Below are 288,358 nucleotides of genomic sequence, written 5' to 3'. Positions count from 1 at the left end.
CTCCACAGCACAATGCATATTGAAACACTGGATGCCCTTGACTGAAATGGCCGGATGCATTGTCTATTGCATTATTGAATATGCGTACTATGCCTAAGCGTACACATGGTTTATCTCCTTTCGAAATTGTTATGGGGCGCCCACCAAGTATTGGGACCCCCATATCACCTAAGAGATTGTCTGAGCAAGCATGGCCTGCATTACAACAGTACTGTATTGGGTTAACTAATAGACTGATTTCTATTAATGCACAGGTGAACGCAGTAGCTCCATCTCCTCTGATAGGAGAAGGTCACGACGTGCAGCCCGGTGACTGGGTTGTTATAAAAGCCTTCGATCGCACCAGCGGACTGCAACCCAGATGGAGGGGCCCGTTTCAGGTTCTCCTCGCAACACAAACTGCGGTAAAAGTTGATGGCAAATCGCACTGGTACCACGTGGATCCAGAAAAGGGAACCAACCAACCCCAGGTTGCAACAGTACTGCCAGATGCCACTAGTAGGTGTGCCCATCGCCTCCGATCCCGTGACGTGTATGTGCCAAGCAACGTGTAAGGACACTGTTTTGAACTTTGATCATTAGGGAGATGAACATTTGGACTCTCTTGTTGGTTTTAGCAGAATTGTGCCTTACTGAAGACGACGGGCTTGTAGCCTGAAGGGCCTTCGGCGTTCCCCTCCTGGGACAGGCACTACGAGACGTGGGACAGATCGGATGAAGGTTTTCAGTGAGACCTACCACTATTAGAGTAATAAGGACACTGGTGCTTTAAATAGGGGATATTGCTATATCGCTAGGTTGCAACTGATATACGCTGTATACTGAGCCATATACTGAACTATGTCTACACCCGTGTATGCTGGTTTAGTCCCTGAACGGATAAGTGTATGCTCCTCAAACACAGAAGGTAAGAGGAAAATACCAGTTTGTACCACAAGAGGCAAAATTTTGTTTTCTGTATGCACGATAGTAGTACTAATAGCATTTGCCATAATATTCTGGTATCTGGAACATCCATCTAGATATGAATTAAAGAACCTGTTGCCCGAGTCAAATGAAACAGGGAGAACAGATTGGGTCAAGAGCAGGAATCGAGATGCCTATGACCAACACGACCCGGAAGACTATGCTAAAAATGAATACGTGAAGATAATAAACACAACATATGGGGTAGTGAATAAAACTGATTGCTGGATCTGCACCCACATGCCCCGACATAGCAGTGAAGGCATCCCAGTGTACGCATCGCCAGTTACTGAGGATGCCGGGTGTACATTAATTTACATGAGAATAGTGTCAGCACAGCAATACATGATACCGAATACCGCTTGTTATGTTAGAGGAGAGAACAAAACCCTTCTAAAGGAAAAGATACGCTATAAAATCAAAACTGAGGGAATCGGGCTTGCACCTGCTATGGTACAGATAGTAAGAGAACCTCCTCCCCCTATCACCATCACACAAGAGTTTAGGCCAAAGAATATATGTTTTAAGAGGAGCGCAAGAGGTAATCAAAGAATGATCTCGGGGTGCAGTCAAATGGTGAATCTAAATAACTACACAAAGGGATTGTTACAGATTGAAGGACATGCCTACGTCTGTAACAAGAGGGCTTATTTGTGGTTAGCCAAAGATTTTGTTGGGGTATGTTACATAGCCAGAATAATGCCGGCTGTGATGGTATATGCCCCGTCTACTCTGCATAAAGAAATACACAGCAGAAATAAACGAGCAGTAAACCCAAAAATTCCTACGTATCAACCTACAGGATGGGAAACGTTTATAGATCTGATGGGGGTCCTGGTTCCTCCAGCGGGCATCTTTATGAACAGTCAAGAAATCCAAAAGCTAAACAGGGCCCTTGAGTTCGTAATCGAAGAATCTGCAGACCTAATGGAAAACATCACTTATGAAATGAAAGCAATTCGGCTAGTGGCTCTCCAAAATAGGTATGTCTTAGACATACTCACTGCAGAAAGGGGCGGAGTCTGTTTTTTGGTGGGATCCCAATGCTGTGTTTACATACCAGAAGGGAGTACAGGAATCCTGGATGGAGTAAACAAACTGCATAAAGTGGCGGATAGCATCCACCAGGAGGAAGGGTCAGGAGATAGCTGGTGGATGAAGCTCCTGAAAGAAATTGGATGGCAACTTCTTACGCCTATACTGGTTCTAGCGGCAATAGTTGTAGGTATTTGTCTCTGCATCCAATGTTTCCCGGTATGTGTGTCGTGCTGTGTTTCCATGTGTTCTTCCAGCATAACGCGCCTAAATCCAATGGATAAAAGCCATGTACAACAGGAATTTTTTGACATGGGAGGCCTGGAGAAGATTATGGTACATACAGTATGTGATGATGTTGCTTTCCTGCCATCTGCTTATGCTAGGACTGTTTAGATTGATGCTCAAGTGTGAGCAAAGGGTGGATTGAAGGTACGCATACATATGTAATGTTGTGCTCACACTTGGAGTTTGTACTAATCACCATATGTGTTAAAAGAATGTACCCTTTGTTAAAAGAAGAGGCCTTCTCTTTATACAGCGACATTTAAGACCTGCTGACCTGGCAAGAACTTGTTTTAACAGAAGAATTGTGTTTGGTCACTGTATGTCGAAGCATGTTGAGCCTGCTAAAACTATCTGCAGATTACGGGTGGGGAAGGAATGAGTAAGCACAGCCTCGTGCACAGAGATACACAGAGGGGCACGAGAGAGAGCGAATAACAGATAACAGGAAACCACAATAGCAGATGTTGAACTGTTGACCGTTGATGCAAAGTCATGACTGGGAGGAACCGCCTTGTGGTGGACATAATCTATGTGCAGCAATGTATGACAATGTAAAACAGATGGGTATAAAAGGACCACGATGTGCAGGGCAAAGCGCGGCACTTTGACGACTTGCTTTGCGAGACGTTTGAACTTGCTGCCCATTCGCGAATGCTTGTGCATTAATAAAGTAATGTTAACTTGGCTCTTTTCTGTCTGAGTTATTGCAGGGTCCCTCTTGTACTGGTTATGGACGGCGAGAAATCGCACCCACAACCATTAGAATTCTTTCCCATAGGTCCTGTGGATGTTCCTCTAACCTGTATCTGAAGGCCAAATCCTGCTGGTGAGATTATATACCCCAAGAGAAGCAACCCTTTGCAAGGGTTGATTATGCTATGGCTGGAGACATAGGAAGTCACTCTCACACCAGTGGTGTATTTATCTCAACCCCCGCCCCACGGTGATTCAAGGATTCATTTTGGCACTGGCCTCCTCCTGTCATCCACTGAGCTGCAGGAGGAGACCGGTGCCTCACTCCTGAGGTTAGGTTGTGGGATAAGTGTGAATCATCACACAGGGGCTGAGGAGGGAGGTCTGGGCGTTGAAAGGGCCTCAACTCAACAGGAGCAGCAGGTTAGGGGTGTCCAAGAGTGGAGGACCGTAATGGAGGCTTTCTGAGAAACCTCGGATACCTCACTGACCCTCCTCATTATTCCTGTTGTGATCCAGAACCTAACCATGGCCCAGGTGAGGGTATGTCCTGGTGGACAACCCACGTATGCATGGATTGACCTTCTAAAGTTGGGGGTGCCTACATTGCCGAATCTGCTGTCCTGTACATATTGCAGAGACAACGTGCTGCGAGCCTCGAAAGCCCGCCAATGGCAGGCAGTGGGCTTGCAGCAAAGCTTGTAATAAGCAAAAGAGAAGTGTCTGAGAGACGTGAGCTCGGACATGTCTGAGGATTGACATTGGAGAACAATTTATGCATTGAATTATGGTGGCCATAATTGGTGATCCGTAGTCTTCTTGGAAGTGGGGGTTGGTCCTGCCACACAATTGGTAAGAGGCTGGGCATGAGCTGCAATGCTAATTGACCTGTGAATGATCGCCAGCTTTTGCAGGTGTGAATAGATTCACTCTGTGACCAATAAAATTGTTTTCGAACAGATTAGAAGACCGAATAATCTGTAACTGCGATGAAAGGAGGCCATTGTTTGATGCTCAGGTTTCTGCAATGTGTCATCTGTAGATAGCAGGCTGCGCATTATGTTTGGGGAGTGAAGACTGCCAAATATTTAGATCATACTTGGAAATTCCATTGGGTACAGTTGACTAGCGCAAGATTGGACACTTGCACGGGACTACCATTTTGTCCGCGTCAGGAGCATTCAATAGTCCAGATGGTCTGCTACCCTGCACTGTGGTTTCAACAAACCAGGAATCCGCAGGATGCTCCTTCCATCACTTATCCTCGTCTTGATGAAGGCCCATACGAAAGCAGCTAAAATCCAGCTCTTGGAGGCCGAAACACAGTTGCGTTGGCTATTTGACTGAGTTTCAGTGTTCACCTTTCACTTTGTTTTATGATTGTGCATCGTAGCACCCTGTACTGTTCGTCTATGATATGTTAGCCATGTGATCCTTTTAGGTTGACAGGATATGTACTTGTTCTTGATTAAGAATCCAAGCTATTAATTCTGGATAAAAACGAATTGTATCATTTGTTGAGTTTATTTTTATAAATATTGAGCTTCCTGTGCCACTTTATAATGTATAGTAAAATTGTTGAATAATCAGCAACTACTGTTGAGTGTGTGAAATCCGCCATTGGGGTGGTTGTTTTTGGGTTCTGTGACCCTGTTCATTTGTTTTTTACTTAACCAAACTGAAGCTGCAAACAGCACACCACAGATCTCTTGCTCTTTTTTCTCTCTCAGTCCTATTAACTTACCCACCTTCCTCCTTGCCTAACAGATCCGCCAGAGCACAAAGAAACCATGCAGGTAGCAACAGTGTGCGGTGTACAAACCTTTAGCATAACCCTCTGGCATTCATATCAACAGTGCAAATCTGATGTCTATCCCCCAGTAGATGTAACAAATGGACACAAAAAATTGACCTTAAGTGGAAAAATGGGTAACATACTTGGGGATATTGGTTTAAAGATATGTAGAGGCCACTGTTTGAAAAACTTTGGGATATCCGTGCAGAAGCTGGGATAACAGATTGACCAGTGGGATAAACTCCCACTGCCTATTATTAGAAGAATATAAAATTTAAATCTAATGGTGGCATTGGCCATGTTGCTAGAGCTCTTCCTTAATAGGTCTCTAAACGGACCAAAGGCGTTCATTTCCCCACAATTATGAAGCTTGTCTAGGCAAACACGTGCATGAAACCCAGTTTGATTTAAATGGAACACAATGCTGAAATCCTACCCTTGTGGTTGTCCGAGGACACTCTTGGGGTAGTCGGGAAAAGTCCCAACGATGGAGGGTTTCATGTTCCACGCGCAACATTTATGACTGCGGTGCAGCGAACTGGGCACGATATTGCAATTTCATATGTATGCAGTGTAGTTAAATGGGAATGGAACATGCTACTTAATGTTACTTTTTGGTTAAATTGATACATATTAGCTTTGAACTCGCATAGAAAGACAAATGCCAAAACCACCAAATGAAATATAAAACACGATCAACAAAGTGTTTTCATAATGTGCATGCAAGGAAGAGGACTGGTCATAGAGAACCCACTGTGAAGTAAACATGACAGTTTAACATGCATGCACACTGAGGAACGTATATAAAGGGAGTTTATAAATCTGCATGTAGTGGGCTTTTATGAATGCATTTCGACTTTGCAGCCATCAGTTTGTGCAGTGAATTTCAGGTGGCTGGGAAAATCTAGTTCTGCAGGATTGAGAGCTGCGAGGGGAATAATGATTAACCATGCAGAAGGGCAGCAGTCGAACAGGACACAGTGTTTATGGCTTGGTAGTTCCGCAGGAAACTGATGTAAACTATGCAAGTGCTTTGAAGTTTGCAGAGGGAACCAGCCATTTGATTTTCACCAGCAATAAATATGGGGTAATTAGCGCCCGAAGCTAAAGTAATTGAGACAGGAGTTTCAATTGTATTCTCAGATATGACGTGCATGTCGAAATGGTAGTTATTTAAATTAGAATGTTTCAATAGATCCAGTAAGCCGGGGCGGATGAGATGGATATCGTCAGTTCAAAGAGAACCTGTTTACTCAGCCGCCTTCATATCACTGGAAGTATCTATGCAAACCATGTGCAATTAGGTTAAAGGGCTCAGGTCAATTGTTACTAGTAACAAATGTTTATACACAAATGTTTAAACTGTTTGATGAAGTCACAAACTACTATTGACAAATCCCAAGAAGGGGTGTGCTATGAATATGATCTGGAGATGGTATTTAAGATAACAAGCCGCCAATGAGAATGGAAGATTTGGAGAAAGATGGGATTTCTTTGTAGATGTTTTGTCCAATCATATGTGGAGGGTATATTGTAATAAAATATATGGGAGTGTTTTAACTGTTGCAAAAATGTATATAATGTGTCAACTTATGTAGTTTGATGAAACTGGGGTTAGTTTGACTCTACTGCATCATCTAGCTCGTCCCTGGACGATTGTACAATAAACTTGGTTTACGTACAAACATGCACTCATTCCTAAAGTGGGGGGCCTGCTTTGCATTAAGGTAATTAGGGTCCGGCCTCTATAAATTTGGTGACCTTCTAGGGACACCAGGCTTTCCGAGATGTTTGGGGTCTCCTGTTCACACAACTCGGCTGCGACACCTCTCTGCGGGGACAGTCTTCCGTGCATGGTGAAAAACAGAGGTTGGCGGGCACCATATTGGTTAAAGGCACGTCTGTTCCCTGGAGAAACGGTACCGTGGTCTATTTGTATGGGACAACTTGACAGAACACAACAAGAGAGCGCTTGAGGGGTAAAGCAAGAAGGGAAATGGGGTAAAAGAGGTATTTTTTATTTAGGGGGTTGGTAAGGGTAGACTTGGAGTATGTGCGTGAAGTTAATCCAGGTTACTGGGATTGAACGGGTGAGTGCTTTCAGGGAGTGCGTGAACTCTTTTACGTTGCAAGTCCCTTGTATATATTTTTACCTAGCTTGTTATTTTAGAGGTGTGAGGTGGTATCCCACATCGCACAGCAATTGTGAGGGTTGTCCTGATACCCTTCAGTTTGCTTGTCCGGTTGATGGGACTGTTAGGGAGAATTCTCTGGTAACGCTAATTTCCCAAACCTATTGAGTCCCCCAGCAGCTTTGCTGGATTTTTGGGGTTTGTTTTTTTCTCCTGCTAAGAGTGAGACTCTTTTTCTCCCACTCTTAGGCATGATTTGAGAGTGTCCTTTGACTGTGAATGTGTTTTATGGGCTATGGGGTCTTTTACTCCATAGGCCTCATGTGTTTTTGGTATGTGTGTTACACAGCACCCTCAGTGCAGTAACAGGGGTGTCATAGTGACCCCCAAACATAGACTCCATACCCTGGGACTGACTACTGTCTCCCAGGGCATGTAAAGTCACCATTAGCTTTACTAGTCTTAAATTATGAACAGAACCAATACAAACCATCATATTGTGGAAGTACTGGTAGGGGTAATTCGATTGCCCCTGGGTCTGTTTTTCAAGGGGGCACTGTCCAGTCCCCCCTTGTCAAGTTTCTGGCTGGTTGCAGTGGATACCACGCAAAATATTCCACCGGAATATTTCCTATGGGATTTTCCCATTGATTTTAAACGCACCACTTTTTGGTGCAATGTTAAAGATACCGCCGGGTAATTTATTTAATATTAATTCCCCGGTTAGGTCTTTTCGCCAGGACTCGGTTTTAAAATGGCGTTTGTGTTCGCCTCTGAAACTCTAACCCATGTTGAGCCCTTTGTTCCACTTTTTGGCGGGCTTCTGCACAGAAGCCTCCAAAAGTGGTGCCACTCTGTCTGGGAGGGGGAATAGGCACCCTGGACTGTGTTGCCTCAGCAACTCAAGTCACACTCTTGTGTTATTGGCCCAGTGGTGAGCCGCCCGGCTCACCACTTAGCATGTTTGAGTGACAGCTAGGCTGGTGAATGGGGGTTTTTCTGCATTAAAGCAGGGCTTTGGGGACTGGAACTTAAGAAGTCGCCACAGGACCTAAAGAATCCGAAGAGGGGAGAAGCTGAGCCATCTACAACGATGACACCACTGGTGGAGCCCTGCTGTACGACCTCACCACTTCCCTGACGACAGAGGAGATCTTTTTCAGGAGAGTCTTCTTACCTTCGAACTGGTGGGACCAACCAGTTCACCTTTTTTCGCCTTCCTGGACGACTCGTGGTCGAATCGCCCGTGCCAAGCATCCCGGCGGCCGGATAGCCACGCTTCACCACTACCGCGAATAAAAGGGTTGCACCTTTTAATCGGGAACTCCATGGCTGGTTTCATCCCTGGCAGTGCAACGACCTCCAGCTTTCTTCCTCGTCGAGATCATCTCTTCCTCTGGTCGAAGCCATGACTTGCACCTGCTGCTAGGAACAACTGCCCCCGCTGGAACATTCTCTCCATTTAAGGTTCTGTGTCCTGCCTGGCCTCCCTTTCAAATGACTGTTCAAGGTGTCCCGTAAATCCTTGCCTTTCCAACTGGGTTGACCCTCGACTTGCTAAATTGTAGCTTTCTGACCTGATCCAACCTCTTAACATTTTTCCTGCAAAGACTTTGAGTGCATTTTGACTGTGTGACCTTGGGCACATTCCGCCTTGCTCTCTCCAAGAGGGGGCCTGGCCTATGAACTTTTGGCCCTATAGTAGACCCTGCCTTTCTTGACTTGCTGTGGTTTCTTAAAAGTGTTGGTACTGCGTTATTTCCCTAATCTGCCTTTCTCTCCCTTTTTACACAAATTATTGGAGTGCCATCTACGGTTACGCGCTCACCTCTGTTTTGCTAAAAAGTGGTGTCTTAACCTAGACTTGTCAAATAATTAACTAGGGAGGTGTATAACTTCTTGATATATTAGTGCCAGTGTATTTTTATAAGTGTGTTTTTAAATAAATAATTATATACTTTTATACCAAAGCTCTGGTCAGTATTTGCTTGTGCTACTGTATTTCTGGCCCTATTGTGTATACTCTATATACTGTCTAACTGTTCTTGAGAGAAGTCTGACTGCTCAGCCACAGCTACCAGGTAAATCTGGGTGGTGCAGACTGCTACCAATTGGGTTTACTGCTTACTCCTGTAGTCTTAAACTTTTTGCAGTGTTCCCTAAGGGAACTGCACAGGTTTCTGCCTAACCCTGGTGTACAGCGGTGGGATTTGTATTGAGTATACATTTTAATGTGCTTTTAAGTACCTTAGTGCAACTAACCACAAAGCTTAGCACTAAAAAGTTTATTTTCTAAACCTGTCAACTATGGAAAGTTATAGTCAAGAGTCCCTTGCTACAAAAACTTCTGATTGATTAAGAGTTCTCTGTAAGCATAAGAATCTCCTGACTAAAGGCAAGAAAATTGAGATAATAGAAAGATTGTTAGCAAACCAAAGTCTGGATGGTGGCTCAGAGGAGCCTACCCTTCCAGCAAATGTAGATAACAGTGATGATATTGATATTGATCAAAGTATTGATAACCCTGAGGCACAGTCAGACGAGGAGGGTGAGGCTGTTGTAGTTGTCCCCCCCCCCCTGGGCCTCTGTCTGCTATACCAGCTGTACCTACTGGACCTTTGTCAGGTCCCACATTTAGTCCTCAAAGTATGGAACTAGAGAAAATTAAGCTTGAATTAGAGTTTAAGAGACTTAATGCCCAAACAGAACAAAGGCACCAAGAACTAAGGCTCAGAGAATGGAGCTCAAGCATGAGCTAGAGATGAAGAAATTGTCTTTTGAAAATGCTTCTCTCTCCGGATCCTCTAGGAGTTCCAGTCCCAAAAGACCCCGGATGCCTAAAGAGATTGTGGGTATGTATGAGCCTAAGTTGGATGTGTTAGATTGGTTGGCTATGTTTGAGTATAATCATGGGCTCCAGGACATTTCAGGGAATGAGTTACTTCCTTGGTTGTTCTCTAGGCTCCCCCCCCTGTTGCAACTGATGCAGTAATGGATTTGGGGGAGGTGGATAAGAAGGATTATGAATGTGTGAAGCTAGCTTTAATAGCTAGATTTGGGAAGACCCATTCCCAGTACATTAAGAGGTTTAGGACCCTCAAAAAGCATGATGGTACCCCTTGGGCTACCTGGGTGAGTGGAAGTTTGAAAAACTTAGAGGGATGGATTAAGGGTTACAGGGTGAACACTTATGAGGGAATGAAGAATCTTATGATGTTGGAGTCAATTTATGATGCCTGCTCTCCTGGGCTCAGACAGCTGATTCAAAGGAATTAGATTCTAGGAAGCTAGCTAAGGCTGCTGACCTGTGGGCTGCCAACAGGGCTACTCACAAGGACTCTGGGGAAACTCAGAAAAAGGATGAGGGGAAACAGAGTAGGAAGGACTCCAAAGAGAATTCTAATAATTCCAATCCCAAAAAGAGCCCCAAACAAAACCATAAGGGTAAGCCACAGGGGAAACCAAATCAGAATGGTGTCCCCTCTGGTGCCAAACCAGGAGGAGGTCAGAGCAAGCCACCATTCCAAAAAGCATTTGGTAAATGCTATGTTTGTAGCTCTCCTGACCATGTGAAAGGGGATCCCAGATGTAAAGGTAAACCTTCAGGGGTCCAACTTGTCTCCCTAGCCTTCGCTCCAGAGGAGGAAGTACCAATGACAAGTGCAAACTTTCTACTACTGGCTGATGAACCCACTGGAGTCTCAGCCAGTGTTTCTTTAGTGTCCCTGGGGTTGTGGGAACAACAGAATGTAGATGTCTATAATTCTATCCCAGATAATACTAAAGAGTATTATAAGGACAGTGTCCAGGTGAATGGTCAGGAGACTCCTGTCATTAGGAACACTGGGGCCAGCATAACTGTGGTGGATGAATCTTTTTTCAAGGCAGAGGAGGTTGCTAGGGCACCCAAATGCCTCACCAAGTTAGCTGGAGGGCTTGTGCAGATGTGTCCCCAGTTACCAGTTCTCATCTAGTGCAATGATATGACTGTGAAGATACCTGTCAGTGTACAATGTGAGGTACCAGGAAGGGTTCTGTTGGGAAATGACCTTAAAACTCTTGGAGTTGTGTCACACAGCCCCAGACCTCCTAGTAAAAGGTTACAGGAGCTAACCAGACCTGCAAGAGAGAAAACCTTGAGAGGTTATTCTCAGGAGATGATAGAAGAAATCACTCCTACGCCACTGGAGCTAGTTACTGCAATAGCTGAAAAGTCAGAAGCAAAGGGGCAACCCACGACTTCTAAAAGGAAACCAGCAGCAAGCACTCCAGTGCTTCCAACAAGGACTTCCCCTAGGTTGTCCAAAGTTACACCTGTAACTCCACCTCCAGCTGAGGCTGAGAGGGAGATACAACCCTGTGTGGTTGAACTAGACTCTGAAGAAGAGCTAGTAGGAGGCCAAGAACTTATTGGAGATCTGGATCCTGCTGACCATCCCGAGCTGCAGTCTTTACTGGCAGAAGGTGGACCCAGCAGGGCAGCTTTTCGTAAGGGACAAAGAGAATGTTCAACTCTGGAAGGTCTCCGCCACCAGGCAGCTTCTCAAGCTGATGGGAAAGAGCCTGGGAAGTATAGGTTGCACTGGGAAGATGGCCTGTTATACAGTGAACCAACTGAGTCTACACCTGAAGACTGCAAACGACTTGTAATGCCTCAAGAGAACAGACTCCAGTTCTTGCAACTAGCCCATGAGATTCCTTTGGCTGGTCACTTGAGTTTCAAGAAGACCAAGGAAAGACACTCATTCTACTTTTATTGGCCAAAGATGGGGGCTGAGGTAGATAAGTTTTGCAAGAGCTGCCATACCTGCCAAACCTCTGGTAAGGTTGGTTCCAAGAATGGGGCACCTTTAGTGCCTCTCTGAGTGGTGGGAGTCCCATTTGAGAGGGTAGGGATTGACATTGTTGGTCCCCTTGATCCTCCAACCTCCTCAGGCAACAGGTTTATCCTTGTTGTAGTAGACCATGCTACTAGGTACCCTGAGGCAATTCCTTTGAGGAGTGTTACAGCTCAGGCTGTGGCCAAGGCCCTCCTTGGTATTTTTACCAGGGTTGGGTTTCCTAAGGATGTAATCTCTGACAGGGGGTCACATTTTATGTCCCACTACATGAAGGCCATGTGGAAAAACTGTGGAGTTACTTACAAGTTCTCAACCGCATACCACCCTCACACAAATCGATTGGTAGACAGGTTCAACAGAACCATGAAGAGCATGATAGGTGCTTTAGAAGAACCCCTTAAGAAAAAGTGGGACAGTCTATTTCCATGCTTTTTCTTTGCTTATAGCGACGTCCCTCAGGAGGGAGTAGGCTATTCTCCCTTTGAACTTCTCTATGGCCATCCAGTCAGATGTGCATTGGCCCTGATTAAGGAGGGGTTGGAGAGTGCTCCTACCCCCAAGCCAGTCAGAGTGACCGACTACGTGATAGGTCTCCGGAGGAGAATGTCATACATGATGGCCGAAGCTAGTGATAACCTGAAAGCTGGACAAGCTTTGGTCAAGCATTGGCATGATCAAAAGGCTAACATGGTTGAGTTTATTCGGGACCAGCTAGTTCTCGTTATTATTCCAACAAGGCAGAGGGCCTTGCAAGACAAATGGATGGGACCCTTCAAGGTTGTGGGTAAACTTGGAGAGGTCAACTATCTGGTGGACTTGGGCAATCCCAAGGAGGCTCCCAGAGTCTTCCACACCAACAGACGTAAGGCTTATGTCTCCAGACCTGATGTAGGAGCTTTGCTTCTAACTTCAGCAGAATAGGAGGAAGAGAGTGAACCTCTCCCTGATCTCCTCAGAGGCCTACCTTTGGATGAAAAGATTGAAGGAGTTAATCTTTCTTCAAGTCTGACACCTGAGCAACAAGAAGAGTGCAAATCTATGTTGAATCAGATTGCCTCCCTGTTCTCACTTTCATCAGGCCTGACCCCTTGGGGCCAGCACAATATACTCACTGGTGACTGTCTGCCAGTCAAAAGCAGAGGGCACAGAATGTCAGAACATGTGTGATCCCACATCAAAGGAGAGGTCAGCAAGATGCTGGACCTCGGGGTAATAGAGCCCTCTACTAGTCCATGGTCTAGCCCAGTTGTGTTAGTACCAAAGGCAGGATCCAAGGAATTGAGATTCTGTGTGGATTATAGAGCTCTTAATGCAGTCACCAAGACTGATGCCCATCCTTTGCCAAGGACAGATGAGCTGATGGATAAACTTGGTGCAGCCAAGTTCCTCAGCACATTTGATCTGACTTCAGGCTATTGGCAAATAGCCCCGACACACCATGCCAAGGAGAAAACTGCATTTTCTACCCCAGCTGGCTTATACCAATTTAAGGTTATGCCTTTTGGACTGAAGAATGCACCTGCTACCCTCCAAAGGATTTTAAATCAGGTTCTGACTGCGATGGAGGACTTCTGCATGGCATACTCGGATGACATTGCAGTATTCAGCCACTCCTGGGAAGAGCATGTTGACCACCCAGGACAGGTTTTGCAGGCTCTTGAGAAGGCCAATCTGACCATAAAGGCAAGTAAATGCCAGATTGGGCAGAGTAAAGTGGTCTACCTTGGACATGAGGTAGGAGGTGGTGAAATAATGCCTTTGCCCAGCAAGATTGAAGCTGTGCAAAATTGGACAACACCTACTACTCAGACCGAGGTGAGAGCCTCACTGGGTACTACAGGAATTTCATTGTGAAATATGGGACCATAGCTTCTCCACTGAATGTGATTTCCTCTCCAGAATTCCCTAAGAAGGTCAGAAGGTCAGATGGAATGAGGCGTGCAATGAGGCCTTTGAAAACCTGAAGAAAGCTCTTAGCCAAGCTCCAGTACTGAGAGCTCCTGACTACCACCAACCTTTCATTGTACAGACAGATGCTTCAAATGTAGGTATAGGTGCAGTCCTTAGCCAACTGGATGGGAAAGGTAGGGAACACCCCATTTGCTTCATCAGCAGAAAGCTGAAGGATCCTGAGACAAGGTGGGCAACAATTGAAAGAGTGTTTTGCCAGTGTGTGGGCTCTGAAGAAGTTTAGGCCATACTTGTATGGTTCTACTTTTGTTATTCACACTGACCACCAACCCTTGAGATGGTTGATGCAAGTGAAGGGGGAAAATCCAAAACTATTGAGATGGTCAATCTGCCTTCAAGGGTTTGATTTCACCATTGAGCACAGGTCAGGGTGTCACCACCAAAATGCTGATGGTCTCTCTAGGATGTATGTCATCAACTAGAGGTATGAGATTCATCCAGGAGTGGATTAAATCCTCCTGTCCCTTAGTCTGGGGGTGGGGGGGGCGAGTGTTAGGGAGAATTCACTGGTAAGGCTAATTTCCCAAACCTAGTGAGTCCCCCAGCAGCTTTGCTGGATTTTTGGGGCTTGTTTTTTTTCTCCTGCTAAGAGGGAGACTCTTTTTCTCCCACTCTTAGGCATGATTTGAGAGTGTCCTTTGACTGTGAATGTGTTTTATGGGCTATGGGGTCTTTTACTCCATAGGGCCTCATGTGGGTTTGGTATGTGTGTTACACAGCACCCTCAGTGCAGTAACACAGGGGTGTCATAGTGACCCCCAAACATAGACGCCATACCCTGGGACTGACTACTGTCTCCCAGGGCATGTAAAGTCACCATTGGCTTTACTAGTCTTAAATTGTGAACGGAACCAGTACAAACCATCATAGTGTGGAAGTACTGGTAGGGGTAATTCGATTGCCCCTGGGTCTGTTTCTCAAGGGGGCACTGTCCTGTCCCCCCTTGTCAAGTTTCTGGCTGGTGGCAGTGGATACCACGCAAAATATTCCAATCGGAATATTTCCTATGGGCTTTTCCCATTGATTTTAAACGCACCACTTTTTGGTGCAATGTTAAAGATACCGCCGGGTTATTTATTTAATATTAATTCCCTGGTTAGGTCTTTTCGCCAGGACTCGGTTTTAAAATGACGTTTATGTTCGCCTTTGAAACTCTAACCCAAGTTGAGCCGTTTGTTCCACTTTTTAGCGGGCTTCTGCACAGAAGCCTCCAAATGTGGTGCCACTCTGTCTGGGGTCTACAGGATGTGTGGGAGGGGGAATAGGCACCCTGGACTGAGTTGCCTCGGCAACTCAAGTCGCACTCTTAGCATGTTTGAGTGACAGCTAGGCTGGTGAATGGGGGTTTTTCTGCATAAAAGCAGGGCTTTGGGGACTGGAACTTCAGAAGTCGCCACAGGACCTAAAGAATCCGAAGAGGGGAGAAGCTGAGCCATCTATGACGACACCACCGGTGGAGTCCTGCTGTACGACCTCACCTCTTCCCCGACGACAGAGGATATCTTCTTCCAGGAGAGTCTTCTTCCCTTCGAACTGGTGGGACCAACCAGTTCACCTTTATTCACCTTCCTGGACGTGTTGTGGTCGAATCGCCGGTGCCAAGCACCTCGGCGGCCGGATAGCCACGCTTCAGCACTACTGCGAATAAAAGCGTTGCACCTTTTAATCGGGAACTCCGCGGCTGGTTTCATCCCCGGCAGTGCAATGACCTCCAGCTTTCTTCCTCGTCGAGATCATCTCTTCCTCTAGTCGATGCCACGACTTGCACCCGCTGCCAGGAAAAACTGCCCCCGCTGGAACGTTCTCTCCATTTAAGGTACTGTGTCCTGCCTCGCCTCCCTTTCAACGGACTGTTCAAGGTGTCCCATAAATCCTTTCCTTTCCAACTGGGTTGGCCCTCGACTTGCTAAATTGTACCTTTCTGAACTGATCCAACCTCTTTTGACTTTTTTTCTGCAAAGACTTTGAGTGCATTTCCACTGTGTGACCTTGGGAACATTCCGCCTTGCTCTTTCCAAGAGTGGGCTTGGCCTATGAACTTTTGTCCCTACAGTAGACCCTGCATTTCTTGACTTGCTGTGGTTTCTTAAAAGTGTTGGTACTGTGTTATTTCCCTAATCTGCCTTTCTCTACCTTTTTAAACGAATTATTAGAGTGCCATCTACGGTTACGCGCTCACCTCTGTTTTGCTAAAAAGTGGTGTCTTAACCTAGACTTGTCGAATAATTAACTAGGGAGGTGTATATACTTATAGTGACTGTGTTTGAACTTGCTTGATATATTAGTGCCAGTGTATTTTTATAAGTGTGTTTTTAAATAATTAATTATATACTTTTATACTAAAGCTCTGGTCAGTGTTTGATTGTGCTACTGTATTTTTGGCCCTATTGTGTATACTCTATATAATGTCTAACTCTTCTTGAGAGAGGTCTGACTTCTCAGCCACAGCTACCAGGTAAATCTGGGTAGTGCAGACTGCTAGCAATTCGGCTTACTGCTTACTCCTGTAGTCTTAAACTTTTTGCAGTGTTCCCTAAGGGAACTGCACAGGTTTCTGCCTAACACGGAGCCCTCACCTGAAGGTAAGGTGGCATCGTATGTTAAGTCCACCCAAAGATTTATTCCTGAAGTATACCCTTGGCAACTTTCATACTGCATTGACGGTGCGGGCAGAGCCCTTGCCTCGATTTTTTTCTTGGTCAGTTGAAGTAGTGAAGGGAAACTTCCTATAGTCGGGGAAAGGCAGTTTTGTTGTAGAGACGACCGTACTAGTGATCAAGAGAGTGAGAGCAGCAGTGTTGTAATGAAAAGCATTGCGCTCCTCCTTTCCTCGAGTCAAGGAGATATCTCGGAAATATCGGCCGGCAAGTGTTTTTTGGAAAGATACTATCTTTTGTGTAAGAGTGAGAAGTAGAATTAAAGCAAGTAGATGAGCGAAGTGATTGTGGTGAAAGGGAGTACAGTGAGTGATTGTGGGTAATGGCTGTAGGGAAAGAGGCCCTGAATTTCATCGAAATCTCAGACTAACAGCAAGAGGGGTGAGACTCTGGTTTGAGACTGATGTGAATCTGGTGTGAGTCAGCTCTGTTTACAATGCAAAACTCAAAATGTGAACCTAGCGTTGCATGGTAGCCATACGGTAGCATAGTGCACCACACCATGGCATAGCACAGACTGAGTTGCAATGAAGCATACGATTAACAATTATTAACCCCAACCCCTAACCTACAAATCTCTAATCCCTTGTTAATATTTACAGCTCAATCCATAGCTCATTGGTGCAAAACATGGGTGCAGAGTATGGGTAGAAATTGGCCCATTTCATGAGATCGCAAACATAGGCTGTGCGGTGTTGCTTGAAAAATGCAAGTCGTAAAGCTGTTTCTGTAATGAAGATGTGGAATGTGAAAAGCCACATTGCTCAAAGTAGCCCCATTGTTCATGTTCTGCTGCAGGAAGCCAGAACAGAGAAAGTTAACTTTTGGCATCAGTTTGCTGCCCTGAATCTCTGTATGACTGCAACAGGCAAAGCACATGTTCTCTGGAAGATTCTAGAGGTTTGGTCAGAGGAGCTGGTGTCTGATTGGCATCTGACATCTTAGCCAGAGGCAGGCAATTCTTACACTTTCTGTAGGAAAACATACATCAATGGGCAGATCACAGAGAGAGGCCTTAAAAAGGGAAGGGCAGAGAGAGTCTAGAGATGTCTCCCAGAGGACTTGCTGACTGTGGGGATGGCAAGTGTCTTTCAGGGTTTGTCATGCTGCAGAGGAAGGGAGGTGCGCAGAGGGGGCTGGGGGCAGCCATGCTGAAGCCGAGGGTAAACTGAAACTATTCCTCGCTGAGTCTGTTGGTGTGAATGTTTCAAGCATTCTTTAGGTGAGCATACAGTACAAATGAGGTGTGTGTAGTTTTTTACAATTACAAACGTTGATAGCTATTTTCATTTGTTTTTCTTCACCGTCCAAGAAGCAGATTTCAAACATAACTGAAGGTTTTAAGCTGCCAAGACAAATGCTAAGTTTCAAGGCCAAAGATAGAGTTTGGGCCAACTATCGCAAAAAGGGTGATTAACGTTTATTGTGGGAAAAAACTATCACGGGGGAAGCAGCACTATGAAATGTGCTTGTAGTTATGTTTTAGCCTTAAGAGTAGAATCTGTTATCACTGCAAAAGGGAAAATATGAAATACTGATGTGCTTTCATTTCTGTATTGTAGAAAATGTCATGAGCCCAGTGCATTGCACATGTCATTTTGATTTACTCAAAACCGTATTTGCTTATAAAGTACCTGAAAAGGATTAGATCAGCTTTAGTCTGTTTATTCTGTGTTCTAGTCACTTGTGATGGTGCATGTGAGCCATTTAAATCTTCCAATGAAATCTAGATAAAAACCTTTCCCAGCAATATTAGTTTAAAACAAGTGCATCAACTATGAGGGACAGTAAGAATCAAAGTCAAATGTAATAGAAGTGCGAAGGGAGCCAGGACAGCCAAAGTCAATTCGAGCAAAGTCTATGGATCTACTTCTTAGATAGTAAAACTCTTGCAAAAAGTTAGTTTGTCGAAGAAAAATCACTGTAGGGTTACAAGCTGTTACACTTGTGAAAGTTAGAGCTGATATCAACTCTAGAAAAGCAGCTACTGCAAGTATCAACTGAGAAGAGCAAGCTAAAGACACAGAGGTAAGTACCCCAAGTCCGAACAGGGTCCAGCTGGCTTCTGTCTGGTTGCAGCGATGCTGTTCCTGTAATCCTGGGTGTTAGGCAAGATTGTATGCAGTACCCATTGGGTGCACTACAACAGCCCTGACCTCAGGGCAATAGGAAGCCAACCTATTTTTCACTTTTCTCCTGTCCTCCCGGTGAGTGTTGTGCCTTACTAAGACCCTTTGGTCCTGTTTATTTTCCTGCCTGCAGACCCTTCTGGTGGTGCCCCTAGCCTGTTTTCACCCCATGCAGCCCTCTCTCCCCCCAGACCGTCTCCCTTCCGTGTTTTTCCCTCCTCCCCTCATTGGCCGGATTGCTTCCTGCTTAGCCCTGATTGGTGCTCCCATCAGAGCAGCTGAGCCTACCGGCCCGTGCTGCACTCGGTCTGCTCACTTTTCCCCTGTCCTCCAAGTGAGTGTTGTGCCTTGCTAATACCCTTTGGCCCTGTTTATTTTCCTGCCTGCAGACCCTTCTGGTGGTGCCCCTAGCCCGCTTTCACCCCGTGCAGCCCTCACTCCCCCCAGACTGTCTCCCTTCTGTGTTTTTCCCTCCTCCCTCCACCCCTGTTTGGCCAGATTGCTTCCTGCTTAGCCCCGATTGGTGCTCCCATCAGAGCAGCTGAGCCTACCGGCCCGCACTGCACTCGCTCTGCTCACTTTTCCCCTGTCCTCCAGGTGAGTGTTGTGCCTTGCTAAGACACTTTGGGCCTGTTTATTTTCCTGCCTGCAGACCCTTCTGGTGGTGCCCCTAGCCCGCTTTCACCCCGTGCAGCCCTCACTCCCCCCAGACCATCTCCTTTCCGTGTTTTCCCTCCTCCCGCTCCCTCCATCCCTGATCGTCCGGATTGCCTCCTGATGGCCCTGATTGGTCCTGACGAAAAGCTCCCCCTTTCATTACTGGGCCTCCCAAGGCAGCCCTCTGCCTGGCAGCCCATCGGCTAATGATCTGAGGCAAAGGAAGGCCCCTACAGTGACGGTTCCAGATCGTATCTGCAGGTATCAGCAGGAGAAGCAAGAAGCCGACAATAAGTAAGTGTGGCAAGGGCGGTGACAGAAGCAACTACTTCATGCCTTACTACCCTACCATTCAACCCTAGAAGCTAATCTTCATACTATGGTGGCATTGCATTTAAAAATAATTGTTATGGTACTGTTGCAGTGAGAAAGTGTGCCTAATAGCATATCTATGTTGTAGTTGCACCTAGAAAGGGGGAATCCACCTTTGAACTTGGAAGGCTCCCTAATATCCACTCTAATCAAAATTGGTTTAGAAGTGTGCCTAATACCTTCTTTGCGCAAAGTTGAATCTAGAAGTGTGCCTATTAGCGTGCCCTGGTTCAATTTAGAAGTGTGCCTAATATCCTCTCTGCGCAAAGTTGACTCTAGATGTGTGCCTAATAGCGTGCCCTGGTTGAATCTAGAAGTGTGCCTAATACCTTCTATGTACAAAGTTGAATCTAGAAGTATCCCTAATACCTTCTCTGCGCAAAGTTCAATTTAGATGTATGCCTAATAGGGTGCCCTGGTTGACTTTAGAAGTGTACCTATTAGCGTGGCTTGGTTGAATTGTGAAGTGTGCCTAATATTCTCTCTGTGCAAAGTTGAATGTAGAAGCGTCCCTAATACCTTCTCTGCGCAAAGTTGAATTTAGAAGTGTGCCTGATGGCTTGCCTTGCTTGAATTTAGAAGCGTGCCTAATAGCGTGCCCTGCTATCCTCTCTGTGAAAGTTGAATTTAGAAGTGTGCCTAATAGGGTGCCTTGCTTGAACTTTGAAGTGTGCCTAATATTCTTTCTGTGCAAAATTGAATTTGATTGCCTAATATCCTCTCTGTGCAAAGTTGAATTTAGAAGTGTCCCCAATACCTTCTCTGCGCCAAGTTGAATTTAGAAGTGTACCTAATAGCGTGCCCTGATTGACTTTAGAAGTGTACCTATTAGCGTACCTTGGTTGAATTTAGAAGTGTGCCTAATAACGCGCCCTGGTTGAATTTAGAAGTGTGCCTAGTATCCTCTTTGTGCAAAGTTGAATTTAGAAGTTTGCCTATTATCCTCTCTGTGCAAAGTTGAATTTAGAAGTGTGCTTAATAGGGTGCCTTGCCTGAACTCAGAAGTACGCCTAATATTATCTCTGTGCAAAATTGAATCTGATTGCCTAATATCCTCTCTGTGCAAAGTTGATATAGCTTGCCGTGGTTGACGTTAGAGGTGTACCTATTAGCGTGCCTTGGCTGAAATTAAAAGGGCCTAATATCCTCTCAGTGCAGAGTTGAATTTGGTTTCCTAAATATCCTCTCTGTGCAAAATTGAATTTAGAAGTGTGCCTAATAGGGTGCCTTGCTTGAACTTCGAAGTGTACCTAATATCCCCTCTATGCAACGTTGAATTAGAAGTGTACCTAATATTCGCCTCTGTGCAAAGTTGAATTTAGAAGTGTGCCTAATATTCTCTCCGTCCAAAGTTGAATTTAGAAATATATATAACAACATCACTTTGGCATAGCAGAATTTAGACAGTGTCTCTAATAACGTCACTGTGCCAAAGTCTAGAACGACTGCCCAATTGCTTAGCTGTGTCATAATTGCATTCAGAAAGTCTGCCCTATAGCATATCTGTGGCATAATTGGATTTACAAAGTCTTCCTCCATAGCTTACCTACGTCATAATTGCGACGAAAGTTTACCCTATAGCATATTTGTGTCATAACTGAATTTTGAAAGTCCCCCTAAATTGCACTAAAAGGCCACCTAAAAGCATATCTGTGGCGTTGTTACATTCGAAATTTGCCCTAATAGCATACCTGTATCCGGGCCTGCTAGAAGAAAGTCTACCCAACAGCATAACTGGGCTGTAGTTGCAACTAGCTAGGTCCCCTATTAGCATATTGTAAGGTCTAGCTACACTTCAAAACCGCCTAAAGGCATATATGCAGCCTAGTCTGCAATTAGTACATTAAAACCTAGAATATGTGAATAATATCACCCTGCCTAGTTGAACCCAGAAACCGTGAATAGCTGAACTCAAATTTGCATCTGAAACGGTACTTACCAGCCCGTGGTACTGTTAATCGCAGAAAGAGTGAACAATTAACATCCCATGTTATAGCCAAAGTGGGATAGCGTGAACCGAATCGTCCAACCCATCTATATCAGTTACTTACCATGAGTGCACTCAATCCACAGAGGCCTACCGGGAATGTCCCCAGTACACTGCCCCTGCCTGGCAGCCCTGCCTCCCCCTCCCCAAATCATCCCACTCTCCACCTCATCCCCCATCCATCCCCTTTCCAAACACCAAGCCAGAGGGGCATGATTGCGAGCCAACCACCCTAAGACCAGTGCTCCTCCGAACCCCTCCACCGATCACCCTACTATGATCATACACGATCTCCTCACTAGACTCCCGAGCAAACCCTGCCCAACAATCCTGCCCCCCCGCTTTTCCGATCAACCCCCACCATCATCCCCCCCAACCACACTCCTTCCCCTCCCTAAAAACTCACACCTAGCCCTAGCAAGAACAGAAGCCTCATCCCTTTCCCCCTCGGACCCCCTTACCCTCTCGCACCCACCAATCGCAACAAAGACACCAAAGAGGAAACGTACCTGGTCCCCCTCAATCTCTCAACACTCATCGCCTCCACTGTCTCGACGCACCACCTCAGCCCCCCAATCACCACCCTCCCCTCATGCATCACCCTGCTGAAGCCCCTCTCCCTTGATTTCTCACCGACCACAACTGAAGCTCCCAACCCCCCACACCCCACCTTCGAATCCCCCGTGCCAAACCCAATCATCCCAACACACGCGTCCATCCACTCCCACCCGAAACCCACCAACTTTTCTGCTCACCCACTATTCCCATCGACCATCAACCACCCCACCCCTCTCCAGTTTCCACCCTCTCCCCCCATCCTCCATCTCTGCAGCTCCGACATCAACCTCATCTACCGAAGTGAACTGCATCCTATTTAATGCCCGATCCGTAGCAAAAAACAGACACAGCATCTTTGACCTCCTCGCCTCTGACAAACCAGACCTGGTCTTCATCACCGAAACCTGGTTCTCCGACGACTTCACCCCTATCGCCAATGAAGCCTTCCCCTCCGACTATTCCCTCATCCCACTGAACCGTCCCTCTAGAGGAGGAATAGCATTCGCCCTCAAGTCTCACTTTCAGGCCACAATCATCGACAACCAACCTTCCATTCCTTCCTGCGAATCACTCCTCGTTAAACTATCCCTTTCCCCTTCATTCTCACACAGCTTCCTAATAATCTACAGACCCCCTGGCTACGACAGACAATTCTCAAACAACCTCTGCGACTATATTACCACCCTCCAACTAAACCATCCCAACCTCACCCTTCTAGGAGATTTAAACATATGGCTCGACATTCCACCCAACCTTATGACACTCCCTGGTTGACGGCCTAGATGCGATTAACCTCCAACCCACCATAAACGTCCCAACTCACTATAAAGGACACTCTCGATGCCATCTTCAGCTCCCACAACCGGATACAGCTAAATCCCCCCACCCCTATCATCTGGTCCGATCACTTCATTATTTCTTTCACCATTCGCTCAACTGACCCGCTTCCCGTTCCCGAACTTGAACCTCCAAATCTATGCAAATGCTGGAAGAAACTAATAATCCTTCCTGACCTAGCCGGCGCACTTCTCCAGCCTCCTCCGCCAACCTGCCTACTCAATAATCAACTAACCCCCGACGCCTTTGACTCATGGCTCAACACCTCACTATTGCGGCTCACAACCTCTTGCAAACCATCAGCCCACCGTGGCCTTTTCCCTAGATGGTTGACACCTGAATTGAAGACCAGTAAACAACTATATAAATTCCTAGAACACAAATGACGGAAGGATAAAACTCCCCTGAGCAGATCCACCTTGGCCCGGCACCTACATCAGTACAAGGCCGTAATCCGGAAAGCAAAAAAAGCCCATTACAACTCTCGACCGAACCACCTACTCCCAACTAAATGCCTTTGTCAAAGCCAACAATCTCCTAGACCTGGCGCAATCAGGTTTCAGAGCCCGACACGGAACTGAAACCACCCTAACCTCAATCTGGGATGACCTTAAAAACATGGCAGACTCCGCAGGATGTGCCGCATTAATCCTTCTTGACCTATCCGCCGCCTTCGATACAATCAATCAGTCAATCCTCCTTGACCGCCTCCACTCCCTAGGAATTCGTGGAACCGCTCTCAAATGGATAGCATCCTTCCTCAAAAATAGGAACCAAATGACCCTACTCTCCACCTTTTCCTCCCAAACCCGACCAGTCGACACGGGAGTTCCACAAGGAGCATGCCTATCAGCCCTCCTGTTCAATCTCTACATGGCCATCCTCCCACAAATAATTCGTTCACACAACATCCTGTGTTACAACTACGCTGATGACACTCAACTAATTCTAAAACTCCTAAACTCAAAAGCCAACTGCCGACCTGACCTTGCTTCCTGCCTCCTCGACATAGAGCTCTGGATGACCACAAACCACCTCTTGCTGAACCCCTCCAAAACTGAAATCATGGTATGTGGCAACTCCGAACTTCTTCCACACCCACTACCCTGGCCATCTGCCATGGGCTACTCACTGACTCCCTCTAATTCAGTAAAAAAACCTTGGATGCACCCTAGACTCTGACCTAACACTCTCGCGCCAAGTCAACAACGTCTCAAAGTCCTGCCACTACCACCTTAAAACTCTTAGGCGCATTTTTCCATACCTCTCCTTTCCCAACAGACTCTCCGCGGTCCAATCAATTGTTATATCAAGACTAGACTACACTAACCCTCTCTACCTCGGAGTCCACGCATACCAACTGTCTAAACTACAAAGAGCACAAAACACTGCCGCCAAACTTCTACTAGCGCTCGGCCCGAGAGACCACATCTCCCCAGCCCGCAAAACTCTACACTGGCTTCCGGTTGCCCGAAGGGTGACCTTCAAAACCTTATGCATTTCTCACCGAGCACTGCATAAAACCGGAACTCAATATCTTCAAGACAAACTAAAACCCTATCACCCTCCACGTACTCTAAGATCAAGCTCAGCCGGCCTCCTAGTCGTACCTAAAACAAACTCAGTCAGGTTAGGCGGGTCATCATTCTCAGTCTTGGCCCTCATGCTGTGGAACACACTCCCACCCCACATCCGACTCACTGAAGACCTCATGTCTTTCTGCAAATTACTGAAAACTTGGCTCTTCTCCTAAAACCGACCCCAAACTCAATCTAACTCAAACTGATTAACATCATCTGAATGACTTTACCAAATGCTAGATCATAAAATAGCAATGCAGCATCACGATCCAAGCGTGAAATCGACAACTAATAACCTCTATTGGTTAGCCAAAAAGGACAAACAAAAAAGATTGAGTAAAAGAGATCAAACTTGCGAAGCAGATAAAAAGAATACGTTTGTTCGAGAGCAGTAATGTTGCTGAAATTAAGGAAATGGACAAAATAAAAGTAATGGACAAGACGTGAGGAATAAAATGGATAACAACAATTTAACTAACCCAAACTACTAGACCTTAAATAACAATAAAACAATCAACAATACAACAACAAGATCCAAGCGAGAAATTGACAACTAATAACCTCTAAATGTAAACTAAAAAGACAAACAGAATAGAATGAGTAAAGTTAATCAAAGCAGTGAAGTGGAAAAAAAAATGAAAAAAAAAAAATTGTCCGAAAGCAAGACATGGAATGAAATTAAATGGATGTAATGATTGCAATGGACAAAAGGTACAAAATGGATGAAATTAATAAAGTGAAGAGGATGGAAAGATGAATACAGGAGACGGATGAGTACACAGACAGTTGGCATGGAATGTATGAGTACATGGTATAAACGAAAAGTCCAGAATACACGATTTGAGTACATGAGACGGGTGTAGTGCATGGGACAGATGGAGAGCACGGAACGGATGAGTGCGTAAAACAGGTGCCATGGGCTGAACCAAAGAATGAACGAAGTGAGTGGAGCGGATGAAGTCGGTGGAGAAGATGAAGCGCGTAGAGCGGATGAGTCTGTAGAGCGGATGAGTGCGTAAGAGCGGATGAGTGCGTAAGAGCGGATGAGTGCGTAAGAGCGGATGAGTGCGTAAGAGCGGATGAGTGCACTGAGCGGACGAGGCGTAGAGCGGACGAGTGCGTAAAGCGGATGAGTGCGCAAAATGAATGAGGGCATTGAGCGGATGAGAGCGTGGAACAGATAAGAGCATGGTGCGGATGTAGGTTGTAGTGCGGTTATAGGTTGTGTGAGTGGATAATTGGAGTTGAGCGAATGTAGGGTGTTGAGCAGATTTAGGGTGTTGAACGGAGGTAGGGTGTGATGGTGTTGAGCAGATGTCGGGTGTTAAGCGGATGTAGAGTATGGTGCGGTTGCGGAGTGGGTGTCGAGTGTGGAGCAATCGGGTGATATATGTAGATGAAACGGGTGAGGTGGTTGGAAGGAACGAGTGTAGTAAAGGAAAAACTGGTTAAGTGGGTTGTAGGAACAGAGGATGGATCTGGAAGAACGGGTGATGTATATAGATGAGACGGGTAAAGAATGAGAAAGAACGGGTGAAATAAGTGGACAAAATGGGTCCAATATATTGAATAGAACGATTGGAGTATGTTGATCGAATGGGTGAAGCGGATCGACCAAGTGAAAAATGTGGTTGAAACTGAGATGTATGGCAGAATGGGTGAACAGGGTCGAACGGGTGAAATATGTGGACGGAAAGGGTGAAGTATGTAGATGGAAAACGTGAATTATATGGATGGAACGGGTGAAGTATGTGGATGGAACAGATGAACGAGTGTAGAATGGGGGAAGTGGGCGGAACGGTTGAAATGATAGAACGGATGAAGTAAGTTGATGAACGGGTGATGCTTTTGGAACCGGTAAAGTGGATGGAACCGATGAAGTGGGTAGAACGGGTGAAGTGGATGGAACGTGTGAAATGGGTGGAACCAGTGAAGTGGATCGAACGTGTGAAGATGATGTATGTGGATGGATGAAGCTTGGAGAAAGGATAACATGGGTAGAACGAATGAAAGGAGCATTACATAGAATGGCTTGGAGTGCACAAAATGGATTGGAGTGCATGGAACGGATTGGAGTGCATGGAACGGAGTGGAGTGCATGGAACAGATTGAAGTGGGCCTGATCTCAAGCTCCCACGGTAAACCACCATTTCACATCTCCACGCTTACTCTCTTCCTTACACCAGCACTCAACTAGAACACAGCGATACTATCACACCCTTCGGTGTAGCTGTTCCCATACCATCATCTGCCTCATACTCCCCATCACCCTGTCTAAACACTGCTGGCTACACACCCTCCAGTTTAGGCGTTCTCCTCAGGCCTAATGCAGCCAGAATTGGTCTGGATAAAACCTGCCAGAATTAACACATACTCTTGATCTCTCAACCACCACACCTACCGCTAAGAAGCAGCTATCACACGAATGCCACACCAGCTGCACACATATCCGGTGCTCACACGCACCTTTGACTCTCTCTACTGACCTGAACTTCGGCTTCCCGAGGGCGTTCAACCTACCAGCGTCTTGAGACCATACCAATGGTACATAAGGCGCTATATAAATGCAAAGTAACATAACATAACATATAGGACAGGTGCAAAGCTAAGGAGGGCCGACGGTAAAAAGCATGGTACACCAAAGCACTGTGAACTGGAGCAAGTCAAAGAGCTGATTCCCTATATTACAGTTTCCAGGTTAACTAGTAAATCCATTCTGAGCCCCTACCACCAATAAAATACCACCAATGCAATGCCACTAAGGTCGGGAAATTGTGCCCTAGTGTGCACTAGGTCCAGTTTTTGGCTTGCCACTCACGATCCCAAAATAATAATGACACCAGGTAGTCCTGTGCCTCCGGAGCTCACAAAACACCACACCATGACAAAGAAACTTAGAAGGGGACTAAGGGGGTTCCTTCGGGCAAAGGTCTGTGCTGCAGGTTCAGCTTCATTGTTTTTTGTGAAATTGGTTTGGGTAAATCGGGTTGCAATATGGAGACTCTGCTTAATCATTTGTGCCAAGTACTTCCTGGCTATAAGGCAAACATTCTAAAATATCATCGGGAATGGCTGCGAGAAACTAAGGGGAAAATGCTCAATTCCTTCTGCATCTACCCAAAGGGGTGCTATCCTTTATCACCCGCAGAGGGATACACACCCGCGAGTTCGAACCTCCAGTTTCCCCAGCAGCCACTCCAGTGGTGGCGAAACAGACACAGGTGATGGCTCCATCAGCTGGGGTGCCTATGAAATGGGATAGCAAGGAAAATGGAAGGGTATCTCTTTATGTAGCCTGTGAGAAACCTGAAGGCGTCTCCCTGACTAGTCCCTGTGGATCTGCCATCCAGGTGGCCAGGACACAGCCATCACTATTCAATCCAGTTCCTGGGGCAGACGAGTGAGGGACCTGGGTGAGGGGTCTTCGGGGAGTGGGACACCATATGGGGAGACACGGTATACCCTTCCCTTTAACACCTTTACCCCATCCTACCAGGTAGGATACTTAAGAACTCAGGGAGTGGAAGTGGGACACCGATGGGCGAGACACGGTATCCCCTTTCTTATAACACCTTTTCCCCATCCTAAACCGTAGGATATTCTAACACCCTACCACCCCCCCTTTCCAAAATTAAAACTTTTGCACACCACAAAAGACGACAAACACCAGAGCCGTCTTCCTGACATGTCCCACGACAAGGGTCAGGCAAAATCAGGCAGTTGACCAGAATCACACACACCCAACGGCCCTTCCCCTACACCACAAGGATAAAAGGTGGAGAGCACAATATGAGCAAGGCAGACCGCACAACGAGAGAGCTAACTCAGCACGGCAGTTCAAGAGGAGGAGAAACACGGCACAAACCAAGAGGGTAACAGGGAGAGAAGCAACCTTGGCCTTTTCAAGCCGGGCCCGTGAAACCTCCAGAGAAGGAATTGTAAGAACGCAAACAAAAGCCAGCTTGTGTTGCAGCAGGTGTCAACGGTACACAAGGCCCTCCTCCGCTGACAATCAAGCCGAGCAGATGCATGCCACCATGGTACTGGCCTTGACTCCAGAGACAAGAAAAGCCAAGCGATTTATCACAGGCGGTGAGTCAAGGGGAGAGCCCATAATAAACCGAACTGTGTTGAACGAAAGTAGCAAGTGGCTGATTAAAGAAAGTACAAAACTGTTGATCTGCAAGGGGAAACTATCCATAGAAGAGTCAAGCACCACGTGGGTGCTCGTTCAGGAAACTCTGGGCAATTACCCTGTTAAAACTACTGTTACCAGAAGGCCTTGGGAGGAAGGCGAGAAGGGGGTCAAAATGGTCATAGGGGTCTAGCAAAATCCTCTGTACAGTCGAAAGTCTTTGACCGACAGATGATTGTGAAGCTAAAGAAAATTAATCCTGCATCGCAAAGTTGGCAAGAGTGAACCCAATGTAGGGATGCAGATAAAGAAGGGGCAAGGCCAAAAGACCCGATTAACAGTGTGTTGACAAGAGTGAACCCGGCAGAGGGATGTCCACAGTGAACGGTTTAAAAAGACATTAAGATTCGTGAATGCCGGATGAAATTGTGTTATTCTCCAGCATGGGGTCTGGCATGGATTCACATGTTCATGAATATTCCCCGTCGTCAGGCTGGGAATCCTCGGTAAAGAAAAAATCAGTATCAGTTTCGTTTCTGATCTGTCTTTCTTAGTAGTAACCAATCACTGATCTCTGGGTCATACTGCCCCAGCCAATGACTGCCCTCTCCCTAAGCCCCGCCTCTGGCAGCCATCCTCAGATTTTTACCGCACGCTCAAGTGTTGGGAGTCCTCGTGCTTTAGCTCTCGAGTTTTTTGCTGCGTTTTACACGTTTTTTCAGGAGATTTTCTCATTTTTTCGGTTTAATCGAGCCTCAAGCTCCACCGTTTCTACTTCCAACAACAGGGACCCGTTTCGGAATTCTTCTACACCCCTCAAGGGTGAAGTTTTCGTTGAGTTTACACTTCTTGGAGGATTCCGGAAGATCTGCGGCCTACCTCAACGGACATGGCCCAGGACAAGGGAAGCTCGACGCCCGGATCCAAGCTGTTCAGGTGCTGCCCTGGATGCGGTCTGCAAAACGTTTTCAAGGAGGACGAGCATTCACAATGTCTCTACTGCTTTCATGAGGACAAGACGCACGTGGAGAAGGACTGCGCGTTCTGCAAGAACCTTTCGGAACGGACCAAACAAGATCATCGTTCCCGCCTCGCCGCCTGGCTGGAGAAGGGCACAGCAGGTGAGAAGGCGAAGAAAAAGTCTGAGCGGGCTTCTAAGTCCTGTGGGGGCGCCCTGGCGACGGGGGCCCAACAGAAGGCCAAGCACCGTGAGTCTGCGGGCACCGGGAGCGCCGAAAGGTCGGGCTCTTCGGCTGCCAGGCAGGGCGATACTTCCCCGGCACGTTCGACCACGAGTCAGCGCTCTGGTTCGGGAAAGAGGAAGTCCGAGAACCCGGGTAAGCCGCTGGAGCGGACCCTGTCGATCTCGAAGGGGGAGCGAGGCGCTGACCCTCCCCCCAAGGCGAAGGCCCAGGACGCACCTAGGGTGGTGAGGGCTTTGATCCAGCCGGCAAAGGCCTCTATTGAAGTGGTCGCTGCGACCCTGGCGAAGCCGGCTGAGACTACGCCAGTGGAAAAGGCCTCCAGGCCCAGAGTATCCCTGCCACCGCGAAGGGAATCCTCTTTCCAGCCCATCGTTAACACCCCTGTGAAGTCCCCGGCGGAAAAAGAGGGGGGGGGTGGTGGCCATCACAGACTCGGAGCCAGCCTCTGAGGAGGAGCTGGTGGAAACCGAGAAGGGCCTCAACGAGAGGTTCATAGGCCTCAACGAGAGGTTCGAGAAGGTTCGATCCCAGGGGGCAGTCCCTGCTGACGTGATCGAAGATAGCGACGATGACGACGAAGAGGGCCCAGTGGAGTGGCCATCCCGTCCGTCGCAGCCATTACCCGAGCCCCAGGATAACTCGGCGGCCATTTTGTTGGCAATCCAATCCTTATGTACCGAGATAAGGACGAGATTGCCACGGACCCCGATGGAGGTTCCAGAACCAGGCCCCTCGGGAAGCCCTCCGAACAAGTGGAGGAGAGTCCACCCTGCTCCTCCCTTCGTAACTGCGAGACCTGTGGACCCCGCATCCCCCTCACCGGACCCTAGAGAGGATACGGCGACTGATACAGCAATGGGGACGAACGATGACGGCGGCGATGACACAGCGGACATCCCGTCATCACCCTCCCTCGGGCTTCTCCAGCCGACGAAATTGGCTCTTTCCACGCCATGATAACCAGGGGATCCGGGCTCTTCCAGCTCTGACCTGAAGAACAAAAAAAGGAAGGGTTTCTGTACCATTGACGAGAGGCCAAGAGGAAGACGGTCCTTGCGGTGCCTTTGCTCGACGACATCTGGGACGAGGGGCTTGCTGTCCTCAAGAACCCTTCCACGACACCCGCCAAGAGGGACAAGTACCGAGTCCCCGATGCTGCCCCCTTTTGCCTCAGGGACCAGCCCACGCCGGACTCTGTTGTCTCGGCAGCGGCTAAGAAGAAGGCAGCGGGTGCGGCGGCCTCAACTTCCACTTCCCCGCCGGTCAGCGAGGGCAAGAAGTTGGACTCCATGGGTCGACGAGTCATCTCGTCGGCGGCGGCGACGACGATTAAGGCGGCCAATGCCTTAGCGATCGTGGCCCGCTACGATAGGGAGCTCTGGTTCAAGATAGCTCCCCTGCTAGACTTCCTACCTGACGACAAGAGGGCGGAGGCCCTAGAAATTCTGCATGAAGGCGAGGTGGCGTCGGATCACGCCATAACGGTGGCAACGGACATTGCCGATACCGGATTTCGCCAACTGGGCAACAGAGTTTGCCTCTGATGACGAGGATGGCTCAAGGCGACAGACTTTCGCCAGGACGTCCAGACCAGAGTGTTGGACATGCCATTCGAAGGCAACAACCTTTTTGGTAAGGCGGTGGACGAGTCTCTACAGGCCATCAAGACCGACTCGGAGACGGCCCGGGCCCTAGGGGTGCTTCAACAGCGGCGGCCCTTTCAGAGCTCCGGAGGCAGACAGGGTGCCTCCAAAAGATCCAGCGGTGGCTCCTCCATTTACCGCAAGGCGGCCCGCTCCTCTTCCCAGGAGGCCTACAGAGGCCGCAGCAATCAAGGGGCATCCCTCTGTCGTCGCCAGGGAGGCCAAGGCGGCAAGGCCGCCTCCAAGCAAGACTGATCCGGCCGTGTTGTCGGACCCCCACCGAAGCACCCCGGTGGGAGGCCGGCTGACGAAGTTCATCAGCGTGTGGGAGTCCATCTCCACCGACCGTTGGGTGCTGGACACCCTGGCCAACGGGCACTCGCTGGAATTCCAAAAGAAGTGCCCTCGCATTCCTCCCGTGGCCAGGAAGGAGAATCACATCCCTCAAATGCTGTTGGAGGTAAGGGTGATGCTCAAGAAAGGTGCCATCGAGCTTGTCCCCAGGAGGCTCCGGGGCTCCGGAGTGTACTCAAGGTACTTCCTTGTCAGAAAGAAGACAGGCGGTTGGTGCCCCATCCTGGACCTGCGTCAGTTAAACAAATACATCAAGGCGCAGAAATTCAGGATGGTCACCCTCCAGCACGTGCTGGGACAGCTGGAGGAAGGCGACTTCCTATCGTCGTTGGACCTGGAGGATGCTTACTTCCACATCGCCATTCTAAAATGGCACAGGAAATTCCTCAGGTTCGTGGTTCAGGGACGGCACTACCAATTCAGAGCCCTGCGGTTCAGATTAAAGTAGGCACCCAGGGTTTTGACCAAGTGCCTGGCACCAGTGGTGGCGCGGCTGCGCCTGCAGGGGATCCACATCTACCCCTACCTGGATGACTGGCTAATCCAGGCAAGGACAAGGGAACTCGCCGTCGAACACATGGCGAGGACCGTCCGGTTGCTCACGGAGCTGGGGTTCGCCATCAACTACCCCCAATCCCACCTGGTTCCATCACAAGTAGCACTGTTTCTGGGAGCGAAGCTCGATACACTGGGGCAATTGGCCTCCCCTTCAGAGGAGAGGGCCAAGACCATCCTGGGCAAGGTGTGGCGCCTGCTAGCCACGGACGTGGCCAGGGTGAGGTCCATCAAGTCCCTTCACAGGATGATGTCCTCATGCATCTATCTTGTACCCCTTTGCAGACTTCGGATGCGTCCGCTACAGGAGTTCGACGCCCGCTGGTTTCAGGCGAGGGGCAGCTTCGAGGACAGGATCCCCCTCGACAAGGAGTTCTGTCGGGCGATCCTATGGTGGGGCACCCGTGCTCACCTCACTACAGGCACGGACTTTCAAGCCCCGGCGGTTCAGGAGACGGCGACGACGGACGCCTCTCTGGAGGGTTGGGGGGCCCACACCGGAGATCTCCACGCAAGAGGCCTTTGGCTCCCGGAGGAGAGGTCTCTTCACATCAACATTCTGGAGCTCCGAGCAGTGTTCTGGGCTCTCAAGTCGTTCCTTCCGTCCCTCAAGGACAAGGTGGTGAGGATCTTCACAGACAACACCACCAGGATGTTCTACATACGGAAGCAAGGGGGCACCCGATCCCCAGCCCTATCCAAGGAGGCCCAGGATCTCTGGCACTGGGCCGTCACCCAGGGGATGTTTCTGGTTCCCTTCCACTTGGCAAGAATAAAAAACACCATCGCCGACGCACTCAGCAGGGAGCTGCGCTCGTGCCACGAGTGGGAACTGCGCCAGGATCAAGTGGATCGGCTCTTCCAACGATGGGGCAAACCCCAGATCGACCTGTTCACGACAGTAATGAACTCCAAGTGCCAGAGGTTCGCCAGCAGGTTCCCACGGCCGAGGAGCATGGGCGATGCTTTCTCGTTCCCTTGGGACGGCCTGTTTCTATACGCGTTCCCTCCGTTGCCGTTGCTGCTCCGCCTCATCAACCAGCTCAAGAAGTCCAGGTGCAGGATGATCCTCGTCGCACCGGCGTGGCCGAGGCAGATCTGGTTCCCGGACCTTCTGGACTTTTCAACGTCCCCACCAGTCAAGCTGCCGGCGGACGCGGATTTTCTCTCCAGAGAAGGAGGCGCCATTCTCCATCACGACCCACAGTTGCTGAACTTGCAGGCCTGGCTCCTGCAGCACTAGAGTTTGGAGGGTACGATATATCGGCTGATTGCAGAGAGGTTCTTGCAAAGGCCAGGGCGTCCTCAACTCTCAAGTGTTACGGTCATAAATGGAAGAGGTTCTCCGTCTGGTGCCGTGCACAGAAGATTAACCCTCTGCGGATTACGGCCCCTCAAGTACTGCCGTACCTACTGTCGCTGGCCAAAGCTGGACTGGCTCACGCCTCCATCAAAATACATCTGGCTCTCCGGCTGCATCATGCACTGTCACCGGTTGGCAAACCGACCGCTGCCCGGCCGTCCGAGAGCCCATTCGACCAGAGTGATCGCTGCTACCACGGCGTTCCTGTCTGGTGTGCCCCTGCTGGACATCTACAGGGCTGCAACGTGGAGGTCGACGCACACCTTCACAAGATTCTACTGCGTTGATCGGGACTCCAGGGAGAAGTCCAGGGTCGGCCAAGCAGTACTGCGCAACCTGTTTGCATAAGGTGAGCCTGGTAAGGAGGTAAGAATTGCTTAATGTTGAGTGAGTATGTAATGCTTAATGTTGAGCCTTTGCCACCTCCCGTGGTTGTGCATTTGTATACTGCTATGTATTCTTTTATTCATGAGCATGTGAATCCATGCCAGACCCCATGCTGGAGAAGGAACAAGTTACTTACCTGTAACTGTTGTTCTCCAGCACGGGTCTGGCATGGATTCACATGCGAACCCTCCCACCTACCCCTCTGCGGCTCTTCACTTGGTCATACTGCCACTTGGCGTGCTACCAAATCTGAGGATGGCTGCCAGAGGCAGGGCTTAGGGAGAGGGCAGTCATTGGCTAGGGGCAGTATGACCCAGAGATCAGTGATTGGTTACTACTAAGAAAGACAGATCAGAAACGAAACTGATACTGATACTGATTTTTTCTTTACCGAGGATTCCCAGCCTGACGACGGGGAATATTCATGAGCATGTGAATCCATGCCAGACCCATGCTGGACAACAACAGTTACAGGTAAGTAACTTGTTCCAAATCCGTAGTGAACTCGACGGACGGAAGTGACCATTCGAGTAGGGTCTGAGCCCGAGAGAGTGGGATCCAGGGGTGAAAAGGCTTTGCCTAATGTGCAAACAGAAAATAACTTTTGTTTATTATTTTGTTGAAGACATCAGGTCCTCAGAGGCAAGAGACTTTTTGTAGAAAAGAGACTTACCCACCGAAGACCCTGATAAACTGAGAGCAGAACTGTTAGCTTGTGCTGGGGAAGCTCTAGCGTGTGCTGTGCTCAGGAGTCTCACCTTGTCCCATGCTCAAAACGTAGGGAAGGGAGACCCGACATCCGCTTCCTGACTTATTTGTAAACACTTTCTTTACCTGTGAACCTTATCCCACACTCTGTTTGTATTTAGCGTAAGGATTGGCAATAGGTATTTCTTAGTATAGGCCCTTTTATTTGACAAGACACCACTAAGACTACCTTATTATTATTTGATGGTCGTAGCTTGCTCCCATTTTGGATTTCGGCTTAGATTAGGCATTTTTCCAATCCGCATATACAGATTAATAAACACCCTTGAACTGTGATCACTTGTGTCTGTCTTTACTGTTGGCACCATCGGTTCCTTAGAGGCAAGCCCTAACAATTGAAGGACTGAGAACGGAGGGGAGAAAGGAAATAACTCCCCTGACTGCTAGGGTAGCACATAGATTAAAGGTGTAAGAACAAGAGAGAGAGAGTGAGTCCGGTAGCTAGAAGAGCGGCTGAAGAATTGAGAATAAGGGCGAAGGAGAAGGTTAGGCATTTTCCTGCTAGGATAGAGGATAGGCTGCGAAGGGTGGTACAGACAAAGAGCGGGAAGAGGTGAATAGACAGGCAAAGAAGGTGGAGGCATGGACAAGTCATTGTCAGGTTGGGTCAATCGGTGATCAAGGAGGTCAATGTGGACATGAGGATAGAAATATTGTTATGGGTACAGGATTCGAGCAGGGAGGACGGGAGCTGGAACCCTATGGTAGTTAAGAGTAGGTTTCTGTGCCTGTGGACGTGTCAGGGAAGGAATAACAGGAGTAGGAGATGAAGAAGAATTGGAATCAGATATTGAGCAGGGAGAGCAGGGCGTAGCTGCCCTACCTCCTGCTCCAGTAGCATCGACAGAGAGTACACCATGGTGTCTTAGGATGCGCCAGGGTACTTGCATGGCCGTAGTAAGTCCCAGGTGAGAGATGGGGGAAAACCCCAGAGAAATAAGGTGTAACTCAGTTTCTGTTGCTCCAGAAGGGTCTGGGAAACGTGTATTATGTCCCGTGGTCACACATGAACTGGAATAACTTGATGAAGGCACCCCCTTTGCTCACTGCAGAGCTGGGGAAGTGAATGTATGCATTAGAGAAATACACTGCCAGTGTAATGTTGGCCATAGGGGACATGAAGTGCTTATTCATGGCCCTAATGGGGGAGCAATCAGAAGAGCTTTAGAGGAGATTGGGGTATCTGGGAGTTCAGTTGGATACACATGTCCACGATGGAACATCTTTTAATAATTGCAGTGCGCAGGTAAGGAGGGGCCTTGCAAATAATGTGTCCCGATACGCCCAATATAAATTCAATTCTAGCCAAAACAATGAAATTGGATGATGATCCTGCCACACACATCCAGATAATTCAGGACATGTGGAAGGCAGTGACGGGAGAAGCGTGGCACAAAAATGTGGTGATTTTTTTACCACATGCTAAAGAAGGGACTTCCAAAGGAAGTCCAGCATGATTTAGATAAAGTGATAGGGATGGAGGACAAGAGTTGGTCTGAAGTTCAAGCGCACTGTGTGCATTTTGGTAAAAGGAGGCAAGAAAAAGTAAAGAAGAGTATAGAACAGGAACAGAAAGCAGAGGCCAAGCTCGTGCAGAAAAAAATTGGTGAAGACTTGTTTGGAAGGGCCAGTAATTACTAACTCTATGAATGGACACCAGTGGCAATTGGGACAACAGGCACATGTTGAATCAGGTATGACATGGGTGTGGATGGGCGGATATGCTCCCGGTCTAAAGCAAATGAGAGCATTTCCAAGGGGTAGGAGAGGATTTCCAGAATGAAGTTCGTCATTTGGTGGGTTCGGCAGAATGGGTCCCCAGTTTAATGAGCCAATGAGAAATTATTATGGAGGGTTCTATGGAATTCAGTGTTGGTCATGTGGGAGGTTGGGACACATGTCACGAGATTGTCCAGACAGGTCACAGTATTTTATCATGGAGCTCAGCAGATGCAATCCCTGACCCTTCCATATGCCCCAGGCTCTGTGCAACCGCAGCAAGCATGGGTTGAACAGAACCCAGCGACTGGGACTGCACAGACCTATGGGATCCAACTGACCACGCCAGCACAACATGGGAGCAGGCCTCCAAATAAGGTGCATACCCAGCTTTTTATGCATGAAAATCTTGTAAATACGACAGCTTTATCATTTTCCTGTGTACATTTACACACACGTTTAGAGTAGAGGGCAGTGCAATGGTCAGGTTACTTGACACAAACCAGAACACTTGTTTTGATAATTTTTTTCATGGATGCAAGCCATGGATAAAAGCCTCTGAAACAGAATGTATTTCTCTGAAGCCTTTAAAAAAAGGCTGAGTTCAGTATGTGCACACTGTGATTAAAGGAATGGTTTATTTCCATTCAGCTTCTGCTGTGTTAATGCTCATGAAGCAAACAGAAGCATTGTGCATATTTATTTTCCCAGCATTTTAGGATTGTATAATTAATAAAATGGAAAACTAAGTTGCAATTGAGAATTTTCATTTTGTAACAAATGGTGCTGCTTTTCCAGTGAAAGTAAACCAATATTGCACAATTGTACTTTTCAGAGTTCCTGTGCTGTGTACATAATCATGCAGAGGCAAATAATTTTAGCACTTATAATTTAATTTGCACTCCAATTATAAAAACTGTGGGTAAAATGATGAGTATGCACGGTCTAGTTTACATCCAGTCAAACTTGCAGTCAATTGGCTACATTACTATAAATGGTCAGTGGCAGCAGAGTCTTTGCTCAAGGGTGAATGTCATTACACCAATCACAGGTGTTCTAGCCTCTCAAATCTTCAAGACTACAATTAGAACATCCAAAACCTGACCCTCCGGGAAGCACAAGCGCTGTTCAAAACCAAACAAATGAAAGTTACATTTGTAATTGAAATAGAAACTAAGCAAAACCTGTCCCTGTGATAATCCAGATATGTATTTAACTTTATGTAGCGCTTCATACATGGTTGTTCCAACATCTAGGCACTGTGATTTTTATACCTCAGACGATACTCAGTTGACCGGCCTCTGAAGGATTTTAGCCAATAAGAACTCAGCCGGTTGAGCATTCGCTGCCGCAATCTGTGCGTGATCTTTAGGTTAAAGGTACGAATCCTGACAAGGCCAACTCAGCCTTTCATTCTTTCGAGGTCGATAAAGGAGTACAGATTCCGGTTTGGTGATAATTGTAATAAATATGTTCTATGTACACCACTTTGACAAAAGCGCTATATAAATAACCATTTCACCATGACATTAGATATAGAATTTAGCATGGATTCCTTGCGGCCATGCACTGTTGTATCATAACATTGGCATACCATATGGTAGTAATAGCTCCAGGAAATTAGGACTTTCATTAAACATCAAAAGTCAATTTTGCCATTGAACCTCAAAAAACACAATACAATTCATGTTTGCTTTACTATATAATTGGCTAGATTTTTGTGTGTTCAACCTTTACAAATATACACAAGAGATTAAATGGCCAGACCGTGGAGAAATATTGAAAGGTGTGTTCTGTCACAATGCAGAAAGCTGCCGCACTGTAATGATTTCCATACAGTTTTTGCACATGTCGGCTGATGTCCCTTTCAAAGGAGAAAAGTAATTTTTACTCTCTTAAAATCACATTTACTCTCAAAGTTTAAAGATAGGGAGTAAAATACTCCCACCTCAAAAAACTTATCCGGAGCACTGCATGGTAGAAAAATTATTTACCCCATGGTATAGATACTCATTACACTGGAGCAAGTCCTTTTTCGCTCCCCGGTGCTAATATGTACCAGGAGTAGGACAGGCCACAGGGGTCTATGATGTATCCAGTCATGTCCGTTACTACCGATCCGGAAGAGGAACCACAGATAGAGTGTGCAGGTAGGTGAATGAACTTTTTCATTTATGGTCAACACACAGGCTACATAACCTTGCATTAAGGAAGGGGAGTATCCCTTGTCAGGCAAAAAGACGGACACATGGATTCTCTGGGGCTACCCCATCGGTTCCTTATACTGAAGATCTACATATCCAGGTAGGTACAAAAAATGTATCTGCCCCTTTGCTGTATTTTACAGATACCCCGGCAAATCTTCTGGGTCGAGACCTCTTGAGTAAGTTACAGATGTCAATTGCTTTCATGGAGAAAGGTATAGTATGCTCGACTCGAGGTTTGTATCCAGTAAGAGAAGCAGGGAGTATGTATATGTATTGTAGTGACATAAGGGGGTGCCTGTACATGCAGCCTTGTTTCTTTATGGGGTAATGGTTTTGTTGAGTTGGATTCCTGGGATTAGAAATCAGACATGGCGGGTACCAAATGAGTCCTTGTTTTGGCCTGTTGTGCTGCAGGCGGTAACACCAGACACCATTGTTATGATTCTCTTAGAGGCAGTAGTGATCAAGAAGAACAGGGTGGTTCTCTCAGGCACTAATGCGGAAGGCAGAGAGTAGCACACGGTTCAGTGCATCGATCCAACCTTATTGCTAAGGGACGCGTCCGACAAACACTTGTTCGAAGACACAGGAGAGATGGTCTTTGAGATTGGGATGCCTTGTCAGATAGCGATAGAGCCAAGGGAAGTGCCACAAAACCATGCTCATTGATAAAAGTACATCGCCACATTGGAAGGAGGATTTGGAAAAGGTGCCGGACCATATATGGACCAGCAATCCACATGATGTGGGGATGCTAAGTGTTGGAGCAGTGTGAATAAAATTGAAACCTGCTGCGATATTACCATGGGTTAAGCAGTATCCCATGTCTAGAGAAGCAGACGAGGGGATTTATGAGACCATTATGGCGTTGTTGAAGCAAGGCATAATATTTTTGTGTCCCCATGTAACACAGCCATCTACTGTGAGAAACCTGAGGATATTCCTACTGTTAAACCCTTGGATCCTCTGCGCAGGTGGCCAGAGAAAGGCCATCACTATTGGATTCTGACCCTGGGGCGGAGAAGCGAGGGAGGATCACCTGGGTGGAGGGTCCTTGTGGACTGGGAGTGGGGTGCCCTTGGGTGAGACATGGTTCCCCCTTTCCCTATTGACAACCAACCCAACCCTTCCCCAACTTTCATGGGCTGTTATAAACCAGTTCCCCCGATTCCTCCACAATTGACACTTGACAGTACTGGGACGAAGAAGAGGCAACTAAGAGCAATGAAGACAATGCTATTTTACCACTCTGGTACTGGGACGAGGAAAATGCCTGCTAAGAGCTCTGTGCAACATATTGATTCAAGCAACTCTCTGTTTAGAACTGATGGAAGAGGATACATGCCGCATACCTTCCTTCTTCCAAGATGGCGCCCGTTGTGCCAGGTGCGGGTCTAGTGTCCAAACCCAATTCTTCATGCTTCCTGTTTCCTTTGCGATCCAGTGACAGAACTAGTTATATGCAGCCTCCATGGGAACCCCTGTGCATCACAACTCCTCTCTTCCAACACTCCGTAAGTTGGAAATCTTTGCTCATTGTCCTTTAAATCATTGCTTTCTGATTCTGTCCTTATGCTTACTCGGTTCCTTTCTTTACTTCAGTCAATTCCTGGCGGTGCACGTCGACAGTATCTTCTGCCTCGTACATGGCATCTTCATAGAAGAACCCTTCATTACATCCTTGAAACGCATATGCTATACCTAGAATCTATTTCTTTGCACGCTTCCTTCTCTAATGATCTTCTGTATTGCTCTGTGCCAGCATGGCATTGCCAGACGTTCTGCACCAAAACTCATTCTCTGCTAACAGGTAGGAAGACATCCATAGCTTTCCAGTCATCTTCCTGACCCAGTCAATCAAACAAGGCGAAATAAGTGTCTGCAACACTCCAGTTCTAGGCTCTAGGGTTTTCTTTCCCTAGAGGGTTTACCTAGAGTCCTCTGCCTCACCCTATGTCAATTTGTCCAGGATAGGAGGAGGACAGTGGTCCTGGGGAGACTTATTCTCTGCTGTGCTGCTCCTGATCAAGGTTGGTTACACTTTTGTTTCTCCTGCATGTTTATTAACTGGGTAAAGAGTGTTTCATCTGCACAGTCGTTGACAATTAACACCGAGGGTCAGGCATGTCCCTTTGATTGTGGTCAGGCAGGGCTAATTGGACCTTCACACCTACAGCCTGTCAAGGCACTGTGTATAAAAGGTGAACAGCCCACTGGGGAATAGAGAGACAGGAGAAGCAGCAAGGAGGCTAGTGCAAGCAACAGAGAACCTTATTGGAGCAGGACGCCGAGATCGTGGGTACTATGGAGAGAGGCGTTCCATGGAAGTGTGGAGTGGGAGCTGGGACTCCCTGGAGCAGACAAAACAAGTTGAAGGGAGCCGTATGGGAAGGCTGTCCCTTCCCTCTTGCTCGAAGTGCTCATTCCCCTTTGTTGAAGGATCAACACAGGAGTGTCTATGGGGCAAGAGCTGGAGCCCCGAGACTAAAAGCGGAAGGCCATGTGATCAGTGCTGCAGCAAGAACTATTAAACTGACCAGTGAGTTTCTGATGAATGCGAAACCCGGTGCGCAACTGTGTGAACTTTATTATTCAGGAATACTTTGTATCGAAGTGGTCGCATGCCTCAAATGAGCACGTTTTTCAAAAATGTCTCAGATCTTTTCATTGTTAATTACCAAACTGCTGGGAACACTTTGTATCGGAGTGGTTGCGTGTGTCAAGAAACACATTTTCGAAGGTTTCCGAACACTGGGCAATTCAATTAAAGCAAAAGAAAATGAATATTGAAGACTAGATAAAGCAAAAATGAGCTATATGCAAAACCCATAATTATTGAATACTGAAACTGAACCAAAAGTTTGTTAACAAACAGAATTAAGATATTTGGAATCCAGAAAGGGAACGGGACCTCAAATCCAAGCAAACCATTGTATGTTGAAGAATAACATTAAAAGGATAAGCAAACCACATTATGCTGAGTTCAAAAATGAAGGTGCCTTAAGAATTTGCAAACAAAAGATACTGAAGCTGATGTCAATTTGTGTGAAAGCTACAAACTATAGGAACAGATATTTGCAAACCAAAATAACTGAAATTTGGAAATTATAATTAAGAAGACAACAATACTTTAAAAAAATGATTATTATTTTTTTAACGGTGTTGCTCCACCAAATCTTGGGGAAGGGACCATGTGAGGTTTGAGATATTTGCTGAAGTGAAAACTGAGTTGTTTGAACTCTGTCGCTTAGAACTTGGGGAAGGGAACCCTGAGTCTTGATTAAAACTATTTAATCTTAAATCCAATTAATTCTGAGACTTTTTTGTGGAACTGTTTTACACTTGGGCAAGGGACCTAAAAGGAAGCTGCGAGCTGGAAGCAGCTCAGAACTTTGTTTTACACACCATTTTCTTTTGGTTGCTGACATCCCTACAAATTGTATAGATATAGTTGTGAGGGCAAGTATAGGTTTTGAACACAGACCGATTCTCAAGTTGAACTTTTCTACTCAAGACTTTCCTTAGTTTTATTTAGGTAGGGAAAACCCAGCTTAGTATAGGGCATGTTAGACCTTTTTCCATCCTGACATCTAAGTTAATTAAATATTTGGTTTTGAATTCTGAATCTGGTTTCTGTCTTGCTTCATGATGCCTTCACACTACCTTGTGAAGAAGGCAAAGGGGTGCCGTTGGAGCATGGTCCAGGATTTGCGTCTCTTCAATAACACTGTTGAGATGGAATTTCCAGTGGCATTGAATCCTGCTACCATCCTCTGTAATATCCCTACTGTGTCGACCAACTTCACAGTGATGGGATTTAAACATATGATTTTTCTCTCTCCCCATACACCCAGATGCTCAGTGGTGTTTATGTAGCGTGGTCAGAGATTAGAGCACACAAGTGTGTGCCCCAGGGGTACTGTGAATCTCTGAGTGCCTTTAACAGAGTGGGTTAAATGGATTTGATGAATTTACATGTCTCCAACACGTGGACTATTTGTCAGTCTGTAGTACTTCAGAGGAGCAGTGTCGAAGAGACTCAATGACTGTCCTCACCCTGCTTGCGGAGAAGGGGTACAAAGTGTACAAAGAAAAACTGCAGTGCTGCCAGACAGAGGTAGTATATTTGGGGCAAGTGTTTTTGCCGGCAGGAAGAAAGGTAATGCCAGAGAGAGCCACCGCAGTTCAGAATATGCCTCAGCCAGCCATGGTGATACAGATGCAGCAGTTTTTGGGGCTATGTAACTATTATAGATTATGGATCTTGGACTACTCTAGTTACCTGAAGCCCTTACTGCAGGGACTGAAGGAAGCACAGACGGGGAAGGTCCAATAGAAGAAGGGGCTATGCTCCACTCTTGGCGACCCCGTATTAGAAGAAACCATTTCTCATTTGAAGAGAGGTGATGACAGCAGTCCTGACCCAGCAAACATTGCTAGCCCACAAACCTCTAGCATACTACAGCAGACACCTAGACCCAGCCATTTGGAGACAATTCGCTTGTGAGCAAGCTTTAGCGGCAGCAAATTTTGCAATTCAAAAGTCTTCAACCATTACCATGGGTTGCCCAGTGGCATTGGGGGTCATTACGACCCAGGCGCTAATTGCGCCAACTTTACCACCATGGTGTAAACTACGTTTACACCATGGTGGATGGCGGATTTACCGCCCCATTCCAAGGTGAGTGGGGCGGTAAATCCCCATTTCCCATTTTCCCTTCCCCATTCCCATTTTTGCCCCATAGGGCATAATGGGAGTGGGGAAGGCGCTAATTACACCACCGTAAATTACGGTGGCGTAATTAGCATCATGGCAGGTTAGCACCATGGATTTTAACGGCTGCTAAGAGCAGCCGTTAAAATCAGAATAGGCGTTAAGGGTTAACAACGGCGTTAACCCTTAACGCCTGGGTCGTAATGAGGCCCATTGTATGTGGACCATGCAGTCTTTGCAATCTTGGAAAAGTCCAAATCGACATTGATGACCCAAAGACTTTCAGGGTATGAGGTTATTTTAATCAAACGCATCAATACATCCCGTGCAGTGGCACCTAGTCAATCCTGCAACATTTGTAGTGGAGCCAGTGCAACCTGATGATATAGTTCACGATTGTGCAATTTATGAGGGGGGAGAAGAGAAGACAGGTGTTAAGGAGGATGCCTCTGAGCGGGGTAAGGTACTTTTTGTTGATGGTTCCTCAACAATTGATCAGGACACTGGTGAGAGGCATATGGGTGCAACCGTTCTGGGCCTTGTTGATGGGGAATACCGGGTCAGACTGATGAAACGGTTGGCCTCTCATTACTCCACGCAAAGAGCAAAACTAGTGGCACATAGAAGTGCTAGAAATTAGTAAGGGGAAGGCAGTCACTATTTAGTCTGACTCTGCATATGTCGCCTCCACTGTGCATTCTGGGTTCTCAAGGTGGCAGAGAAGAGGGTTTTTGAGATCTGACAGGACCCTGGGCCACCATGCTGCACTGGTATCCCAACAAATTGAAGCATTAATCTTGTCCACAGAGGTAGTTATAGTTAAATGTGCTGTGCATACTAACCGTACTAATTCAAAAGCCCTCAAGAACGATGCTGTAGACAAGGCAGCAAAAGAAGCAGCGTACTTACCATTTACAGATTCCCCGAAAATTGAAACTGTGACCTAGCAGGTATAGTTGCCAGCCCCCCCATACACTGCAGTCCTGGTGCTTCAAATCGTAGAGATGCAGGGAAAAGTCCCTAGAAAAGAAGAGTAGCTCTGTAAAAAGATGTGTCCTCTCGCACACAGGGTTACTGTGGAGACAGGAGTTGATGAGGAAGATAGTTATGCCCATAGAAATGCTCCTTGTGGCTCTAAATCAACTATATTATTCATCACACACTTCTTAATGACAAATTGCAGCAGGGCTCCAGGAAGAATGGTTCATACCAAATCTCCAGGAACAGGTAAGTAGATTTGTAGGAAACTGTAGTTTGCAAAGAATTCAATCCCGGAAACACCATGAGGTCAGTAAGGGGAGTCTTGCCTAGGCCCTCTGGGCCATTCAGGGTGCTCCACATAGACTTTGTGGACACGATCACAAGATGCAACAATTATTGATTCCTCATTGTGATGGTTTGAGGTTGGTCCCTGCGTACTTCCTGATGCCAAGTCTGCAGCAAATATTCTGCTGAGGGAGGTATTTCCATGGTGGGTAATTTGTGAGGTCTTAAAATCCAACAATGGAACCCACTGTGTAGAAATTACTTCACTTTTGGGAATCAAGCACAGGTTGTGCTCGGTATACCATCCGCAGGCCAACAGATTTATGGAAATATTAAACAGGGTCCTCAAGGTCCGGTTGGCGAAGATATGTGATGATTTTAAAAAGTCATGGTACTATTGTCTGTCCCTAGCTCTGTTTTATTTGAGAATTCATTTAGGAAAAGACCACCACATGAACCCCCATGAGATTGTGACAGGGTGGAGGTTATACACACCTCTCTCACCTGCATCAAATGCAGACAAGACCGCAGAGGTCCTAGGACAGGAGTATAGGGAGGACCTTAGAGCGTTAACCAAAAGTGTCAAGATTATATCGTCAGAGGTTGTGTCTTCTCACCAACAGACTACAGGAGAAAACGGCAAGAAAACCAACCATAAGCGCAAGAACAGTTACTATCGGGAGACCACATTTACGCCCAGGCATTCATAAGCTGTTGGAACAAGCAGCGTTTCCATGGACGGCACTGTGTTTTAACATGACTGACTGCTGTGAAGGTGGAGGACAACAAGAGTTGGATCCACATCAGTGATACCGGCCCTCCTCCACTGGCACAGGAGCAGGCGCAGGCTTAAAGTTAAGTATACCCTAAGGATCTGCTGTTCATTCCAGTGGAAAAGGAGGTTGCAAACGGAAATCTGTGACTTCAAACTCTTTGTTTCGGAAAAGAAGAACATATTCGAAGTCATGATGTATGTTAGACTGAGTGTTTATATTTTCTTTGTGTTTCTTTTATCATCATGTTCGAAGATGACAAGTGTAAATGGAGAAAGTTAAAATGAATCTAGTTTTAAATAAGCGGAGGGTGTACTGTCAAGAATAAGAAGTATTGATGTTGATTTTTTGGATAATGAGGATGATGGAATAGATACCACAACAAATGCACCTGGTTTCAAAATAGATAACGTATGGTACAGCCATTTGAGGAAGATTGGGAGAGAGAGATTAGTACGATATTGCTACATTTGCTCTCTCATCCCCCACGCTTCTGGGGTCTTTAAGGTATTTACCCCAATGAATTAGAGGTAGCAGGCACACTGTGTCTAGTGCACCTGGCATTGTGCAGAGTCTGAGGGAAATTTAAAGGACAATCCGATACAGGATCCGTTTTACCCATCGATGAAGAATGTTCCACTACAGATTGTTAAGAGTAGAAGAATGTTCGATGTATACAAATAATTCACTTGAGTTTAGAAGGAGCTATTTTTTCAAAAATCAATGGTAGCAAAGGGTGAAGAGTTGCAGAGCTGGAGGAATGAGGAGATTCTCAGAAGAAGGGGTGGCACGTATAAACCATGAATGTGGAAATGAATGGCAAGGTAATTTGCAGCATCTGAAGTGGCTCAAGGAGCAAGAAAAACCTTTTAAGATACAGACACTAACCCATTTTTCTCTGTGGTTTAAAGGCGACGACATGGTGCCCATTAGCACAAATGGGAACCACAGATGCACGCTTCGCTGATCTGGCTGGAGGTACAGCTGCCCTTCTGGAAATTTTTTGGACATGTGGATTATATGCCTACAGGCCGGTGAGGCCTGTGCCGTTTCTCTACACTCCATGTGCCAATCGTCATAACCTTGAGGAACACTTGGCCTGGCCCACCCAATGCCCAAAGTCATATCTGTGCCTCCTTTGTCCCCTGTGCCCCTTGCGTCCCCTTCAACATCACATATGGACAAATAAATTACTATTCGATGACGGGAAGCAGGAACTATTGCAACAGACTAAGCACCAACTACTCTGCACCATCATCAAAAGCCTTAATGGACATTCCTGAGCAGTATCGACAGTTTAGTCACACAGACATTCTTCTCCTCTCTCCTGGCACCGGGCGTCCAAACCACGGCAAATGCCAAGTGGCTCAATGTGACCAGATATTAACTTTTACTGCTTATCAAATTCATCGGAGTCTGCGTTCAGTGCCATTAAGGAAGAGCTATGGGCCCTGAGGCTCATAACTTTACAGAATAGGTACATTCTCGACCTCCTGACAGCTATGGAGGTGGTGTAGTGTGCTTCCCAATAACTCAAAGAATGGTTCAGAGTGATCATAGAAAATGAGGCAGGAATTAGAAATGATTTGTGGTTAGATTCACTTTTCTTTTGGGTCCCGTCTTGGATGAGCCTCCCTGTGAAGATTGTTCTATGTATTTGTCTTTTTTCTTATTATCTTTTGTTCCTGCCAAATGCTCTTACGGTGTTGTTCTGGCCAGGTACTGAAAGCAGCTGCTTTAATGACTGTCACCCTGTCCAAAGCTAGAATCACTACCATTTCATCTCAAATGGGCACTCAGACTGAAGTTGTTTCGTGTCCTCCACCAAGTTGTGATGATTGTGTGGAGCAGTGGGTATATTGTGGAAATGGTGTGGGGCGAGTTAGGTTTGTTTATTTTATTTGTTGGTAGCACCCAAACCCGGAGGTATCACGGCGCTAAAGTACATTGTTAGCCCTCAATGGAACACAGTATGGGGAGTACAATAATAGAGAGCTAGTCATACAGAATAAGCTGGTTACATTACATCTTTGGACGTGTGTCATACAGATAAGGTAATAATGTTGCATCATAAGACAGGTTCAGAGTAGATAATGCAGTCAGAAAGTTACAGATATTTGTTAAACATTGAGGTTTTTACTTTTTTACGGAAGAGTGCATAGGTAGGTTCATCTTGAATCTGCTGAAGAATGGCGTTCCATAATGTGGGAGCAATTGTGGTGAAGCCGGCGCCCCCAATATTCAGCAGGGCAGTATGCCCCCATTGGGCCTGGTATGAAAGATGATTGTAGGATTGTTCCCCAAGAACAGGAACATGATTTGTTAGTTAAAGTATTAACTAAAGGGGGGGAAATGTTGGGGTGGTCAGGAAAGGCCCCAACGATAAAGAGAGTTTCATGTTGCGCATGCCATGTTTATGACTGTGGGTGAGGGGAACTAGGAGCGATGTTGCAATTTCATATGTATCCAGTGTAGTTAAATGTGAATGGGATATGTTATTTTTTGGTTAAATTCTTACATATTAGCTTTGCACACGCATATAAAGACAAATGCCAAAACCACCAAATGAAAAAGACACCATCATCAAGGAGTTTTCATAATGCACATGCAAGGAAGAGGACTGGCATAGATAACCCACTGTGAAGACAGTTGAACATGCATGCACACTGAGGAACATACACAGGGAGTTTATAAATCGGCATGTAGTGGGCTTTTATGAATGCATTCAGACTATGCAGCCAGCAGTTCATGCAGTGAATATCAGGTGGCTGGGAATATCTAGTTCTGCAGGATTGAGAGCTGGGAGGGGAATAATGATTAACCAGGCAGAAGGGCAGCCATCAAACAGGACACAATGTTTATGGCTTGGTAGTTCCGCAGGAGACAGAAGTAATCTCCTCCAGTGTTTTCGTGTTTGCAAAGGGACCCACCATTGCTTTTTGACCAGCAATAAATATGGGGTGAAGTAGCGCCTGAGGCCAAATTAATTGATACCCATGAGTTTCAATTGTATTTTCAGATGTGCTGTGCGTGACGAAATCATAGTCATTTAGATTAGAATGTCTCAATGGAGCCAGTAAGCCAGGGCGGATGCGATAGAGATCGTCAGTTCGAGGAGAACCCGTTTACTAATTCCCTTCATATTGCTTGAAGTATCTATGCGAACCATGTGCAATTATGTTTAAGGTTAAATAGCTCAGGCCAGTTGTTACTAGTAATGAATGTTGTGATGAGGTCACGACCTATAATGGACGAATCCCAAGAAGGATGTGTGCTTTTGATATGATCTTGAGATGGTAGCCAAGATAACAAGTGGCCAGTGAGAATGGAAGAATTTGAGAAAGATGGGATTTCTTTGTAGAGGTTTTGTCCAATCATGTGTAGGGGTGGATTGTAATAATATATTGGAGTTTAACTGTTGCAAAAATGTATATAATGTTTCAAGTTATGTGGTTCGATGAGACTTGGGTTAGTTTGACTCTATGGCATCATCTAGCTCCTCGGACGATTGTACAATAAACTTGCTTTACGTACAAATGTGCACCTGCTTCTTAAGTGGGGGGTCCGCTTTGGTTTAAGGTGATTTTGGGCCCGCCCCTACAAATTCCAACTTGAAATTAAATGTTTTTAACTGCAGAAGTTCAGTATGCTGCCAACTGATTGGATCCTAAATTGAAGTGCTCACATTTTAGGATTGAGAGTAGGCTCGCCATGCCATCAGCGCCAGAGACATTGCTTTTGGGCGAGGTCAAGGAATTCTAGGTTTGAAATCAACCTGCTCAATTATCAGTGAAGCTCTGGACAATGCCGTCTCAATCGGTGCATTGGAAAGCCTTTCTCTCCACTATTTGCCAATAGCAGAAATGGCAACCACTACACATTAACACAGGAAGCCTAGTTCATCAGGTTAATGGAGAAGCTTAATGTGCGTTGGTTTGAAGATATATTTGTAGACAGATACGTTGTACTTCTGTCCGAAGAACTCACCTTTTTGCTAATTTCCCAGACCAGCTGCCTTCTTGAGCAGATGATTGAGGCCAAAAGGACAAGTACATTTTCCTCTATCCTTCATGCAGCAATACTTTCCCTTTGGGGTGGGCTGGTTTCAGTTTAGTGAGGCGGAATGGGGGTAACGCATGCCAGTAGAAGAAAGAAGGATCCATGCTTTCTTGATACAGGCTCCTCCAGTTTAAATGTGTTCAAGTATTCACTGCTGTGTCTCTGTACGGTCTTTCGATAGCACTCGGGTAGATGCATGCGATGCAACGATGGGAAGACTCCTTGCATGGTCCTGTCCTCCGGTAAAATAATCTTGGGAAAGGGGGTTTCTGAATGATCAGTCACATTTATGATCCGGTTATAATCCTAGTTTGTGGTCTTGTTTGGCACAAACAACTGCTCCTCGCAAAGAGGCAGGTTGAAATAACTTGGGAACAGGCCCCTCCTCCGATGGCAAACAGCCTTTTACAACGAAACGGAACATACATATTGTCAGATGAAAACCTTTTCAGCCAGGATCAGGGATAAACGCTTCCTTTTGAACCCTTCCTGTGACATTCGGGAAGTAAAGACGTATGGGTTGCTCTAACACTGTACACGAGGACACCAATAATTGGAAATTTTTAATGCTAACTGTACCAGGAAGGAGTCCATTGATGAAGGATTTTCATTAAACAACCACATGGCCTTGGACTATTGCTCTATGTTAATGCCCCCTCATCAGGGCGGTTAACTGCATAGCTAGGTTTGTTCTATGGATAAATCTACAGACCTGTGTTACCCTTGATGCACTGCTATAAGCAACATCCTGGCACTGTGCATTGGCGTATTGAGGAATAAACACTAATTAAATTTTTTTATTTAAGGAAGTGATTTTGGGCAGAGGGCAGAATCACAGGTATGTCAAAACAGTGCCTTTACAGGGAGGAGAGAGTGGGTTAGTCATAACAGGGGTGCAGGTGGGAGTCACAATAGAGAGAACAGGTTATCTTAAGGAAGAGTTAGATGTTACCAGGGCATGCAGCGGTCCTCCTTAGCACACACTCAAGGCCCAAGACCTTACTGTAAACATTCAAAGGACAGACACTTGTCAATGCCCATGTTCCTGCTCCACCCAGAAACCAGCCAAGACTATGTCAAACATCACAAGTCCTTTCACACAGGTTTCAAACTTTTATTAAAACAAATATACAAAAAATATTTAGCTTGAGACTCTGGCAACAAGACTCCACAGGCACCAGTCCTCATGGGGTGCCACTATTCAATGGGCACTCGACCTCAAAAGTGCCAGGTCTTACGCCACCTCAGTGGGCACAAACATCAAATCCCAAGGTAAAGATGCAGGGGAAGGAGGGCCTGCTTGAGTCAGTGCACTACTTCCGATTAAACATAATCACCATTTGGGGCAGTTTCCCCCACCTTTAGGGCTATTCTGCCTAATGCCAGTGCTTTGCTATGGACTGGACTGTCCATGTCCCTTTTGGTCCAGTTTTCTGTGTCCATCCATACCTTTTCAGGAAATAAGACAGTTTTTGTCCTTCTGCAACCGGCTCCTGTGTCGCCCTCTGCCTTCGGCCTTCTCCACTTGAAGTCTAGGCATGCTGCTGCTGGTGCCTGCTTGGGAGCCAGCAATACTGCTGACCCTGAGGTGAGGTGGGAGGGGTATCCGTTCTCCAAGGAAGAAGCCCTCCTCCTCCTCATCAGAAGATGATGAAGAGCAGGTGGAGCACAAGTCACTTTCACCATGGAAACTGTACCGTGCACCCCTCATTTGACTATGGGTTGCTTCCTCCAAGCGGGAAGAGGACTGAGAAACTCTGGAACGACCCCCAGGGGGCACCTCCCATTCCATTCCCTCTGGGTTCCTTTGATGGGTACCACTGGCAAGATGCAGGGCATTGTCCGAATGGGCACGTCTATCTCGGCGGTGGTGAGGCCTTTTGCTCCGGTGTTGATGCCCCAAGAGTTGGGGAGGTTGTAGAGGTACTGACCCTTCTGAACCTGGGCTACCAGAGGTAAGGGGCTCTCGAAAACTGACCCGTGCAGTGCTGCGGCTGAAGCCGACTTTTTGCAAGGAGTCATTACCATTCTGCTCAGGGACTGCCTTCGGCATTGTGCAGAGTCTGCTAGGGGCCGTGCAGTCAATACCCTTTGCATGGCGGCCCAGTTCAGGCATGGAGTGCCGCTGTGGGCGTCCTCTGAGGAAGTGGCTGGGGATGTCCTCATCTGTTGATAAAAAAGGTAAAATGAATGTTAGACTCTCAGCAGAAGCAATCATCTCATCCCAGGTGATGCAAAGCAAACTAGCACTACATGGAAGGGGACTGCAACTGTGTAGAGACATTATTTGTTGATCAACATCAATTCCAACATTATCAAAGTATCGATCCATCCATGCATGTTATCATCCATGTATCCAAGTATTAATCCTTCAAACAACCAATCCACCCAAACAACCATCGAATCAAGGGTACATCAATTAGAGCCTCCATCAGAATACACATTCATCCACCACAGTAACCATCAATCCATTCAAGCAAGCATTCATCCAAATGAGCATTCATCCAAGCACCCATTCATCAACCAAATAACTATTCATCTAACCAAGCAGCCACGCCTGCATGCATCTTTTGCTCCCTAACCATATCATGGACCCACACACTCCATTGAAATGTCTGTGCTGGTCTCGTAAATCACACGATGTGTGTGCACTCACTCCGGGTGCTCAAACCATTTCAGGCAAGGCAGGTTCATCAGTCAGGTGGTGGTAAACTAGGGTTACTGCAGTTGCTCCGTCTCCTGGGCCAATCGGTAGTAATACTACCTGAAGGCTCGAACCATTTGGGGGAGCAGCGCCCACGCCCACGCCTGGCCAGCGTCATCAGCCACTAACCGCCAAGCCACTGCACTACTCGAATAGATTTGGGTTTAAGGGTTTCATGGAAGAAGGTGGAAATGAACTATCAAGTCTGTAGGATTGCCATCTTGCCAATTGGTAGAGAATGCTCGGTATACACTAACTGATGTTAAGATGAAATAAGTGTTCAGGTAAACCCTATACGAGAGGCTGCGTCCGGCTAGATGGTCTTTCATAGGGTTGTTCCCAATGAGGCCTATGGTAGCTCACATTTTGGTGCAGCCTCTTCATTTCATGCGCAAAGGGAATGGGATATGAACCCAAGCGTGCAATTATGAGACCGCACCAACAAATAAGCTTATACAATCATTGTAGGGAAGAATGGACCATTTGGATCTCCTTCGCCAGACATCATTTTCACACAACTATAACGTATTTGACGGGTATAATGGCTGTTTTGATGGACATCATGGAAGAGACCCAATGTGCTAGACACAAGTTTGGGGTTGCTTGTGGTTTGTGATGGAATGGGACCTACAAGTTCAGCGGCACTGCCCTTTTGAGGTGGGACCAAGCCTAGGTTGACTATGGCCTTTCCCCTTTGGTGGGGGAAAAGCAGGCTGAAAAACAAAGGTCTGGAGGGCTGCCCAGAGCAATTTATGATTTTCTATTCATAATTGTGGCTATGCAGAACTAGCTGCCAAAATATATACAAGTCACAGTGCACACATTTTGGGTTTTAAAAATGAAGGGTGGACAGATTTTCACCAAACAAAAAAACTCATGATGGCCCAGGCATCATCTCCTTGCAAATGTTTAGCGCAAATCTGTCCAGCAGTTTTTGCCTCTAGAAAAGAACAAAGATTTCCTATAGTCCATGTCATTCATGGGGCCATTTATTATGTTGTGTGTGATGTAATGCGTCAATATGGCACAGTGCCTGCAGTGGGCATGAGTTATGGTTGTGTAGCTTACCATACATAACTGATGCATTTCTATGTTTTTTAGATTTTTCATTGCAACCATAATGTCCCTTCAATTAAAGTGTTTTTGCTAAATGTATACACACACAGATACACACACACACACACACACACACACGCATGCATCCTGCTATCAGAAACTGAAGAGGGTGCATTTCCCACTGGGTGCAGGTGTTCTCGCTTGTAGGGATGGACCTCCTCAACATCTATGCTCAGACGCTGGCAATTCATTCCACACTCGGAAATCATGCTCTGCACTGACCTGCAGACGAAGGCTCCTGGCAGGTGGAGGTGCCTCGGGAGGTGGTGGGCTTTAGTGGCAGCATCGGCCTGTTGTCCAGCCCGGTCCTCTGCTGCCTCTGAAATCTGGTATGGGGGTGGCGAGGCTCGGTGCTACGGGAGCTGTGGGATCCGGTGTCTGAGAGCTCACTGGAGTCCTCAGAAGGCACCGCTGAACTCCGGCAAGCAGGTTCACCATTCTCAGATTCTGTCCTGAAGGTCAGCATCTTCCCCAGGTCCCTTCCCACCTCCTCCACTTGGTCCTCCGACCCGTCTGGGGTTTCATGCCACGTTCTCAGAACTGGGGTGGTGGCAGTGTTCACAGCACCTGGACCATCAGAGGGCTGTGCGAGAGGGGGATTCGGAACTCTCTGCTGTCGGCTGCTTCTCCGAACGTCTCGTGAGCGGGCACTCTGAAAAGCGGAGTCACAGGAGTCCGAGCCATTGGGGTCTTCACCAAGGCTGCAGGCCCGGGAGCAGAATATCTGACCCTGCTTAGGCAAGAAGGGCTTCCCCAGAAGAGGCTTCCGACAGCGCGAGCAGCTGAAGCAGCGATCAGTGGCATGCCAGTGCTGGCCTTCATAGGTCATCTGCCCATGGTCAATACCTGTGGAAAGAAGGGAGAGATAACTGGAGAGTGAGAGGAAGCAGAAAAGGGAGGAGAGTAAAAGGAGAAATGCAAGGTAAAGAGGTGGGCACAGAGAGGACAGTGAGAAGAGATGGGATGACAAGGTAGAAATAATGACGGGCTGAGAAGAGGGTGAGAACAAGTAGATGAGGGCAGGAGACAAGATGAAATAAGAGGAGGGAGCAAGAGGGAATTTGAAGAAGATGGAAATAGAAGGGACACAAGTAACCAAGTAGAGAGAAAAAGAGAGGGGCATCAGTGGAAATGAGGTGAGAAGGGAGAAAGTGGAGAAGGAAGGTGGGAGAAAGTAAGTGAGGTAAGGAGCTGAAAGAAAAGAAAAAAACAAAATCACAGGAGATATAATGGATGGCAGGAGAAGAAACCAGACAGTGGCAGGAGCAAGGTTAAGGAGTGAGAAGAGAAAGATAGGAGAATAGAGGATGGATGTGATGGGAAGGAAAGATGCAGGAAGTGAAAGAAAAAAGATGCAGGAAGTGGGCGAGAAAGACTGGTTAGAAGAGCAGAGTAAAAAACAAAACAAAAAGGACCAGAGAGGGAAGAGCATGATTAGGTTAGAAGACAAAGGAGAGACATGGGAGAGCTGGAAGAAGATTGTAAAAGAAAGACTAAACAATCGATGAGGAAGCTGGGGAAGGAAAGGAGCAAGAGATGCATGGGAGCAGTTGAGAGAGGAAGAGAGGAGATAGAAGACATGGGAAGGAAACAAAAATACAGATGACAGAGTGTCAACAGACCAGGTTTGGGAAATAGGAGGAGTGAGCCAGGATTTTTTAAAGTGCATTTTTTAGTGGAGTCACTAACAGAGAAATAGTGAGAAACCCCAGTTGCCTCTAGAGTAATAGTGTGAGACCATGGTGTGAGAGCAATGACAGGAAGAGCATGGAGAGGGAAAGGTGTTCAGTTCCATTAGATCCCACTGACACCCATACAGCCCTCACTAACTCCCCACGCCCTCTTCACTACAGCCTTGAATGAGCATGTGTCCCTCTTACCACGACCTTCATTAATCAGGGGCCTTCCCTAACCCTACTGGACAGTGGCTGCTATCCATCAACAATCCCTGCCTGGAAGATCCAAATCCAGAAACCCCAGTTACAACCCTTCAGGAACACCAAATACTTTGATTACATCTTAAGAAACTTGATCAATGGATTGAATGCAGGTCTTCCAGTTGAGCCAATCCAGTGACCAGCCAGGCCTTTGAAAGCCCTGGTCTGCTTCCCTGTATAGCCGTACAGGCTCAAACACCTAAACCCCGCCTTTGCCTCTTTCTGCATTGACGGGAACATCACCCCTGTATCAACCCATGTCAAAAAACTGGGAGTTTATCTTGACTCGGAGCTCAACATACAGAAACATGTCAAGGCGGTCGCCTCGTCTGCGACCTATTCCACCAAATTCATCAACCTCTTTAGGAAATTCAACCGCCAGCAACTGCCTCACCCTAGCCAGAGCCATCATTGGTAGTAGACTTGACTATTGTAATGCCATCCTTGTAGGAACCTCTCAAAAAACATCTACAAACAACTGATCCAAAACACCGCCCATAGGGCACTGCAGGGCCTGAAAAGATCAGACCACAACTCACTAGCGAGATGCAAAGCTCATTGGCTGCCAATTAAGGCGCGTATTGAATTCAAAATCCTGTGTACCACTCATCGATGCTTCGACAACTCCGTCCCACCGTACCTCACCTATTGCATTTCAAGAAAGCCCAAACTACGCAGCCAGCGCACCTCCTCCTCCTCTCTTACCACCCTTAGATACAACAGAAAGAGCTGGTGGGTCTAGCTTCACATTCATTGCCTCCAGCCTGTGAAAATCCTTACCTCCCTGCATCCAAGATGAACCATCCTACCTAATCTTTCGCAAAAAAGTAAACAAAGGCACTGTTTAATAAATACTCTTGGACGTACCGGATTACCCCACCCGAAATGTCTACCTGCCATCAAGTTTGCATGATACCTGTATGGTAAGGATCACACTTGAATTGTACTGCCTGTAACTAATAATGGATACTCTGCTTTCTGTATTGCAACCTTCTTAGTGTTGTGATAACGCCAGGTCAGGGCGCTAACAACAAATGAAATAAATAAATAAAAGCCTGTCCATTTTCAAATGACCTCTACCCCAGGGAACAAGTGCCACTGGGGAATTGCTCAGTGCAGGATATTTTTTTTATTGTGTATGGTTGTATTAAAACTTTACAAAAGAGGAAGAAAATGTCAACAGTACATAAAAAGAAAAATTCATGTAAACTTAATGTGTTGACAATTAAAATAAATAATGTACTCCCTTAGGATAGTACAATAATGTCTAAAGAAAAGCCTATATGTTTTAAAAAACAGAATGCAATCAATCACATATGATACAAATGAAGGTTACGTATGAAGCTAGACAGAGCCAAGCCCTCTCACGTAGTTCGGATACACAGACAGCGTTGCCATACCAGTTCAGTTGGTAAACCCAAGTATAGAGATTTTAGTACATTCAGACAGGAATCTCTAAGGGTTTTGAGTTGTGTGCAAAACAAAACAAGATGTTTAGCCGTTTCAGGAACTAAATGGCAAAATCTGCAGAGGCTGTCTGCCACCGAGATCTGTTTCCACCTCAATTTAGTGTCCAGGGTTGGGAGAATGTTCCAGCGCAATCTGAGTAAGGCTTGTCGATGGTCCCGATTGGGAAAAATCATGAGAATTGGGGAAAGAGTGTCTCTTTTCTTGTGTTCATGTGCCAGATGAGACATGGAGCTATATGAATGGAAAGCATCCATGGTCCGGCACCAATCATAGTCCCACAGCTTCTTTTTAGTTTTTGTATGATTAGTAGTTAGCTGTTCTAAATCCGAGCTGATGTTACACAGAATGGTTTTGCACAGTTTAGCGAATTTAGATAAGAAACCAGATTGATTAATGTTGTTCCCAACAAGTTCATATAGGGTATTGGATGTAGGTGCCTTGAGTTTGGCATAGAGCATAAGCATCCTCCAGCCAACTCGAGATTTTAAAGAGATGTAGCCTAGCTCAAATCGAATCACAGCCAGAGGGACAGCATTAGGGAGAAGTAAAACCCATCTCCAGATGTCGCATTCAATCACATCGAGTTTGCAGATGGTTAACCCCCTACATAGCTCCAAACCATATATCAGTTTCGGGGCTATTTTACCCTCGAAGAAGAGGAGGGCAGATCTAATAGAGAATAGGCCATATTTGCGGTCGATTTTAAGGACCTGCCTAGCAAGTGCCTTCGCTTTTTTCAGGAGGTTTATCTGTCCTTTCCAGCCTCTACTAGCTCCGACATGATAGCCCAGGTAAGTAAAGTAGGTGGAGCAGGGATATCACTGGGCTAACCTGGTAAAGGAAAGGATGTGCTAGCCACCTTCTAGAGCAGGGGTCTGCAACCTTTGGCTTTCAGGATGGTTTGGACTAGGGCTCCCTACATGGGAGTCGCAGTCCAAAATATCCAGGGAGCCGTACATTGCAGACTCCAGCTCAAGAGTCTGCACTGGTCAGTTGTCCAACACCCCTTCTCCTAGAGGCCAAATTATATCGCTGGTACCATGGGCAGGGAGCCGCTTCCTGGTTAGCTGCCTAGGGAGCTGTCAGCTGGTGCCACGGACAGTCCTCTAGATGGTCCCAGTGAGAAGGCCTGATTCGCAGATGCTTACTACCCTGATGCTATATCATATTTGTGAATCTTCGCTCTAAACAAATGTCAATGACCGACGCATGTGCCCCTCCCCACAATGGTGGCCTCCTCACCTATATGATCTCCGCAAGAGTCGCAGTACTCTGCATACAGGGTCTCGTAGCACTGGCAGCAGTAGGGCCTACTCTCCTTCATGATGTAGCGCTGCCCACCAAGCCGCTGCTCGCAGTCGAAGCAACAGAAGTGGCTCATGTGCCAGTGTCGCCCCTCTGCTTCTGTGCACTCATCTGCAAAGATGATCTGTGAGAGGGTGGGGGTAAGAGGGGACAGGATCACTGTATAGTCAGCATACAAAAATACATTCATTCAGTCGTCGTCCCCCCTTTTCTTCCTGCACCTATCAAGACCTACCCTGCCTGCTGCATAAACCCAGCACTTCCCATTTGCTGGCTGCACTACCACTGTTTGTTGCCTTTATTATTTATTTATTAATATTTATTTGTTTCTCCTTTGCTCCGCACTTTCCACTTCTCCCCCCTTCCTTGCACTTTAATCCTGCCCCTCTCACATGCACTTGCGCGTTCTCAAGGTCACTGGACCTAGTAAGGTCGTTGTTTTGTTCTCCCCTGTTCCCCTCCCTTGCCTTGTCACGCTCTGAAACACTTGTGTACGAGCGCGATAGAAATAAAATATCAATTCAATTCATTCATACTGGGCGGGCCGGTTGAAGCAACAGCAGAAAGAGCCACCAGATATCGGCGACCCAGACCTTGGCCACCTTTTTGCCTTCGTCCAGATTCCTCTACAGAACAGTCAAATAGCCAGTGTAAGGGAGTCCCAGAGGAAGTGTAGTCTTCTGTCGCAAGCCTTCAAAAGAACTTCCAATGATGGCCTGTGGGAACCCACGTGCCATTTGCATGCGAGATGTAAACACTGTTAGAGCACAGTTGCCCTCTTTTTTTGTTTGAGGGGCTTGTGAGTGAGGGGTACAATATATGAACGAAATCCCACAAGCTACCCCACCTTTACACATAAGAAGGGGGTCAGGCTAAGTGTATTCAGTGTAGACTTGCTGTTTGTTAATCAGCAGATACACGAGGTCAGGGTCACTTAAACGTCGGGGTCGCTTATGACTTCATTTTTGGAGCTGTTAGTCACTAAAAGCGGATTGTTGAAGTTGTACATCGTTATCGGATGCATGTGATATTGGAATATATCTGCCATTTGTCTCTTTTGTATTTCATAATTATGTATGTTCTATGAAGTATACTACGCCTTGTGCTGTTTTAAAAATGTTTTGAATAAAATGTCTTAAGTGACACTGACCTCATGCATCTGCTGATTAACAAACAGTAAGTCTAAACTGAATACACTTGACCTGACCCCCTTGATATGTGTAAAGGTGGGGTAGCTTGTGGGATTGTGTTTATATATTTTCCTGTGAGAGACTGGATCAGGTCCCGGCCATCCTTGCAATCTTATTTCCCAGTCATATCTTCTGTGCATACAGAGTTGGGCCCTGCACATGATCTCATTGTTGCCAGGAGCTGGGCTAAGAGGTCACAGCAAGAAAGGCAGCCTGTCCAGACACTAGCGTGCATCTGCCCTTCAACAGTTCCACTCCCCCGACTGACATGTGTGCATCGACTCACTCTCGCGAATACGCACCAATGAGCCGCCACAGGACCAAGCATGGATTAAGGGCATGAGGGAAAGGGGAGCGGATCATTGTGTATTTCAGGGTCCCCTGGAAGCACTGTGATAGGTATCAGGTGGTAATATCCCAACAAAAATATCGCTGTATATAGGGCCGTTTGGTTCGCCATAGGCGAAATTTTTGTTGGGGATATTATGTATGGGCGGGGGTGTCCCCCGCAGGGTCCATGTGTGAATTTCGCCGCAAAAAGATGCCGATATTTTTGCATCGCGATATTTTTGCGGCAGAATTATCAAATGGAACCCTGTGATAGAGCAGGTCTCCATTTTAGAGCACGCATAGGTTCCATCCTCCTTTCCTTGCATGTGCAGGGTTGTGTGCGCACGGGCCAGCAAGCAGCCGCTCTCTTTCCCGGGATGTTCCTTACCCTCAGGCCGAGTATACAGGTCCAGGCCAGTGAAAGGTAGACCATAGTAACGTGCTGGGGTGTGATACAGAAGTACTGGGCAGCGGAGGCCCATGTGCCTAGCCTACCACACGCTGCTTTGCAACCCTTGGCTTGGAGGGGGTCCAAGGCCAAGACTGGAATGAAAGCAGCTGGCCTCGTCAGTCACTCTTCCAGGAGGAAAAAGTCTGAACTGGAGGAAGGGACTGCCACCAGTAGGAGGCCACGCGTCAAGTTGGACAGTTCTTCACCTGCCATGGGGGGCTAAAGCTCAGCTTGGGGTCAGGGTGGCTCTACAAAATCAACATGGCCGAGACAGGAAACATTATTTGTGCAAATCAGTCAAGCTCTTGGCAGCCGCTGCCAACCGGCCTCACTGATCAAATATTGCCCACTGAAGGGGTGAACCTGAACATAAGGCTTCGTTTCCTGGTGCTAAAAGGACTGTATGCCTGGTAAACACTGTGTTCTCATGTTGGGAGCATCGCCAACTCTTGCTTGTGGTCTATAAATACATGTTCTAGGCTGTACTTCCGCGGCAGCGCGGACCTCCTTCACTGGCTTATCTGCCCTCGTTACACGGCTACGTGTAGCTTTACACTTAGGCCGGTGATGACAGGGCTGGGAAAGTGTTGACAGATATGGGTTTCCTTGCCCGGATCTGGCGCCCACTTCCTGGTGGTGAAGGGGACGCCATCCACCTCAAGGGCCTGGGTGTGGCTGGGACTTAAATCAAGGCAGCTCTTGTGGTTCTTTACGTTATAAATATACCCAGTGCATCCGGGTGATAAATGTGATGTGATAGCATGAGAAACACGATGCCCCTGGGGGTGGAGCGAGAAACCGCGATGGTCTAGAGCCTGAAGGGGACAGCACAGATTTCTGCCTTGTCGTCACCGGCGAGATGTGGCTCACTGCCAACCCCACAGCATAGCCCTCTTCGGGACAATCAAGGCTCTGGCCCCTGCTCAGCAGACCGACCCTTGGAGTAATGCATTCAAACGGTATCTGGTCTTTCCATCTAATGCCATTCCATTGAATTGTTTCCATCTAAAAACTTTGCATCTAATGCATATTTTTGGGAGGTAAAGGGTTAGTTTTTGTTTATGTGCATTATAAAGGGTAAAAAACAGGGGTTGGGGGCACTCCCCCCAAACACAAAAACATTTGATGCAATGGCATTAGATGGAAAGACTATAAACCCCTTCGAACACTCACCTGGAGCAAAACCCGCTTGTGCTCACCCGATACCTGGTGTAGGGCCCAAAGATACTCACTGGACCCAGTGGCGCAAAGTCCACTCACTCTTACATCTACCTCTGGAGCCGTGCCCAACCTGTTGCCAAGAATCATTTGGATCAGGCCCGCTCACACTCCCCTTACCCCACAAAACATTACCCACACAAAACCATCTGATCCCCCAGAGCAGTTCTCGTACACACATGGTTTGTTACACAGCGTAGGACTGTTTGCACTCACCCTGTTCCCTGGACCTGTGCCTGCACACCCTCACCTTGTCTGCTACCACTGGCAGCCATGTCACAGACATCTTCCTTTGAAGCAGAGCCTTCTCTTGCACTCTGCCCCCCTGGAGCAGTGTCTGTTCACAATCCCTTTGTGGCAGGACTGGAAGCCCTGTGCCCACTTGCCCTCACCCTGTCACATGGAGCTCTGCTTCCTTACCCTACCCCTCGCTCCAGGCTCGGCCTCCTAGTTCTCTGTGCCCGCCCACTTGACTTATCCAAAGGTGCAATGAGCGATCACACTCACCTCATCACAGGCCTGGCAGCGCGGTTTCAGCAGTTCAGCATGGTGCCGGCCACAGTAGATTTTGCCACCTTGGTAGAAGTAGATCAGGTCGGTGAGCAGTTCGGTGCACCGGGCACACGTGAAGCACTGCGGGTGCCAACACACGCCATGCCCAGCTCTGCTAGCAAACACTGCAATGTCGCCCCCTCGGATTTGCTTCCCGCACTAAGGAGAGAAAATAGAGAGTCACAATGGGTTCGCATACCTGCATCTCACCGAACCACAGTCTGAGACCACCATGCCAAAACCTGATACTGATCTACCACATGTGGAGTACATCCTGCAGAATCCAGAGCCGGAAGTGCCACATCCCTGCCTCTTCTATACCCGGGCTAAAGATTCCTTAGCCAGCCCTGTGCATCTATAGGTAAACACCACCAGAGTGAGCTCCTCGACAAACCCCACATATCACAGCCCCACCCTGATGGTCCTGCTTCAGGACTGCAATGTGGCGAGCTGGCACCCCGGTCACTTGCCCTCCGGGCCTGTACCTGCTGAACGTGACCCTGTGCTGCCTGCGGAAGTGTTGGCTATGAGCTTTCCTGGTTGCAGGACAACAATCAGACCTAATAAAATAATTGGCATTTGTATACTGCGCACTACAACCTTCAGAGACTCTTGAATACCAAATGTTTTAATATGACGCCACACCTCTGCCATTTTGGAAGTCTTGCGAGGAAAGGAGGCAGGCGGGTGGCAATCAGGAACAGAGTGAAAGGCGGATGTGGATTTGGGAATGTATGTCTAAATGGCACTGGCAGGGTTGGTGCATTGCGGAGGCCACCATCAGAAAGCCATGCCCCTGCTAGGTCAGTCTCTGCCAGTGCCATGTTGGGCCTGTTCCCACCAGGCAACGACGCCAGGCATCCCCCCACCCACTGTGTCCCCATTGCCGTCACACTTAGTCTCTGCGGTTCACACTCCGGAAGCCGCCAGGGTTAAGCGTAGCGTGCTTCTTCATGTCGGCCCATGCACAACGCTCTTTACCATGGCGGCCTCCAGACTGCCAATGGAATTTTGGGATGTGATGTTGATACTTGCAGGATGCGGTCCCAGAGTTCCTGAGTGTGGGTGGAATTCCAGGTGGTGGTGGCGGAGAACAACATTGGGTGCCTTTTTCATCCAGGGCGGCAGGCTCAAGATCGATCCATTGAAGTCAGCGCTGTGAAGACCTAGTTGGCTGCTGGTGGGAGGAGGGGTGTTGATGAGGTGAACGTATATGGTGAGCAGTGTAATTTCTCCACTGAAGCAGTGCGGCTGTTGGCCGCTTGCTGCCATGTGCGACGGCTGATTGCGCCATTATTGTAAGGTGGAAAGGGTTGAAGATGTCAGGAGGTTAGTGGGAAAAGGGCACATGGAATGGTTACGCCAGATGGAACCTTTTAGTTCAAGATTTGTTTGTTTAGTGGTGCTAGTGTGTTTGGTTGCAGTGTCTGTTGACTGGGATTCTTACTTTTTTTAGTTTCATTTAAGGGGCCTAAGGAGACAGCCCTGAATGATCCCCCGTACTCCTTGCCTGATATCTTTTGTTTACTTGTTGGGATGCCCATGGAACTAGGCCTAGGAGACACGTTGGTAGGATTGTTATGCTAATGCCCATAGTGGTGTCGGTTGAATAGCTAGGGTTTCATTCACTTTCTGACGGTCAGGTGGTTTTCCTCTGGGGAGTGGGGAGTGCACATATACACCCCCCCCCCCCCCAAGTAAGCCATCTTGAAGTCTTACACAAGCCTGCTTGGTTCCATGTAATAATGTCCCCTCAAAAATATCGGCATGCAAAAAAAAAAATCGCAGAAAAATTGCCGTCTTTTGTGGGGACATTATTACATGGAATCTTCATGGGGAGCGGGGGACAGTCCCGCTGCCCCTGTCCCTATATATATGGTCACCCATATGATATCGCCATGACCTTTTCCCGGCGATATTATATACGGCGACCATATATATGGGGATAATATTACCCGATACCGCCTGCTTACAGCAGCTTTCACTGCTCCTCAGCCCCAACTGAAGTCTATTCTCCTCCAGCATCCCAGATCTGAACCCTACATTTTCAGAGGCTTGTGGCGACTCACAGCATACCAGTTTAACTAGATAGCTAGGCTATCCTCCTCTCCACAGCCTCGAGGCTTTCTGGAATGGCCCAAGAGACCTTGTGTAAAGCATGCAGCCGTGCCTCTCAGACCGGTGTGCTGCTACAGCTCTGTAACGGCAGTATGTGCTTGCGGGGAGTATACAGTGCACGCTTACACATCAAGTTGGCACCATTTTACAGTTAATTCAATACGTAGCTAGACCGGCTAACAAGTCCCACACACCAATGTCTGCTACACGAACTATAAAATGCTAGGTCTTACTACTACACTGAATCGTGTTTCCCAAGTCGCGATCATGTAGGATCGTAGTCCATGCACTGCTCTTGGTGGGTGGTGATCAGTGAGAAACCGGCAGTGCATAATTGAAGAACTCTTCAAAGCTTGGATCTTCACTCTATTTACCAAACACTGAGGTGGAGGCCCAGTACTGGGCTGTTTCTTAGCATGCCGTGAACTTCACCTCCTCGGGGCTTGGGAACAGCCCTAGTTGTAAACAAGCCTTGCCTTTTCTCTAGGACCAGGGTTTCCTTCCTTGATATCCATATCACGCACCACATCCCAGGGACTGCAGGTGCCCCTGGACTGAGTGTTACGGGAAATGGAACGCTACTGTGTCAAAGCTGGAACTCTTTAGGCCCCCAGAATGTAACCGCTCTCGAAGGAACTTGGTCTTTTCTGCAGTAAGGAGCAGACGGAGCTCAATGCGCATTCCAGCAATACCTTCATTTATTTCCCATTTCCTCACTCCACGCGGGAAACTGAAACCTGTCAGCGAGTCACAGGCGAGACTATACCCACTCCCCGAGCAGACATCTTGGGGCCTTTTCTCTTTGGGCACTGGATTAGGTCCACAGTCCTAGCCCCCATCAATATCCACCAACCTACCACCGTCTCGGCCCCAAGGTCACATGAGAGAACACACACACACATACCTGTGTTGATTGGTGTGCCTGCAACTTTTTATCGCAGCGAACCAGATTCAGATCTCACCCCAGTGTGTGGAACCACGGGATTGCTGCAGGAAATCCCGCCACAGTGCTGAGCTGCCTGATTAACCAGTACTGCTAAGGTGTGGGTGTCCCAGTCTTTAGCATTCCATGGGGGAAAGCCGCCCTCATCCCTCACAGTGCAAAAGGTTTGAAAATCGAAGGACCGTTGCAATGGTATTTTCAAAATAAGTTCATGGGACAAATTGTGGTCCTGACAACATTAGGGGTGGGGGAGGGCCTTTCAAGAGTTAGTCCTACTTCTATGTTAGTTGCCCTGCCCTGGTTTTTTACTTTTTGAATCTGGTCACCCTACATTTACCTCACACTGTACCTGCTCTCTGTTGGTTCTGGCGGGTAACTCTGGCCCCTCCCTCCCACCAGTCACTGGGTCACAGAGTTCTACTGCAACCCCTTCCTGCCTGGCACAGCCATGCGGCTCACCTGCTCGCAGATGGCTCCCGTGATGGTGACGGGGAAGAGGCGCACGGTTCCCCGGCCCAGGTTCTCCCGCTTCCGCTGCTGGCTGAACAGTCGCAGCTCCTTCTTCTCATCTTCCTCCAGGGAATTGCAGTACTGGACCTAGGAACAGAGGCGCGTGGGCATTAAAACAGGAGCAGGGCTGCAGGCCCGGAAGCAAACTGCATTCAGACAATATAGAGCGAAAATACTGAACCGGGAGGATTCAACGAACAAGACGCTTATAAAGAAAAATAAAGAAAATAAATTAGAAACACAGGCCAATTAAACGGCAAACACATGCGCAGGCAGGCTCCAGACACAAAGCAACGCCCTTCTTGTTAACTAAACACACATAATGCGCACTAATTACAAAGGAGGGCCCAGCAATTGCGTGCGTGTGTGTGTGTGTGGGGGCTGGGCCCGAACCTCACCTCGCTGTCATGCGGGGGCAGCTGGTGCAGGAGCTGCTTGATGCGGTAGCGCTCGCCCGCGCTGTTCACGTAAGGGACCTTGTCTTCGGGAATGCAGCTGAAGTACTGGTACACCTGCCAATCGGGATCAAAGGAAACAGTGGGCGGGACGAATGGCAAACTTATCAGAACCACACAAGAAACTATTTGAAAGCCACACGGAGTTCTGCAGCACAAGTCTAATGCGGTTTCACGTGCAGTACACACTTCTGCCCCCTAGTGGTGGCTCTGAATTAGACGCACAAGCGCTAAAGGGCAGGCGGCACGTCGAGGACACGGGTGACCAGCTCCCATTTGACACCAACATGTATTATAGACTCCTTTCTTAGCTCAGCTTAATCTTCAAATGCAGTACAGGTTAACTCGTGTATTGGCAGTGGTAGAATTGTACCGAAAAAAAGAAGTGGAACTGTGGCCTCGGCGGGGGAGAGGGTAAGCGGAAGCGCAGTGCAGCATAGTCTTGCGGCCGGGGCATTGCAATAGTCTAAGTGACTAGTAACTAAGGCTCCTATTACATCTTCACACTTGCACATGGACATGAGTGGAGACATCCTGTGCATAGAATGGTGACTATAGTCCTAAAACGTAGAGGAATGGTAAATAGAAAAATTAAAACTAGTGGAACACTGCTCCCGTCCGTTTCCACTCAATTCGATCACTGTGTATTGGCAGCCTTAATCTCCCTTCCAACAGGCTGATTGGACGCCCTGGCCACCAGGACAGCGACCAGACCGGTCATTGACCAGGAAGAATCCATTTGAATAAAATGGAGGCCGGGGACGCGTGCATGGCTGCAGGTGCTTCCCTCATATGCCGGGCTGTGCCACATAACGCAGTGCTCACAAAACGCAGACAGAGAGAGGGGACTGGATGGCAGATTCACCTGAAGGAAAGTGATCTAAGCGATGTCAACACAAAAGTCACTACAGCGAGTAATTTATACTTACTGGTAAAGCCAGGCCACCTTTCCCCAGACTCACGAGAAGATTTCAAAGGCATTAATCTGGTACGAGAAAGGCACTCTATTTATCGATCGCTACAATGAACCAAAGAAGTGTTTTGCAGTGCTCACGCAAACCCAGCACCCATGGACACTGCTGGCCAATGGGCCGGCTCCGAGAACTGGCATCAGATCTCTAGCTGGATCCCACTGGCCTCTGCCTCAGCTACGGCAAAGATCCCACACAAGGCCCTATGTTTGATTTTTCGGTAAGCCCCCGACGGGTGGCGGGGGCGCACCGAAAAAACGTTCTCAATGTCTTTTGGTTCAGTGAACCAAGGGAGAAACGTTTTTGCTGTGCATATGACAGAATGAAGGCTCGCTGGGCCACACACAATACAAGAACAGCAGGGGGCTCAGTTGCTGAGAGTGTTCAACTGAGCCCCCTGCTGTTCTTGTATTGTGTGTGGCCCCGCGAGCTGCTCTTGCATGATAGAAAATAAAGGGCGCATTGCCTCCAGCTCACCGTCATGCAAAATTAAGTAGGTTTGCATGACATGAGCTGCAGGAATAGCTCCTGTTATTTGGGGGAAAAGGTGGAGGAGGGCAGAACTCATGGTGCTATCTCCAACCCTGTTTACAATAGGCGCAGTGATCCCATGAGCCATCTTAGCACAGTTGCAGGTTAACACCGACCTCTGCAGCAGGAGCATGAACTCCTTGGCTCCACTGCAGCAGTTGTACTGTGATTGACACCGTTCCCGGTGTTGACGCTTACCCACAGGACCACACAGAATTGTCATCAAAGCACATGTCTCATATTTGGATATTTTGTTTTCCAGGGAATATTGCACTATAGCTTGCTGGGTTTAAAAGGTGACCCTTTATATTTTGCCAACATAGTTGCAGCATGAAAGAGATTGCACCATTTTAAAACAAACTATTTTGAACATTTCATTTGAGCAGAGTTCAACTGGCCGCTCCACCCCCTCTGAGCTCCACCTCCTCAGAACGCTGCTTCCAAACTCCCCCCCCCAACCCAGCCCTCGTGGGATCCCCCTTCACACATTTTCCTTTACCACCACTGCCCGTGGAGTAATGGCGGGCACTCGGCAGCATGAGGAACGGGCACCGGAAGGCTACCAAGGCGGCTTCGGCCCTCGCAGCAGGAACCCCGGAATGGGACGCACTTCCGCTAGTGCTCGGCATTACAGGATGGATGCGCGTAATGGAGGCATTCGCCACCACTTTCTGTCAGAGAGAATACCGTATGTAACGAACTGTCTGCCAGCGGGCCGCATATCTTTCATATGGCCAAGTTAGAGAGCTTGGCACAAACTGGCTAATCCTGACCTAGTGGAAATTACTGCAACCAAAGGCGATGTTTGCTACGTCACCAGTTAAAGGCTGCTTATCCTTCCGGAAAGGACCCTGTGCCACACAATCCAAGTCCCGAGCTCGTGTACTGAGTGCTTGCTGAATGTCCTGCTGCTGGGATAGTAATAGGAGGAGGCCAGAAACTCAAAATACGCACATGATCATCTCTACTCTCCTGAGAGCAACTTATAAAAAGGAGTTCAGCGTCCTGTTCAGGAAGTTTGCAGAAGCGGAACGTAAACCATGCACCTTTTTACCTCATCTTCCATAAACCGCTGTCCCACATTTAAACTTGTCCCTTACACCCCCCATACATGCCAACATTCGCGACCACCTGGGGGGGAGATTTTGAAACAAAAAACGGGAGACAAGAATTTCCCCATAGAATTGCTTTGGGGATTTAATTATTTTAGGCGGGAGTAAGTAAAAAATAGCAATATTTTTCATCAAAAAGTCGGGAGTCTCCTGCCTAAATCGGGAGGGTTGGCATGTATCGGGAGTCTCCCTCCTAAATCGGGAGGGTTGGCATGTATGCCCCCCCCAACCCCTCTTGCGGGCTTCAGAGGTCCTTGCTTCCGGCAGCCCATCCCAGCAGGGCTGTAATGCCTTTAGTAACACGTGTGCTTTGACATGTTTGATCAACTCTCAGAAGAGGCCCCGAGGCTGGTTGACGGATTGCTTGTTTTACTTTTGCAGACATGTAAATATCCACTAATTTGTAGTCATTTGCATTGCAGATTGCCTCCTGAACAGATAATCCAGGCAAGGGGCGCAAACTCAGTCAGTGCACCCGGCCGCCCATGCGATCGCAAGAGAATGGACCGGTGTCCTGCCAACCAGATCCTTCGGCTGGTGACCGGGGCCTCTGGGCAGTGCTGCAGAGAGCTCTGGTTGTGAAGCTCTACCAGCTCGCCCTTTGCCACACAAGCAGGCTGGCATATCTTGCAAGCAGGTGCAACAGAGGCAAGGCCGCCACTATGGCACCAGACCTTGATGCTGCCGGGCAGACTAGCTGGGGCTCCTCAAGGGGCTAGCTGGAGAGGGAGACGGACTACCACATCTCGGTGAGAGTTAAAAGGAGAACCCCAGGATAATCTCTAAAAGGGGGAATTACTAATGAGAACTTTGGGAAATATCTTTTTGCTGAAATTGGGTAAGGAGGGGAAAGGGGGCGGGGGGTCAATAACCATCACGCCTGAAGAAAAACAATCTTATCCCTGGTGTGAAAGGGATTCTGAAAAAAGCATAAGTAGGGACTCCCAAAGGGTCGGGGTGGGACTCACTACTTCAGTAGAAAACCAAGGGGAGCGGTTCTTAGTTGGATAATAAATGTCCAGGCCACTCTCACAGCATATCCACCTGCGGGAGCCATCGCCGTGATCCCAGACATTCCCGGCATGTTCTTCTAGAGGACCTCACCAAGAGGCCTCAGATTATTGGCAGATCACATGGAACGGCCATGTCTGGTGGCACTGCTTTAATATTTGGAAGACGCATATATTCACCCCCTAGCCTGGAGGAGAAACTGGGCTCAGTTCATCGACACATCCAAAAGGGCTTCATACTGTGGGGACTTGCCCTGGTGAGGGTCTGCAAGCCCTGGCCTTTTTGATTTGTATTCACTAATAAAATGGCACGGGTCATTCCATCTCTGAAGGGGTAATCTGCAGATCAGATTCTCCATTCATAAGCACCCTACCAAAAGCGTAGGGGGTAGCTGTACCCTGCTGCACCAGTATCCTGATTTGCAGCACCTGCTCTACAGCCAGTGACACAGAGCAGGTTCAGAGGTCACAGTTGCCCATTTGACAGGTGCAGTACAGCCACGTCTCGGCACCATAGCGGCTGCATTTAAGATATGCACACCTGTACCAAAACTATGATGATCATAGGTAGTCCAGGCTGGAGGCAGGGTAAACCCTGAAAATAAATGATGCCCGAGTAAAGGCATGGTGAATGACACTACTTATAATAATTGCAGCCACATCCAATTAAAGTTTACACATGGTTAGCTCCTGTGAGCCAGTTCAGCTGCGGAAGGGGATGTGTATTCTGGCCCAACAGGCTGAGCCTGCCAACTGACAGGACAGCAACCTAAAAGGCCATGCTTCTTCTTTGATATATTTGTGATGATAGGTAACACCCTCCTTCAGACACTGCTGCACAACAGGCAGCTGTCCTGGGCACAGGCATCAAAGGGGCACACCCATTCAAGGGGAAAAGCTTCACACCAGGGTGCTGCATTTCTAAAGGCCTTTGATCCTAGTAAGAAGGGAAGGAGGTGGGGTTAGTGTAGGAGATCACTGTACAGTGCAGGAAGACTTTGACAATCTTGTTTCTCTCTGCCCCCCTCTCTCCTTCCTGTCCCATGACTTTCTCTTGTTTTTCTCTGCCCCCTCTCTCTCCTTCCTGTCCCCGTGACTTTCTCTAGATCAGTGGTCTTCAAATTTTTTAGCCCTGCCCCCCCCCCCCCCCCCCCCCCCCCCGAGAAAAATGTGGGCAGGCCGGGCTCCCCCAAAAATGCCAAATGGACAGTAAGGCTATGAATTATCGTGTGCCGTCACCGCACCCTACTCTCAGTATAGTACCTGGGCTCCCCCACCTGCTCCCATCACATTCTCTGGACTCCGTCATCCCACTCCTAGCCCTGTCCCTGTGCTCTCCACACAGCAGACCCTGGGCTCTCCAAACCCTGCTCCCACCACCATCCCATGGCTCCTGCAAATCCTGCTCCTACCACAGCCCCTGGGCTCCCCCACCCTGCTCCCAGCACAGTCCCAGAGCCAGTGGTGGCTGGTGAATTTAAGTGGTGGGGCTTAAATATTTCCACCAGATATGCCATAGAGACCAAGCGCAGCTAGGGAGCTTGAACCAATCAAGGGGACATTGGGGGGTTTTCAACCGTGAATTTTATTTAAATAATGGGTTACAATGTTGCATTTTAGAAAATGGGTAAAAAGCCAAACAGTTTGCAATTGGCACTGGGGGTCCCACGGGGCAGCCATGATATTTTTTACTGGACATCTATGATAGATGTCCAGTAAAAAGATACCATCCCTGTCCCCTGGGCCCCACAGTGCCCAACACAATCCACATGATTATGTGTGTAAGCAAGGCGCTGGGGGGCCCAGGGGGCAGGCATTGGAATTTTTGACTGGACATCTACGATAGATCTCCAGTAAAAACAAAACCATCCCTGTCCCATGGGCTCCACAGTGACTCGGAAGGAGAGCTGATTTTGGCAGGTGGTTTGAAATGCCTTAGTTGTACAATACAACCCCTCTTACCCCCCTCGCCATAGGGCCCCAAGCTGGGAGGCTTGTGAGGGGCAAAGCTGCAAACAACTCTGCAAAAGGGCAACCAAGACACGTCTCAACTGAGAACTAGCAAGTCTACACAACAAGAGTAAGTACCTCTTTGTTTACAGTACCTTAGGTCTGAAGAAATTGGATCGAGCTGGCGTCCGTTTCCGTTGTAGTATGGTAGATCGTCGTTGTTCCTGGGCCTCAGTCTTGGGGACAAGAGGGAGGACATCTGGGGACTCCTGCACTATGGTTTGAAGGTCAGCGGCAGCAATGGGCAAACTTCAGATCAGCAGCACTTCACGATTTCAGCTTCTTGCGAATAGCACCACTGCGGTTCTCGGATACCCTGTAGACTTTCCTCGCATCTGGGGTCCAGCACTCTGTTGAGGTGGCTCAGGCTTAGTCAGTCCTGCTTCATGGGAATCCGGAGGATCTTACTGGAGCTCGGGTCCGACTTAAAAATGAGACATTCTAATCTGGTGTTCCTCTCTGTGGCAATCGGTTCCTGCAGCAGAAATTGAAGTACAGCCAGCTCTGAGAGGATGTCCAGATGAGTTCGCTTTGGTGTTGATTGGTCTCACCAACCCAAGGGGAGAAGTCATCCTTGCAGGGCTTCTCTAGTCGAGGTGAATTCGGAGCACAGCAGCAGGGCTTCACTGGGCAAAACAACGGTCCAGGAGTTGCAGCAGGTGTCTCTTCAATTCTTCGGATTCCTTCATCCAGTTGTTGACTCTGCCTTCCAAGCAAAAGACCTTGCCTTTTATGCAGGTTTCACCCATTCATTTGCAGCCTAGCTGTCACTCACACAGCAGGGTGGCTGTCCTCCAAGGACAGCCAGACAATCACATTTGGATGAATTCCTGTCACCTAGGAGATTAAGCACAGGGAGTTTTGGGAACCTCCCTCGCTTCCTGCCATGTCAGACACGCTGGTGCCAGAACACCGCCAAAGACAAAACGAACAAAAGGGACCAAACCTGGTTTGGCACGCAGAGTAAATCTCAAGAAGGACCTTTAGAATAAGAAATGGCGAAAAAAGAAGACCTGGCCATTTTGACCCAATTGCAGCCTTTGGTAAAAGCACACAATGTTAGAAGAAAAAAGTAAACCACTGCCACCAGCCATTAATTGTAGAAAGGGTAACATAAAAATGTTAGATGAGAAACTAGACAAAGGGGACACCAAGTAACCCCACCAGCACCCTACTGTAAGATAGTGTGTGCTGGGTCTAGAAAGTTACAAATGTAAGTGAAGTCAATTTCACTTCACTGCTCTTGGAAACAGTAGTTTATCCAAGAGAAGAAATTTAAACCTTTGAGAAATCTGAAAGACTTCCCTGTGCCACTGCAATGAAGGTGCCTTGTTCCACAATGTAAAAAGATAATGCCTATGGCGTTTGTCAGACTCCAAAACCAAAAGAAACACAGAAACTAAAATCGGACCAAAACACATGGGTGAGCGAGAAAAAGGCTCACTCATTCCTTTGCACCTTTATTTGTGGTTGGCCTTGTGGTGGCCATTTTACCACTACAGCAGCAAAATGGCTACGCCCTTTCTTTTTGGCCAGTAGTCCTCCTAGCCATGAATTGGCCATATATGGTAATGCCCCCCTGCATGGACCCTGGCCAGAGCCAGGGAAATAAACTTTATGTACAGGACTGGTTTGGACTGGGCATGGAGCCCTAGACACACTAATCCACATCAAAACCAGGGCAAGGCCATGACTGTGGCTGAGCTGGCTATACAAGCCTGGCTAGCCGCCCAAGAGTTTGAATGGTGCGGGTCGTAAGATGGTCTGGGGTCACCTGGTTCCTGCATACATCTATTCTGTCTGGCATCTGGGATATTCCAAAAGTAGACCATTGGAACTGGTAATCTGAAGCATGGCATGCTACAGGGGCACACCTGAAAGATGTTGCTGCAACACGTGCTGCCAAAAACAGAAGATCCTGGACAGCAAAGCTGTGCCCTTTGTCAACCAGGGGAACCCAACACCGTCTCCGTCCATGGAGTCAGTGGAAAAAAGCTCTGTCCTGCATGTTCCTGGAAGTCCTCTCTATGCCTGTTGAAGTGGTTGGCCCGTTGCTGGCCTGCACCACTCAGAGTGGGGACTCTTCTGCGCTGGGACAATGTGCTGTCTGCAGTTGAGGGCGCAAACTCTGAAGCTCTGATGCTGCTGCTCTCCACCAGGGCTGTGCTGGAGCAGAAGTCCTCAGGTCGCCCCCCCATCACATGCAGAAACTTGCTGGCTCACAAAGACTGCTGGTCTCTGCTGCTTCTCCGGGATCCATCTTCCTTGCGGCATCAAAGCAGAGACCCATCTTCACTGAAAGCCCAAAATCCAACCGGCAGGAATCCTGAAATGGAGGTTGCGACTGGAGACTAAACACCAACTACCTGGACCCATCCGTCAAACAAAGAAACCTCTGCGGTTCCATGTCTTTACCCTAGCTGCATTTACTGCGCATGTCTTTCCTGTGCAGCAAACACATCAGTGCTCTTTTCATTGTGCACAGTTCCACCCTGGACCGCTCTTTCAAAGGAGGTCCACCCTTGGCCCCATGCTTCCTCAACAGTGAGGGGATTCCACCCCTTGATACGTCCCAAACATTACACTCGCTCTTACCGCAGACTCCCGCCAAGGCTATGCTTACTCTTCTGCTGCGCACCAATGATCCATCGGCACCACGCTCCCTAAATGCCCACTTCCCGTCCGCTTCCTGTACACACACCCTCCTCGCTTTTTTCTCCTTGCTACATGGTTCTTTGCCGCAATGCAAGTGCTGTGCGGTAAAAACCTGCATTGCTCTTGCAGTGCGGCCAAGACACGACACCTCTGCACTTGTGACCACTGAACCTCCAACACCTCCACAATCAACAGTAACAGCAGTAACCCCCCCCATCGGCTTTAACTTACCTTAAGTTGTTGGTCTTCTTGATTGGGGTTTGCGGTGCCGTGCTGCAAACCCTTTTGGTTGCCGCACTGATCTCCATGGAATCTTGTAGGGTGTAAAGTCCTTTCCTGCAACTATCCTTGTCTTGCTTCGGTGATGGAACCTGGATATAGGTATCTTGTCAATGGCCCCACTAGAAAACTAAGGATGGTAGCTGCCCCTTTTTTCTCTTCAGTGAAGGGGAAGTTGAAGGTTGGGGAGAAGAGGTTGGAGAAGGCATATTGGATAAGTGGAGAATGGAGGACAGTAGGAGCTGGTGACTCATGAGGTGCTGAAGGTGGAGGAGGGGAGAGGACGCTGGAGAAAAGGAGGTTGGTGAAGCGGCGATGACAGGTGAAAGTGGTCACGATTCTAGGTTAACTAAGGAGGAGAAAGTAAGGAGATGGATGAGGTTGAGAAGGAGCACAAAAAAAAACAGACGGAGGAAGCAACTGGTGGTTTGAAGAAACCAGAGAGGAAGATAGCAGGCAAAGGGGGACCTTGCAGACATCAAAGGGAAGCATGGAGGAGATAAAGGACAGCCAAAGAGGGCTCAGGAGAGAGAGGGAACAGCCCCATACATGTCAAATGCCAGGTGGATCAGAGCGGAGGAAGAACAAGCAGGCGGCCCAGTATTGAGGTGGTGATAACCAGAGTGCTAGGAGTAGGAGGAAAGGGAAGAGGATTTCTTGAGAAATGAGGCCATCACAAATCGTCGCAGAGGTAGAATAGGAGAAGGGTTTGTGAACCAGTGTCAGGTTCCCTAAGCCTGGAATAAAAGGGCGCCAATCAAGCCAGCCTACCTAACAGCCTGAGTCGCCTACACCCCGGTGAAAGCTTTGTGGGCTGGGCTTGGAGAGTCGCAGTCTCCTCCCAGTCGCTGTCAAGGTTCGGCGTACATCAGCCACCGGCCTTTCGAGACAGCTATCTATGAGCCTAAGACATTGAGAGAACATGCAGAGGTATCAGTGCTAAAGTCGCCATGGAAAATGTCGCCTGGGGGCCATATTAACCCACGTTTGCACGCTGAATAAAATCAAGCCATTTCCCCAAATATTGTAGAATAGTAAATAATACCAATCCTAGAGGTTGTTGGGGGAAGGGTTTTTAGGATGGAGGAAAACTAACCAGTCTCCTCACTGGCAATATTTTCCCGGCGACTTTATTACATAGAGCCCACGCAGACAGTGCAAGAACCAATAAGGAAAGTGGGGATGCTTACACACACCTTATACCGAGTGATTGAGAACTTGCGAGGAGTTACGCGAGGGTTCACGGATGAAAAGCGTTCATTGAAACCCACACAGAAGCCACCCTCCTGTTTAGTACACACGGATTCCAGCCTATGTTAATGAAATGAACCCATACTTGTTGGAACCCCTCTCTTTTGGCATTGGCCCCCCGGGACCGTTTCAAATAGCAGCAATGAAGCAAATTTCAAAGGTCTGTAAAATGGGTGTTGTTGTCGCTTCATCAAATTAAGGAGTATATGTAGGGTGCTTGATTAGTGCACATCCCTCGCTCACTAGAATTCTGCAATTACAGTTTGTTTGCTAGGGGCATGAGGCAAGGCAGGTTGACCATGTAGGGTTCAGGTAAACGGGTAAACAAGCAGTGGCAGTTTGGCGATGTTTCGGCAGCATTAAAATTAATTTGTTTTTGTGCATCGAAGAAAGAGGATGGCTTTTTATTGGTCATACACAAGTTACTTTCCTTTAATTGTGGTTTAACAGCTTGATCGCATCTATGCAGTCACACGGTCTCCATCTCCAAGATGCATTCACACGGTCTGCCTATCCCGCCACCTAGCGGCTAGCTTGGAATTGCAAGATGCATTTACACAGCCTGCCTATCCTGCCACCTAGCGGCTAGCCCGGAATTGCAAGATGCATTCACAAGGCCTGCCTATCCTGCCAACTAGCGGCTAGTCCGGAATTGCAAGATCCATTCACACGGTCTGCCTATCTCACCACCTAGCGCCTAGCCCGGAATTGCAAGATGCATTCACACGGCCTGCCTATGCCGCCACCTAGCGGCTAGCCCAGAATTGCAAGATGCATTCCCTTGGTCTGCCTATCTCGCCATCTAGCGGCTAGCCCGGAATTGCAAGATGCATTCACACGGCCTGCCTATCTCGCCACCTGTAACCCTCACCTGGTATCCACGGGGACGTCACTCAGCCTGTTCTGACCTCTTACGACCTCAAACCCTTCCCTGGAGGCTATTCGACTGGGGACTGGGCCTGAAACACAGGATTGGTAGAGTTTAACTCCCTATTGTCTCTGTGTGCTTGAACCCCTTCTTCCCCGGGGTCCAACCCTTCCCTTTGATCCACAGCTCACCTTGTTTTCGTGGATAGTGTGCTCTCCGTCCTGCTTTCAGCGCAGGGGTGCGTTAATTGATGCGGGCTTGTTACTGCCTAGTTACTTCACTGACAAGAGTCCGACAGGTAAGTATAATGAGTCTTTTGAACAGTTCTCTAACTTCGTTCCTTTCCTTCCTTAGATGATGGGCGGTGTCCGGGGATAGCAGCGTGCTGCTGAGATGAGTAGCGCTGAAGGTGAGTGAGAGCGCGATGCGCGATGCACCCCTTTCGTATTTGCATTGAACCGAGTTCTTTTTCTGTGTCTTTTAGGTGCCGTGAAATTTTCAGCGTGGATGCCGGTTATGAAGAACAAATGCGGTGGGTAAGCGCAGTATGCGGCGCCTCTAGATGTTTCCACGATAACCTGGAGCGTCTTTTCCCTCTTGCAGATGGATGAGAACTTCCGGAGACAGAGTTCCCCCAGAGCGGCTGGGATTCAGGTAAGCGTTTGAAGCTCATACAGTATTTAAAAATAAGCAAAGATTTGCAGAATGCTTACTAATGCGTTTTTTCTATTCTTTTCCCTTAGGAAGCGGCGTGCCGGGATGGGAATGACACCTCCGAAGATGCCTGCAGAACAGAAGGAGCGATGAATGATGGGCAGAAGCGCTGCAAGGTAAGGCTGTTCCTAACGGTGTTCTTGTTCTTGCAGGAGCTGAGCGCAGAAGAAAGATGCAGGCCTACTGGAGACCGATCCGAACACGGTGAGTGTCACGCTGCAGGTGTAGAAAACGCAAAGCAGGTTTCTCAGCCTGGGTGTGGCTTAAATAGTCTCTGGCTATCCCAGGTGTCTCTGGGCTGAACCACACCCAAAATACTAGACCGCACATGCAGTTCTGGGAACCTAAATATGTAGGCGCATCCATCTTGTCCCCATCAATGCACTACAAGTCCAATCCCCAATGTTATCCTATGGGAGTGAGTGAGTCTGATGCCACAAGCACCAAGTCTGACTCCAAGTGGGTCTTTGGAGGGATGGAGAGGCCCTTGAGGGCCATGTAGGTGATTGTGGCCTGGCTCTCGCCGGATATCTTGGAGGGCTGGGGACATGAGGGGCAGGAATCGACACCACCTAGCGGCTAGCCCGGAATTGCAAGATGCATACACACGGTATGCCTATCCTGCCTCCTAGCGGCTAGCCCGGAATTGCAAGATGCATTCACACAGCCTGCCTATCTCGCCACCCAGCGGCTAGCCCGGAATTGCAAGATGCATTCACACGGTCTGCCTATCCTGCGACCTAGCGGCTAGCCCAGAATTGCAAGATGCATTCACACAGCCTGCCTATCTCGCCACCTAGCAGCTAGCCCGGAATTGCAAGATGCATTCACACAGTCTGCCATGTTTCTGTAAAATATTCAAGATTGTCTGTGTGGTCCAGTGTTCGGCAACCTGTGGCTTTCCAGATATTTTGGGCAATGACTCCCATGATCCCTCACCACTGAGCATGCTGGATAGAGCAGACTGAAGCTGGAATCCAAAACATCTGGCGAACCAAAGCTTTCAGACCCCAGTCTATGACATCGAGATGGGAGCCAAAATGTTCCCTATCCCGTGGCGATTCCTCAGATGGAAAATGCACTTTTGCCTCAGAGGGCCTCAGGACTGGATGTTTAAGATCACGTGGCTTACGTTCACTTTTCAGAAGGATGCTTTTCTTGCCGTCAAGTCATGGTCAGTAGTAAAAAAAAAATGTAAAAGGCAAATGACTCACCATCTTGTGTTTAATACACTCTACCTTTTTTCTATCTGTCAGTGCGCAAATCCAGCAGTTCCTCACACTTGCGGGGGACCACCACTAGGGATTGATATTGATATTTTATTTATATCGTGCTCGTACACAAGTGTTTCAGAGCGCGACGAGGCAAGGGAGGGGAACAGAGTACAAAACAACGTTCTTGCTAGGCCCATTGACATTGAAAACGCGCAAGTGCATGGGAAAGGGGAAAGTGCAACGGAGGGGGGAAGTGGAAAGTGCTGAGCAAAAAACAGATAATACAGATAAATAATAAATAAATAGTAAGGCAACAAACAAAAGTAGTGCAGCCAGCAAAAAAAGCAAGTGCAAGTAAGAGGCGACAGACAGGATGTGTCTGATAAGTGCAGAGCAGAAGGGGGGACTGATTGGTTACAGATACAGACCCCTAGTGCAAGGGATTGCCAGGAGACAGTGCAGGTGGGTGGAAAGGAGAGCAGGTACCTGGGCCCGAGAGTCAGAGGGTATGCCAGGTGCACGATGCCGAGAGCAGATCAGCAGGGGAGAGGAAGAACGAAGGCAGAAGCAAAGAGGAAGGTCTGGAGGTGCTTCCGGAAACAGAGAGGGTTCTCCTCAAGTTTCACAGTGGCAAGGAGGCTGTTCCAGATGGAGGCCCCAGTCGAAGAAAGATCTACCCACAGCTCGTTTCTTTGAGAAACGACTGACCCTGAGGGTGTTGGAGATATAGGAGCCAAGGGCTCGGGAGGGAAGGTATTTACGGAGGGAAAGCTGAAGGTATTTTGGACCCAGGCCCCAGAAAGCCTTGTGGACTATGTAGAGGGTTTTGAATTTAATTGTTGCAGACACTGGGAGCCAATGGAGAGATACGATCCCAGGGCTTGAGGCCAAGGACAAGTCTTGCGGTCCTATTCTGGATCAGTTGCAGAGGGTAGAAGCAGGAAGATTTAAAAAGAGACTGTTGCAATAATACAGCCTAGAGAGAAACAGGGCTTGAGAGACATTGAGCTTCTGGGTGAAGGAGAGAAAAAGCACAATACCTCTCAGGAGGTGCAGTAGGAAGTTTGTCTTTTTTGAGACATCAGAGATGTGGGCAGAGAAGGAGAGCAGGGAGTCGAAGATGAGCCTCACAGGTTGGAGTAGTTAGGAGGAAGGTCAAGGGAGGCCGGTCAGAAAGTGACAGGAAAGGAGGGTGAATGTGTGCCGATGAGGAGGATCTCTGTCTTGCTGGCAATCAGGCAGAGATCGGTGGCAGAACACCAATCCTGAATGGCAGATAAGCAGTCTGAGATGAGAGAAGGGGAGGAGGTGGCCGAGGGGAGCCTCTGAGAGTCATCAGCATAGCACTGGAAATTGGAGCAGAAAATGACAATGTGTTGGGCGAGAGTTGCCAGGTACTGGTTGAAAAGCCGGGGTGAGAGGTTAGACCCCTGGGGAACACCGCAGGTAGAAAGGGAGATAAATTAAAGGAAGGACCCAAGTTGGACCTGGGAGGGTCAATCAGAGAGGCAAGAGGTCAGCCAGGCCAGAGCCTGATCGGTGATGCCCCGGTTGTCACGGAGATGGTTGAGCAGGATGGAATGGTTGACCGTGTCTATATAAACCAACAACAACAAAAAACGTTCAAATTGAGATTTGATCTTCAAATGTAGCCTCGATAAAAAGTGATCAGGAAGGACAGCATAGAGTAACATTCCCATTCAATGCTGACGGGATGCTTCTTCTGGGGAGATGGGGGTGCAGCACCCTCTTATTCACGGTACGAGTAGCGGTTCTTGAATCAAACTGTTAAAGCTATGCAGTTACTCAGTTGCCATGTCTGTGGCAAGCATCACAGCCTGCTCATGTAGTCCCGCTGCCAACAGGACTGCGCAAAAGGTCCCCTTCTTAGAGCACTGACCCTTACCACGCGTGCACTGCAAGGATACAGAGCTGCCATTACTGTGTGTGCTCCCGATGCTCACGACAAACGTAGCAGAGGTGTGTTCCATCCGAATGAGGACTGCTCTGCCCTGTACAGAGCACATGAAAGGCTCAGCACCAGCTACCAGACGGTATGTAGTGATTTCAACAAATAGAAAATAAACATTTATATCTAAATATTTATTTTTTAAACTTTGGTTTTATTCACATTTTCTTAGAACAACAAACAGGCTCATTGTAGATACAGAATGTATGCATTCGACTGGCCCTTGAACCCAACCCCTACCTCCCCCATCCCCCTGCCCAACACAGTCCCACCACCCCAATTGAAATATCCAAACAACAACTTTAACCATGGGAGTATCCATAATTCCTCTTAGTTTCCAGTACTTGCGCTGTAGTGTTTGGGGACTACATCAATGGCTTAATTGCGTCTGCTGTCCACCGGGCCGTGGGTCACCCAGTTTATGTTCGACACCTCACAGTCCCCATCCCCCCTCCCCCTGCCGGGGCCTCTCCCTAGAGTCAATGAACTTCCCATCCCAGGACTGACACACCCCATACCAGTTCGCTTGGAATGAACCAGAGTAATTGTTAATCATGGCAGTCAGTTTGTCCATTAGGAACACGTTCTTCAATTTTTTTTTCAGCCAGTCCTCTTTGGAGGGGATCACCGGGCCCTTCCAGGGCCACCCTGCCCGCCCTCAACATTGTTTTGCACATTATTGGGTACCTGTGTATTTCCGCTTCCTCCGGGGGGAGGCCCAGTAGCATTGTCAATGGGTTTAGTGGGAGTAGATCTTCGGACTCCTCCACAATCCAGCCCCTTACCTTCTCCCAGAACTCCTGGACTTTTGGGCAGTGCCACCACATGTGGCCCCTCGTTCCCACCTGGCCACATCCCCTTGGGCATCTGGGTGACACCGCTGGGAACATCGTCGACAGATTCACTGGGTCCCTATGCCACCCCTGCAGGATCTTGGAATTATGCTCCATGTCTGATGTGAATAGGTTCCCATGGAATGCTATTTTGAATATCCTTGACCAGGCATCCTCGGAGATGTCCTGGTCAAATCGTTCCAGAACGTGCGGAATCCCCTCCTTTCTGCTAAGTTGTTAGTGTTCAGTATTTTGTACATCTTGGACACTGCCCCCTTTCTTGAAGTCGCCGTGTCCAGTAGTTTTTCAAAGGGGGTGAACTGTCTCCTCAGATTTTGACCCCATGACTGGTCGCAGAGGATGCCCTTCAGGCGAAGGTATTCGTAAATGGAGAGAGACCCCTGCCCGAGAGCGTCCCTCATTTCCTCAAAAGCTAGGAACTCGCCCTCTCTGAACATCGGCCCCGCCCATTCCATTCCCTTGTCCGACCAGGCCTGGGCATTCCGGAACCCCCTACTACCCAGTTTGAGAGTGTGCCCCCAGAGTGAGGTCATCGGGGAAGGCCATGAAGTGAGGTGTGCAGCCTGGGGCCTTCTTTCTAGATTGCCCATAGAACCCCCAAGGTTGGATGAGTTTTCAACCTACTCGGGATGAGCTTTCAAGGGACCCAGAGGAGGTCACGGACCTTAAGAGGGTGGGTGTCCATGTCTTCTAGGTAGGACCAATAGGTTCCCATCCCCTCTTTCATATGTTCCAGGAGGATGCGCAACTGAGCGGCGCGGTAATAAAGACGAAAGCCCGGCAACCCAAAGCCTCCCTCCTCCCTTGGTAGATTTAGGATGGCCCTCAGGGTATTCCCCTGCCATATAAACTCTCGCACTGCTTTCTGTAGTTCCCTAAAGGTTTGGTAGGGGATACTAGTTGGGAGAGCCGTAAAGAGGTAAAGCAGCATTGGCAGGATGTTCATCTTTACCGCCGTCATGCGACCATACCACGACAGTATCATCGTGCTCCATCTCCTCAGGTCTGAGGTAATCCCTACCATTGTGGCATCATAGTTGGGGCGAGTTTTGAAAGGTCCCTAGTGAGGAGAACGCCCAAGTATCGAATGGAGTCCTTCCTTACTACAATCCCCTTATACCTATCCAAGAGATCCAGCCTCGGGTCCCTAACTCTCATGGGGAGTAATACTGACTTTGATGTGTTGATTTTCAACCCCAAGAAGTGCCCAAAAGTGGTCATCAAGGACAGGAGGGGAGGGGGGAGCGAGGAGCTAGGCTCCACCATGTAGGCCAGGATGTCATCTGCAAACAGGGAAAGCTTGAATTCCAATTCCCCTCTTCTGATCTCTTTGATATCCGGATGTGCTCGCACTGCTATGGCTAGGGGTTCCATCGTTAGGACGTATATCAAAGGGGAAAGTGGGCATCCCTGTCTTGTCCCCCCCGAAAGGGGGAATGATTCCGATAACTTCCCGTTCACTTGTACCCTTGCCGTTGGGGCTCTATATAGTGTGGATTCCCAATGCCTGATGTGTGCCCCAAAACCCATTTTTTCGAGGAGGCGTTCCATGCATCTCCATTCGACCCTGCCGAAAGCTTTCTCCGAGTCTAAAGAAAGCATGCACGCCTCAAGCTCTGTTTCTTGGGCGTAATGGATCAGGTCTATTTTTTTTCTGATGTTATCCGAGCCTTGCCTTCCCCTTATGAATCCCACCTGATCCCTGTGAACCAGCATTGGCATTATCTCTTCCATCCGCCTCCCCACCACCTTGACCAGGATCTTTACATCTATATTTAGTAGTGAAATTGGGCGGTAGGAGGAGCACTCTGTAGGGTCTTTACCTTTATTGGGCAGCACTACTATTATGGCCCCCCCCATCATGGATTCTGGGAGGATTCCCCCCTCCAGCACCGCATTAAACACCCTCACTAAGTGCGGGGCTAGGGTGGAAGCGAAACCTTTTATAAAAATACACTGTGAAGCCATCCTCACCAGGGGACGTTCCCACTTTCATCCCGCTAATCACCTGCTCTACCTCATCCTCGGACCCTCCAACCTCTCCGCCATATCCTTCGTCGGGGCCGGAATTTGAATGGAGTTAAAAAAACCCTCGATTTGGACATCATCCCCTTCGTATTCTGTCGAATATAATTTTTCATAATATCGACAGAAGGCCCCTCCTATGTGAAGAGTGTTGTACCCTATTGTCATCTCTCCATCCCTCTGCTATAGTGACACGGACCATGTTATGGTCTGACCAGGTGACAGGGTCGACCCTGTGGTCAGTGACATATGGGTGCAGGAGCTCATCAACTAGGATGTAATCTATTCTAGAGTATGATGAATGGATTGCGGAGTAAGTGAAGGAGGGATCACCAGTCCTGGGGCTCGGGATTGTATCCACCAGGCCCAGTTCCGTGTTAACCTTCTGGAAGTTTCGAGCCATGGTGTCATCTGCAGACCTGGTGCTCTGAGGTCCCACACGTTTCCTATCGGTGGCTGGGTCCAGAACCATGTTAATGCCCCCCCACTACCACCGTGCCTTGAACAAATAGCTTTACCGGTCCTTCACTTCTTCACAGAATTGAGCTTGGCCTTCATTTGGGCTATATACCACAGCGAGTGTTAGCAGGGCGCCCTGTAGGGAGCCCCTCACCAGCAAATAACGGCCCTCGGGGTCCTTCAGAGTGGCCTCCTTGTCAAAGCCCAGGTCCCTTGCTGATAAAATGGCCACCCCTCTTTTTTTTTGTTTTGTGGGATGCACAAAAAACCTCTCCAATTCCTCCCCCCGCATTTTGGATTCCTTCCCCCGTGCCCAGTGTGTCGCTTGCAAAAAAAGTAGGTCAAGTTTAGCCCTTCTAAATTCTCTACAGACCAAGGACCTCTTGGTAGGGGTGTTCAGATCCCGCATGTTAACGGAGCCCACCCCAAGGGCCGGCAGACTATCAGTCATTATCTAAGTTTCCTTCTCTCTGGGTCAACATCTTCACAGCGCCCCTCCCTTTCATCTCCTCTTGTCTTTTATTTTGCTCCCTCTTGCCCCCCCTCTAGCCCCCCCGGGTGGGCCTTAAACTTTTCCCCAACTGCCCACCGTTCCCAACCCCTAAATTAGCAACCCCAACTTTCGAATTTCCCCCCTCCCCGGCGTCCAGCCAATTAGTTCCGCCATTACTGTCACCTGGCCGGACCACCAGCCTGCCCACCTTGGCCAGGCTGTCTTTATGGTAATCTCCTCTTTGAGCCACCCCCCCATTGCATAGTCCCCTCAGTAGCCCCCTTATACTTGCTGTTCAAGGGGACCATACTTGTGCTGGCACCTGAGGATCATCAACTCCCCCTCCACTGCAGGTCGGGTTAACCCGATCCTCAACCTTCAGGGTTGCTCCGTTCTCCTCCCTTCGCCGGCGGCGGCATGTTCAATTTCTTAAATTTCCTTGAGCTAGTCTTCCTTCTCCTGTCTCCCGGCGGCCCGATTCCACTTGCACCTCCCACCGCCAACCCAGTAGGTCCCCTCAGGGGGGAGTGGATCCGTCACGTAGTCCTGGATGGCTCCCCTTATGTCCTCTTCCGTGACCAAGGTCGTCCATTGATCCATATATTCAAAGGCCAAGGAGAAGGGGTAGTCCCATCTGTAGCGCACTCCCTTCTCCTTTAGCAGCTGCGTTAGGGGGTGGCACATTCTTCGTTTGGCCAGTGTATACGCAGAGAGATCTTGGAAGATTGAAGCCTGGGCATTGTTATATGCGATCTCCCGCGCCTTCCTGGCTTCCTCCAGCACCTTTGCCTTTTCTGTGTAGTAATGGAACCGGACCAAAATCGACCGGGGGCCCCCGCCCTCCCCCCCGCTCTGTGCACCCAGTCGAACGCAAGTTCGGTCATCATCTCTTCACCAAACAGGAGGGTAATAATGTCTCTCACTGCTCGGGCTATATCTCTCTCCGTTTCTCCTTCCGTTTCAGGGACCCCAAAAAATCTGAGGTTATTCCTCCTTTCCCGGTTTTCAAAGTCATCCATCTGTCTGGCCCTTTCCTCGTCCCTCTTCTCCAGGGCCGCTAACCTCATGCATGTTGTACCTCTTGGGTCGATGATGTCGATTGGTTGGTCTCCACCTGTAACAACCTGTCCTCAATCTTGTCCACCCTTTGGTCCATATTCTCAAATTTCTGGGCAATTTCCGATCGCATGTCCCTAATTTCTTGCAGAATTGAGGTGAAGCCCCTCTCCATTGCTGTTGCGGACTGCGATGAGGCCTCCGATTGGGCCATTCCCCTGTTCGGGACCAGGCCGTTATTAGTGCTTCTGGCCTCTTGATAACGGAATTCTTGCAGAGTTTTCTGCCAGTTCATCTGGTCGCCCCTTGGGCCCCGCCGCAGGGTCTGCGGCCATCCAGGGGGGGTCGGGGAGAACCTCCCAGGCCCCTTTTTATGCTTTCTAGCCAGGGGGGAGCAGGGGGGGGAGGCCTGGGCGGGGCTGCTCCCCTATTATTTCTATCTTCTCCATTACGGCTGGATCACTTCTGGGCGGGCACACGCCCCACCAACACTGGGCGGGGGCCTCACACCCTGTCCGCTCTCACATGAGGTTGGCCTGGCCCTTATTGCACACCTGGTGGGGGGGTGGTATGTCCAACCAGATGCCACCTCTCCCCACTTGACTGCTGCTAGGAAGGCACACGCCCTGGGAGAGAATCCAGGGGCCACCACCTACTTGGAATCTGGGCTCCGGGTCCTTGCCCCTCCGCTCTTCCGCCTGTGGATTGCGGTCCTTTTGCACTCAGGTACCCCACGGCGGGACGCGCTCCCGTCCTCTGGGTTGCTGACTTCTGGACCCCTCCGCTCTGCTCTGTCCTCTCGTTGGACCTCGTCCGGCGGGAATTGGAGGGCGTTGGGCCCCGGTGCTTCCGCTACACGTTCGCGGGTCCCGGCACAGGGATTGCGCGACCCCACCGACGTCCGGTCCAGGCCACTGATGCGGCTTTCAGCCCCGCGGAGAAGTGCTCCCGCGCTGAGGCCTCTGGTGGCTTGTCTCCCCGTAGACCTTCAGCGAGCGGCGGGTGAGGGCTGTGGAAAGGGAACAGCTCGCCGGTGGGATCTCCCGGCTCTGGCGGCCTGCGGCTCCTCCCTTGGTGGCGCAGCCGCTCCAATCTCTTGCCACTCTTCCCCGGAGGTTACGGGGTCCGTGTTCCCCCTTCGGGGTCCCCAAATGTCACTCTTTCGAGCAGGGGAAGCCCCGGGGGTCACCGCCTGGTCCAGTTGATTGAATCCCACAGGGGAGTTTCAGGGGGGGGGCTCAATCCCTATTTCAGCCTGGCTTCGGCAGGAGCTCGGTACTCAGGCAGCCATTGCCTGTGCGCCCCCTGGTGGCCCCCCCATCTAAACATTTATAACGGAAAAAATATGGAATTAAAAATAAAATATATATATGGGGTGGGGTAAGGGGTTAACAACGGACGGGGAGGGGTTTGGGGTGAGATTATAAACAAGGGGAACTAGGGGACTTGAGGGCAATAAAAAAAATGAACAGATTGGTATTTTTTATTAAAAATGTTCAGATAAAAAGTGTTTGTTATTCTGTTTGTTAAAATCACATGTACCCCTACCAGACATTTATAAATCAATGCTTCGCCTACAGTAACCAAAAGTCACATGATCGTGAAGGACTTCGGGCGGCTCCCACCAGAAATCTGAAATGGTATATTCAAGAAATCGCAGGTTGAGAACTCCACAGAAAGTCCTCACCGCCCTGCGTTGCGCCTGCAATCTGGGCAGATGACCACATTCTTGGACCCACAGAATTCCCAGTATGCCTGTCCTGTACTGTACTGTGCCTCAAGCGACATCCAAGGGCCATCATCTGGATACATGAACCCCAACAATCTCCACAACCACCCAAGCTGTGGTGGCCATACCGTGCCCAAAACAGAAGTATGGTTGTTGGCGAGTTGAAGGGAAGGCATGAACCAGACTCGCCAACATGAAGGAGACTTCAGGATCCTGGAACACTAGCCGACAAGCCAAGGTCAAACAGTAGGTGCAGGACTTGTTCGAGATCCATTGCACAATACGAAGTTGGGGATCTTACTCGCACAGATCTGCGTGAAATTACCGAGTTGAAAAGTCCGACCACCAAAAGTCAGTTTTCTTTTTTTCACATATATATTATATATGTGGGGGGAGATGCCCCACCTTACACCTATACATTTTTATTAATTTTACCCCCCCACATATACATATGCGAATAAATGGGGGTCGGACTTTTGGTGGTCAGACTTTTCCATCTCAGTAATTTCGTCCTATTCCACTAGCACTATACTCCCTGAGGACTAAAGAGGCAGAAAGGTGACCAAAAGGGAGGTTCTTGTATTGGAAATGCACACCTCATGCCAGAAATCTCTGGATGGAGGGATGCAGCTTTAGGTCGAGGGACCACAGCCTCCCCCACTCGCCTTCCCGTAGAGCTGACAGGATGTGTCCCATCGGTATCTTGAAGGTCCGTGCGGCAAGAATAGATCCAGGACGGGTCATGGAGCCTCACCACTCGTCTCGTGCAAAGAGGTGGGAACAGAAGCCCTGGTTTCCTTCCACTAAGGGGACTGACTCAATGGCGCCTGTTTGAGGAGTGATGGAGAGGTGCGAGAATGGGTCTCCAATGTGCTCCTCCACTGTAGGAATGTCTGTCGGTCTATCCCTGCTGGTCCTGAGTGACATCAACCATTGATCCCACCCCCTAGACTATCAGGAAAGGATCCGCTATCAGAATCAAGGGCTCGGCCAAACCTGCTTCCACGCGGGAGCAGCAACGTTCAGATTGTGACTAGTTTAGCAGGCGGATGCGACAGAGGGGCCTGGCTTTGATTTTGATTTTTTGGTATAAAACACAGGGGCCCCTTGGGTATGTAGTGGGAATAGGACATATGATGGGCCTGCCACCACAGATCCACTGGGTGAATGATCCAGCAGAGAGAACCAGGCTCCTGCTCCCAGAGACTCCTGGCTAGGGACTTGCCCTATTCTCAGGTCCCATGCAATGGAGTACATAGCAACATTTCTCCCCCCGTAAACGCGCATGTTCATTCCTAGCACAGCGTGTTTAGTTGGGACGGAGGTGCCCGCATAGATTTTGTGCAATTATATGCATGCCTCCCCTCAGAGCATCTCCATTCCCATCGCCCAGTAGATCTGTGATCGGGTCATGTCTTGAATCTCTCGTCATAACCCCTGAAAGTCTCACCACACCATGCAAAGAGCTCTACTGAACAAGCATTGGCAAAGCCAACCATTTGGGCTTTTGTGTAGGTCTGGGAAAGGCACTTGCCAGGGACTGCCATAATGGTGCTACCTGTCCATAAAACAGCCACAGCTGGAAAATGATGCGAATATCTGGGCATATGATGGCCGTGCCTGGCAAATGCCCATTTGAAACCAATGCACATGCCAACAGTGTTGGCTTTATCAAAGCTGGTTTTAGCCACTTCGGTAGAAGCAGCAGATGCAAGGACACATACTGCCTATAAATCAAGTGGCTGAAGGCACACGTGGTTAAGTCATTTTTATTACAACAAAAGCAAATGTACATCTTAAATTAATCCATTAACTCGCAGAGGATTGCTTAGAAAGAACACTGACAGGCCCTACATACAGCACAAAGTTTAAGTTCACTGCTTGATAAAGCTAGCTCAAAGAGTACGCAATTTGAGTGGGGAGGTGCAGGTAGATGGTGAGACCGGCCTTCGCGATTAGCTTGGGCATGGGCTGCCAATTGGTGTGTAAAGAAGCAAACACTGACAAGCTGTTTGTCCCTCCTCACATCCTACCCCCCTCCTACCTGTACTGCAGTAAGCACCACCAAAACTAAAAATGCGTTCTAAAGGCTGCAGAGCGATGAGCGCGCGCAGGCGCTGACAGGCCCCACTGCTCTGCAGAAGAAGGAACACACGAGTGCAGGCAGCAGGTAAGTAAGTGTGTGTGGGGGGATGGGAAAGAGGAACGCTGTGTGTATGTATGCGGGGAAGGGAGCATACTAGGTGTGTGTGGTGAGAAAGGTAGGAGTGAAATAAAGTTGGGGGTGAACCCCCCACCACCGCAGCCAGCACAGGAGAAGATGGCAAGAGGCAACGGTGGTGGTGGTCCGTTTGGTCCATTTTCCTGCCTGTTGAAGGCTGCACATTATCGGCCTTAAAGAAATGCAGCCATTTTGGTATGTGGCCTTCAACAAGAGATATACGAATAGGCGAGCTATACATATTGAACCGGTTAAGACTGCATAAAGGAATCAGTGCAGAACCCACAGATTTACAGATACTTTAAGAACATGTCAACAAATCCCCAAGGCCAACAGCTTTAATGATGAAGTAAGAGCGGATCCACAAATCACTGATCACGGAGGGATCACCAATCAGAGCCTCAAGAGAGTCCATCCAGAGGATCTATGTGATCACTGAGACCACACATAATTGCGACGGCTGAAAATGCCTTTTTTTTTTTAATTAATCACACTTTGCACCACATAGATATGCGGGGTTAGACCCCCCCGCAGTCCCCCATATTACTATAATATCCCATAACCCCCCACATGTGTAAGGGGGGTATAAAAAAAAAAGTCAGCCTTTTCGGCCGTCGCAATTCTCAGGACATTTTTGTACGATTCCCATCCAGACAATGACAGGGGAGCGCATATTGTTCACTGGCCAAGGTAAGATACAGATCCCCAAACTACAGAGAAAAGGAACCAGAGAGAGACCTGCCACATGGCACTCCACCACAAGGAAAAAAACGCTTACACATGGCTATTCCTTAAAGGAAAGGGAGCGACCGAGAGCAGCTTATTACAACGGATACAACCCACCAATGCCAATAGTGTAGTCCAACTCCTCCTGAAGGGTGAAGCGGATGACTTACCTGTTCTGGCTTCAGCCCTGGTGGCACCCACGCATACTCCTCAGAAGCGCACCCCGAGTCATCGTCCGAGATGGAGTGCCGCTGGAAGTCCGAGATCAGGCGGCCCATCATCTTCTCCAAGTCCAGCGGGATAGCCCGGACGGCGTGGTCCTCCCGCGGGCACTTACAGTGCTGACAAATTTTCCTGCCAAAAGGGAGAGAAGTACATGAGACAACAACTCCCACAGAGAGAGGAGGCGTGTATGAAACAGTGACCGACTCGCATAAGAAACTGGCAAATGTGGGGGAGGAAACAAACATGGGAGTAATGCAGGAATCAATAACCCACTCAGGGGAAGGAGCACACCCAACAGTGATTTCAGAAAACCTCATAATCCGTAACAGAATGGATCAAAGGGAAATAACACACACACACACACACACACACACACACACAGAGGAGTTCCGAGTATGGGAAACACTGGTTCAGGTGGACAGGTTGACGAAATACAAAATAATGGCTCACACGGACAGGCGGCTCCACAAATGCCTAAAATGGACAGGGCTTAATGCAGAAAACAGTGTCTCGCTGCATCGGGTAACACAAGGGAGAGAGGCACAGAATACCAGCTTTTCCAAGCACAGTGGGGACACCACGCTCTAGCTACAATGCCCCACTGCAAACTAGAGGAGCCCTCACTTTCCATTGGCTCCCTTCAGAAATAGATGCGTTGGGTAGGCGCTCTAGTAGTAGCAAAAAGTCAGTCTCACCTCGAGAGCAACAGAAGAAATGGCTGCCAAATAGAAACCGCCCGTCCTTTCGCTAGACGAACCGGAAATTGGGAACTGTAACGTTTACACCAAAAGGTGCTACAGCTTTGCAGCGGGAAGGCTCAGTTAGCCTGCACAGATGTGCAACAGACAGAGTGAAGCGTCTATGACAACCTAAGTGGATCTCTGCTGAGGTATAATCACCACTCAGGACAGCGATTCAGAATCCGTTACAGCATTAAACTCCTCCCATCTGTCCGTCACTCGTTTTCATAATCCTGGATTCTACAGCCCTCGTCCCCCGATGGATTGAGGGACGCTAAACCACTGTGCAACAGCCCCCAAATTGATGCGGTCTAGGGCAAGGCGGGGACTTGACAGCAAACATAGGTGCCCTGTGCACAACGAGGCCTAAACAAGGCGGGAATATGCAGCCAGCCGACAAACACAATGGGTTTCATGGTCTATGGCAGAACGCGGCAATAGGTTTATAGTATTTTTGCAATCAACATTACTACAAACTAATTTATTCCAATGTACTTCTGTCCATACGAGGTACGAGTTGGCTTTACAGAGCAATGTCAACACTAGTCCTAAAATTGTGGAACTGGAACACAACAACGCCCTCATCGCCACTCTGGAAATAGGTCAACGGTAAGCCCTACACAACCTCTGCCCTGGCAAAGGAAGGCAGTCCTTAATGACTGGCGTGATTAGATTGGTAATCCCTCCCCCCCAGCTGCCCCTGTGTGCCACCCCCCTCGGAAGCGGTCTGATAGTGGAAGAGCTGGGAAAGCAGAAAGATTAAGGGAAATTCATTCAGGGCTCAGAGGAAAAAACATGCACTTTCCAGAAGCAGCAAGGTCAGTCCTCGTCCTCGGTTAAGTGAAAACGCCAGCAGATTCTGTGTAGCTCTCGGCAGCAGGAAGGTGAAATGTCAGATCTGCAGAAAGTGCGGGAAAGTAGCTGAATTTTGGCTCCATTATGTGCAGTGCCTCAGCCCACAGCTTATAGGCACAGGTATTACTTTTGGCTGTTTATTGGCACAGTCGCCAATTGCAACTGTTGTCTACACGGGCGAATGCTGAGGGGCTGACTAGACTAAGCACTGCATACCAAACATTGTATCCTGCTGCATGAGAAGTAGTGCACAGCAAAATGAGAAACACATACAGTGCATAATGCTGTCAAGTGCCTGCTCCCAACGGTGGGGGCTTGTGGGGGTGGAATAGAGTATAACGGAAGTGTGCTGCAGTCCTGAAGTCGTTTTTCCACTTCCCACCACAGCTTCACAATACACGGCAAATGATGAAGGCAGACACACAGATCCAGGGTGGCTGTTGGTACTCTCGTGGGGAGGAGAATTAACTAGCATTTTATTGCTGGACTGCCCTTGTGAGTGGGACCAGACTGATCTACTAATAGATATTTCTCCTCTGTGAAAGGTGCAGTGATCTAAAATGTGGTTGTAGACCCTCCCGAGTGGCAGCCACCCCCGGAGAACACGTTATTCGGCTGTGTTTGTTCTGAGCAAAGGTGCTCCCAAATTTTTTGCACAAGGGGTTATTACTAGTAAATACCTATACAAAACTTACAACACAGGCCAAAAGTATTGCTTTGTCAATGCTCCTTTTGCAGAGTGGTTCATATTTGCATGCAGCGGTTTCGTATTGCTCCGAAGCAAAGCTGAGACAAGGGGAGATAAACGATATTTCAGGGACACAATTAAATCAAGGGGGGAAATGGGATGAACATTTAGGTCTGTGGGTAGCTCATTCAATGTTGTATTCTTGCTTAAGAGACAACTTGACCATCTTAAGCGAACATCTCTAGTGCAGAAAATTCGTGAACATTGGCCAAAGAAAGCGGGCTTGGTGTACGCAGTGCAGTAATGTAAGGGAATGGGTCACCCAGGCAAACTATAGAATCCTTAGAACAAATGACGTGTTCACTCTGTGGTAAAACACATATTATATTGAAATGTAGAGCAAACCGATGTCATCCATCACATGCGAGAACCAGGTCATTTGCAGTTTATGCCTCTAGCACTTTAACCAAAAAAACAAAGATAGAAAGAGTGAAAACCCACCAAACGCAACTAAGAGCGAGTCCACCAGGGCACAGTCACAGCCCTTGCATGTCAGGTCAATGCATCCAGCAGAAAAGACACGCAACATTAGTCCACGCGCCCATCTTACCCCTATCGATTTTGAATTGTGAAATCAGAAGGTGTCTTATTTCAGTCCGGGATTTAGCTATAATTGGTCGCGTGGGTTGCAACCAGGTGAACGCACTTGGCCTGGATGGCTTCACTCCCTACGCCACCTTTCCAGGGGGTGGCGCCGCAGCATACACCGCCTACACCATGCACATTTCTAGGCCTGTACTTTGTATATTTTGCATGGCAGCTTACCACCCAATCCTGAGCGACATAACAGAAGTATAACACGTCTGTGTTTATTAGTTCACTTTTGTCCTTCGGGTGGTTGGCTGAACTCTACTTCATGGCGCCGGGATGTGGACGTCCTATTTCTTTACGTGTTTTCACACACGTCACATACGCAATGTCGTAATACTTTATTTACAGTTTCACAGGCATATAGACTCTTGAGCTATTTGGGTGGCACACACGTACGAGATGTTTTTACAATGTACTTTACTCATCGTTCCACAGGGATGATCTTCCATCCCAACTCCTGGGGCACATAGCACGTTTGTTTATATCAGTGACGTTACACGTAATCCACGTAACGTCCCCAGTGGCTATATAGAGTTCTTTCAAATTGGCAACCGCTCTTAATCGGGGAACGCCGCTGAACAAAACAACGCCGAAAGGCTGGGGGTCGCACATGCATGTTACTCCCAGGTAAAATATTCTTGTATGTCACGTATACCCGGTCCCCAGGTGTTGTGGCAAGTGTCCTATTTTGGGATTTCCCCTTTAGATATGTGCTTTGTCCACTCAGCCCATTGAGGCGCTCATTTCTGTGCTGCTCAGCATTATGACCTAGTTGGTGTCCATCCAACATTGCTAGGCACGTCACGTCCCTCATTATGGTATAACTTCTTCTTTCACTTAATTTTGTCGATTTCCAAGCACACCAGGTTCCTTTTTCTCCAGACAGGTTACACTCGTTTCACTGGCACTTACCGGGGGTTACCATCATTCAACGACCCATTGCTAGACAAGATCGTTTTCACGCTCTTGTGTAATCCGACAAAGTTAAGCTAGCATGTGGATACTTGGCCATTTTGGGTAAGCCGCCCAGTGCCTTACTCTCGTCATCACTGTTGCACTGGTTTCACTTTGTCCTATGTATTAATTCATAACGTAGATGAATGCTCTTTGCTCCTCCTGTTCTTTCCTCCATGTATTATTTGCTCCCTTTGTATGTTTCACTTTTTCCATTGTCCCAACAACTTGGTTTGTTGGATATAATTGACTGTCACTGTGTCATGTTTTCATTATATTATGGATACCTCGGATGGATGGAGCATTGCTATAAATTTATGTTATGCATCCTATTGTTACACATTGCTTTTGATACACTTTGTCGTATATGGCTCAATGTAAATTCAGCCTTGAAAAAGACCTGAAATGCGTCGAAACACGTGTTGGCTGAACACACAAATATCAATTAGCTTTCTAACTTTTTGACCATCTGAACTTCCGTTACTGATAGTAGCTTGCATACGACTATCCCAAGATAGCACAGGCTCCTTGTTGTTCGGTTATCTTTGAGACATCAGTAGTCAGTGCCTCCCCTGGCCATGGTACTCGATGCAGGTCTTCCAACTTTATACTAATTTTCATATATCTGTTGCTGTGCGCTGGTAGACTCACTTTACTTGTGCCCTTCCCTAGCGTCTTAACTTTGGTTGCGCTGAACCCGTCAGTGGCTTTTCACATATTCGACCACAGCAACGTAATCAGCTGCCTTACAACAGCTGTAACCCTGCTCTGGGCTCTTGAGAGGCAGGACAGACAGTTTTTATCTACCTTTGCTTTCAATCTTTGTCTGCTTCTTTGTGGTGTCCCCCAGGGCTCCGATGCTCTCCCTTATTTTCAATGTTTAGATTCATCCACTGGTGAGCCACCCTAGTCTTTTGCCTTCCTTTGTTACACATATGCTGAAGACCCTTAACTCCTCATCCGTCCTAATAGGGTCTGGGGAGGCATGAGAGAAACCGCATGTAAGTTCCGACAGGGCACGGAAGTCTTTTTGATGGGGCGAACAGCAAAAGCCTCGAACTTAATTCTGATGAAACAGGGGTAATGATTTTGGGAAATGATAGAGCTTTGGGGTCACCACTTTGGGTCGTCTTAATTAGGCCGCAGTCTCGTACCTGTTTCTCTAACTATCCGGTGTCAACAGAATGTAAAGAGTGGTCTCCTGGTTATTTTTACTACCAGAGAACTCTCAAACATATTTCTCCACTCCTGTCTCAGTCCTCCAAGCTGTCGGCTCTGTGGTAGGCTGAGCAGTGGGACACGTGACTAAAGATCTGCTGGCCAGTACAGCTCTTTATTCAGAGATCACAGAACAAGTTGGGATTAACACCTAACCGTTCCCAAGGGGTGTCACTACAGCAGAAATACTAGGTTGCAAAAGATGCGAGGGTCAAGATAAAACAAAATACAGTGATCCACGTAAGGGCTTCATCTCATAACCCACGGCCCCCGTAACCTCATCCCATGTGGCGATTTCCCTGTTCTTAAAAGTCCTAGTCTCCTCTGGAACACCAAACTGGTGGTGAACGGAAAACAAAAAAATCCTGATCTTCAGAAGTACAAGTTCGACTACCGGAAGTTCCAAAAGGTTAGCTGAATGAAATAGTCCAAAAGAAAATGGACTTTTCAGAAGTCCATCCTTGCAAAGTGGCTGTTTTAGATAATGTTCTCTCAGTGGTTACACACAGTCTGGAACTTTGTTCTAGCTCCCTCTGCTTTCACCCTTCCACACACCGTCCGAGAATCAGGAGTTAGGTTCCCCTCACCATCTTGGGTTAACTGGTCCTTGGATCGAGCGCTGTGGTTGGTTTTCTCAATTCATTCCCTTTTCCACACTTTTTTCAATTGGCTTGTTGCAGTTTCCTTCTCTAGTCCTTGACTTTATAGGGTTACATGCTCGTTCCTCAAGACAGAAGTTCTCAATCTTGCACTTGGGCTGCTCATGCACCTTCGGCTTGCGGCTTGTTAGGTCTCTCGCTAGACCCAGCTTTCAGAATTTACTGTAAAGGATGTTCTAGTTCTGGTCATTGGGTTACTCTATAGGTCTTGTGCCAGAGGTCAGCCCGGGCCTTATTAGCAGGCATCTTTTCAGGTTTCTTGGCAGGTCTTCCACTAGACATTTGTAGCAGAATTCTTGCAGAGGCTTTTTTTACGGGCCGTCTCTGCAGTGTTCTCCTTCTCCGTCAGGCCTTCGCAATAGCAGCCAAACAGAGCCTTTCACCAGGCCACCGATTCGAGTTTTCCAGCCAGGTCTTCCAAAAGGCATAATTTTCCATGTCTTTTTGCCACACAGTCTCTTTAGTTCTGGTGATCGGTATTTCTCCGTCCCCATACCACCCTCATCTGGATCCTGGTCAAGCAGAAGATAGTTTGAAGCCTCATCTGCCATGGGTCTGTCTCTCACCTTGGGGTCACTGGTGGAGGTTTAAGGTTCTTGGCACTACAGTTCCCTCAAGGTCGACCTCCTGAGTTATGTCATCTTATATTAGGTGGTATTTTCATAACACCTGTTGCCATTGGTATGGCCTTGAAGGGGTGTGAGGATTATCGCCCTTTGGAAGACTGTAGTTTGTTTTGAAAGTAATGAAAGGAGTTGTGATATGCATGTGTGCATTTATCGCCAGATAGAAGGTGGGTAGGGAATGGCTAGGTCTCTAGCAGCAGCCTATTAACAAAGGCACGAGGAGCGGGTGCTGTGTCAGAGAGTCAAGTTATGGGAACAGCTGGACCGAATTTTGCATGGCACTCAACTGTATTCTGTGGGACACAGCGCACGAGGGTCCTGGGAAGGACTGAAGCATATTTGTTTTAGTCATGCAGTTCGTATCGTGTAGGCGTGAGAAGGAGAGCTAGGATCCACCCAACTCTCTTGTGCCTCCGAAATTCCCCATGACGGAGGATGGGCGGCAGTTAGCGCTCGAGTTGGGGGCGTCGGATCTGGACTAAGTGTGCGGGGGTGCCAAGTGTCTGTTGGGTATTCTCTCCTTTGGTCTGCGGTGAGCCCTTCCAGGGGGTTCTACAAACATTACTTGCTTTTTGTTTTTGCCGAATGGCAGTTTCACAGATTCTTTTTTTCTGATTTTACTGCTTTTAAAAAAAAAAAAAGAAACGTTGGGGTTTAAATCCTCCACGAGATGGTGCAGGGGAATTCAGGAACCTGTAACTTTCCAGTCTCATGGGGGTCACTAAGGTGTGGAATTCCACTGCGTCCAAGATGAACCCCATCCCTAGAGGCCCACTACTCCCAAGGGAAGGATGGGGAGTTCAGGGACTGCTCTTACATTAAGCAGTAAACCCTGATGCAGTGCCTTTCCAGGCACTAACAGCCAAGCGACTAAGTTACTATCCTGGGGGGGTCCTAATATTGAGAGGAGGTAGAAAGGCGGCCGTGTGCCAGCAGAGCAGCATGTTTCAAATGCCAGAGAAATAAATAAAACTATGGAAGTGTGACGCTGAGGGTCCAAAGAGGGCCTGACAGGAAGAAGGGGACAGGAGGGGCAGCAGCAAAAGCCAGAATTTCGTGGGTCATGCTGGGTACTTGTGCTTGGCGGATGAAATATGGCAATGGAACGAACACAAGTAACCGCAAGTTTGACCATCAGGTGAAGCCTGCAAGCTGCCAATCAGTGGCAAGTTAGTGCAGGATAACGGTCTTAATTCAGCAATACGGGTCAGGCACGCAGTCCATCAGGTTGCTAGGATTGGGGGCTGAATCTCATGATCCACGCTTGCATTCCAAGAAAGCACACAGCTGCTCGCACCCATCGGCCATCTCCCCTTTCTCTTCCTGTCACTTCCCTTGTCCCTCTGTCCTACCCCTAGAGGTCCGGACCCCGCCACTTACCTGTTGGTTGAAATGTTATTGCATCGCTCTGCTTCACAAGGTCCCAGACCACCATGGAAATGGAAAAGGAAGTCTGCACCGAGCCCTACCTTCTACTTCACAAAGGCTGCCATGTTGGGTGAGTATTTGTATGACGGCACGAGAAGCAGTAAGCACGCAACCTGTTCTTTCAAACAAATTGCTGTCGGAACCCTAAGATATGAATCTGGGGTGCTAACACCAATGATCAATGGGCCCGTGGGTTGCACGGGCCAGTAACAGTCCTCAGGCTCAGTTATTAAGGCCCTCGCTTTATTCGGACCTAGAACTTGGGCCTGGGGTGTTACCGATCCAGCAAGCATGCAGGCCCGATGATTATTGCTATATTAGCAACCTTCAAATTCTCATGAACCAATTACAACATGAAGAGCCTGTGCGTTATCTACGGAGCTAAGACTGTATGCCCCAGGCTCAATAGCTGCTGCCCCCCATCCACCACTTTCCCTCTGGACTTCCCTCACCTCGCCACTTACTCAGCTTGCCAGTGTTGTCTTTCATGCCTCGTATCACCAGACCACTTGCCTCCTCGACTACAGCATCCACCGATTCTACTCGCTGCCTTCTGACCGCTCCCCATGGTTTATTTCTGTTCCGTCGCTGCTCTTGTTCGACCCTCCACCACACTTTGCCCTCTTCCATGCCTGAACTGATGTCGCTACATGCCAGTCGCTACCTTTTTTCTGGTTCTTTCCCCTTTCACTACTTTACTATCATCACTGTTCCCCATGGGAATTAATTGAGAAAAAGTCCTCCATCCTGCGTGCGGGGCGTTAATGCAGCAGCAGGCCATTATCAGATGATTCGGCAGAGCTTGGATGCCATTATTGGCGTACTAGTGCAGTAAAATGTAATGATGCTAGGGTGGCCTGCCTTGTGGAACCTATGATGGTCCGACTGGCGATGGATGGTCTAGAGGCAGAAGGAAGTGTCTTCTCTGATTAAACGTACCATTCTTACCTTCAGCTGGTGGCCATAATCTTTTCGCAGTCTCGCTTGGATTATGGGAGCTCCCTGTGTTTGGGAGTCCTGGCCTGCAGCATTAAGCAACCTCACTAGGTCCAGAATTTTACCGCAAGATTGATTAGCAACACTACTCAATGCCTTATATTAGCGGACTATTGAAGGGCGGCGTATTCAGGTCCAGGTTCTTTGCCTTGTTTGTTGTTGGATTATATAGTTTTGGTCCTTGTTTTCATACTTTCGTTTTGACTTTCTATTAACCCCAGCAGAAATATACATTCTTGGCATAATCCACTGAGCTCTGCCACGCTGCTGTCTCCGATTTAGGAAAGGAGGCAGAACTTTTCAGTGCTTGGGCCAATTATTTGGAAAGTTCTGCCACTTTCGCCCATCGGAGCCCGGTGAGTGCGGATATTTGTTAAATTCCAACTCTTCCACCTGTCCTGGTGGTATCCATGGTCCCCCTGCCCCCAAGGGAGACCCCTTTGCCTCCCACTCCCTCCCTGCACCCATTTCCTGATTCCCTGGACCTCCCACCTACTGTTCCCGCCTACCCCCTCCCATTGGTCCTGTCAAGAAGACTCCCACTCATTACCAGTCCCCCCAGGGCAGCCCTCTGCCCGGCAGTCCTGCCAAGGACCCTGAGGCAAAGGACGGCTCCCACAGAGACGGCTCCAGGTCTTATCTGCAGGTATCAGCAGGAGAAGCAAGAAGCCGACTACAAGTAAGTGTGGCACGGGCGGGGTCAGAAGCAATTACTTCACGCCTTACTACCCTACCACCCAACCCTAGAAGCTAAACTACTGTAATATTCACCATACTGTGGTAGCATTGCATTTTGAAAACCCACCTAACAGTATTGCTGTGATATTGTTGCTTTGAGAAAGTGTGCAGGATAGCATATCTGTGTTAAGAAAAGGAATTCACCGTTGAACTTAGAATTGTGCCTAATAGCCTCTCTGTGTAAAATTGAAATTAGAAGTGTGCCTAAATATACCCTCTGTGCTAAGTTGCATTTAGAAGTGTACCCAACAGCGTGCCCTGGTTGAATTCAGAATTGTGCCTAATATCCTTCTGTGTAAAGTTGAATTAAGAAGTGTGCCTAATAGTCTCTCTGTGCAAAACTTGAAATTATAAGTGTGACCAATATGCCCTCTGTCCAACGTTAAAATTAGAAGTGCCCCATATATCCTCTCTATGCAAAGCTAAATTTAGAAGTGGACCTAATAGCGCACATGGCCCGATTTCAGAAGTGTGCCTAATAACGTGTCCTGGTTGAATTGAGAAGTGTCTCTAATATCCTCCCTGTACAAATTGAATTTAGAAGTGGGCCTAATATCCGCCCCGTGTGCATAATATCCCTCTATGTGCAAAAGCGTGCCTATTAACGTTGAGTTACTAGTTGAATATAGAAGCACCCCTAATATCCTCTCTGTACAAAACTCAGATTTAGAAGTGTGCCTAATAGCGCCCCTTGCTTGAATCTAGAAGTGTGCCTTACAGCAGATACTAACCATGAGTCCACCCAATCCACCAAGATCTGCCGGAAACGACCACCGTGGACCGCCTCAGCCCTCCAGCCAGCCCTACCTCCCGGCACCCCTTCCCCAAACCATCCCACCCTTCACCTCATCCCCTACCCATCCCCTTTCCAAACACAAAGCCAGAGGGGCACGATGGCGAGCCAACCACCCTAAAACCACTGCTCCCCTGAACCCCCCCAGCGATCAGCCTACTTTGATCATACCCACGCCCTTCACTAACATACCGGGCTCACCCTGCCCAGCAATCATGCAACCCCCTGCTTTACCCTCTAACCCCCACCATCATCCCCCCATGACCACACCCCTTCCCCTCCCTAAAAAACGCACGCCTGGCCCTAGCAAGAACAGAAGCCTTATCCCTCTCTCCCTCTGACCCCCCTACCCTCTCGCACACACCAATCGCAACAAAGACACTAAAGAGGAAACGTACCTGGTCCCCCTCTTTTTCTCAGCACTCACCCCCTTCCCTATCTCGACCCACCACCTCATTCCCCCAATCACCACTATCCCCCCTTGCTTCACCCTTCCTGAAACCCCTCTCCCTCGATTTCTCACCATCCGTGACTGAAATTCCCAACCCGCCGCAACCCCACCGTCAAATCCCTTGTGCCAAACCCAGTCACCCGAACACACGCATCCATCCACTACCGCCCAAAACCCGCCAACCTTTCCACTCGCCCACTCTTCCCATTGATCATCAACCACCCAGCCCCTTTCACTCTCCAGATTCCACCCTCTCCCCCCCCGTCCCCCACATCAGTACAGCTCCGACACCATCCTCACCAACCGAAAGCAATTGCATTCTATTTAATGCCCGGTCCGTAGCAAAAAACAGACACAGCATCTTTGACCTCCTTGCCTCTGACAAACCTGACCTGGTTTTCAACACCGAAACTTGGTTCTCTGACGACTTTGCCTCTATCGCCAATGTAGCACCCCCCCCCCCCCACCCGACTACTCCCTCATCCCACTGAACCATCCCTCTATAGGAGGGGGAATAGCATTCGTCTACAAGTCTCACTTCCATGCCTCAATCATCGACAACCAACCTTCCATTCCTTCCTGCAATCACTCCTTGTTAAACTATCTCTTTCCCCGTCGTCCTCACACAGCTTCCTAATAATCTATAGACCCCCTGGCTACGATAGACAATTCTCAAACAACCTCTGCAACTCTATTGCCACCCTTCAACTAAACCATCCCAACCTCACCCTTCTAGGAGACTTCAACATATGGCTCCACATCCCCACCAACCCTATGACACACTCTCTGGTTGACAGTCTAGACGCGATTAACTTCCAACCCCACATAAACGGCCCAACTCACTATAAAGGACACACTCTTGATGCCATCTTCAGCTCCCACAACCGGATACATCTAAACCCCACCACCCCTATCATCTGGTCCGATCACTCCATTGTTTCTTTCGCCATTCGCTCACCCGTCCCGCTTCCCACACTCGAACCTGAACCCCCGATTCTACGCAAATGCTGGAAAAAACTAATAATCCTTCCTGACCTAGCCGACACACTCCTCCAGCCTCCTCCACCTACCTGCCAACTCAATAAACAACTAACCCCCCCCCCCCAATGCCTTTGACTCATGGCTCAACACCTCACTAATGCGGCTCACACCCTCTTGCAAAACATCAGTCTGCCGTGGCTCGCTCCCTAGATGGTTCACACCTGATTTGAAGACCACTAAACTATATAAATACCTAGAACGCAAATGGCGGAAAGACAAAACCCAAGAGAGCAGAGCCACCTTGGCCCGGCACCTTCATCAATACAAGGCCGAAATCCGGAAAGCAAAAAAAGCCCACTACAACTCCTGAATCCTAAACTGCAAAAACCCCAGCAAAGAACTCCACAAAATCATCACCGAATTTACCAAACCATCATGAACTACCACCATCCCAGCCCCCTCATAATCACTGTGCAACTCACTCTCTCTCCACTTTTACGCCACGGCTCTATCGAAAGAACAAACGCTCTAACCACCAAACTGGCTCTCCTACACCCACCAGGCAACCCTCCCCCCATACCAGCCAACCCACCGCCCGCGACCTCTACGCAACCAACATTCGACTCCTTTAGTCCAATATCACCCGACCAATTTCTCAAACTTCTCTCTGCCCGCAACCCATCCGGCTCTCCACTAGACCCTTGCCCGGCCACAACCCTCAAAGAAATGTTCGCCTCTACTTGCGCAGGAGAACATGCAAGATCCATCATAAATGACTCCCTTTCCTTGGGTATTTTTCCCGACGCATTCAAAACGGTTCATGTCAAACCTCTGATAAAAAAACCTTCCCTCGACCCCCTCAAGCCCAAAAACTACCGCCCCATCTCAAACACCAGGTTCCTTGCCAAACTCATTGACCGAACCGCCTACTCTCAACTAAATGCCTTTGTCGAAGCCAACAATCTCCTAGACCTCGCACAATCAGGTTTCAGAGCCGACACAGAACTGAAACCACCCTAACTTCAATCTGGGATGACCTTAAAATCACGGCAACCTCTGCGGGATGCGCCGCATTAATCCTTCTCGCCCTATCCACCGCCTTCGACACAATCAACCACTCAATCCTCCTTGACCGCCTCCACTCCCTAGGAATTTGTGGAACTGCTCTCAAATGGATAGCTTTGTTCCTCAAAGATAGGTACCAAATGACGCAACTCTCCTCCTGTTCCTCCCAATCCCGACCGGTCGACACAGGAGTTCCACAAGGAGCATGCCTATCGGCCCTCCTGTTAAATCTCTACTTAATCAGACTCCCATCAATAATTTGTTCATACAACATCCTGTGTTAAAGCTACGCTGATGACACTCAACTAATTCTAAAACTCATGAACTCAAAACCCAACTGCCATCCTGACCTCGCTTCCTGCCTCCTCGACATAGAGCTCTGGATGACCAAAAACCACCTCCAAAACCGAAATCATGGTATGTGGCAACTCTGAACTTCTCCCACACCCACTACCCTGGCCATCTGCCATGGGCAACTCACCGATTCCCTATAATTCATTAAAACACCTTGGATGCACCCTTGACTCTGACCTAACACTTTCGTGCCAAGTCAACAACGTCTCAAAGTCCTACCACTACCACCTTAAAACTCTTAGGCGCATCTTTCCATACCTCTCCTTTCCCAACAGACTCTCTGCGGTCCAATCAATTGTTATATCAAGACTGGACTACGCTAACCCCCTCTACCTCGGAGTCCACACTTACCAACTGAATAAACTACAAAGAGCATAAAACGCTGCAGCCAAATTGCTCCTAGCGCTCGGCCCGAGAGACATCTCCCCAGCCCTCAAAACTCTGCACTGGCTCCTGGTGGCCCGAAGGGTGACCTTCAAAACCTTATGCATTTCTCACCGAGCACTGCATAAAGCCGGACCTCAATATCTTCAAGACAAGCTGAAACCCTATCATCCCCCACATGGTCTAAGATCAAGCTCAGCCGGCCTCCTAGTCATACCTAAAACAAACTCAGTCAGGTTAGGTGGATCATCATTGTCAGCCTTGGCCCCCACGCTGTGGAATGCACTCCCACCCCACATCCGCCTAACTGAAGATCTAATGGTTTTCCGCAAATTACTGAAAACTTGGCTCTTCCCCTAAAACCAACCCGGTACTCAAACTAATTCAAACTGAATAACAACATCTCAATGACATCAACTCAACAAACTACTAGACCTTGAATAACAATAAGATAAATAACATTTCAACATCCAGATCCAAGGGAGAAATAGACAACTAATAACCGCTAATGTAAACTAAAAGGATAAACAGAATAGAATGATTAAATGAGATCAAAGCAATGAAGTGGATAAAAAGAATAAATCGTACGAAAACAGTAATCCGGTCTAAAATTAATGAAATGGATGTAATGATTGCAATAGTCAAAACGAACAAAATGGATGAAATGAATAAAGAGAAGAGGATGGAAAGATGAATACAGGAGACAGATGAGTACACAGACAGATGGCATGGAATTTATTAGTGCATGGCATAAATGGAAAGTACAAAATAGACAATTCAAGTACATGAATTGGATGTAGTGCATGAAACAGATATAGAGAGCACGGAACGGATCCAGTACGTATGCCAAGTGACATGGCATGAACCGACAATGCATGATGAATGAATGAATTGAGCGGAGTGGATGAAATCGGTAGAAAGGATGAAGCTCGTGGAGCGTACAAGTGCGTAGAGCGGACAAGTGCGTAGAGCGGACAAGTGCGTAGAGCGGACGGGTGTGTAGAATGGACGGGTGTGTAGAGCGGATGATTGCGTAAGAGCGGAGGAGTGCGTACGAGTGCACAGAGCAGATGAATATGTAGAACGGATGAGTGCACAGAGCAGATGAATATGTAGAACGGATGAGTGTAGAGAGCGGATGAGTGTATAGAGCGGAACAGAGCAGAAGAATGTATAGAGCGGACGAGTGTATAGAGCGGACGAGTGTATAGAGCGAAGGACTGTGCAGAGCAGATGAGTGCATAAAGCAGATGACTGCGTGGAATGGATGAGTGCATAGAGCGGACGGGTGCGCAGAGCGGACGGGTGCGCAGAGCAGATGGGTGCGTAGAGACGGGTGCGCAGAGCAGACGGGTGCGCAGAGCGGATGAGTCGGATGAGTGCATAGAGTGGATGGGTGCGCAGAGCGCACAAGTGCACATAACGGACGAGCGCACAGAACGGACGAGCGCACAGAACGGACGAGCGCACAGAACGGACGAGCGCACAGAACGGACGAGCGCACAGAACGGACGAGCGCACAGAACGGACGAGCGCACAGAACGGACGAGCGCACAGAACGGACGAGCGCACAGAACGGACGAGCGCACAGAACGGACGAGCGCACAGAGAAGACGAGCGCACAGAGAAGACGAGCGCACAGAGAAGACGAGCGCACAGAGAAGACGAGCGCACAGAGAAGACGAGCGCACAGAGCAGACGAGTATGCAGAGCGGATGAGTGTGTAAGAACGGAGGAGTGTGTAGAGCGGATGTATGCGTAGAACGGACTAGTGTGTAGAGCGGACTAGTGTGTAGAGCGGGCGAGTGCGGTAGAGCAGGCGAGTGCGGTAGAGCAGGCGAGTGCGGTAGAGCAGGCGAGTGCGGTAGAGCAGGCGAGTGCGGTAGAGCAGGCGAGTGCGGTAGAGCAGGCAAAGGACTAGTGCGTGGAGCGGATGAATGCGTGGAGTGGAAGAGTGCCTCGAGCAGAAGAGTGCCTCGAGCAGATGAATGCGTAGAGCGGATGAATGTCTCGAGCAGACGAGTGCATAGAGCGGACGAGTGCGTAGAGCGGATGGAATGGGGGTCATATGTGGATGGAACGGGAGACATATGTGGATGGAACGGGGGACATATGTGGATGGAACGGGGGACATATGTGGATGGAACGGGGGACATATGTGGATGGAACGGGGGACATATGTGGATGGAACGGGGGACATACGTGGATAGAACGGATGAAGTATGTGGAAGGTACTGGTGTAATATGTACGGGCGAAATATGTGGAAAGTACGGGTGAAATATGTGGATGGGGTGCATAAAACAACTTTGAATTCACGGAAATGATTGGAGTACATGGAACAGATTCGAGCGCATGGAACAGACTGGAGCGCGTGGAACAGACTGGAGCGCGTGGAACAGACTGGAGCGCGTGGAACAGACTGGAGCGCGTGGAACAGACCGGAGCGCATGGAGCGGACCGGAGTGCATGGAGCAGATTAAAGTGCATAGAACCGACTGGAGCGCATAGAAGTGCGCGACATACATGGAATGGCTTGACTGCATGGAACGTTTGAAAGAGCATGTAAACCATCATATCACATCACCATGCTTACTCTCCTCTTTACACCACCACTCAACTAGAACACAGAGATACTATGACACCATTCGGTATAGCTGTTCTCATACCAACATCTGCCTCATACTCCACATCACTCTAACTAAACACTGCTGGTTTCACACCCTCCAGCCAGGCATTCTCCTCAGGCCTAACGCAGCCAGAAAAGGTCTGGATAAAACCTGCCAGAACAAACACATACTCTTGTTTGTTTGTTTAGTATGTATTATGTGCACCGGACCAGAGAGTATAAGGGCGCAAAGGCATAAGAAAACGTACAGCTTGGTCTTCATCTCTCAACCACCACACCTACCGCTATGAAGCTGCTATTACACAAATGCCACACCAGCTGCACACATATCCGGTGCTCACACGCACCTTTGACTCTCTACTCTCTCTACTGACTTTAACTTCGGTTCCCGAGGGCGTTCAACCTACCAGCGCCTTGAGACCATACCAATGGTACATAAGGCGCTATATAAATGCAAAGTAACATAACACAACTTCACTCAAGGGTTTACTGAACACATTTTTCGTCTCCAGAGAACTACATGGCACTTTGCTTTGGCCCTTTAGTAACACTGGTCAGGCACATGTAGCGATTAGTGCAAAGAATCCTTCTAGTTCCTACATGTGCTTTATATATTGACAGTTACATACCCCTCCCCCCATACCCAAGCTTGGCTCGGGCAAGGGCTCGTTTCCCAGTCTTTGTTCCCCACTGGGTTCTGTGGTTGTATTTCCCTGGGCTGGGTAGTACAGTGGGAGGCAGGTGGAGGGCTACCTGCTCGGACATGAGAACCAAACCCTCGATGGCCTGCCAAATGTGTACTTACTGTCATGATTCATTGCTTCGACACCTTTTGGACAGCTTGGAAGTCCGGCGTCACCTTGCGGCATCCATCTTTACTCCCAACATGGCCACCGCTACTGAGAGGCTTTATGGTTGAGGTTTAGCCTCTTGGGATTGTTTTCACGGCATCCCCAGATAAGCGCCGCTCAATCATGTGTCAGCACTTGTCAACGCTCGGTTGCCACCCTCGGCCGTGCTCAGTGCTACCTGTTCTCTCCTCTCCGTTCCTTCCTGGTTGTAACGCCCCCGGGCCATGCAACTGCTTTACCTGCGCTTCCTGGCTTCGATACTTCAATGGTTGCATTGCTGCTTGCCTTACCTGTGCTTCCTGTCTTCGATACTTCACTGGTTGCGTTGCTGCTTGCCTTACCTGTGCTTCCTGGCATTGATACTTCTCTAGCTGCTTTGCTGCTTACTTGGACTGTGCTTCTTAGCTCCGCCGCCCTCATGGCCGCGTGGCTGTTGCCTTCATCACAGAGGATTACTTCAATCTGCATATACTGTTCTACCCTTCCTGGCTGCCGATTGGTGGAACCATTCTAGGATTACTTCTTCCCTGGATCTAACTACAAGGAACACCTCACACCTTTCCCTTTCGGACTGCCTTAGCTCTGGGCAGTTTCCCCACGGTGCTAGCCTGCCTGGTCTTCTGAGCCAGCAGGGTGGCGTCAGGGGAGACTCACCCCTTTGCCCACGAAACTCGGACTACAAAGAACAAGGAGAAATCAACCACAAAGAAGAAAACATCAAAGACCAAACAGGTGAGCCAAGAACTACAATCCTCTGAACCGGACACTTACACCTTTCCTTCCTGCATCCATTTTCACACAATCACAAGACAAAGAAAGAGGGCGCTTAAGTGGTGGCCTATAAGAAGATACTCGCTGGAGTCGGACCACATTGCAAAGGGGGTCTCAATTCTCTCTTTGGGGCAAAATTAAAGGACTCTCCTTTCTTGCCCATAAAGCTCTGTCTTCCCTCCCTTGTCTTGTGGCGCCTAGAAACACTTGTGCACAGGCGTGTTATAAATGCACTATCATATCATAAGAAAACCAGGTCTTAACGTCTGCATTACTGAGCATGGGACAATGCCTTGCTTGGCTCTACTCTGCCACAGATCCCAAAGAGCAGGTGCAGACAGACCGTAAAACTGCAGTCTACCACACACACGGTCTCTTGGGCTCTCACGCAGTGCTTTAAGTGGAATGCGAAATCCACTGGGGTCCTACTGAGGGGCCCGAACTGAATGTTGGCCGTGGCCCGAATACTGACCGGCATGGTATACAGGGGCGAAAGCTCAAACCATACACCATGAAACCCTTCGGTCCCTCAGCTACCCAATGCTCAGGAAATGCACTCAGCAGCCACATACTTGCAAATCCTGTAGCTACGGACAGGACATCTCCCACCCCAGGGTGAACAGGAGCAGAGGTCGGGGTGGGAAATCAACAGAGAACACAGATGCCCACTTTATTTCTCTCTCCAATCCTCCTCAATAGTAACAAACATCTTTTTGGGAGAGTCGGGTCTTTCCAAAGTCATCTCTGTGGATCTTTGCAGGTGGCTATAACTTCAGAGAGAGATTATATTCCCCGTACTAATTCTTTCCACAAGGATGACTTACGACTGTAAATGCATTCATAACCGACTCATGTTTAGACTACACGAAAAGGGCCTACACATTTCTGTTGGGGAAATAATGGCTCAAGGAGCTGTTGTCAGGAAAGGCCCAGCCTCCCTTTACGGAGCTTTCAAACTCTAAGAAATCGAGGCAGTGCTTTGTGCTATTTCGGACGATCCCTTCTTGCCAGGCTAGTAGAAAAGTCTACACCTAGACTACATTGCCCATAATGCTCCCCCTGGACGGCCAAGATCCTTCACCGAGTTTGTAAAAGAACAGCTCTGACCAAAAGACTTGGTGCACATTGTATTGTAACGGGAAGGATGGAAGTTTGATTATTAGCACCCATGTTAGAGCTGGGCAGTCCAGCCCTCCTCCTCTTTCTAAGTACAGAGACATCAAGCAGCCAATGTAGCCGAAGCACTGCACGTTTACACAAGCTGCTTGCAGGTGTTAACCCTTTGGTTTAGAAAAAAGAAAAGACGATGCCTTATCCGAAGTGCGGACACCTGCAGGCAGCCGGAGTAACCGCAGCGCTTCGGCTACACAGACTGCCTCAGGTGTCGGCGTGGCTGGGGCTAGTCAGGGTGGGCCCCGACTCTGGGCCTTTTTTGGAGCCTGCTGGGGCCAGGCCCACTTAAAGCCCTGCCCTACACATCAAGTAGGTGGGGCTCGCATTAACAAACATACGTTTAGCATTTCGGAGTTCATAAATCTCCACACTTGCCACCTTGTGGATGGCTTCAGAAGCGTCCCTAAGAATTCGACTACATCCCGTGGGAGTCAAAGGGGCGTACAATGAAAGCCGGATGACGTGCAGTCCAGTCTGGTCTTCGCGAGTACCCAGGAGGTTTAGTGCCCTTTTTCTACATGCGGCAGACGCCCAATAGCTGACTTGGAAAGTATTTGACAAATATTCCGCACGTAACCACTAGATGGCAGTATGAGACAACGCATGGAATTTCTCAACCGGCGTCAACCTTCAAAAACCCCTTTGGAATGGAAGCAATGACCCAGGCAGCGCGAGGTTAAAGTATCACAGATTGTTGTACATGAGCCGCGCGTGGCTGCAGCAGGATTTAACATCCCCGCAGGGCAGGAGGTGAAGGTCGACGCAACGCTGGCGGGGAAGATGTGGCGTTCTGTACAGAGCACATCCGCACTGTCGTGGATTCGTGCCTGCACTTTTTCTGTCAAAGACATACTTCTCAGCAGGTAGCCAACATTTTTAATGGAGGCGTACTGACACGGACTAGCGACGCCTCAGCAGAAGGCAGGTACTCTGGGATACAGTGGCGCCCCCAGAAATCTTTTATAGGGGTGGCCTGATGAGGCCTCAGGAAATCTTGGGGTGGCACCAAAACAAACACATAACTGAATTTCAGGAAATCTATTATGCCAATGTAGTATGTAGTCCAGTTGAAAACTATGTATATATGAGAGTTAAGGAATTTCATATTGATATAGATGCGTTCATTATTTAGCAGTTAACTAATTAATGTATCTGATGCGTATAGACTAATATCAGTACGGTTAACATTTTGAGTTCCACAATCCTGTTTGTGCTATTTAAGTAATATGTGATGTGTATATGCATGTTAGGCAATTTATTGTTCTTCAAACAGAATAGTTGTTCGACTTTGACTTGAAAAGACAAATATACAGCTTTAATTTAAGGGAGCACATTTATTGTAAGGAACAAAACATTTACTGAGAACACGCCTACTCAAGTAAAAAACAAAACAGTGGCCTAAACATTTTTCAATACAACTGTATTTGGTACATGTTGCTGTGTGTTCTTGTAAACTAAAATATATACCTACAAAAAGGAAACAAAAAGCATGATAATGAAGAATATATATTTTAGTATAGCCTGCTCAACCTATTTACATCCCCGCTTTTATAGGCTACATTCTTTTGTGTGTATTCTTGCAAACTAAACATGAACAAAGCAAAAGTGCATGATCATGGACAACATTATACATTTTAATGTAGCCTACTCTGTACTCAGCCTATTCATTATTATTATATTATTAATGAATATAGTTTTAATCACCTGTTACTGTGTCTTTTGTCAAACACATCCACAAATTCATCAAGATTTATCGCCCTAGCCCTTCTTGACTCTACACTTAACAACCCAAAATTGCTCAATCTCTCATCACTCATTGTATTTTTCAAGGCAGTCCTGATTAACTTTAGCACAGAAAAACTATGCTCACATGCTGCAGTGCTCACAGGTAATGTAAGTGCAATTTTGCAAAGTTTAAACATCTCATGGAACACTTCCTTATATGGCTCAAGGAAGACTGAGCTCTTTTAAACTGGTCGGATTTTCAAAACCACTAGTTTGCCTCCTATCAAGAATTTGCTTGACATGAGGGATCTCATATTCTAGATCCTCACTGCTGCAGTTGTATTGAGAGGCAAATGGAAACACTACATTTGTCTCACAAAATGTGGGACTGGAGGGATTCAAGGCTTGAATGTTCTCTTCACCTAAGAGAGAAGCACATCAACAATTGGAATAAATGTGCCTGCCCGAAATGACTCCTTATCTGTATTGGCATGTCTTTGAAATATAGGCGTGGAAATTTAATACCCTTCAAGCCTAGAACTTGGTGGGACCTGACACCCTAGAGGTGCAACAGCAATGTTGCATTGATCAGCAAGGGTCATAGTATTGTTCCAAATCTCATTAAAGACAGAACCCTCTCTATAACTGTTTAATGTATCAACACGTGAATTAACAAGGGTAACTTCCGTGGCTAAATTGAGTTGTGGGAACTGTAAAATGTCTGACAGATGTTTTATGTCACCAAAAACATTTGTGAATGGTAAAAGTAGGCCAGCAAACTCTAAATCTATTTGGGCTAATAGACCTCTTGCCTCTACCGCTCTGTCACCATTTTTCTCTTCAGATATTTCTTTTAGTAGACGTATGAGGGCTGGTGGTCTGTCCCTCACGGTCTTGCAAGTATTGCACCTACAGGCCCAGCTTGTCTCTATCAATCTTTGAAACTCTCTTGGGACCCCCTGAAACATGTCCCTCTGTACCTCTAGCCATCTTTGATGCACATATGACCCTGACACAAACACATACAGTTTCTGCAGAAGACAAAAGAAACAATAGGCTTCATGGATGCATTTTACACTATCAACTAATACTAAATTCAAGCAATGTGCATTGCAGTGAACGTAAAAAGCTAATGGGGCCTCTGTTGTAATGCATGCCTGCACACCTGCGTTCTTTCCACTCATGACAGAGGCACCATCATATGATTGCCCTACAAGGTGATTTCTGTAGCCAAGGCCATACTTCTGTAGTATTTGTATCATTTTCTGTGAAAGCGCTGCAGCATCTAGTCGCTCTGCTGCTTCATATGTGAGGGAGCTTTCACATATTGAACAATTGTAATAATATCAAATTACCAAGGACATTTGTTCCTTCTTGGCAATGTCTTTGGTCTCGTCGACCATAATGCTGAAAGCCCCACTTTGTGAAACTTCATTAATTTTTGAGGTGCGGACAATTTCAGCCAGGCAATCAATTATTTCATTTTGAGTACTGTGCCCAAGGTATGTTGCATTTTCTTGACTTGTCATTTTTTTTTGACTGTGTGATCATGCTTCGCTAGCAGTTCCATAACAGAGATTACATGTCCTTTATTTTGGCATTCTGTTACTTTATGTGCTCTCTGTGCAATGTTTTGCGTTGCAGGGGAGGAGCAGGGTTTCTCCAAAAGTTTTAATGTACTCTCTATTTTCCCTCACTATTTTATTATATTCTGCATTTAAGGAGGCTGAGAGAGAACATTTGCTTGCAATTGACTTTTCATATTCTGCCCATGCTAACATAGAAATAGTATGTGATTCTGATTTGCTATGGCCTACAAACTCCCCCATCTTTGTAAGTTTCTTTTTTCCAATTTTTGAATCCTGCTTCGGATGTAAACACTGAATCACCTGAGGAGGGGAGACTGAAGTGCCGGCAGGCATAGCAGTAGGCAGAATCTTTACTTTGAGAGTATTCCAGCCATTTATGTGTGAAGTACCATTCTTTCATGAAGCCCCGTCTTCTACCCCCCAGACAGTCTGAGGGGGAAAACCTCAGATATGGCTGTTTGGGCCCGTCTCCTCTTGACTGGGATATATCTAGAAGAATGAAAGAAGAGTTTGGGCCTCATCACGAGTTGGGCTGTATTGCCGGCTGTAATACCGCCGACTGTAATAGCCCTAGCACCGACCGGTCTGGCTGTATTACCGCCGGATCACAAGTTGGGTGTTAACGGTAAATCCCCATTCCCAATTGGGTCCATTGGATTCAATGGGGTATTTTCAGCGCTAATTATGCGGGCTAATACAGCCGGCGGTAATACAGCTGAAAACAGGGGATTTTCACCTCCAGAGAAAGGCTGGAGGTAAAACAGCCCATTTAGCGCCCAACTTGTGATAGGACCAGCCCTTAAATGCGGCTGTAATACCGTTACCACCGCATTTAAGGGCTACAGCCCAACTCGTGATGAGGCCCTTACTCTTTAGCCAGCCATCTATTTTATTATCATGGTCACACTGACACACCATCATTATTTCACCTGTTGGTCCGGGTACAGCTTGAATAGCTCTATCCGAGTCCTGCCTCGCCCTCTCTTTGACTGTTAATGCTGCAGCCTGTTCCTCACTCTCGTGCCATGCTGCTACTTTCTTGTTCTCTGTCCCTGATGCTGGCTCTGCCTGTTCATCACTGTCATGTTCTGCTTCTGGCTCTGCCTGTTCATTAGCTTGCTTGAATATGTTATCTTGCTCTTCCACTGAATCCTCATTAACATTCATCGTCACTGCATCTCCACTACTACTTTTCTTAAAGAAGAAGGAAGAGATTTCCGTTACTAATCATAGGCGTAGCAATAATGTGGGTCATTTCCAAACTAAAAAATGCTGTTTAAACTTGTATTCACTAGTTTTATTTGAAATGTGTCTGACTACCACACAAATACCATTTTGACACAATTTCCATCACACCCTGCTATGGCAGAGCCTAACCTCCTAGCCAGAGGCAGATCAAAAGGCCTGCATTGGGCTCTGTCAGGTTTTGTGTCCGGAAGTAGTTCAAACCCTCTTCTCTCCCTCTACTCTTAAGCACCCAGCAGACTTAAAATTAGGGGTTGTGGTAGTAGGCCCAGCAACGTATTACTCGTGTGAATGACCAACAATAAAAGTAATCAAATGTCCAACAATACACTTTTCTTACTAAAACAACAACCATTTGCGCTTGCAGTGTTGTGCTTCTAGTGCTCATCAAACACAAGAACACAGAGGATTTCTTCTCAGGCAAAGATAATACATGAGCATTGAAAATAGAAGTCAAATAATAAGCAGTTCTCAGTAGAAGCCAAAATATACTCCAGTAAACCCATAGCAGTGGAGGAAGTGGGCAGGAGCTTTGGGGAGCAGTGCTCCTCTAGTTTACAAAAGAAATGTTTTACGGTTCCTATATTATTAGTTTAAAAAGAAATCGTTCTGGAATTGTTTCATTTTAAAATAGAAGTGTAGGAAGATGTTGAATCTTGCACTTCAGTGCACCACACTGAACATTCCCTTAAACAGTAGGCGCATTTGTTTGGAGGTTTGGTTTGCACATGGGAGGAGGCGTGGCAATGGGGTTTGTGGGTAGCGGGAGCAAGCCAGCAGGGGACATAGTTCTACTACTTCTTTTGGTACACTGCAACCACTGACCGCTAGCATCTGTACTCTCTTACGCATCTTAGATTGTTGCAAAAAAGGGCCAAACCGTCGTTGACAAATGAGGATCAGTATTTTTTTTTTTTTAAGGGTTTTCTTGCCTTTTTTTGGTGAGTTTCAACATACGTCAAATACTAAGAATTGCAAATCTATTAGAAAAGAGTAACAGGTTTGATGCTTTGTACTCCATCAGGTCTCTCAAGTAAGGGTCCTTGATATTTAAAAAAAATAACTCCAACCGCCGAGCTGCAAAAATTATGGAAAATGCCCTAGTCGTTTACACGCGAGACACATTTCACATGCACATTCAAGAGGCATCTCGCCTGACACCCATAAATTTAAAGATTCACATTCCTTAGGCATTTAGCAATGTACAGAAGCATTAAAATTACTTAGACACATTGTCATGCAAACAATAGTTAAAGGACTGCTCTAAGATACTTCTTCAAGGGAGTTAATGTTATTTCATTAATGTCCAGACCATTAGGCTGTGAAAGGCAAACCATTATAGCAGATTGCTGTTCTTTAAATCCTGCGCCTGCCTCATTATGTCCAACATGCATTTTTCAGGAAATATAAACACCTTCAGTGAATTTTTTTTAATATCACTGATTAATTGCGTAAATTGTTGGTTGTGTTCAAATACTAGAAGAAACCATCACTCCTGGGTCATCCTTAAAGGCTGTTGACATTCAGGGACGTCATTTCACCAAAACGCCAGGTATAGCAGAAGTGACATCACACGACCCTTGACTGCTGATGGCATCACAGGAAGTGATGTCTTTTACCCCACCCCAAAGTGATATCACAGGAAGCGATGGAACACAACCTTTCACCCCTTGACAAAACAGGATGTGGCATCACATAGCATTGTTCCCAAGCACGCTACAAAACACATTGTTACGATATCACTATAATGCAATATTCATTTCATACAAGAATGGATCGCCATATGTATCGTTAATATCAGTGTGTATAGGCCCATATTACTAAATAACGTGAATGCAAGCAGAGGTCTATGGCCAAATGACAGTGATGTACCATTATATAGCACCTACGAAATATACACACAATATCAGCCAACCTGTGCTGGTACTCATTTATCGACCTCAGAAGGATGAAAGGCTGAGTTGAGGTTTTCAAGAAAATACTAAATCAGTGACTCCCCTCTGAAGTGTGCCTGAAATAACCCTTTAATGAGTCTAGCAGTTATTGAATAGAATTCTAGAAAGACAAATTAGTTGGTATTCCTATTCATTCTTATTTAGGGTCACTGCTGAAAGTGTTAGACTTGTGGAACCCAAGTTCATTAAAAAATAAATCCAAGCCCTGAACATGAAAGCCAGCCACTCCAGAAGCAAAGAGCCACATGGCGCTGGCCAAAGCCTAAGACTTTGCATTTAAACAAAAAACAACACTTTTTTAAAAATGTATTTTTCTGGGGTAGCAAGGGAGACCACAGGGGTAGCAAGGGAGACCCCTAAATAACATCCCTGTTGACAATTCTTTCCAGCCAGGACACAGCCATACGTGAGTGATAAATCAGGGTGGGTGCCACACACAGACACTGCTTACCTCAGCTCCCCCTGAAGTGCTTGCCTGCTGGTGGAATCTCAGCTCAGGTCTCCTTTTCAGTGGCAGGCAGTGCCACTGCCTGAATCCAAAAATATTGGCAGCGTGTATCTGTCCAAAGGTTTGTGCAGCACATACGTGGGCACAAATTGCAGCCAAGCAAGGAACTGGATGGAATTGAAAGTGAAACCCAGAAATAAACACAGCCTGCCCTGGAAGCATGACCTAAAGCAAAAAATGCGCGCATCCAGGCGGGTCAGGCTGTGTTTATTTCCGGGTCCATCCTGACTCCAGCCCTTCATGGCTGGCAGCCGTGGGCCTCGAGCCTCGGCAAAAAAGCTAAAAAAAAATATTTTTTTTTGCACTGAACTGGGCATTTTATTGTCCATGCACATTTCAGTGCAAAAAAGAAAAAAATCTGTGCTTTTTTGTAGGGTGGCCACAGGGGGGGCCAGCATTCTTACAAGGGTGGCCGTGGCCCCCCTTGGCCACCCCTTGATGGCGCCCCTGCTGGGATAGTGAGTACCTGCACTTCACATTTCAAGCACTGATCTCAACATACAAAATGCCAGTGAGAGTCGCCTAACAAGCTACGCTACCTTGCAGTTTTCTGCTTTGGAGAGCCACTCAACCTTGCAGGTGTATCCCTGACATTGCCCAACGTCACTGCAGTAGCAGCAGTGCAGTTCATGTGCAGGGCCGAAAAGGCAACTGTTATTTCCTGCCGTACTCACAATGCGTGCAGTCTTCTTTGGGAAGTGAAGCCAGCAGCTGAAAAGTGTGAACATCTCTGCAGGGGCAAAGCATGGGTCCTGCCTCCGTTGCTACAGAGGTAAGGGAGCAGTTTCCCCCTCCATCTCCTGTACTCAGCGATTCTGCCTCCCTATTGGGTATAAAGTGGCCACACCTCCAGCTCCTCTTTTGTTTGTGTCCGTCTCAGAAAAGATCGTTGCAGGCCCTCCATGCCTCAATGTAATGGTCTTAAATAGCGCCCTTCTGCCAATAATGTTGGCCTCGCGGCACATTGGGCTCTATAAGAAAGGAGGGCAGCGTGTTTTAGTCGGATAGTGGGAAAGCAGATGCAGAAACCTTTAGTGTTGATGGATGCATGCAGCAAGTACCCGTTACTTGGGTGTCGATGTTTGTGGTCGATACCAACTGGGCAGGCCCCGGATTGTGGAGAGCAAAAATTAACAGCATTGTTGTTGATGGATAGATACGTTCTGAATCCGTTAGGCACACTAGTCCTAGGAGGTCGTCTGGAGGAGTGTGGGAGGTGTGTTAGTAGCAACAGTGCAGGGAATGGGCCGGAACAAAATGGAGCGACGCTCTGGCAAAACATTTCTTGCCGGAGCCCCGCTCTGTCCTCCAGACCCAGGGGGTCCCAGACACGACTCTCTCAGATCCTGGGCCTGATCGAGCAGACCGCTTTAAAAAATGTGGTGCTCGTGGCAAGTTTTCTGAAATCAGTCTGCTCGTTTGGTGCAGGCTGCTCCCGCTGCACAACCCATTCTTCAACAAGCATTCAGAACACGCAGTACTGGAGCCTGCATGCAGAAACTGCTGAAGCCTCAATACAGTTTTGCAGCTGTTCAAACTCTTATGTGGCCTGCATTTTCCAGATCTCTCTGTGGTAGGGTGAATATTGTGACTAATCAAAACAGAAGAGTCCCGTGTTCTCTTAAAAGGTTTTTTTTAATTTTATCCCTATGAGACAGGTTTAACATTTAAAATTGTGGACATTATGTTGTTCCCATAATGCTTTTAGCTTTTATGCAAATTGCCACGATTGGGTCCTATATAGAGATATTGGGTTGCGCAAACTGGCTGGGGGCCATGCCCCTTGGCCACGCCCCTCCGTCTCAAAGACCCGCTCCTCCTGAGAAGTGACGGTTCCCTCAATAAATGTTTTTCATTTCCAGCACTGAGTAGTGAGGAGTTAGATGATGGATTAGGGGGTGGGGGGTAGAGAGGGGTGGGGGTGTTGTCACTTCCTGGCTCTTGGTTTTAGATTTCACTGAGAATAAAGGTGTGGACCAGTGCCACAGAGCAGAGGTTCCATGAATCAGACTGGTTCCCGCCGATGGTAATGCCAAGAGTTTCGGAAAATGATTGTCGTAAATTAGCCCAACTTTCTGGTGCACAGTTTTTTTATTATTCGGTTGCTATCATTTATTTAAGTGGTTGGTTGAAAAGCCAAGTCTTGAGCGGTTTCCTGAAAGTTGGGTGGTTCTCCTGCAGGCAGAGAGGCTTGGGTAGGGTGCTCCACAGTTTCATGGCCAGAACTGAAAAGGGGGACCCCCTTGCTGTTCTGTGTTGAAGTTGGGGAATAGTACTAGTGCTGCACTGCTGGACTAATACGTGTTCTGGAAAGAGTGTAGTGTTGAAACTTACTTCTGAAGGAAGAGGGGCCCCCCTCCGTGGTATGAACAATGGGCGATGCACAGTTTACAAATTGGAAAGCCAATGGAGTACACTTAATGCATGCTGGTGTGGTATGTTCCAATTGCTTCATTCTGAGAAGTAGTCTTGCTGCTACATTTTGGACTCTTAAAGTTTCCTCATTAGGTAATCTGGGAGTCTGAGATGGAGACTGTTTGCATAGGCTAGTTTGGATAATATTAGGGAAATTATGGCCGTGGCCCGGTGAGTGAATGTTAAGTAAGTTAAGATGCAGCATAGCATGTGCAGCTGGGAGAAACGGCTTCGGACGATGGCTTTGACCTGTGGATCAAGAGTACGGGTGTGTTGTCCATTTTCTTACTCTGATGGACTGGTTTGAGCTGGGGTTCATCCCATCAGGCCAAGGGATTGTGGTGGAGTTAGGATGTGTAGGAGTGCAGAGCACCAGCTCGGTTTTCTAGGGTTGAGTTTTAGTCTGTTTGCCATCATCCATGCGTCCACCTGTGCAAGACAGTTTTCAATGTCTGGGGCATTTGGTGATGGGAAGTTCACACATTTGTAGATTATTTGTGTATCATCTGCATAGTTGTAGAAGGAGATGCCAGATTATTGAGGATGTCTAGTAGGGGTGTTCTATAGATGAAGAGTAGAGGTGAGAGTGTCGATCCTTGGGGTACTCTGCAAGTGATTGGGCAAGGTCGGGAATTGTAGAGGCCCAAGATTGTGTTTTTCATTCTACCCGTAAGGAAGGTGGAGATCCATTGTAGAGCTGATTTTTTAATACCAATATCTTCCAGTCTTTTAGGAGTATCTTGTGAATGATGGTGTCAAAAGCGGCTGAGATGTCTAGGAGGATGAGTGCACTCCATTTCATCCACATTGTTTTTAAGTGTACCCCAGATGGCGCACACAGCCGATTATGTACTCCTAGAAGGTCAAAATGCATACTGTGGCTCATTCAAGAGTTGGTTTGTTTTGATGAAGTCCCGGAGTGGACGATCTATTCAATTTTCCAGATGTGTCCTGATGAAAGGCGTGTTTGAGATGGGGGCCATCGGGGTCTACTCTGGGCTTTTTGAGCAAACGTCTGATGTATACAGATTTCATCTGAGCTGGACACTTTTCCGGTGCCTATGGAGTCATTGAGGGAAAGGAAGATGGACGCCAAGTCTTGAGATTTCATGGTGGATTTATAAAGATTGGGAGTACTTGGATTGGATCCTCAGGAGATCCTGATGAATGGCATGAGTCAATTGTAGCTTGTATGTCCTCTGCAGACAGAAAGTGGAAAGATACCCGAGAGGAGGTAGTGGGAGGTGCTGGTGGGATCCCATTGGTAGCATGTGGGAGGGAGCGTCCTTTGTTATCAAGGTGCTTATGGATTTTGAGGCTCTTTTGATTGAAGTGTGCAGCAAGGATTGTGTTACAGGCCACTGGGTTCTTGAATTCTCTGATGATCTTGCACATTTCCCTTTGCTGTGATGGGCCTAATCACTGCATATGGAGTAGCGTGCTTTCTTTCTTTGCTTCGAGTACTTCAGCCCTGTAAAAGGTGTAACTGTTGACCGTAGGTGAATTTGCTAGTGTGTAGTGTGTGTTTTTCCTCCAGAATTTCTCCAGTTTCCGATTTTCCTTTATTTAGTCTGTGGGTGAACGATTGGGCTTCTTTCTTTTTTGAGAGTTTTTTTTGTTGGGGCAATGCAGTCCATCTCAGAAATAATCCAGTTCTGAATGTGGTGGAGGAGTGCATCTATGTGGTGGTTGGTCCATCTCTGGGTATGGTAGATTTGGTTGCTTCTAGTCTTTGTGGTAGAGAGCGGATGTGCACTTCTTTCCACTGTCTGGTCATGGTCGATAGTTCTTTTGAAGGTAGGTTCTGTAAGGCGCTCCGTCTCTGAATATTGTGATATGTAAGGGATCTCCCCAGGGGACGTGCACTGGGGAGCAGAAACTGATTAGGTTTTCATTACAAAAAATGCCATCCACAGTGTGTACAGCTATGTGGGTGGAACCCATGACCATTTGTTTGAGGCGCAATGCAGCATGGTTAGCTCCAAGGGACCATGTAATAGCATGTTTATCTTTCTCGGCCAGATGTTGAAATCTCCGAGTATAGTTGGAGATCTGTGAACAGGATGGCGGAAGCGAGTTTGTCTGCAAAGTGAGGGCTGTAGATGAAGAGGAAGCTTAATGGGAGAGATGGAGCAGGTTAGAGCGAACGATTCACAGTCTGGGATGGTGTCAATGGAGGGTGTTGAGACTACGGCGGGGTCTCCGTGCACCAGAGCTATGCCACCTCCTCACCTATTGTTGTGATTAGCTCAGATCTTGAAACCTGATGGGATATCCTTGTGGATAACTGAGAGCCAAGTTTCTGTGGTGAAGAGTAAGTCTATGTGGTGTTCGGAGAGAGGATCAAACAATGTCAGAGAAGTGCTTGGAACCAGACGTGCATTGACCAGGAGGCATCTTGTGCCCATCATTTCTGCGTTGGTGTGACTGCTTGGGCCAGTGCCGTTAGGTTGTTCAAGGTTGGGTTCATTCGTTTTCCTGGGCTCCACAATAAGGATTTCAGATTCAAAGAGGCTTAGCAGGATCTTCTTGAGGTCTGGCACCTCTTAGTACCTGCTGCATGGTTGTGATGGATGGTGCAGGTGTCTCGTGATGAATGGAGTAACCGGTATTGTTTCTTGCGAGCCCCGTCTAATAGTTGGTTGAATGGCTGTTGGGGTTTCTGCAGGCAAGAATGTTAGGTCATTGGTGAGTCCTTGAGGTGTGTGAAACACTGGAGCCAAGCTGCAATGGCAGATAAGGCACTACGCTGAGCTGTTGCGCTACACCAATATGTACCCAACATATAAAAACAGGCGCTACACCTACCTGGCATGCAATGTACCAGGCAGACAGGCACTGCTCAGCAAAGTCAGCAAGGGGAGAATTTAAAAGTATATTTTCTCTTTTCTGGGACCATGGTGTTGCTGTTCTGTGCATATGCGAGTCTCTTGGTGCGTTGAAGCTCCCCAGAAGGCTTTGCACTTTGACATGGCATGTGCAGCCCCTGGAAAAGCAGAAACACCCCAGAATCCATTGTGCTCCTTCCTGGACCACTCCTATGAATCACGTGAGAAGAGCTTCCCCGAAAGCAATGTGCTTCTCCGCAGAGCGGTGCTCAATGGCCAGGCACCACTATTAGGCAGGTGTGCAAAGACCACTGGGCTAATGGGGCGTTAGCCATCGCCCACACACTGAAATGCCTGGCGAGACCTTGCACACCTGCAGATGATAAATGGTGTCTTGGGCTGTGCACGCTGTAGAAAGGTCCGTCAGTTACTCCTGAAACATATATGATGGTTGGCAGCAGCCCTTTTCTTATGCACGAACATTGAGGGCAAGTGAAACCGCGCAGGGGCATTTCCAATAAAAAGCACTTGCCCAGCTGCATTTAATACAAGTCTGTGCCCACTTGCAAGGCAATCAAAGTGAGCCCCAGGAGGTTAAAGAGCACAAGCCTTCGGGGTGAAGCAGATCAAATCAAATCATATATTATTGATGACAAGCAGTCAGGTCTTGGAGAAGTAATCAGAATGTCAACACATGCATGTCAGGGGAGTGAGCGTTGGCTTCCTGGGGCCTGTGGTTGGTCACATTTATTTGTTTATATCCATTCAAAATATTCGTTCTCCCGCCTTTAGGCCCTGTTGTGCTAGATTATGTGAGGATAGGCAAAGTCATGCTATGTTCATGGTACCAATGCAGGGCCCACAGTTAGTAGTCCATTGCCAGAGGTGCCTCCCTTCTGCCACCTGAAAGACACTCCAACCACAGCGACACACAAGACTTAAATGGGAATATGGTACATAGCGGGTGGGTCTGCACAATGAACCTTCAGCTGACACCATATCACAATCGCAGCATTACCGTCCTGGCAAGCGCCAATAGAACCAGGTTTACGGGCAGTGTCGCTGTCTTGTGTACTTTAAATTGCACCATTTGTTCCTACCATGACACTAGTTTACACAAAAGTTATTTCACCAAGAATGCCTCCCGACACGTTTACCCCGGCCTCTTCAGAGACTGTGTGGGTGCGCCTCCCCTACCATTGGAAGAGTTGGCTTGTGCCTCGGATATCAGCTAAGCATTGGGAAGGTGAAGTATTCGTGTATTCTGGAGATTACTGGTACTCGGAGAATCACAGCATCTGAAGGGCTGCTTTCCTGTTTGCCATGGCGGGGTCCCTTCCCAGGAGGATAGACCTGGGTGGATGACCCTCTCCGAGATCGCCACAGGATACAAACACAAGGCGACACTGTGCTTTGTCTCGGGAGGATAGCTCCGGGACATCGTACTCGCCTTGGAAGCAAGACGACACGGAGCACCACAGGTTCGATCCCCGGATCCGCGCTTAGAAACCTCTGGGTATTAAGCGCGTTATAACTAACCTATCATATCATATCTGCCAATCCTCCCAGCCTCCACGACTGTGATCAGGTAATAATCGAGAGCGTGGAGGCTGCATCGAAAAAGATGAACCCTCCCACTGCCCCTTCCGCCCCCCTTTCCCACCAAGCCTCAGGAAGTGGATTAGACTAATGCTGATGTTCCTGATGAACCTCAAGATGTTATGGTGGTGGAGACCCTTAAATACGCAGGGAGATGCATATCTAGGGCAGCCATGTCTGAAGTCCTCTACCAACCCTGTCTGGTAAAATGGCTGTTGCTTCACGGGATGCTGCTCCTTCTGATGAAGTAGAAAGAATGTGGAATCCTCGATAACAAGAAACTATGCAGAGGCATAGACAGGGTCAGCCCTGAGCGGGCAAGGACCACCCAAAATCTATAAATTGCCCACTCGGCAGCACTGTATGGGCATTTACTGATGATAATGTCAGTGCGGTGGGCCAAACACATTAGCTTCAGGCCCCACTCGTTAGACAATCCTGGCTATGCCTCTGATGCTATGCTTCAGCAACGTGCCCATCAGAACCTCCACCTATGCAGAATGCATTGCTCAGTCTGTGCTGGGTGAATTCTTGGCTATAGGGACAGCAGCTGTGGGGGGATACGATTCCTCCGACATACTCGTGTCGGAGAGAGAAGTGTGATCTGCTTTTCCATCAGCATATCTTCTAAGTCTCTAAATGCAGCCTCTTTTGCCTCTGGTTCTACAGTGGCTGGCAGAAAGCACATTTGTCTAAGATAGGTAAAGGTAGACATCTCAGGAAGCATCCCTTCTCTGCCATCTATTCTTAAGCCAGGAAATATTTGGATCCCCAGCTTTGTGAACAATCACAGCAAGCGCAAGACGAGTCCAGGTTGGCTGTCCTAGTTCACCCTTGTTCTTCCCATCAGAATCTGAAAAAGTATGCCTGATCAGGAAACTCTGGGAAAACCATCATTTGATCATTTGTGTTACATTCCAGTCCACAGGTCGCACCAGCAAACCACCGGTTTGCAGTAGGAAATTAATATTTCCATTTTCAGGATCTCCAGTTTAGGCTCAAAACAGGACGAAGAGTTTTTGCAAAGGTTGTGGTGTCGCCGCAGTGATCCTTCATAGACTGGGGATGAACGATTACTGGATGGTGGGTTGATCCAATCAAATCAACCAATCAAACCCAGGCTCAAGCAAAAAGTGTTCACTACTGGAGGGTCACGGTTGGGTAATCCACTTTGAAAAGATCCAGTTGGGCCACGCAGAGGAGCTGGAATTTATTGGTGTTCCGTTCAAGACCATCTGCAACAGGTGCATCTTCCAGCTTGGCAAGACTTGAAGGCCAGGATCACGGCCCTCCCGAGTCTGCCTTGACCAATAGCCCTGCAGTGGCTACAAGCTCAGGGGGAGGCGGCTTCTCGTGCCTAGTCACTGCTGTGCGCACCCATTCCTAGTAAAGAAGAGTAGAGGTAAGGGATTGGGGGATGTGCGTCGCTGTCAAAAGGCACGTCAGTGTAAGGTGTGTAGCTCTGGATTGGCAGGACACACGTTTATCCAGACGGAGAAGCATCCAGGAGGCATACGCTAGTGAAGAGAAACCAACGTTAAAAAAATGCAGATATTTCAGTTGCCCACAAGCAATGCCCCCACACCATTAGCCTGAATCTCCCCATCCAGCCTCATAGCAGGACCTCCCCATCCAGCCTCATAGCAGGACCTCCTATTCCCACATCTCCCCATCCAACCTCATAGCCTCTTATTCCTGAATCTCCCGAGGCTCTCCCTCCAATCTCCTACCATGATCTCCAACTTAAAGGTCCACCCTCAAGTCCATAATGTGACCTATTACGCCGGATCTCCCTACTCCGGTCTGTGCGTTCTTACTCCCGATTCTTGCTCGCCAGTTGGGGGCACCCTGATGTACGCATTGGGAAGTGACGTCACATGAAGTGAACAGATCCCCCCCAAAAATATGCAAATTTTATTCAAGTATTCTTTCACTATTAAGGAAGTGCACAGACCAAATAAGTATTTCCCCAAGAGAGCATATCTCTCAGTAACACTGCAGAGGGCACACATGCACCTTTTAAAGTTAAGAATCTTTAACTGAACATGCCATTTATTGCGCCCTGTCAATATCCGACATTTCACAGGCAGCTTATCGGCGATTCTTGTGGTCAGCTCTCCTGACTCACCTGTAGGACCTGGGTTCAAATCCTTGTTGCGGCATTGTTCACGCCTTGGTAACCGTGCAGCAAAATGCTATTTAAAAAAAAAAAATCTTAACATAGAGGGGGCAGTGGCCGCCGTTTCCGTGGGCAGACACCGTCCACCCACGTAGTCACTGAACTTGCCCTGCTCTAGGACTTCCCTTCAACTCAAAAACGTTGCCCTTTTATACTGTGGGTCGACCTTCTACAGGTGTAATAAGAATAACAACACGTATTTTCACCAAAGGGTTGTGCTTGAACATTTGTATACACAACTATCATTACCCAACCGTGACTGGTACTCATTTAGCGACTTGGGAAGGTTGAAAGTCTGAGATGGCCTTGTCTCGTCCCAGGCGCACTGCTCGATTTCCTTTCGTACATATTTAGTTTGTTGCATCCAGCACAAACAGGCCTTTATCGCCAGCTCCTCTGCAATCTCATGGCACATGTGAATGCACAAAACAACGGACCGGGAACTGCACTCGGTGCTTGCTCGCCCCTCACCACCTTTTGCTGCAGAATTCTTTTGAATTTACCAGAACGTTCTGCCACCTATCAGAGCCAGTGCCTGAACTTTATCAACCTGGCACCCATCCCAAGGCTGCTTGGCCTGTCGCGTGTCTGATTTTAGGGGGCCTGGCGGCACAGCACAGAAAACGCGTACTGCGGCCTACATACGGAGTGTCCTTCCGCCGGCGGCGGGATCTACGATTTCCGGTCCAGTGAGCAAGAAGCAGGAGGAGATGGCACGCAGAGGGAAGGACGGGGGAGCAACGTGCCTGCGCAGTCTTGGGAGAAGTTTGTGCATTAATCATTACCTTTGTTGCCATTTTTAGTCAAGGTTTCTGGGCGACCAGTGCTTATAACGGCAGGGGGAGGAGGCAGTCACGTGTGCCCTGAAATGCCAGGACATTATGTGCTGGGAGTCTGATCCGCCAAAGGAAATGAACGGCCTGTGAGAATTGTTCATTTCAAATGCTTTTATGCACACAAGGTATTAGGTTATTTGACGTTATTCGGATTTTTAAGTGGTCTACTGCCACTTGCACCGTCTCTTGGCGCTATGCGATCTTCGAAATATGTGGGTTGCGTTTGGTTAGTAAGGACAGAAGAAAAAGGCAATTTGGCAAGTAGGGACCGAGGAACAATGAAAGATGGCATCGCTGTTTTATTGCCACGTGCAGGCCGGAAGAACCCGAGTTCTGGGTATGGCGTATGTTTTCAGGTGATGTGTGATGAGGCCACTTGAGTGATCTGTATCCTAAAAGGATAGCAGGGGGATTCAACTGCCGGGGCCGGCTTCAGTACCCGTGGTGTGTAGTTTAATGTAGTACCTAGATTTTGAGCATTTTAATGAGGGTGGGAGGGGGGGGGAATCAACAGTGTGGAGCCCGGTGAGTATTTGGTACATTCTATCCAGTGTAGACCACTCTAGTAGTGGTGTGCCTAGGAGCAAAGTCACTGTAAAACCCAGAAACATACCACGGGGTAGGGGTGGGGGGTGGGGGTGGGGACCTTGAAGTGAAAACAACATAACACACGGGTAAGGGGCACACAGGAGCACAATTACTGTGGAGGCCACAGAGAAGCAGATCACAGTAGAAACATCCAAGGTAAATCATAGCAGCGGGGAAGCACATAGCGGCTAACTAATGTTGGGGGAAGACCATCTAATGGGCCCACTTAGGAGCATCTCGATGGGGTGCAGTGGAGTGGCTCTTCAGGGTGCATCCATCACTGTGTAGGTGTCTCAGCAGGACCTTGGAGTGGGTCCAGTGCTGCTCTCAGGATCAACTTCTTGCAGTAACACCCCGCTATGCAGCATATCGTATAACCTCCCCCGGTATGCAGCATATCGTATAACCTCCCCCGGTATGCAGCATATCGTAAACCCCCCGCTATGCAGCATATCGTATAACCCCCCCACTATGCAGCATATTGTATAAACCCCCCACTATGCAGCATATTGTATAACCCCCCCACTATGCAGCATATCGTATAACCCCCCCACACCCCTGCTATGCAGCATATCGTAGAACAATCAGGGAATACTAAACAATACATGGAGTAGGTGCTCAGACTAAAAGGACTTCTAAAACAGAATTTGAGCCCAAGGCCCAAACTCTAGGTGGGGGAAGAGGGGACCTGAGCGAGCCAGCGTAAGGGTTCATAAAGAGTAATTGGAGCAAGGCCGAGGGCTAGTAAGGAGAACAGAAGAAAGCTCAAGGATTCAAAAAGAACTAATCTGAGGGAGCCCAAAGCACCTATAAAGGGATGCACACGCAAGGGGGAAGCCAAGGGGGTTATAAAGAATAATGGACCCAGGCCAAAGGGCTAATAAATGAGAAGTGCAGTAGCCGATAGAGCGTTATTTTTGTGGAAGACTGAAAAAAGGGGGGGGGTCTCTGCAGGTCAATGAAAAGAAACTTCGGTTTCTGTCTGGTGCATGGTTTGTCCATTCATTAATCCCCTCTCTTCAGTAGGGGTGTGGCGTGAGGAAGGAGGGCAGCCTGAGCGTTATTTCATTGATATCATTATATGTGTATTTCAAGAAGAGACATTCAACCAGAGAGACAATCCACTTGTGCTTGGATGTTTAATTTCAAACAGTCTGGTTCTCCATGAGTCCCACATGTTTCGTCTCATAGGATCTTCTACAGGACTAAGAATGGAAAATACTGTTTATTCCAGTACAATAAAAGTTAGGGCGGGACCTGTTCTCTCCAGTTCGAGGGCTCCTTGTTGTAATCATTTCAAGGGTTATGGGTAACTAAAAAAGCTTGGACTGATCTGCCCTTAATGTTTGATACTGGAACAACAGTACCCACGATTCTTAGTCCTTGAGGGAGTGCCTATGGTATGAAACATGTGTTGACTTCTGTAGCACAGAATATTTTTTAATTAAATAAAAACACCACAGCAAATGAGGATTGTGTGAACTTTATTTGCTTGAATTTCATTTTTTGAAATACAGATTTGAATAATATCTGAGAAAGACTCATACACCGTCTGCCCGTCTTCCTCAAAAGACACACCTGCCAATAAACAGATGACAGGAACAAGCCCAAGGGTCCCAAAGAAACAACACGTGTAACCCCAAGGGTCCATATATGAATCACATTATCGTGGCTCAGAACCCCGGAGTAAGAGAGCAAGCTGCGCCACTAGTAACAGGGCGTGCCATGGAGCGCTCCAATGACCTCACGCGGTATTGGGGGATGTAAGGCCTAAGAGTGGTAGTGGTGGTGTAGGGGAGGTGGTGCTCCTCACACATGGACAAGGTGGGGTGAAAGCGGAGAATGAATGCTTAAGGCCTGGGGCGGTCTGTTTGGGACCCTACCTCCATCCGTGCACCAGGAAACCAGGACACGCGTCTCCACAGGAGTTACAGGGCTGGCCACGGTCAGGGTCGTCGTCCTCTTCCACCTGTGGGAGTGACAAAAACAGCAAAGGGTTAGTTAGGTCCTGCAGGTTGGCTACACAAGTCGGGTAAAAATACACACAGAACAGGGCATTCTAGGGAGAGCTACGCAACACTAAAAGCACAAGGCGGACGAGGCCCCGATAGGCAACATCATACACGGCAATGGGCCGGCTAAAATCTGGCAACTAACAAAACATATGGCACAATTTGTGTTCTGTCAGTTAACACACAAAGCAGGGGACAGGTTATGTCCCATCAGGTAACAACACAGACAACAGGGGGCAGTTTTGGGCTCGTCATGTATAGACACACAACACGGGGAGGGAGCAAATTAAAAATCCTGTACACAAGGTTTATGGGGAGGGGTACAGGGTACCAACAAAAGCTGCCAAGCCCCACTCAAAACTCTCTCAACCACTCAGACTTGGCACCTGTCGATCCCGTCCCCAGGCTACACTCCAACAAAGCCAACAGAGGTATCCCCAGGATGGGGGCTGGGGGGGACATGCCAATGATAGACCTGTCCCAGCCTCTGCATCCCAAATCATCCTCAGGTGCGCTCAGTGAGAACAGCCAATCCCAGCCCTCGCCAAATCGCAAACCACAGCTGCAGAAAATCAATAGCTGATCTACTCGAGTGGGGTGAGGAGGGGACAACATCAGAGCACCCAGCTCCAGTCAGGCAGGGTGGATTGTAGTAATACATGAATCAATAGTTTATAAATCCCTTAATACCGGAGACCAGTCTCAGAGTGGGACTGGGATTCAAACCTGTGCATCCAAGACAAACGCTCTGCCCCGGAGCTATCCCCATGGCCCTAGTAGCAGGAAGCTCATATTTGGAGAAGACTGGAGAGCAGTGGAAGGAAGAAGCAGAGGCCGGAGGGACTGAGGAGAGTGGAGAGGAGGAGGCAGTGGAGAGCAGGAGGTGGTGGGGGAAGCCAAGGAAAAGGTGCTAGTAAAAGAGGAAGTGGTAACTGAGGGTATAACTGGAAAGGTGGAGGTCTCACTTAAAGAGGAGATGGCAACTTCAGGGAATGGACGTGAGATGGAGGAAGGGACAATAGGGTAGGGGAAGACACATCGGAGAGGAGGAAGAAAGAGCACCAGTAGGCGGTAGGGATGGGAAAAGGCAGTACCAGGAAGACCAGAAGGGTAACATTAGGAGGAGATAGAACAAGGACATTAGGTGCTGAGAAAAGGATCAAAGAGGAGGAAGAACATCGACAATTAGTAAGAGCAGGCAGGTTCTGGCGGGCCTGACTGGCCCTAGGCAGGACCAGATGGTGGGAGGAGCAACGAGTCATGGTAGGGAGAGTGCTGTCACTTAAACCGATGGCCAACATCCAGGGAGGGATACGGTAACTCTTCTAAAAGTGTCCAAGCTGGTACACTTGCTTCTAAGGCCTGGGAAGCCTAGAGACATACACACAGCAGAAGAGACGTTGAGCAAGGGGAGGTTCCTGAGGAGGAAGGGGCCCAGTCCCAATGAGGAGAGGACCTTCCTGACCCTTCTGTTAGGGACTTTCCCACTTAACTTCAATTGCCCAATCCAATAACCAGTACCTTAATGAAGATCAGCAATTCTGATTATGGTCTTGGCATCCTCCTTAATAACCAGTGGAAAACTGCCACTGCATGGCGGAAAAGCCCTTAGAGTGCAGGGCCCAAAGGTTTGGATCTGTTTACCTTGGATCCTTCGAGGCCACTTGAATTAGCTTTCATTTAGAAAGATACTGATACTAGAATGTCCCAAGAATTTGAGCGTTCAGTGTCTTGTCACTGTGGTGAATGAGTAAAACCAATGGCTGGACCCGAACAACAGTTTGGCGGATTCAACTGTTCGATTCTTTGCCCGGTACGACGTCATTTCATCACCGGATGTTTTTTCGCAGGGTTTTTTGCCGCAGATTTTTTTGGGGAGGATTAAAAAAATTATATAAATTGAGTGTGGGTATACGGGGATGACAATGCATTACTTACCGTAAAAGCATTTCTGATGGTTGTATCTGCTTAGATTCACATGCACGCGTGAGGGATTGTGGGTACAACGCACGTCACTATAGGGATAGTGTTACAGACACGCCTTGTCGACGTCCCCTTTTCGACTACGAAAAACAAAATGCAATACTCCGCAGTGACCACTGGATGTCGGACCTATGCACAGCATGTGATTCTAAGCAGATTAACAAACATCAGAAATAAAAATTCATTAAACGGGATGGGGGGTTTAGAGGGGTGATCCCCCCCAAAAAAAAAAAAAAGGATGATTTTTTTCGATAAAAAATCTGTGGTAAAAAACCCTGTGATGAAACAGCAGTTTGCATCTGCCGTGCTCCACCCCATTCCCAATGATCTTGCGTTAACTGTCTCCTATATACTTCCTGCCATCTTGGATTAATTCCTGTATCCTATCACCCATAACCTTACAGCAGCAGATCAGTGTAATGACTCCCGTCACTTTGCTCATCCTCCTTCCCCCGGCCCGTGGCTCGCATGTCTTGCACATAGGCGACTGGAAGTAAACTAAAAGGTGAAAATCGTGGCACCATTTCAAACCCCTAAATAAATGCAGACGCGGCACATCTAAATGAATGAAAATATTCAGCGCCATCAGAAGACCGCGGCCCACGCTAGCTCTGTTGTTGCTGTGGGACAGGGCCCATCTTGCCCATGTGTCCGGTTACCCAACAGGATCCAACCTGCTCTGTGCTTTAGCTCTGGTTAGTTGGGGACAGGCTATTTCCCATGATCCTCCTTGGTAAGAGACTGGGCCTCATCGGCACCATATGATATATGATATGATATATGGCATTTATAACGCGCCTATACAGAAGTGCCATATCACTGCACTGTTAATCGACCGGCCTCAATCGTCCTCATATGCTTTGCCGGTTGTTAAACACAGCCGCTCAGTGGCATAGTACAGGTTAGGTTCAGACTAATACTCGCACCTCAGGGCACACGTAAGATATGTACCAACAGGAAAGTGTTCGAAGATCTACATTTCCCCGAAAGTGTCCAAAGCATTATGCCCTAGGCTGCTCTGGCGCACCATCTATGCAGATAGAGGCAAAAGCTGGGAATGTGTACACAGGTCTGTAGTGGAACACCCAATACTGGTGTGCAGCAACTGCTCAGAGGAGCAGGTCTTTCCGTTAGTATTCAGCCAATGAACCATACAAGAAGCAACAAAGGAATGCATGCAAACAAAAATTCCAAATGTTTAAGTGTGGAAGCAAAAAGCAACAAAAAAAAAACCGTCAAAACTACATGTGTGATCCAGTGGTCGGAGTGTACGAAAAGAAGTAGTGGAACTATGTCACCTGTTAGCCTGCACCCACTCCCCACAAACCCCATCACCACGTCCCCTCCCACACACAATACAAACCCCCAAACACTTGCACCTGCGGTTTAAGGGAATGTTCAGGGTTGTGCACTGAAAGTGCAAGTCTCAAGTTCTTCCTACACTGTTATTTAAAACAGAACGGTTGCTTTTTAAAATAAAAGTATAGGAGCAGTAAAACATAATTTAAAAAAAGTAGAGGAGCACCGCTCCCGGTCACTTCGACCACTGGTGTGATCTCACTCCCAAAACCACCTGCAAGCAGTGTGGATAACGTCACCAATTTTGAAAAAACTCAGAGTAAAAAGCTTACGTTGGCGTTATGTCATCTTGTCAAACGTCGACCGGTTTCTGTTGAAAGTCAATGATCATTCGTCAGGGCATGAAAGCATAATCAGATGGGGATAAATCCAGTACCTGGATTAAACAATGTTTATTGGTACCATGTACCACTTCCCGTAAACTTTGTGCACAGGATTTTAAAATTGCTCCCTCCCCATGCACATATAGGATCATACATTGATGTCCATAACGTGACCATCTTTGACCATGAGCTCAGACTCCCTTTATTGGTGTAGCCGGAGAAGGCAATTGATACTTCTGGGAGGGACTTTATTTGCTTCCAGTTTTCCTGCTGAGAGTTACTTTACAGCATGTAAGAACACGATGGGGAGTACTGGTTAATCCAGCGTCTGCCTTCCTTAGAACACTTGCTTGTTGGTACATTTTTATGGTTCCTATATGCTGGTATAATATATCAATCAAGATGAAGCGACTGGAAACATTGGCTAGACCTTCCATTCGGGGTTCAGGCTACAGGTTGAGGCCACCAGGTACCAGCCAACCTGCGGGCAGACTTAAGTCGTGATAGGCAACTGACTTTTAGATAGCTCTTTGGGATTGGAAGTCAAAGTGCCATGTCAAAAAGTTAAATGGTTGGGAGTCACTTGCCGATGTGCCAAAAGAAATGCATGTTAATACTTCATTAAGAACACTTGTCCCGTCTTCTGTTTTACTGAGTCTGAAAAGAAAAAAATTGCAAGAAAAAGTTGGATGTGGGATCCTAAAAGCCATATGGCCACAGGGAGGCAACTCCAGGAGGTGGTTAGGGGAAATAACAAAAAATAAAAAATAAAAACACAGCATTTTAAAGGATACTTCTGGGGCTCCACAATTGGAAGTCCCAGCTTAAACCCCATGCAATCTATGAAAGTATTTGCCTTCCTGGCACCTATCTGTTGAATCAATTGAAATACTTCATTTATTTCACAATTTGCAGAGCGAAACAAAAAAAGTCATGCTTAGTAACACAAAGTTTGGAAAAAAGTAATTGCAAAAATAGCAACTTACAAAAAGCAAATCCACAGTGTATTTGTGGGGAGTGTACTTGTTGGGAGCAAGCATTCGGAGTAGAACTCATGGAGTGTGAGAGAGTTCCCTCTTGTTAAGCGCACATTGTCATTCCGATGCCAACACGTGCCAAGTGCTGGACACTCTCAGAGCGAAGGTCACGTGAAGCCACAAGATACCAACATCACACGAGACAAGGCACATAGAACAACATGTGCATGGGTGTTGCCCTGGTCAAATACACATCCATGCCCACTAACCCACCAAAACCTCACGGCCGCAAAAACCAACGGTCATTAAAAGCAGTGAACCCAATCGTTGCTCACCCCTCCTGGATCCCAAAATATTTCCAGAATCCAATATAAAACTGGGCACCCATACCGACAATGCATAATATTCAGTACCAAGCGCCTCCATGCCACGGGGATAGATTGCCCTAGTCTGTAAAGTAGCAGGTACATTGCATTCCACCACAGAACCAATGCACAGGGCCTGGCAAGTACCACTGGCGATCAAACCCCGGGGTAAAAGAACAAGAAATGCATCTTGGTTTCAATTGCCCTTTTATTGTAGATATATAATATTAATGTATTTCTTATATAGCGCTACACACCCCCGTGTCTCAGAGCGCTCAAACAACAGAAGACATTATTATTCCTCAGAGTGGTACTCAATTTATCGACCTCGGAATGAAGAAAGGCTGAGTTGACCATGGCGAGATTCGAATCCTTAACAGTGAGATAAGGGGGGGGGGGGCTGCACACATCAGGGGCGAGCGCTTAGATCACAGTGCTATCTGACCGGCTAAGTAAAGCGCATTAATCCCCAGGCACACATGCCGAATACACCGCCCTGATGAATCCTCCAACAGAAAGCAAGCGTAGTCACTTACAGGTGAGATCATTTGATATGATAGTTTATTTATATAGCGCCTATACACAATGTGTTTCAAAGTGCTTCAAGGCAAGGGGGGCGGGAACAATGGAAAATACAACATTCTTACAGGCCATGAACAGTAAGGATGTGAAATTAACTATCGTACTCGGCCTGACGACATTTCAGATAGTGCAAGAGCTAAAACATAGATAAGGAAGGGAGGGGGAGAGTGGAAAGGAAATGGAAACAGACAGGTGACTACCATACTAGGCCTGACGACATTTCTGGTAGAGCCAGAGGAAAAAAAAAGGTGAGGGAGAGGGGTGCAGAAAGGGAGTGGAGGAACAAAACAAGCGACTATCGTACTAGGCCTGACAATGTTTCAGATAGTGCTGGAGGGAGGGGGGGGGGTGAACAGTAAGGGAATGGGGGAGCGACAGACGAGGTTGCTATCATACCAGGTCCAGGGACAATTCTGATAGAGTAAGTGCATAGGAGAAAGTAAGGGGAGGAGGGGAGGAGATAGGAAAAGGGAGAGGGGAGGGAAGAAGAGAACAGAGAGTAAGCAGTCAAAAAGAGTGGAGAAACAAGAGGGGAGAGCGAATACAATTGCAGAAGTCAGTAGTAACACATAATGTTGCAAGCCAGGATACAAGATGAAGATGGGAACAGCACGATTCAGGGCCACCATGAGTACAAGATGCAAGGGAAGTCCAGCATGAGAGTTGAGAAAGGGTGACACACCGTGAATCAATGAAGTCCATAAAAGTAAAATCCAGCATTGGCCACAAGATGGTGATGGTGAAACAAGAATGTATCAGGGCAGACTCCTGTGTGCAGGAAGGGCGGGGGCACAAGGGAACAACATGGGGGACCAGAGAAGGTGGGGATGGCCTGTGAGGACAGATGGTGTAAATACATGTTGGTGCATGCTTACCTGCGGTTTTAGCAGGGGGTCGGATCCTGGATCCTCCTGGTCCGAACAGGTCCAAACAGGAATTGCCCTTCTCTTTGGACGCCCGGGCGAGAGACGCCCTTGATCTAAGAGTTAAGAGCAGGAAGGAAAAGGCAGGGCTAAGAAGGTGGGTGGTGCTTAGGGGCTTGCTAAGTGGTGAAAAAGAGCGGCAACCAGGAAGGCACCAGGTGGGCGGGGCTTAGGCCAAGTGACCTAGACCCACTTACACCTGCTCCCCAGCTGCCCATATATATGCATATATATGCAAAATAAATGACTGTTAGCCTAATCTAGGTATCAGGCCCATGGTTTTCTTCTGGATCAATATGATATATACACTGTATTCCATTTTTGCATTTGTTTTTACCATTGTATGGTTTTATCTTGACATGAAACGTAAATTGTTGTACTGTAGTTTTAATGATTTTAAATTTGATTATTGGCTTCTACTAAATGTTAAAAGGTCACATTTTAATTTGAACCATTAACAATAAAAAAAATATGTATACTGTATTTTATACAATTCCTTAAGCAAGTGTGAATATCCCACTGTGAAAAGCTGCTGTACAGCAATAAATGCAAATAGAATAGACATCAAGAATAAAAACAGAAAAGGAGATATCGAATCATTTTAAAGGAGAAAAACAAGAAACCGGGGCAGCAAATATTCCATGAGTGGCCGCAGTCAGCGCGGAAAGGACGAATTCAGCAGATTTTCTGACGGCCGAAGTGAGAGGGGCAGGAGGAGCTGCTGGTGGAACCGGAAGTGCTCCATGTGGGAGGGAGGGCCGTCCGCCTCCATGGTGAGCTGGTTGCTGTACGGGTTAATGGCCATGAAGGCCACACAGCAGACATTTTAAAGAAAAGGAAAGTAAATAAGTAACTAACTAACAAAACAGCAGGAATGCACTCAAACCAACAGCCACATTGAAAACAGGAGTCTGCCGGAGCTGAAGCGGGACCGGGAAGACTGACGGGGACTGCGTGTTATTACCACCGTGCAGTATACGGGGAGAAAATTCCACGCCGTACGGCGGTCCCAAACGCGATGGAAATCGTGCCCCAAGAACACGTGGAGTCACGGCCTAAGAATCACATGAGCGAACAATAAAACAAACACTGGCGTAACAGACGCAGGAGAGTTTTCACATAAAGAGGGGGTCAAATTTAAATATATAGTTATATGCAGGGCAGTTTCTAGCCAACTTGGTGTCCAGGGGGAAACATCAGAATGCGCCCCCCCCCTCCAGTCCGGCACACCTCACTCCCAAACGACACCTCTGTCTTGTGACAAAACCCCTCCTCAATGTGAATAAATTATTGCTATATAAATGAAGCTGGGTTCATTACATACAAGGTGGAAACATCGCTGTTGCTGCCCAAGTAAATGATTTTTCTGTCACTTGATCCTAGGTAAGGCCTTACCTAAATGCAGTTTCAAACTGTTCGTACTGGCGCACTGTGGTTGAAAAGCCTACCAGGGTCTGAGGGCTCACTGACCTGGCCCTGTGTTGCAGGTGTTGTGTTTGGACCTTCTCACAAAAGGAAGGCAAAACACAACTGTGTGTAATGATTCTGTGGCACAGTAGATCTTCCACATAGCAACAAACCCGAAAGTGGCCTGGGAGTTACAAAGTTGCTATTGAAGACAGAAGGATAGGTCGGTGTTCTTACTAGCCTTACCTAGTCCCCAGATAGTACTAGAATGCGCTGATGGACTGCTTATCTAATAGGGACAGAAAAAGAAGATAAAGAGAAATCGTTTTTGAATAAACTAACAATCTTGCGATTGATACCACCTTGTCTGTCCCAGGTCACAGGCACCCAATGGGTTTAGGTATGGAAAAAAGTGTTAAAAAAGTAACTGTTCGTACCACCTCACTTGTATTTCGCAAGGGGCACTACTAGACTAACCATATGCATTATTTTCTGATAGAAGGGTATCATTCCAAGATGGACAGTTTGGTGCAATCTTATTGTACTCTTTCAAAATACCTCCGTGAGAGTGGGAAAGGGGAGCAATAGTACCAATGAGGATTCATGTATGCTTTGCATTAAATCACAGAGCATTTTAGGACTATGACCGTGATCAGAGATCTATACATTTAATAAACAAGTCTGATAAAAGGATTGTATGTGTGAATCTCTACATTCATAACTGCTGCATGGCTTGGTGCTCACATCACGGTTCACGATGCTCACCCCAACATTAAAATGTTTGTAACCACGAGCCATACATGCTCATTTGGACAGCTTACGTTTTTGGATGAGAGTATAAAATGGCTACATCATCAGCCACTCAAATGGGGTACAGGGGCTCTTTTGCTTCTGGTTTCTGAAGAATTTTAGGAGGCGGAAGGGCTGGGTCTTGATGTGGGCATACCCAACCCTAATCCAGAAACATCTTTAGGGAATTATATCTACAGACAGGTCAGGATACAGCACAAGAGAGACCCAATAAACAATGCACAGAAAGGCTACACAGAAAGGATTGTACCTCTTTCAAACTTGAGCCTGACTAGTAATAAGTTGATGAAGCGTTTTAAACAAAACCAGCTTCTAATGCCCGGTAAAGGGTACACAGTTCCTCAGCCACTACCGCCTCAATATTACACAGGCCTCAGGAGTTATTTCGGCAAAAAAGAGCAGGCCCATGCTTTATCTAACAGAGCTGGCATTAGTATCTCTTATTAGTGCTGGCCTTCAGCTAGTGAAAATCATGATGTGGCAGTGTAGAAAGGGAGTTTGGCCTAGTGGATTTACAATTTGAGGCAACCTCTTTGATTGCTTTATGTGTTAAGTGCGGGCACAGTATGGCATGCTCGTCAGAGTCACATATACAAAACATCCCAGTGTGCTCTTGTATGGAGATTGGGCACATCAGAGAAAAACAGGTATATATGATGTTACATACGGGGGCACCACATAGACGCCATTAACCAACAGGGTGGTGACTTGTGCAGCGCACAAAACATTGTTGCACACATATCACTGCAATGATTTGCCATGGACTGTCTGCACAGTGACACACAATGAACTCTACTTTCTTAATCAAGGTGCCAAGTGACATTGCGTTGCCATCTGGTGTGCTAGCTAGGCAGTGGCTGGCTTGTTCAGACAATTAAAAACCTTTGCTGCTGAGCAGATGCATTTAGTCCATGTCCTTTAAGCAATAAACCTTCCCAGGGATGCGCCATATGTAACTAAAAAGTAATATAGACAATAGTTTAAATCGTTTCTGTGTGGCACGTTAATTCTCTTGGAAGAATGCATGGGCTTGGTCAGCTAAATGATGCTCGTCTTGCCTGGTGAATACAAATGCCCCATGTTCTGTTCTTAACATTAAATGTTAAGCAGATAGCATGTAAAAACAATCACTTGAGCCATCACTTATAAATTGCCCCACTTGGAAGGCTCAGCACAAAAAATGAGAGCAACAGGGTGTGTGACTCCAGAGCATCCCACACGCTGCGTTTGGAACATGCGTTCCTTTGTTTGCATATTCCGAACGCATCACGTGTCATCCAAAAGTCTGCAGAGAGCAGCACCCGCGTCCAGCCGCATATTGCAGAGCAGCGCTCACCAGGCAGCAGGCTGCTTCATCTGTTGTCCGGCAGCTTTCTGTGTGGGCCCCTTACTGCGCCCACCTCCTGAGCTATTTGGCGCTGCGCCCAGGGAGGCTGCCGGCCCTGCCCGGGCCAAGAAACGGGGCTGCTGCCGGAGCAGGACCGGGAAGACTGACGGGGACTGCGTGTTCCCACCATGCCATATACAGAGAAAATTCCACGCCGTACGGCGGTCCCAAACGCAATGGGAATTTGGGGCCCAAAGAACACATGCAGTCACGGCCTGAGACGTGTCGGACGCGCCTAGGAATCGCACTTGTGAACAATAAAACAAACACTGGCGTAACAGACGCAGGGGAGTTTTCACACAAAAAGGGAGTCAAATTTAAATATATAGTTATATGGCACGGCCGGGCAATGCAGCACTCTTTTCGGGCTATAAAATAAGGAAAAAAACTATTGCAAGTCCCATGACGCCCCTCTTCCAGTGTCCTGCAATCAGCTGCCACTAAGCTCCCTAAGAGATGTTAAAGGTATTTGTACCGCGCACCGTCACCAACGGAATTGGTCCCCAGGCGCTCAGGCGGATCTTTAAGCGATAAAGGTGGGATGGGTTAGTAGGTGAAGAAGGGAGTAGGATAGTGAGAGGAGTGGTGTTCTGTTGGCAGCTTCAACTCAGTATACACCGGGTGCTGAGCTTTGGTGCGGCTATCGGATCGGAGTCAGTCCGCGTGTGCTGTTGTTCCGGATTATGTTTTGTTGCAGTGTTGTGAAGTGCGTGCGGCTTGATGTGCAAGAGATGGTTGAGAGTTTTTTGAGTGAGATAAGTATGCAGAGTTTGAGCTTATATTGGTTAGTGGGTTACCTGACCTTTACCATGCTAACATTCGTAGTTCTGTCTGAGTGTGACACCCGCTGGCCCTCACATTCCCACCTATACGCGGCGCAGGCCAATGATCAGGACTTCATCCAGGTGTGGTCATGCCAACCCTGACATCCCCATCCAGATGCGGCGCAGGCTAGAGTCTAGGGACCCATCCGGTGTGGGCATGCTAACAGTCACAACTCCATCTGAGCGCCACGCAGGCCGGTGTTCACAATTTAGGCGTGGCACATGTTCGCATTCACGTTTTCTGGGCGTGGGCATGTTATCCTTCAATCAATCCTATCCAAATGCGACGCAGGCCAACGTCTATCTAGATGCATCTGCCGGTGTGGATATGTTCGTCCGGTACGTACGAGCGGGAGAGTCAATTGGGGCATTAGTCTGGGTCTAGGTATGTGGTCAGTCTCTGCAGCCTTCCTTTGTGGCTTTTTTCCATGATGTCTTATGCTCTGTTGAATGGTTGGTTATTTGGTTCAAGTTTTTGTCCAATTTGAGAGTGGTCGAGAATGGAGTTATTTTCGTCATTGTTTTAATGTCTGGGTATTCTAGTGCGTCACCGTTGTGGTTACGCTTTGAAGAGCCATGATTTGAGGAGTTTCCTGAATGCTAGGTGGTTTGTTGTATTCCGTATATTCTTGGGTAGGCCATTCCAGGTTTTGGGTGCCTGGTGGGAGAAGGACGATCCTCCGAGTTTTTTTCTGTTGTAGGGTTTTGGTTCCAGGCATATGTCGGTGCTTGATCTTAGTGTTCTTGTCGGTTGGTGTAGGCGTAGTTTGTTGCTTAGGAATTCTGCGCCTTGTTTGTGTATTGCTCTGTGTGCGATGCACATGGCCTTGAACTTTATTCGTTGTTTCAGTGGTAGCCAGTGTAGTACTTTTAGCGCAGGTGTGATATGTTCTCTTCTGGGTAGCTTGAGGAGGTGTCTGGCTGCTGCATTTTGTATGCGTTGCAGTTTTTTTAGAAGTCGTTCGGGCATGCCCAGGAATAGGGTATTGGTATAGTCTACTCTGGACATGATCAGAGCGATGATGGTAAGTGTTTTGTTGGCGAATGACAGGAACGGTAGGATCCTTTTTGCTGCTCGCAGGAGGAAGAAACATTTATTGATTACCGAGTTTACTTGTGGCTCCAGAATGAGGTTGTTATCCATCAGGACCCCTAGGTTTTTTACAGTTGATGATGGTTCTGGTGTGGTGCCGAGCTCTCTTGGCCAGGGGATGTAGTTGATGTCTCCTCCCTTATTTGAAACAATCATTATCTCTGTTTTGCCCGGGTTGATTTTGAGATGGTTGAGGTTCATCCAGTTGAATATGTCACAAAGGCAATTCTCTAATGTGGTGTTTTCTTATCGGGTGTCTTGTATGTTGAATATTATTTGAGTATCGTCGGCGTAGTTGTAGCATATGAGGCCGTGTTTTATGATGAGTTTGATTAATAGGTACATGTAGATGTTGAATAGAAGGGGGGAGAAGGATGATCCTTGTGGTACTCCGCACGTGGAGACTCTGGGTTTGGATTTACAAGGTTTCATCCATATTGTTTCTGTTCTGTTTGTTAGGAAGGATTTGATCCATAGTAGGGCAGCGTCTGTTATCCCTAGTCCTTCTAATCTCTTTATGAGGATGGCGTGGTTGACGGTGTCGAAGGCTGCAGACAGATCAAGGAGAATCAGGGCGGTGTTGTTGTCTGAGTCTGCGTTTGTTTTTAGGTCGTCCCATATTGAGAGGAGAGCCGATTCTGTTCCTCTCATAGGTCTGAAGCCAACTTGTGCCTGGTCTAGTAGGCAATGCTCTTCTATGAATTCTTGGGTTATTTGGTAGACGTACGTTTCTAATAGTTTGGCTATGTAGGGTATGTTGGAGATGGGTCTGTAGTTAGATAAGTCCTCTACGTTTCCTGTTGTGTCTTTGAGTAGCGGCTTGATCTAAGCCGATTTGAAGGCCTGCGGTACTTTACCTGTTGAGATTGAGAGGTTGAGGAGGTTTCTGTGGTATTCCATGGTGGTTCCTTGTTTGAGAATTCTTTTGTATATGTGCGGGGGGCATGGGTCTTCAGGAGAGCCCGATTTGTTGCTTTGGTTTACCAGTTTGACGAAAGCCTCAACTGATATTTCTGGGAAGTTTCGTAGCTTGTTTGCGTGTTCTTAGTCTGTGTCGGTAGGGTTTGAGCTGTGAACGCTTGGTCTGTTTTGTATGGTGTGTTGGATGGAGGTTATTTTGTTTTTGAAGTGGTCTCCGAGGTCCTCGCAAAGTTTCGTCAATGGTGTTGGCGTGTTGTTGCAGGCCAGTGGGTTTTTTATTTCATTTATGATTTGGAATAGTTATTTTTGAGCGTTTGGTGCTCTGAAGATTCGGTTGTCGTAATGTTTCCTCTTCGCTTTTTGTATTTCCTTTTTATATGCGCGGATCTGTTGTAGGAATTTCAATTTGTTTGCGGTGGTGTTGTTGTTCCTCCATTCAGATTCTAGTTTTCGGTTTCTCTTTTTCATGGCTTTGAGTAGTGGGGTGAACCATTTTGCTGTAGTTTTCTTGCGGGATGTGGTGAAGGGCTTTTCTTTGGCGATGTCGTCAAGGGTTGTTGTGATCCAGGTATGAAGTAGGGCAACTTTTTTGTCTAGGTCTGCTTCTTCCATGGTTGATGCTTGTGGTTTGCTGAGTTCTAGAAGCTCGGTTAGGTTGGAGTTTTTTATGGTTCTCCAATTTCTTTTCATCATGATGGGTTGCTTTCTTGTTGCTTTTTTGTCGAGCGGCCGTTGTTATTATGAACAGAATAATGAGGTGGTCGCTCCAAAGTATTTGAATTGGGGGTGCCGTGGTGATGAGATCCGTGTTGGCGAAGATTGCGTCAAGTGTGTGCCCTGCTGAGTGGGTTGCTCCTTTGACTAGTTGTTGTAGGTTCATGGCTGCTAGTTGGGCGGTCAAGGATTTTTGTGTGGTTGTGGTTTCTTCGTCGAACCAGATGTTGCAATCTCCAAGGATGATCAGATGATTGTACTTGATTGCTAGGGTGGTGATTGCTTCCGTGAAAGCGTCTACGAAAGTCGCATCGTAGGTTGGTGTTCTGTATATCAGTATGAATTTCAGGTGGGTTTTGGGGTTCACTTAAAGTCGTAGTATTAAGGATTCACATTTATCGATGTTTAGTGGATCTTCCATTTTGATGGCCAGTTGTTCCTTGTGGATGATCGCTAGTCCCCCCCCTCTTTTGGATTTTCAATTTGTTTGAATGCATTTGAAGTCTTCAGGCAGGCAGTTGTTGAGGGTGATCTTGTAGCTGTCGTCTAGCCATGTTTCGGTTACAAATAGGATGTCTATGCCTCCTTCTGACAGGAGGTCGCATATTTCCGTTCAGTGTTTGGACATTGACCATGCGTTTATTAGATTACAGTGGATTCTCTGGGTGAGATTTTGTTTTGAGGTTATTTGTTGCTCGAGTTTGCAATTGTCTGTTCGTGGAGTTTCCGCATTGATGTCGGTAGGATGAAGAACGGCGACAGCTGCTTCTTCATTGAAGCGGTCTAGTAAGTTGATAACAGGGCTGATTAGTCTTGGCGTTTCTGCTGTGATGCTACTCGGATGAAGATCAGCGGTGGTTTCTTCATTGGGTCCGATTGTTGGGTGGGAGGTAGCGTTGCTGGTTGTTGGTACTTCGCCGTATTGTGTGGGGTGTAGTGGAAGTCGATGTTGCTCCCCTGTTCTTGTAATGTATGGGGTAATGGGGTCGGAGCCCTCCCACTCTCTTGTTGGGTGCACCCGTCTTTTTCCCACGTGTATCAGGAAATTCTTTGCATGTTTTGAGGTTTCCGTGTTGGGGTGTCGGTGTATCGTGGTTGTTGCGAGGTAAGGTGTGAGGTATAAGGATTTTTCTCTTGTGGATTTTGTTCCGGTTGTGGCTGTTTTAGGCGCGTTTTCTTCCAATTGGGCCGTTTCTTGTGGGTTCTGTCGGTGTTGTGTGTTCGCGTCTCTTTTTGCACGATCTTGTTCTCTTTCTCGGTGTCCTTTTCTGGTATGGGCCATTTTCCAGTCTGGTTGTAGATGTGGTATGGTAGTTGGTCCTCTATGCTGCTGTGCGGTCGCAGTGACCTCAGTTTTCCTTCTCTGGATATGCTGGGGTGTGGCTTAGTGTTGTTTCCTGTCGGTGGGTAGGGTATGTTTCCCATACCCTACCGACAGGAAACCCGCAAGGGTGCACTGTCGGTGGGGGGAGTTAGGGTGTTAATGGTCTGCTGGTATGGGATTTAGTTGGGTTAGGTAGTGGTGGGTTTCTGGGCTTGATAGAGTACTGAACTAAGCGCAGTCAGTATATTTGAGAGATCTGTATAGTGGTGAGAGTCCTGTCAGTGCGATCTAAACATCACACAGTGCCGTTCGGAGACAAGGCCCCAGCTACGTTTGAGAGACCTGCACAGTGGGGAGAGACGTCCACCAGCGCAATCTAAACACCACACAGTGCAGTTTGGAGACGGATCCCCTGTTGAACTTTGAGGGACCCGCGCAGTGGGAGAGAGGCCTATCAGTGCAATCTGAACATCCTACACAGTAATTTGGGGAGAGAGCCCCTGCTAAATTTGAGAGACCTATATAGTGGGAGAGAGGCCTATCAGTGCAACCTAAACATCATACAATGCATTTAGGAGCTAGAACCCCTGCTAAATATGAGAGACCCGCACAGTGGGAGAGTGGCCTATCAGTGCAATCTAAACCTCATATAATGCAGTTTTGGGACGGAGCCCCTTCTAAATTTGAGAGACCTGTATAGTGGGAGAGAGGCCTGTGCAACCTACACATCATACAATGCAATTAGGAGACAGAACCCCTGCTAAATTTGAGAGACCTGTATAGTGGGAGAGAGGGCTATCAGTGCAATCTAAACCTCATATGATGCAGTTTGGGGACGGAGCCCCTGCTGGATTTTGGGAGACCTGTATAGTGGGAGAGAGGCCTATCAGTGCAACCTAGACATCATACAATGCAATTAGGAGACAGAACCCCTGCTAGATTTGAGAGGCATGCATAGTGGGAGAGAGGCCTATCAGTGCAGCCTAAACCTCATACAATGCAATAATTTTTTTGCTTTGGGTTTGGTAAGTGGCTCGGAGTCTTGGGTAGGGTAGTTGCTCTAATCCTGACCCAGGCCACTCCTACCTTACAGGTCCTTGTAGTTGCTGGTTGACGGCTGGCCACTGGCTTCCCCTGTGGACACCTGCTGACACCTCCCGGAGCCGCCTCTGTTGGAGCCGCCCTTGGCCTTGGGGCCCTGCTGCCCTGTGAGGACCAGTGATGAAGTGTGGTGGACCAATCAGAGCAGGCCTGGGCGGGTCGGGAGGCGGGGACGGGGAAAGCAACCAGGAAGAGGCACAACGGGGCTCGGGGCCTGAAATTTACTTTGAACATTAGATAGTGGCAAGGCCCAGGGGGGTCTGGTAAACAATGCACTCACCTAGGCAGCCGTTTTAAAGGAGGCGAGCCGGAGACAGTGCAGGCCAGTAGGCCTTACTACACACGGAGAAATCACCAATCAGAGCGGGCCTGGGATGGTCGGGAGGCGGGGACGGGGAAAGCAACCAGGAAGAGGGATCAGGAATGCACGGGGGCACAACGGGGCTCGGGGCCTGAAATTTACTTTGAAAATTAGATAGTGGCAAGGCCCAGAGGGGTCTGGTAAACGATGCACTCACCTAGGCAGCCGGTTTCCTGCATACGTCTCCTGGATGACATCCTCTTTTCTTTCTGCACCCGGCTGACAACTTGCAAGGAATTACCTATGGCAAATTATAAAAAAGGTACCTGGGGAGGGAGTGCCGTTGTAAAATCATTTTTTTGGTGCAGGTTATGTGCCAGGTTGCCCAAGTCCACGCTGGCTAGAGCAGTGGTCTGCAAACTTTGGCTCTCCAGAGCTTTTGGGCTACTACTCCAGCCAGACTCAGCCAGCACACAAATAAACAGAAAAAACAAAAAAGGAGGAGGCATCGCTATAGCATTCAAACACCACCTGAAAATAAAAATTGACAAACCACTCAACCTCAACTGCGAAACCATGTTAATACACCTAACAGCGAGCCCAAAAACCAACATCACATTCATCCTGGTATACAGACCACCAACATATGATGCAACATTCGTCGATAACTTCGTAGAAGCCATCACCAACTTAGCCATCAACCACGAACACCTAATCATCCTGGGGGACTTCAACATCTGGTTCGACAACTCCCAAAACTCACTAATTGACCAACTCAGCACCATCAAACTACGACAACTAGTCAAAGGAGCAACTCACTCGGCAGGACACACCCTAGACGCAATTTTCGCCAAAGAAAAACTCATCACCACAACACCTCTGATACAAATACTATGGAGCGACCATCTCATCATCCCATTCGTAATCACTCTGCCTACCCAAGCATATATCCAACATCCAAAACTCACAACCACCACCAAAAGAAACTGGAAACACGTCAAAGAAAGCAACCTATTCGAACAACTGGAATTAACGAAACCCTCAAGTACAGAACTGGAGCTAGCCTACCTAGATGGAAAAGAAGAGGTACTGCACAAATGGAGTGCAGATACAATAGACAAGATCGCCCCCAAAACAAAATGTTCACCCCGTCAAAGAAAAGAGCAATGGCAAAATGGTTCACCCCACTATTAAACGACATGAAAAAGGAAAACAGAAAATGGGAATGTATGAAAGAATACAACCCAGGGAAAGAACACTGTACCAGAAACAAATCCGTGCATACAAGAAGGAAATTCAAAAAGGAAAAGAAAAGACATTATGATGACAGAATCAACAATGCCACCAACACACAAAAAGAAATGTTTAGCATCATTGAAGAAATGAGAAACGCACCAGGCTGCGACAACACCTCTACTCCCTCAGAAAAACTATGCAACGACCTGGCAGATCACTTCAAAAAAGAAAAATCAACGACATACGTCAAACCATACAAAAGCGACCAACCAACCACAACATACAACCCAACAAACCTAACTGGGAACCCCAACACAAAATCCGAAGCTTTCCTGAAATATCAGCAGAGGCATTTGCAATGCTAGTTAAACGAAGCAAGAAAGCGGGATCACCCATAGACCCATGTCCCCCAGACATCTACAAATCAATCCTCGCGCAAGGACCGCCAGCAGAACACTACAGAAACCTTCTTAATCTATCACTATTAACAGGGACTATACCGAAAATCTTTAAATCAGCATACATCAAGCCACTCAGAAGTGGTGACGTAGATGACCTTTCCAACTACAGGCCAATCTCTAACATCCCCTACCCAGCGAAACTTCTAGAAACCTACGTATATAAACTAACCCAAGAACACGTAGAAAAACACCACCTGCTGGACCAAGCTCAAATCAGTTTCAGACCAGCGAGAGGAACGGAAACAGCACTACTATCCATCTGGGACAACCTAAAAACGAACGCAGACTCAAACACTACCTTAGCCCTTATTCTGCTCGACCTGTCCGCAGCCTTTGACACAGTTAGCCACGACACCCTGACCAAAAGACTAGAAGACATAGGCATAACAGACACAGCACTACGCTGGACCAAATCATTCCTAGCAGACAGAACAGAAACCGTATAGATAAAACCTTTCAAATCCACTCCACGAGTTAACGACTGCGGAGTACCACAAGGATCCTTACTATCTCCACCGTATTTCAACATCTATCAGACTCCGGTCATCAGAATCTTCAAAAAATACAACATTACATGTTACAACTACGCAGATGACACTCAGATCATCTACAAAATCAAAGACACCGATGCCGACCATTCAACCCTAACAGACTGTCTAAAAGAAATCTTCAACTGGATGGATGCCAACAACCTGAAAATCAACCCAGGAAAGACAGAAATCACGATCGTATCCAAAGACCAAGAGAACGAAACCACCATCCCATGGCCTACGGAAATGGGAAACGCACCAACACCGTCAAAGGTAGTAAAAAATCTGGGCGTCCTAATGGACAACAACCTAACCCTGGAACCATAAATAAATGCAACAGTGAAGAAATGCTTTTTCCTCCTCCACACGGCAAGAAGAATTCTACCTTACTCTCCTTCCCGCACAAATCACTCACTATCGTCACCCTAATCATGTCTGAAATCGACTATGCAAACAGGATCTACCTCGGAATACCAGAATACCTCCTGAAGAAACTGCAACAGATCCAAAATGCAGCAGCAAGACTACTCCTCAAACTATCCAGAAGAGACCACATCACTCCAGCCCTAAAAACACTACACTGACTCCCAATAAAACATTGCATCACCTTCAAAACAATGTGCATAACGCACAGAGCAATCAGCGGACAAGGAGCAGAATTCCTACAAAAGAAAATAACAGTCTACAAATCAGCGAGACCCCTCCGATCAAGCAACGAAATCTGCCTGGAACTCAAACCATACCATAAGAAAAAAATTGGAGGCACCTCCTTCTACCACTTAGCCGCAAAAACCTGGAACAACATCCCAAAAGAAATAGGAAACACTGAAGAGCACCTAAAATTCAGGAAATCCCTAAAAACCTGGCTCTACAACACCACAGACTAAACCAAGAAACCGAAACTGGAAAAAAAGGATGACTAAACCGAAAAGACACAGACATCCCTGACCTGAGAGAATAACGCCCACGGCACCTAGACGGATGACATCGGATAGACTAGAACACATGCGGCACGCACGGAGACTGAATCAACCACCCCAGACAATCCCACCAACACTCTTGCACGCCCTTACTTAATCACCGCCAGGTACCACACTGGTGTGGAATTATCGAGATATTGGCAAATCACCCCTCTACCTGAGAGGTTGTCATTGGCAGGTGCAATGGCCAAAGGAGTATGAATGGAAGATAAGGGGAGCTATAAGAGAGCATGTTAGAGGTGGGGGCTAGAGGAATGAGGAACCTGTATGCCAGTCAGACCCAGATCTGGACAGAGCCGCAACAGGGGAGAAAAAAGCGCTTCAGTTCAGGATAGAGACGCAAACTAACCAACCCTACTAACAATTTCCCTTTCTGCATACACCTCTCAAACTCCAAACCAAACACAACCAAAACCTACAGCACAAACCGCACAAACTTCACTACATTACAACGACAAAACAAAAACACACATAGCCTTGCACAACAATACACAATGACTACCGGCCGCAAACACCCCAGGCCCAGCCAACGGACCCACCGGGCTGAGGCCGCCAACAGCACATCACTGCTCTCTTGCACTTTTCCTGCTTCCTCCCACTAACTCAACCTCCCCCACCAGGGGACCACTCCTGTGGTCATAGTGCGCGGTACAAACGTCCTTTAACATTAACAGCATGGCCAATGGTGGGGGAATCTGGGAGTTCTAGTCCAAAACATATGGAGATCCACGTGTTGCAAACCCCTGCGCTAATGTCCATCAATTAATTACAGATTCTTGCAGGGTCCTTCGCGGTCAGCAAGAGATCGCCCTCTCTGTGTTGTACGTCTGCTCATGGACAATTGTTCAACTGTCCGGTACATCTGCACATTTGGGGGTACCACGTCCAAAAGGTTGTCGGACAATGTCATTCATTTTGGGATTTCTGTCTGCGGCATAAGTTTAAGGTCCAGGCAGAGTTATTGGCCAGGATCCCACAATTTGGTGGCAGATTGGTGTTCCAATCTCTGCAAAGACTCCCGCAAGCGGGTGGGGGTTTCGGGAAAGAATTCTGCAGATTCAGAACAGTGGAGAACTTCAGAAAAGATCTCTTGGCGTCCTGTCTAATCGCGAAACTGAAGACTTTCAGCAGGAGGCCGGATCTGGAGCCTCAGGACGCAGACTGTTCTTTCAGAGGTGCGAGTTGGCTGGTGCATATGCGCATTTGTGGTTTGGATGGTGGATGTGGTAGCAGGTGGGATGAGGGAATGGAGAGGGGCAGAAACTATTACCCTCCCTCCCCCAGATTCCAACGGTCTTCTTGTTGCATGATCATAGGCAGAAGTCGAGGTTGGTGCAGATTTCCCCCTCTGGCTAGCTCAGACTTGGTACCCTCTAGCTTTGGAGATGTCAATGGAGCATGTGTGGGTTTTATCACAGGACAGTCAAATCTGACAGAACAATCAGGACGGGCCTCACTTGTTAGTCTCATGGATGGTGGCTTGGAAGTTCTCGAGGAAAGATGGTCCAATGAGGCTCTGCCTTTTTTGGTGCAGGCTTTGGGACTTCAATGATTTGGTTGCTGGTTGCATACATTTTACATGCTGGTTTTGGCACGTCAGGGCATCCTGAGCACAGAGCACCATCAGATCCTCCAGTTCTGCCTGGGTGGACTGGGCTTGCTGGTGCGGGCCGGAACGTGTGGACCCCATTCAAGGAGGAGTAGTGCAGGTAGTCAACTTTTTGGCTACTCTAGATTCCACTTTCCGTTATCATACAGTGAATTTGTATAGGCCCGCCATTTCAGGTGGATTAGATTTGGTAGATGGTCTACCAGTGTGAGAACATCCCTAGGTCTGCATTTTGCTTAAGGGCCTGAGAGTGAGCTCTGCCTAGACCTAGGTATGCTGGTCTCTTGTATGTTGACGCGGCCCTAGGCCTCCAGACAAGGGACATACCATGCATTCCTACACAATAAAATATTGTAAATACGATCTCTTATCTTTCTATGCATATCGTTTACTCAATAGTTGAGAACATAAGGCAGTTCAAAGGTCAGGTCACGTCTGGTCAGAAACCAGAACATCATCATTATTATATGCCTGGCTGAAATTGCATGCTGTAGAGAAGCAGTCTGAAAACAAGCCATTTACTTTCCGAGTTCTGTACATTTAGCCTTTCAGAAAGAAACACAATGTTGAAGGGTTTCTTTTGTTCAACTTCTGCAGTGTGTTGAGTCATGGAGAGGCGCATTATGCATATATATTTATTTTCCTAGTATGTTAGGCTCCTATCAGTAATAAAATGGAGAAGAACTTGGTTACCATTGGGAAGTTTCCTTTGTTACAAACAAATTATGCTTTAAGTGAATGTGTGTTGCATTGCACACACATTTTTCTGTGGCCCTGTGTTGTGTGCATTTATCATCAAGATGCATATATACAGTGTATTCATTCATATTGTGTAAGAGAGGTTTTCAATAACTGTAATACATTGTTTGAAGCCCAACAACTTGGCTACACAACTGTTTTGTTGCAAATGTTTTATTAATTTTCAAGTTCAGTCATGTTTTGGTTGCTTGTCGCTTACATTTTACATGCTTGTGTAGGCAAATACTTTTTACTCGTACCATTTCATTAAAGACTTGTGCCTCAAAACCTTGTATGAGGCACGAATAAGTAAGAAATGTCTACTTTAAACATCCATAAACCTTAACTTGCAGCCAATGTGGTACGTTAAAGGAGTACACGCTGAACGAAGGCAAAAGAGGAGAGAGGAAGGCATACGCAGGCCGGGAAGGTCCCCTGGGCGCTTAACACCTGACTGAGGCAGCGCGAAAGAGACGCCGAGCCCACGACGAGCAGGCTGGCTCTGATGGCAGAAGTAGATGATGGAAGCCCAGCGTGTGCGTGCCGGGTGTAACGGGAGCCCAAATCTAGGTGCTGGCGTGACCATGAGGAGTTTGTGGCGTGTAAACTACCCATCCAACTACGCTGACAATACCGAGCAAAAACCACAGCAAACGGTCCGGTTACCCATGGAAGGTCGGAGACCGTGTGAAGGAGAAAGTACTGCAAGAAGAGGAGTACAGCGGCAAAACCAAACCAGCCGTGCAGAGGAACAGAAGGAAGGTCCCAAGCCAATACGAGTGCCGGAGACGTTCCCTGAGCAGTGAAGGTAACAGGGAGAACAGGAACACCGGGAAGCCAAAAGGGACTCGTTATGTAACAAGAGATACTACTCCCAGTATAAGTGAAGAGCACTTGAAACAAAAGTGAATGAACTTTAACTGTATGGATGTGAGAAAGAGAATCATAGAAGACCCTGAGAGGGAAACCAATAGTGCTGGGGGGATCACTAACCTGTGAAGAGGGGAAACTACCCCACGGTTCAACAAGGAAAGAGTGGAATATAACAGAACGCATTGTGAACTGAAAGATAGAAACATCTCTAGATAAGAATATACAAAAGAGAGCAGGCTGGAAAGATCTGAATTATAATTGTCCAGAGAAGAAGAGCCACACAAGGAAATATAATTTTCAAAGTTACTCAAAGCCCCTAGAGGCAAAGATTTGGCAAATGTGACAGAAAGATGTTTCTAAAGAGGAGAGAAAAGCCAACAACAGCTTGAGAAAACTATGCAAATTGATAACGAAAGCAACAAGAGACTATTTAATAATTGCATGTTAACCAGGGAAAGAAAAGACAACCGCAATAAGCAATCATCAGGAGAAGGGAGTCATTCTCCTGACGTTAGTTTGGTTGGAATAGTGGTTGGGTTATTTAGGGTTAGTTTTGGACAATGGACTTCCTTTTGCACATTCACTGGTGACGGACGAGCACCTTAGTAAAATAGGTAGGGAACATCCCGTAGTCCTAGGCAAAGATAGACCTTATTCTTACTCTTTAATAAACACACGTTGGTAATGTGTTCAGAGTGTCTGTGTCCTTCTTCTGACCCACCACAGTTCACAGCACAGTTCAGATCCTCAAGGCTACAATTCTAAGATTCAAAACATGATTCTCCAGTCAGTGCTAGCGCTGTTCCAAAACAAAACAAATATAAAATGGTTTCATGTCACCACAAGAGACAAGGGAGTCGTGAGTTCCAGGGGGCCAGAACACTTACCGGGTTGCAAGAGATGAAGGAACCAAGCCATACTTTGTTTTGTTGTTAGATGATGGGGGGTTGTACCCCTGATGATGGGGGAGGAAACAAATGAAGAAGCATTGGCAATGACAACAGTTTGGGCTTTTGTGTAGGCATGGGAAAGGCACTTTCCAGGCACATCCATAGTGGTATTAACTGGCCACGAATGGTACCAGGTGCAAAACGGTAAGAGTACCTGAGCATCTAATAGCATTGCCTGGCAATACATATACACAAGCCAAAACCTTTGGCTTTGACAATACTTGTTTTAGCAGGACATCAGTGAAGGACATGCAGACTTCTTATAAATCGAGTGGCGGAAGGCAACCTGGTTAAGACATTTTTATCATACCAGTAGCGGATTTACATCTCAGTCATTAACTCTCAAAAGACTGCTTTGAAAGAACACTGGCAGGTTTGATGGTAAAGCCCATTTAAAGTGAGTTCAAAGAGTTCCTTTGAGGAAGTGTTTGGGCGGGGAAGAGCAGGAACTGGGTGGGAATGGCCCTAGGAATTAGCATGGCCATGGGAAGTCAATGGGTGGGCAAATAACCAAACACCTACAAGATGCGTGTCCCTCGCATGCCATTTCTACCCATATGTACTCTAATGCAATAATTTAGGCTTGCAGCCCAAATTAAAAAGAACTATCTCAGGCCCACATGGCACCGGAGACCAACATATACATGCTACACAACACATATCCATATGGTTGACTCAAGATTTTCGCTCAAAGATGGAAGAGAGGGCAGGATGCATGCCCTAACTGGAGAAAACGCACCAACAGGTAGAGCTGCGGTTCCACCTGGCATTTGATAGTGACCACAGCAAAACAAAAGAGGTGATGGCTGTAAGGTTTAGAAGTAATCTTAACCTCTGGCAACCCTCAATGCCATCTTTCTTGGCCTGCCAAGCCATTACAAAAGGGGCAATACCATATGCAAATCAGGCTTGGTCCTACCTCAAAAGAGGCAGTCCAGCCCAAACTGCCTGGTCACATCCCTTCTGCTCGAGACCACAGGCATCCCCACACGTTTCGGCCTTGTTGGGCCTCATCAGTGAGGAGTAGCTTGGGTCTTTAGGCCCAGAAGGCACGGGACCCACGTCTGGGCATACCCGTCCCACTTGGGGTGACTAGAGCAAAACAAAAGAGGTGATGGCTGGAAGGTTTAGAATTATTCTTAACCTCTGGCATTGCTCTGGCCACAATGATTGACTCTTCAGAGACTGTCAGAAGATGCATCCATGGAAGATATTGGGTGACCAATTTATCAGAAAAAGAATGTGGCAATGCAAATCCCATTTGAGGGAGAAAAGTGGTTTGTGGACCAATTCAAAGAAAACATGCATTTGGTCTTCAGTGAAGACAAGCATGTGCATACTACCAACAACAACAACAACAAAAGAAGAAAACAAAAAGAAGGTCCAGGTCACAACCTACCAGGGTCTGGCCCTCTACTTCAAGGGCAACTGCAAGCCGCAGTGCCATTCTAACAAGAGCAGATTGTGTTACAGAAGGAAGACTGCACACACCACGATAAACCTGTAGCTCAGGTCAGAAGGGTCTCTTTAGCAACATCAGGTGGAGCAAAGGCATGGATAGGAGTAGATAGTAAATGTCTATGAATACACATCCATTAGAAAACTGTAGAGATCCTGGCTTGGCCATCAGAGCAAAGTCCAGCTGGGGGCAGAATGCACAGGTTCTACTCCCAAACAGCAACCTTCATTTGAGACCCCGGGAGCTCAAGGTCAAAGAAGGGTAGATATAATTGGACTTTCTTCCACCCAAAGGTTCCTGAACGACGCTCAGGCCATCGGACACAATCAAGATATCTACATTATGGTAGCGCATCCAGGATTTTCTTCACAAGGTCGCAAACGCCCATGTGCCGCCTCTTCAGATGGATAAAGGATGCTATGCCATTGTCCTCCTAGTACCCAAATCCGGTGGAGATTCCTGGCTGGATCTCAATCACAAAATGGTAAACAAGCTTGTAACACCCACCAAGTTCAAGATGGAGACCCTCTAAGGGACCATTTGACTAATCTCCAAATGGGAATGATTGGAGTCCCTTGACCCCATGCATGCATACCTATGAGCATGACTAAAATACCTCCTCTTCACCATAAGGGACCAGCATTCCAGCTTCCGTCCCTCCCCATGGCCCTTGTTCAGCATTGAGAGTGGTCACAAAGATTCTGTCTTCTCATCAAGGAAATTGACAAGGGGGGTCCTGGGAGTCCCTCTGCCAGACATTAGTCCTGGTTGCGAGGGACTTACCCAGAGTCTTTAGCTCACTATCTTTCACAGAGAAGAAATATCCCAAACATATCAGTCTTTGTCCTGCCCTGGGGCAGTCCAGCACCGAAATGCTAGGCAATTCTCCTCTGAACAAGAGTACCAACAGCAACCCCAGACACGTGATTCGGTCTGGTTGGACCTCATCAGTAGGGCGGAGCTGTGTCTCTCTAAGAATAGTGAGCAAGGGATCCACGTCTGGATTCCCCTAGTAACTTAGGTCTGGGGTTTCTGTTGGTACTCTTGTTCAGAGGAGAATTGCCTAGCATTTCGGTGCTGGACTGCCCCAGGGCAGGACAAAGACTGATATGTTTGGGATATTTCTTCTCTGTGAAAGATAGTGAGCTAAAGACTCTGGGTAAGTCTCTCGTAACCAGGACTAATGTCTGGCAGAGGGACTCCCAGGACACCCCTTGTTAATTCTCATCAAGGAAGACATTGCACTCGTCCTCTCCTTTGATGTTTGGCTAGTCAACTACACATCACAGCTCTTTGCCAAAGATGGGGTGCCAATTACTTGTGCATTTTAACAAGGTAGGGGCTCAGGGTCGGACTGGGCCATAAAATTGTCTCGGGCACCAATGACAGAGTGGACCACAGTTGCAAATGACTATTAATTCCTTTTGTGACACTGTTTGAATAGAACCAAAGGGAGGAGTTTTTGATAGAATCCGATGAAAATTGTGCATTTTAAAGATAATTTATTTCGCAACACTGGTCAAAACTATTAGCCACATAGTGACGTAACTCAAACTGGCACACATTGGCCAAAAAAGGGTCCCACTTTGACCAAAGAAACGGGCCCACACCCGCATTTTGTGTTTTTGGTTTGGTCCTGGGCCTATTGCCCTATAGGTCAGTTCGAGCCTGTTTGGGCTACACAAATTTGGGGGGGGGGGGCACACTTAAATCTGACTCAATACCTCGCATTCATCTGGGTGCATTTCTGCACCAGGACAGGTGTAGCCTCTGGTGTCCAATGAGGACACTTCTTAGTCTCCACTGGTTAAGTTATGAAGGTTGCCGCAGGCGACAGCCCACCAATGGCTTTGGCCGCAGAACTGGTGGCAGCATGTGCCATCATCACTACGTGGAGATGGTTCAACCATCGCCCTTCAGAGGCTCATCTGCACATGACGTTGTCCATGCCCGATCAGAATTTCAGAGCCCTGGTCAGATTAGGTTTTTCGTCGTCTACCCGCTCCAATAAAGGCTGGTGCTAGAGAACCTGTCAGGGGGTTTCAGCTTAAATCCATTGGTACCATCAGTGGTCCCTATGAATACAGGCTCCTTGGGATAGGGGGCACTGATGGGGGACCAGTCAGCTGAGGCTCTGCGGTCGGTCCAAGAATCGGGGATGGCCTCTAAAAGGCAGGAAATGGATTCCATGGCAATGAGGTTTTCTGTACCCCAGATAGTGAACACATTCACCAAGATTAGACTAATGAACACTGCAGTGATGACCCAAGTGATCCGATTTGTGTGGGGTAGGGAGGGGGGCTAGGTCATGAACCCAGGATGTGAGCATAATTGGACTCGTTTGCCTACCCAGGAAACAACCTCTTCCTCCTATACTTTATGATGCCCCCCCCCCTTCTCCCCAGGGCATGGGGCACAGACCTTCCGACGATGGCACGGCTGGATGCACTCTTGTATGCCTTACTTCCAGGGTTCTCTCAAATGTGCTCTACTGGACCAGGACATGGTTTCGCATTCTGGTCAACCTGGCAACTACACCACGCCCCCCCTTCCTTTTTCCGGTAGGTTGCCTTCCTGGTGCAGGGCACCAGAAACCCTGCTAGCCGGCAATGGGTAGATTGTCTCATGAAAGGAATGGTTTCCCAAGAAAAGGGCTATCCAGGGAGGTTGCCCTTAGCATCAAGGGTTCCCTTGACCATCCACCCAGAAATCCTCCACCAGGCATTGGGTCTCCTTTGGATCTTGGTGCAGAATGAACAAGTTCCTCCCATTGGAATGTAAAATTGCATGCAACACTCTGTTCCAGCAGGACGGGTCCTACTAGGTTTGGGTCAATCCATACCCAAGATCAGAGTGGGCCACTATTAGTGCATTCAGTTACTTGTGGGGGATAGAAGGAAACTTATTATAGGCAACTTGCTGAGGAGTTTTCCCAACACTCACCCGTCACTGAAGACTTTGGTACCTCCCATTGGTGGTCATAGCACTTCCGAGATTCCCTTGTGCAGCCACTAGGACTGTGGACATCAGATTTATCGCTATGAAGACAATGTTCTTGGTAGCCATCACCTCCGAGCAGAGGATAGGTAAGCTTGGCATACTCCTCTGCTCTCCTCCCTTCTTGGTCATTACTCTAGTGGTAATTGCCCAGCACTGGGACCCTACCTTCCACCTTATGGTTATCCCCTGATTTTGCAAGCCTCAGATCCTCATCCTCTGATCTCCCCTGCAGAGCCCGCGCAGGAAGGAGCGGGCAGTGTCAATGTCCCCGCTTGCTAAATGACCCATGCAGATTCATTTGTAGAGAATGGCTTCCTTCTGAAACTACAATACCCGGTTTATCACATTTGGGGCCCCCAGAAAAAGTAAGGCAGGCACCCTCTCACTTGATCAGCCGATGGCTGAGGTAAGCCATCACCCTCACCCGCGCCATCTCAAAAGATGTCCCTTCCATGGGCAGGGTTCAGGTTTGGTCTACTAGGGGCATGGAGACTTCCTGGCTAGCTGAGTTTCTCTGAAGGAGATTAACTAGGCAGCTCCCTGGGACACTCGCAGTACCTTCACGCATCACTAAATAGGCCGCACCTTGGAAATGATGCGGATGAATGCTTCGGGGAGGCTGCCCTTCAGGCTGCACTTGCGGAGCAGTAATGTCTGGTCTGTTGTTTGGGGGTCATGTTGAGCCCATCTACTGTCTTTGGTACACTTCAAACTAAGAACAGGAATGAGGAAGAGGGACATTGGGAAAATGCCCCGATCACTGTGCTGAGCTAGACTAGGAGCAACTAATTAACCTCTTAAGTGCCAAGGACGAGATTGCTCGTCCTAGGTTGATGGGATTCCCATTGTGAGCATTTTTCTTGGCAGTTAAGTTTAAACCATCCTCATCATCCCTTGGAGGTAGATCCTCCCCTGCCCTTTGGCAGAACAGTAGGATGGCGATTAGACGGTAGGCTTTTTACCCTATTTGAGCTGAGGTAAAAGGAAAGGTTTTTTGTTGGAATAGATGGTAGGAAGGCGGAAGCTTTCACAAGCACTGCTACGGGTAACAAGTGGACCAGTAGTAATGAAGTTTGACGGCTAAGCAATGTATTGTTGATGGACATCATGCCTATTGCCAGACTCCTCCAGCCTCTCAGCGGGACCTGGGTTCAAGCCCATGTTGCGCATCGTCTTGTTCCCAAGGGGAGCGTGTCGCCCCAGAGCTATCCTCATGGGACTAAATCGGGGCATCTTTAATGCGTTCTTGCTTAAATCTGCTGCTTCATTAGGTCGAACCACAACTTAAATCATGCGCGACTTTAAACTAATGGTTTAGTGTTTTTTTTATTTCTAGTTTTTTCCGGACTTAACGTCCAAAATGGCTGAAAGAAAGGAGTGGTTAACAAAAACAGAGCTAGGGTCAGGGCCGATATTTAAAATAAATTTAAAAAAATACATGGCTGGTTTGGTTATGCCATGCTAGCCAGATAAAAAACAGAAAACAAAGGGTGGACAGATTAGGCACCGTTAGGGAACAATGCAATCAAAAGGATTCTGCTGTTAACCACACACATTATGGGCAAAAGTTTAGTCGCCAGGGAACAATATACCTAGTATGGTGCAGGTCACGTGACCGCAGACTGCACAGGGATGGTTACATTCTGTAAAAGGATCTGACACACAAAACAGGGGGGGCGGGTTATGTCCCGATATGTAAGATCACAAAAAAGCATGGGGTTAATACATTAGGCCCTACCAAGTAACAGCACACTGAACCAAGGGCAAGTTAGGGCCTGTCAGATGAGTGAGAACAAGGAAGTGATATGGTTAGGCCCACCACAGCCCCCCTCACCATGCACTTGTACCGAAAACAACAACTACTGGCTGGTCTTTTTTGCCCTATTTCCTCACCATCCCCTCTCACCCATCCCATTAGACAAGAGACCATAGAAATCCAACCAGAAACATAGATTTCCCTCTGTTCTCGTTATACATGAATTCACCCCCCCTAGTTCAGGCTTTGGGACCTTTAAATTCCCTCCCATTTAAGTCTTCACCGGCACTGACGCAATTCTTGTTCTCCAGGGGTGGGCTTGGGGCGTCGGCATGGAAAGTATGAAGGACAAGACTCCGGCCGGAAGACCACCACAGGCAGCCCTATAGATAATGGGTCCATCAGACACTTTTACTCCCTAAATATTGGCAAATACTCCCAAAAAAAATAGGGAGTAAAATATACTCCCAACTAAAAATAGGTAAAAATACACGTAGACTCTTGCGCCCCGACTTTCACCCTTACAGCTCCATGGGTATGTTTGAACCAGCAGTGCACGTAGCACCACAGGAGGAAACTGCCATTATTACCACCCAATTGGAAGTAAACATGTGTCTTTTAATGTGCATGAATAACTTGGTGCAAAGAAATAATTACAAAAAACATTTCCGTTTTTCAGTTAACACATTTGTAGTCGCTTATAAAATACTCTCACTGGGAACTGGATTTACATTTTCACTCCCTAAAAATAAATCCCTTCACTTTTTTTTTTTTAATTGGGAGTACAATACTCCCATTTCCAAATGTTCTCTGCAGCACTGACTACAGTGGCAGGCTGTTCATTATTAATGACTGTTGGTTTACAGTGCAGTAAAAGCACACAAACGACAAAGCATGGAACAGGTTTACTCCCTTGAGGCACCAACACACAAAGCGTGGAAAGGACAGGTCCTATCCGGTAACAAGGCAGCATAAGGCATGATGTGACCATGTCAGAGGAACACAAACCGAGCATGCAGCAAGTAAAGAGAAGAACACACAGTGCATGCCTCAACAACACGTGCAAACACGTCTGCGCAACACCTGCAAATACGCCTGCGCAACACGTGCAAATACTCCTGCGTGCACCATTTATATCAAGAACATACATGAGAGGATGTCAGGGTCAGTCTCCTGAACCCTCTTCATCAGACACAGGATCAACACCAGTCCTGCCACCATACAGTGGGAACTGGAAGCAAGAACCGCCTTCCCGATGGAACACCACCACATAACCCCACACTCCCGACATCTCATCGGGCTACACAGCCCTACAGCTAAGGAGTGCATCGCCACTTTCACTCACAGAAAATACACAAAAATCTCCCAACAAATAAAAATGGGCAGTAAAAATACTCCCACCAAAAAATAGGAAACTGACACAAGACCTTGTGCCCCGGCTTTCACCCTCACGGCTTAATAGACATGTTTGGACCAGTCGTGCGGATACTGCCTGATCCGAAGAAGTAAACATGTATCTTTTAATGTGCATGAATAACTAGGTGCAAATAAATATTTACTGCAAACAATTCCCGTTTTACAAACATTCTTACTCGCTTATTAAATACCCCTATGGGGTGTAGGGCTTATTTTTTTACTTCCTAAAAATCATTTTACTTCCAACTTTAAAAAAAATAGGGACTAAAATACTCCCACTTCAAAATCGTATATGGAGTACTGACGGTACTGGAGCTCTGCTTTCAGCCCAGTGGCAGAATGGAACAGTACTGGTACAGCCTACCCCTAAACTCCAATCCCAGACAACTAGCAAACTCACCTTTCAATCTCCAAACACCTTTACAATACAAATACAGCCAGGGGCCCAAAGAAACCTACATTGGGGGGGGAGGGGCTAACTGGTGATGGGAGGGGCCACTTTTTAAACTGGGCGTGGCAAACTTGGAGGCTCTTTTCCCTCTGTTCAACCCCAAGGTTTGTCTGTCAGGAGGCCCAAGTATCAAATGGAAGCAAAGATTGTTATTACGGGATATTTGTCGGTACAACCTCTTCTGTTGGCGACCTAGATTAACTTTTGTTGGCTTTTCAGCCGTGTCGCATCCTGTGTGGCACTTGTTGGAGGAACCAATCCCCTACCTCCTTGGTTAGTCACAAGAATAAGATGAGCAGCCACTCAAGAATTGCGCCACACTTGTCTGGTATAAACCTCAAAAGAAAGCCCTTTCTTTTGAGGTTTATACCAGACAAGTGTGGCGCAATTCTTGAGTGGCTGCTCATCTTACTCAAATGGAAGCAACCCAGCATTACACATTCATTCACCTCAACATCCCATTCACCAAACACTCGCTCATTTACATGCGCACCCAGCTCCCATACATCCTACACTCACTCCTTCGCACATACATTACATACATAATCCTTAGACATGCAGACATTATGGGGGCTGATGCGTGCATTCGATTTTTGTTAGCCAGAGAGGTGAGGGAAGCCTTTCTTGAAACCAGCAGCTTTAAAGTTTTGCTGCTTTTGTGCAGAGACATTTATCTGCACGAACACAAGAACACTGTAAAGCCGCCGGTTTCAGAATAGGCTTCTTTCCCCTCTCTGACTATCAGAAAACTATTTCGCGCAACACCATTGAGCTAATCGGGCTTCAGCCCCTCCCCTCAGCTTACATTTCGCGCAGAGGGGGAAGGGGCTGAAGCCCGATTAGCTCAATGGCATTGCACGGCCAAATACAACCCCTTCTAAAACTACACCCCCCCCCACCCTTACGCCTAATATCACCACCACCACCACCACCACAATAAACCCTTGCCGAGCTGCTCAGAGCTCACTGCATGGCCCCAAACACCATGGCCATATCACAAACCTCCTCCTGACACCCTACACTTCAGACCAGTGGCTCTGCCGGTGGCCCAGTGCAGGCATCTAGCCGGCCCCTAACCCCCCCTTCTTGATGAAGTATACAGCCAAGTATCCCTGGCACAGACCACATACAAGTGCTTCTGCCCTAGACTCAGAATGCCACAGGATTCAAATCTGCCTCTCCCCACGTGCACCCCCTGCCCTCCTTTTCCCAGGTCACATGTGACAACTTGAGCCAGCCCTGAAGGTTTACTTAGCATGCTGGGACATATACACCCAGTCTTTTGAATGGGGAACAAAAATACGACAGCACGTAAAGCATTTCACTGTTGGCACCTGCAGTCATTTACATACATTTTTTAGGCAATTTAAATCGTGATGTGGGTTTAGTACTTGCATGTCAGTGGAGTGATTGGAAGGGCAGAGAGGGGGCAGCAGTCCTTAAGTGGGTGCTTTCAGACTTAAAGAAGAGAGTTAACTGCTTGTAACATTGACGATGCACTAGAATAGTCATATTAGAGCGCGTAAAGAAGTTAGATGCCCTCCTCCTCTGCACCTCATTGAAATGTAGGTTTCGTTGCACCCCGACCAGTAACAGTGTGCATGACAATCCAGGCCAGGCTCAAGGTGTCCTGCGAGACGTGCTAATGTTAAAGGACCTTTCAGCTATTTGTTTCCTCAGCAGGGGTCTCCCTCTGGAATACCCTCCCTGCCGCCCTACGTTTTGAGCCTGATCGCCTCAAGTTTCGGAAGCGCCTCAAGACTTTCCTCTTCTCCTCTTCCTTCTCTCTCCCTCTACCCTGCTAACATATCTCTCTGCTCTTTCCCTCTCTTCCCTCCTCTTCCATACAGATTGCTGAATGGCTGCCTGGTGCACCTCTGCATTTCACAGGTCCCAGGCACCCTCGCCAGTCCTCTCGCACTCCTCTCCAGGCCCTGAACTCACCTCATCATCACTGCACTTGATCAATGACCCAAGAGAGTGGAAACTCTCTGCACTTACTCCAGTCTCCACCGACTGGTTGCACTTGGACCCCCCCACCCCCCGCCAGGACGTGTCCCCCCCACCTCCCTCTTCCCTGTATCCGTCTGTGCACTTGTGCGATCCGAATGCACCATGCCTGAAGATCACCTGTCTGTTCCCCTTTGTCTTCACACCCTGCATGCTAGCACCTTAATTGCACTTGGAAAAACTGCAGAATCGTTGTCAGCCATATTTGCTGTTATCCCCACTGTTAATTGTATTATATGCCGGGCCAATAGCACAGCGAGGTGAGCGCTCGCTTTGACATCTGTGCAGAGCCTGCTACCGCAGGTTGAATCCCGGTGGGGCCAAACTCAGCCTTTCATCCTTCCGAGGTCGATAAATGAGCACCACACACCTTGGGTAATAATAAGGAGTGCTCAGATGCCTGAGAGCTTGTAGCGCTATATAAATGCTAAATTATTATATGCACTTACTCTGCCTCTGCAGACTATTATCTTTTCAGAATTTCAAGGGCTCTGAACGATTGTTCTTTTTCCCCTTGTTTCCCTCCCTCCTTGAGCGCTTTCAAACACTTGCCGGGTGTATAGGCGCTTTACAAATAAACATTACCATACCATTACACAACCACGCGCCTAGCAAAATGGCAAACGTGTGCCATAAAAAAGACCACTTTTTATAGTATAGTGGGTTGGGTCCTGTCAGGTAAGAGGACACAAACCAGACATGAGTAAGCCTCGTCAGCTCACGCTAAACAAGTGCGGGGCAGGTCGTGCGCATTACACACACACAGAAACAAACACACACACAGAAACAAACGCACACACACTCAAGGAACAAAGCACGGCCAGCGATCCTTGACTTCACCCAGGAGGGCAGGAAAAGGAGGGGGAAGGGATGTTTGGGACCTTGAGCGTCGCTATCCCAGGTGGGCGAGTAGGAAGGGGGCGGCGAAGTTCAGAGAGGGGGGGTGCATCTCGCTCTGCGTCAGACTAGTACCGCGAGAAGGCGAAGGTCCCAGACAGGTGAGTAGAGGGGGCGAGGGGGGTGCTGTTCCGTCGGGGTGAGCGAAGGAGGAGGCGGAACGGCCGGCTCCAGGATGAAGTTCTCAGAAAGGTGACATGGGGAGGGGGGCGGAGGAGCCGGCGGCCGGGAGCAGTGCTCCACAGTTCGGAGAGAGGAGGGGCAGCGCCTGGATCAGGTTGCCAGACAGGTGAACAGTAGGAAGGTGGAGGGGGCGGCAGGGAGCGCTGGTCCCTGGGGAGGGAGGGAGGAGGAGGATGATGGGTTGCTCCGGGATTAGGTTCCCAAACAGGCAGGTCCTGGCAGGAGCCGCCATCTACACAATGGGATCTATGAAGCATGACGCTCCCAGGCGTGGGCCGGCTCCCTTCCCCCACCGGCACTGAAAAACCGCAGGCCCTGGCGGTGTGTATGTAATGTGTGCGAGAGGAGAGCTCAGCTCCGGGAGGGAGGGTAGTGGGGGGTATGTAACCTGTAGAGGGGGCACTACAGGTGCTGAACGGCAGGGGAGTGCCCAGCGGTGGCACTGACTCTGTAGGTGTAAAGGGGAGAAACAAAGGGCTCAGGGCTGGAGTGTTAAGGGGAGGGGGACTGGCCTGACACCACAGTTCTGGCTGGGAGATGCAGAAGGAGTTGGCCCCAGGCTAGGACTGGCCTATGGGACTCTAGGACTGGACTATAGGCCAATACCCGAACTAAAAACGCAAAATGCTAGTGTGGGACCGTTTTTTTGGGGCCTACTTTGTGGGCCAGTTTGACGAGTTACTTCACTATGCGGCTAGTAGTTTTGACCAGTGTTGCTGAATAAATATTCTTTAAATTGCACAATTTGCATCACATTTGATGAAACAACTCCCCCTTGGGTACTATTCAAACAGGCTGTTACAAAAGGAATGAATTGCCATTTGCCACGGTGGCCCACTTTTTATTGTCCGAGACAATTCTATGCCCCATTCCGGCCCTGTTTGGCACTAAGCCTTCAGATGGGCATAGGAGAAAGAAGGGTGGGGCCCCAGTGGGGGTAGAAAGGGTCATGGGTAGTGAGCACTGCCGGGTCTGCGGGGGCACTACAGGAACGGGGGCAGGGGATGCTAGCTGGAGAGCTGCATAGATGCCAACCTTGTGGCCTTGATAGTGACTTACACATTACCCACACCCCGATCTGCTACCCTCCAAAAATGTGCCTATTTCGGCGATTTGCATAGCCCCACACATCACCCTGGAGGATACACACCACTGTGAACCCGTCACATTGAGCAAGCACAGTTGCATCCAAATCGCCAGCACCAGAAACCTCAGGCAGGAGACCGTAGTGCTCAGTTGCCATACAGAAGAGCCTACTACGTCTCGGGAGGATAGCTCAGCAGCAACGTGCTCGCCTTGGAAGCAGGACGACACAGAGCAACACAGGTTCGATCCCCGGGTCCATGCTTAGAAACCTCTGGGTATTAAGCTTGTTATAAATAACCTATCATATCATACGTCTCTCTGGCGTGAAGGGCCTGCGTTTTATACCTTTTAACAAGCGGTTAACCCACATTTTTCCTTTGGAATCCTAGGGTCACCCAATTGCTAGGAGCCTTTAGCAAATTTAAAGGGATACAGTCCTGTATATACACCCCAAACTGACGGTCCCATGTAAAACCCATTGCAGCTTGGCATTGGTGCTACAGCAGAGTAAGCGGGATACAAATGGGGCCACAAGGGTCGTGGCTATTATGGCCTGGACCTATTAGGGCAGAACGAGCAATGCCTAGATACAACCAATGAGTGAATGGTACCTGGATTTAGAATGGAATTCCCTTCTGGAGAGTATGTCTGTGAAGCAGTCCACTAAGTTAGCAAAGGGTGGCCCCAACTGAATGGGTTCCCACCAAGCAATTGGGGTCCATTCCGAAGGCAATTCCCCAGAAATGTGGAAAGGGGCCCGCCCTAGATACTATCAGAACCCCAGGGTGAAATGTTGACCTCAAGATGAAACATGTTGAGGGTCTACTAGCATCTCAAATCTTCCACATCCCAAGATGGACTTCCCTCTGCCAGGGTGAGACCTAGGACGGTGACTCCCTCCCTTGAACTCAACCGGCGTGTGTCCTTGGGAAAATCTGGTTTGTCTGCTCCAAGCGCGGATCCGGGAACAAAGGCGGGACAGCACGGGAAGCGAAATGCACCAGCAGCCGACAGAGACCTGCAGCTCCTCATGATATCAACCATCAACAACCGAGGAAATATCCAAAGTTCCAGCACGCTGGGCGGCGCGGTCTGTACAAAACGGCCATCACTTAACAGGCCTGCAGCTGCGCCTCCACCAGAACGGAGCAGCCTGCTCGGCATCCTACCTTCAGGACTGGCGCAAGACCAACTTCAAGCAGCTGCTCCTACACGAGGGTCACCTGTAGCTGCTTCCCAACTTTGCTGGAACTTTGGGGCACTCAAACACCACCACAAATTCTCATCCAAACCAGAGCGCAGCATCTGGTAGATGGACCAGGAGGCACCAGGGCATTTGACAGTCGGAAGCCTAAAAGACCTATGTTAGTGCAGGGTATACAAATGGTAGACTTCTTCTGGAGGTGCCCAAGCGTGTCCAAACTCAAGTCCTCTTCCTCCCGTTTGAACCATGCTGCATCAAGACCATAACCTGCTCGGCCAATCAGAATTCTGCCCGTCCCCAAAGGTAAAGAAGACTTGGACTGCAGTTGAGTGGGGAATTGTTCAATAGATTCCGACGGGGCTGCAACACTGAGCCGCGCTTCTACATCAAGCCCGTGGGACAGTAAAACCCACTCTCATGCGGATGGTTAGGAGCTAATAATGTTCTTGACTACCTCTTTTTGCCCTGCAGAGTTTGGCCTGCATGACTGACACACACTGACACACACACACACACACACACACACACACACACACACGCAGACGCACGCACGCGTCCCGCCCAGTTAGGCTCCAGGAAAAACTCCTGACCCCCTGAAAGTCCTTACCGTATCTGGAGAAGCACACGGGTGACGTAATTGGGTGTAGCAGCATGAACTAGCAGGCACAGCGGGGGCATTGGCCCTTCTGCTGGGAGATGCACACAGTTCGGTGTGCTACTTTCAGGGAGACAAAAAGGAGGGAACACGCCATGTTCTGGTCGCACCTGGGGCGCTATGGCTTGCACTGAAAACACATGCCTGGGGCAACGCTGCATGTACCGGGAGACAGACGAGGCAACACACTATGTATTGCCAAATAAACAACGATGATGCACCTTGCACTGGGTGACCTGGCTGTGGGCAATACACCATGTGCGGTGAGCAACAAACGGGGTAATGTGGAGCCCAAAGTGATATACTTGTGACAGTGCACCCTATGATGGGCGGGGGGGCTCACCTGGAGACTACCCCATGTCGCAGCAGGGAGGACTGTGATGACAACCACCCATGACGTCACAGAGCATTGCAACCTTCCACACACACACAGAGTACCCAACTGCAGACAAGCGCACCTGAAATGCGGGCAGTGCCACCACCGTACCAGCTGATGCAGACTGAGGCGGAAAGCCCGACTCTTCCTAAATGTCACCCTGGGAGGAGGAGAGGCCCCACAGACTACCCATGTGCCAGGGGGTATCAGGGAGGGGTCTGCAGGGGTTATGGGATTACAGGATCCAGAAGAAGGCAGCTTGCTGGGTGGGAAAGAAAAGCAGCTCCTGGCGATCAGATCTAAATGCAACTATATGAGCCATTAGGCTGCAATGCATTCCAGGTGTGTCCTGATGCTCCATTACACACATATCCCAGACACACGGCGGGAATGTATGCATGCATGGCACCAAATGGACCCGGGAGTCCAAAGCAGGTGTGGATGTCCAGCTAAGCAGATCTTCAACTCTAGAGCCAGGAGTTCAATAGCTCCCAGCAGTTTCGATCCCTGGCTTCCTGCCACTAGGAGAGTACATCTCTCCCAGACACCGAGTATTGGGGCAGGCGGTAGCAAGATTACTGCCTGCAGTACCCCTGAAACACCCATGGCCCGGGTCTCGAAATGTGCTTCCATCCCAGAATGAGGAACGCAAACTCATGAGGGTCGGCAGCTGTCCAGTCGGTGATGTACCCACTGGAGTCAAAAATGCACCGAGGGGTCTTTAAGGACCCTTCTGTGCGTTATGCACCTCCATGCACCATAGGAGACTGAATGTGAAGACCCAGGTTGCTTTGGCACCACCGTAGGGGCTCCCCAGTATCTTTTTTGGGTCTCCAGTAAAGAGGGATGCCCAACCTCACCCCTTCATTTGTGGGAGAATACACCTTTTCCCAAGCAGGTATTTTTGCCTTCACCTCTTGCAGCGACAGTGATATGATTGGGTAGTTCTTTTGATTTGTGAAAAGGTGTTTACACCACGACAGTGCCGTATTTTCTACATGCAAAATTTAAAAAGATTGCATGAACACGGGCAGTAAAAAAAGGTGGTATTAAAATGAATGCTCATTTTTGAAATATTGCCATACTCGTAATGAGTTTTGTGGCCACCATGGCCTGATTCCGAGTTCAGTGGCAGTCGTTTGACGGGTCTGAAGATTTTGATTCACGAGGACCTTTCGGTTATTACCCATTTTGGAGGTCCACAGGACTCTCTGGGGGATTTCATATTCGTGCATTTGGTAATGACTGCCTGTGGCAAGTACCGCAAAACAAACCTAGGTCCATTACCAACAGGCTCTGTGCATAGACAAATCAACCCCGAACCAAACAGGAATAAGACTAAGCCAAAGGGTTAACCCATCACAGAACAACCTAGACAACCCCCGACTAACCCTACTACAAACTCTCTAACGCTCAGCATACCCGCCACCCAAGCTAAAGGCACTCTACCAACTCTCCACAACACCCAACACACACATAAAACACCCGCATACAACCACGCACAAAACATCACGCAAATGCCAATCTACCCAAATCATACCAGCCCATTGACCGTTTTTTCTGAATTGAAGCTACCATTGAAGCTCTCTTGCGCTTTTCGCGCACAACTCTACTAACGCACACTCCCAACCCCCTTCCTTTTCAGATCCCCCAGAGCGTCAGGAGACCATGGAAGTGGGCAGCGGTGCACGGTACAAGTCCCAATAGTACACCATAAACACTGCCCAGGCAAGAGCCTGGAAGATGCAATGACCGCTACTCCACGGAGCGTATACTACATGTACAGCTTTTAGTCTGCAGTAACCAACTTACCTTTCCACGATGGCCCCTTCTATTGTGCTGCCCTGGACTGGGAGCCTGGGTCGGGAGCAGCTGCTGCAAGCCTTGTGGGAAGAAGGAGGTGGCACTGCAGCCCTGGTGCTAGTTTGTCAGAGATCGGAGAGGGGTGGGGGGGCCTAGGCATTCCCCTCTGGAATCTGCCTCAGTGAGAAGCCATCTAATGTTCCGCCCACCCCAATTTATGACGGATATTGCGTTCCTTACAGAATAGGTTTTAGTGATTGCCGGAATAGGGACTGTGGAGGTCTCTTTTGTAAAATGTGTCATGTGGTGCACTGTGAAAGTATTCTTGTGTGTGCGCGCGCGCGCACAGGGAATGTCAGGATAGACTTCATCTCCATCATTCGATCAAGGAACCTCAAGGAACAAGTATTTTCGGTTACTGAGATTTCTACGTGTCCTGCTCCCATTTGCATGGTGCCCAGCGTGCAGAGGCGTAGACAGGGTAAGGTCTGAATGGGCAAGGCCCGCCCAAAATCTGTACATGCCCACTCAGCAGCACTCGGTGGGCATTTACTGCCGTGGGCCCAACTACATTAGCTTCAGGCCCCACTTGTTAGACATTCCTGGCTACGCCTGGCGCAGGAGGGGCTAGGTTAGTGGGGTAAGGGGGGGCAATGCAAGATCGCTTTGCTCCAGTGTTGATGAGTGCAGATCCGGGGTACCGTGCGCTCTGCGGGAGGGTGCATTTCTCTGTGTTCTGTGTCTGGAGCATAGAGGCATTTGTGTCCGGAGGGGAGCCCCCTGTCTAGGGTGCTAGGATGCTTTGGCCCGGTGGGTGTGGTATGTAAGCCGGCTGCAGAGGTGCGATGTTTGATGTCTGTCGGGAGGGGCGTTCAAAAGCAATGCGTGGGTGGCTTAGTTGCCTGCTGTGTGTTGCAACATAGAATTTGCGCGTGTAATTGCAGGCCAGTGCAGACCTCAAAAGGACAGGTTTGTGGTGTGTGCAATTCTGAAGCCACAAATAGCAAAGAAAGCATGAAGACGGCCCGCCAGGGTAAAGCAGTCTGGTCTCCTCCTGGCCTATGTATGCAGACAGCCCCCACCGACCCTCAGTCCTTCTCAGGAATTGTACCCAGTGGGCAAAAAATCATCTGGAAATTGGCAGCTGAGGAGTGGCAAGTCTGGAGATGGCACTCATTGCCAGAAGCAAAGAGTCGACACCTATGCCAGGAATGAACTTTGGGTTCAGAGAAAGGGCTCCCTCCATCTACAAACCCCAGGCGCTCGTCTCGGATCTCTGCGATTTCACCGAATGAAATGTTAGAGAATGCTTTCTTTAACCGAACCTTTTTTTTCGGAAAACAATGATATTTCTTTTAATTCGGTAACATCCCTGGATGCCCTCATCTCCATTTCTTTGGCATGTTTGCTGGGATGCTTAGAGTGGTCTGAACCCTCACTCCAATTGGCTCAGGTGCTGGGCTCAGTTGGGAAGCTGGGGCCTTTCCAGGTCAATCCCCACATGGTGATATTGCCCAAAGCCTACCCCAGTGGCTCCCACAAGCAGTGAGCAGTTTTCTCTTTACCATTCCTCTACTTTTTACGACTACAATCACCATTCGATATAGAGGATGTGTCCATCCATGTCCCTGTGCAAGAGTGAAGTTGTAACAGGAGCCTTAGTTATTAGACTATTGCAATGCCCCGGCCGCAACACCTTGTTGCATGCTGCACTGTGCTTCCGCTTACCCTCTCCCCCGCCGAGGCCACAGTTACGCTACTTTTTTCGGTACACTTCTACCACTGCCCACAAGCCTCGGACCTCTCACACAGAGCAAACAGCCAAAGCCACCCATCCCCCATTCCCTCCAACCCTTCCATCTGACTTTTGGGTTCTTCGGAAGGAAGCGGATGAGCTGAGGAGCAGGAAAGATACGAGGTGCATACGTTTTCTTCTAAGTGCCCCACGAAGCTGGGTGCACCATCGCTTGGCGTAAAAAGCGGGTGCCACTGCTACAGGAAGGAGAAAAGCAGCAGGCATACAGTTATAGGTAACGCTCTGCACAAGCGCTGAAGCATGAACCCGGGCAAAGGAAGGCATGCCGTAATTATTTTAGGGGCTGTGCTTCCAGAGATGGGGAGGGGCCGGCAGGGCTTGCCATGTGCACAAAGTGGGAACAGCTCCCACAGGGTTGTGTCCTGCAGCCAAGAATGACACCTCCCCCCCTTAACCACAATTTGAAAAATGGCATCTCAACATCTCCTCCAGGTCACCAGTGGCCTCTCACTACTGCATTCTGGTGGGAACACGGAACGCAAATATTAGTACAACCCTGTTCACTGTATGCACAACTCCTTCCCTCTCCCTTCAGCCTCGAAATCCAGCTTGTCCTTGTTTGAAAGCATTACTAACAAGTATTGGCAATGCCAACAGTTTTGGCTTTTGTGTAGGCATGGGAAAAGCATTTACTAGGCACTGGCGTAGTGGTATTAAATGACCACTGACAGTAGCAGGTGTAAAATGGTGCGAGCTCCTGGGCATATCATATACCCAATACTTATAGACCAGCCAAAAACGTTGGCTTTGCCAATGCTGGTCTTTAAAAGGACTTCAGCGAAGGCAGGCGTGTTGCTAGGTCTGGAAAAGACCCGGGGCTAAGCTGATGTCGGAACTGTTGGGACTGGGGGCTAGCTAGTCTTTTGGCTGTAGCTCCTGAGATTCTATCAGGGGCTACAACAAAAGATCAGGGGCTATAGCCCCCTTAGCCCCCCCCTAGCAACGCCCCTGAGTGAAGGACACGCATAGTGCTTATAAATACAGTGGCTAAAGGCAGATAACTCTATTCCACCGCTAGCGTGTTTACAGCTCCAATAACTCTCAAAAAACCGCCTAAAAAAACAACAAAGAAAACACACTCTGGCAGCACTTGGAGGGCAAAACAATGTTTGATGCAAAGGCTCGGTAAAGCTTTTTCAAAGAGATCTTGCAAGGATGCGTCTTGGGCGGGGAGGGGCAAGAACTGGGTAGGAATAGCCATAGGGATTAGCATAGCTATGGGCAGTCAATGGGTGTTAATGTTCATGTTAAAGGATATTTGTACCGTGCACTATCACTACCGGAGTGGTCCCAGTGCTGTGCTGTTGAGGGCCTCAGCCCGGTAACTCAGTTGGTGTGTCATCGTGTGCTGATGTGCAAGTCTACGCGTGATTTGTTTTGTTGTTGCAGTGTAGTGAAGTTTGTGCGGATTGTTGTGTTCTAGGCTTGTGGTTGTATTTGGTTACAAGTTTGAGAGGTGTATGCAGAGGGGTGAAATTGTTGGTGGGTAAATAAAGAAAGACCTACAAGCTTTGTATCCCTCCTCATAGGCCATTTCTTCCTCACTTTCCTGCAATAGTTGTGAGCCACCTAATAGCCAAAACTAAAAATGGTATTCCCAATTTATGGACTTCGCACCCTGCCCCTCAAAATGGCTTGCCGGCTTTACTCGAAGGCCCACAGCCGGTGAAATAAGGCTAAAATGGCTGCCCGACTACTTGTGTTGCATTCTATGTGCATTCTCAGAGACAGCTATGGGATGCGCGGAGGGACACTCAAGTTTGTGGGTGTCCGGATTGTTACCCACCATTTGACCGGCCATCTCCACCCAATACCTGCTTCCACATGCAGAAGAACACAAAAACACACACACACCTGGGATCTTTGAGCTACCTCCATCACCCGGGAACATCACACATTTGCTGTGAAGGGCCTGCCGTTATTCTGAGAGTTGGACTGATTTCAACTGTTAAATGAGCTGCTGGTGTAATAAAAATGTCTTCACCAAGTGTGCTTTGAGCCACTTGATTTATAAGCAATTTGTGTGTGCTAGCATCTGTTCCGGCACAGAAGTCCTATTAAAACCGAGTAGTGGCAAAGCCAGGCATTTTGACTTTTATATAGGTATTGGAGATTTGCCAGGCACTAACGTCATATGAAATAACACCATTTTCGAGCTCTCTGTAGCCCCTCAACCCAGGTACAGGCGTTTAATTTTTGTCTGAAGGGTCCCCCTGCTCTTCGGCCAGGTGGTGGACCCTTGATGCATCAAAAAAAAAAAAAAAAAGGACTAGAGGAGAAAGTTAAATCAGAATGTTGAGCACCAGCCACGTGATTATTGCTGGGCCCACCACTTGCCACTGTGTGCCCACACCGAATGCCCCATCCGCTGCTGTTTTATGGAGCTCGGATGAAACGCCACTGTTAGTTAATTAATGTAGGCTTATCCTACACTAATCACCGTGGCCCATTGCTGAGCCCCTCTTTCCAGATCATCTGAAGACTTTGCAAGGAGTAGCAAAAATAACTCACATTGGATCCTGGATGAAGGTACAGTCTGTCTTACATCTTCCACCAGTGAAGGAAGCCAGGATCTCCAAGAGCGAAGCAAAAATCTCTCCCCTAAACATCTCCCAGGTAATAAAGGGAGATACTGAATCCAGGTGAGTCTCCAAGCAGGTGCAGAACTGGTTACACAGCCAGCACACAGCATGCCCTGCTAGGCTCTGCAAGGAAGCTTCCTAGGTGGGAAAGGCCAGAGAGTCTCTGAACTAAACCAAGGACAAGGTAGTTGCCTGCAACACTCCTCAGCTTTGGGCTGTCCGGTTTAAAGGACACAAGCCCAGTGAAGAAGCTAGGAGAAGACACGCATCTTCTGAAATCCGCATTAAAAGGACATTTTCGAGCCAGTCGAGCTGCAACCGATCGCGCCGCTGACTGTTACGCCGACCAGCACTTGGACAATTCCTGACCCCGAGCCGGCATGTAGGCCAGCCTGCAGCAGTCCGTCCATTCTCGCTCTCTGAACTGCATGCCGCCTGATACCCACAGCTGTCTCCCGTCTTGAACTCTGTCGCAGAAGCTGCAAGGTGCCCTGAAACAGACTGGACCCTGTCGAGCACCAAGAACATCTACAGTACAAGGTACATTGTGGTTCTGCCCCCCTGGCCCTTCGAAGGCCCATAGTGACATTTTACGACCATTTGCTCCCTTTGCGTTGAAACCAAGTATCCTTGAACTATTATGATTAATTACTGTACTGACTACCCTCCTGTCAGTATTCAGAGTGCATCCTTTTCCTTCTTTGAAACTGTCTGTCTTTGCATTCCAGACAGGGTGGGTTGTATTTCGTAGTGTGCTGGAACTGTCTGTTCTGATAATAAAGTAGATGTTTTTATACAACCTTGACTGGACAATCCCTTTGATCATTGTGTAATACATTTTATTTTTTCCCTGTGTTAAAACTAACCAACAATGCACAACCTTGCAGAGAGAAGTCTGCCGTTCGGTCCATGTTACCAAAATTGAAAGAGGAGGTTTATAATTGACTTTTGTTTCCAATCTGTCCGGATCCCTTGTGGTGTATTAGAGGTGTGGGGCTGATTGATGGTTTAGAAACAGATATTCATCCCTGGACCACTGATGCCCCAGAAGTTGATTTGTCACAAGTAGTGCCGAGCAAGTGCAGTTCATGGCGTTTGCAAAAACAAGGCACAGTATCAGGAACACCAGCCCATCAAATAGGAACACACAGAACAGGATACAGGTGAACCCAGTCAGATTCTCAGTGCTCCTAACACCCAATAAATCTTGGTAAAAAGGGGAACAAGACAGGTCAAGAGAAGGGTGTTTGGAGAAAAGCACTGTTGAAGGAGAGGAAGTGCAGGACACAAGTCAGTGAGATTGAGGAAGGAGAAAGAAGCAGGGAGAGTAAGCCTTTGGAGAAGAGCAAGGGCAGGGGTGCAGCAGAAAGTGGAAAGAGGCAACATCAAGAAGGAGGAGGATTCAAGGAAAGGTTGGAATAAAGGAGGGACAGAAGAAGAAAGAGGACAAGGAGATGGTAAGAAAGATAGAGGAAGAAGAAGAATGAGGTCATTAGAAGCAGGGAGCGGTTTGGGGGGGCTCGAAAGAATGGCAGAGAAGATGGACGAATGGGTCCAACTCAAAAACCTAGTAATGGCCAAGTCAGAAGGGCCAAGGGCTGGAGTAGGGCACTAAAAGGCAGATGGCAAAACCAGTGAGGCCTGAGCTTGAGGAAAGCCAGCGATGGAAACTGCTGCTATCCTGGTCCCATACATTGACAGGTCCAGGAGCCTAAGAGCCTAGACAGGGTAAACTGGGTGCCATAATCCAGATTCTGGTATGGTTAGCTAGTCCATCAAGGATAAATACGACTTGCTGTAGAATAGTAAAAGGGTGAAGAGGGGGCAAGCAGAAGGCCTGATTATCAGAGAAACTACGATCCACTGGTGCATTACACACATCCTTGTTGAGCTCACGAGCAATCGAGTCATTGAGCGGCTCTTTAATTCAACCTGTTTTAGGGGCATCAGACATTTGAGCTCATGAGAGCACCAAGTCTCTGGTGGGCTCCAACGAAGCCTGAGCAGATGATGAGCTCAAAGCACAACAGACCAGTCCTTGGCTGGGTGGCAACAATGACTGTGGCATGAACTCGGGACAGATTGGGAAGAAATCAACGGCCACCTGGTACCAACGCCTAGTGCCCAGGCTGGCCAAAGTATGCCAGCGTCATTCACCTAAAGATGCCAAATCAAAAGGATCCAATCTCAACTGCGAGTGACTTTCTACTGTAACAAAAGGGGTCTCGGAGGAGGAGAGCACCGCACACGGATGTGAAAGACTTTTACAGTATTAGGGCTTCATAAAGCATATACGGGATATGTATGCCAACATTGAGGATTTCAGTTTTAGTATGAGAGAAGGAATGGTACCTCAGGATTCAAACAGGGGCACAACATTCACAACCAAAAGTTGTCAAAAAGCGTTCATGAAAAATTACTATTCAGAAAGTAACTCAAAGTTAGTTTAAAATAATTGTATTCTCAAATGAACAAAGTCTTTAAATAATACATTTATACATTGAATTTGTAAACTGGCAAAAATGTATCATCACATTTTTGTTATTTATCACACATTAATTGTACAAGTTTTCAACAAAAGGTAATTCAACAAAATAATAATTTTGAGCAAAGGAACAGATAATCAATCTCTTTGGTTTACATTAAAATGTATATTGTTCTGATGGAGTGATATCCTGGTATCTAGACAGGAGATTACCATCTACATAAATTTGATGGTTCTCCGCCTATCTCATACTACGCGTTTCGGGCATGAAGCCCTTCTTCAGGTACTGATACCTTGGATATTCATTTTGAAATTTTAATAGAAATAAATCAATTTTAGTTTTAGAAACTAAGTTCAAGAATAAGTAAAGTTTTTACAAGCACAATTAAATAGCAGAGAATTATAGGCTCACTTCACTAATCTGGAATGGCAATCGTATCAAGAGCAGGTATTCGTGACACTCTGACTCAAGGGATATTAGTACCCTGAAATGTAAAAGATTTAACTGGGATTACTTTGATTTTCTATATAATACAATTTCAATTACTCATTAGCATCCTTTAGTAATGATCTGTGGTGGGACGAGCCGCTGGCAAAAGCGCTGTGTCCCGCTCTCACACCAGAACCATGGAGATGTAGCAGAATTAATATAGTTGCTGTGGGAATTTAACTCACCCCAAGTAAATTGGCTGAGAAGTTCCTTGCTTGTGGAAGTGCAAAGTTGTTGGAAAATGGCAGTGTTTCGTCTATGAGGTTTCCCTGGTTGTAAGTATAGTTGCTGTAATAGAACGTAAATAGGGATCACTGTCGTGAGGTCACACTTGACGTATATTTTAACTCTTAACTGAGTTGATAAAAACGTACCTTGATACGACTATATCGCCTCCACTTGTACTCCAACAAGAGACGTTTAAACACGCACTCAGCTTCTTATACTTCTTTCACTTCCGTTATCTCTATGTCTTTATTGTCAATGCAGGGTAAGTATATGGTATGGTTTGATTAGGATTGTGTGTCCCAGCGTAACATACTTTTAACAAATCTCTACATAACTCAAATAAGCAAATCACTCACCCGAAAGCGTATTCGCAGGATAATGGTTTCCCCAGTATACGCACACACAATACTTTGTGGTGCGGTCTCAATATCCAATTAGCGGTCTTGTGTGCCCTTCACTGTCGTGCTGAAATAAGGGAGAGAATGTGCTAAGACTAAATCTCATTTGCGTTATCAAAACTCTTGTGAAATGGTTTATTTGTTGTAAAGCGTTTTTTGAGGCAAACCAATGTAGTTACCTTCATACGCGCGCTGCAGCTAGTCCGCTAGTCCCGGAAAAGACGAGTCTCCTCTGATTCTTCCTGTTTGCTGATCGTTGCTAGGCTACAGTTTTGGTTATGTGTTCTATTAAAGACTACAAAGTCTATAGGAGTCGGCATACGCCGCCATTTTGGGCTAAAAAATGGCTGTGTTTACCATTATGTTAAGTAGAGTTGCTACTCTCTATAAGTCACCGTAAGTAGCACGTGACATGGTCATTAAACCTTAGTTACATTCATCAGCTGTAATTATGGTCAAAACAGTAATATAATGATTCCACTAGTACTTCAAAGTCAATGACCAATTGCATATTGTTGGGACATACAGACATACAGACATATTAATTCACAAGTAGCAATATAATCCAAGTCAAGGTTCATCCCTCTGGGATGCATAGAGTCTAAATACCCATTGACCCGACTGAACAAGTTAGGGCAATTAAGAAAACGATGGATGAAGCTGAAGTAGAGGAGAGGAGATCATTACTCATAAGACCAACGCTTTCCTGACTAATCTACACCCTATCATGCCAGTAATATACATTCCTCTTAAAATACACAAATGTTTACAGGATCCACCTGGTCGTCCCACAATAGCATCCATCAACAGTCATTAGCTTAGAAGGCTACTACTTGTATTAAGGACACCAATCACTTTTTGTCCAAATTGGAAACAATTCAATTCAATCCGGAAGTAGACATTCTGTTTACAATGGATGTTACCAGCCTTTATACTAATATTACACATCAATCTGGCTTGGAAGCAATAGAATGGGCTCTTTTGAATACACTAGATCAAATAAGAAGCAACAGATTGTTTATAATTCAACTGCTTACCATCGTACTGAACAATAATTTCTTCATGTTTGAAGATAAATACTATATCCAAATTTCTGGTACATCAATGGGTGCCGCAATGGCACAGAGTTATGCCAATATTTTTATGGCATACTTGGAAGAAACAAACATGCTCTATAACCTCATTGGAAGGATCAGCAAAAATGTTTTATCAGATACATTGATGATTTGTTTGGAGTGTGGGCAGGGAATTCAGTGACACCGAGGCTCAAGTTCACTTACAAAACAAGCAGGACGTCTTTTGAATTTCTAGACCTACTGGTCTACTCTAACTAAGACAAATTGTCAACAACAGTCTTCACTAAGAAGACTGATGGGAACAGTCTGCTTTTAGCGTCTAGCTTTCACCCTAAAACCACTATCAAGAGTATACCTCTTAGTTAACTTCTGAGATACAGAAGAATAGTGTCAGAGGAGGATGAATTCGATAAAAAAAGCTAACAAACGTACAAAAAGATTTTTTTCAAGAGGATATGACCCGATCAAGTTACAGAGAGATACCGAGAAGGCTAAGAGTATAATCACATTGGAAGCCTTACAACCCAGTGTTAAAAAGGAAACAAACAATTTAGTGTATGTTACAACTTACCCGCAACAAAGCGGACAAATCAAGAAGATTGTTAAGAGATATTGGGAAACACTATCGCTGGATCCAAAGCTAGAAAACTTTTTTCCTACACTGCCTCGCTTTGCCTACAACAAGAGTAAATCTGTCTGAGATCACTTGATTAAATCAGACTTCAGTCATAAGAAAAGCCAACATACAACATTCAAAGGCACACTTCCCTGTAATAACTGAAATTGCTGTCATAACGTCATTAAAGGAAATTACATTTATCACCCATACAAAGGCAACAAGATTGCACTGAGGCATTCCTCCATTTGTGACATGAAGAATGTCATCTACGGGATTAAGTGCCGGTGTGGTCTCCATTACGTAGGCCCAACTGGAAGGAAAGCAAAACAGAGATGGGGCGATCAATGTTCGTCAAGAATCTATAAACTCATCAGTTACACAACACTTTAAGGAACTTAAACATTCAGTTGCCCAATTACAATTTGTTATCTAAGAGAATGTTTAGCTGCCAAGACGGGGGGGGGGGGGATCTTCCAAAACTAATGCAGCAAAGGGAAACCTTTTGGATTGAAAGGCTAGACTCTATGCATCCCAGAGGGATGAACCTTGACTGAGATTTATATTGCTATGGCCCAACAATATGCAATTGGTCATTGACTTTGAAGTACTAGCGGAATCATTATATTACTGTTTTGACCATAATTACAGCTGATGAATGTAACTAAGGTTTAATGACCATGCTTTGGACTTTAACATACAACCTTATGCAATATTGCTTGTTCCAAGATTGATTATGAACTTCCGAATAGCTGTTGTAAATTCCTCAGGCTGTATACTATACGATGTAATTATGTGAATTAACGTGGTGATCCTTATGCAATGTTGCAACAAACTTAATCAACTAATTTTCTCTTTTTCATAAGTTTATAATGCGTCTCAATTAAAAAAAAAGCACATTACTTGATTGAAAATTAGTTGGTCAGTATGCGGGTAGATGTGATCTATACATTTTACTTGCCCAGTTTAATAACATTCCAGCTAATAATACAGTCACGTGCTGCTTACGGTGACTTATAGAGAGTAGCAACTCCACTTAACGTAATGGTAAACACACAGCCATTTTTTAGCCCAAGATGGCAGCGTATGACGACTCCTATAGACTTTCTAGTCTTTAATAGAGCACACAACCAAATACCGTAGCCTAGCAACAATCAGCAAACAGGAAGAATCAGAGGAGACCTGTCTTTTCCGGCGGACTAGCTGCAGCGCGCGTATGAAGGTAACCACATTGGTTTGCCCCAAAAAATAGATACCATTTCACAAGAGTTTTAATAACGCAAATTACATTTAGTCTTAGCATATTCTCTCCCTTATTTCAGCACGACAGTGAAGGTCACACAAGACTGTTAATTGGATATTGAGACCGCACCACAAAGTAGTGTGTGTGTGTGTGTACTGGGGAAACCATTATCCTACGAATACCCTTTCGGGTGAGTGATTTGCTTATTTGAGTTATGCAGAGATTTGTTAAAAGTATGTTACTCTGGGACACACAATCCTAATCAGACCATACCATATATACTTACCCAACAGTGACAATAAAGATGTAGAGATAACAGAAGTGAAAGCCGTATAAGAAGCTGAGTGCGTGTTTAAACGTCTCTTGTCAGAGTACACGTGGAGGCGATATAGTCTTATCAAGGTACACTTTTAGCAACACAGTTAGAGTTAACATATACGTTAAGTGTGACCTCACGACCGTGATCCCTATTTAGAGTCCATTACAGCAACTATACTTACAACCAGGGAAACCTCAGACTAAATAACACTGCCATTATCCAACAACTTGGCACTTCCACAAGCAAGGAACTTCTCAGCCAATTTACTTGGGGCGAGTTAAATTACCACAGCAACTATATTAATTCCGCTACATCTCCTTGGTTCTGGTCTGAGACGGGAACACAACGCTTTTGCCAGCGCCTCGTCTCACCACAGATCATTACTAAGGGATGCTAATGAGTAATTGAAATTGTGTTATATAGACAATCAAAGTAATCCTGGTTAAATATTTTAAATGTTAGGGTACAAATATCCCTTGAGTCAGAGTGTCACGAATACCTGCTCTTGATACGATTGCCATTCCTGGTTAGTGAAGTGAGACTATAATTCTCTGCTATTTAATTGTGTTTGTAAAAACTTTACTTATTCTTGAACTTAGTCTCTAGAACTAAAATTGATTCATTTCTATTTAAATTTCAGAAAGAATATCCAAGATATCAGTACCTGAAGAAGGGCTTCACGCCCAAAACGCGTAGTATGAGATAGGCGGAGAACCGTCAAATTTATGTAGATAGTAATCTCCTGTCTAGATATCAGAATATCACTCCCATCAGAACACGGACAGTATATTTTATAGTACACCAAAGAGATTGATTATCTGTTCCTTTCTTCAAAATTATTATTTTGTTGAATTACCTTTTGTTGAAAACCTGTACAATTAATGTGTGATAAATAACAGAAATGTTTACAAATTCAATGTATAAATGTACTATTTAAAGACTTTGTTCTTTGAGAATACAATTATTTTAAACTAACTTTTGAGTTACTTTCTGAATAGTAATTTTTCATGAAAGCGTTTTGACAAACTTTTGGTTGTGAATGTTGTGCCCCTGTTTGTATCCCGAGGTATCTCGAGGTACCATTCCTTCTCTCATACTTATGATCTAGTAGCGCAGACCTAACAGGGAGCACCTGAAAAATAATTGACATTTCCTTATACGTAATCCTTTACGGACTCATACACATAACTTATTGATTCCCTAAGAAATGTTCGCATGCACCTCTACAGCCAAAATTATTTCAGTTTTAGTGCCATTAAACCATAGTTATACTCTCCCACCCACTTGTTGGTTATATATAGCAAGGCATTCTATATGTCTTATGTTGATGTCCTTATTATGGACCGTTAGAAGCAGTTATGTATCGTCGGGATAGAGTTGGAAGCACAAAGAGCAAGTGTGTTTCCAGGGTGTCTGCCCAGAGGAATAAAGGAAGCATTGAAATCACCAAGGTGATAATAGCAAGGAGTCACTATGGATGGAAGCTGATGTGTCACCCGTGAAGATGGCCTGCAAGAATGGTTCAGTCCACTGGATGGCTGTGCCGCATTTACATCAAGTTTGGTGCAATATTTTGAGCTATATTGGATTGTCAACCTTCTTGTAGGTAGTGGCGTGTCCAGGGAGTGCCCTGGGATGGCACGTGCTACCCCTGGAATCCGATTGGCCACCTCTAAGCTAAGGTCATTATGTGTGTGTGGGCACTGGTACTTCATGCCACCCTGCATATGTCTGTGCCCCACTTGGGCCACAGCAGTCAAAGAGTCTGGACACGCCACTGCTTGTGGGCAGGTAAGATGTCAACAAGAGGGGTGGCTTTTGGATAGTATCAAAGAGGTTTGGGCTATTTTTTTTAGGTGTAGTAGGGTTGTTTCTGGACCTCGGATGGGTCTGAAACTAGATTGACTGCCCTTCATGGAAAAGGCTGCTTAATATGCTTTAATTCTGGAGTTGATTGTCTTTTACTGGGAAATGGTGCCAGGCACTCTTCTGCTTTTTGGCTGTCTCAGCTCTCACCAGGGGGACCTTCCATCTTTTGCTAGTCATTTTGGATCTGGCAATCTCCGGTTTGGGTTGCAAATTTGTCTGCACACTTCTACAATGGATAACGAAGTAAAGATCATATTCTACAAGGTCCAGATAACATGGTTTGCTGCATGTGCCATCGCTCCCATTCCTCCAGCCCTGGGTGTCGGTCCATTTTCCATTTCCAGTCCATGGCCACTAGTCCTGTATTTGCTCATGTCTGTGATTAGTATTTTTGCGTTTGCTATGCTACATCCCTTTTTGTAGTTTGTTGCACATCATCTTGCTGTGCGATTGTCTTGAATTCCATGCATCGATCCTCGGCTTCTTTAATTTCACAATGCAATGCTCCTTTGATCCATTTGTCATGTGTGATCAGGCCTCTATCAGTTTCAGAGTTCAGTTTAAAGTGATATCTCCTAGAATAACTTTCCTTGTGGTGGTGCCTTTACGGTTAGTTTTGCCATTTCGAGAAATGGCAGGAGCCTCCTCATTTCGGCCTGTGGCATTATTTTATATATACGTGTGGACCTTAAGGATCCGTTTGCATACTAGTAAATGCATTTTTAGTTTTGGCTTTGGGTGTCGCTTAGTCAAAACTATTGCATTAGGGTACAGCTAGGGAGAAATGGCATAGGAGGAGGGACCCAAAGCATGTGGGTGTTTGGTTATTTACCCACCAATTGACTTCCCCGGGCCATGCTAATTCATTTGGCCATTCCCATCCACTTTCTGCCCTTCCCAAAGCACATCCTCCTGGGATCTCTTTGAGCTACCTTTATAAAGCTGTACCATCAAACATTGTGCTCGAAGTGCCCGACTGTTTCTTTTTAAAGCAATTGAAGCAGGAGACCCAAATGTGTCCCTCATTACACCAATCCCACTCACAGCCCGGCAACAGAGAAATGAGAGACGTAAATCGCTTCTGGGCACTTCCTCACCATCGGTGATGTATCGCAGGTGTGATAAGCGCTACTCACTCAGACAACCATTCAGACCATATCCGGAGGTTAGATACAGCTGTCATCAATCGAAGTCGACTGACTGCAAACCTCGAAGAACGCTGATGACGTCACGACTGAAATCATGACAGTGATACGTTAGACATGAAGCACATAGGCATCCCTGCACGAAGCTACATTAACACTTTAGTTTATTGCTGATAGACATGAAGCAAATGCTTATGACTCACATAGTAAGAGGACTGACACACGTATACCTTTTGCTACGCGGAAACAGCAAGACGCCTAAGAATACATTTGAACGGCTTACCTACGCTTAATTGCGACTAAAATGGACGGCCATGCGAATAAAGATGGAAGCTATAGGTACATTGGAGTGAATGGGGAAAGCAAGACAAATTTCAGAATACAGGGAAAGGCTGCCAGGCTGATCCTGCTGAAGCATGCAGACGAGGCTCCCATTGCAGACACCGTGCACAGCCTCGCCAAGGACAAATCGGGAAGGAAAGTTTCCAGAGGAGATAGGGCACCTGCGAGGGACAGTCTCAAAGATCCTCTTAATTGCAAGCAATGGAGCTCCATTTCGTGGTCCCTACACACGTGACCTGAATCTACGAGACAGAGCCTATTAATTTGAGGCAGATGGGGGGGAAGCTGTTCCCATCATACTAAAGGTAGAAGGATACAATAGTTAGATGGTTTCAGAGCCAAATGTTAACATGCAGCACCTTTGGTGTCGTTCCCACTACCTTCAATAGTTGCACTTGACCTGGTAACTATCCAATGCTCCAAGGCTGAGAAGACCCTTTGTCCAATCCCTAATCACCTTCCATGCTAATCATACACTATGTTGTACCGCCCAATCATCTTTGTACTAACCTGTAACTTTGTGTTTGTGATACTTAGAGGTGGTCTCAGGAGGAGCCACCAGATATGGTTTACCCAAGGATCATACTAATCCCGTATAGATTACATATGTAGTTCACCTCACTAACCAATCCTCTCCCCTGTTAGGTTTTTGGGACATAACTTTATATATTATGCATTTGTAAGGCACTTATTCATCAAGAAAATGGGAACGAGGGCAAATAGAACTGATGAACAGGAAGGGGGAGTGACGTTTTGTGACATCACTAAGAACGACTGGCGCATGGAGGGAGTGCACCTCGGAGAATTTTGCGTTGTTCATGTTGTGATGCCTGCCATTTTAATTGTTAATAAATACAGTGAATGTTGTCCTATGGCTGGGTCTCCCATTCTTGGGACAGGGGATTTCCAGGGCCCGGTTCCTCTTGCACGTAGACGGGCAGACTAGTAATAGTTTCCCTGCCACTATATCACACAGTCCTCAGAGTTAATGACTTAATCAGAACGGTAAACTCACTTCTAGTGTAATAAACATGTCTTAACGAGGCCTGTACTCAGCCACTCAATTTATCGGTGTCAGGGCTCAAGTCGAGGGACCACGAATGAATGGCATCCGCCCACTTTTTTCAGAGGGCAGTTGCAGTGCCTGCAGGGTGTTTGAGGAAATACTTTGCTAGGCTGGGTTTTGAACACATTTTGCCAGGATTAAAAGGTGAGGCACTTCTCCACAAGACTACATGAAGGTCTGCTGGCAATAACTCTGAAATATGCTATTAAGATTTTACTTTCCAGGGAATATTTTAAATACAACGTTTTAGGTCTAAAACGGTGTACCTCTTTTATACTTTGCCAGCAACATTTTAGGAAACTCTTTTCTTGGGTTATTTTTCTGGTGTTTGTGATGACTCTTCCGAGAAGCAAATGCTTATTTGTCAAGTGCACTTTCTTTGGTTGGGAAAGACCAATTGAAAGTTTCAATTTAACATCTGTTAATTTCCTATGACGTCCCTTGCCATTACATAGTTTAAGAGTCCCCCTATTGTTAGTTTTGGCTATTAGATGGCGCTAAAGCACCACCTATAAGCCAAAACTATTGCATTGGCATACAGCTAGTGGGAAACGGCATATGAGGGACACAAAGCTTGTAGGCGTCGGTTATTTACCCAACCATTGACTGCCCATGGCCATGTTAATCCCTATGGCCAGTCCCACATTTCCGGCCCCTATGCCCAAAACACACCCTCCTAGGATCTTTTTGGGCTAGATTTATCAAGCAGTAAAATCAAACTTTGCACCCAAAGTGCCTGACCATGTCATTTCACAGCATTCTTCAGAGTTGAGGGCTTAATTGGAGCTGTAAACGAGCTACTGGTGAAATAAAGATGTCTCAAGCCAGTCTGATTTCAGCCACTTGAAATGTAAGGATGTGCGTGTCCTTCTCTTAAATCCTGTAGAAAAAAACAAGCATTGGGAAAGCCAATATTTTTGGTTTGTGACCAGGCATTGGATAGACAAGGCACTGCTATTATATGCCCAGGTAATCACCCCATTTTGCAAATGGTGCATTCCAGGTGTGAATTGACATTAACATACAATGCAAACCACCCAGAGAGGTGGAGCTGCACCTCAGCAAGACAGGTGGAATCCCCATGCGTGACGTATGGAAAATAGTCACACCCCCTTTCAGGGGAAGCCACGCCTGCCTCTTTATCCGGACATCCTGCAAGTATTTGCCTAGCAACAAGGAAGCCGAAGACATGGCACTTTTATACCATACACTCACCACACGTTCAGGTGACAGAGAATAGTGTGAATACGTCGAAATGCCTTGAAAACAACCCTTGTTGACCAAAAGGGCCATACGTTCGATCCCAGTGGGCCTTGCCCTCCAATATGCAGGGATCAAAACTGCCCTCTTCACTAGGGAAATCAAAAATACTGGTATACTGCAGCACTGTATTCACTTCTAATGCCAAGCCAAACACCCCCTGGCACTTCTGTCCCTCCCCCCTGCACCTGCATGATCTGACACAAGGACTAGTAAGATTGTTTGTTTGGTCCTCCCTCTGTCTTCCTACCCTTGTCTTTTCGCACCTAGAAACACTTGTGTACAGGCGCGTTATAAATGACTTATCATAACTGCTATCATTAATGGTCAGATAGCATGATTACGGCAGTGCCTGCCGAAACTGTTGGTCTTTCGGGATGCACTCCTCAACCCTTCATGTTCTGCATCTCACCTCACCCTCTACCAATAACTTCCTCCTGTCCATTCTCTTGCACAGGGGTGCACTGGGAACCAAAAGAGGCCCTGGAAATAATGTTCAAAGTGGCCCCATGTTACACATTTTCAGCAGGCCAAAGCTTTTCCTATGAGAACATTTCGAAATAAAATAGGTTACCACATAAGAGGCCCAGCGTGCCGAGGCCCAACGGGGACTCTCCAGAGTTCCTATATGCCACGCCCACCCTGTTCTTGCAGGACCTAGCTGCAAAAATGGCAGCAATTGCGCTATACAATGCCACTTTACCTTACTGCTATTCGCCCTTGGGGTATCTACCTACATTATAAAGAACCACCAGAGGCCTCCCTTCTCTGGAGAGACGCGTGGGGTTTTGCCCACGTGTGCAATCCTAGTATCCAGCAAGGCTTTGCATTTGAAACATCAGAATTCCATGTTTTGCCCATCACGCGACATGCAAATGGTGCAAGCTTGTTTTGTGGAGATCCGATGCCTCCCAGAGGTAGTGGACAAAAACATAATCGCTCTGTGTACTTATTTCAGCAACAAAAAAAGATTTTACCATAACATGTGCTTGTACAGCTCAAAAGGAGAACGCATCTCAATAAGTGGTACATTATTTTGATATCACATTGTTTTGATATCATCATAAAAAATAGATGCATTGCACATATTGCACGCCACGAAAAATCCTCAAGAAATCATTAAGTTGCCTCCAATTTTAAAAGCACCCCGCAAATATCCTTCAACAGCAAGACAAACGAGTTCTCTCGCTCGTTCCTGTGTGACCGCATTGGCAGAGCCAGACGTCATTCAAATTGGCCGTTGACAATAGTGGACTGGCCACCCCCAGCGTAGCTCTCGTGGTCACTAACGAGCCTAACTTTCATCGTCCTTTTCTGAGTGCGTCATCAGGAAGAACCGCCCCAGGACAGCTGGCAACGTTCCACGCGGACGGCGTGGGAATCTGGAGCAGCTTCGAGAGGGAGCCTTGCGGCAGGTGTGAATGACATTAACATACAATGCAAACCACCAATAGAAGCGGAGCTGCACCTATAGTCACGGCCCAATGTCAGGGGAAGAAGCCCCGCCTCCCTCTTTATACGGACATCCTGTCAACTTTTGCCTAGCAACAAGGAAGCCTGGAGACATGGCACTTTTAGCATACCACACGTTCAGGAGAAGGGGGATAGTCTGCTTATGTCGAAATGTCTTGAAAACAACCCTTGTTGACCAAAAGGGCCGGCCATACGTTCGATTCCAGTGGGAATATTCTCGAATATGCAGGGATCGAAACTTCCCCCTTCACCAGGGAATACAGAAATTATATGGTACACTGCAGCACTGTATTCACTTCGAATGCCATGCCAAGCGCTCCTCGTTAAAGTGCAACAATGTATCCTTAGTGGATCCCAGTGTGGCACAAGGACTAATGCGGTCATGAAACTTACGTATGCATACATAGGGATTTATTAATGGCAAACCTTGTAGGCAAGCTGCTTCCTGCTTTACAGGACTTCTGTGGGAGAGCCGACCCTGTGCCCGAAGAACCAAAGCTGCCCCCAACTCCGAAAAGGATCAACTATCCACCAACCCCTAACACGCTGTTCCAGTGGTAAGCAGCATAGCCCGCTATGCTACGCTGCCAGCAGTCCCACCCTAAAGAGAACAGGGCAGCTCCTATGGTTACAGAAGAAGTGAAAACCTACAGAGCACGTCTCGGGACCTTTGAGGACACTAACAGTCATGATAGCCTGCTGCAACATCAGCGCCTTCCCCAACCCCCCCATAGCCATCCCTTTGAGTCCCAAACACCACCAGGCGACTTCTCACAGAAGCTCCGACCCTCCTTTTGACCAGATAATCTGCACACAGGGTAAGGTAGGTCTGTGCCTTCCCCAAAGATACTGCCAAGCCTTTATGTCATCCTTGCTCACCCAACGACAACCCAAAAACCTCAGCCAAGTATTGTAATCCTGACTGGAACCATACATCTCTTAAAAGCAAGCCCCAGCCACCCCAGAAATCACCCCACTTCACTACATTTATTTATTTGCATTTTTAAATTGTGGTGGTTTTCGCCAATGTAGGCATCCTCCAACAAAGTAGTGACAGACATTTTCTGAGAAGTCTTCAGGGCCAGAACCTGTTTCCTATAAACCCCACCCCAACCAGTGAGCAGCCTTTATTTATGGGCGTTTTATAAACTTCTAAGTCAGCAGCTGCGAGCATAGTCGCCTCACAGTAACAGTTGTCCGAACAAAAATCGGATCATCAGGCATGGTGTAGGGATCTGCAACCTTTGGCTCTCCAGATGTTTTGGACTACAACCCCCCCCCACCCATTAGCTTTAACCAGCATAGTCATTGGTGAAGGACAGTGGGATTTGTAGTGCAAATCATCTGGAGAGCCACAGGTTGCAGACCCAGTTAATAGGGCTCCTGGTTCGGTGTGAAGAAAATTGTTTAGGACCGGTTAGTCCACCTTTTGACTCATCTTTGACTAATGAGACCTATTAAAGTGCCTATAAGGGGTAGTGATCCGGCATTACACGCCATCGGAATGTAATAATATTAGGATTACTTTCTTTTCCAACTCAACATTTTACCTATTTTTCACAGCAGCTCATATTTTCCTGTACTATTCTAAGCAAAAATAATGCTTTTAACATACTGTGCCTTGTTTGCTTAATGACACTGGAGTCACTGAAATGTTGTCGTATCTTGTGCCGTCCACCAGAGCACCGACCTTGAGGTCCAACTTTGCTACCACATGTTGGGTCATGTCACAAGGCGAGAGAGGGAAAGGTGTCGAAGCGGCCTCTGTTCCTTATTGTTCCATATTAAGAGAGGAGGTGAGGCTTGATGTGTGTTGTGGCTGAGGTGCTGAGGACATACTGAGGTCCTTTCCTTAGCAGCAGAGCGGCTTGGTTTGGCAAGGTGTGTGCTGCGGAACAGGAGCGGAGTGAGCCGACTGAGCTGGGCACAGAGCGGGTGGCGGCTGGACTCGGCATCGGCCCTGGAACAGTAGACTGATTAAATCTGCTGGTTTGCCAGCTGTAACAGTAGGTACCTTCGCTTTGCAGTATTGCGCAATATAGCAAGCGGGATGGACACATGGGGACTGCATATAAATGCTAAGGCTGCAGAAGCCGTATGGATTGGGGACCTTAGCTGTGACCTCAAAAGGCGTGTATTAAATTAACATTTGCAGCAGCACACAGCCCTTTCTACCTTTTCTGTACTAGTGGTCTTCATTTGACACCCACAATGAATTAATTGAGCATTGATAGCGCAATTGCAGCAATCACTTTTTATTTGGGTACCTGGTGGAGCCTCCAGTTGCCTAATTGGAGTTGAGAAAAGCCACAGTGTGGGTTCAGAGTGATACTTGGCACACACTCCACTTGACAACATTCTGGAATCTCTGGATGCTCCGGATGTGGGCAGAGACGTTGTGCTCCTCCTACTTCTAATGGCTACTGCTTGTTCCTTGACTAGGGGAAAGATTATTTGTAGGTCAATCATCTTCAGTTGGACATCAGACTCTTGATTGGACCTGGATTAAATTGGAGCCCCTAGCCAGAACTGATCTTTGGCACTGACAGTCCCCACAGGTTATGGCGTGGCTGCCATTTTTGACTGGGTGGCAGTGGCTTGTATTGTGATTCTTGTGGCACCGTTGAGACCTTTGTCTTTTTGGAGAACCAGTGGTGCTTACATTCTGGCAAAAACACAGTTCATTCGCTCTATATAATATACTGTTTATTAGAAACTACGAGATTAATGTTAAAAAGGGAAGGACTGCGAAATAAGAAGAAATTGGTTAAATTGCTACCCACTTGTGCATATTCTTTGTGCAGCCAAGGGGATTGCCAGAGGCCAACCGGCAAAGGAAATTAGGTCCTGTTCAAATCACACCCTACGCAGGGGTTAACTGAACTAATCATAGATAGGATGAATATAAACACCAATTAACAAATATTGTGTGAAGAGAGAGGCGATAGTCCCCCTGCATTAGCGACTGTCCTGAACACACGAAAAAGCTAGAAAACCTGCAGTGTGCTAGGTTAAGACAGTCAGTGAATGGGCTGCCAAGGGAGCAAGAGAAGAGGTTTGTCCTACCCTGTCCACGACAAGACCTCCTGTAGCAACGAGTTCACCTAATTCGGTGCCTAACACCAACAACAAAACTCTATTAAACATGTGTTTGAACTTCAGACGAGCATCCTCATCAGGAAATGTGCCCAACATTGAACTCCCTGCATCACTGCCTCCCACTAATTAGTCGATCACACCTGATCTCGAAAAAAGAGTGAACACACACTTACCTACGGCGGTTGATAGAAGCTTGGATACGTCAAAAAGCATGATACAAGAAGATGATCATTTTAATGTCTCTACTTTTTTACCAAACTGCTTGAACACAATTGTCGTTACGTTGGATGCCATTTTTGGCTTTTGCTCCACATTGGCAAATGAACAAAGAGGATCTTGACCAGGGTAGTGGACGTAATTTTGACAAAAAGTGTAGTGGACAGGGGACAGATGTGAGAAATAATTAGAGGTGGATTTTGTAGTAGAAGAGGTGGATGAAGAATCATCAACTGAGTCGAGTATGATAAACAGCCCTCTTTCAATCTCTGACCACTCAATGTCGTTTGTGTCAATGTCAAAAGGAGGCTTACGCAGGTACAGCCAGTTGTAAAATCTCCTACAGGCCGCAGCTGGTCACCCAATTATCATTCGAAAATAACACAGAAAAGCAGAAAGAGAACTAAAAGTAAACAACCGTCAAAACATAAAAGTATATGCAGAAGCATCAGCATTGGCAGCTATCCCAAATGTAAACAAAAATGTGACATCAATGAAGATCAAGAAAGCCAAATCCCGGAATATTGCTGTTGAAAATAAACAGCTTAACCGATGACCCAGTACTTTAGATAAATGGCTACAATTTCCTGAAGAGAGTGCGACACCTAGGCCAGCAATGAAATGTGTAATTATCCCCCCACACAAAGAGACAAAGCTGAAGTCATCAGGGGGCAACAGATAATATCCGATATGAGTACACAATGTAGATTGCCTATGGTCAGTGAACTCTCTCAGATGACAACTGAGACGGTTGCCTCAAAGATAACGTCTAAACCCATCTCTGATAATGGGCTGACTCGTGCATCCACTTATATGCCAAAGATAGCCGAGGACCAACTAGGCGCAACACAAGTTTTGAAGGAAGATGGACAATCCTGCGGGGACCCACCTCTATAATCAGCAACATGATAAATCAACAAACTATCCACGATGCATTTGCATTGAGGAAATTGAGTCTACCAGACATAGCCCACCCTAAATAGAGGAAATCTGATGACACCGTTCCAGCAGATTGAGGAGTTCTCCATCTTGACATCGCAAGACATTGAAAGGGTAGAACTAACCGGCTATCATAGCCAATTTAATTGGGTGGTGGTAAAGTTTGTCAGCTGCATGGTGGTGGAAAGGCCCATGCAATTTTTTGATGAGTAGTATACCGTGGGTTACTGTATGCAACTATACTATGGCACACTAAAGGAGAGATGCTTTATGACCCCTGTGTATACCATGGGGCGAAAGCAGTAACGAAAGCCGCTTGGTTTAAAATAAATAAATAAATGAGAGGTTGGGATACCTAGGACAACAATCTAAACCTATACAGCAAACTTTGGCCAACAAGCCTTGGGCGTCTTTGACTGAAGAGCAATGGTTCTGACAATCGGCCTGCTCTGAATTGGGCCGCCTCCTATCCTGGAAAGGGGATTTAGATTGTTCACTACCCAACCAGTAGGCCATGACGCTCTTGCTACTACTGACACACTTATGTTACAAGTAACTTGTTTGGCGTCGACCTTCTCAATGGATGGTTATCAAATATTCTTTCAACCAGCAATTAGAGCTCAGACAGGGAGACCCACGGGTGGCTTATGCATAGGCCTTAGACAAGGATACGAGGCAGTTGGGTATAATCTTGTGACAATGGCTTGGCAGTTGAAACAAATAACTTTTTTGATTGGAATGGAAGCCCTTTAATAATAAATGTATAAGATCCCCCTCATGGAACACATACCGCCTCACTGCTGAAATGGGGGACAGTGTTATTTTCAACATGGAAGTTGAGGAACCCCAAGGGGAGTATAATTATTGCTGGTGACTTCAATGCACTATGTATTCATTTGGTAAGTGATGGCATAACAGATGACCAATGGAGTTTGCTTTCAGAGCATTCCCGCGCATTGATAAAGAAGGGTCAGAGGTGGTCGGAAGTAATACTGGAATTCAACCTAGTACCACTGTTGCCTAGCAAGGATGAAACCCTATTGGGGGTGGTTACGTGGACTAATGGGCGCAGTACTTCATATTTGGACAGTCTATTCCTTACGGACACTGCACATTGTAAAGCACTAAAATATTAAATTGTATTAAACCCAGTTAGTGACCATGCTATGATGAAAGTTACCTTTCATGTGTATGTACAGAAGAACAGGAAGTCAGAACTAGGTATCAGTTAACGTCCAAGGAAATAGAGTTGTGTGGTCTGAGGCCAATTTAAAAAGGGCCAATGAGTACATTGTGCAGACAGCTTGTTCCCTGGAAGAAATATTAAACCGCTGTAAAGGTGATTTGGAGGAATTATGTGCAATAATTAAGCCCTGCCTGTATATGTCGAGAAGACAACTGTGCAAGGCAAGGACGACCCCAGAATTATTTTTGAATATCAGATTCATATTGAAAAGCATTTGTTACATAAGAGGGCGAGGGCCATTAAGAGAAACAAGAGCCTTAATTTCCAGGAACAAAAAATGAAGATTGGGGTCATATCTTCCAAACACAAGAATTGCCTGCATGGCCATAAAGCCAGTTTTGAATCAGCAAATTGGAAAATGCTCTACGGGCTGATTTGTACAAATGATTCTCAGAAATTCTGGCACTAATGTCAGACTTACTTTGCCGCAATGGCCCCTAAGGAAATCTGCGCTATAGCAGAAGGCGCCTGGAAGGCACATGTAAAAGGACTCTCTTGGGAACAAAGTGTGGTGAAATGTAAACCTGCCTTTGCTTATTTAGGTGGCCCAGTCCTGAATACAGAACTCTGTGACATTCTTGACATGCTGGCAAGACTAAATACATCCAGGGCCCCAGGGCCGGATGGGTTAGCCAATGTTGTATTGAAGTACAACCCTCAGTTTGGGGCTAGAGGATTGCATGAAATGTACATTAAAATATGCGTAACAGGCGTGCTCCCTTTTGACTCAATTCAATATGGATTCCGTTACACAAGCGTGGCACCCGCATAGACCCTAACTACTGCAGATTACTAGCCAATATAGATACTAGCAGCAACGTTTTTGCAGTCATTTTGTTGCAATTACTGAATAAATGGGATAGTGATAAACATCTGCTAAAACCCCCAACATCTGGGATTTAGGAAGGGCTATTCCACCATACAGGCTATGTGGGGCCTACACCTTCTGGCCGCTGATGTATTGAGTGGGACTGATGGTACCCTTTTCATATGCTTTGTCAACTATTCGACAGCATGTGTTGACCGCCATATTTTGGGTGTTGACAAATATCTGCTATATTTTGTCAAGGCCCTATATACCGATACAACTGTTACGGTCTGCTTTTCGCAAGATGGAGATCTCTCCTCCCCCATGCCTACTAATAGGGGTCTAAAACATGGGTGGGTTCTTGCGCGCCTGTTTAACCTCTATGTGGCTGACATGGGTGAGAAACTAAGCATGACGCAGACCTTTCTGCCAAGTATTGGAGGGGTGGCGCTACCGTGGACTACTTATGCAAATTACATGGTTTTACCTGATCGCACCCCTCTTGGCCACAAAGACCAAAAGGTGGCGTCAGATTTTGAATAAATGTTCACTGGACCTCATACTCCTCACGATTGAAGAACTGGCACTGAATTTAAAGACACTAAGTGAAGACGTAGATATCCTCAAAAACTCACTAAACAAGTGCTACACGGGGGACCAACTCAAAGAGGTGCTGGACGACACCAACCAGAAATTACAGAAATACAAACAGGAGTTGGAAACTAAGAAGATACGCAAATTCTGCAGAGATACACTAGATTACAAATTGGATATAGTGTATACATGGCAGGAGTACTATGGACATCGTCACAACAAGCCATATCAGGGACAGACACCGAAACCAGCCACACCACAAGCCGAAGCAACTACTTCAGATGCATCAAGCACAGAAATGGACCCGACAGTAATACCAGAAACCTCCCAACCAACCATGCCACAGGAAGAGACGCCATCAACGGAGGAGACGCCTTTTTTAGAAGAAGACCAAAAAGACGTGGACAGAAGAAAAAACACGCAAAGGAAGAAGGCACAGAAAAAGAGCTAATGATTAATATCTCGTCACACACCCTTACCAATTAGGAACTCCGGGTACTCCGCAAAGGCCTATCCTTTGTCCCCCAGAGTAACAGTACATTACTGAAAGAAAAAATAGACTTCTTCAGACTGTTGAGGAAAATGAAGTTAAAAATTTTCTTTGATGACCTCGAAGAAGATCAAGACCCCAACGAGACATCGGAGTTCCTTGAGCTCAACCCAAAAAGCAATTTCTATCCCCAAGTACAGAACCATGTGCTTTCTACTTTTGAGAAAATTATACTCCAAGATCTCAAAAAACTAGAATACAAAAAAAGTGGTTATGGGAACCTCGAGATGGGAAAAACAAACCCTGAAAAACCTACTGGACAATCAGTCTATAATCTTCAAACCCGCCGACAAGGGAGGCGCACTGGTCTTAATGGACAAGAGCGACTACCTGGAGTAAACAGAGACAACTAGCAGACACAGGAACTTACATTGAAATCAACTCCGACCCTACCAACCAGGTTATGACACTTATAGAGGAAACCCTCAAGGAAGCTGAAGAAATGGGCAAGATCTCGGAAAAAACACACAAGTTCCTTAACAACAAACATCCTATCATGCCAGTATTATATATACTGCCCAAAATCCACAAAATACTATTGAAACCACCAGGTCGACCAATCATTGAAGCTACAAACAGCATTCTGGAACCCCTAGCCCAGTATTTGGATCGGATACTACAACCTCTGATACAGAATACAGAAACGTATCTTAAGGATACAACACATTGCCTACAGAAATTACGAGATGTGTAATTTATGGAAGACCGTGACATCCTCTTCACTATGGACGTTACATCGCTCTATACGAATATCAACCACGAAACTGGTCTAGAGGCAGTGGAGTGGATGCTCCTAAGAACAACAGACTGTAAGGCAGACCGAATATTTGTATTGACTTTGTTGAAGCTGGTGCTTATGAACAATATTTTCAGATTTGGAGAACGCTACTTCTTACAGGTATCTGGAACTAGCATGGGAGCAGCCATGGCACCTTGCTACGCCAACACATTCATGTTCTACCTAGAACATGAAAATGTCCTAACTTCTCCAAGATGGTCCCGACATCTATCGATTTACACACGTTACATTGACGACATTTTCGGAATCTGGACTGGTCCAGTGGACGAACTGGAACAGTTTTTTTCAATGATGAACTTGATGAACCCCAGAAATAAGTTTACATCAGTTACTAACTCTTCCAGAATACACTTCCTGGACGTTGAAATATATGTGAAAGAAGGAAAACTAGAAACACGGATCTTCACAAAGGAGACGGACAGGAACAGCCTATTACTAGCTACAAGCTTTCATCCCCAAAGAACACTGGATAGCGTATCCTTGAGCCAATTTCTAAGATACAGGCGAAACATCTCGGAAATGTCTGAATTCACCAGACAGTCTTCAACCTTACAAATGAAATTTGTGGAAAGAGGATACAACAGAAACCTTATCTCTAAAATCCAGGACAAAGTAAACCAGATACAAAGGGATACCCTACTTACTCCAAAAACCAACCAAGATCAACAGAAACTAGTATACGTTACGACATACTCCACCCAAAGCAAGAGGATCAAAAGGATCTTCCAGAAACATTGGCACTTACTGCAAATGGACCCGAAACTGCTACAACTCTTTCCAGAAGCTCCTACGTTTGCCTACAGGAACAACAAATCCTTACGTAACAGCTTGGTTAGAGCAGACTTAACCACCATGGGAACCGAAAAAACGACATTCAAGGGCACCGTCCCCTGCCACAATTGCCAGCACTGTGGCAATATACTGAAAGGCAACACCATCAGCCACCCATACACAGGAAAACCTATTCCCCTGCAACACTCATGCACATGCGATGCATCAAATGTCATCTATGGACTCAAATGCCCCTGTGGCCTATTCTATGTAGGCATGACCACGCGAAAAGCGAAAATCAGATGGTCAGAGCATAAATCCAACATCAGAACTAAAAGTCAAAAATCTCCCGTTGCATTACATTTCTTACAATCTAGACACTCGGTAGCACAAATGAAATGCGTTATTCTGGAACATGTAATTCTAGGCCCTAGAGGTGGAGACATTTCAAGAACTCTCCACCAGAGGGAGATAGTATGGATTGACACCCTTGACTGCCTTAGCCCCAGAGGCATGAACGTAGAGTTTGACTTGATGTGTTATGTTTAAACTTATGTACATGCAAACCTGTTGAAAAATTGATCCATTCTGTTAAAAATGCCTTGTTACTAATTGCAATACACTTTCTTTGTGTAGAGGTAACATAACATGTAACTGTGACACACCTACTGCCACTTTAGAGTGTGAGCCATATAAGTGGCAGAGATCTACTCACTTAAGCGTTAAATAATAAACCTTTCTTGGAGTATAGATGCAGGAACTAGAGCTGATGAATTTCTCGCTACAGGGTAGCACGTATTAAACCATGTATCACATCAAGCAATACTCAATGGAATTAATCATGCCAATCTGTATAGAACCACTTGTCAAGTAGTACCACGTATACAGTTAACAGTTGCAAACCACAGTATGGAGGTCATGGGGACCTAAGCAGACCACAGATCTGCGCTACCCCCCACTCACACATGATGAACCTCTATAATACATTTCCTTATCTGGATTTGCCCGCAATCTTCATAGTTACAGTTTTCAGCCACAGCAGGGAATCCATGGGGACCTAAGCAGATCACGATCTGCGCTACTCCCCACTCACCCATGCTTGGCCACCACCAGATATACCTTATTAAGATTTTTTTGTAATTTTTATAGTTTCGAGCCAACAGTTCTTACCAATTAGACAGACATTCTTACTGGTATTGGAACAGACAGGTCACCATTCGTGGCTCTGATCAGCCCTTACATATAATACACAGTCCGCTCCCGAGGCACTGTTAGAAACATATCTGCGCAGGCACGAAGAAACAGTGTACCAGCAGTAGTTGCTGCGCACGGCACAACCGCGCATTCATGATAAGAGTTCTACCAATCCCCACGTTTACACGCACGCAAGTGATTAGCGGTCCAGCCCGCTCACGCGCACACACGTAGGATAGAGATCACTACGATGCGCATGCGCTATAGATTAGCGGTCCAGCCTGCGGGTGAACATGCGCAATAACCCCTGGGACAAACACATAAAACCACAATCAGTAAGTACGCTAGGGACCGGAGCACCGCATCCGATGCTCCGTGGACCTCTGTGGATACATGCACGCCGGACGTGTGGGTAAGAGACAGAATCTATACGATCCCATTAGGCAAAATCTCTTTGATTGTGAACCACTGCACTGGATAAACTCTATGGAAGGTTTAAGGGGCCAGACTAGATTCGGTCTGATTAGCACCCTACAACTATTTATACAAAATGCATGATTCAGCAAGGCTTATTGGGCAGTAGCCTTAGATTGAGAATAACCGCACTACAGTAACCGTCTTGAAATTCTAAGAGATTAGACTGGTTCTAGCCTGACTCGAATACTACAACCAGACCATTTACCTGATTGGGATAATACAGCCAGATCCACCATAGGGGGGAATGGCATTTCCGTTCTATATTGGTGTAACCTGTAAATCTTGAAACACCTTCCAGTGACAGATACACTAAGCAGACCACTATTCCTTCCCATTTTCTTTAGAAACTGTTTTGACGAAGAATAAACTCCATGAAGTACAAGTGTCCTTACACAGAACAGATTAGGTGCAGCCATACCTATCTACAAGAGGTTGTCCAAAAATCAGAAAGCAGATGCCAGTGGCATCAGGAAAAAGTTGCGTTAAGAGTAAACCTGTTTTATGGTATCAGAAATGTAATATTATAAATTACAATCCCGTGTTGTTAAGCTGTCTTATCATGAACAAGTTTAGAGTAAACCTGTTTTATGGTATCAGTAATATAATATAAATTACAATCCCGTGTTGTTAAGCTGTCTTATCATGAACAAGTTTAGAGTAAACCTGTTTTATGGTATCAGAAATGTAATATTATAAATTACAATCCTGTGTTGTTAAGCTGTCTTACCTTGAACAAGTTTTGAAACACTTAGAGTGTAATACTATCTATATGTTTTTACTGTAGGAATTGAATTTTGGAAGAAGTAGTATCATTTAGCCCTGAAGATGGACTGTCAGAAAAGTCTGAAACGCGTTGGCAACACATTGATAAATCTGGATACTATTTTGTTTTGTTGACTATAACTAGGAAATCTGTTTGACTACTTTTCTTGTTGCTACTCTAAAAATTAGTTATTTTTTGTTGTTACCCTAAAGGGTCTTTGTGAATTTATGTACATAAAGAAATTAACCTTATGTATTTATGAATAAGATGTCGTTAACTGTACAAATTATGGATCTTGATGAATTTTGAAAGTGAAAAAATTGTTTTGGTTTGATTAAAAACAACCCATGAAGGGTCTCTTTACTTTCCCAAAAGTTGTATTGGTTTACATCAATGAATTAATATACTTATTGTAAAACTCTGTGAAGTGAACTTAGAAAGGTAAACACAACTGCTTGGCAACCTTATCGGGTAGCAGCGATCACACATCTGACCACTCTATTTACCCCACCAAGTGTGAACCCTAGATAAAAGAGATCGACACCTTTAGCTAAACTCAAAATCGCAAGCAGTGGAAGCTTTATCAGAGCTCACGTGCCTGCCACATTTACATGTTTTGGGATTATATTCCCTTGGGAGTGCACTAAGGGTTGGCAGGTAGTAATATATGCCTCTCTCTCTCCACAAAGAGCCATTGACAATCTAGTCCAGTTTGCGGACGAGAATCGTTTCAAGATCAATCTGGCAAAGACCAAGGTTATGCACATACGGGGTAAAGGTCGACACTATTAGGTTTAGCTGGTATATTAATGATACAAAATTGAAGCAGGTTAAAACCTATGTCTAACTGGGGCTACCATTTTACAGTGCTCCTACATCCTCACAATACTATGCCTATGTCAATGCTAAAGCTATGCGATGATGGCTGGTATTGAGGGGATTCATCAAGAGGGTTGGAGCAGAGTCAGTAGAGGTACTTTTGGAAGTGTAAACCAATGCAATAGTACCATGTATAGTATATAGTTTAGAAGCCTGTTCCTGAAAATCACGTGGATAGATTAGACACATTAGAAGGAAAAATACTTTGGTTACTGCTGAGCTCACCCACGACCGTTCCGCTGGCTACTTTGAGAATGAAATTAGACACAACCTCCTTATAGGGTAATAAAGCACATCTTGAATCGGCAGATTCTGTACAAGACTATGTGGAGAATATTGGTCTGCCCCTGAAAGAGGCAGCCCATATTGGTTTTCAATAATACACTAAAGCTTAAGTCACAGGATACACATTAAGATGCTTTATTATGCATCTGCGATTACATATCTTGCTGCTATCGGAATGTACTGGATCCTGCCACAACATACCACGAGAAAAAAACATTGTGTTTGTGTGCCAAATCTTTAGAAACTAGTAGGCACATCTTGACGTCATGTGAGAAGGTAACTGATCTTTCATCAAGGGCCATGAGCTCTTTTGCATATGGCCAGAAAGTATTAGATCAGTTTTGGTCTACAATTATGGCGGCAAAGTCGCCGGTGATCACTGCAGCTGCAATGCATGTCTAGGAGCACTTACAAGGCATTCCATTAATGTATACTCCCAAGTGATCAGGCCAATTCCTTAGAATAAGCATGGAGGTAGTGTGAAACCTGAAGGTGTCTCACCCGCTAGTCCCCGGGGATCTGTCATCCAGGTGGCCAGGACACGGCCATCGCTTTTGGATCCAGTTCCTGGGAGTGGACCAGTGCGGGAGGATCAAAGCACACGAGGAAGCAGCAATTCCAAAACTGAAGTTTAATACAAGGCAAAAGATGTCAAGACTGAAGAGGATTACAAGGAGGCAAGTGCCTTTGACCTTCTCACAGAAAGATTGTTACTTTCATGAACCTTCGAGAATAGGAAACGTAAGACCAGGAAACAAGGTTAAAGAATCCTGCATTGTGTGTCGGAGGTACCCGGGGCGCTCCTGCGTGGATAGTCAAGGCGGGGAGAATCATTTACCGCGGTGGTACTGTCCTGGGCTCCTACAACAAAGTAGTGAAGCGCCAGTGAAGTCAGTACAGACAGTGAGTTGGGGAGACTGATACCAGACCGCTCTGTGTTCAAGTCAAGGTGACAAGCGGCAACACTGTATAGTGAAAACTGAGGAGAACAGTGTATAAAGCGTATGCGGCAAGCAACGCAGACATAATCAAACAGCAGATGAGTGATTGATCTTTGAAGCCAAGATACAATACCGTAAACAGAGTGGTCCGGGACCACGTGGGTGCTCATTCGAAAGTCTGCTAGGTACCCAGCTGAAAGGTGGCAAATGTGAAAAGCGATAAAGAATTGTGAAATCAAAGTGGTCCTGCAACGGGTCAAGCAAAACCCTGTGCCCTTTCGAAAGTCTTCGATAATTGATTAAAAAGTATATGAAAGTTGATCTGAGCCCTACTGAGGGGGATCTGAGATCTGAGCCCGACTGATGGGGATCCGAGATCTGAGCCCGACTGAGAGGGATCCGGGGTGAACCGTGAGTCACCCGAGAAAGAATATCCTACGAGAAATTGAATGTATAAATAATTTACAAACATTGTGTTGAGAGGATCTGAGCCCGGCTGAGGGGGATCCGAGGTGAATAGTGAATCGCCTAAGGAATTGAGTAATTATGAAAATCTGAAAGAGGAAAAGAACTTATTGTTTATTTGTTGCACCAGGCACTCTGAACGAAGAGACTTTGAAAGACAAAGAGACTTGGGCACAAAAGGCCCCGATGCTAATGACTGAACTGTATCCTTGTGCTAGAAAAGCCCTAGACTGTGCTAAGCTCGAGTTTACCGCCTTGTCCCGGGTTGAAAACGTGGGGAAGGGAGGCCAACGGCCTGAACATCCTGACATATCATTTTGTGAACACTTTTCTTTTTCATAACATTGTTTCCCACACTATTTGTATTTAGAGGTAAAGATTGGCAATAGGCTTATTAGTATAGGCCCTTTTATTTTGACACAGACACCACTAAGACTGCGTTACTATTTGATGGTCGTAGCTTGCTCCCATCTGTAGATTTAGGATTAGAGAGGCGTTATCAAACCCTTTTTGAAGTTCAATAAACACCATTGAACTGTGGTGACTTCTGTCTGTCTTACTGTTGATGCCATGCCTTCCTTACAGTATATTCCTGACATTGATAGGCCAATATATGTTAATTTGAAAAGTAATTTTAAATATTTGTGAACAATGTAATTTGTATACGTACCTACTTGCGAATGATTATTTGAACTTGTAATATATGAATTCTTGGAAGAAGATGTTAATAGTGTTCTTTTTATGTGTACATTCTGATTGTTGTTTTAACTGTTTTGTATTTGGTGTGATAATTTGTATGCAAAAGGCTTAATTGTATTAGCCATATGCATTAAATAAAAATAAAAAAATTGAAATTACTTAAGAGTAGCAGGAGGTGCCATGAGCCTGGCCTGGCCCCTGTGATGTTGCCATGCCATGGAGCTGCATGAGGGTGCAGAAAAGCAGGCCAAAAGAGCATCTTAGAAAACCGGATGCTATCTGCGACTGGACTGGCGGTTGTACTGGAGGTTGCCTCTGGAACAGACCAGCTTTGTTCCACTTGTCGCAACATGTGCACAGGTGCTTTCGGGTGCCATTACTGCTCCAACCCTTGTACTGCAGCTTTGCAAGCATGGCCGGTTGTCAGATGGCATTGGTGGGGGATGACCTGTTTGCACATGGTGGCGGTCTCCTCTTGGGCTTTGGTGGCTGGGTGATCCTTCTTGTGCCCCCTGACAGAAATCAATGCCACCAAATCTTTAACCTGGGTGACTCGTAGTGGAACTCTGAAACTGCAGTGAGAGAGAACCTCTCTCTCCTGAACATCTGTCGGGCATGGTATAGTGGCGCATGGGCTGAAGGGGAGAGAGGCTGAGCTTGCCGCACTTCCTTCCCAATGTCTTTTCAATTTCCAGCCACAGATGGTGGAAATGTAGTTGTTATTGTCACTTAGATGCATAATCAACAGCTGGGACCCGATGCTCGTGTCCTCTGTGGTCTTTGTTTGCCCTTTGACCTCGATTTGTTGCTATATCGCCCTCATACAGCATTTAAAAATCCATCACTACAGACCTAAAGCAGAACTGCACCTCTACAACCAAGTTATATACCTCCGCCAATTCATGACACACGAGGCACACATCTGGACAGAAAGGCCTCCATGCCAGTGGTGTGGGACCTGCGGCTCCACCAAATGAGTTTGCCTGCAGCTCCCATTCGCCTTAGACAGAAGAGCCAATGCTGTACGATCATGGGAGTGGTAGGCCGCAGCATCTGGGGGGGGGCGGGTCATGGCTTGCCCATCACTGCCTCCAAGCCCTTGACACAGACCACCTAGAAACAAACAAGCATACATTGTCAAACTTCTGCATGCGCACAACCCCTACCCCGATTTGCACACAGCTCTGCATGCACACATACAAACACGCACACGCGCAAACCTAGAAAGGAATTTCTTTTTTAGCAACATGTCCTACTGTTAGGGAATACCGCGCGGCTGTGTTTGCTTTCCAACAGACCGGATCCTCAGATGAACAATGTCATACATCCAGATATCAATCTATTTTCCTTAGATATCACTTTGGACCTCCTGTGACACACGCCTCACACAGCAGCAAGGCCATCTTTTATTTTCCTCTCTCTCCCGCTAACCTAATCCAACAAACTCTCTTTCAAATCCTCCAGGGCGCCTGAGACCAAGCAAATGGCAGTGTTGTGCTGTATAAATCCCAGCAACAACACATTGTGAACGCATTAGGGTGTGTTGTAGCAAGCGGGATTTAGTGGATAGACACTCAGCCTGCTGCAGTTCCTTCACAAAGTTTTTCCAATTTCCCAAGACATAAATTGGATTTCAAAAATGGATTAGGAGATTTTCCCCAACTAAAATGTTCTTAATTAACTAAAACATATTTGATGAGCAATTTTCTGCAAATATTTTAAATGTCACCAGAAGTTATTTGTACCCAAGGTATAAAATGAGCAATACTACAGCATTTTTGTGTACAGCTAAAATAAGACATTAGTGAGATGATTGTATGTAAAATGTAAAGGTTAGCTGCATGAATGGACACAAATAAATATATATGTTAAAAAGGCTCTGATGACAAGTTTTCAGTGCAAGGCTCGGTCGGTGTAGCACAAGAAAGTGTCCCGTATATTGTATGCTTTACTCATCATTTGCTGTGTAACGAGAAGTTCAGAAGTTTCATAAATCAAAAGGTTCCCAATGTTAAAGGAAAGTTTTAGGTGGAGACCAAGTTTCCAGTATGGTGTTGCAGCAGGCATGGCAATTGGCAACTTTAGTGGGACAAGAGGGCCCTTGCCGGTTATTGAAAACTGTTTTCAATATAGCGTTAAATACCACTTTTGGGGAAGGGCAGGGCTGCTAACTAGCCTGAGCTGGGTAGGCCAAGGGTAGCATTCCTGCCTTGCACACCCATGAAAGTACCATTGGCACTCGAAGCCATCATCTGGGTGCTGCTACTTTTTGTTTTATGGGAACCAGGCTTTGCGCAATTTATGCTTCCCTTACAAGGAAACTACACATATATCTGCAATTAGAAATAACTATTTACAGGACCTGCTGGCAGGCCAGGCGGTGAGTGGGCAATGAGTGGGGCGGGGGGCGGTGGGGGTCAAGGTGTGGCTCTCCAATGGAGACTTGGGCCTGTGGCATGGCCTTCAAGAACAGGGTAAAGGCTGGGCAGAGGTACCGCAGGCCGGCATGAAATGCAGTTACTTGCAGGTCCACTTGCGTTCCTGGCCTCTGGACTGGCTAGCCCCCTCCTGCAGGTCTTAATACATAATGCAATCATAATCATAGATAAAAGCTGGCTCTGGAGGCTACCTACAGTGTATGGTATTGCAGCAGAACGGTGCATGTACAGACTGGATGGGACTATCATCACTACTTTGCATAACAATCTAGTTAAGCTTGGTGTATTCATTATGAAAGAGGAAAGAAAGTAAGAGGCTAAGCAGTGTGGATGGCGTAGCAGGCAGAGAACTGGGCAAATTAGGGAAAATATTGTAGTTTGCAACCATCTCACTTTGGAGGTAGCTGGTATAAAGAAAGAAGATGCAAATATAGGATGTCAAAGAGTCTGGGGATCAGCTCATGGTTTGGGCACCAGTTGCACAGATGTTTGCAACCAGCAGGTCATAAAACTAGGTTTGGGCATGTGATCATGTTCCTTTTCAAAAGTGTTCACTCATTAATATGGTGCACCTTGCCCAACAAAATTAAATCGATTTGACACAACGTGATTTAGATAAACCAACAGGGATATCATTTGTGGGTTGCCAGGAGTCACATGTGACCCCTGAGGTCTCCCTCGCTATCCCTCTGGTCACCCTTGCAATCACTTTAAAAAAGAAAAACAGTTTTTACTTTTTTAAATGGAAGCTCCTGTGCTGTGGCCAGCGGAATGTGGCTCTTTGTTTCTTGAGTGGCTGGCTTTCCAGTTGAGGCCTCTTAAAAAAGACAGGGGGTTCCACAGGTGTAACACTTTGAGTAGTGAGCCCAAAGAAGAAAGAATAGGAATAACACATTTGTCTTTCTGGAATTCTATACAATAATTGCTAGACTCATTAAAGGCTTATTTCAGGCACGCCTCAGGGGGTGAGTCACTGATTTAGTCAGTGACTAAACACCTCAAATTCACAATGCAGACACAAACTTCCAAAACAAAAAGCATTTAGAGTAGAATGAGCATCCATTTCAGACTATGGGTCTCATTACAAGGTTGGAGGTAGCCTTGCCGGTTTTACCGGCAAGGCTACCTCCAAACTGGAATCCGGGTCTGGCACCCGCGAATGGGCAATTACCGGGCTATTCCAGCCCAGCCGGACCCGGTAATTGCCCTTTCACGGGTGCCGGGCCCAGTATATCACCCATTCCCATTTGAGCCCCATAGGGCTTAATGGGAATGCGGAGGGTGGTAGCAACGGTATCATTAATAACGGTACCAGTGCTACCATCATGTTCTGCTCGCGGGTGCCGGTACGGCCACCAGGTCAGACCTGGTGGCTGCAAGGGCACCCGCGAGCAGAACTCTTAATATGGCGGGACGGTCGCAACTGTGCAGGTAGCGATACCGGCGGCGTTGTTGCCTTACCGCCATACTTGTAATGGGGCCCTATGTATTTTGCTTTTCACAAGTTGCAGTTATAGCATGTTTTTTTCTGCTGTTGTCTCTGTTGCAATCATCACAAGACATTCCATCCCGGTGTCCTCAGTCACTTGACAAAATCCTTGTGCCTAAAAGCTTGTGTGCAGTGTAGAAATGTTTGACCATAGCACATAAAGTGGCCCTTGATTTCATTGTGCCACAATTATTGCTTTGCTGCAATGTGTCCATCTTTCCTATCTCCATGGCATGCTGTTCGGGATATTTGTTTGAATGTATGTGGTAAATAGTGCCCAGACTACGGGGTGCCGTATGAGTGTGCTGCTTTCCCTGCAATACTCTAAATTCTGTAATACACAGTTATGAACCCTCCCATTGGTATGCATTTTGCCAACCTCTGAAGCATGAAAAGTAAATCTACGCAGGCTTGGCATGCGGCCAACTTTGCACCAGACCTGCAGATGGACTGGCCTGCTGTTAAATCTCAGTTACCAGTTCACTGGTATCCACCACAGAGTATAATTTGCTTTCTGATTTGTAATTGCTCATTTTACTTTAGCCACTAACAGAGAGAAAGCCGGTAAAATAGCTCAGTGGGTTGAGCACATGCTGCTGCGATGTTTGTGTGATCTGCCGGTTTGAATCCCGGCAAGACCAACTCAGCCTTTCATCCTTCTGAGGTTGATGAACCACTACCGACACAGGTTGGGTGATATTGTATATATATGTGTGCTCTATATAAAGCGCTTATGCGCAAGTGTTATATAATAACACATCATTATCATTTGGCCTTGGACGTCTGCTTGCAGTCACAATAATTTGGTAATATGGGCCCATACACTGATATTAACGATACTTATGGCGATCCATTCTTGTATGAAATGTATATCAGATTACAGTGATATTGTAACCATAGTGTACTTAGGAACTGTGCAATGTGACTTCCTGTTTTGTCAAGGGGTGAAAGGTTGTGTTCCATCACTTCCTGTGATGTCACTTCAGAGTGGGGTCAAATTACAACACTTCCTGTGATGTCAGAGGTCAAGGGTCATGTGAGTTCACTTCCGCTCCCTGGCATTTTGGTGAAATGACATCCCTGACCAACGTAAACTTGAATGGAAAAAAATGGAGACAATGCAGTATTTTACAGTAGCAATACTATAATTATGCAATGCTTCTTTTATGTCTTATTTACAGTTAACTAAGATGGGGTGTGGTTGGGATGGACAGTTCAATCCCTGTTCAACATCTGGGACGGTTTTCTTTTGGCTTCAATGGTCTTTCTGTATTAACCTCAGTTTGTTGTTTTGTTTGTGTCCCTGCATTCTTCACCAAAATAAAACTCAACCAATGAATTTTCAGAAATACTTGCGCTCAGTTGCCCGGAGATTTGCTGGAGTAACCCAGAGAGGGGGACCGGACAGCAGCAGCACAACATCCACTTCCAGACTCTCCCCCTGGCTAACAAGACTGCAAAGAATCCTAGCAATGTCCTTTTTCCTTGGCCTTGCACTCTTCCGCGGGTCAGACCATCACACTGGCCACTTTAATAACAAATGCCACTGGCACATCAGCCAACCAGACGTCGTATTACGCCATGCTCGCATTGCATTCTAAAATGTTGGGATTCAGTTGCAGACCAATCACAACGAATGCCAATGAAGATGGGGAATTAGGCTCCTCCTGGCAGGTTCTAAGGTCCACTCGGTTTTGTGGCCAGGACATTGGCTGGCACAGCAGCTGTTCGTGGGACATTCTACTACACCCACAAGATGGGGGTTGTTTTGGAGACGTGTAGCATTCTGATGTTTGATGTCTGTTGGGAGGTGTGTTAAGTTGTGTGTGCGTGGCTTAGTTGGTATGCACAGTGTGTGGAAGTAGAATTTGAGTGTGTCAGTCTGGGGTGCAGTGAGTGGAGACCCCCCTGGGCATTTGGGGAACCCATTCAGTGGCGCTGTCAGTGTCAATATGATAGGTTAATTGTGGAAAGTTCTAAAGAACCCTGGAATGGGCTGGTGTACCCAGTAGTGGACCATGTGCAGGACGCGCTACAAGATGTACAGTACAAGGGTAGCAGCAGTAGATACCAAGTCAGCAGCCGAGTAAACCTGCCCCAAAGGAACATCCCTTTGGGGAAATCTAGAAGCAGAATCGCCATGGAGAAGAGGGCAGCAAAAGCACAGCAGAGCGACGTGACAATGGGACAGAGAAAAACTAGAGCCAGGCACAATTAGTTGGACACATGTGACCAGATGTGAGCAGGGAGAATCACAAGGGGCACCTAGAAGAGGATCTGCAGGGAAACTCAGTGCACTGTATGGTAAACAGCAGAATGGTGAGCAAGTCCATGAGACACACAGACCATCGCCAAGCCATGTACAGCAAATAATAAAACATAGCAAGGCACAGGAAAGGCTTAACAAAGGCACCAACTGCAAAAAAAGCATTGGAGGCCATAGCAGAACATGAAAAAGGAAAAACAAGCAAATCCTACAGTCGGTCGGTCTGCTACGTGGATGGCACCCCAGTGGAAGGCCAATCTCAAATGTATTGGCCACTGTGAAGGCCTGACGGGCCAATTGAGGGGAGCTGGGAGCTATTTAGCCCCTGCTTCTAGCCTAGCAGAGCCTATTTAGCTTAACATCAACAGCTACCGGGAGCTAATTATGGCTCCCCAGGCCAGTAGGTGTCTTACAAACATGCATTTGTAACATTATCTGAGTATTTGAGAATGCTTATAAAGAAGAATTTGGGCACATCTAGTACACATTTAAACCTAATGAATCATAAAAAGTTAACAAAGTTAATGTGTGCACCTCATGTGGAAGTTTAGATTTGCCATGCGCTGTGGGCTTGCTCCTTTCCCCAGCAGTAGTCCCTGCCTACTGGCTGATGTCTGGCACCCAGGAGCTGGTTTTAGCTCCTGCGCATCAAATCTTAATTTCAAACCCTGCAATTTGTTATTTTGAAACAGAGTGGCCAGCGAAGGCCAGCCCTCAACCTGTCTGCTGTGGGTGGAAATCCGGGCTTCCATTGCTCTGCCCATTTACTCTCATTACAAAGCTCCCATTTACTAACAACTCACGAGATGGCTCACACATTACAAGTCCTGACAGGAGGAGCTTACATCAATATTACATGGACAGTGAAGCCACTGTAGATCAGGTTGCATCAGGATACTGTGGAGATCTGGGACGGCACAGAGGAGGAGGCTGCGGGTGGGGCCCTGTGTGATGCTGCAGAATCCAGAGTTAGGATTCAACCCAATAAGTAGCGCTCTGAAGGATTTTACATTGTATAACCGGAAGAATAGAAGCCCTCATCCCCTGCACTTGCGTGTTCTCAATGTCACTGGGTCTAGTAAGATCGTTGTTTTGTTCTCCCTTGCCTCGTCGCGCTCAGAAACACTTGTGTAGGAGCGCAATACAAATACAATATCAGATCATATCTAGGTGCCTTTGAGGGCACACTTTCGTATAAAAAATAGATATTTCGTTTTAATGTGCCTTACTTTCTAGCGATGAAGTGCGTTTTATTTTCTATTTTTTTGTCCACATTGGGTCAATGGGTGGTCCTCCCAAACCTTTGCTTTCAGGGCATTCTTCATCAATACCAAACCAGGCTCAATAGCTGTTAACTGTGGCTCCCTCCTGGATACACATCACAACTCACCTAGAAACAGGCCAGCACGCAGAGAGCGGGGTCACCTGGCCTGCGCCCACCAACACTTCAGGTTTCCTCTCTCTGTCCTCCCAGTAACTGCCACTCCCTCAAAAGGACTTGGCCTGAGAGGTCCCCCAAGTGGCACATGTCGAGCACCTGGAGACCATGGAATTGGCAGCAGTGCGCAGTATATATCACAACATGAAAGAAGTTCCGTTCTACAGTACCACCTTACATGGATCCATCTGAAAATCCCGAATCCTTTACTGCGAATACCGAAAATAGCACATTTATTTTTTTGGTTTTTGCGCAAATAAATGTGGGGTTGGGGGGAGGGAGACCCCCGAAGCCCCCACATCCCCTATTCCCAATAAATACCCATACCCTACTTACCAATTATATTTGTGCGAGAAAGTGCAAAAAATCGACTTTAAAAAACCCTGCGTTTTCGGGTTTGCAGTAAAGGGGTTCGATATTTCCATCCTAGCCCCGTCGCATTGCGTACAAGTAGAATCTGCCACAAAGGATGAAAACTGACCAACTGCAAGCCACGCACGTCAGAGCAGCACAGGCTACACTCGCCTGCTGGGTGTTTACGTTGCAGCTCTGACCCCCCGCTTGGGGGCTCTCAAGGGATTGGGGGCTCTGAAGGAGATTTCGAGAAAGCGTGGGGGAAACTCTGAAGGTAAAACGGACCGGCTTGCCATAGCAGTTGCACACACGGGAGCAATTTTGCAAGAAGTTTAAGGAGCGCCTTTGTTAATGTCAATCGGCTACTGGCATCCAGTGGACTTGACTTTAATCCTTGGAGCCCGGGCGCTTTACCTGCTTCGTCTTGGGCAAGTGGGCGCTCCCTCCCCTCATTCTTTGAGGATTATGCTTCTGTATTATGTACAGTTCCTTAAAGCTGCTCATTGCACAGCACTGATCAATGTCGCAAGAAAAAGAAGCATAGCAACCACCCTTCCCCCACGCTTGCTCGGATGTCACTTTGCTAATATTAAATGCCATGTTAAGAGCACGTGGTCTCATGGTACTTTCAGGGGTCTGCAACCTGTGGCTCTACAGAGGTTTTGGACTAACTCTCCCATGATCCCTCACCACCAACTATGCTAGCTGGGACCGATTGGAGTTGCAGTCCAAAACGTAGGACAATCTGAAGGTTGCACTAGACCCTCAACATGCTGCCTTACCCCAACAGGTCAGTGAAGCCGTGGGTTCAAAGTCTTGTGAAAGGAAAGGTGGTATTCAAGGTTACTGAGAGGTTGTGGGAGGGAATGCCAACAACCTAATGACCGTGGATATGGGGCGGGGAGGGGGCGGGAGGGTTGGAGAGAGACAGTTAACCCACCTGCCCATCTTGCACTTTTTAAAATATTGCATAGATCAGCCGTGGACCAAGATGGCCGCATAGGCTAATAGCTCTGGCGACACTTGCTCTGTGCCGGCATATCGAAGCAGACAGCAAACCGCACCGGAATGCTCGGAGGTATACTGCAGCTTCGGGGGTGGCTGAGGCTCCCCTGTCCTCCTTGCGGAGAAGGGGCATGGCAGTGGCTCAATTCTCCAAAGAGGCATGCCCTAGGTGGATCGGGGGTAGCGGTAGCGAACTTTGGGAGCAAATGCCGGACCCAAAATGGTGCCACCAGGGCACGGACTAAGCGGTCCTTCCCAATCTTGCTGAGAACAGTGCAAGGACAAAGAGGACCAGACTGGGACACTGCACCTGATGTGGAGCTGTGAGGTTGCCATAATCTAGCCCCCAGTGACCATCCAGGGGGAGATGGTCGCTCACCGACTCCTGGAGAAACGGAGTAAGCAGGTCCAGTTGCATGAATCGATAGCCAGCCAATGCAAAGCCGAGAAGCCGCCTGCAGACGTAAGCAACAACACCTGGAAGGGGATCTCACATGCCAAACTACACCCTGCTCTAGATAAATTTTGGCTCCAGCAGCCGCCCAGGCAAGAACAGATGCCAAGCACAAAACGGAGCCCTGGAACTACGATTGAGGAAGTGCCATCAATAGGCCCTATGCTGCTGGTGGAAGCAAAATAAATGACAGACTTACCCCCAAACCACCGCGAAGCAAGACTTGCTGTGCTACACGTTAAGCTTGAAGGATGAAGTTGAAAAGCAATTTTCAGAAGAATTGCAAACCACTGAGTGAACAGTGGCAGCCGCTTACATAGGGCGGGGGGGCGCCGCCCCCCCAATCACAGCCCCACACCACGCAGGTAGAGTCCAGACATTCTCTGCAAGGATCACGTTCTTTGTTGTTTTCTTTTATTTTTTATATAGCAGTGGTGCATGGCGACAAACGTAATGAAGGGTTTAAAAAATAGAAATAATGAATCTGCTGCTCTACTCTGCACACTGCAATGTTGATTGGGCCTGCCCCATTAACACACAGGGGCGCGTCCACTTTTACGCAACTTTTTTCTACTTTAAATGCGTGGAGCTCGTAGCTCCACGCACTCTACGTTGGCTATCACAATGTAGGAACACTGGCGGGGCGCTAGAGGGGTGGCCGCGCCAGTATTAATCTGTGCGCAAACAGCGCACCAGCCTTAATTGTGTCATACAAACAGTTATTTATTGAATGTCATTGGCTGTTTGCCAGCCAATGACATTCAGTGTGGGTGGGGTAGGGAGATCGGCGCACGCGTGTGGGTGACGTCGGCACCTTCTCTCACATTGTGAATCGTGCTGACTTGAGTGGCTGACTGCAGGAGCTGCCCACGCCAGTCAACAGCAGAGGGCCTGCTTGACGTGCACAGCCTAGTTGCCAACTTTACTCTGGTAAGTTAAGTTATGAAGGAAGACTTTGTGCCGGCCCGGTCTTCATTTCCCAGCAGTGCTCTCCAGACCGTATGGAGGCCTGCCCTGGGGAATGCAGCCGGGCCAGGGAGGGTGTAGTAGGCGCTGCATGTCCTCTAAGAGGAGGACATGCACCCATGGGGTCTCCGGGATTGAATGTATTTAGCACTTGAGAGCCGAGCGTTGATGCAGCCTGCAGCAACGCTCGGCTCTCAATATAATTTTGTTGTTATTGGTATTGGGGAATGGGATAGCTGAAATGGTGCGATGTTCGTTTTCTCTGCCTCCCCGAGCGGGAGTCTCCCAGGTCTTTGGTCTTTGGTCCCAATTTCAGTTGGGTGATATTGTATGTAAAAACGTGCTCTGTAAAGCGCTTTGGATAAAGGTGCTATATAAATAAACACATCATTATCATTATCATCATTTGGCAAACAAAATATAGAAATTAATGTTGGTGTTTTGCAGTGTATTAAAAGGTTAATAACTTTTATTCCTTTTAAATGCAGAAGATGATTTCAATGAAAAAAATGTACATTTACTGTACACAACACAAATGGACTATAACAAGGGTATTTCTTATTTTTTAAGGAGCAAGTACAGCTGCTAATGAAAATGAGGTGTCTAGTTTATAGGGCTCCTACTGTCGAACTGTTAATCTACCACTGGTTCTGGTAGAACAGCTGCCCTCCCACAGCGCCTCGAAACCTGATTCAGCTGCACCTGCTGAGATACTGTTTTTGTGAATCTGCTGCTGTTTCCAACTTGTACAGTTGATATTGCCACTGCCATACTGTTTGTTTGCACACATGTGAATGCAGTCCTTCTGGTGTTACACAGTTTGTGTGGCTTGTGTAGTTTGTACTGCGGTTTCATACTTTGTGTAGTCATCTTGGGCGTCAATGCTTATTCTGGAAGGCCGTTTCCATGTACCTTGTTATGATGCAGTGGGGTTTGTTCGGGTCTCACCACCCAAGTATTCTTTATAGCCTCTATCGCAGGAAATGATAGAATATTTACTCATGCGCAATACCGTTTTGATGTCTTAAAACCTGTCCCTGCTGACATGTGCACTGTGCAGCCGAGATGAGTCTCCTCACATCTGAGCTGTCATCTCCTGTTCTCATTGTTCATATATATGCGTGTGCCTGTCTGTGTGTGGGGGCTTCTAACTTATTTACACATTCTAATGAGACCATTAGGGTGCAGCTTCAATATTGCAAGCAGTTAACTCTCTCCTTCAGGTCAGAAACCAGACACTTGAGAACTGCTGTGAGAACTAACTGAACACTATGTGTTCTCAATATGTGGTAAACAAGTAATATTTTAGCTTAGTTTCTCCCCTTTCAGATAATGTCTAAAATCCCACCTTAGTAAGAGGATGAACGCATATGAAGGCCAACGACAGCATGACAAAATTATATTTTTCCATCATTACTGGATATCTACATAATGAATTTCTTTATGCATGAAACATAGTACAAGCTATTCTCAATACAAGCTGCTGTAAAATACACAATCACACGCACACGTAAGAATAATGTTGCCGCCATTAGTATGTAAAACCTAATGCTTTTTATGTCATATTTCTGTGGGTTTGGACGGTAAATTGCACATTTTGGAAGCCATTTTCCCAAATTTTCACTTGGGGAGATCCCACCCGCACCTCCATGGATGTGGGTTGGGCTCACCGGGTGCGCTCGCTCGCTCCAAAATTCGCCAGGAAAAATATACGCCCCACCACCTTTCAAAGTCACCAGCCGCCACTGTGCGTGAAACATAGCATCCTCGATAGCAGAGATCAAGCATGAACTGCATGCAATCACAAGAGTGGACGCCAATGAAACTGCAATACAGGCATTGCAGAAGGACTCCATTGCAACCATAATTATGCCTGGTGACATGAGCAACGAGACTGACACGACGACGACCAGAATTGCAAGGCATAAATTAATTTTCCAAAATTGATTAGCAGAGTTTGCCAATTAAAATGTTCTTGATTAGCAAACCAACCCATTTGACTAGCAATGCTGTACTCATATTTCTAAGGCTACCAGAAGATACGTGTACCATACTAATAAAATTGAAAAATGCAGCCGTTTCCTGTACCACTGAAGTAAGACATTAGAGAGATAAATCAGGCCCTGGAAGTTCTCAAAAGTTTCACAAGACCTGCAGGTCTAGTAACTCACTCGACCGAAGAGAAATGCATTCGACCCATGGCAATTGATGACAAATTTAAATGTGCTTTCTATAAAATTGTGCATTTCACCACAACCCAGAGGCCAGCCCTGCACAGTGAAACCTTTATTTGACATTTACTGCAAACAAAGTAAAGTTTAAATAAAAGTTTCAAACAACCCCTGCAAATGTTACTGGCCCTTCTTAAAATCTACTTGACTATGTGAGTTGGCGAAAATACTTTACAATCCCTGGATGAGTGTCTATAAAAGGTTAGCTGCATGAATGGACACAAATAGATATGCTAAAAAGGCTCTGAAAACAATTTGGCCATCTCTCTCTACTACAGGTGCTAATAAATAATAATGTAACCATAATCCTAGAGCAAAGCAAGCTCTGGAGGCTAACTAAAGTGATGGTAGTAGGGTAGATCTATAGATGTACAGACTGGCTGGAACTAATGATCACTGCTATGTGTAAACATCTAGTTAGCTTTGTCTATTCATTGTGTAAGAGGAAAGAAAGTAAGAGACTAAGCAGAGAGGATGGTGTGGCAGGCAGAGAACTGGGCAAACTAGGGGGAATATTGCAGTTAGTGGCCATCTCGCTTTCAGGGTAGGTTGTATAAAGCAACAGGGTGATAAGACAGAACATCAAGGAGTACAGGATCAGCTCATGAGTTGAGCACCAGTTGCAAGCTGCATGTAACCAACAGGTTTCAGAACTAGGTTTGCCATCAAAAGCATTTGCCCGTTGGATCATGTACATTTTCAAGTGTGTCCCCTCATCAATATGATGGATCTTCCCACAAAATGAAATATAGTTGACGCTTTGATATTTAGATACACTAACCTACACTTTACTGTTAAAGATAGAGACAATGCAGTGTTTTAAAGTGGCAATACTGTAATTATACATTATGTAACAAATACATTTTTTAGAAATGAAATGACCGCAGTTAAAAGCTAAGAAAAGTGAACATATACTTGTCTTTGGCAGACAGGATATGGTTAGCTTAATAAAGGTATAATCCCAATTACTTCTGGTTTGCAATTATTTGAAAAAGAAAGGAAAATCATGCTTGCATACTCACACAGGCACATAAGGGTGGAGGAGACGGCTGAACTCCCTCTCCATTAGCCCTTTTGAACTTGCAGTGAACAGAGAAAAGGGGTTGGAGGGAGACCTGAAGGAAAGAGGAATGCAGGGCGATTTGTGCTTTCATTGAACAGGGTAACTTAAATAGCTAGGTTTGCTACACAAGTGCCAATTTAATTAGCAAACCTACAGAATTGCATAGCAAATTGCTACGCGACACTGCTTATTTTATGCCTCGGAATTGAGGAACCCGGAAATGGGCACAGGAGAGAAGAACTACATGTAAAAGGGCTTATTGAGGGCATGGACATCTCTGACCTGGCTGAATGACTCCACAGCCACTTCCATTCAGTGAGTCTGAATCCCAAGCAGAAAGAATCATGCTAGAAAGTTTATAGGGCGGGACCTCCCACCATGGTCGCCAGGGCAGGCCCCAGAGATGTTGTGATTAGATTTCACTCATGGAATAAAAGAGCAGATCATAAAGCATGCCAGGCAGATGAATATGACTGCATTCCAGGGACAAACACTGAGGGTGTTTCAGGACCAGTCTCTGGTCACTCTACAAGAGAGGACTGCCTTCTGATGAGTCACTGAAAAACAGAGGGATTCCAAAGTTAGGTACCGATGGTCCTTTGCCATTGGATTGGTGTTCACATGGGGTGACAGGAATCTCAGTGTGACAACAGTGGAGGTGGACTGTACCATCCAGGGCCTGTCCACAGAAAGCGCTCTGCCGTCTGGCTCACAATCCACTCTGTGGATGAAGAAAACCACAGGCCGCCCAAGGAAAACCATGTCTGATCCCATGGGGGATAACTAATCTCACTTGCAAGGGAAAGGCTAACAATGAGAAGGGAGAAAGAACCTGAAGAATTAGCATACTGAATAATTCAGATGGAGAGGGGGGAGAGGCCCCAACCAAGGGGCCTTGCCTCCGAAACATGCATCCCATGAACTGGTACCTTTGTAGCCAGCTCACAACGGAGCAACACATGGACTATCATCACAGATGCCTCCCACAGGAAAGGGGGGTATACATGGCCTGAAGTCCAGGGTCGAGAAGAGGAACGGAGGGGGCTACAAGACTCAAAGCAAACAATTTCCCCACTTCCTGAAGACAAGATCATCACTCTTCGTACAATTGATGCAACAAACAAGGCATGCCAGCAGGAGTGAGCTGCGGAGATAGAGGCACATTTGGGAATATGGGAAGCTAATAAAGGAGAGGGAGACCAGCCAGGGGAGGGAAACTTTTAGCAGGCTGAGTTTTTAATGGGCAAGAATTGGCTTTGAGTAGGAGAGGCTCTGGGCTACTCCGCCCATACGGCAAGCGCCCAATAATACAAGCGCACACCACAGTTCCATTCAGTGTCACCTCCACAAACATAAGTAGCCTAAATACCCACAGAAAAGGCAGAAGCGAATAAAGCTGCTTAAGGATCACAATTCTGGAGACACATCTACTAGCACAAGAAACCTACAGGCTTAGAATCAAACATTTCCCAATGCAATTATTTGCCTCCAGATGAAGGATAATGAATGGGGTTGCGATTTAATGGTACCAGAGCTCTCTGTCCACCTACCATCTATTATCGGCGATAAGGAGGGCAGGTAAATGATATGAAGGTTACAATACAAAATAAACCCCGGACCCCAGCCACAATGACTTGCTCTGGTCATTTCTCCCCATTCTTCTATCAGCAGCTGATGGCCCCATTGTATTGATGAGAGACTTATATATTGTGTACATGTGGGGTGTAATCCAAGGCCCCCAAACCAACGGAACCAAAGGAAAAGCAGCGTTTTAATTCACAAAAGGCAGAAGAAATTCAAAGGTCCCTTTCACATGAAAAGCAGGATTTTTAAACACTGACACCAAAACGGCTTTGCATGTGTGTTTGCAAGTTAAAGCAATACATTAGAAAAATGTTCCCCTGCCAACATAAAGATGTCAGGGAAAAGACATGGTGCGTGTAAACAAGATGTAATGTCTATTACAATTCACAAGCAAAATATCGGCAACAAGGAAAAAGAAAATGTTCTATGGGTCACCTGAAGATTCCATTTAGGCCCAAGGCAGACCCTTTTGGTTTGTTGGTAAGCAAACCTCACAACAAACTCACCTACTGCAAGCCTGGCTTTTACATCCCCCCCCCCCCCAGCTATTTACAACTGCAATAAAGTGTGTCCTGCTAAGGGTGTAAAAAAAGAAGTTTCCCTAGACCTGCTGTCTCAAAGGGCAGTTCTGAGCAGGTCAAATTCTCTGGCTGGTGCATGTCCAGAATGTAGTGGGAGGTCTGAATACATGAGCTATAATCAAGGTGGAACTCTGGAAAGAAAAAAATAGGGGAAAGTAGAAGCTTTTCAGATCAAAAGGTGGTCTCCTAAAGATGATGCCATATGTTTGCAGTGGGGGACCTCTGTGTAGCAAATCCATCCCCATTTGCGTTCTGCACCCTACACCTCAAACAACAAAGACTAATAAAAACACTGGCCGAGAGAGACAAATGGTTTGGAGAAAGCAGAGCTCCTATTTTAATTAACCTAAAGATTTACTATTAATTTAAAAGGACTATTACAATTTCTGTCTTTTTCTCAGCAACCACAGGTCGCACTGATTACATGTATATTTTTTAGATAATTTCTAGGCAATTTTGGTCCACCTGCGAACTCTAATGGCCATCTAAAATGGGTTTCTGGCGGATCTGAAAATGTTCCAAAATTTGAGAGTTGGCAAACGATGGAGGGTAAAATTAGGAATATGGATAATAAATTGCATGTTCTCAACAATTATGCTTTTTGTAAAAACAGCAGAAAATTGCCAAATGGCAGTGCACAATGGTGCAGACCTGACAGTCATTTTATTTAATTCCCCATGATAAGCTGAATCGGAAAAAAAAATATAATATCACATTTAAATCACAAAGTTTTGCCACAGTTCTTGCCAAGAATTTGACATGAGAAGAAATGGGGATTGCAAATGGGGGCTGCCATATGTCTGCTCCAGACTCCTAAACCAATCCTTAAAAATGGGCTGGATTTGGGAGGAGAGAGAAGGGTAACTGTCCAATCCTATTTGTGAGAACTCTTGCAAGGTACTCCCCAAGATTGTAATCCTGATGGTGTCATCACTGCTATATGAAGTGGATGCACTATGTGGAAGGGAGAAAATTGCTGACACAACATCTGACAGCCACAAAGAATCACCAAAGGAGATTGCATCTGGGTGGAGTGGTCTATTGCTAGGGAGACAAAAAAGCTCACTGAAATCTATGGTGAAGCTGGGGACCATCCTTGAGAGTGGAGTGACTAGACCCCTGCCCTGTTCTTCCAGACGGTCCTGACATGCAGCTGGCTTTCCTGAACTTTAAACAGAGGGTTTCTATGTAAGTAGAATTGAATACTTTGCAACCAAAAGGTGTGTGTGTGGGGGGGGGGTGGGGCGAGATCTGCTGGCCTTAAATCCTTTCCCGTTATAGCGGGCGGGGATGGGCGGCAAAACTGTGCAGATCCTCAGCCCACTTAACTAAAAATATGAATTTAATGAATTCCCCTTGGCAGAACACCACAGGGTGATTTTTGTTAAAATTCTAAATTAAAGCTCATTCCCGGTGTGCACTAAAAACTATAGACTGTAATTTAATTGGGTGACCCCATTTGTCCTGTTGACCCCGACTTCTTTAGGAAGAGGTGTTTCTTTGTCCCTAAACTAAAAAAAATCCCTAAACTACCAGCTTTCCCAACACAAGCCTTTAAGTAGAGGGGTCGGAAATCCAAAATTCTCAAATCATCCCCATTTTTGCAATCCAGCTTCCCCAACACAGGCCAAAGAAGAGTTGGGGGGGTGTCTCAAAAGCCCACTGCTAAATCACCCTGTGTTTATTTTAAGGAAAAAGTGTGGTGAAATCATAATTGCCATATGAATTTGTCCAGATCTGTACACAAAACTGCTAGCCTTTTAAGCACGCAGGAAAATCGAAATGGAACAGCATTGCATACGTAATTGATTTTGTTAATTGACCAGTGCACAGTATTCCTTGAATTGAAATTTGTATAAGTAAATCATTGTGATTTGAATTTTCCCAACCCATTGGTGTGATTTATTTGTGTAACAAAAAGTTAAGGTGAGTCACAGAAAAGGTGGCTTGTGTAGTTTAGTATGATTTCCATTGACTATAAGTCAAATAAATAAATATAATCCCTGTACACCGGCTAGGTTCTTGGCTCATTGGTAGCTCAGGTGGAGAAATCCAAGGGGCATTATAGGAGGCTGAGATAGGGCTGGATTTACAAACAAACATTAACCGTTTATTGTGTGACACTTAGCAGTTTGGGGTAGGAAGTAACTCCCATGTTTTGAGTGTGGTCTCTCAATAAACCATTACTAACAGGGAGGATATATTGAGGTAGGATAGATGGGGGAAGACGCAAATGGCTGGGGATGTTAAACAGGCAGTAGCAGACATGGGACTGAGGGATCTATGGAGGGAGCAGCATTAAGGAGAAAGGGATTATACCTTTTACTCCAGTGTCCAAAACTCATACTTGCAGATTTATCGTATTCTGGTGGGTCATGGAGTCATGCATCACAGAGGGAGCACAGAAAAAGGCCCCATGCTCACTTGACATTATGCAACATGAGCGACGTTCACACTCTTGGAAGATGAGTCTGCATATAATCCAAGACTCAACATTTATCCAGCAGCTAGCACACAAAACCTCCAACTTCCTGGAGGAGAAGAACAAAACTCTGTCCTCACAGCTAATCTAGGGCACCTACAAGGCAATGATCAGAGGCACATTGATCAAAAAGGTGGCTAGCTATAAGGAGCCGACAGCGGCAGAAGAGGCTAAATGAATGCAGGAGGTCAAGTATCTTAATGGGGCACACAAGGCTGCTGGATCAAAATAATATTTTAAAAAGCTGCAAGAAACCAAAAACATCCTAAAGCCCTACAATTCTATCATGTAGAGTTAATATTCCTTAAAGCGGGAAGAACAAGTTACTTTCTTACCTGGCAACGTTCTTTCGATGGGATGGTCCGACGACGTATTCCATATCTATGACAGGTAATCACCACAGCTGTGCTGCTTCGGAAACTTTTTTCTGCGTCCTGCGTCGATGACGTCGATGCGCCTTCGTCGAGGACCTCCTCCGACGTCCGACGTCATCCGATGTGATAAGTAGGACGCACGTAGCCTCAGTTGTAGTTTTTTCCCCCCAGAACGTGTGACATCAGTCAACTGCCAGTCAGACACAAAGCCTTGCGGAACGTAAGCTGCAATCGCAAAAGAAATTCTGCAGCGGGGAAGGCAGGGAGGGAGCGATATGGAATACGTCGTCGGACCATCCCATCGAAAGAACGTTACCAGGTAAGAAAGTAACTTGTTCTTCGAGGGGATTGGGTCCTCCGACGTATTCCATATCTATGACAGACTCCCAAAGCAGTACCAGAGCAAGGAGGAGGGAAAGAATTTAGAATCAAAATTTAGAATTGCCAATCAAATAGCAGAGCAAAGGACTGCCTTGCCAAAGGCCAGATCCTGTCCCCGGATGGAATCGAGGGAATAGTGACGTACAAATGTATGTACAGAAGCCCAGGTGGCTGCATATCAGATGTTGCGAATAGGAACACCCCTCTGCAGGGCAGTAGGTGCAGCCATACCCCTGGTAGAATGGGCCCGCAAGCCAGCCGGCGGGTCCTTACCCGCCAAGCGGTAACACTCTGAGATGGCCAAAATAATCCAGCGAGACAAAGTCTGTTTCGTCACAGCCTGTCCCAAACGCTTTCCAGCGTAACCAATAAAGAGTTGATCGTCCACTCTGACCCGGGACATGCGTGAAACATAAAAGCTTAAAGCTCTCCTAGGATCAAGCCTATGGAGCCTCTCCTCTTCCTTACCAGGATGCGGAGGAGGATAGAATGCCGGAAGAACAACCTTCTGGGCCAAATGAAATTCTGAAACCACCTTCAGAAGAAAAGAAGGACGAACTCTAAGGACAACCCTGTCCTTATGAAATACAGTGAAGGGTGGCTTAACTGAAAGTGCCTGTAACTCACTCACTCTGCGAGCGGAAGTAACCGCAACCAGAAACACAGTTTTCAGAGTTAACAGCCTCAAAGGGCAAGAATGCAAAGGCTCAAACGGAGCACCCATAAGAAACTTAAGAACAAGGTTTAAATCCCAACCGAGCACCAGGAAAGGCGACAGAGGGAACACATTAGTGAGCCCTTTCAGAAACTGTGAAATTAAAGGGATTTTAAAGTAGGAACACTCTTCAGACGAGCGCTTAAAGATGGACAGCGCCGCCAGGTAACCTTTAATGGTACCCACTTGCAAGCCCCTGTGGGCCAAAGAAAGTGAAAAGGACAGAACCATGGGGATGTCGCATGCAAAAGGATCCACATTCTGAACTCTGCACCAGTCGCAGAACTTATGCCAACGGCAACGGTACAGAGACTTTGTTGCTGGCCTTCGGGCCGAGAGCAACACCTCCATCACGTCTTCAGGGAGGTCCCAATCCTTATACCTCAACCTTTCAGAAGCCAAGCGTGAAGGTTGAGGGATCTGACCTCTGGATGGAGAACCTGACTCCCCTCCCGTGAGAGCAGATCGTCTCGGTAGGGAAGACGACGTGGAGGGCAGATGGACAAGTCGAGAAGGTCCGGGTACCACGTCCTCCGAGCCCACGCCGGAGCAATGAGGATCATCCGGGAACTGAACTTCCGTAACCTCCGCAGCACTTGCGGGATGACGGGGACTGGAGGAAACGCATACAGCAGCGGGAATGACCACTCCACCACGAACGCGTCTCCTAAGGCTCCTTTTGGAGGAAATTCCCGCGAGCAGAACCTCTCGCACTTCCGGTTGACACTGGAGGCGAAGAGATCCACTTGAGGGGTCCCCAAAGGGCGAAGCTCTCCAGGAGAATCTCCTGAGCCAACTCCCACTCGTGAGAGATCGTGCTCTGCCTGCTCAGAGCGTCCGCCGTCACGTTTTCGTCTCCGGCCAGATGAACTGCCGAGATCAAAACTCCCTGCTGGATGGCCCAGAACTCGAGCTGCATCGCCTCCCTGCACAGAGGAAGTGACCCTGCCCCCCCCCTTTTTGTTGAGGTAGTGCATGGCCACTGTGTTGTCCGTCAGGATCAGGACATTCTTTCCTGGCACAGTCGGCAGAAAAGCCTTCAGGGCTAGCCTGACGGCTCTCAGCTCCAACAGATTGATATGGAGTCTGGTCGGAGACCAACGACTGCTGACTGTCAGCCCGTTGGCATGAGCTCCCCATCCCGTGAGGGATGCATCCGTCACGATCGTCACCTCCGGCCAGGGAAGCCAAAATGGAGCCCCCATCATCAAGTTGCCTTCGACGGCCCACCACAGAAGGTCCCGGGCGACCGAGGGCGGCACCTGAACCGGGTCCGACATCCTGCCGGAGGACTGCGACCATTGCATCTTGAGTGCCCACTGCAAAGATCTCATCCGCAGGCGAGCCTCTGGCACCAGAAGAATGCAGGATGCCATGAGGCCGAGCAACCTCAAGAACTCGAACGCTGGGAGCATCTGGGCATGCTGAAACTCTTGCACCATCTGCTGAATGTGAAGAGCCCTCACCTGGGGAGGAAAACACTGCCCCAGGGAAGTGTCGAGCACTGCTCCGATGTACTGGAGCCGCTGTGTTGGCGTCAAATGGGACTTCTTTAAATTGAGGGAGAAGCCCAGCCTGTGAAGGGAGAGGCAGGTGACGGACAGATGATCCAGGACTTGCTCGGGAGAGCTCCCCCTGATCAACCAATCGTCCAGGTAGGGGTAGACGTGAATCCCTCCTTGCCTGAGATGCACTGCCAGCACCACCATGAGCTTGGTGAAAACCCTTGGGGCGGAGGTCAATCCGAACGGCAGGACCCGAAACTGAAAGTGCGAGTCGCCAACCGCAAACATCAGGTACTTCTTGTGCTTGGGATGGATCGGCACATGGAAGTAAGCATCCTTGAGGTCGAGAGACACCAACCAGTCCTGAAGCTGAAGGGCCTGGAGGACTTGAGAGAGAGTAACCATCTTGAACTTGTCCTTCCTGAGGAGTTTGTTCAAACAGCGCAAGTCCATGATGGGTCTCAAGCCCCGTCTTTCTTCGAAATCAAAAAATAAGGGGAATACCATCCCTTGTTCCTCTCCGCTACAGGCACCAGTTCTATGGCGCCTTTCTCCAGCAGGGCTTGAATTTCCTGCGCAAGGAGCGGATCCGGACTCTGCAAAGAGAGGTTCCCCGGTGAATTGTCGCAAGGCCTGTGCCGAAAGGGAAGACAGTAGCCGTGGGTTATGATCTCCAGAACCAACACATCTGAAGTAATGGCACGCCACTCTACAAGATGCTGCGCCAGCCTTCCCCCAACCGGCGAACCATGGGACATGGCCTCATGACTGAGTGGTAGCGGCTGCGGCGTTACCTGAGGGCAAAGAGGCAACTGCCCGAGCGGCCTTGGCACCACGGGTACCCTGTCGTCCACCTCTGGTACCCCTGCGTTGGCCTCTTTGACTGCCAGCTCCTCTTGCTTTACTGAAGGACGAGTAATAGCGAAAGGAACCACCCCTCCATTGCTGTCCCCTAGGACGAAAAGGCGGTGGTTGGCGAACTGCAGCGCCCAACGACTTCGCTGCAGCTTTTGAGGTCTGCAACCTCTCAAGGCTCTCGTCAGCCTTGCTGTCACCATCAAAGGGCATGTTGAGGAGCCGGGACTGCACATCAGGAGCAAACCCCGACTTCCGCAACCACGCAAACCTGCGTATCACGGTGCTCGCCGCCATGGACCTGCTGACGCATTCAGCCATGTCTAAACCCGACTGAACGGACTCACACATGGCATCCTTACCATCCTGGACCATAGCAAGGAAACCATCCCGTTCGTCCCCTTCGGGAATATGTTCAGCCGCTAACGCAACACAGTTCCACAGAGTGTGTGTGAAACGAGACAAGGCACAAATGGAGTTGGCCGCCTGAAGCACCATACCACCAGAAGAAAACACTTTCTTCGCCCAGCCATCAAAACGTTTGTCGTCCCTATCAGGAGGGATGGTAGGGTACGACGCCTGCTTTGCCGGGGCCGTGGCCGCCTGCACCACCAAACTCTCCGGAGTGGGGTGCCTGGTCAAGTAGCAGGGGTCGCTACTGGCTGGACGGTATTTTCGCGACAAGGACCTGCCCACCGCCGGGAGACTCTCCGGAGCAGTTCAAGCTGCCGCCACCCTTCCCTGTAGAGCCATATGAAACGGCAGTACCGGGTCAGTTGGGGGACCAACATCAAGGATGTCCGCGAGATCATCCTGCACAAACTCCCCTGGGGGATCAGACCATCCCAAGTACTCGGAAACCCTCGCCATAAGGCGCCGGTACGAGGAATCGGCATGAGAGCCAAGCTCAGGCCTACAAAACTCCACCTCCGGAGAGGTGTCCAGTCCACTGGCATCATGCAGTGACTGCCTCAAATCGTCAAACTGACTATGGCCCGAGACAATTTCATCTGGAACCTGACTAGGAACCAGGCCATCAGAATCCTCATCCGCCTCCGAAATATATTCCAGGTGGCGAAAAGAAGGCACCCGAGAGTGCTTGCTCTTAACCAGAGCCTTCCTAGGGGGTTCCCCCGTGCCACGGGGTACCTCCGACACCCCAGCCTCGAAAGGCGTCAAGTGAATCGGCGCCGGCGTTGAGAGAACAGGCATCGGCGCCGAGAGGATTGGCGACGATGTCGAGTAAATCGGTGTCGACGTCAGATGCAGCGCCGCCAGCATCGACGGCGTCGACACAGTCCTCGAAGCCGGAGCTCCGAGCGTGTCCTTCGACGACCTGAGCGTCGACGGCTTCGACGACTTCCTCGGAGCTGGAGCCTAGAGAAAGCCCGTCGACGCCCTCGACGCCTCAGACGTCGATGTCTTCCTCGAAGACATCACAGGTGCACACGGTCTCGAACGCATCAGAGGACCGGGACCTGGAACGGGTACGTCGAGAACAAGTCCCCTTGTCCGAACGGGACCTCTCCCGTGACTCGTGCCGACCACTCTTGCGAGCGGTGTCTCTCGACCTCTCACGACCGACCCGACTCGGGGGCGCGGACGGCTTAGTACCCTGCGACTCGAGAATCGCCAGCATTTTCTTCCCGAAGGAAGGCCATTCCTCTGGCGTCGCACGGCTGGTGGGGTAAGCGACGTGCCGGGCAGAGTCCTCAGAAGAGGACCTGGAAGATGACCGCTGTCGGCGCTTCCGAGAATGCCTCGAAGAGGCCGAGGAGTGGCGAGACCGACTCCTAGAAGGAGACCCACGAGACTTCCGACGATGACGAGGAGAGTCTCCTCTCGAATCATCCGTTGAAAGCCCCGCAGACTTCGGGGCTTGGACACCCGACCTACCGACAACTTCTTCTTACGTTCACGTAAGGCTTTGGACATGAGCGACTGGCAGTCGATACAGTCATCCGTGTCGTGGGCCTCCCCGAGGCACCAGAGGCAGGCGTCGTGTGAGTCCGTCACCGACATCTTGGACCCACACCCCCCTAACTTCTTGAAGCCCGGACGCGGGGTCGAAGACAAAGTAGAAGACATCTTCACACGAGGGAGATTCTCACAAAAACGAACAGGTTCGAAGAACCGAGAAGAACAGAACTCCAAAGAGTCGAGACGTTAACCGAGATTCACGAAGCAACACGTTCGCGGAAAAAACGGAACTGAGGCTACGGGCGTCGTGCGTCCTACTTATCACATCGTCGGACGTCGGAGGAGGTCCTCGACGACGGCGCATCGACGCAGACGCCAAAAAAAGTTTCCGAAGCAGCACAGCTGTGGTGATTACCTGTCATAGATATGGAATACGTCGGAGGACCCAATCCCCTCGAAATAGGTTATATGAGTTGGGGGATGCGTGAAAGGCTAATAGGTTTGCTGATCAGTTAAAAGTGAGATAAAACAAGGGATTCTGATGGCAACAGACATGATGGGGGGGTAGACAAGCTGAGATTGCTTCAGAACGTATATCAAGAGCAGGGAAGAACTTGGAGGGCCGATCACGGAAGAAGTTCTAAAGGCAGTGTGGGCCCAAAAAGCTGGGGGAAGGGGGGAGTCCCAGGGCCCCGATGGTTTTATCCCCCCTTTTTATAAAAAACTACAAAAGGAGGAGCTCTAGCCATTAGTCGAACTGTACAATGACAGCATTAACAAAGCAGTATTACCTACAATGGATGAGGCAATGCGGTCAGTGCTCCCCAAACAGGTGAAGGATCCCAAATGCTGTGCTTCATATCACCCTATCGCACATCTGTACGTGGATGCGAAAATCTACGCATCAATCCTAGCTAAAAGAATAGAATGCCTACTTCTGAAACTTGTGCAAGGAGACCAGTGTCGATTGTGGTAGGCAACCGATAACATTCTGAAAACTCTAGGCCTGGCAGACATAGCCCACAAACAGAGGATCCCTCCCACCCTGATCTATTAGATGCTGAAAAAGCCTTTGACAGGGCACAATGGGACTTCCTTCGGGAGGTACTGCAAAGGGCGGTATGGGCCCACAAATGACATGGGCTATAATGGCAATCTATGTTGCCCCCCACCACCAGGAGAAGAGCCAATGGATTCCTCTCAGACTCCTTTTGCTTAAGCAAAGGGACCAGGCATGGTTGTCCCTCATCTCCCCTCCTGTTCACTCTGGTGCTGGAGCCCCTTGCCCATTGCATCAGGGATTGTCAGGAGATTGCTGCGGTTAGATATGGAGGAGTAGAATACAAAATCTCCTTAATCACCGATGATATTTTGCATACACTCACCAATCCAGAGGCATACATCTCTGTGACCCAAAGCATCTTAAGCAATTTTAAAACTGCAGCAGGGTTCAATGTAAATCACTCAAAGTCTGAAATGTTGAAAATTAATATGCCTAGGAATTTATGAGGTAACTTCAAAGCTTCGCATAATTTAAGAGATGCAGGAAGGATCTTGAAATATCTGGGGATCCAGATTTCGGCTAAATAATCCGACATCTATAAATGGAATGTCCCAGTGCTCTTAGCTACGATAAAAGGCCAGCTAGGTTCCTGGAGGCTTTTGGCTATCTCCTGGATAGGCAGACTCAACTTATTGAAAATGAACATTCTACCAAAACTTCTTTACCTGATTAAACGCCCATACAACTCCAGAGAGAAATGAGGAGAAATAAATGGCAGTGAAAGATAGCAAGAGTGGCACAGAAGACTATATCTCTCATGGAAGGCCAGCGGCTTGGCATGCTCGGACACCTTGCGATACTACCAGGCCTCACAATTGCAGATACTCAAAGAGCAATGCTAAAAGTTAAGATTCATTCTAAACTTTCCAGCCATCACCCATTTGTTTTTGCCGAGGGACTCCCTACAGCCTGACCCAAGCCCACAAAGGAGCCGTGCCATTTCCTCTCTCCAGACCAGAGCAGCACAAGCTGTGAAACTCCCCCCTTCCAGCTCTGCCGAGCATGGAAACGCCCTTCTTGCAGCTCTGCTATGCACGAAGGTGTGAAACTCACCCTTCGTGCTCTGCCATCCACAGAGCTCTGCAACTCGCCCCTTCGTGCTCTGCCATGCACGGAGCTGTGCAACTCGCCCCTTCGTGCTCTGCCATGCACGGAGCTGTGCAACTCGCCCCTTCCTGCTCTGCCATGCATGGAGCTGTGCAACTCGCCCCTTCCTGCTCTGCCATGCATGGAGCTGTGCAACTCGCCCCTTCCTAATCTGCCACGCATGGAGCTGTACAACTCGCCCCTTCCTGCTCTGCCACGCATGGAGCTGTGCAACTCGCCCCTTCCTGCTCTGCCACGCATGGAGCTGTGCAACTCGCCCCTTCCTGCTCTGCCACGCATGGAGCTGTGCAACTCGCCCCTTCCTGCTCTGCCACGCATGGAGCTGTGCAACTCGCCCCTTCCTAATCTGCCACGCATGGAGCTGTACAACTCGCCCCTTCCTGCTCTGCCACGCATGGAGCTGTGCAACTCGCCCCTTCCTGCTCTGCCACGCATGGAGCTGTGCAACTCGCCCCTTCCTGCTCTGCCACGCATGGAGCTGTGCAACTCGCCCCTTCCTGCTCTGCCACGCATGGAGCTGTGCAACTCACCCCTTCCTGCTCTGCCATGCATGGAGCTGTGCAACTCGCCCCTTCCTGCTCCACCATTTCAGGTCTGCCACGAACGGAGCTGTGAAACTCACCTTCCTTCTCCGGCCAAGCACGAAGCTGTGAAACTCGCACCCGTCGGCTCTGCCATGCATGAAGCTGTGCAACTCGCCCCTTCCTGCTCTGCCATCCACGTAGCTGTGAACTCGCCCCTTTCAGTTCTGGCCTGTGCCGCGCAATGAGGAATTCATGGAGCTCCAAGGCACGGGAGAATAAGCAGGGGGCAAAGGGGCAATGCCATAGGACATAGAAAATAAAACAGTGCCATAAGCAAGAGCAATGCACAGCACTCCCAGCAGTATCCCCCAGACATCACACATGGCCCCATGTCACTAGCAGCAGGAAGGAAGAGAGAAACATCAGGGGGCCAACAATATCTGGCAGTTTTCACTTGACAACAAAAAAACCATGAAACTACCTAATGGTAAAGATTATACCATCCGGGACTTCATCAATTGTAACACCAAATTTACAGTATATGGAATTATATGCCCCTGCCAGAAAATGTACATTGGCGGCACGATCAGGAAACTTAAAAATAGAATATCAGAACATATTCGCTATGTAAGAAATCGAGATATGACATCACCACTGGCATACCACTTTTTCAATACACACCCACAAGAACCAATTGAGGCAATAAGATTCTTTGGAATTCAAAAAAATCAACAAAGGGGGGGGGGGGGGACTGGGAACTTCTACTTCGACAACAAGAGGCAAAATGGATCTGCCTTATGGATTGCTGCCACTCCGGATTAAATTCAGATAGTGAGATAATCCATTTCCCCATTTCCTATAACCAATCAATCAACTCAAAGCCCCACTCTAGGTACTTTTTTAGGCTCATCACTATTCCCTTACAAGTCTAAAACACAACATGAGGTCCTGAATAATACAAATTCTAAACACTATATAACAACCATGGATATTACATCCTATGTTAAAATTGTCCCAAGTGTAATTTATTAACAGCTCAACCACAGCAGGTACCGCATATTTTTCCATTTGAAATCACAACAGCACACTGCAGTCTTTTGACCCAATCCCAAATGGCGAAAGTCACACTCATGCTGCAAAACTGAAAACTGACATTGCGCAACGTGATCACGATGTTTATACGACATTCTGGCATTAAAATTAGACCAGCGCGAGAAATAATGGCGCTCGCACACCGTCTTTCTAAAATTGTCCTTCTTTGCAAATTTAGCAGAACCATTTTTTATTAAATGCCTCTCTAGGCTGTAGCATTATTGAAGCACAGGCAAATGTACCTATTCTCTATGAACCCCCAGTTAATCCCTTGAACCCTATCCAAAATTGGCGATTATAACGTTCCAATCATTAAATAGCCATCAAATTACACACACGTGATCATAGCACGTGACTCGTCATCACGCTATTTAAATTAGCCCAGCGTGTATACACAATGGCGTTCTAAATACTGTATCAGAGTTCGCTAGCATACCGGCGCTCAACTTCGCTTTACATTCATTTAAACTAAGGTAAGCCGGGACACTCAACATGATACCTGCCCAGGCACTAATAGTCTCAGTCGCAATGCTTTCCACTTAGATGGAACGTACTTTATTTATCCGTCTGCAATATATCACTTTCCCATTACGTGCTCACATAGGCAGCAATTGAATTTGCACAGCCGCGAGGAACCAATACTTAACTAAGCAACTTTATATCGGTTTCACAACACGGAACTCCGCCATAGTAACCTCGAAGGTAAGCATTACTTTCTATTCACCTGATAGAATTCAACGTTTAAGTACGCATCCTATAGTACTTATAGATATACTTCTTGCTAATTTTTCCAAATCAGGATAATTTGACCCAAGGAATGAGCACGCTTAATATGGGATTCCTAAAACGTATTGTATAACCAACATTAGAAAACGACAACTATTAATCAATGTGACACCTATGGTTTTTCTACATTGTAAGTACTCTTTCCTAAACTTAAACCAATCTATCATTGTGAAATCTAATTTGGTCTTTAACTTTGTATTATCATACTCAGCACCAAATCAGTCACGAAACTGTATTTGTTCAGTCTTTTTAGCCAACTAGGCAAATAACTCTGTTGAGCTCTATTTCTGAACCGCACATGACCATTTAGCAGAAGTACACCCAGCCATACAAATTAATGGACAGCTTCACAACTTATCATGTTTTCAACTCATTCTTTTTTTACTTACCTCTCTTTCTTCTTCATTAGCAATCCAAAGAACTGTATTTTCATATAGTTCAAACAACAAACAAAGCAAGCCAGGATATAATCCAAGACTAAATAAATATTGGACAAGCTACTTATAGCCCTCCTGAGAAACCAATACAATAATATTGGAGAAACATGTGTCGAGGGAATTGGGTACTAAGGACCTTATTTTGAAGTAATACTAAGGACCCTGAAGGTATAAGCAAATACCAAGGACTCTACCCGTGGAAACAACACTAAGAGATACAACTTGACAAATAATGGACCCTGAAAGAATCAGGCAGTAAAGACCTTACTATGAAGCAATAATAACGACAAGGATACAAGCAACAAGAAGGATCCCTTACTGTGAAAACAACACCAAGGGAAACCAATCATAAGAACCCCTCTTAGTACAAACTCTAATTCTCCCGCTTGTGAACGCAACATTTGGGATCTGGACATTTATCATATGCAAATTTCATCAAGATCATCAATAAATATCAATCCTTACTCATTTTTGTGCTCTGCTCGGTATTCCTTAATTAATTAGTCCCCATACGGAAGTCTGCAGGCGCACGTTAAAGGTAATATACTTTTCTTTACTCACTTCTTTCAATCATTGGGCATTCTCAATGGCACTATTACCTTGCAGCCACCGATACCTTACCACCAAATATTAACAGCTAACAACAATGAGCTCGCTCTTAAGATTGCAATTAGGTTGCACATAATACTTACAGCTAACAAGCACCTAGGTGATCCAAGAGTAGGATGAGGCAGGGAGGAAGGGACACCAAGAACAAAGAAAGAAAGGCTTTTCACACCAATGTGTGTAGGGTTGTCGGCGCTAGCCGGCCAGGCGTGCATCCAAGCACCCAAAACAAAAGACAAAATGACATAGCTTCAGGCTATGGAATGGAAATGTAAGGAGAGGCAACTGGAGGGAAACTCCATTCCTCTTTGGTGCTCTGAACGGAGCACCATAAGTCATCTTGTGACCGCAGGAGACTACATTTCTTTTCCCAGAACCCACCCACCCAGAAAGGACAAGAATGAGAAAGGAAGAAGCAGAGAAAGCAAGGACAACAAACGTTCGCAAAGTTGTGGGAAGAAAATGGCAGCACGGGCCACCGGGGAACCCCCTCTGGCCCAAGTGCTCAAGTGCAATGAGAGACAAGACTTTTTATCATGAGTAATTTATAAATAAATTACAAATATGTTTTATGCAGGTGCAATCAAATCAACAGCCTTTTTATTGCCAACACTGAATCCAATCTGTCATCCGTGGGGCAAACCCAAAGGGGGTTTGCAGGGGAAGTACAAATGGTTGTCATATCTGCTCCCCAGCTTATGCCATGAACGGTGCTGTGAAACTCGCGCCTCCCAGCTCTGCCAGGCAAAGATCTGTGGAAGTAATGCAGACTCGACCTGGGACAGACTGCTTCGGTGCTGATGCAAGACCTACTTTTTCCATCAGGATTGTGTTTGCACCCCTTTTAAATCTTAGTGAGCATGTGAGGTCGTGGGTATTTAGGGGTTGCCAGTGCTTAATTTGTGGGGGTGTTTGCCCAGTCTCTGCCCCGGCACCTATTTTGGAGCCCCGGCACCTATTGTCTCAGACTCACTTTAATTATGAAGTGGTGATAGTCAGTGCATCCATCGACCGCAATGAGCAGGTGCAAGCTGTAGTGTAACCCTAAATATGTCGACACTGTGGGGAGCACCTATGGGTGGTGGCAGCAGCGGTGCCCACCCATGGAGTCACAGGAGTGCTCGAAAATATTGGGGCCCTGGCACTTTGTTTTTTAACAAATTAAGCACTGGTGCCTACTATACTTGCAGAGACACTGGTGATGTTATGTAGTAAAGGGGGAGGGGCACACTGCCTACACCGTGGGCCCCTTGGCTCTTTCCCTGCTGCTGGGAAGCCAGCCCTCTGCTAGTCATCTACTGCTGCAGCGTTTAATCTGCGCTCCGGATCCATCAAAACGCACATCAAATGTTAAAGGTATTTGTACCGCGCACCATCACCAACGGAATTGGTCCCCAGGCGCTCTGGCGGATCTGTAAATGATAAGGTGGGGTGGGGTGGGTTAGTAAGGTGAAGAGGGAGTAGGATATTGAGAGGAGTGGTGTTCTGTTGGCAGCTTCAACTCGGTATACACCAGATGCTGAGCTTTGGTGCGGGTATTGGATCGGTGACAGGCCGCGTGTGCCGTTGGTCCGGCTTATGTGTTGTTGCAGTGTTGTAAAGTGCATGCGGCTTGTTGTGCGATAGATGGTTGTGTGAGTTTTTTGAGTGAGATAAGTATGCAGAGTTTGAGCTTACATTGGTTAGTGGGTTACCTAACCTTTGGCATCAAAGCCAAGAAATCCCTTTATCTTTCCATGGGGGCCGGGGGTGGCGGGTTGGGTGGGGGCAGGATTTCCCTGGCTTCTGGTGCTTCTCCGGTATTAATCCCATCATCCTCTTTGTAAAATGGTGCGAATGACGAGCAGCCGATGGTGCGTTAAGGCTGCTCAGACTACTACTACCCTGCGAGCTTAGGAGACACTGCCAGCTTCGAATCTGCAGTCTCTTGCTGTTCCCCTCCAGAGATCTCCCGGCACCCCGCAGGTCTCCCAGCAGCCTGCACTCTGCAGTCTCCCATCACCCTGCAGTCTCCCGCTGTTCCCCTCCGGCGGTCCCTTGTACCCTGCAGTCTTCCAGCAGGGATCTCTCTGCAGTCTTCCAGCACCCTGCAGTCTCCCCCTGCATCTTGCTGTCCCCCAAGGATCTTCCTGCATCCTGCAGTCTCCCTCCGGTCTCCCAGCAGCTGGCACCTGCAGTCCTGTCGGGATCTTCCTGTACCCTGCAGTCTTCCAGCAACCTGCAGGCCCCTGCCCCCCCACGTCATGCTGCAGGTTCTCCCTACATCCTGCAGTCCCCTAGGGATCGCCTTGCATCCTGCAGTCTCCCGCAGGTCTCCCAGCAGCTGGCACCTGCAGTCCTGTAGGGATCTTCCTGTACCCTGCAGTTTTCCAGCACCCTACAGCCACGGGTGGACTGGGAACCAAAAGAAGCCCTGAACATACTTTTCAAAGTGGCCCCATATTGTACATTTTCAGCAAGCCCAACCCATCTCCTATGGGAAAACTTGGAAATACCACACAAAAGAGGCTCAAGCTGCATAGGCCTACCGTGAAATCTCCAGAGTTCCCTATAGGCCGGTCTACCTCTGCCTACAGGCCCCCTGCATCCTGCAGTCTCCTAGGGAGCTCCCTGCATCCTGCACTCCTCCGTCAACCTGTAGTCTCCCCCAGGAATCTCCCTGCAGTCTTCCATCACCCTGCAGCCTCTCCCACCCCCCCGCCCGACATTCTGCAGTCCCCTAGGGACCTCCCTGCATCCCGCAGTCCTCCAGCACCCTGCGGGTTCCCCCTGCCTCCTCCAGTCTTCCAGCACACTGCAGTCCCCCCCTGCATCCGGCTGTCTCCCGCAGGTCTGCCAGCCCTCTGCAGTGTCCCCCTGCATCCGACAGTCCTGTAGGACCCTCGCTGCATCCTGTAGTCTTCCAGCAACCTGCAGTCACCCCCCCCCCCCGCATTCTGCAGTCCCCTAGAAATCTCCCTGCATCCTGCAGTCTCCCGCAGTTCTCCCAGCAGCTGGCACCTGCAGTCCCCCATGCATCTCCCTGTACCTTGCAGTCTTCCAGGACCCTATAGTCCCCCCTGCATTCTCCAGTACCCTAGGGACCTCCCTGTACCCTGCAGTCTTCCAGCACCCTGCAGGCTCTCCCTGCAACCTCCAGTCTTCCAGCACCCTTCAGTCTCCCCCTGAATCCTCCCCCTGGATCCTGCAGTCTTCCAGCAACCTGCAGCACCCCTCCACCCCCCACCCCCGCATCCTGCAGTCCCATAGAGATCTCCCAGCATCAAATCGTTCCCCTAGGGATCTCCAAGTGTCCAAGGAGACTCCTGAGGCCTCTCACAGGGCCCCAGACATCCTGTGGTCTGTCGTGCCCCCCCCATCACAAACGCGTGCCATGCCTTACCCTCCTGCATTGTGTACAAGTGCCTCATTGGGGTTCCTCCTTTTCCAGCCCCGTTGATTCTGCTGACTCTCACTGATCTTCTGCATTCTGGGGTGTACTATGGCACCCCCTGCATTCTGTCGTCTCCCCAGGGGCATCCTGCAGTCTGCCATCTGCCCCCCCACCCCCACACATTCTGTTTCCCATGGCATACCCACATTCTGCTCCCTCTCCCAGGGCTAGTTGCATTCACCCATCTCTAGCTGCAGTCTCCCATGGCACGGAGTACCCATATTTCTGTTAACTGAGGGCCTGGTGCTTCTACAATGAGCACGTGCATCCTGGCAAACAGTAGTCGGGGTCTTCCCACAAATAGGCTGCCTTGGAATCGAATGTGGACAATGGATGGTGACCCAGATGATGTTGGGGCGAGCGAGGCCGCGTTATGGGGGACAAGACAAGGCCGGAGTATGTCCGTTTAGACACACAGAGATGGTAGTGGATTGAAGTTCAGGCCAGGGGGTCGCTGGGAGAGGGGAGATTTGCATATATAGTGTCAGCCTCTTCAACAAGTAGCAGATGGAGCGCGAGGGCCAGCCTGAATCCATGCATGTTGGCAGTTCTTTACATTTTAGGATATAGGGTATTCCAGTGGAGGGGGCAGTGAGAGGGTGCACAGAGTGAGCAAGGGATGGAAATATTGGAGGAGGGTGCTAGGATGGAGAACTGGCGAGATGGTGCCCAGAGATGGTGAGGGATGCAAAGCTTGGAGGAGGGTGCTAGGATGGAGAACTGGCGAGATGGTGAGGGATGCAAAGCTTGGAGGAGGTTGCTAGGATGGAAAATTGGCGAGATGGTGCACAGAGAGGGTGATCGATGGCAAGATTGAGGACGGTGCATGGATGGAGGTGAGAGGTGGGGAGTAGCAGGAGAAAGAAGTGGCCAGGTGGGAGGGTGGGCTAGCCTAGGAGTACATTTGAAGCCCAGTAACAGGCATTTCTACAAGTGCCGGTGGTACTTATGCAGAACCATGGCCCACCTGCACCCACGCTATGACAGAACAGTCTCACCCCACTGCATCCCTTCCTCCCTCGGTTTTTAGCATATATTTCCCGCTTTCCCAGCCCATTTCCCAGCCCTCTGCCTACAGGCCCCCTGCATCCTGCAGTCTCCTAGGGAGCTCCCTGCATCCTGCACTCCTCCGCCAACCTGTAGTCTCCCCCAGGAATCTCCCTGCACCCTGCAGTCTTCCATCACCCTGCAGCCTCTCCCACCCTCCCTCCCCCCGCACGACATTCTGCAGTCCCCTAGGGACCTCCCTGCATCCCGCAGTCCTCCAGCACCCTGGTCAGTCCCTTTTCCACAGCAAACCAAGGTCTGGATACCCCTGGTGAGGACACATGACACCACTTTAAGGAGAAGCCTAGGTGCCACTAAACTACCACAGGGGTGACGTAGCACAGTATAAAAGCATTTCAACATAAAGCCATGGAGGCAGCAAAGGATGGGATGGGATGGGATGGGGAAGTGGTGCGACTTGCCGTTTGGCTTTCAAACAAGATGTCGCCTACAAATTCCCAAACGCAAAGTGCTTGTAGCTAAAAAGCTAAGACGGACCACTTGGCGGCCATTTTCCTATCACTATTGTATGAGTGTATTTATTAGTTTGTAGCAGCAACGCAAAGCCTATGTGCTAGTTACACACAGGAGTTAAGAACAGGGAGAGAAAACGGTTAGTTGGAGAGATACATTTTAAGCTTCTTCCTGAATGACAGGTAGGATGGTTTAGACCGCAGCAGGGGGCTGGGGGGGGGGGGGGGGGGGTTCCAGAGGCACACTGGGAAAGTGGAGCCTCCTGGTCCCCCCTCTGGTTGTATCTGGGTATTATTGCCAGGCCGTGCTTGTAAGCCGCTCGCTGAGGCCTCACGGGAGCTGCTTCTGGGACTTTCCCTGTACAGTTGTTGTGAAGCAGATGTACTTTCCCTGGCACCAGTTTAGGCATAGCTGGTATATTCTCCCTAGTTAGTTGGCATTATTGTACCAGTACTTTACGCATATGCCCAGGGCGCCGAACAAGACTTTGAAGTAGGGACATTGTGCGTCCGACATCATGAAGCAGGCAGTAGATTGTGTTCTTGTTGTGGGGGAGTGGGGGTCCGGGGGGAGAAGAAAACATTAATTCCTATTCAAAATGGGGATGTTTAAGTGCGTACAAATAAATGTTACTTCAAAATAGAGATCCTCTTGTAATATATTCCTCTTTAAACGTAGCAATGCAGAATGCCCCCGATTCAGAGACATTCGTGTTGAGCAGGGGCAGCAGGCTGCTGGCTGTCGCTAGGTTATTTATTTATTTTCTGTAAAGCGCTAAGACAAGTAAAGCCTCAGGCCTTCGAGCACTGGCAGAAGGAAAACAAATACGACAGCAACCTAACACAGCACAGCAACCTAATCCGAATATTTGTTTGGAGTATTTGTATCCCCCCTCCCCCACCCCCAGTTTCATATTGTTGGAAGTTGTTTGCATGTTTTTAGGGAGTACACCCTTCTCTGGAGGGCTCTTTATGCCATTATAAAGCCTGGGGCAGAGTTCTTAGTGTCCATGAGATGCCACTTGCTGTTGCAGCACTGACATTTCTGGGAGAAATTGGGGTCATTGTTTTAAGGTGATAATAGCAGGTCATTTTGCTCTTATTAATGAGGTTTTACTCAATATGGATTTCTTACCTTCAGTTTTGAATTTTGAGTCTGAAGTATTAACTCCCCTATTTTCTGCATTGAATTTTGACGAGACTGCATCGACGCATTTTATATTGTATGCTCTTATAAAGCTTGTAGCCATTTGTACACTGTCTTTTACGTTACAATATTGTGCAATAGCTGCATTCTTAATGCTTTTTTTTAACTTATTGAAGTTATTGTTATTTCTATTGTTCCCTCTTTCTAGATGTGTGTGTAAGGGTGATTATATTAACCAAGTCACAATAAATAAATAAAAAAATAAAAGGCCGAGTTGCAGGTACCAGGATGCAAAGAAAAAACGCCTGCACTGGAGGGGTGGGTATTTGTAGAGCACAATTAAAATAACATCTTGTAAGAGCCACTTGTGCCCCCGGGCAGCAGCGCAGGGCACGCAGTGTATATGCCGCCATTATAAGTGCAGGGGGAAAGAGGCCGTGCTGGGCGCGCTGCTGACGCGTTCAATGGGATCATTTGAGAGGCCCGTAAACTCGCCTCAGGGTTCATCCTCGCAGGAAAACGCCACGCATTATGGTTAGAAATGGCCACGCAGCGCGTTCTAGCGCATAATGAAAACAAGGCGGTTTGCCTGTGCAGCAAAGAGGGTTGTCGTTTTTACGCGTTTGGCTTTCTTTCCCAAACTAATCAACTCCCAGCATTGCTGGTGACCAGACTGTGCACTGCAGAAGGTCCATAAACCTTGAGAATGTTTCCTGAAAATGTGGAACCTTTAACACAAGGGTCACATTTTCCATTCGCTGCTGACTGCCACACAAGCCTTTAATTACAGGACCGTGCTAAAAAAGACACAGTAAATGTGTCAGAGCGAGCACAAAACGGAGCTTTGAAGGAGGAGCCGCGGGCATGTTCGCTCCCTCGGACCAGACAGCAGCCTCGTCCAATAGCACAGCAGCGAAGCAAGAGGCGAGAGGTGGAAGGGAAGGACTGGACTCACTCCACCCCCCTTGGTGGTTGAACCCGCCACTGAGATACTTGCAAATGGTCTTTTAAAAATCCACCTGGACCAGCTTGTGTGGATTACAGAGGGAGAGGGGAGCACTTTAAAGCAGATGGACCCATGTCATTATCTCTCCTCTATAATCAACTCTCTGCGCTTAGGTGTTGCGATCACAGGGTACAGACCCTAAAGACCTTCGAGATCCCACTAGTTCTGAAGTGCTGAAGATGCCAGCGGTGGATTAACAGGTCTAGGAGAGTACTGGGACCTGGTCGTTCCTTCCCTATTCGGGTAGCCCAGGCCTGGAATGAGCTTCCAGAGTTACTGAGGAAAGAGTCATTATTTCAACTTCAAGAAACAACTGAAGGAAGAACCGATTATTTCTTTTGAAAAGATTTTCGATCCTTCGAGTTCCTGTTTCAGGTTTCGACTGCCTTTCTTGGTTTCGTTTCGTGCCTGGATGCCTGTGGGCTTTGGCGCTATATAAATATATAGAATGAAGGCTTTCCTGGTCAGTGAACTAGGTTGATATCGCCATCCATTCTGCAGCTGCCGATGTACCCGTTGGCTGAAAGCTCTAATCAAGGGATACTTGGCGGCCACAATGTCTCTGGGAACAGCAAGCTTATGCCCCTACTAAAACATAACGCAGCCCTGCAGGTCTAGCAACCGTAGTGCCACCATGTTAAATGTTAAAGGTATTTGTACCGCCCACCGTCACCAACGGAATTGGTCCCCAGGCGCTCTAGCGGATCTGTAAGCGATAAGGGGGGGGGGTTAGTAGGGTGAAGAGGGAGTAGGATAGCGAGAGGAGTAGTGTTCTGTTGATGAAACATTGGAACCAGCTGCCTTGGGTAGCTGGTCCATGCCGAACTCGCTAGATCTTTAAGTGGCCAACAATACAGTCCAGCACGCCATCCTGTAGTGTCGGTCGTCGTCATTTCAGACAAGCCTCAGAAATGGTTGGATTCTTATCCTATCCAGGAGAGAACAGAGCTTTAGACGACAACCTTCATTTCTACCCCCAAGCCCATGACTGTTAGAGACCCCCATGCCTCCGCTCCGTTTTTTTAATACACATTAGGTCAGACCCTTGATGGACCCGGATGGGTCGGCTGAAAGGAGCCGTGCTGAAAAGCGTCTGGATTTCAGAAACAACTAACGAATGGGACTCCACTAAAGGCAAGGTACTAGAAAAACAGCAGCCGGGGTACAACATTGGCTTTCCACACTCATTGGACTTTAGAAAAGCATCCAATCAAAGTGTCCTTTCCCACAGCACGAAGGTGACAAGCTGTGGTGCAGTTCTTGGCAACTGGACACGAGACAAACGGAGGATCAAGACGTTTTTTGCGGAACTAACCACCCTGATGAAGGTGGTATTAATGGTTTCTTTCAACTGAAACCGGTTGACACGAAGAAACGTATGCGTGAGCAAGAATAAGACACCGTAGACAAGTTTGGATTTTTTAAATTTATTTCAAGTGAAGATGCCCTCACTTTGTTGTTGTTTTGCCAAAGTCATTGAAAGACAGATGGAAAGGAAACATGCGGGGTCAAATGCTAATAAATGCCAACTAACAGACATAGAAGTATCCCACATGGAGAAGCATCTCTACTCTGTCCGTTTCGAAGCATCTCTACTCTGTCCGTTTCGAAGCATCTCTACTCTGTCCGTTTCGAAGCATCTCTACTCTGTCCGTTTCGCAGAACAAAAGGATTTGGACAAGTGGGTGGATGGCCAGGAATACAGGATTTACAGACACAGTTCCACACCACTTCCTAAACAGTTATAAGACATTGCTTTCCCAAAAGGAGGATAAATTAGATAGCGACAGCTTTTTCCATCTTCTCACCTAGACAGGCAGCACACCACTGTCATCTAGGGTAAGTGCGCTCCCACCATAGGGACATTCATCACCTTTACAGGGACATTTAGCTGGGTGCTCAGGTTAAATAATAGTAGGTAATGTTTTCTCTATCCTTACTGTGTTGACGGTACGAGTTTTGGGTGCTTGAGAGAAAACAGTTTTTGCCGACAGGCCTATTTAGTGTGTGTGCCCCTTTAAGAGGCGAGCACTTTACTTCCTCTTGCACGCTCAGGCCGGTGGCACGCAAGATTTATCTACGGGTCCCTGGAAGAGAAACAATTCTCCACCATCAAGAGACTGAAGGCCATGAGAAGCTCAATGGGGGCCAAGACAGAAACTCGGGCGATGGGCCCCAAACACCACCTTGAAAGATTTGATATACTCGGCCTATGGCCTGCCCGCGGCATGTTGTGTTATGTTACGTTCGTATGTTTTTGTACTGTGCCGAATCGCCACCATAGAAGTTTCAAAGTGGCCATGTTGTGGAACAAGTGCCCATCCAGAACAGAGCAGGGAACCTTTTCACATTGCGGGCACGAGCCTCAACAGCCAAATCCGCACAGCTGTAAAATCATCCTTTCAAATAAAACGGCTAAAAAATTTTTTAAAAAAAGGTACTTCCTTAAACCCCAAGGAAAGCAAGTCCATGCTCGTCCAAGCACTAACGCGTCTTACTCTACGCGGGCTTCCCAAACGACGCAACAAATGGTTCCACCAATCAGAAAAGCTTACACTGCGTACCTGCTGGGGCCAAAATCAAGTTCAGCATACTAGGTTGACACTAAAAAGCATTAATAGCCGCCCCTCACCCCCGACTGCCAACACAAAATGCAACAATAGGGAAATACTACGGCATTTGCTCCTCCAATGACAACCTCTTGGCCATTCGCCCATCTGCTGCAAGAGCAGAGGAGGCAGGTGCTCCTCTGCATTAGAGTCATGTCTGCGGAACGCCTGCTACATACAAGTCCAAGGGCTATGTTTATCCCAAATCCATGGAAGAGGGGAGGGGAGAGGAGCTGGTTGCTAAACAAAACCTGAGAGATGGAGACAAACCCGCAAAGGGAAGTCTGGAACCAGTGTTTGGACTTAACTCTGGACTACAGGTAAAACTAGTGTATGTATCCAGTTGACTTTGAGTGATGCGGGTGGGGAGGATTAGGGAGAAGCGTAACACCTCACACTGGAGGAAACACTCACAAGGTCCCGTGTGTGGAAATAAACCATTGTGGAATAAATGTAAAAACATTGGAATCCTGAAAAGGGCATGTTCTAGTAGATTACTGAAATGTATGCCCCACACTGCTGCCATTTGCATTGTCTACACACGCTCTGGCAGATCTGAAAGAGGGGGTGGTTTGGTGTTAGAGAGGAGCGAGAACATGCAAGATGGCTTTGCTGCTGAGTTGATGTGTGAAGTTCCGAAGGACCTGGATACTGTGTGAAGTTCAGAAGGCACCTGGATACTGTGTGCATGTTTGTTTCTAAATCGTCTATGTCGAGTGCATAGGTGGCATGTGTGTCCAGGTGGCTTCCTCCTGTGCCCATGGTGCTAGGGGCATTAGCTGTGGTGGTGTGCAAGTTGGCTGTAGAGGTGTGGGAGAAGAGGTCTGCTGTTCAGTTGGCTAGCTCTCCATGGCTATAACACATGTAGATTGTCATAGTTTTAAACATTGGCTCGCTCTAGGTAGAACGGGGAATTCAACGCTAACTTGAGGTAAACTTAGCTGATCTAGTGTTTGGCTACCAAGCCACCATTATAACAGTGAGCTGTTGAAAGTGGATCTAGGTCATGTGACCTACAACCATCCTACCTGTCAATCACTACTAATCTTTTGGTGCCTTCTTGTTTTGCCACTCTTATTTTCCCTACCACCTGTCACTCACTTCCCCTCCCTTTTTTGCGACTGTTAGATCATAAAGGTATCTTTCGGACGAATGTCTGTGGCAAAGGGCACACAAAGGAAAGAGCAATTCCTGTTTGGACCTCTTCAAAGCAGAAAGACCCAGGAGCCGAACCCCAGCTCCTCATAGATTAGGGAAGCTCCATTTAATAGATGTGTTTCACCCCTCTCTCAACAGCCCATCCCCACCATCACCACTCATTGGCAACCATGCCGCCCACCAGCAAAATCAAGACCTGGATGACATCCACTACCCACATCCTTGACCCCCTCATCTAAAAGGCTACAGCATTCTACAAAGAGACCGTCCAAATAAGATGAGCAGAGACCTTCATTTACAAGGCATAATGGCATTGTACCAGACTGGCTGTTGGAAAAATTGGCTCTTTTCAAAACCTCTCCTGCCACTTCCCACACTCCCCAATGGACGCAGTCACTGTTCACCTCATCCACAGGCCACCCATGTCTCTCTCATGCATTCCAACAGCATTTTCCTCCAGGACCTCAACATCCCTGGTAACTCAGCAAAGCAGTCCATGAAGGAAGAGCTTCACTGCCTTCTTGACACGCTGAAACACACACACAGCACACAAAAGATCCAAAGCACAGGAAAGGCAATATACTCTACCTCATCACCACTGCACTGCCCACCCTCCGTCACAGCTCTCCAATCCCACTTGACTTGTTGGACCATCTGGCAATTCTCTTTGACTTAAGTCACACAAACTTAGTCAAGCACACCCATCAAAAGCCTAGCAAACAAGCCTTCAGGTCATTCAAGAACTTTGCAGTGGAAGCTCTCACAGAAGACCTTGCCGACCTACCTCAGACGAACAAGCACTGGTACTTGCTTGCTCATCCTGCTCAAAGAACTGATCACTACTCCCAAAGCCAACTACTACCAGAACTCCATAGCCAAAGGAGTACTCCACAGCCAAAGGCAACAATAAAAGCAGAGCCCCCCTCAAAACCATCAAGCATTGCATCAACCATTTCCTTCACCCACCCCTTACAGAACACCCCAAATCCTCTCTCGCAAAACCACCACTACCTACACAACTTTCACAACACTTGCCATTGAAGACCCGAGTACCACCCTAGCATTCCTAAAAGCCACATTGTACACGGACAACATCCTCCCTTCCTCTGTATTCAAGGCCCTTCTTACTGAGGCACTGCACCCTTACCTGACAACTTCCCCTTAACTGTCAAGACCGGACATATCCTCCCAATTCTCAAGGAACCAACACTGCACCCAGACACCCACAGCTTCTACCACCCCATTAGCCTACCTATGTAAGATCCTTGAGAAAGCAGTAGCCACAAAACTCCTCCAAAACATTGACACCAACAACCTCTTTCAGCAATATGGCTTGGGACCTAGATGCAGCATGGCAATCGCTACCATCAAGCTGATCAGCGATTGCCGTAACATCCTCGATGATAGCCACTCTTGCCTCCTGGTTCTTGTCAACCTTACTGCTGCATTTGACACAGTAGACCACAAGACACTAACTGACATTCTATATCGCCACATGAGAATATGCAAAACCGTCATCAACTAGTTCAAATCCTACCTCACTATACACCACAAATTCAACCAAATAGATTCGTTCAGATCACCAACTCTACCCATCGCCTTTGGAGCATAGAAAGGTCCAACCTCCTAGCTCACAAAACATCCACATCCATCAATCAGATGGCATGCTGCTTTACCTCAAGATATTCTCCAACAAAGACATCCACAGGCTAAAGGTCTGTCTCACACTGATCCAGTCATGGATGGCCAGTGCTTACCCGAAGTTCAACCCCTCCTCGAAGACTGAATTCCTACTGCTGAACAAAAACCCTGACATCCAGACCTGGCTCTTCGTTATGAACCTCGAGGACTTCACATCTCAGGTGCAAACTGCACCAATTCTCTTGGGTTCTAAATAGACAGGCACCTTCTTCAAGGAGCACATAGCAAGTTAGACACAAACTGTTTGGTACCAACATCAAGCCCTGCGGAAAGTTTGTGTTCTCTGCCACCTGGATGGTTGCAAAGCCCTCCTGGAAGGTCTTCAGGCAACTACCTTGGCACCCCCGAGATGTGTCCTACATGCTACAGAACTGAAAGGACTGTGCAAATTGAACATCAGCTCTACCCTCATCAAAGTGCACTGGTTTTACATTCAAATGCTGCTGCATCTTCTACAAGGCTATCGTCCTTAAGCCCCTAATCTACCTCACTGAGAAGCTCAACCTCTCTGGAGGCCTACAGTCCAATAGAAGCCACTACATGGGCAGACATGAACTCACCAGTGCAGGAAGGCAAGAACAAGAAGACCGGCCTTCTCCGTCTATGCCCTCCCAGACTCTGGAACCTCCTCCCTGCCATTACCAGACTCCCCCCCCCCCTTTGCTTCCACATTTCAGGAAGGAGCTGAAGACCCTCTTCAAGGAATGGTATTCAAACACCCATGTCCACACTACCTTGACTCCCCACATAACCAGAGACTGGTGAAATCTCCCAACCCATGTTCCTTCCTCACTCCCTTGGTTGGTGGTAGATCCCTTGCTGCCAAATTGTCCGGTATCGTTGGTTTCAGCTCCCCGCTCCCTGTATTGTTCCGTTGTGATCAACTTCCCTCGCCCTGTACCCCACCCATGACTTTTAGATTGCTGTTTCTTTATGAAGCTAGCTCCGCGCTCCATACATACACCAATAATAATGATTTACAATTGGAATGAACACAAACGTAATGCTGTAAACAACTACAATGTCATCATCCTATCTTTATGTTCCCACTTCATCAATTGGTTGACGTTTCAACTTTACTCCACTGCCCAGATATTGTAAAGCCCCTGGAAATGGCATTGCTCCACCCACTGTGACTTCTTGTGCACTGTTCGAAGCACAAACAGAAAGTGTTTGGGAGTGTGCCTAATGTGCCTTGCATAAACAGAAACACTCTGTGGTCGCTGGTTATAGCAACCTTCTTCTGTGTTGTTAGTTAGTGGAATGCCGAGGGGTTTATGAAATGTGGAATGAGGAGGGGAAAGTCAGTTGGCGTTTAGTGCTCTTTGTTGGTGGTTGTGCTGCAGGGTTTATATGAATAAACCTGATGCGACCTGCATCCCTGCATGCCAATGCCTTCTTCAATTTGGCAACGAGTATAGTGGATCCGGCGAGCTCGACACAGTGAGTCAGCTGTGAGCATGACTGCAGATACTATAGAGTGAGGGCTGCCAGGTGCCACAAACACTGCAGCACCCAAGTCATGTTCCCGCAGAGAGTGGTGAGATGAGACTGGGCACCAGCAACCGAGGCCTAGGAGTGCCAGTGACCTTGAGTATTTTGGGAGCTGGATGGCTCAAGCGCGTTGGGGAACTGGCACACACCGGATCGAGTTCTGGCTTGCAGGTTAGAAGAAAGGACCCGCGGGCGTGAGAGGGCATCAGGAAGTGTGGCGGCTATTTTGGTTGTCAAGTCAAACAATAAAAAGAATGATGGGTGGGGATCTGCATTACTCCTGCGTTGTGCTTCCTCGTCCCAGTACGATTTTTTTTCTCTTACACATTTTGGTGAAGACACACTCCATGAGCTGCAAAGGAGTGCTGGTACTAGAGTGAGAGAAGGACACAGTGACGTTTTTGGCAAGGAGAATGGAGTGTGCTGTCAGTTGGTAGGTTTAGCGCAAGGAAGATGTCAGTAACTGTTCATCCCACAGAAATCTTTTTGTCAAGCCCGGGCACGCCAAACACATCTTGGAAAGAATGGAAGAATGAATGGAAGGAGTACTGGATGAATTATTTGGGTGCCATTGAATATGAGGGGATGATCCCGGCCAAGATGATGTTGTTGCTCCATTCTTAAGGACAGGCAGGCCAGAAGAAATATAGAGAATTGCTGTTGGTGACTGAAGAGCAGGGAGGAGGCGACATAGATGAATACCAAAAGGCTCTGCTTCAATTGGACATTTATGTTGCTCCCAAAACCAACACAGCGATTAATAGCTATAATTTCTATATCCGGAAGCAGCAGGAGAATGAGGCAGTGGAGAAGTAGATCAGTGCCCTGAGGACCTTGGCCAGTACATGTGAGTTGACAGTTAGGATGGGGACTGATGAATTGATTAAGGATAAAATAATTATCCACACAAACAATACAGTAATTCAAAAAATATTGTGGATGGGTGGGAACCCCACTCTTGAAGAGGCCATTGCAATTGCCAAGAAGGTGGGGCACACTATGTTGTGTTCCTGCACGATAAAAGAAAAGAAGAAGAGCAACATGGCAGAGGCAGGCAAAGGCGACTTAGGGAAGATGTTGTCTGAAGTGAAGCAAAAAGAGTAGTGTGAAAAAAGAAGAATCCAAGCGAGAATCTGAAGCCAAGAGAGAGAAGAAAACGCTGTGGCAGTTCTACGAGGGAGAAAAAGGAAAGTGTTTTAGGTGTGGCCGAGTTGAACATTTTGCCAGTTCTAAAACTGGTCCTGCGCTTAACTAAAAGAGCAAAAATTGTGGTTTTAAGGAGCATTTTGCAGTGACGTGTCGGAGGAAGAAAAAAAAATCTCTTGCATTCAAGATGAGGACGAGAGTTCAGACGATGAAGATCGTGTAATCGTTGTGCTAGAGTGTGAGAAGGATTATTCGCAAAGGAGATGTTCCAGTTGTAAAGTCAGGATAGATGGTTTTCAAGTTAAAAGTTATGGTGGACAGCTGTTTGCCTTACACCATATTATCAGTGGACAGATGGGAGAAACCAAGGCAAGCTGGTTTGCATTGAGTACTTAAGTGATCCAACGTCAAAGATCCTGGTGAGTTTGAAGGTTCCAGGATTACCATGATGGTAATGTTTCAGTCGGTGGTGGAGTACAAAGGAAGGTTGGCAGTGGTCAACTGTACATAGCAAAGAAAGTCGTAGACGTGTTAGGTTGGTGAGATCAAGCTGCCTTGGGCATCAGATTGGATCCCAGAAGTGATGAACCTGCTCTGTTTGTGCATAACATTGCCTCTGAAGGGGAGCGTTTTCCAGAAAGTGTTCACTAACAAGGTGTGATGCTTGCAGGGATTTGCTCATCGGATTGTCAAAGTCAGGAACAGAGGCTGTGGTACACAAGCTGAGGCATATTCCACTCTTCATCAGGGGGGAGGAGGAGAAGGAACTTGACAGGCTGCTTGATGGAGGGGATTATAAAAAGAGTGGAGGCAGCAGAATGGATCAGTCCCATAGTAGTGGCTCGGAAGAAAAATGGGAAGATCTGAATGTGCATGGACTTAAGAGACGTCAACAAAAACATTATTGTGGATAAATTTCCGTTGCCGGGGATTACTGAGATGTTGAGCAACGTGCGAGTGGCAGCAGTGTTAACAAGCCTAGACTTGTCTGTGGCACATCATCAGATTCTGTTGTCAGAGGATTGTCAAGCTTTAATGACATTCATCACACCCTTGGTTTTGTTTTTGTAGAATACCATTTGGGTTAGCATCTGTGGCAGTGTTTCAAAGGGTAATGAGCAAAGTTCTTAAGGGAATTGAAGGTACTTTAGTGTACCAGGATGATATTTTGATGTATGGTAAAACAGCGCTGAAGCATGACAAGAGACTGTTTGAAGTGTTGAGTAGCTCAAAGATAGAGGATTGACGATTGAGTTAAGTAAATGTCTGTTTAGGGTGAAGAAGGTGGAGTACCGAGGGCATGTAGTGAGTGGGAAAGGGTATCGGCTGAAAGTGGATGCCATGCATCTTCCTCTTCTTGCTGCAGCCTTTTAGGTGGGGCAATTGATTTCAGGTGCAGGTCATTATTGTCAATTGCCTGACCGTAGCAAGAGCCGTTAGGCCTACTTGTCTGTCCTTTACTTCTACATGCCTCTTCAGCCTGCTTCTTCGTATCAGTCCCTATGGGATTCTGGGACATGTAGTTCCCTTTGGAAAAGTTAGATTTTCCCACTTTTTTTAAGGGTAGCTGTAATTCCCTTAAGAAGTGTAGAGAAGGCAACATTTACACTGTTCCTTGTAGTGCACCTTTGGTATTGAGGAGGGTATTGGTTTTTAGGGATACAAAAGATTTGTTCTTTTGGTACAGTAGGTTAAGATAGTACAATAGGTTAAGATGTTACAACATTAGGTTTTACCACCTTAGTTTTAACAGGAGGTTGAGAGATATTAAAATGACAGCAAGCCATAACCTCTTCTGGCATAGGGGTAGAAATATCACCTTCAGAGATACTGCGTCATATCGCACGGAATCTCCTCCCTAGCCTGGGACCTGTCTCCACCCAGGTGATCCTCCCGCAGTACACCACCCTCAGGATCAGGAAGCGTCTGCCCTCCCCTGCCCCCCTGGGAGGAGACTTTAGGCCGGGTTTCAGTGAGGGATCTGCAGGCCACGGCCATTCTCACCCACGAGCTTCGCCTCTCCACCCAAAAGCATGCACGTGCACACACACCTTCACCCACGAGCTTCGTCTCTCTACCCAAAAGCATGCACGTGCACACACACCTTCACCCACGAGCTTCGCCTCTCCACCCAAAAGCATGCACGTGCACACACACCTTCTGTGAGCTAGCTATGCGTTCCAAAAGTGATGCCAGTGTTATTTCTAGCAAGTTTTCTGAAAGTTAATGGCCTGTGCAGCTGTGAAAACATCAATCAAATATGGGGTTTGATTTATAAGCCATACTAGTGTAGAGGCCTGTGTACACAGGCTAAAGTGCATGTTTTCATTGACACAGCAGGCCCACTATGTACCCTAAGCCAACAGCTCCCTCTAGTGGTGACAACAAGGCGAAGCTATGAGAATTGGCACTGTCTCTATGTATCCTGAGGCTACAGCTCCCTCTAGTGGTGACAACAGGCGAAGCTACATCGAACAAACATGCATCTGCCATTTTATTATTATATTGTTAGATATGTGGGCTTGCTCGAACAAGCACTTGCAAAGCCAACCGTTTCGGCTCCTGTACTGACACCATGTGTCAGCTGTTGCCATCAAATCTTTACCCACCACTCTTGTTCGGTAGTAGACCACAGAGAGGCCCTGCTTCACCTAGTCCAGGCTAAGCGAACCATGCTGGCAAACTCCGGCGGGGGAGGGGTGACACGCCCCCTGGATCCTAATTTACAAGCTTACATTGGGCGCTGGTAAAGTGTCCCCGCTGACCAAGGAACACTGGCCAGCACAACCCGCGGTCCCTCATAAGCAGCAGCTCAGAGTCCTTAGCTTCTGCAAAGGTCAGAGAAACTGCCCCCTGCGCGCACAGCTGCACGTCCCTGCCTCCTGCAGAGTTCCGTCTCAGTGCTAGGGTCCGGCAGAGCGTGGGAACTTCAGCGCTGCAGCCAGCCCCTCACCCCTCCCCCACCTTGGAAGGATGGCCAGGTCAGTGGTCAGGTGGTGTGGCCCCTTTAAGGGCAAGCACGCGACGGAGTGACGTCCACTCCGTCGCGTGCCATATAAATAAAGGGGCGTTGCCCGGCGGCAGCAGAGCCACCGGGGAGCCCACACGAACAGCATCGGTCTCCGTGTGTCTCTGTGTGCACGGGGGTGTGGGGGCTCACGGGGGCGGCGGGATCGCCTGCTAACAATGGCGACGAAGTCGGATCGATCCCTGGGACAGGTGGCAACGTTTAATGTGGGCACCTCTTTGGCATGGCACACGCTCGGTGTGCAGTTTGTGCGAACGGTTTCCCTGTAAGAGAGGGAGGCTGTTCGGGACGTTCCGTTTCCAATGGGGGAGAGGTTGCTTTACTGCTTCGGGAAAGGCAACTACCCCATGCTTACCACTGCCCCCACCACGCAATCGCACCTCCCTCTCCAGAGCCTCTGAATTCTGAAAGGTCCCCAAACCAATTGCCCCCAATTAGCCCGGACGGCGTGCGAGGTTCGCCTATTACACTTCCGTGAATTCCGGTCCCAGGCCCGCGATTTGAGGTAACTGGGGAAGACGGCTGCTATTCAAACTCGAAACTCCTGCTCTTTTTTTTTTTAAATCACAAAACCCCAACCAGGTTGTGCCCTGGTCTTGTTGCTTGTGACCTCTGTGATGTACTCGCAGGTGCAAAGGGCGGGGCACTCTGCAGGGCATTCGCATTCGAAAAAGCCGATGGGATTCGGCTTGTTTTCGTTTTTAAAACGGCGGGGGGGGGGCGTCCCCTTTCATGGATTCGCGGTTTTAAAGGTAAGGGGTCTTTGCAGTGGTTTAACAAGTTAAAAGCTGAGTGGTTGGGTGCTCCCTTTGTCGACAGCCCTCTCTTAAAAAGAATAGTTGCAAACAAAAACACCGAGCGAGGCCCCTTGTGGTGCTGCCCCGTGAGGGGATACGCACGCGGCGGCGTGACGTTGCACGTCGCCGCGTGCGCCTTAAATAAACGGGGCGTTCCCGGCCGCGTCAGAGCGACTGGGGAGCCCGAAGCGTACAGACGTGTTGGTGTCCAGTCTGTGCGTGCATGGGCTCGCGGGCACGCAGCGGGGGCACACAGAGACCCCCAACAGTGGCGACGAGTGTCGGATGCCCGGGCCCGGCGGTGAGCGCGATCCCGGACATAATTTTTCATTTCAAGTGAAGCATCCGTGGATGTTTCGCACCGCGCCGAGGCCGCGGACCACACGCGGCTGGCGGCCATTTTACCCACGAGGTGGAGGATCTTCCAACAGCTCCGGTTTGGAGCAGGAAGGCCATCCAAGCCTAATTTTTGGAGTAACTGACTGCGGGCAGTACAACCCGCAGGCCCATGCCAGAATTTTGTCATTTTGGTGAATTTTCAGGCGGTGTCGTCGTGTTGTAGCTGGAAGATGGACTGAGGTGGCTGGGCCTTCTCAGCCCATTCCTTTTGAAGCTCAATTTTTGGACACTCTCATCCACGGATCCTTGTCAGGAACCTCTTCAACCCCTTCATCATCATCACGTGGGGGATGACGCTCCAGCTTCTGCGGCCCACGTGGACATAAGGCGTCTTGAGGTACTCTCCGTCAACCCTTTCATCATCACGCGGGTGGTGGCAGTGTGGGGAGTGGTGCAAGTTGCGGCCCTCAGAATTGGAACAAGGGTGCCTGTGCGCTTGCGCCTATGAGTGATCCTGGTGCCCTGGAGGGTGCGACTGCCACGGCTTCGGAGGATTCGCTGGATGAAGATCTAACAGACCTGTTCCAGCAGAACCCCCCACGCCCGACGACGTCTGGACTGCCTGCACAACCGGTGGGTGCCGCCCCCCCTCCGATCCAACCACCACCCCTGGCCATGGCCCAAGCCAGAGCGCAAGCGGCCCTACAGCCAATTCCGGAGTTTGATGCTACGGGCCCCCCATCCAGCCTGGGGCCCCGATGGAGGAGATGGATTGGAAGGCTAGACATGTACTTTCGGGCCGCCCAGGTCACGGACGATGACAGCATGGTGGCCACGATGCTCTACTCCGCAGGAGTGACTGTGCAAGAGATCTTTGAATCGTTGACTCCAGCGGGTAACTCATATGATCAGGCCAAAGCAGCCCTCCTGGCACATTTCATCCCCCTTGCCAATGTCGACTTTGAAAGATTCGTCATGCTGTCGGCCAAACAGAAGGAAGAGGAGACGCTTGACACCTTCTATGGCCGCCTGCGCCGCCTGTCACAAGGGTGTGCATGGGGGGATGCGGAGGACATGATAAGGACCATGCTGATCCAGGCATGCTCGTCAGGCAAGCTGAGGCGACAAGTCCTAAGAGAGCCCGGACTCACGCTGGCCAGGATCCTGGAGCTCGGGAGGTGTCATGAGGTGGCGGAGGCTCGAGCCAACAAAATGGAGGCCGGTTCCCGCACTGTGAAACCGGAGGAGGTGTGCGCCGTCTGGCGGGGCGGCAGAGGGGTGCGAAAACCCGGTATACCTCCCAGAGACAGAGCGGGGAAGCCGGTAGAGTCGTGCCAGAAATGCGGTTATGATCTCCCCCACTCATCGGAGTGCATGGCCAAAGGAAAGGTTTGTGGACGCTGTGGGGTGCCTGATCACTTCTCGAGGGTGTGCAGGGCGACTCTGCCTGTACTTATCCCGAGAGGACAGCCCCGTCTATGGGCCCCGCGGCAGTACCGCCCGCCGAAGGTAGCTCAGGTGGAACAGGTGGAACCAGAGGAGGCCCTGGCGGAAGAAGTGGAGGAGGAGGAGGACGAGGAGAACATCTTCTTCGTCTCCAGCATGGAGGTCCTCAAGGGAAGGAGCAGAAGACAGCTGAGGTGTGTCGTGGAGGTAAACTGCTCGCCAGTCCCAGTGCTAGTCGACACGGGAGCCTCTGTCAATGTCATGGCGAGAGGACATTATGCTGCGCTCAACCCAGCCCCGAGGCTGGCGACGCCAAGGGCCCGTATCTTCGCATTTGGTGGGCGGGAGCCCTTGCCACTCGATGGGGTATTCGTTGCCAAGGTGGAACACGACGGGTCGAAAATCAGAGCCCGCTTCTATGTGACTCCAGTGAGCAGCAACACCCTGCTCAGCTGTGCGGCAGAAGAGGCCCTTGGAATAGTCAGCTTCGCCTATTCAGTATACTTGGAGGACATCAACGACCTGCTAGACAAGTATGCTGACATCTTCAAAGGGATCGGGAGGATGAACGGCGACCCCGTGAGGCTCCACATCGACGAGTCGGTACAGCCCATAGCCCTGAAGCACAGGCGAATCCCATTTCATCTAAGGGACTAGGTGGACAGGGAACTCGATAACCTGGTGAACCTGGACGTAATTGAAAAGGTGGAGGGCCCCACACCCTGGGTATCCCCCATTGTCGTGGCGAGGAAACCGAAACAACCGGACTCCGTCCGAATCTGTGTGGACATGCGGTTGCCCAACAAGGCCATCAGGAGAGAACGACACCTGACCCCGACGATTGATGACATCATTGCGGAAGTGCAAGGGGCCCGTTTCTTCTCGAAGTTGGACTTACGGGCTGGGTATCACCAAGTTGTTCTCCACCCAGAGTCCCGTTATATAACGACTTTCACCACCCACAGGGGACTCTACAGGTACAAGCGTCTGAGCTTTGGAGTGTCGTCTGCAGCTGAGGTATTTCAGAACTTGATCCGAGGCGCTCTCGCAGACCTGGAGGGCGTCCTGAACATTAGCGACGACATTCTGGTCTTTGCGAGGACTGAACCAGACCACCTGAAACGCCTAGCTAGGACTCTCGAGAGGCTACAATCGCTGGGGCTCACCCTCCACAAGGACAAGTGTGAGTTCCTCCGCCCGACCATTGAGTTTTTTGGTTTCATCTTCAAGGAGGGCGGGGTGTCTCCTGACCCCAAGAAGGTCCAAGACATCAAGGCGGCACGACCCCCGGAGTCCGCATCAGAGGTGCGGAGCTTCCTCGGAATGGTGACGTACTGCGGGCGTTTCATCAAGAATCTCGCCTCGAAGTCGGAACCTCTGAGGGCCCTGACGAAAAAGGACACCGTCTGGCAGTGGGGCCCGTTAGAACAAGCGGCATTCGAGGACATTAAAGGTGCCCTAACAGCAGAGGACACCGTGGCTTTCTTTGACCCCGCCTTGGAGTCGGAGATTGTTGTGGACGCCAGCCCGTTTGGCCTCGGGGCAGTCCTCACCCAGGTGAGCAGAGATGGGGGAATGAGGCCCGTGGCCTATGCGAGCAAGGCCCTCTCCGAGACCGAGCAGAGGTACTCACAGATTGAGCGAGAGGCCCTGGCGGTTCTGTGGGGGTGCCGGCATTTTCGGCTATATGTGCTGGGGAGACCCTTGACAGTGGTAACGGACCACAAACCACTGATTCCAATCATGGCTGGATCCTCCTCCAAACCACCAGCCAGGATCGAGCGATGGATGCTGGCCCTCCTGGAATATGGCGTCAACCTCATCTATAGGCCAGGGGCCAACAATGCGGCGGACTACCTGTCCAGGCATCCGGTGGGCAGGGATGGGCCCGCACAAGAGTCGTGTGCCGAGGAGGCCGATGATCACGTGAGCATGGTGGTCGAGAGTGCCACCCCCAATGCAATGCCGCTGCCCGAACTGGAGAGCGCAGCAGCCAATGACGAATGCTTCCGCATCCTGAGAAGCTCGATGCAATCGGGGTCCTGGAAGGCCGTGTTGGAGTTGGTGGCCGGGCGCACTCAAGAGGCCAAGGTGACCCTCGAGCAACTCTGGAAGGTGAGGGATGAACTGTCCTTCACGGAGTCGGGTCTGCTGCTGCGGGGTGATCGCCTGGTGGTGCCGGGCTCCAAGGTCCACGAAGTCATCAACCTGGCACACCAGGGACACCAAGGGGCCGCCAAAACGAAGGCGAGGTTGAGGCTGAAGGTGTGGTTCCCCGAGCTGGAGAGGAAGGTGGACGACTTCGTAGCGGCCTGCGTATGGTGCCAGGCGGCTTCCCCTGTACAACGGGAGCCCGAGATCGAGGTAATGCCACGGGGGACCCGCCCGTGGGAAGTCGTGCATGCGGACTTCGGATCCACAGCCGTGGGTACTCACTTCCTAGCCATCGTCGATGAGTACTCGCGATACCCGGAGGTGGAATTCGTTGAGTCGGTGGCATTTGAGCACGTGGTGGGCGCTGTGGAGAAAATCTTTGCCACCCATGGGTTCCCCGTGACCCTGTGCTCGGACAATGGATCCCCATTCCAGAGCGCGAGGTTCTCGGAATTTCTCGAAAGCTGTGGAGTGGCCCACCGAAAGGTGTCCCCATTGTGGCCCCGCGCGAACGGGGACGCAGAAAGGCTGATGAGGACATTAAACAAGACTTTCCGGATAGCTCAGGGACAAGGCCAGCCTCTCCAGCGGGCGCTATACCAGTTCCTGAGAGTATACCGCACTACCCCACATGCTTCAACTGGGGTGGCCCCGGCTGAGGCTCTATTTCGCAGGTGCCCCCGAGGTCTCCTCCCGGAGGTGCAGGAGAAGGTACCCGGGGTAATAGACGACCAAAGGGTGGAAGCGGAGCGACTGGCAAGGACCCATCAGGAAAACCTACGGAGGAGTCTTCGTCCGCAGCGGCTGGAACCGGGCGACGAAGTGTTGATTAGGAATCGGCATCCCCATGGGAAACTCTCGCTTCCATATGAACCCGAGCCGCTGGACGTAGTGGCAGTGAAGGGGTCGATGGTGACGGCATCGGATGGGAAGTCGGCCGTCACCCGAAATGTGAGTTTCTTCAAGAAACTGGGGGACTCTCGGACTGAACTCCCGCCTGACCCGGATGAGACGGTCCTCCCGGACGATGACACCCCCCGGGGGGAATGCGTGGGGTCACCAGCACGAGACACTGGAGCAGCCGGGAGTCCGGCGACGGAGGTAGGTGGGAGGTACCCCCAGAGGGCTGGGCGAGGGAGACCTGCCTACCTCGGAGACTACGTGCTGGGGCCGATTGACTGTGTTCCGGAGTGAAGGGGATCCGGGAGGCTGTTAATAAAAGGGGGCCTGGGGTTTTTGTGAGTTCACAACTGACAGTGTGTGCAGTGACATGTTTGATGTGTTTGTTGTTGTTGTTCCTCCCGGGAAAAAGGAGGAGTGTGGTGCTGCCCCGTGAGGGGATACGCACGCAGCGGCGTGACGTTGCACGTCGCCGCGTGCGCCTTAAATAAACGGGGCGTTCCCGGCCGCGTCAGAGCGACCGGGGAGCCCGAAGCGTACAGACGTGTTGGTGTCCAGTCTGTGCGTGCATGGGCTCGCGGGCACGCAGCGGGGGCACACAGAGACCCCCAACACCCCTGTGGAGGGGCCCTACTCTGCCTGGCTAAAGCGGGGGGGGTTCGCAGTGCGAGCCAAGAGCTGTGAGGTACACAAACACCCCTGGATGGAGGGGTGGGCACCAAGGACAGACCAAATATTTGGCTTCTCGAGTCAGAAAGCCACAAGTGAAGGCAGCTGCGAATGTTTGGCCACTATGCATTTCCGACGCTTAGGGCGGGGGGAGAGGGGCCAACAACATTTCACACCTCCACGGACGAGGCCTAGGCAAGGAAGCCTCCTGCCCAGGGCAACGGCCTTTTCCACGTCTAGGACTCTTGGTGGGTGCTTAAGGGAGGGGGGGGGGCAGTTATCTAGAACCTCCAGTTACAAAGTAGCCAATTCTGCACTGCTCTTACCGGTAGCAGCACTCTATGTGTGCTGATAAAACCCGGAAACACGTGAAAGGAATGCTTGGCTCGGTGGACCACTTCCGGCGGAGGTCAGACTTGTAAGCCTTAGGCGCTCTGCAGAGCTACTTCCGGCGCATGTAGCTTTTCGGCCAAAAGCAGGGCTTACCCCCACATCCAGTTATTAACGAACTTTATTCTGTAAGCACCATTAACGGAGCAGAACATCCTAGCCTAATTAAACGGATCGTAAAAGACCACAAGGTCTAACACAGGTAGAAGCATTCCTAGCGCCCCTCCACAGGGGGCAGCCGGGACAAGTGACTCCCCCATCATGCCATGCTTCCCAGGCAGCTGAAACCTTATTGGTGCATTTCAATCTACAACATTGCCCCCGGCCTTTTATGAATTGGGTCCCACGCCACGACCCCAACAGAGGTCGTGGGAGCATCCACCAGGCACTGCCCACTCCTTCCAGCTCATTTACTGTCCGCCAGTGGTTGCTCCCCCCCCCCAACCAGGGCTTGGCCCCCCTAAAGGACCCAGAGGATGTTGCGGAGGGGGAGCAGGCTCTTTAAAATATAATCAGGTCATCCACTAAAGACAGTCATCTTAATCCCTTTTTAAAAAGTCCGGATATCCAGCCACACCCACCGTTTGAAGACCACTGCTGTGTGCTATTTTGGAAAAAGTACCACACTTTCAGTAGCTCTTGGTCAGTTTGTAGAATAAGTCACTGTGTTTCAATGAAATAAACACTTTCTTTTTTTTTAAACAGGACAAAAAGTGGTGGTGAAAACAAATTCTGGTTTATCTGCAAATCGCTGATTTACTTGCAATATATCCCGCCTTGATTTATTCAGTTTGCTCGGATGCCTGCCCCAAAACAGATTTCGGATATTTTAGTCGCACTCCCGATTCCTTGAAAACAATCTTCTGAATTGAACAGTCTCAAGGGTTGCGAAGATGGGAAGCTTCCCAGCGGATCTTTTGCATGATTGGGTTTCTGCTCTAAAAATGCCCTCTCATTAGATGTGTTTGCATCCCTTTTTCCAGCCCCCTGAGGAGGAACCAAATGGATCGAAACATGTAGTGCTATGTCACGGTAACCAGGGCACCCTATGTAGATTCATAAAGTATTTCATTTCTGCAAGCCCAGAAACTAATTAAAATAAAGAAAATGTGGACTTGGATTCTAAAAGTGAAGCGGATCGTTCCGTACAGCAGACGGTGATATTCGGGATAACTCGTTTTTGCACAGTTCTACATCCATGACCAGGCTTTTAAATATAGAAGACGAGGCTCGCAAAATACTTTCTTTGCAATTTTTTCTTTAAAATATATAGTGTGCAATCATCTCAGATATGTTTGGGTTTCAAACTCTAGAAGAAGCGAAGATCAATGCTATACCCTGAACTTGCAAACTGAGGTCTACCTGGCAAGGACCTGATGGGATCACGTGGGGTGGCTGCAGTCACCACCTCAAGGACATTCTGAGGGGCTCACTCCTAGGACAGAGGTGTGATCAAAAACCAAGGGTCGGGGGCAGGGTGGCATGCCACCTCGAGGTCACCCTGGGGAGCCACAGCATGGCCAGAATTTGGGAGGGAGTAACCTGTGCTGATTTGCGAGAGCCCGGTATCTGGCCCATGGTTCCTGGCAAAGCTAGCAAAGATGCCAATAAGCATAGGAGGAGGGTCTTACGCTTGGAGGGTATGCAAAATCAGGCCACACTTTAAGAATGGGGGCCGCTGTTGGACAGGGAAAAGTATTTGGGAAGACCGACACCATTGTAGCAAGCAAGACCACATTTCAGCGTGTCTTCTTATGGAAGATGGCACACAAAGCCCCACTCTGTAGGTGAAGAGGAAAAATCTGTCTTCCATGTTTACTGGCCTAGCATGCTAGATTAATAGGGGACTGAATCCCTACTGTAGACACTGCAGTGGTACCTGGTAGTGAGACTGGGTTAGAAGACAAGGCTCCGTGTGGATTCTCTAGGTCGCATCACTGAGAAACCTGAGGGTATCCTAACACCTACTCCCCTTGGACCCTCTTCTCAGGTGGCCAGAGAAAGGCCATAGCTTTTGGATCCTGAGCCTATGGGGGTGGAAAAGCAAGTGAGGATCACCTGGGTGGTGGGTCATTGGGGAGAAGATATCCACAGGCGAGACATGGTATCTCATTGTCCCTATTGAGAACCAACCTCACCCTCCCTCTGCCTTTATGGGCTATTGCAAAACATCTCCCCTCATCCAACCCACTATAGTACTGGGATGAGGTGACTAGGTTAGTGAACACTAGTAAGACATTTCATCACTCTAGTACTGAGATGAGGAAGAGGCCTGCAGAGTGTTTTAAATGTCAGGCATGTCTTGAGTGTTCCATTAATTGCAGCCAGGCAATTACAATTTGGGACTCACACCTGCAACCTGTCAAGTGGTTGCAGGTGTATAAAAAAGTGAGGAGACCTGCAGCAAAGAGACCAGCATGGAATCCTGTATGCAAGGAGGCAGCCGAGGTGGGTCCTGCAGGAGAGCCAGGATGCCAGCAAACCACCCCAGGAAGCTGTGGAGCCAAGGGCCAGGCGGCCGCGAGAAAGCCACAGGTGTGGGAGCCTCATTGGTTGGAAGTTCACAGCTCGTGGTCGAAGGAAGACATGTCATCGGAGCCGAAGCAGAAAGCACAGCTGCCCGGACTAGACACCAGTGACCGGTGAGTGGAGATGGAAGATCACTCAAACCCGGGTGCTCCTGGGGGCTGCGGGGAAACCGAAACGAACTGCCGAAATTAATGAATAAGCATGCACAAGTTGAAATAAACCCAAAGCAACGGGTTGATAGACAATTAAGGACACTATAACATGCAGGTGGCAGATTAAAGGATCACATATATTGAATACCAAACTGAATGAACGCTTTCGGCAAAACTATGACTCAATGACACTGTGTGAAATTCATATACTGCCCATTGAAAAAGTAAGCACAAATCGTATGAAACACAGAGGGAAGCAGGTATGGAAGATTGCAAAGTTGTGAAGGAACACAACCACTACAAAGTGAACTATATGTGAAAACACATTGAGGCAAGGCCAAAGGCTGGCAGAGGAAGGAACACATTTTGGAAAAGCCAAGTGGCTGACAAGGAGAAGCCAAGTGAATGTGAACTATCATACAGGTACATATCCAGAAGAACCTGTGTGGGCTAGAGAGACTAGGGTTCCCGGTTGCGCGACCTGTAATGGGTGAACCGCGTGGTCTGGCAACTGCATCTAGACCGGGGACACCCCAATTGTGAAAGCCAAAGAGGTTGCTGGAGTGAAACAGGAGAAAGCAATCTGATTGAACTATTAGGAAACCAGAAGAGTGTAAAGTTGATTTGAAGCTGTTTTTGAGCATTGAAAGATTGAGAACCAGTACAAGTTGACGGTCTTTAACTTGGGGGAGCGGAGACCAAGGTTTTGTGGAACTGTCCTGAACTTGGGGAAGGGGAACTGAAAAGCAAGGGAGGAGCTAGAAGAAGCTCAGAACTTTATTTGGAACACTATTTCTTGTATTGCCGACATCCCTACACAGGGCAAGTTAGGTTTTGGACAGACAGACTTTTAGTTGAACTGTTTGACTCAGACTTTCTTTAGTTTCTTTAGGTAGGGAAATCCCACCTTAGCATAGGGCAAGTTAGGCCTTAAGTTAATAAGACAAGTCTGTTTGAACTTTGAATATGTTGTCTGTGTCTTGCTTCATGATGCCTTCGCACACTCCCACAAAGAATCCTTGGAGACACTGTGCTTGATGAGAGGCCGTAGGTCAGCAAGAGAATCAACTGCAGGTGGGGTTGCCGGGCCCCACGTCACTGGAAGATGTAGAATCCCCAAGTCAAACTATCCGTAGACGACGCGAGTCCCAGCGGGGTTGTACCACCAACATCAACCCCCATGAAAGAACTGAGAACCCAGTATGCACTATGACCAAACGGTCAACCAGAAAAGTTGCAACAAGGCTCTGGTGGAGGGTCAATCACCCATAACTTGTCAGCACCAAGAGACCCTAACCACCCTAAGAGGAGGAGAACTAGAGGTTCTGGAGTATCTCCTAGATTCATTCCTTGAAGAGCCGGAGCTCTGGGGCCCATCACCGAGGACAGCATACTCCACGGGAACATCCGAAATTCCAGGTCACAGTAACGATCCAAGGGAGGCCAGCCATAGCGTTGTTGGGGCCTGGGACTCGTAAAGCGCCATTCCGGTCAACCAGACGTCCCAGGAAGAACTGACCATGGCTTGCCCTTCACAGATTATTTGTGCCCATAGTGCTTTGGACTTATAACCCCAGGCTTGAGTAGGGATTCAGGCAATGAAGAACGTTTTTTGCCATGGTTGCGAGGCCTGGGTTACCGGAAAAAGTACTCCTAGGCCCAGATTTCCCTCTTAGATCAGAGTTTGAAGAGCGTCCAACCTTCTCAGGAAAGAAATAAAATAAGTCCCCATTCAGTTAAAGATTTCCAAAAGGAAAGGGGCATGTGACAAGGTCAGGGGCCTACCCCATCAGAAGGAACCTGGGACACGTCCAGACATGGGGGCTGGGGGGGTTTCATGGGCATAAACCAGAGCCGGTCTTGTCCCGGAGGCGATGAAGGGGCTTAGTGTCCAGTATTTAACGGCCCCTCGTGTGCCATGCCTGTTAAACCCAGTGCCACCGTCTTACACTAGATGCCTTCCAGTACCATTGCTGGTAATTGTTCTCTATTTTCTTATTTAGAACCAGGAGACCCAGAGTGCAGTGCAATGGTGGTAAAACGACCAGACAGGAAACCGCAGAACCTGCAACTAACACAGTCTATGCTCCTTCGCCACAACCAAACATCGTCAATCACACCAGTATAGCAAAGAACTCACCATTGCGAAATAAAAATGAACTAGACTCTCAGCACACCAGAGAAACAACAGAAAAAACATCAGAGTGTGTAACCCAGCCAGGAAGAGAAAGACATAGATTGGCCCACAGAGTCAGGTGAGAGCTGGAACCAATGGAAGGGGGCGGAGGGAGAGTCAGAACCAGGAAGAGCACAGTGTATAAGAGGAGAGAAAGGAAGACAAGGTGGTAGGTGTTCGCACAAGGCGTGAAGGTGGACCGAGAGACCAGGGGCCAAACTAGCAGACAGCAGAGTACTGTAGAGTCGATGACGCAGAGTGCAGGGGAGGTATTGGTAGTGAGAGTGGTACCAGTTTGTGATAGTGAAGCAGTGAATGAGACAGTGCTTAGAGAGGGAACACTGGGAGACAGCAGTCAGGGAGTGAGGGTGGTAGGGAGAGCGAGAGGAGGGGTGCTGGATTAGAGCAAGGACGGCAGAGAAGAGTGCAGCAGAAGAGTGTGGAAGAAGGGGGCAGGAGAGAAATGAGGGAGTGTGAGAGTAAGTATTAGGAAGGAGGAGAGAGAGGTGTTAATAGAGAAGGGTGGGCAAGGCACCATACCCCCGAGTAGCAGAGCAAGGGGGAGGTTCGAGTGGAGCAGAGTGTGGAACATCAGAGAGACAGGAGAGAGGGACGGAAGTTGAGAAAGAGGGCAGGCGATTTTTTGGAGTAGCGGACGAGAGGAAAAACAGAGGAGCAGTAAGATAAGGGGAGGAAGGGAGCGAATGAGTGAGAGAACGGATCAAAACTGCTTATTGAGCAATCTGTACATTTTAACAGTAATCCCTTCTTGAATAGTTTAGGTTAAAAACCCTTGAAAGTTCAGTGGGACTCCGAGTTATTTATCTGTAACACATGTCTTCTCTTACAGGGATTGGTTGTACTGTTTGTGAACAGTCTGTGCGGGTATTTATAGCTTGATTAATTCTCTTATATGTTAACAGACTTTGCTTGTACATTATTTGTTTTTGAAACCGAATACTATTGTTTGGAGGTTTCATTGCTAGCATACAGCCCTTCCTAAAAAAGTAAAGCCTGCCCACGTTACCACGAGAGGCAGAGGGGATGTAGATGTCGGCTGGGCCCTTTTCACCTTTATGATTAGGGTCACTGCTGGTTTAGAAATTGTGCCTTTACGATTAGTGTTGCCTTTATGATTAGTGTTGCTGCTGGTTTAGTAGCTGTGCCTTTATGATTGGGGTCTCTGCTGGTCTAGTATCTGTGCCTTTATGATCCGGGTCACTGCTGGTTTAGTAGCTGTGCCTTTATGATTGGGGTCACTGCTGGTTTAGTAACTGCGCCTTTATGATTGGGGTCACTGCTGGTTTGGTAGCTGCGCCTTTATGATTGGGGTGGCTCCTGGTTTAGTAGCTGCGCCTTTATGATTGGGGTCGCTGCTGGTTTAGTAGCTGTGCCTTTGTGATTGGGGTGGCTGCTAGTTTAGTAGCTGCGTCTTTATGATTGGGGTCACTGCTGGTTTGGTAGCTGTGCCTTTATGATTGGGGTCACTGCTGGTTTGGTAGCTGCGCCTTTATGATTGGGGTGGCTCCTGGTTTAGTAGCTGTGCCTTTAGGATTGGGGTCGCTGCTGGTTTAGTAGCTGTGCCTTTATGATTGGGGTGCCTGCTAGTTTAGTAGCTGTGCCTTTATGATTGGGGTCACTGCTGGTTTGGTAGCTGTGCCTTTATGATTGGGGTCACTGCTGGTTTGGTAGCTGCGCCTTTATGATTGGGGTTGCGCTGCTGGTTTAGTAGCTGTGCCTTTATGATTGGGGTTGCGCTGCTGGTTTAGTAGCTGTGCCTTTATGATTGGGGTGGCTGCTGGTTTAGTAGCTGCGCCTTTATGATTGGGGTCAATGCTGGTTTGGTAACTGCGCCTTTATGATTGGGGTGGCTCCTGGTTTAGTAGCTGCGCCTTTATGATTGGGGTCAATGCTGTTTGGTAGCTGTGCCTTTATGATTGGGGTCGCGCTGCTGGTTTAGTAGCTGCGCCTTTATGATTGGGGTGGCTGCTGGTTTAGTAGCTGTGCCTTTATGATTGGGGTGGCTCCTGGTTTAGTAGCTGTGCCTTTATGATTGGGGTCTCTGCTGGTTTAGTAGCTGCGCCTTTATGATTGGGGTGGCTGCTGGTTTAGTAGCTGTGAGGGCTGAATAGGAAGGAGTTGTACCCACTGCTCAGCCATTCTGTGCTCTGGAGTGGGAGCCATTTCTTCGCAGTCCCGTTGTTTGGAATCCCTGCCTCACAGCAACACAGAAACGAGGCACTCTTCTATTTCCAGGTTTGCTGCATGGGTAGGAAGACTTATATGTGGGGTGCGGGGTGGGGGCTATGTTCAAATGCTTTGCCTTTAATACATTGCTATTTTATTTTATATTTGAAGGTTACTTCAGTGAATTAATGGTACCTGCCCAACGCCCCTGACTTTTGGAGAGAGGGTTTGCGCCGGGACTGCTGCTGGAGGGAGAGCCTGACTTCAAAGGGCCATTGTTACTCCGTGCGGGGCACCGCCCGCCGCCCTGGCACAGCGCTCACCTGGGCCTGCACCAGCCGCCCTCCCTCCCTCCCACTCACCCAGGGCTGGGCGGGGACCTCACTCACGCACAGCCGAGATACTTGGCAGCGAGGCGGCTCCCGGTCGCTCCTTTGTACACACACGGGAACCGCTGCGCAGGAAGCGAGCGCCTCCCGATTGGTCGCTACTCGCTGGGCTGGGAATTGGCCCGTCAATGGGGAGCGCACGGGCCGTAAGTGGATTTCCTGCGGGTGTTATTTACACGGCGGCTAAAGTCAGCAGCGACACCACGAGCGGGCGGCGTGTCAAGGACACAGCGGGGCTCGCTTCGAGGCGCAAGACCCTCGTCACAGTCCGGATTGAAGCAATTGAACAAATAACAGTTTATAAAACACGCGCGGAAGTCTGACCGGAAAGAAGTACCATGCTAGCAGGAGCTTTGTTTCTAAGCCGAGTTGAGGTCATCCCGCGGAGCATCACCGAAGTGAGCAGACATCCCGCGAAGCCCCAGCACATCAGCGTGCAGATATCCGGCAGAGAGCCCCATGACATCACCCAAGTGTGCAGACATCCGGCAGAGCCCCATGACACATGACATCACATAAGTGAGCAGACATCCAGCCGAGTCCCAGCACATCAACGAAGTGAGCAGACATCCCGCGAAGCCCCAAGACACATCAGCGTGCAGACATCCCGCAGAGCCCCAGGACAGATCACCCAAGCGAGCAGACATCCGGCAGAGCTCCAGGACACATAACCCGAGTGAGCAGACACCCCGCGGAGCTCCAGGGCACATCACCCGAGTGTGCAGACATCCCGCGGAGCGTGAACAGACATCCTGCGGGGCTCCAGGACACATCACCCGAGTAACCAGACATCTCGCAGAACCCCAGGATACATTACATCGCCCGAGTGTGCAGACATCACGCCAACCCGATATGCCAATACAGCCAACTGACCACCACACAGCCTATGAATCCATCACCAGAGTGAACAGACATCACGCAAATCCTTTACATATTACGCCAGAATTAACTGACCATCACAGACTGCCTATGGACTAATCAGCTGGCATCACACGCAGCATAAGAACAGCGATCAGACGTCACGGTGCCCATTATCTTCTAGCCAGTGCATAAAACATCACAGAAGGCGCCTCTTAATTTAGGCTCCGAGAGAGATGACATCACGCGTGACTCATTCACGTGTCACCCCGGCGATAGTACATCACTCGGAGCGCCCGTTAACTTCTCACCAGACACAAATGACATCACACACAGCTGAGACCCTTAGCTCATAAAAAGGGGCTGGAATCACTGGCCATCATTAATAACCGGTGTGAGGACATCGCAGCCTAACAGCACCCCAGAGGAAGACATAACACCCATCCCCCCGCCCCCAAACACTTCCATGTACTCACCCCTTGTCTGCCGGAGGTGCGTCTCTTGGAGCCCCGAGAGAACATCCTCTGCCCGGGGCCTCCCTGGATGTGTCCACCTGGGTCTCCCGTGTTCTGCAGCAGTCTCCCAGATGCTCAGCCGTGCGTGCGTGTGGTTTTTCTCATTGGGTTGAGTCTCCAGCGAGGACCCCCCCCCTCACTCCCCCGTCGGAGCTCCCCCAGTTTCACCCATTCTCATGTATGCAGCCGTGCACAGAGACAGTCTTGTGGGAAGGCCCTCGGGCCACTCCTTCCAGTGTCTAATTTACCTCAAAGTCGGTCTCACTTTGCAGCGGGGGCTCTCTTTGTAGTTCTCCTCGTGACTATCACTTCAATGGGAGAGAGATGTTCAGCCGGGCACACATCAGCAGCCCCCCTTCTCCTGGAGCCCCCGACCCCTCACCTGGGAGGGGGGGTCTCCCTTGCCTCAGGTTATGTACAGCCACGAGGCTTCTCGCCCGAGGCGTCGGCGCTCTCACCCTCTTCTCGAGTGTCCCGGTCTCCCACCCAGGGACCTCTCACTTCACCGCTGCCCCCCTCCAAGGACACCCCGGAACTCCACGCAGGTCTCTCCAGCCCCAGATCTCGCTCCTTCTGCCGGGCCTCGGGCTCAGTAAGTTCCACTCCGGAGTGGCACCTCAGGGGCCCCGTGTCCTCTCTGGGCAGTCTCTCCTCGCCTGTTCCCGAGTGCCTGCTCCTGTCACTCAGGGCTGAGGGCCCTCATGGGTGTCGACCCGGTCTTCGGGCTGCAGTCTCGCCCCTGCGGGTGTCTCTTTTCCCCCGTGGAGTCACCCTCCCGGCGTTTCCTCTGCTCTCGGACGGCCGTCCCGCTCTGGTGAGGTCTCTTTCCCACTCCTGGACTCTGACTCTGCTTTTCCGTAAACCTGATACTCCGAGTCCCTGGGAGGGGAGGGGCGGTCACCTCCGGAGAGAGAGGGAGGGAGGGAGGGAGGCAAGGCTAGGGTGGGAGGGGAGACGAGACGAGACGAGCCGCCCTCGCTCCAAAGAGCCGCACTCAGTCCCGGGGAGGGGAGAAACGGGACACACACCGCGCCCCGAGGAGAGGGGAGCCCGACCATGCCAGGAAAGTAGAAGAGGGCAATGGTAGAGATGGTCCCTACCTGCCCTATAGGAAGGATGAGAAGTCGTTCTGTCGCCAGGGAGCGTGAGCGACAAGAGCAGAACAATTCAATACAGCACCAGCCCACCTGGGTGGCAATGCATAGTTGCCACAGCATGACCTATTCCAATCTGTGGGTGTTTATCAAGTCCTATTTTCTTTTTGGCATTCAGGGAGTGGTACTTCTGCTTTTCCCATTATAGAGCTCTGACTACACGTCCCAGAATGCAATTAAGGAAGCATAGGCAATGTCAACAGTTTTGGCTTGTGTAGGCGTGGGAAAGGCATTTACCAGGCACTGCAGACGAGTATTAACTGGCCATGATGATAGCAGCTGCAAAAGGGTGCACGTATGTGGGCATAGAATGGCAGTGCCTGGCAAATGCCCAATATTTGTATATAAGCCACAACTGTTGGCTTTGCCAGTGCTTGCCCTTAACAGAACTGGCGTGCTTATAAATAGAGTGTCTGAAGGCAGACCCGGTTAAGACATTTTTATTAGTTCACTAGCCCATTTACAGCTCCATTTAAGTTATTAACTCTCAGAAGACTGCTTTGAAAAAAACACTGGGAGGTATTTTCAGCACAACGTTTGATGTTAAGGCTTAATAAAGTTAGCTCAAAGAGATCTCAGGAGGATGTGTTTTGGGCAGGAAGTGATTGGGAATGCCAGAGGTATTAGCATGGCCATGGGTAGTCAATGAGTGGGTAAATAACCAAACAGCTGCAAGCTTTGTTTCCCTCCTCATATGCCATTTCTCCCTAGCTGCACTCCAATGCAATAGTTTCAGCTTATAGGTGGCACAACAGCTAAACCTAAAAAGGGCTGGACCTATTGATTGGAATGCATCATGCTGGCAACTATGGTATTGCCAGAGTAAACACACAAAAGGAGCAAAGTGTCCCAATTGTGGTTTGTACCTGCACCCAGGGCTTTAAGTGGGCAGGGGCTAGCCAGGGCAGAGCCCCAGCAGGCTCAGAAATATGGTTCTGAGATGGGGGCCTGCCGGGGCTCACTTATGTTTCCAGGCAGCGCTGATTGCCGGAGGACAAGTCTTTTTTTCTAAAGCCTGAAACTCTTGCTGATGTGCGAGAGCTTCAGGCTTAAGAAAAATATGCCTTTTCTCCATAATGGTGGCACCGGCACCTGCAAGGCATCCTTTTAATCAAGAACTGTCCCAGTCCCACCATTATAGAAGAAAAGGTGAGGCCATGGGAATTTTAGGCATTTTTTTCTAAAGCCTGAAGCTCCAGCTCATTCGCGGGACCTTCAGGCTTTGGGAGAAAAGGCCTCGGCTTCCAGTGGCCTCACCCTTTCAGCCTTAATGCTGCCTCCAAAGGGATCCCTTTAGCTAAGAGATGCAGCGATCATCTCTTAACTAAAAGGATGCCTGGCGAGCGGCAGCGTCACCATTAAGGTTGAAAACGTGTGGTGCTGTCCCCGGCAGGCATCTCTTTAAGAATCAATGCAGAGACCAGCACCCTCTCCCCCAGGGAGAGGGTGCTGCTCTCTACAAAGGGCTGCCTGGCGGGGGTGCCTGTAGCCCATTAAGACGGCGGCTCTTCAAGGGGGCCTGGCCTAACGAGCCGCCAGGTGACCCCATCCGCCCCGCCATGAGGCCATAGTCTCTTGATGAGCCCCGGCTCATTTTCCCGTGCCACTTAAGGCTCTGCCTGCACCTTGCTCTTGTTTTCTGATTCACAAACCTTTCATTGTGTGATCCGTGACAAGCAAACTTATCACCCAGCAAGAATGCTCAAGGGTATGCTTGTAAACCAGATACACATGCACGTGACATGACAGCATTTGTGAACAGGGGTGCAATTACACTACAATTTCAAGGGGGGCTAACCCTTCAAATGTTGGCCGAGGGGGTATCTTCAGAGACGATAGGGCAGGGGCAAACGTACTTGTGTGCGGGGAATCTACCCTGTTTACACATTGTAAAGTGACTCTTCTTGGCCAGCTTCAATGTTAAAAGCAGTTAACTCTCCCCTCACCTCTAAAACCAGACACACAAGGGCTGCTGTGTGAATTAGTTGCCTTCTGCTGTCCCCTCCTACCCTTCCAATCACTCCCCTGACAGGCAAGTGCTAACATCCCATCACCATTTCAATTGCCTAAAAATGTGTGCATGCAATGCAGTTGCAAACAATGAAAAGCTTTGCTTTAGGAATTGTTGGGCCTTTGTTAACAGTGCAACCCCAAGCAGCGGCTGTATACTTCGTGGCCCTGTAGGCAAGCCAGGACAAGTCCACATAACAATTTCAAGGGGGGGGGGTGGAGGTAAAGCCCCATTTCCCAAATGGTTGTTGCGCCACTGTGCGCATTGCCACGTTATCTTGCATACTTGCACATCACCGCCATGATGGTCTTAAAGCACATACCCTTGTTCTAATCTCACCACGAAACAAGCATTATTATGGGCGAAGAGTTCCACACATACACAATCCATCCATTCCCTCTTTCTTGCCATTCTGCATTTTGAATTGGGCATGTGTTATGTTATGTTATGTGATGTTTGTATAGCGCCTGACGCGAAGCGCTGTGGTGGATGGACGCCCTTTGGAAGACTGGTTTGTGCAGACCTTTAATGCCCTACCTCTACCTATCAGAGTGCACTTCTCCCATGCCTCATTACGCAGAAAACCTAAGACCTGGCTCCTCACTCCTAACCTATAGTCCCCTCTCAGCAGGAGTATTCGCCAGACCTTGCCCACCATTTCTGCAGCATCATCAATATACAGTAACACTGTATCTGTAAATACTTATGGAAGTAAACATCTGTAAATACTTATCGAATGTAAATACGCCTACTCCTGCCACTTATCAACTTTATGTATATCACTATTAACTATATTACTTGTTTTCCAGCGCCCAAATACCGACGGGTTAGGCGCGCTGTACAAATGCTACATAAATGTAAAACGCATGCATGCATTTGTTGCCATTGGTATGGCCTTGACGCGCAGCGGTGAATGAACGCCCTTTGGAAGACTGTAGTTTGTGCAGACCTTTGATGAAGGGCGCAGTTGTTGCCAAGTTGAAGGTAGGCAGAGAATGGCCAGGTCCCTAGCAACATCCTGTACGTGGAGCTCAGCTGTACTCTACGGGTGGTCCTGCGCGAGGGTGAAATAGTTCTGCAGCATTTGTTTTAGTCATGCAGCGCATATCGCAGAGGCATGGGCAGGATTGCTATGACAGCGGCCATATGATAACTGGAAAACTCTAGTTTGTAGCCAACCTAAGCTCAACCTTGCCGACATCAATTTGTAAATTGAAATAGATGAAATGTTGTTTGTTTCAGAAAGTGCGAAGTTGTCAGCATGAGTGTTTCCCATAAAATTTGTGTGGCTACTAAACAAGCTAAACGCATTAAATGATTGATATGTGCGAAATGTCACTCCCATGCGCCAACTCCTTAGATCATCAAATGAGAGATTATTGTACGGTGAGTCAAATCAAATTTATTGACAGTGTTATCTTCACACTAAATCAATTATAGCTTGTAACTCTTTTTTCAGAAATCTGCAATTGTGAACCTCTTTTTCCAAGAGCAAATTATATTCATTTTCTCCAAGAACAAATTATATTCATTTTCTCAACACGTGTTTCCCCATTGCCAGTTGCAATGGTTCATCAGGAGAGACAGAAATGATAATGGTCCACTTGGTATGTCTGTATGTTTTTAATTTTCATAAGCCAGTATCCAAAGTTCAAGAGTTCCTAAAATGGTATATTCTGATAAGGCAAACTTCATTTCTAAATCAAGTAATCAAAGAGTTGGCGCATTGGAGTGACATTTCGCATATATCAATCATTTAATGCGTATGATAACTGGACCGGAAGTTTATTTGTGGTATTCAGATCTATTCAATTCGTTGCATCGCGAGCGAGAGGAGCGGATAAAGTAATCCTTGAAAGCAGCGGATTGCAGTAGACGGCTTTGCTGCGTGTATTGTGTGCGACAGTCTACCTCATTGGCACACATGCAGTCGACATGCAATTACAAGCTAAAGTAGGGTGCGAAAAGGATACCGTCTTCATGTTTCCATTTGTCTGTACTGTGTATTGTGTCGAGTAAATGTTGGCTTCGTGGATGGATGCGATATTGCGTACACAATTTAGGGGGGAAAAATCAGAAAGGAAGAAAATGCTGAATACGGCATTGTGGGGGTGTCCCTCACTTCCATAAAAAGGAAAGCAGGGGACAAGGAAATGGAAGAAAAAGGAAAGGACCCTGCAGTGCCAATTCCCATCTAAGTCAGTGAAGGGAACCAGTGTCGCAGAAGGATAGCGGAGGCGGAGACGACAAACTTCCCTGTGTGCCACCGGGAGCGGGTTGCAAGAAATGTCCGGGGGAGACAAAACCGAAAGTTATTCTCAGTAAAATAACTTTCGTTTTTTCCTCCCTCGGACATTTCGTATTCGATCTATTCATGCACAGCCATATTGCGTCGTCACCAATGAAGGAATTCCGGCCTGTTGTCGGCGTTATTGCCATGAGATTGGCAATAAACAGACAACATGCGAGGTGAAGTGCCCGGAACTCGAAAGCGAGATTGCACGCTATCCTCCTCGATGATCCACCTGATTCCTTGTGTTACTGATTCCCCGGGAGGGAGGATGTGAGGATTAAAAGTTGTGTTGGTCATGAGGTCTGGACTATATGTGCAAGGGTGCAGAGGGTAAGAGTCAGGCTTTGCCTTTCTGAAGGTGAGGTGGTCCTCTATGCAGCAATTGGTTAATGGGAGGGAGTTCCAGATTGTGGGTGCTTGTACTGAGAAGGAGGAACCCCCCATACAAGATACTTTGGTCACTGGAATGAAAAGTAGGAGTGCTGAGTCTGATCTGCGCTTTCTGCTAGGCCTGTAGCAGGTACATTTATGCTGCAGGTATTTAGGTCCTTTGTTGTAAAGGGCTCAATGGGTGATGCACATCGCCTTGAAGGAAGATCGCCGTCCAATCAGAAGTGAGTGGCGGACATGGAGGGTGGGCGAGATGTGCTCCCTGGGGCCTAAGGTTAGGAGGAGTCTCGCGTTAGTATTTTGCACTCAGTGGAGTTTTCTCAGTTACGATGCAGGGGTCCCTTTGTATAGGACGTTGGCATTGTCTAGTCGGGAAAGGATATTCATGTTCGCAGTGACTCTGTGTAACAAGGTCAGGAAAGGAAAAAGGCAGCAAAGAACACGTATGTGGAGGTAACAGCATTTTACCATAGAGTTGATGTGATAGGGTCAAGTCCACGTCCATAATTCACCTGAGATTTTTTACTGTGTTGGAGGTGAGCCTGGGGATAGCGGCAAGGGGGTGGTTTGAGGGAAGAGGGCAGTCTTCCCACATAGCATAATCTCGTTTTTGCCAGGATTGAGTAGGAGGTGAATGGTCATCATCTAATGTTCGATATCTGAAGAGCAAGTTGTGAGATCGAGGAGGGGCCATTTGGGATTTTGAAGATGATTTGGATGTCATCTGTGTAATTGTAGCATTATAGACCGTGAGATCGAATGATTGCGGGCAGCGGTTAAAGAGAAGAGCGGAGAGGGAGAGAGGCACCTTGCAGCACTCTGTGGGCGACCAGGAAGGGGGCCCAGGAGAATTGAGGCATGTGTTCTATTTGATATCTGTTGGAGAGGAAGGCTATCCAATTCAGAGAGGTATTCCTGATGCCTAAGGTATGTAGTCTCTTGGTGAGGATGGAGTGGCCAATGGAGTCGAACGCTGTCGCGAGGCCAAGTGAGATTAGGGCGGTACATCCATCTGAGTCTGAGGGTCTTTTAAGATCGTCTCAGATGGAGACTAGGCAGGATTCAGTTCCTCGTAATGGTCTGAAGCCAGATTGGGCCGAGTTGAGGATCTTGTTTGATTCTGAGAAGAGGCATAGTTGCACGTATGCCACACGGTCAACTAATTTGGCAATTTAGCAGTTGTTCAAGATAGAGCTGTAGTTGTGAAAGAGTGTTGAGAGAGGTCTTTTTAAGCAGGGGCTTTATGTGTGAGGTCTTAAATTCTGCTGGGAAGATACAGGAAGTGAATGATGAGTTGATCAAGGATCGTGCAAGGTTGCCCGCAAAGGGGGCTGTCAAGATTTCTTTTAGCAGGCGGGGGCAGGAGTGTCCAGGGGAGCCTGCAGTCTGGCAGAGTGATAGTAGAATGAGGAATTCTGGGGGGAGGGAGTGGTGAGAAGGTGGGTGGATGAAAGGTGGTTATGATGTCGGTGGTGAGGTAGGGGAGGGGGTCAAGAGTTTGGAGAGGATGGGTTTGTGTCTCTCTTGAGCTATATTGTGGAAGTGGTCTGAGAGAAAGTCACAGAGGGATTGGTTGTGGTTGGGAATGTTGGTGGAGCAGGTAGGAGCGTTGGATTCAGAGATGAGCTTGAAGAGTTCCCTCGATGGGTGTGGTGCTTTGGGGATTCTGTTCCAATTGCAGGTTTTTTGGACTTTGTACACTATCATTTGAGCTGGGATACAAAGCAATTCTGCCGGATGACGATGGGTCTGCATGCCACCTACCCTGCGGGATATGGTACAAGGATTTTTTTTTTGGGGACGAGGTGAACTATCTGGGTGAATGGCATTTTCTGTTTGAGAAAGATCTGATGGGGAGGTGCAGTTGAGTACGTCTGAGTGCCAATGATCGAAGTTAGAGATGCTGACCTGGTCCGGGGAAAGGAAGTAGGCGGTCTGGGAGGCATGTATGATCTCTGCCAGGTCAGGAGTAACTTTGATTTTCTTCCAGAGGCAGGGTTGGGATATGTGCCCAGGGGCTGCCAGAGGGGTGAGAGGTCCACTGAGGAAAGGCTGAAGAGGATGGCTGAGTAGTCTGTACAAACGAGCAGGCATGGTGGTACTGTAGTGAGGAGGTCAGGTGAACTGAAGATTGCGCCTAGGGTGTGACCAGCAGCGTGGGTTGGGGCTGAGACTAGCTGCGTTAGCTGCAAAGTTTCCAGGTTGTCCAGTAGTGATCTGGTCATTGGGTTATGTGGCAGGTCAAATCAGATGTTGAAATCCCCCAGTTCGGTGAGGTGGGAGACCATGATGGCTATGATGGAGTCACTTGAGGATTCTGCAAAGTTTCTATTGTATCCCAGGGGTCGGTAGATGAACAAGAAGCTGTGAGAATATGCGAGGGAGGGCAGGAATCTCACTAATAGGAATGTGTTACAGGCCTGGTTGTCAGTGTGAGAGGTGGATAGAGAGGCTTTGTGGAGGATGGCAGTGCCGCCTGCCCTGCTGGCCCTGTTGTGCACTATACATTTGAGAAGGCTTCATGCGTGATCAGCTGGAAGTCCGGGGTGATCCATGTTTCCCTGATGAAGAGTATATCGGGGCATTCCGATGAGATTAGGTCATATATATTGTGATGATTCTTTGTGACGTATCCGGCATTGATGAGAATGCAATTCAGATGACTATTTAGTTGTTTGTTTGAAGTGGGTGGTTATGTTCTAGGTGGGTTCTAGGAGAGGAGGAGGAATGACCACAGAGGTATGGGGTTGGCTCGATGCAGAGGCGGGAGAAGGTGAAGGCTGATGCAGTGATGGAGGCCGTGAAGGGGCAGGTGGGCTGGTTGGAGAGTTCGTGAGGTCATCTTGTAATGTGTAAAAGAGGTTAGGTGTGATTAGGTGCTGGCTACGTGGTGTGTGTGTGGGGGGTTGTCTGCAGAGAGAGGCAGTTGGTTACAGGTGGAGGGAAATGGGACAGAGACTCTATGTGCTATCGGTGGAGGTGTATAGTATAGTTTGGGAGGTCAGTTGGTAGTGTGGCTTCGACGGACGGTGGTGTATACAGGGTAGGGCGTGAAATAGTGTCCCGGGGCGAAGTAGGCAATTGGAGGGAGATTCTGTAATGTTAGTGGGGGGGTTGGGGTCAGTAGGTCTCTGAGTTGGAGCTGGAGTTCCAATCCAGTGAGGAGTGTCCAGTGGCGGTCTCCTACAGGTATGTGTGGAGGAGTGCTTAGCATGCAGGCCTAGGGCGCTGTCTGGTAGGTTAATGAGTGATTTCACTGGGTTTGGGGAGGAAGCAAGAGTTTAGGTGTGAGAATGAAGTCTGGGCAGGAGTTGGGGATGATTTGTTCGATAGGTAAGGTGTGGGTGGCGAGGTGTCCATTCCTTAGGTATTTTGAGGGAGCTGGGGGAGTGTGAGTAAGAGTTGGTGGGTCGGCCGAGTGGGGAATGGAGGCAAGGGTTGCTGGCAAGGTGTTTAGAGATGTAAAGCAGGTGTCAGAGTGGGGTGGTTGCGATGCTGATGGGCAAATGATGCTGGTAGGGGTGGTGGTTGAGTGGTCAATGGTGGGGTGGATCTGAAGGGTGGTTGCGAGCTGGATTGGCAGCCTTCGTGGGGTGATGGTAGATGCTCGTAGGGGTGCTGAGAGGCAGGTTATCTCAGGAGGTGGGGGGACGAGAGGGGAAGAGACATGTCCCGCCGGGGAGGCGGGAGCAGGGGAAGCGTGGTATGCATCAGGGATTGACTGATGCATGATGGCTGTTGGGACTTGCAGAGGCAGTGCAAGGTGCATTGTGGGGATCCTTCTTGGATAGGAGGGACGGTAAGCTGTTAGATGTGGAAGTGTGTTCTGAGTGGATGTTGCATTTGGTGGTGTGAGAGGTGAGAGGTGAGGATATGGGGGTAAGTGGGAATGGGGCAGGAGGAGAAGGTGAGATTGGTGAAAGGGTGGTGGGCTGAAGGGGCACGGAGGAGGAGGAGGATGAGTTGGGTCTGAGGTGGAGATGGGGTGAAGGTTACGGAAAAGAGGGTGGGATTTGATAGCAGGGGGATTGAGTAGGAGGTGGGGCAGTTGTGCGGGGACAATGAGTGTCGGTGAGATGGGTGGAATTGTGAGCAGTTTGCTGAGGGGGGTCGGGCTGTGTTCCCTGGCATTGAAGGGGGGAGGGAGTGGGTCTGTTGGGGAGTGCAGGTCTGATAGATATGGGACAGAAAGGGGCAGGGGGTTGGGCGTTGCTTCTTTTGAGCGCTTGGTTTGGAGGGGGTTGAGGGCGAACAAGGATGGTGTCTGACCGGGTGACTAGGGGCCCTTTTGGTGTGCCTATTGAAACCTCTAACTTTGGAGCTGGAGGCCATAGTCGGAGGTTGTGAGAGTGGAGCTACTATCTTAGTGGGCAGAGTGGGAGTCACTTATACCGGATCTCAGGATGTGGAGATTGAGACCGGGTGTGCCCCACCTGACCTGCACTGTGTGCCGCTGGAACATTGTCCATGCAGTACCAGACGGGCAGTGTCTCACTGTGGCAGAATCAGAGATTGAAGGCCCTCAGCAGTTAGGTTAAAGGTGAAAGTCTCACTGTGATCTCACTGGCAGTGATTCAGAACAGAAGAGGTTCTTAATGGGTAGAATTCATGTGGCAGTGATGCCAATGTAGCCTAGTTTCTCCATGCAAGGCGTAGAAGTGGCAGAGCCTCGTGGTGGAAGTACGTGGAGGTTGGGCCGATAGCTCCCAGGGTCGAATGCAAGAGTGTAAGAAAGGTACATTGGGAAAGCTCAAACAGGTAAGGTGCAAGTGGGTCTGAATATCACTGTGGAAAGAATCGTAGTGACAAACTTACAATGGGATAACTCCAAAAGGCAAAATGCAAGTGTGGTACAATATCACAGCGGAGAGATTCAAAGTGGCAAACTTACGTTTGTAAACCCCAAGAAGCAAAATGCCAGAGTTGGAGAATATCACAGTGGTATGATTCAAAATGGCAAACTTACATTGGGAAAGATCTAAGAGGCAAAACGCAAGCATGGCAAATATCACAGTGGGGAGATTGAAAGTAGCAACCCTATATTGGGAATACACCAGGAGGCAAACTGCAAGTGTGACAAATATCACAGTGGCGCGATTAATTGTAGCAAACCTATATTGGGAATGCTCCAGTAGGCAAGATGCAATTGTGGCAGCTTTAGAGCTCCCCGCAGTACAATCCCACCGCAGCAGAGATACAAGCGGCAGAGTGTAGAAAGGCATGTGAAGCTGGAAGTGTAGTCTGTACCGTTATCTGAGCGTAGAGGATCACTGTGTGTCAGACAAGATGTGAGGCCAGCAGGCTAGAGAGGGAAGCAGATGGAACAGGTATCTAGGTGACTGAGTGTCAATGAGGCATAGTGTTACAACATTAGTATTGGGATTAATTGGCCTACTAGTGGGACAGGCAGAGTGCATGATTGACTTTGTATATCATCTAAGAGGGGTCCAATCAGCGTCTCTTACCTGTGAGAGCTGTTGATGGCTATCGAGGCATCCGCTGGGCCTAAGGGGCAGGCAAACAGGCATACAGGGAGGGAAAGGGAGGGAAATCACCCGTATCCTCTGCCCTCTGCTGGCTACCAGGGCAAGGCTACCCTGGGAGAGACCTTCAAATGCAGTGTTCCGGGTCATGTGACCTGCTGGAACAACCAATAGGCTGCGACGAGGGCAGGCAGTGGGAGGGGGAGGTGGAGCTGGTATGCAGGGGCCGTGGAGCGCAATGAAGGGCACTTTCCAGATAGAAAAGGCCCAGTAAAGAAATCAAATCTGGAAGGGGCTACTCACGGTCCGGATCACCTCCTGGGGTGCCTCAGGAAGTGTTGATTTCTTTATTGGGCCTTTTCTATCTAGAAAGCTCCCTTCACTCCATCGCTGCTTATTGGTTGTTCCAGCAGGCCACATGACCCAGAACACTATTAGGACACGGCAAGGAAGGCCCTGAAGCACTCTCTCCAGAGTCATCGAGCACCCAGGCGGTGATCCGGACTGTGCAGAGCCCTTTCCAGGATTTGGTTTCTTTATTTGACCTTTTCTATCTGGAAAGCGCCCTTCACCACACTCCCCGGACCCTGCATTACACCTCCTGCCCTCGCTGTGCTAGAGTGCTTCTGGGCCTTCCTTGCCATGCCCCAACGGTCTTCTGGCTCACGTGACCTGCTGGAACAACCAATAGACCTCGGCGAGTGAAACTGCAACTATAAGAATGCAAAGAAATGGTCAGGTGGGCAGCTCCCAAATGACATGAATCAAATTGGAATATATATGCTGCTGGAAAGTGGCCCAGTCTTATGCGGGACACATTCAACCAGACCTGGCTTTGCACACTGCATGGAGGGATTTATAGTTTCATTTTCACCCATTGAAAACATAGTCCTACAAGTCCCAGCATTCGTTGTGCAAAACCAGGGCTGGCGCAAGGCATCATGACTGACACAAAGCCACTTGGCAGCTATTCCCCTACCAGTAAAAACTTTTTAAAAATAATTTAAAACACTCATACAAATTTGTGCCCACTGAATACCTAGATCACACCAGGAAATTGGGAGCAAATGATGTGTTCCCGTTCTATGAAAGGTAAAACTTACTTTGGGCCTTACTCTTTTATCCTCATGTGCATTGCCTCTCCTTGGTCACTCATTTCACCCCTTTATTTTTGCATAGCATGTGTGACGAATCTTCGGATGTTTGGGGGAGCCCCTCTCCAAGAGGCCGGGGAGGTGTGGCCGCTACCCAATAGTCCCCCTGGGGGTGGTAGGGAGACCCCTATGGGATTAGTGACAATACGAAAAGAACGCAGTATCTTCCCTACCCACCAGACCATAAGCTCCTTCCATCTGTGCTCCAATCGTCTGTGTGTTTCAGTAAAATAGAGAGGGATACTTCTCCAGAAAACACTGAGACAGTGAGGTGTGCTGTTTACGCATGGGAAAATGTAATCTGCACAGAGACGAGGAAGAGACACCAATTAATGAAGAGCACTTGTGAGAACCAGAGTGCAAGGTCTAGTCTTTCTCATCACCTGATTGAACAAGACCTATTCAAAAGCGCAGAGGGAAAACAGAGAGGGAGACTTCCTCCTGGTACGGACTGGGAGTTCAGCAACCTGCGTGCAGACCAAAATAGAAGAAGCAGAAGAGGACGAGACGGTAAGCAGTGAGAGGCGTGTCTGTGAGAGCTCTGCAGTGGTGCTTCGGATACGGGAAGAAGGAACAAGCACTTCCCTCCAGTACACGGAGTTGGAGCGTCAAGGGAACACCATCCAACTGTTGGTAGGGGATGCTGAGTTTCTGTAAAGCTGTGAGAGGAAAAGAAGCATTGGAACAAGATTGCGATAGCCAGAGGCAGTCACACAAAACTGGTGAGCCCAAGGCACAGGTTTGGGTCACTGGGCCTTTGTTGGTTGGAACAGTGAGTTGTGCATTCTGGGACATTGAGTATCTCCAGAGAGAAAAGTCTTAGCCTGCTGGAGGGAGTCATTTACGCAGGCAGAGGAAAGTCAACGTCCTCCAAGACGTCCAGGGGAAGGGAGTGATTCTTCTGGTCCAGTCTTCCCCCTTTTTCTGCTAAGTTATTTGAGAATTAGGTGTAAGGGACAGAGTGAGGTTTGGACATTCAGGACATTGGACTTTTAGGATTTCTGTCATTCAGACACAACCCTTAGTATTTAATTTGGGTCAGGAAAAACCCTCTTAAGAGTTAGGGATAGGTAGGTGTAGTGATACACAAAATTGCAACCTTGCCAATCAGGGCTTTAGATGACAGCATTAGCCGCTGAAAGCCAATAGTGTATTCAAAGTATGTGCCAAAATGTTGACATTAGTCTGTTGTAGCACTTCCATTATGCAGTAGTGAGCTACAAGGAATATGCAGGCCTAGTATGAGTGATAGGTCACATTATGCATTGTTGATAGACAGGCAGGGCGAAGGCCCCAGCTCTGTAAGCTAATGGACATTTTTGGAGTGTTTGGAACATTATGGCACCTATATAGCGCTTAGATAGCCAGTCTTAAGCGCTATGAACACTAAGCTATGAGTGCATGCCTTTTAGAGCTTGCAGATGGGGTTAATACATCCCTGCTTCCCTTAGAATATTCTGCCTCACTAACGGTAGCCCTGCATGGCCCCAAGCTAATCTCATTTCCTCTGGGAAGGCACTGATAAGACATTCCTGAGCTTTCGCGCAGATGGGAGCCAGGGAGGGGCTCAGAAGAAGGAGCAGTGGAAATTAACAGAGTTGGGTTTTTTCCATGAGACAGCCTATATTTTGCACAGGGAAAGTTCTGGAACTGTGCGTCATGGACGGGCAGCACGAGATTATAAAATATGCATGCTCACATGACTCGGGTGGGAGATCGTCCTGTGGACTTGGTTCGAGCAAGATCAAGTGCCCGGAATTTGGAGCTCTGACGGCACTCCGCAGCGCTGTCCTCTGAGCGGGGCTTGTTACAGCTAGTTTATGAGGGCCAGGGTCTCCCAGTGCTGATTGAAGGGGCGTAAGACTGTGTTTCTCTATGTTTCTCTATGTTTATCTAAGTTCTATGTTTCTCTACATTTTGCATTTCTCTAAGTTTTGTGCTTTGTAATCTTCTCTAACTTGAATACCAAATGTATATGAAATTCACTGTTTAGAATAAATACTAAAACTTATTGAAGGTGTCATTTGTCACTAGCATGAGATCACTGCTCAGCACAATAGAACCTGTATTTTGGGCTGAATTGGGTATTTTTTGCTCTGAAAGGGCTGGCCCCGAGGAAGATTTTGCCCATATCAAGACATTTGATGGCAGCTTTGTGGGATTTGTGAAGAGCAGTGCCTTGCTGTGAAATGACAAATTGTGTGAGAGAACACAGTGTAGAGTGAAGAGCAGGCTGTCGCATTTCCTTGGTGGTCTCACTGCAGCTCTGAGACTTCAAAAGACAGCAGCGTTGTGTCGGCTTGCCGTGGCCGATAGCTTGTGTGGTTAAGACTCCCTTCAGTAAATCAGTCGTGACTGACTTATTGCTTGGGAATGGAGCCAGGGAGTACAAGGCGATAAACAAGCGGGAAATGGCTTTGTTTAAAGCGCTCCGATGAATGGTCAAGAAAGATATATGTTCAATTAGGAAAGAATTTTATCATGCGGTTTCCCCAGTTTAAAGTTGTAATTTGAAATGCAAAGTGAGACAGAGTTCTCAACTCTATTCTGTCATGAGGGCAGGGAAAAATAGTTGCAAGGATTTGACATGCAAATTGTGAATCGTAATTTAACCATTGATTCAGCCCCAGTGTGCTAGCGAGTGGGGGGCTGTAATGTACGGAGGCGAAGGTTCGCTTTTTTGATGTATGCTTTTGAAGTGTTGACATTCCTGAAAAATAACGTGGGGAATGAGCCGTGCTTAGGAGAAAGAGTAACATCTGTGCTGAGAGCCTAAAGGGTTTGTTTTTCTTTTGGCAACTGTAAATTCCATGTGCTAGTGGTGGTACATTCTGTTTAAAGGAAACACACTAAAATGACTATATTGCATTTTAAGCTGTGCCATGCTTATAATGGGTGAGAGACTCACTTAAAAAAAGAAAGTGAGTGATGTTATTTGGATTTTCGATTTTTGTGTATTGATTTGAAATTGCAGAATCAGTTTGCAATGGTTTGGGGGGAAAAAACATTTTATATTTTTATATTTTGCCTCTAAATTGCCCCTGGAGTATTTTTGACTGTTCCCACGCTATGCCATGGATTTGTACTGTTGCCTTATAAGTGATGCATGTTTGGAAATAGTGACCTGTTGACTGTGATACATGGTGAAAAATGTTGTTGACACAATAACAGCCCACAAGCAATATAGAGTGTGGGTTGCTCTTGCAGGGAAACCGTGCAGGGAGCTGCACTAAACATGGCATTTTTTAAATGCACTGAAATAAGTGGTTATATTCTGGCAATGGTACAACAGAATGAAAAAATCTGTGTGTGATAAGATAGCACAAAGATTTAGTGGGTTGTGGGTTCTTTTGAAAGATCGCACATTGCATTGGAGTGAGCTTGTGAAGCCAAACTACAAGGTTACGAGGAAGAAGAGAAAAAAAAACGTATGCTTTTAAATGAGACATTAATCAGTTCAAAACAGGCTAAAAGACGCTTTGACATTTTGCTAAATTACATGGAGTAGAATCTGATGAGAAGAGAAAGTGCCTCTTTTGAAAATAAGAGTCTTGCTGTGTGTGCAGAGCTTGTGCCTTGAAGCTGTCTTGGGCGAGGTGCAGGAAGGCAAACAAAAGCAGAATACTGCACTCCTGTTTAATGAAATGGTGTTTCAGATATGGGAGCTTTTCTGAGTTGCTGGAACAGTGCAAGAAAGAGTTAATCTGGATGAACTGTCTGAAACGAGTGCCTTCCGTTGAAGCCGCCACAGTGTAAGAGTTATAGGCAAAGAGATAAGCTTGCTGCGCGAAAGATAAACAATGACATTCCTGCATTCCATCCCCTGTGAGAGACACCGCAGCGTGAGCAAAAAAAAAACTGAGGAGAAGGGGTGCAAAGACAGAAATGCTGATGTACGCATGCTTTCTAACGGCATGCAATAACAGAGCTGATCAGAAGTAAAGAATTTGCCCAGTAACACTGGAAGGAAAACAAAGGCTGCATGCAGGATGGCAGATGGGCACATCACATCTGAACATTGGGGAACCTGTGCATCTGTGAATGGGCTAAGAAAAGACAGCTGCCCATTCCAACAGACATTGCCATGCAAACCGCATTCCCATGCACCATGTGATGTGATGTGAAGTGAAACGCTATTGCTGTGCAAGCTGCATCCCAGTGCTCCATGTGATGTGAACTGAAGTAAAGCGCTGTGCACTGGAGAAGAAACCTCTAGGCGCTTTGAGAAGAGAAAATACACAGCTGGCAAAATGCAAGCTACATTGCCAGGGCTGGAGTAACTGACAAAGACATTATGGCATTCCAGATGGAAGCAAAACTGACAAAAAGCGCTTAGCCGTTTTGCAAGAGACAACATGCAGAGCGGGGCTTTGGAGTACAACATGACCACTGCACATTAGCCAGGATCCAGAAGCCTCACGGCTTAGTGCAAGAATGAATGATTTGTTGAAGCAACAAAAGAAACTGACTTAGACTATCGCGCTCAAAGGGGTGGGCCAAGAAATCAGCAAACACCCTTTGAGAAAATGATAAGTGAAAAACCAGAGGCTTGAAAGACACTAGCTGTATGGAGAAAAATAAACAAAGCTGCTTGTGCAACTGCAGGCGATATTGGACTGAAAGACTTTACCTTTGAAAAATGGAGTGATGCCAGCAGGGCAAACTAAATCAAGATCATGAGACACTGGAAGCAAGTTGGCGCCTGGCATTCGTGATCGCTTTGGTGAAAAAGAAAAGCATTGTGCGACCTGGGTACTTATCATATGGCTTTTGTAAAAGCACAGATCAGTCTGAGGTACCATTGACCAACTATGATCGCATTGCACAAATGAGTTTGTGATTAGGCAGTTACACCCCGTATGGTTGAGTGTAAATAAGCCCCAAGAAAACATGCAGAAGGGTGATAAATAATTGCAGTAGCAATGATAAAGTGTGTAGTTACCTGATGAGACGACTGAAGATGGGGGTGGTATTATGGGAAGGGGTGGATAACGCTGATATTGATGAATAATGACATTGTACTTTTAATGGCATCCTAACATTTCTGTTTGTATTTTGCCTAGGCAAAAAAAAAAGCAAGACAATAGCGCGCCATTGACAGAAGTAGATGTATTCAATTTGCGGGTGACACTGATCAGTCAAGCAGACGCATTCTCAGAGAAAGCGAATTACTGCGAAACATGTCCTGCACCGCACTCAATGCTGCTAACATGCATGACGTATGAGGACATTTGTTCTGCAACCTGCGAAAGGTGTCCAACAGAGTAATAACTTTTGCTGAACTGGCACGGTGTAGACTTGGCTAGTTATCAAATATTTGATGCTGCACATTCAAATGATTCAGTTGCGGGAAATAACTTAATTGACATGTCTTGCCTTTCTTGTTTAAAGGACTATGGACAATGAGTTGTGGACTGTAAGATCATGCACCACAAACAGCTGTGTGACACAGAACTTGAATGCTAACACATTGAAAAAAAAATGGTTTTTAAATGCACTTTTTGAGATGAATCTGAAAAAACGAAATGGTTTTGCTCTTCCAACTGAATTGCTTTAACCAGAGATGCTTTGCTTTTTGAAGAAAAAAAAAACTTCTACGTTGCACGTAGGCAGGAAAATGATTTATGAATTGTTGAGGCAGCAGAATTATGCAAGCAGGAGCGTAATTTATTTTGAGATAAAATGAGTGCGCACATCAAAGTCACCTGTGCGTAGGTTAAGATCCTTAATTGAAGTAATGCTGCCAAGTGTGTGAGCTCTAATTTGAGATGGTAACCTTTGAAACACTGGATACTTTTACAGCCAGCTTAAGGCAGGTAAATGAAACCATGACTGACTTGATGTTTGATTTTATGACACATAGTGTGACACGGTTTTTGTTAAACCAACCAGTTTCATGTTTTTGTGGGGACAGCTGTCTCCAGCACACTAATGCAAAGAGTCACCTTTTGATTGTAGACATTTGGAATAATTCTTTGGAAAAGCGCTACAAATGAGTATCCACATGGAATTGCTAGCGTACTGGCCTGGCACATTGTCAGACATCTTTTGTCACTGACTCATATGACTGGTGTCTATGAAGTCATAGGCCCAAATGTTTCAGTGAATGGATACAACGATTTGTTTAATTTGTTTAATGTTGTTTTTCTGACCAAGAACTGCAGCGAGTGTTCTCGCCAAGATTTTATGGACTATAACTTGACTAAATGCATTTTTACACAATGGTGTGATGAAACAGCCACTGCCGGATGGTAGTATGGTGTTTGTGGCAAAAACTAATATTGTATATGGTAGATATCCCACTTGAAGAAAGGTATTCTCCAAGTCACAATAGGTAGACACTGTGAACATGTTAGATATTCCAGTAGTAAGGCAACATGTAAATTGTAGGCTGGTAATACACACCTCCATTATTACAGTGATACACTTAGACATAGATTTATCATGAGGCAATGTTTCCTTAGTACTACCAAGCTGCTACAAATGGAGTCCATTTCTATGGCCCATCACTAGAGTGCGCGTAGCTAGGGAGCTAGATTCATTAATTGCAGGAGCTTTATATGTTTGTGACATAGAAACTGTGCACAATAAGCTAGCCAGTATGGGTTCTGATGCCAGCTCTGCTATAGAAATTTTGGCCTAGTGGGGCCCATTGATACGCCCAACACTGCTACAAGTATTGGCAACCACTGAAGATGGCAGAATTTTAGGTATGAAGACATTTTTTCTGCCATAGAGCAGGTCAACAAGACTGCTAAATACACACGATGCATTGTATGGCAAACATTGTTTAAGCAGCAGGTGTTGGCTTTTTACTGAGTGGGGGCGACCACCCTCCACACACTGGCACGCAGAGCTACAGTTACCAGCATACATATGGATCAAATTGCTTTCTTTTGATTGCATGAATAACACATGCCATGCTTGATGTAAATTAGTAGAATTGTTTTTATTTAGATAACCTGGTGCCCATGGGTTCACCTTGTTCACGAAATTAGATGGTTTCTGGTTGGGTTCCACATACATGGGGGAAGTGTCTAGTCACACAGCCCATAGTCACGTTTGAATGCCCTGGGATCAGGGGGAGGGTAGGCCCTTAGAATGAAAGGATGCCAGGTTTTAGAATTGATAACCATATATAAATGCAATAGTGCATTGTAGATTAGACTACACTGGATTGCCTTGACATTCTAACTGCATGCTGCTTTTTAACTGACAATCAGTTATACAATAATTATTTAGGTATTGTTGTGTAGGCCAGGTTTTGGCTAGAGTAAATGTCCATGTTCACTTTGTGTAGGTATTTTTGTGTAGGCCAGGTTTTGGCAAGGGTATATGTCACTGTTCACTTTGTGTACATTTTTGTTTAGGTAGTGTTTTTTACTAACCTTGCATGCCACGCTAACTAACCGCTAGAAGGTAGTTTGCTTAAACCTCTTGCAAAGCCCCAAGGTCTTTATCACTGCACTAAATACTATATTGATGTGTATTAGTCAGCATTTGTCGCACACACGTTGAATAGGGGTGGAATGTAGTGATACACAAAATTGCAACCTTGCCAATCAGGGCTTTAGATGACAGCATTAGCCGCTGAAAGCCAATAGTGTATTCAAAGTATGTGCCAAAATGCTGACAGTAGTCTGTTGTAGCACTTCCATTATGCAGTAGTGAGCTACAAGGAATATGCAGGCCTAGTATGAGTGATAGGTCACATTATGCATTGTTGATAGACAGGCAGGGCGAAGGCCCCAGCTCTGTAAGCTAATGGACATTTTTGGAGTGTTTGGAACATTATGGCACCTATATAGCGCTTAGATAGCCAGTCTTAAGCGCTATGAACACTAAGCTATGAGTGCATGCCTTTTAGAGCTTGCAGATGGGGTTAATACATCCCTGCTTCCCTTAGAATATTCTGCCTCACTAACGGTAGCCCTGCATGGCCCCAAGCTAATCTCCTTTTCTCTGGGAAGGCACTGATAAGACATTCCTGAGCTTTCGCGCAGATGGGAGCCAGGGAGGGGCTCAGAAGAAGGAGCAGTGGAAATTAACAGAGTTGGGTTTTTTCCATGAGCCAGCCTATATTTTGCACAGGGAAAGTTCTGGAACTGTGCGTCATGGACGGGCAGCACGAGATTATAAAATATGCATGCTCACATGACTCGGGTGGGAGATCGTCCTGTGGACTTGGTTCGAGCAAGATCAAGTGCCCGGAATTTGGAGCTCTGACGGCACTCCGCAGCGCTGTCCTCTGAGCGGGGCTTGTTACAGCTAGCTTATGAGGGCCAGGGTCTCCCAGTGCTGATTGAAGGGGCGTAAGACTGTGTTTCTCTATGTTTATCTAAATTCTATGTTTCTCTACATTTTGCATTTCTCTATGTTTTGTGCTTTGTAATCTTCTCTAACTTGAATACCAAATGTATATGAAATTCACTGTTTAGAATAAATACTAAAACTTATTGAAGGTGTCATTTGTCACTAGCATGAGATCACTGCTCAGCTCAATAGAACCTGTATTTTGGGCTGAATTGGGTATTTTTTGCTCTCAAAGGGCTGGCCCCGAGGAAGATTTTGCCCATATCAAGACAGTAGGTTTTCCTTTTCTTTTACACCTTTGTGTCAGAGTCCGCCTTCTGCACCCTTACACAATTTACGGGGTAATTGGTGTCCTGCACCATTCCCAGAATTCTCCAGTTTCCCTCTGGCATTATGCGAGTATGTCACCCATTTCTTGATTTTTATCCGTATCATTCTGTTTTGGAAACTATAGTTTTGCTCCACCCGCCCCCCACTCCTCCATATTAAATTCTGGACTACAAGTTCCAGAATTCAAAGAAAAAGAACAGTAATTGATAACTTACTCATGCATGGATTATGGAAAATTAAGAGCTCTGCATTCCACCTATCATATATTTGCAAATTACCAAAATTGCAGAGATGCAGTAGGCGGAGAGTGAATTTGCAGAAGCCAAGAAGCCATGTAACCAAATTTTTTTATTATTTGCCCGCATTTACCACATGCACAATTTGCACATTGATGGAGACACAAGTAATTTTCATGTATATGAAAATGACTGGGTGCAAGGCAAGCTCGGGGATCTTAGAAAGACTCTGCAGTTTAAGATTCCTAAAAACAAACCCAATAAATAGCAAAGTCATAATTCTATGACATCCTAGAAACAGACCAAGATGAAATGCTGTGGCAATGTAACACAGATAAAGACACTCACACAAACCGCAACTACATGTTCAACCAGAGAACCTGGACGTTACCCAAAATCCCCACTGTTTATTAAATCTGTTAGCCAGAAAATAACTCTGCCATGATGAAATGCTGCCACCATTACCCCAGGAAGGTTCACCCAGGCCACAAAAGTCAAGGAAGGGCCCTAGTGGCATGCTGTGCCATGGAACCCACATTCCTCAGTGTGAACGCCGCTGTTTGACTCTGGTTGATCTTTTTAGGCAGTGCCAATAAGACAACTCTCTAGCTTGGCAGTGATGAAGTGCCGGGGTCATGCTCACAATCAAGGTCTTATTAAGTGGGACACGAAGAGCCCAACCTAAACTCTGCACCTGAACAAAATGCTCTGCATGATGTTTATGATGTTTTGAACTAGGGTTTCTGGTAGTAATTGAACAGTCACTTACTTCTAATTACTATTTACAGGCAATGTAATGCTCTTTTTATTTTCATGTTTCTACAGAGGGCCATGTCTCCCGAAGTGTCATCCAGCTGTGAGAATCCTGAAGGTGTCTCACTGACTAGTCCCTGGCGATCTGTCATCCAAATGGCCAGGACATCGCCATTGCTATTGGATCCAGTTCCTGGGAGTGGACTAGTGAGAGAGGATCCCTTGGATGAGGGGTCCTCGGGGAGTGGAAGTGGGACAACGACGGGTGAGACACCATACCCCCTTCCTTATAACAACGTTTCCCCATCCTACCCTGTAGGATATTCAGAAGCTCTACCCTCCCCCTTTTCCAACACAAACACTTTCTTACACCATCAAAGACCACAGACTAACACCACAGCTGTTTACCTGACATGTCCCAACACAAGGATCAGGCAGAGTCAGGCACTTGACAATAACTCCGCACACCTGCCGGCCCTTTCCCTTCCCCACAGGGATAAAAGGTGGAGCAAGAGAGCACACTACGAGCAAGGCAAAGGCAAGACGCACGAGGAGACAGCAGTTCAAGAGGAGGAGAAAGGCAGTGACACAGGAAAGGACGACAAGGAGGGAAGTGCCCTTAACCTTTTCGAGCCAGACTCACGAAGCCTCAGTGAAAGGAATTTCAAGATCGGAATTACAGCCAACGTGTGGTGTAACAGATGTCAACGGTGCATGGGGGACTCCCACATTGATAATCAAGGCAGAGAAAGGCGCTTGCTACCGTGGTACCGTCCTTGACTC

General features: G+C 47.7%; 1 protein-coding gene and 1 long non-coding RNA gene across 3 annotated transcripts in view; one reads left to right on the top strand and one right to left on the bottom strand.

Annotated features, from left to right (window-relative positions):
* LOC138567257 (uncharacterized) overlaps positions 1-2,973 on the top strand; it is an 8,161-nt gene extending 5,188 nt beyond the window's left edge. The window contains exon 2 of the long non-coding RNA XR_011302147.1: positions 255-2,973. This is a non-coding gene — a long non-coding RNA (uncharacterized lncRNA). The remainder of the gene's footprint in view (positions 1-254) is intronic.
* A 47,773-nt stretch (positions 2,974-50,746) lies between these two features.
* PRICKLE3 (prickle planar cell polarity protein 3) lies at positions 50,747-266,285 on the bottom strand. Of its 2 annotated transcripts, XM_069645273.1 has the most exons (9): positions 265,420-266,285; positions 128,671-128,756; positions 90,263-90,446; positions 65,889-66,002; positions 65,440-65,577; positions 61,875-62,078; positions 58,116-58,302; positions 53,689-54,312; positions 50,747-51,812 (listed from the first exon to the last, which is right to left on the bottom strand). In XM_069645273.1, the coding sequence occupies exons 1-9, from the start codon at positions 265,462-265,464 to the stop codon at positions 51,100-51,102; spliced, it is 2,295 nt and encodes a 764-aa protein (XP_069501374.1). In that variant the 5' UTR covers positions 265,465-266,285; the 3' UTR covers positions 50,747-51,099. The 2 variants fall into 2 exon arrangements, with proteins under 2 accessions (XP_069501374.1, XP_069501375.1); XM_069645274.1 differs by lacking the exons at positions 128,671-128,756; positions 265,420-266,285 and adding an exon at positions 91,013-91,147 and having other exon boundaries at positions 50,957-51,812.
* Positions 266,286-288,358: the final 22,073 nt, after the last annotated feature.

The sequence above is a fragment of the Ambystoma mexicanum genome, chromosome 2p (assembly GCF_040938575.1).
Source record: "Ambystoma mexicanum isolate Mex_15411 chromosome 2p, UKY_AmexF1_1, whole genome shotgun sequence".
NCBI classification, from domain to species: domain Eukaryota; kingdom Metazoa; phylum Chordata; class Amphibia; order Caudata; family Ambystomatidae; genus Ambystoma; species Ambystoma mexicanum.
Note: the sequence above shows the minus strand (reverse complement) of the source record. Positions and strands in the feature narration are given on the sequence as shown.

Bases quoted from the DNA above. Each gene is read 5' to 3' on its own strand.
- PRICKLE3 (XM_069645273.1), bottom strand. From the start codon at position 265,464: ATGTTCTCTCGGGGCTCCAAGAGACGCACCTCCGGCAGACAAGGG. The intron at 58,303-61,874 runs GTGAGTGTGATC...ACCCTCTCACAG, and splicing joins GCTGCCAGGCCTGTGATGAG to ATCATCTTTGCAGATGAGTG. The intron at 51,813-53,688 runs GTCAGTGCAGAG...TTTTATCAACAG, and splicing joins CCAGGAGCCTTCGTCTGCAG to ATGAGGACATCCCCAGCCAC.